The 218,741-nt window shown below is 43.2% G+C and overlaps 3 protein-coding genes, 1 long non-coding RNA gene, 2 other non-coding genes and 1 pseudogene across 9 annotated transcripts; 2 read left to right on the forward strand and 5 right to left on the reverse strand.

Moving 5' to 3' along the window:
• Positions 1-18,675: 18,675 nt before the first annotated feature.
• AGBL2 (AGBL carboxypeptidase 2) lies at positions 18,676-48,472 on the reverse strand. 3 transcript variants are annotated; one of them, XM_024975916.2, is made up of 18 exons: positions 47,972-48,472; positions 47,711-47,840; positions 47,373-47,436; positions 46,167-46,301; positions 42,863-42,916; positions 41,405-41,590; positions 39,965-40,072; positions 35,879-36,032; positions 32,987-33,769; positions 31,179-31,335; positions 28,929-29,055; positions 28,055-28,155; positions 26,877-27,007; positions 25,117-25,183; positions 23,954-24,076; positions 22,956-23,063; positions 21,623-21,712; positions 18,676-19,431 (listed from the first exon to the last, which is right to left on the reverse strand). In XM_024975916.2, the coding sequence occupies exons 2-18, from the start codon at positions 47,744-47,746 to the stop codon at positions 19,258-19,260; spliced, it is 2,598 nt and encodes an 865-aa protein (XP_024831684.1). In that variant the 5' UTR covers positions 47,747-47,840; positions 47,972-48,472; the 3' UTR covers positions 18,676-19,257. The 3 variants fall into 3 exon arrangements, with proteins under 3 accessions (XP_024831684.1, XP_024831685.1, XP_010811174.2); XM_024975917.2 differs by lacking the exon at positions 42,863-42,916; XM_010812872.4 differs by lacking the exon at positions 21,623-21,712.
• A 1,294-nt stretch (positions 48,473-49,766) lies between these two features.
• On the reverse strand, positions 49,767-80,348 carry FNBP4 (formin binding protein 4). 2 transcript variants are annotated; one of them, XM_024975915.2, is made up of 17 exons: positions 80,087-80,348; positions 78,996-79,091; positions 75,988-76,124; positions 75,485-75,668; positions 74,762-74,909; positions 74,536-74,656; positions 73,259-73,594; positions 72,467-72,677; positions 69,050-69,174; positions 67,953-68,057; positions 66,616-66,749; positions 65,443-65,630; positions 60,495-60,808; positions 60,227-60,371; positions 59,488-59,813; positions 54,587-54,744; positions 49,767-50,827 (listed from the first exon to the last, which is right to left on the reverse strand). In XM_024975915.2, exons 1-17 carry the CDS (start codon positions 80,313-80,315, stop codon positions 50,737-50,739), a joined length of 3,048 nt encoding a protein of 1,015 aa, XP_024831683.1. In that variant the 5' UTR covers positions 80,316-80,348; the 3' UTR covers positions 49,767-50,736. The 2 variants fall into 2 exon arrangements, with proteins under 2 accessions (XP_024831683.1, XP_059731154.1); XM_059875171.1 differs by lacking the exons at positions 49,767-50,827; positions 54,587-54,744 and having other exon boundaries at positions 59,482-59,813; positions 60,214-60,371.
• Positions 68,615-68,675, reverse strand: MIR2285BP (microRNA mir-2285bp). The gene has a single exon (NR_162302.1). It is a non-coding gene; the product is annotated as a microRNA mir-2285bp (primary transcript).
• Positions 80,349-93,818: 13,470 nt separating the features above from the next.
• On the reverse strand, positions 93,819-137,396 carry NUP160 (nucleoporin 160). The gene is given in 36 exon segments (NM_001105630.1): positions 93,819-94,790; positions 95,475-95,579; positions 97,134-97,259; positions 98,365-98,506; positions 99,139-99,240; positions 99,925-100,048; positions 100,222-100,332; positions 101,167-101,227; positions 102,425-102,585; positions 105,404-105,509; positions 105,603-105,699; positions 105,797-105,891; positions 105,988-106,083; positions 106,559-106,678; positions 107,408-107,506; positions 108,094-108,163; positions 108,778-108,937; positions 109,824-109,894; positions 110,763-110,896; positions 112,406-112,566; positions 112,659-112,786; positions 113,451-113,616; positions 113,886-113,985; positions 114,915-115,085; positions 115,388-115,471; positions 117,085-117,153; positions 118,652-118,736; positions 121,131-121,228; positions 121,504-121,581; positions 128,493-128,651; positions 129,331-129,445; positions 129,770-129,848; positions 131,941-132,163; positions 132,698-132,908; positions 136,907-137,018; positions 137,288-137,396. Coding segments are annotated over 36 exon segments (4,209 nt in total). The 5' UTR covers positions 137,388-137,396; the 3' UTR covers positions 93,819-94,700.
• Positions 113,029-113,101, forward strand: TRNAC-ACA (transfer RNA cysteine (anticodon ACA)). Its single transcript has one exon. It is a non-coding gene; the product is annotated as a tRNA-Cys (tRNA).
• Positions 137,397-147,573: 10,177 nt separating the features above from the next.
• On the forward strand, positions 147,574-154,602 carry LOC100848627 (protein enabled homolog; annotated as a pseudogene).
• A 29,836-nt stretch (positions 154,603-184,438) lies between these two features.
• On the reverse strand, positions 184,439-191,035 carry LOC132342370 (uncharacterized). Its single transcript, XR_009490725.1, has 2 exons — positions 188,042-191,035; positions 184,439-187,253 (listed from the first exon to the last, which is right to left on the reverse strand). It is a non-coding gene; the product is annotated as an uncharacterized lncRNA (long non-coding RNA).
• Positions 191,036-218,741: the final 27,706 nt, after the last annotated feature.

Below are 218,741 nucleotides of genomic sequence, written 5' to 3' on the forward strand. Positions count from 1 at the left end.
CTGCCGTATATAGCTCCCCAAGCTGTGCACTGCGCAACTCCAAAGAGTGCTATTCTCAAGGACTAGGATTTAAACGAGTGGTGTTGGACTCACCCAGGGGTTCAGTGGTTAAGACCCCACACTTCCAAAGCAAGGGGTGCAAGGTTCAATCCCTGGCCGGGGAACCAAGATCCCATATGCCGGAGGGTGCAGCCAAAAAGTAAGACAAATAAATAAATAAAATAAGTAAATAAATGGTGTTCCCAATACAGTTCAATATGGTGACCATTTTTGGTGACCTGTATTCAGGTGGTGAAAGGAAAAAGTGAAAAGAGGGAGAGATAACTGGAAAGGAACAGAGCTAGAACAGAAAAGAGTCACTGAAGTCAAAGGTTTGGAAGAGAAAGGAAGTGAGTAATCTCAAAAGCTGCTGAAAGATCTGTAGTAATAATGAAACCCAGAGAAAGATTTGGGGATTTGCCGGATAAAAGACTCCTGGGGTGGAAGGCAGTTTGAGAGAGATCAGAACTCCTGTACATTTTTCCCATTTTCCAAATCTGATTCTTCCACTTAGCTAGTTGACAATCTTGGGTGAGTCATTTAAACACTTTGTGCTGAAGTTGGGGTGAATAAACCCTCCTTCACTGGCTCACTGGGATAAATTTCAAAAGCTACCTGGCACTTCCCTATTCCCTCTCTCTTCTTTATTTTTCTCTCTAGCCTTTATCACCTTCTAAAGAATTATATAATTAATTTTAAAGCTTGTCCCTTCCCACAAAAGACTAAAATATGAGCTATTCTAGGAGGGCAGGGATTTTGTCTTTTTTGCTCACTGCCCCATTCTCAGTGCCAGGCAAACAGGTACTCAGGAAGTATTCGTTGGAATAGTCCAGTGGAAACCTCTGGAACTTACTAGACAGTGAGTGTGTCAGTTTCCTTCCCACCGGATCACCAGGGAATTCTCTCTGCTGGCTTTTCAATGGGGAACAGATAGTAAATGGGAAGCCCACTTGGCTAGGAGTCAGAAACCCAGAAGTGCTGAACTTACTAATAACATTTGCTTTATGACCTTGGGTTCACGCCCCTCCCCAAGCTTGAGTTCCCCCATCTGACAGAATCAGGAGGCTGAGGAGTTCCAGTATTCTGCGCTGGTGAAGATCTCTGAGTCTGTAGGACTTTGGCAGAAGACGAGTCCTGGGCTTATGAGAGGGGTGGACGGGACAGCAGAGATGCCATCCTGCTTCTTTCCCAAGACCACCCTCACCTGCAGGCTGGCTTTCCAGCCCTGCTCGTCCCCCTTCAAAGAGGAACCATCCTCTCCCTAAGCTGGTCTTGCTCTCTCTCCAGCACTAACATAGTCAGAGAAAGACAAGGTTGGGGGGGGCGGGTCTTTTTCTATGCCTCTCTTTTTGGAGAAAGCAAACTTTTCCAGATTCTTCCCCTGGTAGACTGCTCATAAATCACTGGGCAGAAGTGGGTCACCTGCCACCTGCTGACCCAGTGGTTGGCGGGGACCAGTGATTCTCAACAAGGAGTGATTTTGTCCCCTGGGGGATATTTGGCAATATCTGGACACAGCAACAGTGCAGCTGTTGAGAAATCCTGGCCTAGTCTAAGGTGTGTTATTCTTTTAAATTCTCTTAGATTCAATTTGATAATATTTTATTTGGGATTTTAGAATTTGATGCAATTGATACAAGTGTGGTTGGTCTGTAATTTTCTTTGTGTGTGCTGGTATTGTCATTTGGCAACAATGTTATACAATATAGTTTTGTGTTTTTTTTTAAAAGAAGGTGTTCTTTTTTAGGGCTTCCCTTGTGGCTCAGTCAGTAAAGAATCTGCCTGCAGTTCAGGCAGACCTGGATTCGATCCCTGGGTTGGGATGATCCCCTGGGGGAGGGCATGGCAACCCACTCCGGTATTCTTGCCTGGAGAATCCCCACAGAGAGAAGAGCCTGATGGGCTACAGTCCATGGGGTCAAAAAAGAGTTGAACACAACTGAACGACTAAGCACACACAGCACACATTCTTCTTTAATCCTCTACAACATTTAAAATAACTATTCTCAAAGTTTTGGTAGAGTTACCCTATGAAACTATCTGGACTTGGTGCTCTTTTTTTTCAGGGGGGGTGCTTTCTGACAACATTCCTTATGTCTTTTAAAGTACTTTGTTCTAATTTTCCATCTCTTTTGATAATTTGTATTGTCTAGAAAATTATTTCATCCATGTTTTCAAATTCAATCACATAGAGCTAAGCAAAGTAGCCTTTTATGATTCTTTTTTCAGTTCCTATACCTTCTTTTTCATATTCTTTTCCATTATGGTTTATTATAGGATATTGAATAAAGTTCCCCGTGCTATACACTAGGATCTTGCTTATCCAGCCGAAATGTCATGTTTTGCATCTGTTGTTCCCTAAGTCCCAGTCCAACCCTTCCTTACTCTCCCTCACCCCCCAGCAACCACAAGTCTCTTCTCTATGTCAGAGAGTCTGTTTCATTTCACACATAAGTCCATTTGTGTATGATTTCTTCCTCAGTTCAGTTCAGTCGCTCAGTCGTGTCCGACTCTTTGCCACCCCATGAACTGCAGCACACCAGGCCTCCCTGTCCATCACCAATTCCCAGAGTCCACCCAAACCCATGTCCGTCGAGTCAGTGATTTCTTCTTAGTATATGGTGAGTCTGTGGTTATTTCCCATTGGAATCATTGTTTCTTTGGTGCCTTTATGTGCACTCTCTTTTTTTTTTTTTTCCTGATTAGGTTTTCCAACATTTTAACTCTTTCATTGCCCTTTTTTTCTTCCAAATGATCAGTATACTCTTGGAAAATCTCAGTGAGGGCAAATGAAAGCTCTTGAGACTGGCAGATAAGTTAAAAAAATATTTTTTTTTTAATGTTTGTTTATTTGGCTGCTCCAGGTCTCAGCTGTGGCATATGGGACCTAGTTCCTCGACTAGGGATTGAAGCTGGGCCCCCTGCATTGGGAGTGTGACTCTCAGCCACTGGATCACCAGGGAAGTCCAAAAACAAAAGTTTTAATACAGGAGACAGAAAAGCTAGAGAGAAGAGAGTTAAATCGACTTGCTAGAATCAGAGCCCATACTCACAGCTCAGAAAGACAGAAGACCATATAGCAGAGTGAGTGGCGCTTAAATTCTTCTTACGGCAAAGAGAGAAAAAATATTTCTGCAGCCTACCTACTAGTTGGGCTTACTTTAGCGATTACCAATATGGCTATTTTTAGAGCTAAGCTTGCCTGTTTTATAAAGGCTTTTCTGGTTTAAGAATACGCATTTTGTCCTTTACTGTTTTGCCTGTCCGTGGCCACTGGTGCAGTAAAGGCTCATGAAACTGAGGAAACACATTGAACTCCCTGCCAGGTTATGAGGGTTCGTTACAGTTCAACCAGCTCTCAGACATATGGACTGCTTTCTGTTGGTCTCCCAATCAATTATGTCTATTACTAACTGCAGTAATTCCTTCCATCTGCCTTCTTTGACTTCAGTTCAGTTCAGCTCAGTTCAGTCGCTCAGTCGTGTCCGACTCTTTGTGACCCCATGAATCGCAGCATGCCAGGCCTCCCTGTCCATCACCAACTCTCGGAGTTCACTCAAACTCACGTCCATCGAGTCGGTGATGCCATCCAGCCATCTCATCCTCTATTGTCCCCTTTTCCTCCTGCCCCCAATCCCTCCCAGCATCAGAGTCTTTTCCAATGAGTCAACTGTTTACATGAGGTGGCCAAAGTACTGGAGTTTCAGCTTTAGCATCATTCTTTCCAAAGAAATCCCAGGGCTGATCTCCTTCAGAATGGACTGGTTGGATCTCCTTGCAGTCCAAGGGACTCGAAAGAGTCTTCTCCAACACCACAGTTCAAAAGCATCAATTCTTTGGCGCTCAGCTTTCTTCACAGTCCAACTCTCACATCCATACATGACCACTGGAAAAACCATAGCCTTGACTAGACGGACCTTTGTTGGCAAAGTAATGTGTCTGCTTTTCAATATGCTGTCTAGGTTGGTCATAACTTTTCTTCCAAGGAGTAAGCGTCTTTTAATTTCATGGCTGAACTCACCATCTGCAGTGATTTTGGAGCCTAAAAAATAAAGTCTGACACTGTTTCCCCTGTTTCCCATCTATTTCCCATGAAGTGATGGGACCAGATGCCATGATCTTCGTTTTCTGAATGTTGAGCTTTAAGCCAGTTTTTTCACTCTCCTCTTTCACTCTCATCAAGAGGCTCTTTAGTTCCTCTTCACTTTCTGCCATAAGGGTGGTGGTATCTGCATATCTGAGGTTATTGATATTTCTCCCGGCAATCTTGATTCCGGCTTGTGCTTCATCCAGCCCAGCGTTTCTCATGATGTACTCTGCATAGAAGTTAAATAAGCAGGGTGACAATATACAGCCTTGATGTACTCCTTTTCCTATTTGGAATCAGTCTGTTGTTCCATGTCCAGTTCTAACTGTTGCTGCCTGACCTGCATATAGGTTTCTCAAGAGGCAGGTCAGGTGGTCTGGTATTCCCATCTCTTGAAGAATTCTCCACAGTTTATTGTGATCCACACAGTCAAGGGCTTTGGCATAGTCAATCAAGCAGAAATAGATGTTTTTCTGGAACCCTCTTGCTTTTTCGATGATCCAGTGGATGTTGGCAATTTGATCTCTGGTTCCTCTGCCTTTTCTAAATCCGGCTTGAACATCTGGAAGTTCACGGTTCACATATTGCTGAAGCCTGGCTTGGAGAATTTTGAGCATTACTTTACTAGCATGTGAGATGAGTGCAATTGTGTGGTAGTTTGAGCATTCTTTGGCATTGCCTTTCTTTGGGATTGGAATGGAAACTGACCTTTTCCAGTCCTGTGGCCACTGCTGAGTTTTCCAAATTTGCTGGCATATTGAGTGCATCATCTTTCAGGATTTGAAATAGCTCAACTGGAATTCCATCACCTCCACTAGCTTCGTTCATAGTGATGCTTTCTAAGGCCCACTTGACTTCACATTCCAGGATGTCTGGCTCTAGATGAGTGATCACACCATCGTGATTATCTGGGTCGTGAAAATCTTTTTTGTACAGTTCTTCTGTGTATTCTTGCCATCTCTTCTTCATATCTTCTGCTTCTGTTAGGTCCATACCATTTCTGTCCTTTATCGAGCCCATCTTTGCATGAAATGTTCCCTTGATGTCTCTAATTTTCTTGAAGAGATCTCTAGTCTTCCCCATTCTGTTGTTTTCCTCTATTTCTTTGCATTGATCACTGAGGAAGGCTTTCTTATCTCTCCTTGCTATTCTTTGGAACTCTGCATTCAGATGCTGATATCTTTCCTTTTCTCCTTTGCTTTTCGCTTCTCTGCTTTTCACAGCTATTTGTAAGGCCTCCTCAGACAGCCAATTGCTTTTTTGCATTTCTTTTCCATGGGGATGGTCTTGATCCCTGTCTCCTGTACAATGTCACGAACCTCTGTCCATAGTTCATCAGGCACTCTATCTATCAGATCTAGCCCCTTATATCTATTTATCACTTCCACTGTATAATCATAAGGGATTTGATTTAGGTCATACCTGAATGGTCTAGTGGTTTTCCCTACTTTCTTCCATTTAAGTATGAATTTGGCAATAAGGAGTTCATGATCTGAGCCACAGTCAGCTCCTGGTCTTGTTTTTGCTGACTGTATAGAGCTTCTTCATCTATGGCTGCAAAGAATATAATCAATCTGATTTCGGTGTTGACCATCTGGTGACGTTCATGTGTAGAGTCTTGTGTTATTGGAAGAGGGTGTTTGCTATGACCAGTGCATTCTCTCGGCAAAACTCTATTAGCCTTTGCCCTGCTTCATTCCGTATTCAGTGTCCTATCATTTTGCCTTTTCATACTGTTCATGGGGTTCTCAAGGCAAGAATACTGAAGTGGTTTGCCATTCCCTTCTCCAGTGGACCACATTCTGTCAGACCTCTCCACCATGACCTGTCCATCTTGGGTGGCCCCACAGGGCATGGCTTAGTTTCGTTGAGTTAGACAAAGCTGTGGCCCATGTGATCAGATTGACTAGTTTTCTGTGATTATGGTTTCAGTGTGTCTGCCCTCTGATGCCCTCTTGCAACACCTACAGTCTTACTTGGGTTTCTCTTACCTTGGACGTGGGGTATTTCTTCACAGCTGCTCCAGCAAAGCGCAGCCGCTGCTCCCTACCTTGGATGAGGGGTATCTCCTCACTGCCGCCCCTCTGACTTTGAACGTGGAGTAGCTCCTCTAGGCCCTTCTGTGCCCGCACAGCCACCTACTCCTTGGACGTGGGGTTGCTCCTCCCGGCCGCAGCCCCTGACCTCGGATGTGGGGAAGCTCCTCTTGGCTGCTCCTGCGCTGTTGCAGCCTGGCACTCTCGGCCACCGCCCCTGACCTCGGATCCGGGGTAGCTCCTCTTGGCCGCCGCCCCTCAGGCATGGGGTCCTCCTGGCTTCTGCTCCTGATCTTGGACGTGGGATAGCTGACTGAATTAAGTTGTTCTAATTCCTTCAGTTAGATGCTGTATTCATTATCTATTGCTACCATAACGAACTGCCACAGATTTGGTGGCTTAAAACAACAACAGCTTACTATCTGGCAGTTCTGCAGCTTAGAAGTCCAGTAGGAGTGGCGGATATCAGCTCCGGGTCCCACAGGTTGAAATCAAGTCATTGACCCACCGGGTCCTTATCTAGAAGCTCTCGGGGAGAAGTTACTTCCAGGCTCATTCAGGTTGTTGGCAGAATTCAAATTCAGTTCCACATGGTCATAGGACTGAGGTTCACATTTCCTTGTTCGCTGTTGGCCAAGGGTTTGTCTCAGCTTCTGGAGACTGCTAACATTCCCTGACTTCATCTTCATAAACTGGCAATGATGGATCCAATCTTTCTCATCCTTCAGAAATCTCTGGTCTCCTGTCTACTAGGGCTTCCCTCGTGGGTCAGATGGTAAAGAATTTGCCTGCAGTGCAGGAGACTTGGGTTCCATCCCTGAGTCTGGACAATTCCCTGGAGAAGGGAATGGCAACCCACTCCAGTATTCTTACCTGGAGAATTCCAAGGACAGAGGAGCCTGTGGGGCTGCAGTTGATGGGGTTGCAAAGAGTCAGAAACCTGAGTGACTAACACTTCTACTTTCTGTCTACTAATCTCTTCTGCCTCTTATTCTACCCTACCTCTCTGATGAAGTCTTCTGTTTTCCTCTTCTAATTTAAGATTTCATGTGACTATACTTGACCTACCTGGATAATCCAGAATAATCTCCCTATTTTAATGTCAGCTGATTAATAACCTTAATTCCATCTGCAAAACCCTTTTATAGCAGTACCTAGATTTGTGTTTGATTAAATAAGCAAAAGATGGGGACCTTGGGGGAGACTTTTACTTTGGGCCACATGGCATGTGGGACCTTGGTTCCTTCTACCAGGGATCAAACCTGTGCTGCCTGGAATGGAAGCACAGAGTCTTAACAACTGAACTGCCAGGGAAGCATCATGGCGACCTTTAGAATTCTGCCTACTATTCTTCATTACCCTTACTTCATTCACTGTTGCCCTTTAGTGTTCATTACCGTAAGAATATAAGTGTGAATTTCCTTTCAAACACTGCTTTAGCTCACATATTCTAATATGTCCTTCAGTAGTTAGAAATTTTGGTTTTGACTCTTTGTTGACAAAAGATTTGCTTGAGAGAACTTTTTGATAGCTGAATGGCAGATCAAATTCACGGATTGAAATTTTCTTTTAATAGACAAATTAAGTCAATTTACATTTCTTGATATGACAAATACTTTTGGTCATGGTTATATTATTGTTTTATAATTTTTTTCAATATTAAAAAAGTGTTTACAACTTTAAAAATAGATTTTTGTGGATAGCTTCAAAATAAACTTTTACTATATGAACTATTTCTTTTTGAGTGTGCATAGGTATATTTGACAGAGAAGGCAATGGCACACCACTCCAGTACTCTTGCCTGGAAAATCCCATGGACAGAGAAGCCTGGTAGGCTGCAGTCCATGGGGTCGCTAAGAGTTGGACATGACTGAGCGACTTCACTTTCACTTTTCACTTTCATGCATTGGAGAAGGAAATGGCAACCCACTCCAGTGTTCTTGCCTGGAGAATCCCAGGGATGGGGGAGCCTGGTGGGCTGCCGTCTATGGGGTCTCACAGAGTCAGACACGACTGAAGCGACTTAGCAGCAGCAGCAGGTATATTTGAAAGGTTCTGTTGTATGCATATGAAATAAATTTATATTCATTGTTTTCCCTTCCCCATCTTCATCATCTTCCTTACTTCCAGGTCCCACACAACTGTATTCTTGTATTTCACAGTTTTCACACAAAGTACCAATAGAGTTCATATTTATATCTTTAAATATACTTACCACTTGATTTATCAACTTTACGTTTCTTCTTATGAAATCAGCATCATCACAATACTTTTCACCTTTACTCCTCCTTCTCTCTCAACTACTGTTATAAATATATTTACATAGTGCTAGGTTTGGGAATTCCCTGACGGTCCAGTAGTTAGCAATCTAACTCCTGGGGGCACAGGTTCAGTCCTTGGTCGGGGGACTAAGATTCTACAAGCTGTTTGGCCAAAAACATATTGCTAGGTTTATAATATTTTCGTTCCATTTTATAATAAAAGGCATTCACATTTTTTAAAGTCCCAAGACTGGAATAAAATAAAATGGTTTTTATATTCTCTATGAGTTCTTTTGGTGAAGTTGTCTCTATACATCTCTTGGTTGACTCAAGTTACTTCATACAATCAGTCTAGATGTCAGGCAGCTCCAGGAGTGCTTAATTTATTTAGCAGCTCACTGGCACCATCAAAGATCCAGGCCTTACCGTCTTCCAACCGTCACCTTTGATGCCAACTTTGTTCTCAAGTTAACTCTGCCCTATAGTTGTATGACTATAGCAAATCCAGGCAAACCACCAGATCCAAAAACACCCAGTGAAAGAACCTCTGTCCCTGGATGTCTTTCTTTTTCTTAAAAAAATTTTTTTATTTACCTATTTATTTTTGGCTGCGTTAGCTGACCAACAAATAATTGATGCTTTTGAACTGTGGTGCTGGAGAAGACTCTTGAGAGTCCCTTGGACAACAAGGCGATCCAAACCAGTCCATCCTAAAGGAAATCAGTCCTGAATATTCATTGGAAGGTGGGAGGAAAAGGGGACAACAGAGGACGAGATGCTTGAAATTTGTTTTTCCCCTGTGGGCTGTGGTTGAAATCACTGTAGTTGGGAAAGGCAGCTGAGTAAACAAATTGGTACAGTGAAGTATTTCAAGTGCAGAGGTCAGAGTCTCCAGGAGGTGAAGAAGGACTGTCAAGTTCTGCCTGCAAACAGCATCAAAACAGCTTCTCAGGCTAAGTTACTACTTGACGTGGTCTTGAAAGGTGACAGGTGTTTGCTAAGTAATGAGGTGACGGGGTGGTATGCAGGGATCTGGGAGGGGTGGTTAATGTTCCTAGAGACTCACAGGGAGGTTGAGGGGGCAGAAGGGCCACGTCAGAGATGGGCCCCTGCGAGGGGATCAACATGATCAGACAGCCTTGTAATGTGCTCATCTTGGCTGCTCTGCCAAAGTTTGGATGGGAGACCAGATTTAACAGTGGAGACACTTTGAACCCATGCATGTATCCTGCTCCTCATGTTTCCTTCTAAATTTAGCCTCCATTGATGATTCTTGCCTGATCCATTTTACTATTCTGGTTGTGAAATGTTGGTCCCATCTCCAGCACTCCATCTGCCCTCACTGGTTGACTCTCAGCATTCATTCTGTTGGGTTGGTCAAAAAGGTCGTTCAGGTTTTCCCGTAAGATATGGAAAAACTTGAATAAACTTTTTGGCAACCCAATACTTTCTTTCTCTTCTCTCTCTCTCTCTCCCTTTTTCATTAATATGAAGTAAATGATTCCTGATTTTTCTAATGGGTTTATTATTTATAAATGTCCTTAATCATTTTGGTACCTAATATCCCATACAACAAAATGTGGAAAATTCTTAAAGAGATGGGAATACCAGACCACCCTACCTGCCTCCTGAGAAACCTGAATGCAGGTCAAGAAGCAAGTTAGAACCTTTGGACTGGTTCAAAATTTCAAAAGGAGTATGCCAAGGTAGTACATTGTCACCCTATTTATTTAACTTATATGCAGAGCACATCAAGTGAAATGCCAGGCTGGGTGAATCTTAAGCTAGAATCAAGATTGCTGGGAGAAATATTAACAACCTCAGATATGCAGATGACACCACTCTAATGGAAGAAAGTGAAGAGGAACTAAAGATCCTCTTGATGAGGGTGAAAGAGGAGAGTGGAAAAGCTGGCTTAAAACTCAACATTCAAAAAACCTAAGATCATGGCATCTGGTCCCATTACTTCATGGCAAATAGATGGGGAAAAAAGTGGAAACAGTGACAGAGTTTCTTTTCTTGGGCTCCAAAATCACTGCAGACAGTGAATGCAGCCATTAAATTAAGACTCTTGTTCCTTGGAAGAAAAGCTATGACAAACCTAGACAGCATATTAAAAAACAAAGATATCATTTTGCCAACAAAGGTCCTTATAGTCAAAGCTATGTATGGAGAGTTGGACCATAAAGAAGTTTAAGTGCCAAAGAATTGATGTTTTCAAATTGTGGGGCTGGAGAAGACTCTTGAGAGTCCCTTGGACTGCAAGGAGATCCAGCTAGTCAATCCTAAAGGAAATCAGTCTTGAATATTCACTGGAAGGACTGATGCTGAAGTTGAAGCTCCAATACTTTAGACTCATTGGAAAAAAACGTGATGTTGGGAAAGATTGGGGGCAAAAGGAGAAGAGGGCAGCAGAGGATGAGATGGTTAGATAGCATCACTGATTCAATGACCATGAATCTGAGCAAACTCTGGGAGATAGTGAAGGACAGGGAAACCTGGCAAGCTGCAGTCCATGGGATTGCAGAGTTGGACACGACTGAGCGACTGAACACCACTACCACCATTTAATATCCCAGATTTGGCTGGTGGCAGCCTCTTCAAGCTGCCTCCTTTCTCTTGTGAAATGCTTCCTAATATTACTAATTTTTTAAGTGCTTTCTTACGTTTTGGCATAACAAAATGTTCCAGGCTGCTCATCTCGTATTTGTGATGTACTAGCCCCTGGAATCAGCCATTTCTCTAATGATCCCTGATTCCTTTAAGTGCGAAATGGCATGGAAGAACAAATCTCAGTGCAAAATATGCTTATTGCTAATGAGGTGTGTTTGGTTTTAGACCCTCCTTCCTAGCAGACACAGCTGAATATATATACATATGAATATACATACCCATACGTATTTTAGAAATCATGAATGCACACTGATATCTCCAATTCCAATCCATTTCCACAAGTTTTTTTTTTTTTTTTAATCTGTTTCCTTCCATTAACAATTTGTATGTTTCTTCTTCCAGAGTAAACACTCTGGCTCTTAAAGCATCAACACATTTATTAATTTGCCCAATAACATATCAAAAATAGTTTCAGAACCATTTTGCAAATACAAGTACACAGACAAATCTGCGAAAAGCATTCACAATTCCTTTGCAGTTTTCTCCCTACCCCCAGGCCACCAGCACTCAGCTTCTTAACCACTTCTTTCTAACAAGACTGTTTGCCATGGGGCTTCCCTGGTGGCTAAGCGGTAAGGACTCTGCCTGCCAATGCAGGAGAAAAGAGTTGGATCCCTGATCTGGGAAGTTCCCGCAGGCTGCAATGGCATCCCATTCCAGTACTCTTGCCTGGAAAATTTCATGGATGGAGGAGCCTGGTAGGCTGCAGTCCATGGGGTCACTAAGAGTTGGACACGACTGAGCGACTTCACTTTCACTTTTCATTTTCATGCATTGGAGAAAGAAATGGCAACCCACTCCAGTGTCCTTGCCTGGAGAATACCAGGGACAGTGGAGCCTGGTGGGCTGTCGTCTCTGGGGTCGCACAGAGTCGGACACGACTGAGTGACTTAGCAGCAGCAGCAGCATCGGAGCAACTAAGCCCGGGAGCCACAACTACCGAAGCCTGAGCACCCTAGAGCCTGGGCTCCACAAGTGAAACCACTACCATGAGAAGACCACGCGCTGCAACCAGAGAGCAGGCCCCGCTCTCTGCAGCTGCAGAAAAGCCTGCGGAGCTGTGAAGACCCAGCACAGTCAAGCAAATAAAAAAAAATTTTTTTAATAAAATTTTTAAAAATTACTTAAAAAAAAAAAAGGATTGTTTGCTGGAAGAGGGCAGGGCACTTGAGGAAAGGGAGGAGGTGTGAAATAGCCATGGAGGAGGAAGGGAAAGAGCTCTTCAGTTTCAGGAGCAGAGGATACATTTCCGAGGCTGGAGGAGACACATGAGCAGGGGCCCTGGTGCACTTGACGCCGGTTTTCCTGCAGCCATTTTGGCAGCCCGGGTGGAGGAGTAGAGAAGACAGATGGTCGGTGGGGGCGGGGGTGCTGGAAGGATCCGAAGCTGGGGGACTACCAGGTGGATGTGCAGAAGGAAGGAGGGTGAGGAGTCTGGCGCGCTGGCAAGAGAGTGGTTGACTGCAATGCACCCTGTGTCTGGGCTGCATGGGGGAGGAAGAGAAGCAGAGAGAAAGAGAGAGAGACAGGAAGGGGAGTGGCTGGAGTCTGAGCTCAGCGGAGCCTGGTGGGCTGCTGTCTATGGGGTCGCACAGAGTCGGACACGACTGAAGTAACTTAGCAGCAGCAGCAGCAGAGGTGTTTACTGACTTCTGGTCACCGAATCTGATGGCTCAGGGGAGTTGTGGGAGAGATGGCTTGTGCCAGACTTGGTGGGGACAGGATGGGAGGGGATCTACTTAGAGCAACCGAAGTGTCTTTGTTTCCCCAAGGACGAGAGGCCGTGAGAGAGGGTCTAGCTGGCCCAGGCCAAAGAAGAATGTTGTTTCAGGCACCTTATTGCAATCCCTGATCAACAGCTGGGAGAAGTATTCAAACCATCATGATTTTGTGAAAAATGAAGGGACCTTAGGGATCATTTCACTTGGACCGTCACTTTACTTTTCAGGTCAGAGAATGAAGGTCCAGAGCTGTTGTTAAGCAACTGCACTCCCTCAGCCCCGAGCCTGGGTGGCACTCCAACCTAGGTATCTGACATTTCAGTTAGTGGCTCTCTCTAACCCATGACAATGTTCTCCAGCTACAGCAGAATGTCTTACTGGCGGGCTTGTTTGGGTTCACTGGTCTGTTCCCACCTGGGCTTGGAGCACAGGAATGGAGTCTGACACATCTCTGCCCTCTCTGTGGTTCCTTAGTCACTGCTCACTGCATTCTTTTTGATCAAAGAGTCTGGGGGAAGAGACTATGTCATAGGGTAGGAGTGCCAACAGGAAGCTGGAATTTTCATGGAGCATTATTTCTTTCTATATTCTGAAGGGTCTTCCTTTCTTTTGACCCTTCCTAAGCAAGAATTACTCTAGACATGTGGTGCACACTTTGTCAGTAGGGCTTTGTCTATAAACATGCTAATTAAATACTGCCTTTCTGAATCTAATTTCACAAGAAAGTTTGTTTCTCAGAGACCACATGACTCAGCTGCACAGAGTCAAGGTGAAACACACTTAAAGGGGAAAATAAATTCCAAGCTTCTTTTTAGCCGATCAGGTGGCATCAAGGCGAGGAAAAGGGGTAAAGCTGTCAGACCTCGGGAGGCATTCAGAGATGAGCTCAGCTTCCCCAGGAAGATTCCGCTAGGAATGGACAGAGGTGTCACTGGTGGGATGTAGTTCAACTAAGCCGAGCCAGGCCACACAGATTTATCTTTGTTGTTTACAAAGGACAGAGTAGGCTTTGCAGCTTCAAAGGCATCCTGTGCAGAAGGGCCAAGTCTCTGTGTCCTGGGAACATTGCTGCTACTCTAGGTAATCAAGACAGAGCTAGTCTGAGAGCAGCCTGGAAAACCAGAAGGTAGTAGTTCTATTTCCGCAAAGCAGAGCCTTTTGTGTGACATTTTTGTCAACAGCTGGGATTCAATCTGGTGACATTAGGGACTTCCCTGGTGCTCCAGGGGTTAAGGCTCTGTGTTTCCACTGCAGGGGGCATGGGTTCAATCCCTGGTTGGGGAACTAAGATTCAGCACGCTGCACAGCTAAAAAATAAAACACTTGGTGACAACATCGTTAAACTGGTGAGCAAGGGTTGTTTCAGAGTGGCTGGGTGCCAGATTTCTCAAATTCTTGCACTTTATTTGGGCCACACCACACGGCTTGCAGGATCACAGTTCCCCCGTGAGGGATCGCACTTGGACCCCAGCAGTGAAAACTCTGAGTCCTAACCACTGAGCCACTAGGGAATCCCCAAATCCTTGTACTTTAAAAATGACAAATGGAAAAAACACCTAGAATTCTTGCTTTCAATGAAACTCTTATGTCTATACAGAGTTGCACTGTTTAATGGTCCATCAGGAAACTTCTAAAGAGTAGAGTAATGGTTACCGTGATCACCTTACCTCATGAGACTTCTACCAACGTTGTCATGTCTCAAAACAGAAAAGGGGTATGCTGCCATCAGATGGTAACAGGAGCTCAGTTGTGACCACATGGTCCAAAAAGTGACGCTTCTAAAAAAAACCTGTTCACCTGAAATCCATTTTAAATCTTAAAAAAACTACTTGTTACTGACTATGCATTCAGTTTATAAAGAAAAAGCACACTCAAAAAGCATGACATAACTAAACAGAAAACCAAGTATAAAGCATATTATTATTCCCCCATATCCTTCATTTTGTGTACAACTGTCCAGTGTAGGTTTTTTTTTTCCTTTTTTTAAATTGGAAGATCACTCCTTTATGTTCAGTAAAGTTGATCTTGTTCTTTGACCCAACTAAATCACTATGTTTCGACTTTTCTCTCATTTCATTCTCAAGGTTCACTCTTAGAGGTCAAGATGCTTTGTGCTGTTTCTCCTGCACCCTCAGACTTTCCATATCCACACAGAATTAATGACCTGTTTCTCATTTCACAGCTTCTTCCCAGGGTCCTCTCTCCCAGTTTCCCATCAAAAGCAGAAGGAGAAATGACAGGCACGGTGGCTCAGCTGCTGAGCGTGTACCTTCCCTGTGGGGCACTTTTTCTTAATGGAAGCAGGAAGATTTGCCCCTCTTTTCTAAAGAAAACAAGTAGCTACTCTTTTCCGGAGCTGGTGTGGGCTGGGCGGGGCCCAGCACTGAACTGCCTCGGCCTTTTGACAATTATTGGATGTGGAGGCTGTGCCTGGATGACATGGGATTCTCTCTTTTTTGCTCCTTTGGTATCTTAGCAGCCAAACCACAGCTCTCAGGAAGCTTTCACTCTCAAAAAGCACTTCTAAAAATCTGATCATGTATTCTGATTTTTATTCCAAAAATATCATACTTTTTAAAAATTCAGTCAGTTCAGTTCAGTCGCTCAGTCGTGTCCGACTCTTTGTGACTCCATGGACTGCAGCACGCCAGCACGCCCCACAGGAGATGTATATGCTGCAGATAGATAGGCTTCCCTGTCCATCACCAACTCCCAGAGCTTGCCCAAACTCATGTCCATCGAGTCGGTGATGCCATCCAACCATCTCATCCTCTGTCATCCCCTTCTCCTCCTCCTGCCTTCAATCTTTCCTAGCATCAGGGTCTTTTCCAATAAGTCACTTCTGCGCATCAGGTGGCCAAAGTATTGGAGCTTCAGCTTCAGCGTCAGTCCTTCCAATGAATATTTAGGACTGATTTCGTTTAGGATTGACTGGTTTGATCTTGCAGTCCAAGGGATTCTCAGGCATCTTCTCCAACACCACAATTCAAAAGCATAAATTCTTCAGTGCTCAACTTTCTGTATAGCCCAACTCTCACATCCATATACGACTAATGAAAAAACCATAGCCTTGACTAGACAGACATTGTTATCAAAGTAGTCTCTCTGCTTTTTAATATGCTATCTAGGTTGGGGTATAGCTTTTCTTCCAAGGAGCAACCGTCTTTTAATTTCATGGCTGCAATCACCATCTGCAGTGATTTTGGAGCCCCCCGCAAAATAAAGTCTCTCACTGTTTCCATTGTTTCCCCATCTATTTGCCATGAAGTGATGGGACCAGATGCCATGATCTTAGTTTTCTGAATGTTTATTTTTAAGCCAACTTTTTCACTCTCCTCTTTCACTTTCATCAAGAGGCTCTTTAGTTCTTCACTTTCTGCCATAAGGATGGTGTCATTTGAGTATCTGAGGTTATTGATATTTCTCCTGGTAATCTGATTCCAGCTTGTGCTTCATACAGCCTGGCATTTCTCATGATGTATACTCTGCATAGAAGTTAAATAAGCAAGGTGTCAATATACAGCCTTGACATATTTCTTCCCCAATTTGGAACCAGCCTGTTCCATGTCCGATTCTAACTGTTTCTTATTGACTTGCATACAGATTTCTTAGGAGGCAGGTAAGGTGGTCTGGTATTCCCATCTCTTGAAGAATTTTCCACAGTTTGTTGTGATCCACACAGTCAAAGGCTTTGGTGTAGTCAATAAATCAGAAGTAGATGTTTTTCTGGAACTCTCTTTTTTGATGATCCAACAGATGTTGATAAATTTGATCTCTGGTTCCTCTGCCTTTTCTAAATCCAGCTTGAACATCTGGAAGTTCATGGTTCATGTACTGTTGAAGCCTGGCTTGGAGAAGTTTGAGCATTACTTTGCTAGCGTGTGAGATGAGTGCAATTGTGCGGTAGTTTGAACATTCTTTGGTGTTGCCTTTATGATTGGAATGAAAACTGACCTTTTCCAGTCCTGTGGCCACTGCTGAGTTTTCCAAATTTGCTGGCATATTGAGTGCAGTGCTTTCACAGCATTATCTTTTAGGAACTGAAATAGGTCAGCTGTAATTCCATCACCTCCACTAGCTTTGTTTGTAGTGATGCTTCCTAAGTCCCTCTTGACTTTGCATTCCAGGATGTCTGGCTGTAGGTGAGTGATCACACCATCCTGGTTATCTGGGTCATGAAGATCTTTTTGTATAGTTCTTCTGTGTATTCTTGCCACCTCTTCTTAATATCTTCTGCTTCTGTTAGGTCCATACCATTTGTGCCCTTTATTGAGCCCATTTTTGCATGAAATGTTTCCTTGGTATCTCTAATTTTCTTGAAGAGATTTCTAGTCTTTCCCATTCTCTTGTTTTCCTCTATTTCTTTGCATTGATCACTGAGGAAGGCTTTCTCTCTCCTTGCTATTCTTTGGAACTCTGCATTCAAATGGGTATATCTTCCCTTTTCTCCTTTGCCTTTTGCTTCTCTTCTTTTCTCAGCTATTTGTAAGGCTTCCTCAGACAACCATTTTGCCTTTTTTCATTTCTTTTTCTTGGGGATGGTCTTGATCCCTGTCTCCTGTACAATGTCATGAGCCTCTGTCCATAGTTCTTCAGGCACTCTATCAGACCTAATTCCTTGAATTTGTCACTTCCACAGTATAATTGTAAGAGATTTGACTTAGGTCATACTTGGAATGGTCTAGTGGTTTCCCTACTTTCTTCAATTTAAGTCTGAATTTGGCAATAAGGAGTTCATGATCTGAGCCACAGTCAGCTCCTGGTCTTGTTTTTACTGACTGTATAGAGATTCTCTATCTTTGGCTGCAAAGAATATAATCAATCTGATTTTTGCATTGACCATCTGGTGATGTCCACGTGTAGAGTTGTCTAGAAAGTAATTTTTAAAGTTAGTTTTCTCCAAAATTATTTGGAACAAAAAAAAGTATTTCTGAACAACTTTCAAACAAGGTTTGCCCTGAGCAGTTTGTTTTGGGACTTGTCCTTTAACGATATCCTTTTAGTAACAAAAAGTGGGGTTTTTGCTGGGATGATTTCTAGATAGAACGTTGACTAGATGACTAAAGTTTCAGGGTGTAAGGTGTGGACTAGAAGAAGGCCACTTGCAGGCTCCTATGTAAAAAGCAAGGGCAGATACTCCCCCCTAAAAACACACACACAGTGTGTGTGAGGGGTTTCGGGGAGGTGGGCAGTATATAGGAACTCTCTGTACTAAAAAATTTCAATTTCTCTGTAAACCTAGAATGGTTCTCAAAATAAAGTTGCCTGGCCTTCCCTGGTGATCCAGTGGTTAAGAATCCACCCGCCAATGCAGGGGACGTGGGCTCGATCCCTGGTCCAGGAAGTCTCCACACGCCTCAGGACAACTACGCCCAAGTGTCACAACTACCGAGCCCGCGCACCCCAGAGCCCACGCTGGCCAGAAGCCCGTGTGCCCCCACGGGAGAGCAGTCCCGGCTCTCTGCAACTGGGGACAGCCACGCGGCAACAGAGGCCCGGTGCCGCTAACAGTACACAAACAGATACACAAGCCAAGAGTCGGCTGATTAAAGAGAGAGAGATACTGACGCTCGGATTCTAACAGAATATGTTGCCTGTGGTTCTAATCTCTAGTCATCCAGGTAGTGGTGGTGGCTGAAAGGGTTTCAAAGTCGTAACACAAAACATACTGGGAAACTTTCAACCCAACATAAAAGGAAACAGGTCAAAGCAGGAAGCCTGGCATGAACTGGAGTGACCCCAGCATGTTGACAGGACAGGCCGTAGTTGGCAGATGGTGCCTGGGGCCTGCCAAGGACAGAAAATCTAAAGTAGCTATTCACACGAGATTACGCAGTTAACCAATCAAAGGGAATAACTTGTGGGAGCGAAAGAATTTTAATCAATGGGTTAAAAAACTTACATAACCATGCTGAGCATAATATATGCAACACTGACTTCCAGGTAATAGCATGAGTTTTTTCCTCTATGTGGGAACACTTCACTCTGAACAAACCTGATATACCGCAGCCTGACTGATCATTCGTCGCTAGGAAGCTCTGGCACAAGACTCTTTATTTAATATAGCAAACTCCCAGAGTACGTTTAAAATAGTCTGCTCTTTTAAAGCTTCTTTGCACATAATTTTAAAGAGAATATATAAACTGAGGTATATCTGTGTTGTAGTTTCATGAGCACACACTTCAATCTCTGATAAGGGAAGCTTTTGGATACATCACAATAAAATTTCATTTCATGAAAAAATAATTTAAGTCGTGAGGTATGTGTCCTGAGATCCTACATGCACTGTAAGCTCCTGGGGTGAGGGTGGTGCATGATGAACACACAGCACAGAATGCAACGTGTGGATGGAGCTCCCGAGCACACAAGTCCCCTCGTTACAAAACGTGCCGAGCCCAGAACACAGCAAGGAAGTCCCGGTGTGGTGTGGCCCAGGCACTCTACGGGTAGGTGTATACGTGCAAGGATGGGTATGCCACGGCGGTCCTGTGGCTTCCCCTTGTGCCAGGATGTCTGTTCCTGGACCAGCTTGGCTTCACGGATGGAGCTGGCTCTTGGCTGGGGTTGGTGCTTCTCTTTGGATCGCAAGACACTGTAAATCCTGGCTTCTCTTTCTGTGCAAACAAGATAGAAGAGTTGAATCACTTTGTGCTGCAATTCCTAAAGCTAAAGTTAGGACTGGGGCTGCTGTTACAAGGAGTTAGAGACAGGGAGTCGCATTTCTCCTCAAATACCAAAGTAGCCGACATTGTTACAGGGCAGGGGTGAATCAAGCATTCGCCCTAGTCCCTGAGATGGCCAAAGAAAAGTCCACGGGTGATGGCTTAATTGCTCTGAGAAGCTCAGGGATTGCATTTTATAAGCTGTTTAGGAACATTACACAAAGAAAGAGAACTTGATTTACAAGGTTGGAGACTGCCCAGAGTTTTTAAACTCTTCTCTGACATACCATGGAAGTCAAACACCTACATCTCTGTTACAGAAACATTAAACTAGAAATTTAAAGAAAAATGGAGTAGAAGTAAAGGCTCGGATGGCATTCAGCTACTCTGCTGGGTTTAAATGAACCCCAATTTACATGTTAAGCCTCCCCAGCATGTTTCAGTGGGGGGATTCGGCTTTAGCCACCTACAGACATCTTGCAGTGGACGCCGTATGAGGAAAGGGGACAGTCATCACTTATCAGCGTGTCAGCACAGAATCCTCTTGGACTTGACTTGATCTCCACCTCTCTTTTCACTGTTCTGTTTCTGTGATATCATGGTGGTTGGACTATTTACCTTGTTACTCCTCCTAGAGGATCATGGCCTTAAGGGAGGGCTCATGTTATACAGCCCTCAGAGGGCCCCACATGGTCGGATCTTCATAAGATACTGATGGGTAAATAAGAGCATCATTCTCAGAATCCCCAAGCAGCAGACTTGAGAAGATGGCAGGGATCTGATCTTGAGGAAACCATCCAATCTCTACCTAGTGTGCGTGTGCATACTAAATTCCTTCAGTTGTGTCTGACTCTTTGTGACTCTATGGACTTTATCTAGCCCGCCAGGCTCCTCTGTCCATGGGATTCTCCAGGCGAGAATACTGGAGTGGGTTGCCATGGCCTCCTCCAGGGGATCTTCCTGACCCAGGGATCGAACTCTCATCTCTTATGTCTCTTGCGTTGGCAGACAGATTCTTTACCACCAGCGCCATCTAACCACAGTAATACAGTGGTCCTCAATTTTTGCTCCACCTGGACACATGTGAGCAGCACTTTCCCAGAGACATAGCCAGGGTTATTTGAGAACATGTGTTTTCCTGGTTCCTCTGCCTTTTCTAAATCCAACTTGAACATCTGGAAGTTCATGGTTCATGTACTATTGAAGCCTGGTTTGGAGAATTTTGAGCATTACTTTGCTAGTGTGTGAGATGAGTGCAATTGTGCAGTAGTTTGAACATTCTTTGGCATTGCCAGCTGGTTCACCAGCTCTGTTTTTTTCTCCTCCTTCTAAGGAAGAATGGGGCTTCCCTGATGGTTCAGTGGTAAAGAACCCACCTGGCAATATAGGAGACACAGGTTCGATCCCTGGGTCAGGAAGATTCCCTGGAGAAGGAAATAGCAACCCACTCCAGTATTCTTGCCTGGGACATCCCATGTTCCCACTGTAACCCTGGAGAAGCCTCAAGGGTTACAGTGTATGGGGTCACAAAAGAGTTGGGTACAACTTAGCAACTAAACAAGTAAAGAATGCGCAGGTACAAATGAGCAAGAGAGATGTTATTATAGGGACAAATATGAATTCATTCAAACTTATTCTTCTAAAAAAGCGGGTCATTCACAAACCTCTGTACTGAACGGTCACTGTAACTGGATGTGAGACACCCCTCACACCTGATGGTGGCACCCCAATTTGTTGTTAACATCTCCTGGGTTGAGAATCGCTGCATTCACTACCACTTTTTACCTGAAGTGTTGCTGTGGAGTTACAAAACAGTTAGTTGCCTAACAAGTGTTCACTGAAACAAAATAAAATTCGCCATGCAAAGTGTTCAGCCCTGGGTGAGCTTCCCCAGTCCTGAGGTGCCTTGTGGGCTGTGCTCTTGGCTGGTCAGGTGTGTGCAGCCTGAGGAGGCAAACCACCTGAGATGTTCGCCTCAACAGAACAAATCCACGGAGACAACACTGTGTGGACTGTGGATCACCACCCCTCCAATCATATAATACATTTGAAAAACAAAATCAATGTGGGCGCATATATATATATACACACACACATACACACACATATATATACACACATATGCATATATTAGGTGAAATACCTGTATTCTGTCTATATTCTTAGTCAAAATCAAGGTGGTCATATCTGTTGGGTCCAGGGAGGTGCTTTTACCTCTTCCGTTTAACTGGGACTAAAATAAAGGAACATATTCTCACTAAATTTTCCACTTGGACAAGTGTGTGATTGTATAAAACACACAGAGGACTTTTTATTCATGCATGTTGATTCATTATGGTTCTCTCACTTTGAAAAGAGAGGCAGAATGCAAGTACAGTAATTCAAAGAAAAGAAGGAAACTACTACTTACTGAATGCCTACTATGTGCTGGGCACTTCACACACGGTTTCACGTAGAATATTCTCAACAACCCCATGGTGTAGACACTACAACCCCAGCATTTTTGATGCAGGAACGGAGCCCCGGGGGTTAAGGAACTCACAGAGGATGACACAGTGGGGCTGGGGTCTGAGCTGGAGGCAGCCCCCACAGCGCGTGCTCCTGCCGCTATGGCACCGGACGCGAGTGGCCCTCGATACTGAACGAAGACGGCTGCGCTCTGCTCGGGCTCCGCGCTGTAACGCCGAGGGGCCTCGTTCTATCCTCCTCGCCCACGGCGCAGCGCTCCGCACAAGGAAGGCCTCATGCACGCTGCTTGGCTGCTACTGTACCCAAACCTACTTTATACATAGAAGAATCGTGGATTTTATAGCCACGCTCCAAAGCGCTAAATAGTCGGTTGGATCTGTCCCTTCTGTTTCCTATCGCATCCTACTCTGGACGGTAACTTCCTGCTTACTTGTTAAAACCCCCAGCAGATGCCAGGGTCCCTGAGGCAGGATGGTGTTTGGTTCGATGCGTTCAGTAGGTGGCCTGCACGAAGTGTACAGTATAGTTTGTTGAATGGATGGACGGAGCGTCCAGCAGCCTGCTCTTATGATTTGCGTATAAAAATCACAATTCACCAATGCGTGATATCAGACTTCAATGGTGTCCAATCCAAAGCAGTGTCAGTGTCCCACCAATGCTAATGTCCCCCTGCTCCCAGCTGCACTGTCAGGGTGACAAGGGGCGATGGCATTCTTCGCCCTGAGGGGGAGATGCACTAATTGGAAAAATCAGAGCAACTGCGTGACAAAGACTAAAAACGGAACAGAATAGACAGCCCCAAACTTAAGAGCTTTCAGGAAAAAAAGTAAATATTGGAGGTGATGGATGTGTTAATGAACTAAATGCTGACAATCCTTTCTCAATGTATATATGTGTGTGTGTGCGTGTGTGTATAAAATCACATTGTACACTTTAAATATATTTCCAAAAAAAATTTTAATAACTTTTCTATGCGTGAGTTTAAAAAAAAAAGGCAAAAATAATACCTTATTCAATCTTGATTTTTCATATTTCATCATTGAAGAACTGGCATTCTCTGAAGTTCTGAAAAAGGCAGGAGGCTTTTGCAGAGTAGAAGGAAATCCTGCCCTTTCCTAGAAGGATTGCAAAGAGAACAGTTTTCAGTTGCTCTGTTATAATTAATCTACTCACAACAGACCCAATTCACCCAAGAGCGAATCTCCCGCCTCTGAAGGCCTTTTCATCTTTGGAGAGCAGGGGGTGTGGCGTGGGTGTGGCCGTGAGGAAGGAGGTGCCCGCGTGACCTTGGCGGGCACCAGGCCTGATCTCTCGCCACCCAGCCACTCTGGACTGGCTCTTGCCACCACTTTTCCACCACTACCTCCTTCCTCTGCAAATCCAGACTTGTGGACTCCTGGACTTGCTGTGCTAGAGTCTAGTGTAAGGGCCAAGCTGAAGTACGCTCAGGGATGTCCAGAGGACACGCGTCAGTTGTGTTCAACTCTCTGCGACCCCATGGACTGCAGCATGCCAGGCCTCCCTGTCCATCCCCAACTCCTCAGAGTTTACTCAAACTCATGTCCATTGAGTTGGTGATGCTATCCAACCATCTCATCCTCTGTCATCCCCTTCTCCTCCCACCCTCAATCTTTCCCAGCATCAGGGTCTTTTTCAATGAGTCAGTTCTTTGCATCAGGTGGCCAAAGTTTTGGGGTTTCAGCTTCAGCATCAGTCTTTCCAATGAATATTCAGGACTGATTTCCTTTAGGATGGACTGGTTGGATCTCCTTGCAGTCCAAGGGACTCTCAAGAGTCTTCTCCAACACCACAGTTCAAAAGCTTTTGCTTTTGAGGACCCGGGTAAGAGCTCTGAAATCCACATAGAAAACGCCCCACCCCAACCCCGCCGCCCCCACCACCCCGTCCCATTTCCCATTCCCTTTCTGGTTTAGAGTAAACCTCAGCTCTTTCTTGCACCCACTGTGGAACACTCTAACCAGACAGCAGCCGTAGGCGTTCTTACTGGGGCATCTTCAGTCAACTTTGACTCCGGCATCAAAGTATGTCTCTGATACTGTTTGTTTCGCTGTTTTCTCGACTTAAGTGCCTTTTTTTTCTTCTTATACATCGTCTTCTTCTGATTCAACTATTTCAGAAAGTACAGAGAAATTAGCCATTGAGGGTTCCAGATAGACACCCACCCATAGGGAGCACTCTTTTCACACAATGCCTAAGACAACATTGCTAACCCAGTATGCGGGCCCTCACAGTGTGTTGAGTTGTTGTTGGTTTGGAGAACCAAAAAACAGTTCAGTTACCTCATTACTAGAGACCCCTCCCCACTTAACACGCCAAATCCCCCTATTAAAGATACACTGCCAAAGAGGCACCTTTACCAATAAACAAATATCTGTGATATAAAATGAGAAAGCACATTACTTAAGGCAATATTGGCAAGTACAGAAGATACTGATTACTAGCTGTGTGATCAACTGATACAGTTTGTTACCACAAGGTAGCTTTAATAGTTAAGCAAATGAAGCTTGGTACTAATTTTCCAGTTACCCATGGTGTGGTGAAGCTTATTCTGATGGTGCTGTTAAATCTAGCTGAAGAAATTGTAGGGTCTAGTCTGATATGGCTGGCTCATCTGACACAGCCTTACATTCACCCTAGGATGAAGATATTTCTTAATGTAACTAGGAAATCAAGTGCATAGTGAGCCACAACAAATATTTTGCTGTCTCTAAAGCTCTTATAATATGTATGTAAAAAAAAAGTCTGTGAATAGACAGGGCAAAAATATCACTTAATATACAGAAATATAGAAAACTACCTAAGACCATGTAAACAAAAACACTTTCCAACACTTTTTAAAATGTGTGGGTCACTTTTAACAACCTCTACCTCTTAACATGGTTTTCACTTTAAGTTAAACATTTCCCCCTCACTTTTTGTTAATTTTGGAATACATGTGGAGTCATCACATTTTTCCTCCCTAGGTTTTAAAGAAGAAAGTTGCAAAGGACAAAAAGGAGGACTCCAAGGCAGGGTAACCAGTTAGGATGCTATTACGATATTTTCTGCAGATCTTAGGACAGTTGAAAATTCCTCCAAACTATTCAGTAGTGTCAGGCTTTTTCTTAGGCTGCTACTTCCTGGGTGTCAGAGTCTCTATAATCTCACCTCATCTGCTATGTTCAGTAGGTGAACAGGGAGGCCATCTGAGAGGGAGCTGTCAGAACCGCTGGTGCTGTTTCCAGAAGGAAAGGAAAAGGGAAAGACCTGTCATTAATTTCCAGGATGTGTATCACTGACCAGAATAGTGGCATGGGGTGAGGACACCTGGTCTGCTATTTGCCCGCAATGTGTATTTCAATTACTAAGAAATCAAGACAAGCACATCCATTCATTCACTGCGAACACCTCGGCATGCCAGGCAGTGCACCAGGCACAGGAAACAGAGATGACCGGTGTGGCAAAATAAATACTGGCCAGATGGACAAAGCTGCCCTTGGCAGTGATTGTGAGAGGCTGTGGGATTCTTAAGGAATCCCACAGAGAACAGCCCGAGAGAACAGCAGGGGGCTGTGGTTTGTCTGAAAGCAAGGGCTCTTTCCAGTGTGCAATGCCTGTCTAGTCAGTACCAGCTCAGAGAGCAAGGATGTGACCAGTTACTCTTTAAGAATGCGTTGAAAATACAAAGAGATACTGTAATAACAAAAGATCTGTAGGTCACAGATTAGGAGCATTACTTTTAACACCCCAAATCCCCCTTGGAAAGCTTCAGATGAACGTCTAGGCTGATCTGAAGTCCCCCCGCAAACCGTCGTCTCCCCCTTTCTTCACAGGCTGGGATGAATAAGGACTCAGAGAATGCATCCTCTTCATCATGTCCTCAGTTTCTGAGCCGTGTTCTATTTTCTCCTCTCCTGGGGTGTGGTTGGCGAGAACTGAAAGCTGTGCCCTGTGACACGTCCTCCGTATATGAAAAGCGTCTTAGGCACAAAACCCAGATCTCTTGGGAAAGGACAGCATCTCCAGCCGCTCTTTTGCTCAGCCCTTTCATGCTGTTCGTGCTCCTCTCCCTCCCATCAGTGCACAATGAGGAGCCCTGCAGCAAAGCAGCGGGAAGGAAGCTCTCGCTTCTCATAATTTCCAGCTCCCTGTTCTCATAGGCTTTTCCAGTCTGAGCAGCAGCCTTTGAGGCCGCCAGATAATAGCCTCTAAAGTCCCTTTTGGAAATAACACAAAACATTAACAAAGGGAATAGAAGCGTGAGATGCGGTACGCCCCAGAAGATGTCTAAAACCATGTGTGTGCACACTGAGACGCAGCCACACTGGACCTGCACACGCAGCCTGCTGTTCTGTGTGATGCCGTGAACGGACCGAGCCCCATGGAGGCTGGTGCTGGGGCTGACAGACTGGAGTCAATAATTCTTCACTAAATCCATCAGGGTATCCCTGCTGAGCACGTCAGGATGCAGTCAGGATGCTTGTGAGTCAGTCCCCACTGGGCCCAATGTGCAGGAGTTGATATGCAGGGAGCGTTTTGTTTTTGAGACTGCAAGTGAAGAGGCAGGTCCTTGTGAGTCAGGCAGAGGCTTCAGAGTGCAAGAGGCGACATGGTGAGTGCGACGCCCTCCCTGGCCTGATGGTCTGGTTGTTAAGGTTCCTAAAGAGACTGTTGGGAGACTGAGTCAGCAGAACTACTCTGGGGCCACAAATCAGGGCTCTCTAACCCTTTCCAGAGCCGAGAGGAGAGGCTAACAAGGACCAGGCACTTAATACTTAGTTGTTGAAAGAACAACGTGTATCTAAGTCTGCCATGATTTTATTCAATACTTTGCATCCGAGGTTCAAAACCAACACAACAGAGCAAGCAAGACAATAATTTAAAAAAATAGAACCTCTCTGGTTTTACTTTGAAATGAAGTTTGATACCTGGATTCAACGTCAGACAAAGAGATGTCACTCCAGCTTCTTTCTAAATCCATATCTTGTCCAAGTTCCTTGAATTTCTTATGGATTTCCTGTTGTAAGAGCTCTTTAAGCTCTGCCAGACACTGCATGAACTATGGAATTGAAAAAAAAAGCTATTCTTGATTATTCATTTATTTATTCATATACTAAATATGCTGAAAGGCACTTTGTTTATTGCTGGGAACCTAGGGATGAGTAAACCATAACCTCTGCTACTACAGGCATGTGAACAATAAGTTACATGAGCTGTGGGAACAGGCAAAAGCGTTTTTAGGGAAGAATGTCAATGAATACTGCTTTAGCCATTCCCTTGGTTGTAGTTAATAAACTTCTTGAACAATGCAAAGGTGGGATTTGCTTCATATTTTTGAGTAGCAAAGAAGGAAAAGTTAGAATGGGGTGGTTCAGACTTCAGCCTCTGGCAAATCTGATTTAATAGGCCCTATGCTGAGGCCAAATTCTCCTTTAAGTATTTTTTATGGTACAGTGCATCCAGAGTGGTGCATGTCACGTGTTCCCAGGGTGCACATCCCAGAGAGGGCATGAGAGATGAGTTAGGGACCGTGAGTTCAGGCTCCCTTTTAAAAAGGTGAACAATAAAGGGAAATAGAAATAAGCTCCCAGAAAAACAAGGCCAAAGGAAGCCTCTGCTTGTGATTTAGGATGGGGGCAACTTGAGAACATCTGCAGTTAAGAGGAAGAAGAAAAAGAAAAAAAAAACAGAAACAGGCCCAGAAAAGAGAAGAGGCGATTGATACGGCAAGACCTCAGGGAGACCACGGGGGAGGCTGGCAGGTGCACCGAGGGCAGAGACGGTTCTGGAGGAGAGAAAGGACGCCTGGTTTTCTGAGACGGGAGGGAGGGGTGCGAGTGCCGGTGCGGCCACAGGGAGGCCCAGGAGCAAGGGAGAGGCAGCTGCAGGGAGGGGCGCTGCGGCCCCCACTCCCAGGGAAGGACGCGGGCTTACCGTCGGCCGGGAGTGTGCAGACTGAGGTTTCCTCACTGTCTTTGATTATAAAAACTTCAGAAAAATAGGAGGAGGAAAATAAAGATCACCTGTCACCCCACTGGGCTGACTTTGGACCCAAGTGACAATGATCCCAGTGACATCACCACCTGTCTTGAGAGCCCATTTTTACCTTGGTTCGGTCAGGATCACAGAAATCGAGAAGGGTGTCACAGACGTGATAACCCAGGGACTTCAGATCCTCAGTGGTAAAATGAGTGTCTCTTTTATTGCCTGGGGACAAAAAAAATCCATAGGACTTCTTACTAAGTCTTCATGAGCAAATGCAAATCTAATTTATGAATAATATCTCATTAAAAACACCACCTCTGATTCTAGAATATTATGCTTCTGGTCAGGGTCTCTCTCTTAGTCCATTTCAGGAGAATCTTTGACAATGATCAAGTTTTACAATCATGATGCCTAAATTACTGAGGTTTTACTTTGCGATAAACACTAGGCCAAATGCTTTATGTACACTATCTCATTAGGTAGTACCTGTAATACAAGTACTAATATTATTGCCAAGTAAAGGAAATTCAAAGGGCTTCCCATGTGGCTCAGTGGTAAAGAACCTGCCTGCCAATGCAGAGCCACAGGAGATGTGGCCTTGATCCCTGCGTCGGGGAGATCCCCTGGCGGAGGAAATGGCAACCCCCTCTAGTATTCTTGTCTGGAGAATCCCATGGACAAGGGAGCCTGGCGGGCTACAGACCATGCAATCGCAGAGAGTCAGGCACAGCTTGGGTGACTGAGCATGCACGCAAAGGAAGCCCAAACTCAGACCTGCTGTACTTCCAGGCCCTGAGCAACCCCTGTGCTGTACTGCCCCATCAGTATGATATTTCACACTCATATTTTGGGTTCTCGAATTCAGCATTAAAGCACAGACAAGAAAATCTTCTAGGTCAATTATCTCCCCAACATTCAAAGGGATTTCACCTTGCCAGTGCTTGGCTTGTCTTCCTCTTGCCATAATGGCCCGTCATCTACGAAAGACAGCTTACCCAGGGTGGACCCGCCAAACGTAGACTCCATGGTATAGCTGTTGAGGATGCCCATCCGCCACATCACCACGCGTCCTGTTCCTTCTTTGCACTTTTGGACTTTAAAGTTACAACTGTGGAAAGAGAACTAAAGAGAAATCCAAACCCTCTGTTAATCATAAACTGGCAAATGTAAGATGTCTGAAATTCACTAATATGGTTAAAAAAAATGGAAGTATCTATTAGTTTCTAACATATGCTCCATAAAATACCAAGGGGTTGTCATACATATTACAGAGGAAAAAATGAGTTCTGCAGTCTTGTTGGTCAGGGAGATGAAGATGAATCCGATTAAACAGGCCTTCTCTACAGGACCTTTCATTTAATGTGTTATTGTGGACTGTGACTCTCACTAGGGGAGAGAGTAGATTCTGATTTTCATTGCCTGTGGACTCTTCCTTTCCTTTCCCACCTTCCCCAGGGACATTCTGTAGGACTAGGGTTCCTTCAACACCTGTTTGGGATTGCTGGCTTACTTTCGTATTCAAGGCACCAGCCAGCCTGAGATTTATTTCCTACCCCTCCCCACCTTGAACCCTCGGATCTGGAACCCTTATCCTCCATCTGTGATTTGTGTATCCCTCAGCCCTATAACCTCTGCCCAGACTCTCCCACCTCCTAACACTAATGTGGTCCTGGCTTGGAGTTCAACAGCCTCCATCGTATTTCATGATCACCCCCAACTCTTTCCTCATTTTGAATTTGTAAACATATATTGGGTTGGCCAAAGAGTTTGTTCAAGTTTTAGATACTGGGTTCTGGATGTGATTTCATTTGAAGAAAGAAAGAGATTCCTGGAGAAAATAGGAAGATTAAAAAAAGAAAAGAAAGAAAAGAGGCAGGGAGGGAAACAGGGCAGAAGGAAGAAAAGCTTCCTTTTCCTTTTTTAACAAATAAGTTGCAGATATGAAATATTTGTCCTATTTATATTTTTTCCAGCCACACTGCACAGCTTGTGGGGTCTTAGTTCCCTGACCAGGGATTGAACCCAGGCTACAGCAGAGAAAGAGCCAAGTCCTACACACTGGACCCCCAGGGGATTCCTTTGTCCTACACTTTTGTTTGATTTTTTTCAGGCCTAATTATTTTCAAAGGGCCATTTTTATTCCTATTCTCTTTATTTTGGCTGGACCAGGAAGCATGCAGGATCCTAGTTCCTTGATCAGGGATCAAATCCTCACCCCTGCAGTAGAAGTGTGGACTTTCAACCACAGGATCACCAGGGAAGTCCCTGTCTTATATCTTTATGTGAGAAAAATCTGTGCTATCATTTAAATACTTTTCTAAACCCAATCTAACTTCTTTCCAATGCCAGTTACACTTTGTGACTCTATTTATGGTGTTGAAAACCAACTTTTAAATCAGTGCAGATACAACTGTCACAGAGCTATTACTCAACCAACCACTAAAGACTCTCAAGCTGTTTTTATGAGTCCTCTACTGTCCTACAGTCATTTGTGATTTTGTATTACACACATGTTTCTGTAGAGGCTCATATAACATGAGCGTTTGGTCTTTCAATTCCTTCTTCCATTGCCAGCCACAGGATGGAAGATGGTAGCGAATTCTACCTACTAAGAGTTTGAACTTATACCCAGGGCAAAGCAGCCAACAGCAATTTAAAAAAAAATCATCTTTATGGAGATATTATTCACATACCGTACAATTCACACATTTGAAGTACATGATTCAGTGGCTTAAATATCTTCACAGATTTGTGTAACCATTACCACAACCTAAGTTTAGAATATTTTCTTACCCCAAAAAGAAACCCAGGACGCATCATTAGCTGTCACGCACCATGCCACCCTCGGCAATCACTCAACTACCTTCTGTCTCTACAGCTTTGCCTTTTCTGAATGTTTCCTAGGACAGAATCATATAACATGTGGCCTTTTGTGTCTGGCTTCTTCACTTAGCATAATGTGTTCAAGGTTCATCTGAGTCCGGGTGTATCGCAGTTCAGTTCTTTTTACTGCCAATAACATTCCATTGTGTGGACATACTACAGTTTTATTTATCTTTTCATTGGTTGATGAACACAATGTTATTCTCAAAGCCACACTTTTCTAAAGTCTTGAAGTCCAGCATCCTGGGATTTACCCAAGATAATGAAGAGCAACAAAGCGGCAAATCAGACACTGCATACAGGAATGGGTGAGTTATCCTCCTCCCTCAGTCAGTGGACAGGAAATCACCTTTCGTGCTTACCTTATCTGGTGCGTTTTTGCTTAACATTAAAGGAAAGACCCGCTCATGAAGCCAGAACTCGCGATTGGTGTTATTGCAACCATACAGGAAGATGTTATTCTTCCGGCTGTGGCCATGGAAATCACAATACAAGAGAACCTCCCTTTCTTCAAGAAGTCTATGGGGGGTGCAAACACAGGACTTAGTGGGTATACTAAGGCATGAGAATAGTCAAGATCCCTCGGAGTCTCTTCCTTAAGCATGTCTGCTGATACTTTCCCTCCCAAGAAAATTTCAGCCCTTAATGACCTTCAAAGGACCCCCAACCTCATCCCTGATGGAAACATGTCTCCAGCACTCCTTGCCCTGCCAGTCACGGAAAGCAGAGATGGGCAGGCCTTGTGGAAGGAGAGGAGAAAATCCACTGAAAGAAAGCCCACCCTGGTGCCGACCTGTGGAAAGAGGGAGACAGGCAGAGAGGGGAAAGAACCAAAGGCAGCCTTGGTTTCTGACATTCCAGGGTTAGTTCCTCTAAGACTCAGCTCTCGTCTCTGGATGACCAGGACACCCATTCAATCTTCTAAACAGAGTTACCTTCTCTGTGATGATGGTAAAAATGCCACACCTTTACAACATGCAGGGGACTGTGCTAAGTAGATAACATGGATTATCTCAGTTAAGCCCCACAGTAACCACCCAAGGCAGGTATTATTATCCCCACTCTACAGATAAGAAAACTGAGGCTTCCGTGGTCACAGAAGCAGTCAGTAGTAAAACCAGGTCTCAGACCCAGGCCTGCCCAACTCCAATATACACTCTGAGCCATTCTGCCTATCAACCCAAAGCTGCTCTCAGCCATTCACACAGATAACGGTGAGAAGGTACGTGAGTCCACATGTTTTTATGTGCTGCAATTTCAGGACCAGTGAAATGGAAGCTCCTTAAAGGTGGGTGCTGTTATATCATTAGTCTTCAACTACTTTTACATTGGCTTAAAAATGCAAATTGATTTATTATTCTTTCTTTATAAGAGGATAACAAGGAATTCTGGAGAAGGCAAATGGCACCCCATTCCAGTACTCTTGCCTGGAAAATCCCATGGACGGAGGAGCCTGGTAGGCTGCAGTCCATGGGGTTGCTAAGAGTCAGACACGACTGAGCGACTTCACTTTCACTTTTCACTTTCATGCATTGGAGAAGGAAATGGCAACCCACTCCAGTGTTCTTGCCTGGAGAATCCCAGGGACGGTGGAGCCTGGTGGGCTGCCGTCTATGGGGTCACACAGAGTCGGACACGACTGAAGTGACTTAGCAGCAGCAGCAGCAACAAGGAATTCAGACTCTGCAACCAGAGAACTAGCTGTACGACCTTGGGCAAGTCTCTTAACTTCTCTGGGCCTTAATTTCCTCATCCTATGTAAAATGGGGACATCGACTGTGCCTATCTCACAGGGCGAATGTGAGACTCAATGGGGCATGTGGGAAGCACTGAGAATACTGCCTGTTGTACATAAGAACTGACGAATGGTTAGGTACTATTATTATTATTACACAAGTCTCATCACAAAGACCTATGAGCTCCCTGACTTTTGATCTTTTACATTCAATCATTTCACTTGTAAGTAAAACACTCTAGTGAAATACTCCATGTTTAGTTTCAACCCAGAGATAAGACATGATTTAAAAATGTGAAAACTAACAAACCCACATGGCTGCAAAGAGAACATTACAGACTGTCCCCAAAACCATTCCTGACTCCTATGCTGTTGGGAAAGAGCTCACACATTAGACAGAGCTGACAGTGTAAGACCAACGGACAGAAGCCTCACCTCTTGATCATATTCCTGGTGTGCCAGATGCAGGGGAAAGACTCCTTCAGAATGGTTTTATAATGCCGGTTCAAATCCCTTCCAGCCAGCGAACACCGATAATTCCCCACGATCACTCCGTCTGGATTTAGCATGGGGACCACTTTGAAGATAAAGATATCTCTGAGGAGCTGAGCATCTGGGGAGTTGCTTAGGATGAAGTCCAAAAAGCCTTTCATAATCCAGGAGCCATTACTTTCTCCGGGGTGCACGCGGGCAGTCAAGACCACAGCTTTCTTCGCAGCTGCCTCTTGAGGGGTCCGGGCTGGGTTGGTGATGGTGAGCAGGTAGACGGTGTTTCCTGCTAGGCTCCTACACAAAGTCCGGAGCTTGCAGAACTGAGATTTGACGGGGCTGTTTGCCACCGACAGGAGGAAGCGCTGCAAGTCAGTGTAGGTGTATGGGTAGAAGTGTGCGAAGAAGCAAGTGTCCCGGTCATGCGGGAACCGAGCGGTCCACGTGAGACAGTACAAGGGCTGCTGTCCGTCCTCCGCGGTGTTCCTGTAGTACTTGATTTCATTTCCTTCTCTCCTCCAGCCAATGCTGTGGGTGCTGGCATCCAACTGGGAGTACATGAGCGGCTTCATCCCTACAGTATAGAGGCTCTTGGGTTTTAGCAAGTTGACGATGGTGAAGCGATAGGTGACATCTTTTCTGGTGTTCTGAACTCGAAAATAAAACCACTGAGTGTGCTTATTTGTGTAGAGGTCAGTTCGCAAGGTGAGTTCATACTCAAAGGTGTTCCTGTAATACAGAACACAGAAGCATATCTCTGTAACTCCACTTGCCCCTCAAAAAACAAATACTGTTTTCTCCTGATAAAAACAGACCTTACAACAACAGAAAAGCCTGCTATATCAAACACTTATTTTCTATTTTCCCTAGTTTTCCAGTTCATGTATCAGGCCAGCAGGAACTTGGGAAAAGAAAACTTCTTCGGAGTGGGACAGGAAGGACCTCTAACCCGACACTGCCACGCGGCGTGGGGGGCGCGCCGTGAGCGCCTGGGTATCTTTCAGGAGTGTCCGACAGCAGTTTCTAACTACTTTAGCACCTCTCTCTGAAATGCACTGAACAGTAGTGAAGCCAGAGCCATTGCTGGATGTGAGCTACATTCTGGATATCATCTCTGTAGAAGAGACCTGTAAGCCCTCTGTGCTGTCTTTATATTTGATCCTCACTTATTTGAAGATGAGGGGACATTTCTGGAAAGCGTTCACCTTGTTGAACTTGCAGAAGACAGAATACAAATGCCAGAGATCATGGAAAGATGCTCATCCACAAGCAAAACTCATGAAGCGTGGACTAAAATAGGATGTCCCTTCTGCCTCCATCTCACTGGCATTCTAGAGCTGGGAAACAGGCACTCTCACACACTGCTGATGGGGACTGAAATCATGTTGGGAGGACAACTGGACAACAACTAGTATTACTGAAGTGATCAAACCCTGACCAACAATTTTATGTCTAGGATTTGTCTCATAACAACACCAATACTCAAAACTACCAAGGCATAAGGGTATTCATTCATTAAGCCAGATGTTGTGAACATCTTCATTTCCCATCAGTTGGGGAAAAAGGTGAATAAGATATAGAGTATCCATATGATAGGACAACATGAGCTATTAAAAACAAGGAGATGCATCTGTGGTACGGCCATAAGAAAACATCTAAAACTTATTAAGTGGAAAAAAGCAACATGCAAAACAGTATGTATTTAAAAAAACAAACAGTATGCATACTGTTTTTTAAAAACATGTAATCTGTATATATTACATCTATCCAGAGAGAAAAAAGTTAACACATATACACAAAAAGTAATACATATAAACAGTTTCTGCATCTGGGAGCTATGATTATAGGACTTCAGCTTTTTATGTTAGGTATTTATTAAGGAGCTTCCTTGGTGGTTCAGTGGTAAAGAATCCACCTGCTAACATGAGAGATGTGGGTTTGATCCCTGGGTTGGGAAGATACCTGAAGGAAATGGCAACCCACTTCAGTCTTCTTGACTGGAAAATCCCATGGACAGAGGAGCCTGGCGGGCTAGTAACTAAACAACGACAACAACATTTTTATTAAGATTGTAAAAAGTTAATGAACAGAAAGTGAAGTCGCTCAGTCGTGTCTGACTCTTTGCGACCCCATGGATTGTAGCCCACCAGGCTCCTCCCTTCGTGGGATTCTCCAGGCAAGAGTACTGGAGTGGGTTGCCATTTTCCTTCTCCAGGGGATATTCCCGACCCAGGGATCGAACCGGGGTCTCCCACATTCCAGTCCCTCTGAGCCGCCAGGGACTAATGAACAGAAACCCTAATTAAATAGAATTGGGAGACCCGAAGGTGGAGCTCTCAAGCCCTACAACGGTAGTGGAGCCCAGCAGGAAGAACTCCTTCCTTCCTGGTAAGGATGCAGCCAATGAAAAGCTACGAACCTTTTGTTTACTAAAGCCTCCCAACTTCCTTTTCCCCTCAGTTACGTGCTCTCCCTCCCTTGCATTACAGGACTTTCATGGCTCCCTGTGGCTGCAGACCCCGAACTGCAATTCTCTGTCGATCTTGAATAAGGGCATGTTAGCTGGAGAAATATCTAACAGTCTATTTCAGGTCCATAAAGCAAATTTCAAATGTGCACTAATTTCTTTTAGAAGTAGAAAAAACAGTTTGGATAATTTTTTTTTCTAGAGGAAAAGATGAGTCACAATTATTTCATTCTTTTCAATTGTCCTCACAATCATCTCTCATCACTTTTCTCTTTCACAAAAACACTCCTGACTCCTTAACATGATTCCTGAAGACACTTCTCAGTCATTTCAGTCATCATCCCTTTGGGAAATTCCTCTCTGTTACTCACACTCTGACAGCTTTCTGCAGGTTCCCACTCTCAAACCTTGATTCAAACAGCAGAGTATTATCTTCTGGTCCTTGTAAGGAGACAGAAAGTTCCTTGATAATTCCCCGTTTGCCTCCCACTCTGGAACTGGTAAAATAGCAATCTTCAGTGGGCACTGTGGATGAGATAGATATATTTAGTCCAAGTTCCAGTCAGAATCCATTTATCCAGTACATGTTTATTAAGCCCCTCTGTGTTAAGCACTATTCTAGTTTAACAACAAGGAGTATTTAAATAAGAAATATCTATATTCTTAGTAGTCAATGGCTTTGCAAGTGAAGTAAGTAGTATTTAATATTCATCGACTTCATACAATCTTGCATCACTTATATGGATAATTTCACTTTGCAATGATTTTTTACTATACTTGCGTTATGTTGTCAGACGTTAGCAATATCTGCCAATCAACAGATGATTGACATCAACAAAGATCTTGACCACGGGGTAGGATGGATACATGCATTAAACAAATAGAAACATGTACAGGGCCTGCTTTTATAAGTAGATAATCTTTCATTAGTAGATAGATTCACATTATGACTTTTGCTTCTATATGCAATCTTGTCACAGTGGAGATTTAGAGAGGAAGTAATTTGGATAATAAAGGAAAGCAAAAGAGAAAGTGAGTATAAAATGGGAGTAAAAGCACAGAGGAGGTAAAAGCAGAGAAAGCAGCAGAGTACGCATGATCCATTTAAGAGCTGGAGTCCCATGTTGTTCAATCCTTTCAAGGAACCATAATCAATGTACAGACCAGCAACCAGATGTCGTTAATAAAGGAATTTCAACATTTTCTTGAGTCTCTTAGGTAACATTAAAAATGATCCAATTCATAGCCCACAGTAACATATCTCAAAAACAAAACCTCTTTCTTATTTAACCCACAACATTCTTAGAGCACGTGGTTGCTCCAGGACTCCTAACTTGACAAACTCCCAGATTCTGCCTGGAGCCCCATCTTCTCAGTTTTCGTTTTCTTCATTCCTCCAGGAGGGTGGGCTTAACTCCACTTGATGAATCCAAAGGCAAGATCAAGACAGCTGCTACAAATGTGTATCAACAGGACAAGTCACAAAAGCTGCCGTATCGGGAGAATGAGCTCTCAGCCCCAGTGTTTCTCCCTCTGTAGAAATATGTCTGGATAGAACCGACGAGGCAGTGGGGATCCGTGGTCATCTGGTTTACTGGAAATGACTACAAGGTCACCGACAGGTAAAACAGGCTTATGATACCAAGAATTTCTTGAGGTCCTAGGAGCGATACATCCCCTAATATCACTCAAGTCAACTGACTTAACAATCTCAGATTTTATTAAAAAAATTTTTTTTTACGTGGACCGTTTTTAAAGTCCTTATTGAATTTGTTACAATATTTTTTTCTGTTTTCTGTTTTGGTGTTTTGGCTGTGAAACATGTGAGAGCTTAGCTCCCCAACCACAGATTGAAACTGCACATCCTACGTTGGAAGGAAAGTCTCAACCCTGGACTGCCTGGGAAGTCCCCTGATCTTAGACTTTCAAGTCTCCCAGACTCCTCCTCAGACGTTCCATAAGGTGGAGCTAGGTAGTTGCTTCATCTTTTCTACCTCACTGAACATGGTAAGTTTTGCCAAAACAGTGAGATCAGAGTCCAAAACCAAGGGACCTGGGAGTAGAGCGGTCATAACCACGTCTCAGATGGACCCTCTCTGCTCAAACCTGCTCATTTTATTTTTCCCATGGTAGGAATGTAAACCCATTGCAGCTTCCTCTTTCCTATCTCTTGCTGTTTCTTAACCTTCCCCCCGCGATTTTATTAACTTACATCCCATTTATACTAATTACACTTGGTATGTACTCCTCCTCTAATAAAATTGACTTCTCTTCTGACCATTTCTATCTATTGATTCACAGCTCTTTAACATGACATCTCCTTTCTGCCTTCAAGGTTACTATTACCATCTACTTCACATCCTCCCCGGCACTTGTTACTGTCCCTACTGTTGTTATGGCTGTTTTAGTGAGTTTGAAGTTGATTCTTCCTTTCCATAAATATCCTTTTATCGATAAATATCCAGTATCAATAAAGGATATTGAACAGAGGAAATTCTCGGTTTCCAGTTTTCAGAATGCTATCATGAAAGGCTGGATTTTGTCAAATGCTTCTGCTGCACTGACTGAGATGACTGTGTAGTTTTTTTCCTCTTTGTTCTATTAATGTGGTTTGTCACATCAGTTTTCTTATGTTGAACCACCCTTGGCTTCCTGTAACAAGTCTCCCCTGGTCACGGTGTACAATCCTTTCAATATGCTGCTGAATTTGGTTTGCTGGTATTTGGTTGAGGATTTTTGCGTTTATATTCATGAGGAATACTAATCTATAGTTTTCTTGTGATGCCTTTGTCTGGCTTTGAATACTGGCTTCAAAGGAAGAGGTAGGAAGTGTTTCCTCTTCTTCTGTATTCAGAGTTTTTGAAGAATTAGGGCTATTTCATCCTTAGATGTTTGGTACAATTCAAATAAATCCTGGTAAGCCATCTGCGCCAGGGATTTCTTCCCAGGAAGATTTTGAATTACTACTTCAATTTCTTTGTTATAATCTATTCAGACTTTTTATTTCTTCCTGAGTCAGTTTTGATAATACATGTTTTTTCCAGCAACTTTTCCTGTTCGTCTGTGTTGCTTAATTTGCTAGCATAAAGCTGTTATTAGCATTGCCCTGTAATTGCTTTGATTTCTGTAGAGTTGATGGCTGTGTCCCCTTTCACTCCTAATTCTGGTCATTTGTGTTCTCGCTCCTTTTTCCTTGGTTGGTTTGGCTACAGTTTTGTCAGTTTTGTTGATGTTTCCAAAGAACCAACCCTGGTTTGGTTTCCTACATTACTTTTCTATCTCATTGACTTCCATTTTTCTCTCCACTATTTCCTTCCTTTTGCCCACTTTAAAAAATCATTTATCTACTTCGGGCTGTGCGGGACCTTTGTTGCTACGCACGGCTCTCTCCAGTTGCGGTCACAGGGGCTGCTCTCCACTGCGGCGCGTGCGTCTCACTGCGTGGCTGCTCTCGTTGCGGTGCCTGGGCTCTAGACCACAGGCTCAGCAGTTGCGGCTCACAGGCGTAGTTATTCTGTGGCATGTGGGATCTTCCCGGACCGTCAAACCCACGTCCCCTGCGTTGGTAGGCAGACTCTTAACCACTGGATCACCAGGGAGTCCCCTTTTGCTCACTTTGGACGTAGTTTGCTCTTATTTTTCTAATTTATTACGGTGGAGGCTTAGGTAACTGATTTCAATCTTTCTTCCTTTTAAATAAAGGCATTTAAAGTCATAAACTGACCTTGCAGTGCTTTAGCTACATCTCATAAATTCTGATATGTGGTTTTGTTTTCAATCAGTTCAAAATAGTTTTGAACACTTATGTTTTCTTTAGCCTGTGGGTCACTTAAGAGAAATGTGCTATTCAATTTGCAAATATTCGTATATTTCCCAGATTTCATTTTGCTGTTGATTTCTAATTTAATTTTGCTGTGGTCAGAGAATGTATTTTGTATGACTTCAATCCTTTTCAGCATATTAAGACTTGCTTTATAACCTTATACATGGTATATCCTGGGGAATTTACCATGTGCCCTTGAAAAGAATATGTATTTTGTTCTTGGGCACAGTGTCCAGCACATTTTTATAAAATACATGAATTACACCAGCAGGATGCCTGCAAATCAATGCAGGAAACTACAGCATAAACGCCAGTCACACACACAGACTACAAAGCCCTCACTGTGGCAAAGCAGGTGGAAAAGACGAGCGATTCCCCAAAGAGCCAACGTCTGACTTTCAGGAAGAACAACAGGGAAGAAGAGATGAAAGGGACTCAGAACGATTAAGAAAAGGTTCTATATCATTTTTTAAAAAGTGAGGAAATATTTAAAACTGATCAGTTATGAATTTCAGGGCTACCACTCAGTTTACCACTAAACAATGGATTTTTGAAAATTATTTTTATTACAGAAAATCTGTTTACTGTACTTTGGTCATGACTGATGACTCACTGTTTGGTGTGATAACAGTACCTGAATCTAACTGATAGACAATTGTGCCTTTTTCTTCTCCTACAATTTCTGGTATCTTCTCATTTCCTGTAGGTTGATAGAAATATTCTGGTTGAGGTGGAACCCACTCTGAAAGAAGACATTGAAAAAGCACAAAATAAGAAATAATATAAAAGGCATTTTATTAGAACTGATATAAAATAATAATAATGATTATTCAAATGGCTAGTCTGATTGAATCAAATCAAATTCCAATCCTAAGTTTCCAGTGTGTTTGTAAATTAATTATACCTTGCTTCTTTCTATAAAGACTATGGAGAAATTTTTAACAAAAAGCATATACAACAGAAGTATAACACTTAAAAATAAGCCAGAAAGTTGGTGCAACAACTCTACAAAATGTGTCCCTGAGCTTCCAAGTCAGGACAATACGATCAGCTACATTTTTCTTATTACTATAAAGGAACAAGTATACCAATTTCGTCAGAGGAAACAAGGTTTTTTCATTAATACTAAGTTCTGAAAGATTTCTCATATGGGACTTGGGCAGCTTCCTACCATTTTAAGTACAGGAGCCACTGATGAAAGCCAAGGGCATAGAAAGACACAACTTAAATTCAACAATACATAAAAGAATCATACACCATGATTAAGTGGGATTTATTCCAGTGTTGCAAGGATGGTTCAACATTCACAAACCAGCCAACGTGATACATGACAGTAACAAAATGAAGGATAAAAATCATATGATTATTTCAACACACGAAGAAAAAGCATCTGAACAAAATCCAACATCCTTTACGACACAAATTTTCAGCAAAGGGGGTATGGATGGACCACCTGAAAATAATAAAAGCCGTGAACTGACAAGCCCACAGCTAACATCATACTCAACAGTGAAAAGCTGAAAGCTTCTCCTTTAAGATCAGGAGCACTACAAGTATGCCTACTCTGATCACTTTATTCAACATAGCACTGGAAATCCTAGCCAGAGCAATCATGCAAGAAAAAGAAATAAAAGCTCTTTAAACTGCAAAGGAAGAAGTACAACTACCACTGACATATATTATATATAGAAAACCCTAAAGACTCTATCAGAAAACTGTTAGAACCAATAACAAATTCAGAAAACTTGTTAGAACTAATAACAAATTTTGTATTTTTCAAAGTACAAAATCAATACACAAAATTCTGTTGCATTTCTATACACGAATAATGAAAGAAAAGACAACATTCTCATTTACAACTGCATCAAAAAGAGTAAAATACCTATGAATAAATTTAAACATTAGTGTGACTTTTGACTTTGGGGAGTGTGTATCAGTTTCTCAGAGCTTAAGCATTTTCGAGTGAGCTAACAGATAGTGAATCTATCCTGCCTTGTACTTTACTATGCACAGAACTTACAACTGTCATACAGACTATCAGAAGAGCGAGGCCATGACACATAAGTCACATTACCAATATGATGAATGCGCTCCTTGATGACCTCACATTCTACTGGCCATCTTGGAGCCTGTAGCAGCGCGCTGCCAGAGAAAAGAGCAAAGAGGTCTCGGGGTTCTCTGAGATGCGGGTTTACTTTGCCAATGTCATCATAAAGAAGCTGTCTGCTCTTAACAAACGGTGAACTCAGCATAAGAGAATCTGCCAAAGGGAAAGGTAAGGAGTGAGCAGTTTCCTTTTCCTTTGAAGCAACAACTTTACTGCTCAACTGTAACAATTAAGGAATTTTAAGCATTGTATTAAAATAGTATCACAGATATGCAATCCTATGACATCTTTCTCCTTCAAAGAGATTTAGTTTCAGGCTGACAATATCGAAATTATAAAACGTTAAGCTAAAATTCCCTTGTAGCTCAGTCGGTAAAGAATCTGCCTGCAGTGCAGGAGACCCGGGTTTGATCCCTGGGTTGGGAAGATCCCCTGGAGGAGGAAATGGCAACCCACTCCAGTATCTTTGCCTGGAAAATCTCATGGACAGAGGAGCCTGGTGAGCTGCAGTCCATGGGGTCCCAAAGAGTGGGGCAGGACTGAGCAACTAACACTTAAGCTAAAATTCTGCTCTAATCTATAAAGTACTTACATGTAAAGGTTTAGAGTAAGTCAGAAGAAACTGTTTTGTTTTTTAAATCAAAGTTAATGAGTTGAAGATATTTCAACAGTGGGTTGGAAATAAAAGTTACTTAATGTATGCTATTTTTGTCTGCTGCTAAGTCACTTCAGTTGTGTCCGACTCTGTGCGACCCCAGAGACGGCAGCCCGCCAGGCTCCGCTGTCCCTGGGATTCTCCAGGCAAGAACACCAGAGTGGGTTGCCATTTCCTTCTCCAATGCATGAAAGTGACAAGTGAAAGTGAAGTCGCTCAGTCGTGTCCAACCCTCAGCAACCCCATGGACTGCAACCTACCAAGGCTCCTCCATCCATGGGATTTTCCAGGCAAGAGTACTGGAGTGGGGTGCCATTGCCTTCTCTGATTTTTTTTTTTTCTAGAGAGAGGCAAAAAAAACCCCAAAACCACAACAACTTTCAATTTGACCACCAGCATTTTAGAAAAGGACATAAAACTTTATTAACCACAATGTAACAATCTACAAACTAAATTTCAAGTTCTTGCTATAACCATTCAAAGGACAGAGAGAGACTTACAAAACAGAGAGGATGGAGAGAGTAGAGGCAGAGGTGTGAGAAGGGGCAGGAGAGAGAGAAGAGCTCTTAGGAAATAAAGAAAAGGGAAAAGGGAGGAAAAGAAAGGTTTCAAGGAGAAAGGGCAGAGGAAGGAAATGGGAGGAAGAATGAAGAGAAAGGGCAGGGGAAGGAAAGGCTCCAGGGTGGCGCCTCCCAGCGCTGGTGGGCAGCAGGGAGAAGACATGTTCCCACAGGGGAGTGCCTTTTCTGGCCTGGAAGGACACGCAGTACCTCTGCTCATAGCTCCTGTCTGTCTGCGCACAGTGGAAGGTAGACAGCTAGGCCCTAGAAAGAGGAAGGAAGAGGCCTGGTTTGTCCTCCGGATCTTTCTTTCCTCTGTCCTTTTCCCCCTATCCCTTCCATCCCCCCACCTTGGGTCCCTGCACTTCTATGTCTAAACCTTTCCCGCACTGTTTAATGGAGGCAGTGGGGGAGGCAACAAACATTTGAAAAGATGGTAAACCTCTCAATCTCACTCAAAGAAATGTAAATCAGAATGACACGAAGATATCAGTCTTTTAGCTACTTAAGAGAGGAAAAACATTTACCTGTTTTACACTCACCCTGACAAGGGTGTAAGTAAACAACTACCCTCAGAACCTCAGGACAAAAAGGCAAATTTGGTGCAATCTTTCTGGAAAGCAAATTTGGCAGTGTCCAGTAAGACTTAAAACACGCTAACCCTTGATTCAGCAATCCCACTGCTAGGAATTATCTTATAGGTTTTCTTACAAAAGCTCGTCAGCATACATATGTGGAGAGGTTCCCTGCAGTAATGCTCCAATAGTAAAAACGTGCAAAGCACCAAAGCATCCATCAAAAGGGAAGTTAAAATAACTGTGACATATTAATGAGATGGAAAACTCATTAATAGGCATTAATAGGTAGGTGCTCTTAAAGAATGAGGTAGATATTTTTTTGTGCTCACAGGGAAAGCGTCTATTAAACAAAAAAAGCCAAAGTAAAGCTTGTGTAGAGGATCCTCTATGAGCAATCAGAAAGAAAAAATATATAGATACTTGAGGGTATAATTTTTTTACTGGAAAAAAAAAATGATTACAGTAGTGGCTATATTAAGGGTGGGGCTGGGAGAGCTCTTAATTTCCTTTTGTGTTTTTTCTACCATTTGGATTTTCTAACCTTATATGTATATTTTCTTTCTTTCTCTCTTCTCCACACCCCCTTCTCTTTCCTTTCTTCCCTTCTTTTTCCCTTTTTGAAACAAGTATATTGTAACTCATTCCTTTTCTACTTTTTTGTACTTTTCTGGTTTAAAAAACAACACAATAAATGGTTTGCTACAAACATGAAGAAAAATATCTTCCTCACTCCAATGATCAAAATGGGGGTGGGGGTTGGAAGGTGTCAGGTTACCAATTATACTCTAAAATTCCTTTGCATTGTTGTGTTACTTCTGTAGCTGACTTTGTATTTTATGGCTTTTTTTTTTACTATATGAAGACAGGCAACTGTTTCTTATTAATGTTATTTCAAGTATCAGAAACTGGGACAGGAGGGGACTGAAGGTGGGGGGTCAGCTGGCCCCTGCGCCACCCCACCCTGACAGTCTTCTTTGCTCAAGCTTGGCCCTTCCACTCCCAGCCAGGAGCTCCGGGACGCAGAATGGAAGAGCCTTCCGAGCACGGGGATGAGCAAAAGTGTAAGACACATATTTGAACATGAAAACGGAACTGCTACATCGAAGGTTAAGTACCGTTATATTTCCCTCCTATTGCCAAACTGCCGTCCTAAAATAGTCCGTCTAGGGGCTTCTCTGGTGGCTCAGTGGTAAAGGATCTGCCTGGCAATGCAGGAGACACAGATTCCGTCCCTGATCTGGGAAGACCCCACATGCTGCAGAACAAGCAAGCCTGTGTGCCGCAACTATTGAGCCAGGGCTCTAGAGCCCGTGAACCACAACGACGTAAGCCCTCGCGCCCTAGAGCCCACACTCCGAAACAAGAGAAACCCCCACAATGAGAAGCCCATGCACCGCAACTAGAGAGCAGCCCCTGCTTGCCGCAACTAGAGAAAAGCCCGTGCAGCAGTGAAGATGCAGCACAGTCCAAAAATTAATAATAATAAATAAAAAAATTTAAGTCTATCTATTCACATTCCTAACAGCAGTGTGGGAGGGTGTTCTACCATCTCCTGACGGCTACTAGGTATAATCATAAAAATATTTTTGCCCAAGTCTCATAATTTACAAAATGGTACTTTGACATACTGAACTGTATCTTTAGTTAGGGGTGAAATTGAGCATCTTTTCAAAAAACCTCCTGACTGTGTTTGCTTTTCTATGAACTCCTTGCTCATGTCCTTTGTCCATCTTTTCTATTTGGTCATCGTTTACATATTGATTTGTAAGAGTTATTTTGTTAAGAAAGTTAATCCCTGGACATGCCTGTGTGCTCAGTCATGTCCAACTCTGCAACCCTAGGGCTGTAGCCCACCAGACTCCTGTGTCCCCGGGATTTCCCAGGCAAGAATACTGCAGTGGGTTGCCATTTCCTCCTCTAGGGGATCTGATCCAGGGGTCGAGCCCGCACCCCCTGAGTCTCCTGCACTACAGGTGGATTCTTCACCACTGAGCCGCCAGGGGAGCTCATGCTGCATGTTGCATTGGCTGTGTTTGCTTTTCTACGAACTCCTTGCTCATGCTCTTTGTCCATTTTTCTATTTGGTCATCTTTTGCTTATTGATTTGTAAGTTATTTTGTTACGGAAATTAATCCTTTGACAATATTTCTCACGAAAATTTTTTTCAGTTATTTTTCTTTACTAATGCAACTTTTTCCTAAAGTTTTGCTGTAAAAATTATCAGTGTTATATTTTATAGCTTTTGGGTCTTGTATCATTCAAAGATTTTTAACCAGAAAAGGGATACAATCAGATTTGCACATAAAAAGAAAAAAAAAAAAAAAAAAACACTGCTATGTGGAAGTGGATTGGAAGGGGGCATCATGGAACCAGAAACCAATGATGAGGCTGTTTCAATAGTGAGATGATGGCTGCAGTTGTGCAGTAAAAGGAAGTGAATTGATGTTTGCTTGGATATGTATTGAGGGAGAAATTTAACTGCATTCCTACCCTCGAATTCTAGAAAAAACTTGTGGAATCCCTGTAAAAAATTGTTTTTGCTTAAGTTAGCTTGGATTGGTTTCCACCACTCCTATGCAAAGAGCCTTAATAAATATATCCATAAAAACTGCATGAAAAAAATCAACATGTTACTCTTGACAGAAGAGTTTTAACAAATTTTCCAACAATTTGGAGGAAGACCATGCAGAATACATGGTATTTTAAACCTACAATCCAAAGCAGATCTACAGAATATTTTTTTGTTTTGTTATTTTTCTTTTCATTTAAAATTTTTCTTTTTTTTTTAAGATAAACATTTCTGAGTGATGTCAGAAACAGTGTCCAAAGGTGCTCCCCTGGCTTCTCCCACGTTAGGCCATGTTCTCCTCAACCTCAAGAGCAGTTGCTCAAGGGACTAAGCATTCTAGGGACATATGACACCGATTACTACTCACATAGATGCTTCTCCTTTTGCAAGCGGTCCGGTATCAAATCCTCTCTTTTTCCAAAAGAGCCATTCAACAGGTATCGAGGATTATTCTTCCAAATGTGCTGGTGCGTAGCAGAGTTTGGTAAAGTGCCTCTCTGAGCTAAGAACAGGCGGTTTAGTGAAAGATGTTGAAGGCTAGTTCGTCACATCCAATATTGAGGTCAACACTCAAACAATTACTACTAGCAAACTGCCTTCCAGTCACCACCTGCCATACCACAGGCCTTTACAACCAATATAACCCATTTTCCAAAGAGCTTTCACGTTCCAATTTCTCTGAGTTAAACATAATTTTCTCCATTTCACGTTGAGGAGAAGACTTGAGAGGCATATGGTAAAGTAGAAAGGAAGGGCTGGGGAGGCAGGAAAAACCCAGCAGTTGTATGACCAAGTCAGGGTAAGTGCTCAGAGTGGAAGTGGAGCACTCAGGATGAGAGGTGCCTCGTCCCGAGGGCTCTGCTGAATCTGGCAAACTGGGAATTCCGTTTTCAACGAGTGAGTGAGTGATCACTTACAAAATGAAACAGTTAATAAGAAAGTTTAACAAGACAGAAATGAAATCAATACGAAAACTTAAATTTTATTTCTAAATACCAAGAACAAAGTTAGAACATCAAAATTTTAAGATACCACTTATAAAAGCATACAGATAAGCAGTTCCATGAAAACAATTTATAAATCTCATTGGAAGACATTAAGGAGGACCGAAGCAAATTAGAGAATTAGAAAATACTATGAATAGATTGGAGAATGTGGTATTGGAAAATTCTCATTTCTTGTCAAGTTTGATCTGTAGATTAAATGAAATCCCATTTTTTTTTAAAGTATCACATGCCAGTTCTAAGATTATATAAAAAGATAAGTTTAGCCAAGACACTTCTGAAAATGACAATATGGGAGGACACTTCTTTCCAACTATCAAGACTATTTTCATACCATGTCATGTCATTAAGAAAGGGTGGTAGTGGTTCAAGGACAGACAGACAGACCTCTGTATAAACTGACACTCAACAGAAGTGACAGAGCATATCAGTGGGGAAAGGAAGTACTTCCCACTAACGCTGCTCAAAAAATTCGTCATTAGTTTATCCAAGCACAACTCTCTCAGTTGATCCAACAATGTACTTCAATGACCCAGGAAAGGTGGTGCTGGATCAGAACGAGATACTACCTTTATAGTAGCCATAGTACTGGAGGTGATGGTACATAAAGTCTTCATAGGGATCAGGAAGAGTCTGTGAAAGGACAAACCATCTCAATCAGGAACATGTTTTCATAACAATCATTATTATAACAGCCTGTTAAAAGAGTGATACTGACTCTTAACAAAGGTACACAAGTATGGTCGCATAGGACGCCACACCTGAGAACTTCTAAAAACAAACCATGTGAAAGACATTTGTGCAAATGATTCTACCTTTGGGATCAAGATCTCTAGCCAGAAAAAGGTGCCATCAGAATATACCTTCTGAGCTAGTACTGGGTTTCTGGAGAGGAGTGGGTACCGACCTCCTGCTTCAGCTCTGGTTCCAATGCTGGGAACATGTTACTTCTGCATGGTATGCTGAAGACCAGTCAGTGACACCCAGCAACAGCCCCTGCCCAATTTCCAAAAGGGCAGTTGATTACATACGAGGAGCTAAAATAAACCAGAGCAGGACAACTGAAGTCACCTGTCGACATCCACTCCCGTCCCCTCCCTCCGCTCCGCAGCTCCCACGCGGCACCCTCCCTCTAAACCAGGGCCCGCCATGAGTTCCGGGTGGGCACCTGAGGAATCTGGGAGGGTGGCTAGTCTTCCGACCTCCTCCTCCCGAGGCGCCAGGACCCCTGCCGGCTCCATGCTTCCTTTTCCGGGTTGAAGGGGATGCCCACCACCAAGACGCCGCTGGACAGTGAAAGAAAAGGGGAGGGGAGTCCGGAGGGGTCGTCTCGGGGAGGGTGGGAAAAGAAAGGTCAGGGGCTCCGAAAACGGAATTCAGGGGTCCGGGGTTTCCTGGTCAGGGAGAAGGTGGCGGACGGCAGTTTCCCGGAGAGTCGAGGGATGGGGCGTAGAGATTTCCTGGGAGGCCACAGGGAGAGTGCTACCGCCTCGGCGCCCCGGACTGTTCGGGGCAGCAGGGGTTGGGCGCGGTGCCGGCGGCGACAGAAGAGCGTGAGTGAGGCGGGGAGTCACCACCCGCAGGCAGAGGCCCCGCCGCGCACCCGGCCGAGGACGCCCTCGCGGAGCTCTCGCCAAGCCACAGCTTTCGGCTGGGGCGCCGGTAGCCTAGCAACCGCGAGCCGGAAGCAGGAAGGCGGGGCGGCTTGGCGCTTCCGGGAGCGAGGCCCTGCCTCCGAAGGGGGTGTGGGGAACCAGGGGAAAGTGGACGACTGCAGTGCCAAGGCTTTGTTGTTACTCTTCACTACAGTATTGCAGCCCGGATTGTTACTGTTACTCTTTTCATTACAGTATTGCAGCCCGGACTCTGGGGATTAGAACTTGCATTGGTGGGGGCTTCCTTGGCGGTCCTGGGAAGGAAATGGCAACCCATTCCAGCATTCTTGCCTATCGAATTCCACGGACAGAGGAGCCTGGCATGCTGCAGTCCACGGGGTCTCAAGAGTAAGACACGACTGAGCGACTAACGCTTCCACTGTCCCTTTCCTTGGCGGTCCAGTGATTAAGAAGAGACCGCGCTTACATTGCAGGGCACCGGTGGGATCCCTGGTGGGTAGCTAAGGCATGCTCCATGGGGCAGCCAAAAAAAAAAGTTTCTCAGCTTTAAGGAAACTGTTGGGTATTACTCAAAGGGAGCTGCTTCTCCTCTTTCACCTATTCCTCCATCCCAGAGCCAGAATTGAAAAATTACCTTATCGGTTGAAAAATACAAGAAACAAAGTAAAACCCACACTTTGACTATCAAATTGTCGGATTCAAAAAACTGCTTCTGGTCTGGCAGGATAGGGACAAAGGCACTTAGTTCCTGTCAACAATTCCTAGAAATCTGGTTAACTGTTAGGCAGTTAAAAGCAAAAGCTTTAATGACTAGTCAATAGCCTTTTTCCAGAAATGTGCTCTATGCAAATGACAAGAAAAACAATGTATATACAAAATGGTCACCCCGATTTTTGTGTAAATAAAAACCAACACACAAGTATATATGACACTGATTAGTTAGCTGCATATAAATATACTGGAATAAAATTTTTACTACTGTTGTCTTTGGTTAACTTTACATGACTATATGTAACTCTTGTAACTAGTGAGAGTATAAAGCACCTTTTTTTTCACATTAACCACATTTTGTCATTTCCAGGATTTAAGTAGGCTAAATACAAGCTAATAATAGACCACAAGCTCCAAAACTTAAGTCACATCATATTTTCTGAGACTCGAGTCCTGTTTTCTAACCCCATCCGCCCACCCTGCAACGGGCTCCAGATCCTGACACTCGTCTTTCTCCTGAGAGCTTCTCAATGTTTCCCTTATGCCTACTTGATTAGAAAAAACGACTGACTCAAAGTAAGTCTTGGTGACATCTTCATGGAGTAACAGGCAAAACAGGAGCAAAAGGATAACCAATCAGAAGTATAAAAAAGGCTTTATTAGTGCATATATACAAATTTACAAGGTCAGAAACTGGAGAAATACAAACAGCTTTAAAACACAATTTGCTTTTTCTTCAGTTTAAAGTGACTTTTACCTGATTGTGATACAATATAAAGTACAGAACAGTAAACTGCTTTTTTAAATACTGGAATTTTATGGAGAATACATTCACATATAAATGGGAGGTGAACTCTGGACCAAGGTACGACAATGGAGACACAGCAATACATACAGTGGCTCGTTACACTTACTCCCACGTGTGAGGGGGAAGTCTCAAAGGCATGAACACTTGCTGCTGCTGCCCTATACTGGATTTATATATGTCACCTAGTATGTGCAATGACTGAGCTACCTTTATCAGTTCTAGAATCTGTGAGAAACACTCTATAAATTTATAGAGTGTGGCCGTCTGTTAGCACAACATGGATGAGTTTGTATACCTCAGCACTTTGGGGGTGGCAGACTAAGAGAAGAGGTCAGAAGGAAATTCCTATAATCCCAGTTAAGCAAGGTAGAGTATAGAGCTGCCTTCTTAATTGCACTTGTTCTGAAGAAGTTAACGAGAGACAGTGTGCCACACTAGAAACTACAAGAGCCTCTATTAGGCAGGAAAATCCTTCCCTTTTCGTCAATGAGTCCTCTACAGAAGTGTCATGAGCCACACGTCCAGACTGATGATGTACCTAACATGCTGAGTTTGCCAGTGTGAGAATAAAGGCAGCCAGGTCAAATGGCTCAGCCACCTCACCTTTTGGCAAAACAGAAAAAACTACATTTCACAAATGGGGGAATTTTGTATGCTCTTGCCCAGCAAATTCATATGCTCTCCCTCATAACATTTATAGTTTATTGGCAACAGTAAAACTGGTTAAGACTCTGAACTGAACATTAAAAAAAAAAAAAAAAAAAAAAAAACAGCACACAGTAACAAAAAAGTAAAAAACTATGTGTTTGGAGCCATTTTTCGTCTCTTCAGTCTTGCTCGCCAATCTTCAGGAAGGGCTTCAAAATTAGCATTTCTCTCTGCCATGCCACTGTGAAAACAGACAGATTACTTCACTGAAAAAAAAAATGGAGCTGTTCATTTCCTAGCAAATAAAAACTGACTAAAGCTGAAAATTGGATCTATCACATCTATCTTCATGACAAAGTTTCAAATTTCTCAGCTAAGTAACCAAAATAGTTTTCATCAAATTTCTTAATTGATAGGTCAACCAAACACATACAAACACTCTGCTCTACAGCTGTATTTATATTTAAGTGCATATTGATTTTTATGTCTCCCTAGTAACCATTAAAGCTACACTGAAGGAAAATAACACATGCTTGTAGAAGTATTTCTTGGCTCCAAGGAGTTAGGAGTCTTTATCCTAGATTTATTTACTTAACCTCTAAGAAGATATATTTAACCCTCAACATACCACCAGGGATGGGTAGACCTGATGTTTCTGAGATTCTCTTTCATTAGTTCTAATTAGCATTGATCTCCCACGGCTTATTCAAATTCAATTATTTAAAAAACTGGTTAAAACTCAAGATTCACTAGGCGGGCTACAGTCTATGGGGTAGTGAAAGAGTCAGACACGATTTAGGGATTAAGCAACAACAATATGCTATCTGTTCACAGGTAAACCATATAGTATGCTATGATTTAAAACAACAACAACAACAAACAACAAACTCAAGATTCTTGGGAATTTCCTGGCTGTACAGTAGTCAGGACTCTCTGTGCTCTCACTGTGGAGGGCCCGGTCAGGGAACCAAGAGCCCACCAGCTGTGCAGCACAGCAAAGACAGAACAAAAACTCAGATTCTATCTTGCAATAACCAAAATGAGTGCATGAGACCCTTTTATAAATCTAAAATAAGATAAATTACAAGACCTTTGTGATTTCCCATCATCTTGAAATAGTTTACTATTTCATCACTGTAGGAATTAATGATTAATCAATTCCCAGCAACACTAAAAAGGACTAAATAGTAAGAAAACTCAAGAATAATGGAGTCATCTACAAGGATGATACACAAGTAAAACTAAATTATCATTAATACCATCCTGCAGTTTTCTTCCTGTGTTGCCCCAAATCCCGTGCATCACCTTTCAAGGAAGTAAAGTCTGGGGACAACATCTTCATAGTCTCCTCCGAGACAGCCCCCAATATTACATAATTCAGATGGATACAAAGAGATAGGGGCACTGTACATTCAAATTGTGATGGTAAAACTGGATAAGTAAAATCTCAGGCTACGAGTGTTAAGATCATAATCCAGATGAATTTTCTTAAATTCAAGATCAATGAGTGAATATATGGGTCAAAAAGGAAATACAGTATTTGCATAAGTTTTCACGTTTTATGCTGCTATATGCTAAAATGTACTTGATCAAGTTTGTAAGTGGGACAAATGCTAAAAACAGGTGTGCAGTGGCTAGAGAGAAACGTATTTTAGGAACAAAGACTTCACTGGAATGACTATTCCAATTGGTGTTTATGGATCTAAAAACGAAAATGTTTTGAATTATGAAACAAAGATGGCTATCCTTTCTCAATTTTTCTTTTTCACCACACCATGGGAGATCTTTCCATGTGCAGGGACTGAACTTGGGCCCTCAGCAGTGAAAGTGAAAAATCCTGACCACTGGACTGCCAGGAAATTCCTTCAAACATTTCCATAAGTACTGCATTTATGGATGCTGTAAGTGCCAGAAGCAGCAGTAATGATATGCTAGAACCTATCGGAGATGAACCTAAAATCTGGCATCACTATCAGTATGCTCCAGGTAATGCACCACAACTGAGCAACTGGTTACACTAAAGGACTGTTGGTCATTTCAGTATGTGTACCTTCAAAAATCATGAAAATAAAGAACAAAAACTTAGCTTAGCTATATTTAAATCTTGTTAAATTAAAAATTGGTCTCTTGGAGCTACATGGTAAATGGGGATGACTATTTTCCCCTGTATGCTCAGGGTTAAGACAGTTCTTTGCCTAAGATGAACAATTAGTGGGAAGTAAGGCTCAAAATTCTCCAAGCCAGGCTTCAGCAATATGTGAACTGTGAACTTCCAAATGTTCAAGCTGGTTTTAGAAAAGGCAGAGGAACCAGAGATCAAATCGCCAACATCCGCTGGATCATGGAAAAAGGAAGAGAGTTCCAGAAAAACATCTATTTGTGCTTTATTGACTATGCCAAAGCCTTTGACTGTGTGGATCACAATAAACTGTGGAAAATTCTGAAAGAGATGGGAATACCAGACCACCTGACCTGCCTCTTGAGAAATCTTGTATGCAGGTCAGGAAGCAACAGTTAGAACTGGACACAGAACGACAGACTGGTTCCAAATAGGAAAAGGAGTATGTCAAGGCTGCAAATTGTCACCCTGCTTATTTAACTTCTATGCAGAGTACATCATAAGAAACACTGGGCTGGAAGAAGCACAAGCTGGAATCAAGATTGCTGGGAGAAATATCAATAACCTCAGATATGCAGATGACACCACCCTTATGGCACAAAGTGAAGAGGAACTCAAAAGCCTCTTGATGAAAGTTAAAGAGGAGAGTGAAAAAGTTGGCTTAAAGCTCAACATTCAGAAAACGAAGATCATGGCATCTGGTCCCAGCACTTCATGGGAAATAGATGGGGAAACAGTGGAAACAGTGTCAGACTTTATTTTTGGGGGGCTCCAAAATCACTGCAGATGGTAACTGCAGCCATGAAATTAAAAGATGCTTACTCCTTGGAAGGAAAGTTATGACCAACCTAGATAGCATATTGAAAAGCAGAGACATTACTTTGCCAACAAAGGTCTGTCTAGTCAAGGCTATGGTTTTTCCAGTGGTCATGTATGGATGTGAGAGTTAGACTGTGAAGAAAGCTGAGTGCCAAAAAATTGATGCTTTTGAACTGTGGTGTTGGAGAAGACTCTTTCGAGTCCCTTGGAGTGCAAGGAGATGCAACCAGTCCATTCTAAAGGAGATCGGTCCTGGGTGTTCTTTGGAAGGAATGATGCTAAAGCTGAAACTCCAATACTTTGGCCACCTCATGTGAAGAGTTGACTCATTGGAAAAGACTCTGAAGCTGGGAGGGACTGGGGGCAGGAGAAGGAGACGACAGAGGATGAGATGGTTGGATGGCATCACTGACTCGATGGACATGAGTGTGAGTGAACTCCAGGAGTTGGTGATGGACAGGGAGGCCTGGAGTGCTGCAATTCATGGGGTCGCAAAGAGTCAGACACGACTGAGTGACTGAACTGAACTGATTACAACTCTGATGTCTTTGAAAAAAGCTAGACTGTAATTTTTATAGGAAAAAAACATTTCTATGAATTTAAAACTGCTTGGGGTAAGTTTGTAGAGAAATCAGGGCTATGACTTTAAGAACATGGGGGCTTCCGTGATTGCTCAGTGATAAAGAATTCGCCTGCCAATGTAGATGATATGCGTTCAAAACCCTGATCTGGGAAGATCCCACATGCTGCAGAGCAACTAGGTCTGTGCACCACAACTACTGAGCTGTGCTCTAGAACCCGGGAGCTGCAGCTCCTGAGACCCATGTGCCCTGGAGCCCATGCTCTGCAACGAGAGAAGCCACTGCGAGGAGCTGCCTGTACACTGCAACCAGAGGGCAGCCCCTGCACTCTGCAACTAGAGAAAAGCTCACGCAGCAGTGAGACCCAGCACAGCCGTAAAGAAACAAAATAAAATAAAAACAAACACTTGAAGAATACAACAGTTGTACAAGCACAGCTGCAAGCGGCGCAGCCTGCCCGTCTGAGAGCCCTCCTCTTTACCTGACCAGCTGCTGCTGCTTCCACTCTTCAATGCGCTTCTGTGCGGTCGACTCTCGGTCCTCTTCGCTGGAACTAGAGTTTTCCTCTTCATCTAACTCACGCTGGATACTCTGCCACTTCTTTACCAGAGATGGCATTTTGGTTTTACTTTTCTTTGCCTGTAACAAAGGTTAAAGGTCAGAAAGAATATAATACATAAAACAAGAGAACGAGTTCTTCACATGAGATCAAGATCTCTTCCTTAGTTTTAAGGAGTAAGTGAACTTCAAAATCAACCAAACACAAGTACCATTCTAAATTTTTGCCAAAAACTTCTACCACGCTTGGTTAAAAACCTAAAAACTGTAAATGGGATATTTTTTCTTTTAAAAAAGAAGAAGAAAAAAAAACTATTTTAGTTGGAGGCTAATTACAACATTCTAAAGGAGATCAGTCCTGGGTGTTGTTTGGAAGGAATGATGCTAAAGCTGAAACTCCAGTACTTTGGCCACCTCATGTGAAGAGTTGACTCATTGGAAAAGACTCTGATGCTGGGAGGGATTGGGGGCAGGAGAAGGGGACGACAGAGGATGAGATGGCTGGATGGCATCACTGACTCGATGGACATGAGTTTGGGTGAACTCTGGGAGCTCGTGATGGACAGTGAGGCCTGGCGTGCTGTGACTCATGGGGTGGCAAAGAGTCGGACACGACTGAGCGACTGAATTGAACTGAACTGAACATTGTGATGGTTTTTGCCATATGACAACATGAATCGGCCATAGGCATACATGTGTCCCCTCTGTCTGTAAATGGGGTATTTTACGAAATCAGGTCAGAAAAATTTCCTTTAGCCTTATTCTATGGAAATCAAAACTCTTGCCCTTATCTTCTCAGAATTACAATGTACCCTTTTATGAGTTTAAATGGATGTAGTGTTCGTATCAATTGAAACACAGTGCTGAGAAACAAATGATAACTTTTCTAGAAAGAGCCAACAGAGTCAAACACATCTACTAAATATGAAAAAAAACAGAGGAATATTAAAACATTAATTACAAGATCAGTTCGAAGAGAAGATACTACTTACAATTCAATTTTCTCCTATTAGCTTACCTTCAGTTTCTAAATTGCCTATATTAAACACAGAATCTCACAGTTAAGGGAAAAAACCTTGTGATATTTGCTATATATACAATATGGCTTGCTCTATCACTACCTTCAGAGTTCTGATCAATGGCGCTCTAGCAAAGATGCCTTCTCTGACCACACTATATGAAACAGTACCGCCTCCCAAAGCCCACTCACTTTCAGTCCTCTGACACTTTTTTCTTCATTGCATTTTTAAACGTTAAACATATATTTGCTTATCTGTTTCTGCAACCCAGTTGCCTCCTACCCTCTCCAAGCCCACCAGAAAAGCTCTACAAAAGCAGAGATTTTGTTAGTTACTGAATATGAAGTTCTTAGAATGCTTGACAGATACTATGTATTCAAAATAAACCTTCTAGAGTTTGTCGGGCGTTTGGTGGGAGCAATTGTTAGTGGGTGTCGCTGTCATGTCTGGTCGTGGCAAGCAAGGCGGCAAGGCCCGCGCCAAGGCCAAGTCGCGCTCGTCATTAAAAAAAATAAAAAATAAAAAATAAACCTTCTAATATTTGTGATTAGTTCATTGAATTTAGAGAAATATTATATTAGACACTGATAAAAACTAATTTTCACCCCTGTGTTTTTGCAGACTTGGCCCCCAGGGAAGATCCTGGCCAAGTGGCACTCTAAATACAAGCAGGCCCTCGAGTGGCAGGTATGGAGGAGTGCCGTGCTCTCAGGAGGTCTACGTATAGTGGCCCAAACTGTGTTCCAAGCCTACAGTCAAACACATGCGTGATTAACCACCCAAAAGAGTTGAGAAAACAAGCTTATCTTTTCAGTCTTTTAAAAGACTTGCCTCCCTGGCTCAGTACCCTATTCTGACTATCAATAACAGGTTTTTAACATTCGGGGAAATGCCCATGGTAAATGCTTAAGCCCTCTGCTCCACACACCTTCCCACATTCCATGCTGTTATTTCACCTGTGGTCCAATCTGACCCACTGCACACACACCCTTCCAGTAAGCTCCAAACACAACCTATTCTGGGTCAGAATGCAATCAACCGAGTAAAAAGTAATAAGAGTTATTGTCGTAACGGTCACTATGAATAGAGGGCTCACTGCAGTACAACCTCACCACATTTCTGCAAATATGATTAGAAACAACATAGATCTAGGTAGAGTCATGGCGGTTTCATTTTGACTTCCATACGATTTTGTAAATTCAAAGTGTATTTGATTCCTATCTGTCATGGGAAAGTAAGTTATGCTTTAGAAGTTAGGCATTGTTTGTCACATTCAAAACCATGGATCCAGAGTTGCACTGGCTGTTTGAACACATTTTAAATAGGGGAACCTTGCAGTCAGAGGAAAAGATTAAATGGCAAGAATTCTTTTCTAGTAAACTGCATACAAAACCTGAGCAAAGAGACTGAAAAAATATATAGGTCTCAGATATTCTTGGAATCAGGTATTTCAAATAAGCACATATCGTACATTTTAAAAAATGGCCTGTAACACCAAAGAGATGAAACATTGCTTTCAAATAAGTCCATAAAAACGACATGTTAATGTAGAATACTAGACTTTCGAAACCATTATTTAGGGACTTCCCTGATGGCCTAGTGGCTGGGAATCCGCTGTGCAACGCAGGGGATGCAGGTTTAATCCCACGTACTGTGGAGCAACCGGGCCCGCGTGCCCCAACTACTGATCTCACACGCCACAGTGCAGATCTCATGTGCCACAACTGAGACCCAGCGCAGCCAAAAAACAAGTAAATGTATTTTTTAAAAAACTATTATTTATATGACCGTAGTAAGAGTATGATTGTCTAAAAAATTACTTGAACGAATGGAGGTGGAGATGATTCTCTCTCGGAAGACTGAAGGAAGAGCGGCAAGGAAGGCTTCATAAGAGAAATGATTCCTGAGCCCTGAACACTCTAACCTTGATTCCGTAAAAATGAACAGTAGGGGGACCGGTAAACACAGACAAGGCATGTAGGTGGTCGACAGTACGCTGGCTCAGGAGAGGTGCATGGGGCACAGTGAGCTGGACAGCAATCCATTCAAGACGCTATCCTGGCACTGTTGAGTTTTCAGAACACTTCATTTCCAGATAATTTCTGGAACCGTGGTACCAGCTTGGACAAGTGGGTCAATCCAGAAATACTCTATTTTGTGTGTAACTCAAACTTCTTCAAGAAGGTCCCTTGAACCATGTAAAGCAAAGAATTTGCCCCACTGACCCCTGGAGCAAAAGACGACAGCTGAGACAATGGAGCAGCAGCACTGGGAAGGGAAAAGCTGATGAGAAAGTTTCTTTAGGTGATTTAGGGAATTCAAAGAGTCCGTGAGGGTGATGTCAGAAAGCTGGCAGACTATGAAGCTCCAAGCTCTTGCTGATCCCATGGAAATATTATATAAACAAACAAGAAACGGACTAAGATGGTTTTGTGGGAACTCTAGAAACCAGTCAAAGCTCTGCAGCAACTAAGAGAACAGCCAATCGAGAAAAAACCTGCACCAAGAGCAGCAGGAGATTCTGGGGCAGGTTTGCGTGCCCTCGTTTCACACTCTCCCCAGCGTGGCTGGAACGAAAATGGCCCAAGGCTCAGTTCCCCCACTCCAGATGGAAGGAAATGAGTGGGGTGTCTGAAATGTTCCAGACTGTGGTTGCCTTCGGGACTGGTTCAGTGTTGTCTGACTTCAACGTCAGCTAGGAATGGTGGTATATGCTGGATCTCGGGTTAGAAGCCATGCAAGGTAGCGGCAGTTGCGGCCTGTGAAAACCACAGCGGGACAGATGTCATCTGGACAGTTGGGGGCAAATGCTTCTGTGAACAGGAATACAACAGAACATAAAAAGCTCATAGAATAAGTGTGAAATCCTTAGGGAAATTAAAAGTAAATATACAAGAGGAAAGGAGGGGAAAAAAAAAACCGACCACATACGAGTCCACGTCCAGGGAACATACATGCCTAGAAAAGGCCTGAAAAAATCTTGTACCTTCACGGTGGGCGCATTGATGAAGGATGCAAATGAAAGATGCTGAACATACTCACTCACTTACTAGAGAAACAGAAATCAAAACCACAATGAGATACCACTCATACCTGCCACGACTGGTATGGTAACCTTCAGAAAATGGCAAGTAACTAGTGTTGGTGAGCCCTTGGAGATATTAGTGCCCCTCAACACTGCTGGTGGTAATGGAAAATGGCTCATTCACTGCAGGAAAATGGTTCCTCCAACAGTTATCAGAACTACCATATGCTCCCGCAATTTCACTTCTAAATACACCCCCCCCCAAAAGAAACGGGAACAAGTACTCAACATGTATGTACTCATATACATATTTATAGATACTGCTCAAAATAGCAGAGAGAAAAAAAAACAGCAGAGAGGTATGAAACAATCCAAATGTCCATCAATGGATGGATGGAGAAGCAAACTGTGGTACATACACACAACAGAAGGTTATTCAGCCATAAAAAGAACGAAGTATTGATGAAGCTACAACATGGATGAACCCGGAAAACATTGTGCTAAGTGAAGGAAGCCTGACATGCACCACTGCAGCGTGGGTAACCTGGTGGAGATGGAAAGCTGACTGGTAGGCCCGAGGCCAGGGAAGGGGTACTGAGGTGTGGCTGCGTAATGGGCGCAGGTGCTCTCCTCTGGAGTAATGAAAATGTTACATAACCAGCGAGGCGGGGTGGTTGCACCACAGTGTGAATATACTAAATGCTACTGAATGTAACCTTTAAATATCACCTCAATAGAACAAAATTTTTAAATACAAATTTAAAGAGCTATGTACTCTACCTTATCTTTCTTTCCTTTTTTCGTCTTCTCGGGTGGTGGCATTTTGGGAGCTGGTGGTGGTGGTGGTGGAGGAGGAGGAGGAGGAGGAGGAGGAGGAGGTTCAATAATGGCAGTGGTGGGCACAGCAGCTCGGGCCTGGACCGGCTGCAGCGTGGGCGCGGTCACTGCCATGGGCACAGAACATTCAGCATAGCCCATAAGTGCAGGAGCCGACGCCAGGCCGAGGTAATTCGACTGCAGGTTCATTCCTCTGGCCTGATGGCCCATTCCTGTTGCCGGATGGCTAACTGCTATTGCTTGGTGTCCAACCCCTGCCGCTTGTTGACCTAACACAGAAAATATAAAATGAAACAACTATAAGAAGGACATTGTGACAAAGCCAAAAACAAGAAAAGAAGGAAAAGGAAAGTGGGAGTTAGATTATCTACAAAGCGATTCTAATGTACCTTCCCCCTTTAGAAAAACCAAGCCTAAAAAAAAAACAGTCACATTTTCTGGTGGCAAAATATGAATTTCTGAATGTTTCAGCACTAAGGGACTTAACACCGAAATCACTGTTACGTAAATGCACAGAGAAGAATCCGGAAGGACGCATGTAGACTGTTAATAGTGGTCTTCAGTAACTGAAAGAAACGGCATATGAACAGTCTTTGCAAAGAGAAGTCTTTAATTTATGACATCTAGTTCAGGAAACAAAGAAAATACACTGATGAAAACACACTTTACCCACAGTGCTGACCTGTAGCTACAGCTGACTGGCTGTAGAGGACTGGAGAACTGCCAATGGTGGCTGATCGCTGGACTACTGCACTGCTCATCTCTGTAGCTTTTCTCTTTATCGCTTTAGTGGAAGGAGAACTAGAGATGGTAGAATCGGCTGAACTCTGAAATGAAGAGATTCTAGTCAGTGGCTGAAGGCCCTGGTTAAGTATCCTCTTCTAAAAGAAACCTTACCAATCACACCCCAGTGCCCCACACTCTTCCGAGTGCCAAGCGGCGGTTCTCACCTGGCTAGTGACAACTGTGGTTTGTGCCGCGGGCTTCAGTGGAGTGTCCTCCTCCGTTCCTGGAGCAGGCGGCTCCTCACTCCCCTCGTCTTCCATCTCCACCTCCTGGATCTCACCATCTTCCACGGGCGGAGGAGGGGGCGGAGGGGGTGGAGGAGGGGACTCGGGGGGTGGAGGTGGAGGGGGCGGCACCTCCAGAGGTAGCGGAGGCTGCAGCACAGGCACATCTGACTGAAGGACAGTCCAGAACGGAGTGAGTGGCATGAGTGATGAAGAAGATACTTGGCCGGAAAAGGACTCTTTACAAAGAGAACCTATGAAAACAAACAGGAATCAGGGAAACAGCAGACTAAAACTCCCATGAACTGACTGCTGACACATGTCCCCAAGACATCTATTCTATACTGATGTCACTGATATATTAAACTCACTTCAAAAATGACTTCCAAGGAAAGATAAATTAATAGATTTACAGTTAGCACTTGCCCCAGCTGTGTTACACTAGTCTTGTTTTCTGTTTCCAGATTTATGGCTGAGTAAATGAAGCACATCACATTAACTCAAGGAGAAACTCAAATCATCTGAACTAGAAGTTTTTTTTATTTCAAAGATACACAACTAGAGAAGGCAATATTCTGGGGTCTTCTTTAAGTGAAAAAGTGAGTGAATGATGTGCATTTGCAATATTAATTCCACATATTTTATTTTTTAGTGAGCTAGGTAAGTGATTAGGATTACCTAGAGAAGCACCCATTCAAAACACTCACACAAATTCTACCCATTTCAATTAATCTGGGTTACTAAATTCAGAAAAATCCACTGGCAAGGTGATACTGTCAACCCTATCAATCCTTCACATCTTTGTGTGAACTACTCATTTGCTAAATCACAGCAACAAACCCGGGAGGGTAATGTTTTATTTCAGTGATGATAAAGGGGAAATTAGAATGAATCTTCAAGGTAAATGATGATTAATAATAAATATAACCCAGAAAAGAGCTGTCTGAAGATACAGAGAATTTGAAATTGCTGCTGAAGAAATTAGAGTTGAGGAACTGCAAGGTTTGCTTTCCTCAAAAGCTGCAGAAGTCAGTTAATTACTGTCCCTTCTCTGCCGGGAAAAGCTTTAAAGATTAGAGAAAATAGGAAGATATACTTACTTGTAGCCTTCCCCATCCCTCTTTATCGTCAATAGGGAAGTTTCACATTATTTGGGACTATTAGATATATATCCCAGGAATGCTGAAGGGGATTTTCTCCCTAAAAATCATAGAATTTAGGAGTAGAAGAAACATGAGAAATCATCTAGTTTAACCCTCTCCTTTTAAAGGTAATGAAACCCAGGAGGGAAATGACTTGCCCAAGAACCCATCTCTCTGTGGCCGGGTCTGCCCCCTCGTCTAGTGTTACTTTTTTTGCTAACACTGTATGGCTTACACGCGGGATCTCAGTTTCTCCACCAGAACTGAACCCAGGCCACAGCCGTTAAGAGCCCAGTACCCTAAACACTGGGCCACCAGGGAACTCCCCTACTGCTCTCGTGGAGCAGAGGTCCAGAAGCCGTCACCTGTCAGATGTCATGGGCAAAGCAGTCGATTAAGTAAGAACTCTATCATAAAAGGCTCGAGAACAAAGATAAGGCCTTTTACCTTACTTTGCACAAAATACACCACACTGGCACTCAACAATGCAAAACTAGAGCAAGTGTGAACCACTAGGCTTCTAGAACAGCTTCAGTTTCTATGGAAGATACACTATGTAAAAGACTTGAAGGTGACCCACATGACTTCTCTAATCATTGAGAAGCTGCTACTACCAAGGAAAAGGGGACTGAAAAAATTCACCAGAAAACAAGACTGCGGTTTTCTAGCTAAAAGACTTCAAATGTCTCATTAACCTTTTCATTGTGCCGTATCTAACACAAATTTTTACACGAAGTTTAGACAGTCTGAGTATGGGCAAGCAGTCTACTACATTAGAGTACATCAAGATTACATCAGAACTAAGGTAATAAGCACTGGGGATTATAGCTTATTAAACGTCCTTTTACTAAACCAACCACAATATGCGGCAGGTAAATAAATGGGTCAGATTTATGCACTGGCAGGTGTCTCATCTAGAAGCATACTGCAGCACCGATGCTTGTATGATGGTGGAAGTGCTATGCAGAGAAATCAAGGAGACACAGTACGTTTAACAATGCGGTTTACAACCTTCAACAAAGTGTTAATCAGCAGTAACTGAACTCTGCGTAAATATGAAACAAACTAGACTCGATAAATTTAGATCACACAAGTAGCTCTTTCACAGTTAATGTCTGAATCCTAAGTTTACTCAAAACATAAAAACTGTGTCTTAACATTGATAATTATCTCCTTCAGCTTAAATATAGAAACTTCCAAGAAATGCTAATCTGAATACCCATGGATGCCGTATTACATGATGCTTCTCTTCATTCCTACATTTAACCCAGTTGGTGTACTTCGCCATTTACGAGAACATGAAGTCTGAAGTCCGAGAGATTCATATGGTATATACATGGTTTTTAGGCTTCCCTGATGGCTCAGATGGTAAAGAATCCGCCTGCAATGCAGGAGACCCAGGTCCGATCACTGGGTCAGGAAGTACCCTGGAGAAGGGAATGGCAACCCACTCCAGTATTCTTGCCTGGAGAAGTCCATGGACAGAGAAGCCTGGCGGGATACAATCCATGGGATCGCAAAGATTTGGACAAGACCGAGCAACTAACACTTCACTTCACTAAACTTTTAAAGTATTAAGCTAAAAGACAGAATCCTGTGGGGATACAAATTTTTAATTCCCCAAGAACATATGTTTTTCTATGCATCTCCACTTCTATATAAATAGAAAGACAAGCTTTCTTTCTTATACAGGCAGGCTTCCGTTATTGTTTTCCTATATTCCCCTCAAAAGTATTACTACTTAGTATTTTGAAGCAGGAGGGCAGTTTATCAGTTTAAATCAAGAAGCTATTATACAAATAATAGGTCCATGGAGACTTTTTGGTTAAGCAGCAGAAACCTGCTTTAACCTGACAAAAGCCCAACACTCAAATATGTTGGATACCCTGAAATTGGCTAATCTTAGAGATATAATGTCAAATTGAAACATGGAACAATGAACAAGGATTAAAAATGAGCAGAACTGTGAAACTTCCTTACTCCTCAGTGGAGTTTTCCTACTTTAAAAGATGATTTTAACCATTGTTGGGTTGACAGAAAGCATATATTATAAACTTTATTGGCTAAAATAGTGATTGTCGTTGCTCTCCAATTCCAAAGACCTCAGTACAAGACTTGGATTTGATTTATATCATGTTTTTTGTATGGTTTTAGTAGTTCCTTATCAAGAGACTGAGAATATATTCAACAGAATAATATCAGCTGTTTACCAATGGCATCTTCCTTGACCAGACAGTAGCCAGCTGTGTGTGTCACCAACAAAGGGAGAAACAGGTATCTAATGCTAAGGTATGCACACAACGCTTGGCACTGGCAATTCCAGAATATTCAGCTTTGGAATAGATACAAAGGGACATTAAACAGTGGTCAGGAAAAGAATCACCAAACCAGAAACACCACCCAATGTCTTCAGTTCACTGACTACTAAAGAGTAAAAAAAGCAGCGTATCTATCATTGCTGCCCAAAGAATGACGGATCTAAAGGAAATCTCTTCATGAAACAGCACACCTTTTAACAGGGTATTCTTTCCCCTGAAATATGAAGTAGAATACCGCCTTTTTTTTTCTATGTTCTAAAATTATCACTGCTGTCATACATGTCTTTTTACTTTGAGTGACTAGGGATTCTTGGGATTCTTAGGTTATTTAAGAAGTTAACAAAACCACTGGTACATGCCCAGTTTCATCTGGCATATAATCAGAACTTTTCTACTGGGACTGGGGAGCCAGTAGACTATAAAAACATCATTTTTGATAGGCAGAGGACATGAGAACACAGCTCTTTACGCCCCACCTTACAAAAAATTTCTTTTTATCCTCAAGGTTTAAGACTTATTCAGTTTTATACATGTTTTTAATATTCTTTTCCATCATAGATTATTACAAAATATCAAATATAGTTCCCGAAAGTTTATGACTTTAGAAACCATTCCATACACTCTTACCTTAATATAGCATTTAAACAAATATGTAAGTTTTTCAGATCAAAAGGTTGTTTGTTCACCACAGTCTTGACTATGTATGCCTCACTTCCTACTTATTTTTGTCATTCCACAAAAGATGGAGTTAGAGAAAAAAAAAAGTATCTTCTCTCATAATGTATAAATCAAGTGATGGCTCCTTAGATTTTCAAAGTAACCGAGAAACTATGAAAGTCTTTCTTTTTAAAATCTGTATAACCAAATTGAAGTTCTTTAAGAGTACTTTAACTGGACTGAGCCATCTCGATTATTTTATACTAGAACAGATGATTTGCAATCATCGATTATTGTGCTTCTCTGAAACAAGCATGGTCCTAGTTTCACAGTGCTTATTCACATTATTTTGGTTTGTAACAAACATGCTTCCTAGGAGACTAGTGGAGTAGAAACATGAAGTTGCAAAATCAACAGACTAAATATTTTATAAAAAGGCAGAACATATTTCTTATTACTCCACATAAACACTGACAACTTAACTATCCAATTCCTTACCATTAATTAGAATTTCTGTTATTGGAAATTCACAGCTGTCTGTGGCATGACAGAATAGTTATGCAAGTCACAATACACTGGCTCATAATTTTATTTTTTAGCAGATAACATGGTTATTTCTGACTAACACTAACTTTAGTTTCTCTCAGTATAAATCCTGAAATTTTTTAGTTAGAAATTCATGACTATATTTTCTTTTATATGTTAATACAAGTCTCCATCCCCCCACCCCAAATCATCTCTCTCCAATTAATACCAGGTAAATTGTCCCACCTGTGGAATTCTCAGAAGATTCTGTAGAATTTGAATCAGTGCCAGTTTTGTCTTTCAAGCTCTGCTTAGGAAGAGTCTCGTCTCTACTTTCTTGGGCTTGGCTTTCTTCCTCTTCCTCCTCACCATCTGGGAACTCCCACTGAGACTCGCCCGACTGTTCGTTTACATAGAAATATCGTCTATGATCCCTAAATTACAAGAAAGAAAACACATGTTTTAAGACCCATTTTCCTACAAAGACACTTCCATTTGGTCCTGTCCCAGGACAGCAGTCTGCTCTCACAGGGACGAACCGCTTCTTAATGGACTGCTATTCACAAAGGCAACAAAGAGCTTTGACAACTGAGGATGGAGAACCAAGGATAATTCAAAGCTATTTGCACTGCCAGCAGCTCTGTGAATACAGCCCTGAACCCTCTTACTCCAACAGATGACTTAGAAAAACACCTCTCATGTTTTTTTTTTTTTGCCAATGCTTAACAGGGTTTTCAAGTTTCATTAGTGAAGGGACTCAATCTCCTAGAACACTAAGTTCCCTTCCACAGAAGAGAACAACGAAGTTTGCGAAAGGTGACTCTTCCCCTCTTGAACCGTGGCATTCACATTTCATACTCTTGATATCAAACACAGTGAAAGCTAAAGAGAGGGAGAGGATCTGGGAGCTGAAAAATAAAAGAGCAAAGATTTCAAATAACGAAAAAAAAAAATCAAGAAAAGCCAAATATAAAAAGAAATGTTTTCATCTGACCTGCTGGCAGAAGATAGTAATCTTGTTCTTCATTCACATCTTCAGCCACGAAGCTTTCCTTAACTTCACCGAGGTTAATCAGGAGTAGTTGCTTCCAGAGGTCCTGTAAAGCGCACAGAGCTCTCGCATGCGCTTAACCCCCAAGCCCGCCCTACTCCGTGCAACAACGCTCTGGAGTAAAAACCAGCTTGGTCCAATCTTGGGAAAAAATCCGTTACATGGAACACTTTAAACACTGCTTCTGGTTCCTCCGCCGTGTGGCTGGCCCAAACTCTGTGAGTGCTCGCGGTGCTCTGCCCGCCCGGCACCGCTCAGGCCGCTGCCCTCAGTCTCCAGACAGGCTGTTAGGTCGTCAGGTGGTGGCGATCACAAATCAAGTCTGAGATGTCAAAGGTGAAAGGTGAAAAGGGGAGAAGAGTGCGTACCTGTCCCAGTGGCAGGACCAGCCTTTAGGAGTGGCGTTTATTTCATATTGTTTTAGCTGTTCTGCGGCATCCTGAAGTTTTCGTTTAAGGTAGTTTCCATTGAGAGCCCCTTCCCGCCAGTCCGCAATCCGAGTCTAAAATCAAAGAGCAGCTTACGTTAGAGACTTGTTCTTATGTCAACAGGAAGAGGAAAAGGGACTTAAGTCTTCTGGTCCATGACTATATACTCTGGCAGAACAGACCAAAGAGGAAGAGAAATCCCATCCTAAATTTCCTAAGAAGTCTTGTTTGCTCTGTAGAGTTCTGAAAAATGAGACTGGAACCCAATACTGCCAAAGCTCCAACATCTGTGAAAGTGAGTAGCAGTATAGTTTTGTTTTTCCCTGTGAACTATATTAAGATGGTTCCCCAGTAACTTTACATTTTTGGTAGATACTTGATTCAATTAAGTCATGTAATCAATAAAAAGTAAATTGGGCTTCCCCGGTGGTGTTGGTGGTTTAAAAAAAAAAAAAAAGTTTTGCAGGGGAACGCAGGAGATTTAAAAAACCCAGGTTTCATCCCTGGGTTGGAAAGATCCCCTGGAGAGGGAACTGGCAGCCCACTGCAGTGTTCTTGTCTGGAGAATCCCATGGACAGAGAAGACTTGTGGCAGGCTACAGCCCGTTGGGGTCACAGAGTCAAACACAAATGAGCACGCACGTACGATTAATCAAGATTAAAGGTTTACTTCTTAGGGAAATCGGTCAACTTCCTACAGGAATTCCTTACCTAATCCTACCCTGCTACTACTGTAAAGTACACAGGTTACTCATAGGACTCAGAACTCCTCTTTTTCAATAAGTCTCTGGGAATTCCCTGACAATTCAGCAGTATGACCCCTCCTTTACACTGCCGAGGGCCTGGGTTTGACCCCTAGACGGGGAACCAAGATCCCACAGGCCTGAGGGAGAGGCCAAATAAAAAAAGGTCTATAATGCTAGAATACTTTAAAAGTACATTCAATATTATGGGGGAGGGGGGGTCTCATCACTATGAATAGAATTTTAGTTTCTTACAAAAAAAATATTAAAATATACGCCTATTGAAAGGAGTCAAGTATCATCCTTACACACAAACTCTCAGTTATTTATTTCCATGATTATGTTTTGCTTTGGCCACGACACAGTTTTGTTTCCTGTGTTGGTTGTTCAAATATATATCAAGATTAGTAATTTAAATTTAGGGTTGAAACATAAATAAGACAGATTTCTCAAACAAAAAGCATTTCGTTCAAACACTGACTGTTTATATTAAGAATGGCTTAAAAAAAAAAAAAAAAAGAATGGCTTAATTACCTCAGTTTGTAAAAGCAGCACATGAAAGTTGGAGATGGACAGTCTATTAATGCCTAAAAACTCAAATTTACTTGTCAGGGTATTTGCCAGTTCTCCAATCTGAAACTGCAATGCAGGAAAGAAAAAAAGGAAAAATTAAGAGTCAGAATATTTTAAGTAAAGTCTTTCATTTTTCATTACAGATACTAGAAAAATGGATCTGCCTATAAGGCCTTTCTCATATACTGCAACTAGTTATGTAGAAGATAAAATCCTAACTTATAGTAAAATAATTCACATTAAAAATTATGTGAAGAAAGAATGAATAATGATGCAAGGTCTAGAGAAACTGTATCCAATATCTACTCTAAAATAATATGGAATTTGAAAAGAGATCCTAAATGACATGACTCCTCAATATTGTCCAAACCATCACTCGTCCATCACTAACTGCTTATACCAGCCATACACTAAACAAAACGAATTCTCCCAATTCCACCTGCACAGTTGTACTAGCTGCTGACTGGATAGACTTTTTAAAGTTGAAATAGGCAAAGTGGTTTTTCCAAAAGCACACTTAAAGAGCCACACACTTACTTGGTCCAAGTCTTCTCATGACATTAGGAACAGAAATGAAAATGGAACCAAGCATGCCTTTTGTGTAAGGCCAAGTATTGCGTTGGACACAAAGTTCGTTCTGGTTTTTCCGTAAGCTGTTTTAGAAAAATCTGAATGAACTTTTTGGCCAACCCAACAGTTCATGCAGGTTAAATCTGTTATTTAAATTTGTGACTTTAGTTTCTTTTAATGCTTCCAAACTAGAGAGGCCTATATTTGATAAGCTACTGCTTTCCAATGGAGACTTACTTATAAATAGTTGAGCATTTAGAATTTATTTTTAGATTTCCTTACATCAAGTCAGTCTCCTTATTTCAGCCTTAAATATAACTTTTTCACTCAACCAAATGATTTATACTTAAAGATAGCAAAGATTACTTTTTTACTATTATCCAGAAGAAAAAGTTTAACTACTTTCTAGAAAAAAAAGTAGTCGGCCTATTTAAGATGGTTGGCCAATTAAAAAATATTTGTCAAGCTGCATTAAGTAATATACATACTTTCAAGTCCTGTTCTTCTTCTACTTTAGGTACTGTCTGTACTTTTAATTTTTCTGGAGATTCTTCTGCTTCCATCTCTTTGTCTGAGTTTTCATCCATTTTTTCTGAATTTTCAGCACCAACTGCTGCAAAAGAAAATATGTGAAATTAAATCAAAAGGACCATAAAAAGGTCTTACTATACAGTGCAGGGAATTATACTCCATATCCCATAATAAACCATAACGTAAAATATTAAGAAAAAAAAAAAAGAATGTCTCTATGTATATAACTGAGTCACTTTCCTGGATAGGAGAGGTTGACACAAAACCGTAAATCAACTATATTTCAAAAAAATATTAAAAAAAAAAAAAAAAACAGACCAGTACTAATAGAGCCCCAAATATACTTTCTTATCCCTAGAGCAGAGGTATCTGAAGGTTATTAGTGCTCTACTTTGCCTATGTGTTCCTTACATGTTAAGGAAGCTCTAATGACTTACCAACCTACTATCTTTATAAAGCCAAAAAAAAAATTATTCCTTTATAACAGGGGTCCCCTATCTTTGAGGGTCTAATGCCTGATGATGAGGTGGAGCTGATGTTAACAGTATTAGAAATAAAGTACACAATAAATATAACTTGTTTGAATCATCCCGAAACCATCCCTTGCCCTCCCCACCCCCAACTGGGTCCAAGGGAAAATTGTCTTCCACAAAATGGTCCCTGGTGTCAAGAGCTGGAGACCACTACTTTACAATCACATTTCTTAAAATGTATCTACATATAGGATTTACTTGTTTTATCACATTACCCAAAAGTTTCTGTTTTTCCTTTCTCCATCTATTAATCTTTTCTTTTATTTTTTTGGTCACATCTAGTGGCTTGTGGGATGTTAGTTTCCTGAACAAGGATCAAACCTGTGGTCCCCTGCAGCAGAAGTGCAGAGTCCTAACCACTGGACCACCAGGGAAGCTCCTTTTCTGATCTCTTCCAAAAACTCATGGCTTCAACTACTTATGAAAGCTAGATATCAAACCTGGAATTTGTGAGGATTCTTTATCAAGAGGGTTTTGATAAAAAGGCTTTCATAATCAGAGCAGCATATTAAACTACCAAATAACTCCCTTCCTGGTTAACACCTGTAGACAACCTTTACTGGACCTACTTATTCCTCTGGTTAGTGCTATCTGTTGGTAGTGGGAATCTCCATAAGAGAACAGGTTTACCACATAATTAAATGGACTAAAAGTTCATAAAAGATACGAACTCTTTGTTATATTTGATTAACACCTGCTTATCAAACTAACCCATATATCCAGTATAAATCACTCTCATGAGGATCATAGATAAAAAGAAAAAGAACAAATTTGAGTACTCTTTCTTAACTTCGGTTCATCTTTGATCTAAAGAAGAAATGTGACTTTAACACCACTCTCAACAGCTTTCATAAAAAGTTTGAAATTTAGTATTAAGTACTAAACCTTATCATACAATGGCCTTTTTCTTTTTATTTGTTCATTAACATCGCTTCTGCATTTTCAAATTGTCTAAATCTTTCTACTCTCCCATTGACTAGTTTCTAGTTTATTTATATATCAGACATCTTACATTTAATGACAGGTTTAAGAATTTAACAATTTCAAAGAACTGCTAGAGCTGTAAGATATGATTATTTTGGAGGGCAATTAGGCAGGATTTATCAAATTAAAATGCACATACCCCTTAACCTAGCAATATACCACTAGCAGTCTATTCTATGATACTAAAACCTGCCTAAAGACAGATGTCCCAAGATGTTTGCTAAGCTTGATTTTAATTGTGAAGTATCATAAGTAACGAGTATTATGTATAAAGAACATGAGCACTCCAGTAACTACAACCCAGCTTAACAGAAGACCATCAGTAACACCTTGAAGCTCCCTGTGCCCCTCTCCCATCATGCTCACACCAGACACACCCTGGTCATGTTAATAAGCGCCTGTACTTTCATCATGGCTAAATCCTGAAACACAGTAGTTTTGCTTATTTTCCAATTTACATACATGGAATTCTAACATATGCATTCTCCTGTGGCTTTTAAAATTCAACCTTATTGTTTCTGGTGATAATTCATGTTGATGCATGTAACAAAGGACCATTCACTGTTCACTGCTATTCTGTATTCAATTTCAAAAATACATCACAATTTATCCACTATTCTTTAGATGGATATTTGAATGGCTAATATTTTGGGATAATATGAATGCAGTATTAGTTTTAACCGTGGAACAAGGATACAGATGACGATCAGTGAGGGAAGAGTTAAATGAAGACGTCTGTAACACGCAGTAGTGAAAAACAACTTTATCTATACAGTTAATGTCTATGTTAAAATTCACATATGCCCACTTCACAAACGCACATAAAAAACAAAACAAAGTCTAGAACATATGTAGACAAAAAATACAGAAAATGGACCTCAGAGTAGGGAATGAGAATAGTGAAATGACAAAGGAGGGAGAGGGGCCCTTAGAATTCTACTTTATATTCTTCTGTATTGTTCATTAGAAAGAAAAATTCAAACAAGGATGTTTGCATTCATTACCTGTGTTTTTGTTTACTTATAATTAAAAAATCATAACCTATAAGGTACCTTCTGCTTGGTACACTCAACTCAGATTTTGGTGATTAAAACTAGTCCGTTCTGGTAACAGATTGGAAGAATGCAGCAGGTTCTCTCCTATATCACCCTGAAGATAACTGGGATCCTCGTGGTAGTACCAAACTATCTACACACCCAACCAGAGACTGGCCAACTTGGGGACATCCCAGTGGTCCAGTGGTTGAGAATCTGCCTTGCAATGTTGGGGGGTGCAGGTTCGATCCCTGGTCGGGCAACTGGGATCTCACATGCCCCAGAGCGACCAAGCCCTCAGGCTGCAACTAGACAGCCCGCACGCCACAATGAAAGATCCCTCATGACACAACAAAAACCTGAAGCAGTCAAAAAATAAAATAATAAAAAAAAAAAGACCGAGCGACTTGTACAGAGAGAAGATGAGGCTGGGATTCCTAGAGGTGGTCCCTGCCTACTTTGCTTACCAGCTGGAAAGAGAGAGATAAGGAGAACCCATGGTCTTCATGCAGATTACAAGATAACTGTAGCAAGTGATTAAAACAAAAGGGAAGGAGAAACCCAATCTTATTTTTTTTGTTTTTGAGGGAGAAGTTATTTCCAATCAGCAGTGACTGCACAACCCACTGGATTCCAGCCTCTCGAATTCCTACTGCTCCATTAGAGGTGGAGCAGGAAAGGGTAGAAGCTTCCTTCCCCATATTTCCCTAAAAGGGTAGAAGCGCAATATCGGTCTATTTGCCCCAGAGGGAACAAAAAAGGGGTAAGAAGGATTGCTCCTCTAAATCTCTCAACTCTCAAGTTTAATTAAAGCACCAATTACCAGTTTCTCCATTTTCTGGAGTCTCTCGTCCAGTTTTGCTAGAACTCCGGCTGGTAGACTCTGGACTGGTTGCGCGAACAAACATCTTCCATTTTCCTCTTTTAGACATAAGTCTACGCATTCCATCCTGAGATGCTGGCTGGCTGATATCAGAACATGGACTAGACCCTGACACACTACCATCTCCTTCCTCCAAGGCTCGCAATTCTGCCTACAATGAACATGAAAACAGAGTGTCATTAACTGTTTACCAACACTTATTTGTGAGTAGCAAGAATGACAGCCATGTGTTTTTGGAATTTAAGTACTTTGAGAACAAGAAGTATTTCTTAATACATCTCTCCATCAGGACTGAGCATTAAACTCCACATTCTTTTCCTCCTCTGTCCATGGCATTTTCCAGGCAAGAATACTGGAGTGGGTTGCCACGTCCTACTTCAGGCGATCCTCCCAACCCAGGGATCAAACCTGAGTCTCCTGAACTGACAGGCAGATTCTTTACCACTGGGCTACCTAGGAAGCCCAGCTGCTCTCCAAAGCTTCAAATTTTTCAAAAGGGGGAAGCTTCGAAGTTGTATTACTGTTACAACACCTATTGAGACTCTGCTTCACACTCAGGGCTTCAGTAGATCAACTCCAGAGTTCAGGTTTTTATTACATAGGCTTAAACATCTATCTATATGAAAGGATAAGAAGAACAGACCCCCTGCCCCGCCAATGGCGTAAATGAAGCACAATGATCCCAGAGTATGACAGTCCTGAAGGAAGAAAACATATTTAACAAAAACTTACTTTTTTCCTTTCCAAAACCAGCTCCAGCTCAAGGGTATCTTGCTCTTCTTCCTCTTCACTTTCTCCCGACTGAACAACACTGCAGAGATCCTCCTGAGTCGGGTCTTCCACACTGTCCAACAGAACTTCCTGTGGCTTTACTGCTGCTGCTTCTTCTGTTATACTTGTTTCTTTCTCTTCTGAAACTGGCTCTGCTTCTTTACAAATTACTTTTCTTCTCCATCTCTCTTCTTCCTCTTTTATTCCCTCAGGCAGTAGAGGAGCAAGCAGTGACGCTGCCACCCCTTTCTTCTCCTCCTCATTGTTTGAGAGAGCCTGAATTCCTTCATTTACTTCCTATAAAGAATTAAATAATCTTGCTTAACTTTCAAAGAAATTTCACCTGAATAAAAACCACTGATCCCCATCAGATTAGTACATGTTTGCACCATTTTTCTTACATGTGTGTAATGCAAATAATGTTACTTTAGAAAGGCAGTATTATTGTTCTGGGTGGAACGCAAACATATCTTTTCTCCTCTGTATGTCAAAGGACTAGTAAAAAACAGAAGCAGATTAAAATAAAATCCTAATTTTGTCAGTTCAACACATAAGTGGATGAACCTTCACCTTCCTCTTCTGTATGATGAGATAACTTCATAAATATGCTGTGAAGGTGACTGAGAGGTAAGTGAAATATTTCGAAAATGAAATGTGTGATTATATTTCAAGTGTCTACTTCCTCCACTGGGATATTTACTCTACCTCCCTCTTAGAGTTGTACAGATTATTTTATAAAAGCATTTTTTTGATATACCTCCCACCATTTAAAAATTCAAGAGAAATTAAAATTCACCCCCAAACACTCTCTCAGTTGAGTACAACTTACTTACTTTTCTTATTGATGAGGCTAAAAAAATGCTTGTTTCACTATCAGTAATTTTTAAGGTAGCTCATCTTTGTATTGAAGTAAAAAAAAACAAAAAAAAAAAACTGAAGTGGAATCACCAAATCCCTAAAGCCGTCCCTGCTTGCTTAGCTGCTCCCATTTCCTTCACAATGACCCAAGGGACCTTTACGGCACCCTAAAGCTCCAGAAGAACCACTGAACTGGGGAACTGCTATAAATGCCACACAATAAACAGAAACAGATTAAGTAAAATTTCAAGAAACAAAATGTATCCTGTTTTACACCTATGTTGCAAAATATTAACAGACGGGTAATACACCTGTGACAAAGTTGCATTCAAGCTCTTTAGATCTGAAAATAAGCAGAAGAGGTAAGTTGTAACACTGACCTTTTTAACTTCTCGCTTGGCTATGACTGGTCCACTTTTACTACTAGAAACAGAAGTATTTTTCTCCTTAGCATACATGTCGGTATTTACCACAAAACTAGCTTCAGCACCTGTTACACAACTAAAAAAAACATATACTTAGCAAAAGCAACAGAAGGTGAGTATGAGCAAAAGATAAGACTCTGATTTCCTTCTAGGTTAACTTCTTTTTCAGGTCTGTTCTTACCTAGGCTGGTAATGTTGTAATCCTTGTACCTGAGTGGCAAGATACTGGGGTAATTCCCACGTCACTTCATTTGTTTGTGTGTTCCAATAATAATAGCATCCTGTGTTCTCATCCCAGACCTCCTGCCAATCTCCCATCTCAATTCCAACTAGAAGAAAATGAAACAAATTTCAAGCAGCACATATTTCTGCACAACTCTGACCTTGTATCTCAAGTCATAACCATCTAACCCAGGGTTTTTCAACCTTAGCTGTCACTGGGCAGGACAGTCCTGAGCAGTATTCAGCAGCATCCTGGCCCCTACCCACTGGATGCAGCAACGCTCCCCCGCCCCCACCCTCTGCTGTGACCATCAAACCCTCTCCAGACACTGTTCAACGTCCCCTGGGGGGGCAACTCCTCCCTCCTGAGCTGTCTTTGCAAACATGGTTTAAAAAAGCAGTTTGATGGTTGAAAGATATATTGCAAACCCCAAAAGACTTTTAAAAATAATGGCTTTTATTATTTACTGAGTATAATCTGCCACTGGTTAAAAGGCAAACAATCATCTGATAAAAATATAACCGAGCAGTTAGTTATTTTCCAAGTACTGTATTTAAAAAGCCAGAATTCTAAAGTCTGGGGCTAAGGTATATAGGCTTTCACCTTTGGGAACCTCAGTGCCTAGAACAACTTTAAGAACCACACTTTAGGTTTATTTAAAACTCAAAGACTCAAGCTTACCTCCTGCCAGTGAACACTGAGTATCATATTGCCACCCTGCGGTCTGGGTTGAGTCCGTCCCATTAGGAGTAGTGGAAGAAAGGGCAGGCGCCGATTCCTTTGGCTCTGGCCGGGGTGGAGTCGGGGGTGGAGCAGAAGCTGCTCCAGGAGCCGCAGGCTGAGGAGCTGTTATTGCATCAATTTCCTGCAGGGTGAAAACAACAAGCATAACTGAGGTGAAACCCAAAAAACAGCAATAATGAAAATAAACAAACCAACCAACCCTCCACTGTACAGGGTTTTGACTTAAGAAGCTTGAGTCTCTGCTTCTCAAGTTAAAACTCTCCTCTTCTCCATTTCTGTCCTTACAACTAGCACAAAAGGAGAAGTTGAGAGTAATGGGGAGGGACTAAGGAAGAAAAGTGGAGCGGGAGATACAGACTGACAAGTAGGCTAACCACTTGAAATGCAAATCCCAAAGTGGCTTCAATAACTAAAAACCCAAATACAAAAGCACTTCTAACCGCTAGGAAGTTGGCCAATGTACTATCAATATCGGTTGACTGGTTTCCATTTGCTTCCTTAGACTGTGCTGGTTTTTCTGAAATATCATTCTCTTCATCATCACTGTCAGCATATGCACCAAGCAAGCACAGACCTCCTGGGAACAAAAAGGTAAAACAACATTTCTAACAATGCCAAAGTCCTAGGAAGTATCCAACAGAAAATATGATTTTTTAGCCATTTAGTTTACTTACAGAACCTCAAGAAATCTGCAGCTAACCAAGAGAGGTACAAAATAATTATGCACTTAGAACTAATAAAATCAACCTGCATTGCAATTTGACATCCTTTTCAAAATATGTGCTCAATTATTCAACTACTACTCCCTCTGTCAAAATAACACATAATATATATCCTCATTTTAGAATCTGTTGATTTAGGTCTCTATCTCAAACAGGTAAACCGATTAGTTTAGTAAATGAAACAAGGAGATTTTTCAAAGTGGGAAACAAAGCTCTCTTTAATAATTTTTCCCCCTCAAACATGTGATGAATTAAAACAGAACATAAGATGCTACGACCAAAACAAAGAAAACAAAAATCACAGCTAAAACTGAAAATATTAAGCATGGCCTCTGTAATGCTGCAATGCAATTCCCTTAAAAAAAAAAAAAAAAAACAAACCTGAAACTGTTTATTAGTTGACCGATGTTTATTACTCTAATGTTACAATTAAGTCAGCATATATACTCTCTTTATATATTTTATCACAATAGGCACATGAACTATCTAAGTCTAACTTGACTTTTCATTTAATAACAGGACTAAATTTTCCAGTGTTGTGGAAACTGAAAAGATTTATCAGGAGGTAAAATCTAGTTTTCTTTGTTATAATTCCATAAACAAATTCATAGATTCACCTAGGTGTGAACATAAATTGCTTCATTTATATGCAAAAGTTCACATTCATTACTTTAGTCACATAAATCATGCCTTCATTTTTTTTTAGTATATAGCTAAGTTGTTACACTACCAATTCCCAAAATATTATTTTAAACTGATTAGGAATATATTTTAAAGTGGATTAGACAGTATTTCCCCCTTCCAGTTTCTAAATATATCTCATTTGGTGGTTGGGGAAGGGGTGGCATAGATACCAGTCAATTTTCCACACTTCCTGAACAACAGGTAAGGGCAAGAACTACCTAAGACATTTCTGTACAGAAAAAATCTGCACCTTAGAATTCAGCACTGATGGGTTTCTGGGGGAAAGCGGAGTATAGGAAATTTATATTTTCACAAAGAAACCCTTTCTAGTTTAGAGACAATAATAAACACTGGCTTTAGTTCTATATACTTTGGTAAAAGGTTCCAGCCAGGTGAGCTGTGGGGAATTTGGATTACAAAATTCCTCGGCAGGGTTAATTACCCAGGCTCAGAGCGGATCTTATAGGCAATAGGTTTATTCAAGGCTCTATGTAGTCTTTTTCTCTTCAATTCAGAGTTTTTCATACTAAATACATAAAACCTCTTCCAACTCTTGAACACATAGTGCTACTTCCTAGTTCTGAAATTTCTTTCACGTGTTTTACTTTCCCATGTGTGTGTTAGTCACTCAGTCGTGTCAGACTCTTTGTGACCCAATGGACCGCGGCCATCAGGCTCCTCAATCCACACGATTCTCCAGGCAAGAATACTGGAGTGGGTTGCCATTCCCTTCTCCAGTTTACCGTTTCTAATTCAGTTTTAAGTGGTAAATGGGGTATGGGGAGGAGCAAGCATCTGTTACTTCAGGTACATAGTTCAAAAAGTCCCTCAAATTCAGAAGATCAAAGTTATTACAATTATAGAATATTTAATATGAAAACACACTTTAATCTCTCAAGATATATACAGTAGAGAAAACAAACATTTTCAGCACTTGTGGTTTAGAAATTTGTATGTTATTCAATGTAATTATCAAAACAACTTAGGGCTGAAAGATCTGTTTTACAGATGAATGATGTCGTGAGGTCTTAGTATATGAATGCTAGAGTGGTGATTTGAACCACAGTGGTCTGTCTACAAAACCACTGTTGCAAATATTCTTTCATGCTTAAAAAATATTCAGTAAGAGCAATTTTCAGCTATGCAAACATTTGCTAGGTACCAATCAGAGCAGTTTCTTAAAGAAAAAGACAAAAAGACATCATCAGCATTCCCTAAAGAATGCCAAGATACTGGGGAAGCCAGAAAACAAGTTACCAAATAGCATTAGTAGGATAAAGAAGCTGTGGTATATATACACAATGGAATGTTACTCAGCCATAAGAAGAAATGCGTTTGAGTGGGTTCTAATGAGGTGGATGAATCTAGAGCCTATTATACAGAGTGAAATGAGTCAGAAAGAGAAAGATAAACACAGTATTCTAAGACATATATACGGAATCTAGAAAAATGGTACTGAAGAATTTATTTACAGGGCAACAATGGAGAAAAAGACATACAGAATAGACTTATGGACATGGTGGGGGAGAGAGGGTGAGATGTATGGCAAGAGTAACATGGAAACTTACATTACCATATGTACAATAGACAGCCAATGGGAATTTGCTGTGTGGCTCAGGAAACTCAAACAGGGGCTCTGTATCAACCTAGAGGATTAGGATGGGGAGGCGGGTGGGAGGGAGGTTCAAAAGGGACGGGATATATGTATACCTAATGGCTGATTCATGTTGAGGTTTGACAGAAAACAGCAAAATTCTGTAAAGCAATTATCCTTCAATATAAAATAAATTTTAAAAATAGCATTAGTAGAAAAAGTAGTAGAAATTAATATGGGTACAGAGAGACAAAAATAGCAAATTTTACACTGGTTAAAGTGTATACACACAACTACAAGCCCTCACAAAGATGTTAAATTTCCATCTAACGGGAGTATAAATTTGCTGAAACATTCATCAAAACACCATATACAAACACAATTTGATCCTAAAGAAAGATACTGTAGACAATGAATTAAGAAAAACCAAAAAAAACCACAACTATACCTGTTGCTTTAACAGCAGTGGGCCTGGTGGTCATGACTGGTTTGGGAGGATTCTGAACTCTGGGAACCTCCACCACCACCTCCTGTTCATCTGGATCTAAAACAGCGAAAAGCAAACAGCCAGATGACCGAACAGAGAAAAAAAACCACACAGGTGACAAAACAATCTCTGACTTGACCTCTCAAGTCTAGATTTCATCAATTTCAAAACAAAGTGGCTATAACCCATCACTGACCCAAATAACTGAGAGGCGAGAAACAAACACAGCCAGAATCTTCACTCTGCCTCGTGGCGTTAACATTGTGAACACCATACGTAAAAATTATCTGAAATAATCCAAAGTTAAAACACATTCACGCACACGTTAAATTCTCTCCAGGTTAACCATACGGCTTTTACTATAAGCATAACTAGAGCATTTTTTCCCCCAAAGTGATCTTTATTATTATTTTTTTTTTTTTTAGCACCTGAAAAGGTCGGGGCTTTTCCGGCATATGGCTCCTAAAGTAATTCTGTCTGGTTCATCTTAATCCAAGTACCATTCTGGGGATAAACACAAGAGATTGGGAAGCCACGAGCTCCACCTCTCCAGGAATGTTGCGGAAACCTGCCAACTAGGAGGAACTTACACTTGAGCTGGCGTAACAGAAGTATGGTTACTTCTAAAGCGTCTCTCTCAATTTCAACAAAAACGAAAGGAAAAGCACATGACGTGTAGGAAACGGCAGGTTCCACGGTCACTGAGGCTAGGACAAGGAAACGCACCGTCTCCATTTATCCCGTGAAGTTATTCAAAACCGAGAGCAGACGATGAGGAAGGAGACTCGGCGGCCCGGGCCAAGCCCTGCACCCGAGATGGCGCCTCTGAGTCGGCTCCGGCCGAGCGCACACGGCTCCGCGGCCCCTTCCGCCCCTCCGGGCCCACAGCCGTCCGGCCCGCAGGCCCCGCGCAGCAGGCCTCGGAGGCGGACGCCGCCCGCTCGGGCTTCTCGTTCCTCGCAGGCCCAGTCTGACAGACCTAGGCCGCAGCCCCCGAGCTCGAGTTTCGGACTGGCCCCACCTCGGCGCCAGGGCCCTCGCGCACGCTTTACCTTCTGAGGGCGAATCCTCCGAGGCCGCCGCGGCGGCAGTCACCGCGGTTGTCGTCGTCGACACCGCTGCCGGGGCCGGCTGGCTGGGCGCCGCCGCCGCCGCCGTCGAGTCCGGTTCGGCGTCGGGTTCCGGCTCCGGGTCCCTGCTCGGCGTGCTGCTCCGGGGACCTGGCGGAGAGAGCTGCAGGATGGGCCTTCGGCCGGGTACCGCCCGGGACTTCTTCCCCATCGCGAGCCCGAGCGCGAGCCGCGAGCGTCGGACAGCCGAGAGGGGCGGGCGCTTGGCGCGGCGATGCGTAATCAATATTCATACGCTGCGACGCCGCCTCCTGCAGGGATCCGCTTTTAACCGGCGGAGAGCGCGCTAGCGCAAGCGCACTGGGCCTGGTGTGCTCTTCTGGCCCCGCCCCCAGGAAGGGAGGGCGGACTTTACCCATGGGGTTAGGCGATTGGTTATTTTGACACATTGACGGAGCCGGGAGCCAATGGAAAACGAAAAAGGTTAGCGTTAAGCCAATAGTACCGAAGAGTGTGAGTTTAGACTACCTTCCAAATTACGTCACGCTCCACCCCTGCGTTTTTTGCGGAGTCTTTTTTCTGCCGCCCTGTCCTCCATTTTGAGCCCGCTCTTGGCTATGTTTCCTACCGTTTGTCATCTGGGATGCTATGCTGCTTTCCTGGTCTTTCCCCTAGTTTCGCCTTGTTTATTGGGGTTTAATTTGGGTCTAGCATTGAACACTAAATAGAATAGGGGGTCTCTTACGGTTTTGTAAATTTTTTCTTGGAGCACAAAGATGCCTCATATTGTTGCTTATCAGCTGAAAAAAAAATCACTTGTACTGCATAGGAGGAAAGAGCCTAAATTTTTGCGATGGGGTCCAGGAACCTTCCCAATCTAGTCGCTTTATTAGGTTTAATCTTTCTTTAGCACTCTCTTCTCCCCTCCCCTGTTTCAGAGGCAGCCACACAGAGCATTTCTCTCACCTTTATTCTTTCAGACTAGCTGGAATAACTACTGCATCACGTGGCCAAATTGTTTTCCTTCCTCAAGACCCATTGCAGGGGTTACATCTCTGAATCTTATTTCATTGCTGAGTTCCTCACCAGCACTTAACCTACCACTGAGTTTAAGAAATCCAGGGTTCATGTATAAAAGAGTAATATGATCTATAAACTAGAAATAATGGTATAGATATCTATCCTATAAGGTTGTGAAAATCGAATGCAGTTCTACATATGAACTGCTTATATCCTACCTCACACATAATAAATGCTCAGTGTTACAAATTAGAGAAGACTCTTGAGAGCTCTTTTGACAGCAAGGAGATCAAAGGAGACTCTTGAGAGTCCCTTGGACAGCAAGGAGATCAAACCAGTCAATCCTAAAGGAAATCAATACTGAATAGTCATTGGAAGGGCTGATGCTGAAGCTGAAGCTGGAATACTTTGGTCACTTGATGTGGAGAACTGACTCATTGGAAAAGCTCCTGATGCTGGGCAAGATTGAAGGCAGGAGGAGAAGGGGATGACAGAGGATGAGATGGTTGGATGGCATCACAGACTTGGTAGACATGAGTTTGAGCAAGCTCTGGGAATTGGTCATGGAAGCCTGGTGTGCTGCAGTCTGTGGGGTCACAAAGAGGCCAACACGACGGAAGAATTCCAATGGTATATGTTTTTGTGTCCCTAAGGCCCACTCAATTCTTGTTTGAGCATACACTAATAATTTGTAATGTTGAACAGTTAACTATGTGTGACATACCATTTAAGCAGTTTATGTGTAGAATTACGTTTGATTTTCACAATAACTGTATAAGATAGATATCTATATGGTTATTTCTAATTTTTAGATAATATTCCTCATTTATAGATGAACCCTTGGATTGGTTGTTGAGTACAAAAGCCGTGAAAGCAGTGACTTGTCTGTTTTGTTCCCTGGGTTGAAATGTACTTTCTGGAACATAAGCACTTAGAGTTTTTGAATGAATATAGCACATGAATATATGCAAACAACATAAGTAGCAATGTTTGTTTGTTTGTTTTTCCTTTGCCTATGGGAGGAATAACTGGATTAGAGTGTCTTGAGGTTAGACTTCCAAAATTTCTGAAAAATTAACAACTAGAAGCAAGTGTATATGCTGTTTTGAAGCTGTCATCAAAGTTTATTATTATTTTGGCTGCACTGGATGTTCGTTGCGCCTGAAAGGCTCTTCATTGTGAAGTGAGGGCTTAGTTGTGGTATGTGAAATTTTAGTTCCCTGACCAGGGGTTGAACCTGTGTCCCCTGAATTGGGAGTATGGAACTTTACCTGCTGGACTGCAGGGGAAGTCCCTGTCACCAATTTTCTGATTTGTTTCTTTTTTTCTCATTTATTTCTTAAGAAAAACATTGAAATATGGTAGTTGTACATAAGGAGTTTTGAAGTCAAACATTTGGATATAGTACCTTCCAGATATAATTGCTAGACTTTTTTTTAGAACTAACACCCAAAAAAGATGTCCTTTTCATTATAGAGAACTGGAATGCAAAAGCAGGAAGTCAAGAAACAACTGGAGTAACAGGCAAATCTGGCCTTGGAATACAGAATGAAGCAGGGCAAAGACTAATAGAATTTTGCCAAGAAAATGCACTGGTCATAACAAACACCCTCTTCCAACAACACAAGAGAAGACTCTATACATGGACATCACCAGATGGTCAACACCAAAATCAGATTGATTATATTCTTTGCAGCCAAAGATGAAGAAGCTCTATACAGTCAGCAAAAACAAGACCAGGAGCTGACTGTGGCTCAGATCATGAACTCCTTATTGCCAAATTCAGACTTAAATTGAAGAAAGTAGGGAAAACCACTAGACCATTCAGGTATGACCTAAATCAAATCCCTTATGATTATACAGTGGAAGTGAGAAATAGATTTAAGGGCTTAGATCTGATAGATAGAGTGCCTGATGAACTATGGATGGAGGTTCGTGACATTGTACAGGAGACAGGAATCAAGACCATCCCCATGGAAAAGAAATGCAAAAAAGCAAAATGGCTGTTTGGGGAGGCCTTACAAATAGCTGTGAAAAGAAGAAGCAAAAAGCAAAGGAGAAAAGGAAAGATATAAGCATCTGAATGCAGAGTTCCAAAGAATAGCAAGAAGAGATAAGAAAGCCTTCCTCAGCGATCAATGCAAGAAAATAGAGGAAAACAACAGAATGGGAAAGACTAGAGATCTCTTCAAGAAAATTAGAGATACCAAAGGAATATTTCATTCAAAGATGGGCTCCATAAAGGACAGAAATGGTATGGACCTAACAGAAGCAGAAGATATTAAGAAGAGATGGCAAGAATACACAGAAGAACTGTACAAAAAAGATCTTCACGACCCAGATAATCACGATGATGTGATCACTCATCTAGAGCCAGACATCCTGGAATGTGAAGTCAAGTGGCCTTAGAAAACATCACTACGAACAAAGCTAATGGAGGTGATGGAATTCCAGTTGAGCTATTTCAAATCCTGAAAGATGATGCACTCAATATGCCAGCACATTTGGAAAACTCAGCAGTGGCCACAGGACTGGAAAAGGTCAGTTTTCATTCCAATCCCAAAGAAAGGCAATGCCAAAGAATGCTCAAACTACCGCACAATTGTACTCATCTCACACACTAGTAAAGTAATGCTCAAAACTCTCCAAGCCAGGCTTCAGCAATATGTGAACCATGAACTTCCTGATGTTCAAGCTAGTTTTAGAAAAGGCAGAGGAACCAGAGATCAAATTGCCAACATCTGCTGGATCATGGAAAAAGCCAGAGAGTTCCAGAAAAACATCTATTTCTGCTTGATTGACTATGCCAAAGCCTTTGACTGTGTGGATCACAATAAACTGTGGAAAATTCTTCAAGAGATGGGAATACCAGACCACCTGATCTGCCTCTTGAGAAAATTGTATGCAGGTCAGGAAGCAACAGTTAGAACTGGACATGGAACAACAGACTGGTTCCAAATAGGAAAAGGAGTACATCAAGGCTGTATATTGTCACCCTGCTTATTTAACTTATATGCAGAGTACATCATGAGAAACGCTTGACTGGAAGAAACACAAGCTGGAATCAAGATTGCTGGGAGAAATATCAATAACCTCAGATATGCAGATGACACCACCCTTATGGCAGAAAGTGAAGAGGAACTAAAAAGCCTCTTGATGAAAGTGAAAGCGGAGAGTGAAAAAGTTGGCTTAAAGCTCAACATTCAGAAAACGAAGATCATGGCATCTGGTCCCATCACTTCATGGGAAATAGATGGGGAAACAGTGGAAACAGTGTCAGACTTTATTTTTTGGGCTCCAAAATCACTGCAGATGGTGACTGCAGCCATGAAATTAAAAGACGCTTACTCCTTGGAAGGAAAGTTATGACCAACCTAGATAGCCTATTCAAAAGCAGAGACATTACTTTGCCAACAAATGTTCGTCCAGTCAAGGCTGTGGCTTTTCCTGTGGTCATGTATAGATGTGAGAGTTGGACTGTGAAGAAAGCTGAGCGCCAAAGAATTGATGCTTTTGAACTGTGGTGTTGGAGAAGACTCTTTCGAGTCCCTTGGACTGCAAGGAGATCCAACCAGTCCATTCTGAAGGAGATCAGCCCTGGGATTTCTTTGGAAGGACTGATGCTAAAGCTGAAACTCCAATACTTTGGCCACCTCATGTGGAGTTGACTCATTGGAAAAGACTCTGATGCTGGGAGGGATTGGGGGGCAGGAGGAGAAGGGTAATACAGGGGATGAGATGGCTGGATGGCATCACTGACTCGATGGATGTGAGTCTGAGTGAACTCTGGGAGTTGGTGATGGACAGGGAGGCCTGGCATGCTCCGATTCATGGGGTTGCAGAGTCGGACATGACTGAGTGACTGAACTGAACTGAACTGAAACTTGTTTTTGCAACTGTTACAGTGTGTTAGTAACAGTACCCATAGGGTTGTTAATCATAATTTTAAGCTCTTTGCATTGGGCCAGGAACAAAATAAGCAATTATCATATAGTAGCTATTATTATTAATATTATTAGTTAATTATTTTGGCTGCCCTGGGTCTTCCGTGCTGCATGCGGGCTTTCTTTACTTGTGACGAGTTGGGGGTTACTCTCTGGTTGCAGTGCACAGGCTTTCTCATCACAATGACTTCTTGTGGAGAACGGGCTCTAGGGCATGTGAGCTTCAGCAGTTGTGGACAGGCAGGCCCAGTTGCCCCTTGGCACGTGGGATCCTCCCACACAAAGGACTGAATCCTTGTCCCCTGTGTTGGCAGGCAAACTCCCCACCACTGGACCAACAGGGAGGCCCTCTGGTAGCTATTGCTACCGTTAATGAGCATTTTGTTTATACAAAAGTCCGGACCCTATTACAAAACTAGCTAGAACGAAGATGAGGTTATGAACTAAACCACAATGTGTAGAAATGTGAAAGGCTGTTTTCCTTGGGGGAAATTCCCAATTCTGGAGGTGGCTGTTACTGTTTGTAGCTAGGGTTCTCAATCCTGTCTGTCCATAGAACCATCTGGAACAGCAGCAATTTTTTCAAGGAAGAGGGTGATGGGGATGGTTTAGGATGATTCAAATGCAGTATGTTTTGCATACTGAATCTGAATGCTGCCACTGATCTGACAGGAAGCAGAGCTCAGGTGGTAATAACCATAGGAAGCCGTGGCTGAAAATACAGATGAAGTTTCTTTAACTCACTGGCCACTCACCTCTGGCTGTATGGCCTGGTTCCTCACAGTCCACAGACCCAGACAGGTCTGTGACCTGGAGGTTGGGGATCCCTGATCCAGAGAACATTAAAGCAACATAAGAATCTGAATCAGTGCTGGAAATGCAAGGCTCATATCAGTTTTCTTTTTAAAAGCTCTTTAGATAATTTTAATGCTTAGCCAGGGTTGAGAACCACTGATTTTAGAGACATATTTTGTTGTTTTGGGCCTCAGAGGAGGTATTCGGAAGGGGGGAGGCGGTTTCCCTGGTGGCATAAAAACCCACCTGCCAATGAGAGATTTGGATTCAAGGCTTTGGTCCGGAAGAAGACAACCCGCTCCAGTATTCTTGCCTGGAGAATCCCATGGACAGAGGAGCCTGGCGGGCTAGAGCCGATAGGGTTGCAAGGAGTGGGACGCGACTGAAGCGACTTAGTACGCAGGCACTCGTGAAGGTATCAGGATCTGAACTAGGGATGGGCAAACCATGGTTAAATCAGGTTTACTTTTCAAAGGGTTAAACAAACAAGACTATGTAAAAAGAGACCTGTGTAGACAACAAATCCTAAACTACTTATTATCTGGCTTTTTACGGGAAGGTTTGACTATGTCTCCACACAGAGTGAATAAACATAGAGTTACTCCTTTTAAAGAAAAATCGGGCCTGATCTCCAAGGGCCTAACCACCTCAGGAATTACTGAGGATGTTTTGGTTGTGGTGATGATATTATTTCAGTAAAATCAAATTATGAGGAATTATATTTGTCAAGTAAAATACCCATTTAAAAATATATTTAGTTATAATCACAATTGGTGGGCGACGCCTTACTCTGTATCTGATGTTATTTCTTTTTTATTAATAATTTTAAACAATTTGGTCTGCACTGGGTCTTCCCTGCTGCATGTGGGCTCTCTCTTGTTGCTGTGAGCAGGGGCTACTCTTGACCGTGGAGTTTTCGTTACAGTGGCTTCTCTTGCTGCAGAGCATGGGCTCTCGGGCATACAGGCTTCAGTAGCTGTGGCTCGATAGTTGTGGTGCACACACTTAACTGCTCCGTGGCCCGTGGGATCTTCCTGGAACAGGGATCAAACCCATGGCCCCTGCATTGGTAGATTCTTTCCTCTCTGCCACCAGGGAACCCCCTGATTTAATTTCAAAAGCTGACCTTCCCAATCCATATTAAAACTCTAGCTTTTGGAACTTCAACAGGAGGTATGCTGCAGAGAGGGACTGTCCATACAAGTCCCAGCTTCATTTCATTTCAATTCAGTTCAGTCGCTCAGTCGTGTCTGACTCTTTGCGACCCCATGGCCTGTAGCACACCAGGCTTCCCTGTTCATCACCAGCTCCCGGAGCTTACTCAAACTCATGTCCATTGAATTGGTGATGCCATTCAACCATCTCATCCTCTGTCGTCCCCTTCTCCTCCCACCTTCAATCTTTCCCAGCATCAGGGTCTTTTCCAATGAGTCAGCTCTTCGCATCAGGTGGCCAAAGTATTGGAGTTTCAGCTTCAATATCAGTCCTTCCACTGAACACCCAGGACTGATTTCCTTTAGGATGGACTAGTTGGATCTCCCTGCAGTCCAAAGGACTCTCAAGAGTCTTCTCCAACACCACAGTTCAAAAACATCAATACTTTGCCGCTCAGCTTTCTTGTTAGTCCAACTCTCACATCCATACATGACTACTGGAAAAACCATAGCTTTGACTAGATGGATCTTTGTTGGCAAAATAATGTTTCTGCTTTTTAATATGCTGTCTAGGTTAGTCATAGCTTTTCTTCTAAGGAGCAAGCGTCTTTTAATTTGATGGCTGCAGTCACCATCTGCAGTGATTTTGGATCCCCCCAAAATAAAGTCTGTCACTGTTTCCATTGTTTCCCCATCTATTTTCCATGAAGTGATGGGACCAGATGCCATGATCTTCGTTTTCTGAGTGTTGAGTTTTAAGCCAACTGTTTTACTCTCATCTTTCACTTTCATCAAGAGGCTCTTTAGTTCTTCACTTTCTGCCATAAGTGTGGTGTCATCTGCATATCTGAGGTTATTGATATTTCTCCCAGCAATCTTGAATCCAGCTTGTGCTTCAGCCAGCCCAGTTTCAGAAGCATAAAATAGTTTAGGGTTGTGTGTGTTTATTCATCTAAGTTTTTTATATAAAAAATTTTATAAATAGAAATATCAATTAAATAGAGACCAGGACAGGAATCTTTCACACCCTGTGATGATATCCCAATAGGAAGAAGATTCCTCTTCTTTCCTGGTAAGGGCTCAGCCAATGAAAAGCCCTGTGCTCTTTATTTACTATAGTTCTTCCAACTTCTTTAGAAAAGCAGCTACGGAGTCTTCCTGGTGGTCCAGTGGTTAAGACTCTGCTCTCCCAATGTAGTGGGCATGGGTTCCATCCCTCGTCAGGGAACTAGATCCTACGTGGCACAACTTAAGATCCCCTGTGTTGCAACTAAGACCCAGCACAGCCCCACCCCCCAAAAAAAGCAGCAACTTCCCTTGCCCTGAGGGAACTTGCACATGGCTTGCCAAAGTTGCAAGATCCTGAATTGCCAATTCTCTGATGCTTCAGAATAAACTCATCTTTGCTGGAGAAATAACGGGGCAGAATATTTGTTTTGGGTCAATAATCAATTCCAACTGGGCATGTCTTGAGCATTCAGTTCTGAGGATTACCCCTAGGAGCTGCAATCAGACACCACAGGCTTAAGGGCTCAGTCTCCCAGAAAACAATGTCAGTCACTCAGTCGTGTCCAACTGTTTGCAACCCCATGGACTGTAGCCCGCCAGGTTCCTCTGTCCATGGGATTCTCCAGGCAAGAATACTGGAGTGGGTTGCCCTGCCCTCTTCTAGAGATCTTCCCGACCCAGGGATCAAATCCCGGTCTCTTGCATCACAGGCCGATTCTTTACCGTCTGAGCCACCAGGGAAGCCTTGGTGTCCCCAGAGCTGCCTTTACATTAGAGGTCAGCTTCAAGGGAGACCCCCATGCCACCCACACTTCTGGTTGGCTACATAATGAGGTTTCCACAACCCTCTCAAATTTTATAATTCTCCAGAAACATTCATGGAACTCAGAAAAGCACTCTACTTATGATTTGAGTTTTACTACAAAGGATGCAAGGTGAGGTCTGGGAGGGAGCACAGAGTTCCCACACTGCCGTTCTGTGAGGTCAGCACGTCTCCCTCCGAGCTCATCGTCTTCTCAGTCCAGGACGTCCTATTCAGTCTTGCTGTCTGGTTTTCACTTGGCGTGGTTGATCGGCTTACTGGCCACTGTGGCTCAACTTAATCTCCAGCCCCCTGGTCCAGTCTTCCCAGGAGGTTTGAAAGTGAACGTCACTCAGTTGTGTCCAACTCTTTGTGACCCCATGGACTACAGTCCATGGAATTCTCCAAGCCAGAATTGGAGTGGGTAGCTGTTCCCTTCTTTAGGGGATCTTACCAACCCAGGTAACCTACACTGGAGGCAGATTCTTTACCAGCTGAGCCACCAGGGAAGCCCTCATTTTACTTACAAGTGAGCAGTTAAGTGAAGAACTAAAGAGCCTCTTGATGAAGGTGAAAGAGGAGAGTGAAACAGTTGGCTTAAAACTCAACATTCAGAAAACTAAGATCATGGCATCTGGTCCCATCACTTCATGGCAAATAGATGCGGAAACAATGGAAACAGTGAGAGACTTAATTTTTGGGCTCCAAAATCACTGCAGATGGTGAGTTCAGCCATGAAATTAGAAGATGCTTGCTCCTTACAAGAAAACCTATGACCAACCTAGACAGTATATTAAAAGGCAGGGACAGTACTTTGCCAACAAAGGTCTGTCTAGTCAAAGCTATGACTACTATTTCCAGTGGTCATGTATGGATGTGAGAGTTGGACTATAAAGAAAGCTGAGCGCCACAGAATTGATGCTTTTGAACTGTGGTGTTGGAGAAGACTCTTGAGCGTTCCTTGGACTGCAAGGAGATACAACCAGTCCATTCTAAAGGAGATCAGTTCTGAATATACATTGGAAGGACTGATGCAGAAGCTGAAACTCCAGTACTTTGGCCACCTAATGCAAAGAGCTGACTCATTGGAAAAGACCCTGATGCTGGGAAAGATTGAAGGTTGGGGGAGAAGGGGATGACAGAGGATGAGATGGCTGGATGGCATCACCGACTCAATGGACATGAGTTTGAGTAAGCTCTGGGGATTTGATGATGGACCAGGGAGGCCTGGCGTGCTACAGTCCATGGAGTTGCAAAGAGTTGGACAGGACTGATCGACTGAACTGAACTGAACTGAGCAGTTACGGATGATCAAGGGCTGACTCTCCTCTAGCAGCTTCCTTTGCTTAAGCAAAAGGGAAAAAAGGAACACTCTCATACTGAAGTGGATGTCACCAGAGTGAACCCCACCATTCTGGATGAGGCCGCTTGGAAATAGTAGCAAGCCTGAGAGGCTGAGAGACCTGCGTTGTTTGGGACAGGACGCAGGTAGTCAAACATCCAGGAGCAGAGTCAGGAAACCTGCATTCAAGTCCTATCTACACTGTGCATTTCAAGTCCTATCTACACTGGGCATTGGCAGCAGAAGCCAGGGCAAGATGCTTTACTCTGCTGACCCTCACTGTTTACAAACATGGGATCGTGCCTATCTCAAAGGATGCTGGCAAGATTAAACGAGATGTTTGCAAATGTCCTAAAACTGGACACACACGGCACTCAGCAGGCCTTCAATGAATGGTACCTATTATATGCTTGCTTTAGAGTATATGAAAGACAGAAGTCTTTTCAAGTTCTAAATAAGCAGGAAGCTAGTGGGGATAAGAGAAAGCAAAATGAATGCAGAGCTGGCTAGAATCAGAGAAGGAGGGGCTATGTAGGAAGTTTAGAAACCACCCAAGCTACTCTTTGTGCCTAGCTTTGATGGAACCTCGTGTGTGGCAGTAGAAACAAAACTAGAGAGATCCGTTTAATTTTATCTTGGTCAAAACATTTTCAAGAAAATTTTATTTTTTGTGCAAAATCATTGAAGGAAAAACTAGACTTTGTTGAAGGAAACGAGAAACAGTTTTTAGGCTACTCAGTTCAGTTCAGTCGCTCAGTTGTGTCCGACTCTTTGCGACCCCATGAATCGCAGCACGCCAGGCCTCCCTGTCCATCACCAACTCCCGGAGTTCACTCAAACTCACGTCCATCGAGTCGGTGATGCCATCCAGCCATCTCATCCTCTGTCATGCCCTTCTCCTCCTGCCCCCAATCCCTCCCAGCATCAGAGTCTTTTCCAATGAGTCAACTCTTCGCATGAGGTGGCCAAAGTACTGGAGTTTCAGCTTTAGCATCATTCCTTCCAAAGAAATCCCAGGGCTGATCTCCTTCAGAATGGACTGGTTGGATCTCCTTTAGGCTACTGAACGTCATTAAACAAACATCATCTTTCAAAAGCCCATGAAAAGTGTTTGGCTTTCATCTCTATTGCAGGGCAACCTCAGAAATAGAGCACACTATTGAGATGAACTGAGCATCTCTGACGCTGGCTTTAAATGTCTATTTTGCTGGAAGGGAGAAGGGAGGGAAGGATGAAGGAGCAGGGGTCACCTGGGCCATTTCCCATACCTCTTCCCCAAACTCCAAAGCCTGTGATTACACTGGAGCATCTGCTAAACATCAAAAGTGAGGAAGAGTTTTAAATATTTTTCTGCTTCCAAAAAATACACTTTCCTCTCCTGAATGATCCCTATAATAACCTTAACTTTCTACTTTTCCTACTTTATGGAAATTGTCTCCATGGCAAAACTAAATTGTGCAATTCAACTCATATATATAAGACTTGTTTTTCTCTCTGCCTGGTTCCCCTGGAAACCTGAGTTGTATCTGCATGTCTGATTTTCACTGAACCCCCATCAACTGGCATTCAAACATGATTCCTCTCGAAAGTCACTAGCATGCGCTGATATTTCACATATCTGAACTGGGCATTTTAACTGCATACACCTTCTAGTAAATAATCTTACTTTCACTTGGATTCAGAGGATGAGGAGCAAACTGGTCTGTGTTTCCACTAAGGTAGCCAAAGAACATTCACATGAAGAGACAAAGCGAGGGGGACTGGCCAGAGTTGGGGCAGTGGGGGGAGAAGATGCGAGGCTACCTTACAGAATCCATGGGTCAGTAAATGACTGGAGATTCACTGTGACAGCTTCAGAAAATAATGTGCTCCATCACCACAGATGCTGAAATGCTGGTTGTTGGGCTGAAAGGCGGGAGGTTGGGCTGGCCCAAAGTTTTAACCCTATATTCACCTTCACAGGATGGATCTCCTCAGGGACTATCCCCATCTTGAAGCTATGTAAGGGCCCCCCATTCACAGTCACCTTATTAGCATAACAAAGATTTCTTTCACTCAGGGTTCCACAAGGATTTATAAGCTATTTGCCAGGAATGGGGACAAACAAGAAATATATTTTTTGTTATATCACATTATTAGACCTTATGTGTTCCATGGAAGTTCATTTAAATCACAAAGCCTCATTTACTGGAAGAAATACCTTTTAGTCTATAAAAACTGGCATAGGTCATGTGAGCAATAAACTGATCTTTTGCTGATGGCGTTCTAAGCAGATACAGGTATATTCTTGTGGCTTAGGGTTAATGATGAGCTACTGATTATATTAAAAGTAATACAAGACTATCTTTGTTTTCAGGTACAAAGAGCTCTAAAAAGTAAAAGAAACTTTAGAACTTTCTATAATATATACTGTGTTCTGGCAGAAAAAAAGAAGTATTAATCAGGTTGAAGTAAATTAGGTTAATTGTTACCTAGAATGTGTTCACTGATGGACAGCTTTGTAGAACAAATGAGCTTTGTTAGATCACAAAAAGAATGGTTGGTATGAAACTGTGTGCTATATATATATATATATTATTAATAGAAATGATGCTTGCTTTTATCATCACAGGCTGGAAAAGTGTAACCTTGTTTGTCACATTTTTTTTTTTTTAAGAACTATGAAGTTTTCCGTCAAGAGTCACATGTTTAATGGTGCATGCTATGCTAAGTGGCTTCAGCCATGTCTGACTCTTTGCGACCCTATGGACTATAGCCCACCAGGCTCCTCTGTCCATGGGATTCTCCAGGCAAGAATACTGGAGAGGGTTGCCATTCCCTTCTCCAGGGGCTCTTCCTGACTGAGGCATTGAACCCATGTCTCTTATGTCTCCTGCATTGAAAGGTGGGCTCTTTACCCCTGGTATTTAATGGTAGTTAAGTACTAAAAGAGAAGGGAGTCCTTTTAAAAGCAATTTATAATCAGAAAATTGTCAGAGTTGGAAGAAACAAGGAAAGATAATGCTATTAATACATCACATGGTCCAGAAAACAAAACTGCAGACTCAAAGCGAGGTGAAAAGTGAAGTGAAAGAATGTGCGCACCTTCTCTCTGCTCCGGTTGGAAATCAAAGTGAGGAAGGTGGAAGAAAACGGACAGAAGAGCTGGTCAGTGTCTTATGAACTGCTACCATGGAAACCACTGCTTTGCTCTTCTATGCAAATGAGGAGCTTTCTGGAACAGGGCCAGTCTTGAGCTACTTCTCCTCCAGAAATGGCTACAACAGGGTTTGATAGTTTTCAGACTGCAGGTTATCATCCATTAGTCACTCATGAAAATGTAAGTGAGAAAGCTTTCTCTTGGTTATATATGTATATACAGGTCAAAATATATTCTGTGCTACAACTGGAAGTCACATGTTTATGGAGTTGGGAGGGCAAGGCCGCGTGCTGCCTGTAACTGCATCAAACACTTCACATTAATCATGGTAGAGATGAAGTGAAAAAAGAACCATATACCGCAATATCTACAATAACAGTACCACCGGGAAACTCACATTGTTATTTAAAATATATAATGTAAATAGGATTTTGACAGTATAAAAATTAAATGCTTATGAAAAACTCAAGGAAGGTCAAAGGGCATACAAGCCAAGTACTATACAGATAGTTTCCTTAAAAGATAAATTTTAATATACAGAATAAAATTCAAGAGTTTATTTTTTCATGTTTCCCCAAATTTGTGGCCATGAATGCCTCTAAATCTGACCAGGAGAGTTTATATTTTGGTCCAATACATTATTAGACTACTTGTATGATCAAGTCCGGCTTGATTATCATAAATCATAGCAGTTAATGGAATTTACCCGGAAAATATTATTTTTATAGATGATAAATTTTCTATTTTTTCTTAGCTAAGAGTTTATTCCACTTTAGCCTCAGAATCAGATTCAAGATATCTTCCTTAACAGCTGGTCATCATGTTAGGGTTAATCTAGGAAAATTATTTACTACTTTATTGAAGATCATAAAAAAAAAAATTCCACAATAAATAATGAAAAAAGTACGCAAAATCATTAGCCTCTGTCTGCAATACAGAAAATACATGTCAATTCTGGACCAAAATAATTCCATTGAAATACAAAAAGCGATAGGGAAGAATGCAAGGATTTGCACTGACTGCTTTTGGTGGTCAGCTACAACAAACCAACAACCCTCAGCTATTTTGCAAAGTGAAGGTGGGGTTTAATTTGCAGATAAAGAATGTCTTCGGTAGTTTAAAAAAATATAAACTCTAAAAAAGCTTGTGAATCATATAAAAAAGCAGCTGTCTGAGACCAAGGTTGAAACCCAGAAATCTGTGTGTTAGCACCACCAGCAAGCACAGGTCCTGTGACTCATCCACCCTTCTCTCTCGTGCAGAATGCAGACCGGACGCTGTACACGTCATTTATAGGTGTAAAGGCCGGCCCGGAGTCCAGGTTTCCTGTAGGGTAAAGTCTCAAGCCCGAAGAGGCACCAAGCGGTCACAAAGCCTGGGCAACCGTCCAGGTCACAAGTTCCGACGATACAACAAATCCCGTGTTGCCTTATCAACTTTTTGCTGGTAGTCCTCCAATTTGTCAAGTATTTTCTGGGACAGCTGTAGGAGAAACGAAGGGAATTGTTAGAGATAGGTCAAGGACTGAAAAAGACTAAAGTTATCACTTTGATGTCACCAACCAGATGTCCCCTGATGAAGCTGTTAGCCACTGTGCTTCATTTAATCACCGTTCAGTATAGGAGTCTGCTCTGTGGCTCCACTGCTAAAACTGGACTTTTCTATTATATACAATACTCCAAACTTGTTTTATTAATGAATTTCTAAATATGCAAATCATACCAGTATTTTTAATAAAAGCTTCATTAGCTCTTGTCCCAGGACCAGAAAGCTTATATGTGATTTAACTAATCATTTCGTAAAGGGGTAGAATTCCCTGGTGGCTCAGATGGTGGAGAGTCTGCCTGCAATTTGGGAGACCCAGGTTCAATCCCTGGGTTGGGAAGATCCCCTGGAGAAGGAAATGGCAACCCACTCCAGTATTCTTGCCTGGAAAATCCCATGGATGGAGGAGCCTGGAAGGCTACAGCCCATGGGGTCGCAAAGAGTCAGACATGACTGAGCGACTTCCCTTTCAGTTTTTCACAGAGGGAATGGGCAACACGTGAAGGGCAATGCATGGCTTCGGCCCCTCTCTTAATCCCTGAGAACCAAAAGAGCAGGCTTTGCAACTGCTAGTGCAAGGACTTATGGAATCTAAGGTGCCTCAGGAGAGGGTTTACTCACTGCGATGTTGTGACTGTTGGCAGTGTTCTCTCCCAGAGCCTGGAGAAGCTGATCAATGGAGGAGTATGGGAGCCACACCATTGGAGCCGTGGCGGACAGTGGGAACTGAAAGGAAAAATATGGATCGTTTGAAGAAAATCTGAAAAGTGGACCCTTTCTTCTGGGCAGTTACTTCCATAGGATTCAATAACATGAAACACTTTTTCTTTTCACAGCAAGAGATTGTGTGTGTATGCATGCAAGTGCATCCATACACACACACACGTGTGCACATAGGCACATGACTGGACCCCTCCTCCCCCAACTCTTTTCAACTGGGGAACTAGTGCTTTTCTTAGTTAAATCAAATGCGTATTTTTAAATTCATGTCATCTTTTATCTTAAAGCAGGCCTAAGGCCAATTATCTATTTCTGCTTTATTGACTATGCCAAAGCCTTTGACTGTGTGGATCACAATAAACTGTGGAAAATTCTGAAAGAGATGGGAATACCAGACCACCTGATCTGCCTCTTGAGAGACCTATATGCTGGTCAGGAAGCAACAGTTAGAACTGGACATGGAACAAGAGACTGGTTCCAAATAGGAAAAGGAGTACGTCAAGGCTGTATATTGTCACCCTGCTTATTTAACTTATATGCAGAGTAAATCATGAGAAACGCTGGGCTGGAAGAAGCACAAGCTGGAATCAAGACTGCCGGGAGAAATATCAATAACCTCAGATATGCAGATGACACCACCCTTATGGCACAAAGTGAAGAGGAACTCAAAAGCCTCTTGATGAAAGTGAAAGTGGAGAGTGAAAAAGTTGGCTTATAGCTCAACATTCAGAAGACTAAGATCACGGCATCTGGTCCCATCACTTCATGGGAAATAGATGGGGAAACAGTGGAAACAGTGTCAGACTTTATTTTTTGGGCTCCAAAATCATTGCAGATGGTGACTGCAGCCATGAAATTAAAAGATGCTTACTCCTTGGAAGAAAAGTTATGACCAACCTAGATAGCATATTCAAAAGCAGAGACATTACTCTGCCAACAAAGTTCCGTCTAGTCAAGGCTATGGTTTTTCCAGTGGTCATGTATGGATGTGAGAGTTGGACTGTGAAGAAAGCTGAGCGCCGAAGAATTGATGCTTTTGAACTGTGGTGTTGGAGAAGACTCTTTCGAGTCCCTTGGACTGCAAGGAGATCCAACCAGTCCATTCTGAAGGAGATTAGCCCTGAGATTTCTTTGGAAGGACTGATGCTAAAGCTGAAATTCCAGTACTCTGGCCACCTCATGCGAAGAGTTGACTCACTGGAAAAGACTCTGATGCTGGGAAGGATTGGGGGCAAGAGGATGACAAAGGATGAGATGGCTGGATGGCATCACTGACTCGATGGACGTGAGTCTGAGTGAACTCTGGGAGTTGGTGATGGACAGGGAGGCCTGGCGTGCTGCGATTTATGGAGTTGCAAAGAGTCGGACACGACTGAGCGATTGAACTGAACTGAACTGAAGGACAATTAAGGATAAACACACTCAACAAAACTTTTCTCTAAATTGTTAATAAATGATACTGTTTCCAGTCTGAAATTTTAATTCAAGTTATCTGGAAAAACCTTTGGAAAAAGCAAGTGTGATAACACAGAATTAAAGGAAATGTGGAGACAAGCCTACCTCAATTCCAAAGTACTGATGTCCTTTTCCCAGTACAGCGTCCACATATTCTGAAACCAACTCCACAGCTTCTTCTAAAAGGTCATAGTTTAAGTACAGACGGAGCAACTCAGCTGCATCAACTTTCTGTAAAACGTCAGTGGTCAAAAACATTTACCTGTTTCCATCTAATCCAGGCACTATCCAAAGACTGTTGAGTGTCCGATTCCCTGGCATTGATACTTTTCTTTATAAATAGACCAACATCATGGTTTGCTTATCTTGGGATGAGGGTTGGATTTTCAAGAGCCTAGTTGCCTCCGGGCACCTTGCGAGGCCCTTTCTATTAAGTGGCCTTCCTCACCTGTTTTTTGACCTAAGACACATTTTCATTCTTTCCTACTTTGTTTTGACAGCAGTTAAAAGTCAACAAAACTTCCCAGAAATGCTGAGTACCAGAGACAATATAGTCACATTAATTCTAAGAAATACACGAAGAATCACCAACTTTCAATGCTTGAATTATATTTGTGTTGAACTCAGGGTGAAAGAGAAATGAATACAGCTTCAGTTAGGAAGGTTCTCCTAATTACCCCAACTATGCTTTCTATATTCTGATTTGATCACAATCTTAACCGTTACCAACTTAGCTGCCTTCTCTACTTTCTAACTTAAGAAAACAGACTAACTTTCTTGATTTTAAGCTTTGTATTCTTTTTTCCTATTCTTCCCAATGTATTTCAGAAACAGTAGTCCTCAACTTTAGGCAAACATCAAATCAAATTAGGACCTTGTTAAAAATGCGTATCCTGGATCTTAACTCCAGGCAATTTGATTCTGGAAGTCTTGGATGGAACCCAAGAATCAGATATTTCAAAGAAGCCCACCACCCAAATAATTTAATGCAGGTGGCCCAAGAACCCAATTTTGACAAAACCTGAAAGAAACACTGTTGCAGTATTTGAAAACTATTCCAGCCACTCCTGTGATTTCTTGAGTAATGAATAGTAAATGCAATGTCCCACATAAACTCTTTGTTCTAAAATACTCATTGTTCATTGGGCACACCAGCACATATTAACTTAGTCACCAACCGAGTGAACTTTAAATCTCACACCCAGTACTTCATAGGGACGGAAGAAACTGTTTTTATATTTCCATAAATTATCTTTTTCTTTTTAATCATCTCATAAAGTTATTCAGGATGATAAAGACCAGGTTCCTACTCTCTACAAGCTAAGGTGCCACTTACCTTGTAACTGTTTATTAGCCAGTTAGGCAGAGGAACTCCATGAGATAAGAGCTTGTTGATTACACAGTGGTGATATAAGTTATTCTGGACTTTGTACCTTTCCAGGTAAGCTGATAGTAGCCGCCACGCTTCATCTGTAGCACTTGATGAAAAAAGAGGACTTATGAGTTCCAGATTCTTAATAGATAATTACAGTACCATTCAAAACATGTATTTACAAGGAAAACAATCTTTAGACATAACTAATCGACAATACAGCTAAATGATAACTGACGCTATTAGGGCCAAGGTGACTTAGAGGCGGCACTAGAATTTCCCAACAACCGCATATGAACTCAACAATTTAGTTTACTTATGTGTTCCAGATTTCTAAAATAATGAAATTGGCTCAGACTCCTGTTTCCAAACCTGACCAAGCATTAGAATCATGTAGAAGTTCTGATTTAGAAGATTAGAGTGATGTTTTGTAATCTGTATCTTGATAGTAATTCTGGTGTGAATTTAGGGGCTGAAAAATAATGTCAAAGGACTTCATCACTGTAAAATGCTATAATTCTAAAAAAGGACTTCATCACTGTAAAATGCTATAATTCTAAAGTGCTAAGCTGCATAATACAAATTATAAATGCAACTCAGGGAAGGGAAGTGTACTGAGGGTTGTTAGAGAAGGATCTGAAGACAATGGAATACATTCAGGTAGCCACTTATTGGGTGCACTGGGGTCAGATGTGGAGGGTACGCCCTTGCAGGGCTGGCTGGAGTCTGGGGCGGTACCTAGACTCCTTAGTGGTGATGACTGACGAAAGCTGGTTGGCTGCTAGCCAGGCCCAGGCTTCTGCTTGAACTGCTTCTCCTCCAAACTGCAATTTGATGCATCTGAAAGGAGAATGGTTCCACACACAGTAAGTCAATTTGCTGAAATGCACATTATGTTGCTACTAAACCTGAAGATAAGATGACAACTTTAGCTCCAATCTATTACTGAATTCCCTGCTGGGATATTGGCTTTCCCTCTCCTCACATTCAAGTAACTGGATGACCCATAAGGCCATTAAGAAGTGTTAAGAGATCATTTACTTACAAGAGAAAACTGATGAATAATTCTGAAAGTTTATTTCTAACCCACAAACAACTTGACCAATATTTAGGTGTGACGTAACATCAGTAAGAAGCGCTTTTAAACAGTGTGTGGGCCAAGAGATGCCCTAAAGGACTGAAGAGAACACACGTCTTGTCTAAATGGGCACACAGGTTACCTACTGTCATGCGGGCATGCGGGCTTGGCAATGCCAGATCTGATTTCTCAAAAGACGCTATAAACCAAGATTAATTCCCCGCCCCCACACAAAAACCTCACAGTCAACTACCAAAAAAAAAAAAATTCAGACTACATAAAAACTTATTTAAAGTTGGCTTGTAAGATACTGGCTTGTGTGATAACTGCTTCATACTAAGCAACAGTGAAGTAAATAGAAAATTAAGAATATTTTAGAAATTTAAGACTAGAAGATAAGACTATGTTAGAAAATTAAGACTACAGAAAAGCAATTTTATACATACTTGAAAGCAAGTCCTTCAAAGACTGGCGTTAAGGGAAGCTTGAAAGTCTGACACAGTGATATGGCAGTGTCAAAAAGGCCAGCCTGAACCAAGAGAGTGACCATCTCCTCTGCGGATGAACTTCCTGCAGAAGTGGAGAAGAGCTATTTAGTGCAACCACTGGGACATGCCAATGAACTGACCCAAAGACCACGTCCTTGGTGAATGCCCAGAATAACAACGACACGCTCCACACCCACGTGGCACGCTACGTCTGCTGCCCGGTCCTAAAATGTGCTGTTGGTGCTGAATGCCCACCTGCGACGGCAGCTGCCGAGGGGTCATGCTGAGCCAGGGTGAGGCGAATGCGGGCCAAGGAGCACTCCTTCTCCAGATCTTCCAGTTCCAGGATTTCAATCTGTCTATTCGCTATAAGCCAAAGGAAAACACTGTCAATTCCCGGAGCACAAAGGAAGTGCCTGTCAGACAAACGCAAGCCGTCAGTTTCCACTAAACACTAAGTCACTGTCAGTTGAATGTTAAGAAGATGGGGTGAAAACAAAGGGCTCAATAAAACAAACGACCCTGCTTCACTCTAGAGCCGAGTCAAGTGAAAGTACTTTAATAACAGCTTCAAGGAGGCGCTTGCAAGGAATTAACTCTTACAACTGTGAAATACTGTCATCTTTATCGGTAAGGAACATTGCCCAAAGTGAGAGGCAGAATTAAAACCATGTGTGTCCAACTCTAGAGCCCAGGCTCTTTAAGGAAGGAAATCATGGTCCAAGACTCTGCGCTCCCACTGCAGGGGCTGGGGGTTCAACCCCTGGTCGGAAAACTCAGAGACTACTTGCCTCGAGGCGAAAAAAAGGAAAAAAAGAGAAGGGAAATCATGCTTCTATAGAGACACTAAAGGAACCCAATTTAAAAAAGTATGCAGCTCGTGTCCCGGTGGAGTTGCCAAAAATAAAATAAAATAAAAAAAAGTATGCAGCTTAAGCTGACTCGAACACAACAAGCAGCAAACATACACACACCCTTTTTTAAGGATTTTCAGGCACACAAAGTTTTCAAAGGGCAACCAGACAGAATACTGATAAGAAACTTTACTATATTTTAACAAAGCAACTACCATACATATACAATGTAATACAATATGAGTGTTTATACTATAATAAGCACTATAAAAAAACACGTAAATATAAACACAACTAGTGTAACACGTGGCAGTCAGCGCAAGTCGGCCTGAGCTCCCCAACTCACTGGGGGCAGCTGTGCACTCTCCATCATGATTCCTCTTAGGGGATGCTCCAGGGCGATCATACTGAAAAGACAAGAGATTTAACTATGAAAAATCAGTATTTTATTTTAATATCATTAACTATGATCCAGGGCTTTCATGCTTAAATTCTCTCAGCGTAAATTACATCTATTTCAACTAGCACAGCTCTTCTCACAAAGTTACTGTGACTACTAGACAAAGAAACTCGGCTCACTTAGCTGAAATTTTACTGAGTCCAAAGACACTGATTTGATGTCCATATAAACCACCTGACTTCCCTTGGTTTACAAAATTACATTCTCCATTCATAACCCTGGAAAATAGAACAGTATATGCAGGAACTATAGAAGTAACTGGAGTACCCCATCAGCATGATAAGAAAAACTCAAGGTTCACCTCCTTTAAAACAGTAGCAATACATTAAATTAACAAAAATGAATGAGATAAAAACAGCTAGCACTTACTGAGCACTTTCTGCAGGCCAGGCACTGTCACTATTCTATGCAATCTTAGATGGGTTATCTCATTTAATACCCACATAATCCTAGAAGGTAGATATTATTATCATCATCATTCCTATTTTATGCAAGAGGCTAACTGGACAATAAAAGATACAGTAATTTGCCTGAAGTTAGGCTGTCTAATTCCAAAACCACTCTGTAATACTTATTCAGAGAACTGATGATTTTGAACTGTGGTGCTGGAGAAGACTCTCGAGGGTCCCTTGGACTGCAAGGAGATCAGACCAGTCGATCCTAAAGGAAATCAACCCTGAATATTCATTGGAAGGACTGATGCTGAAGTTGAAGCTCCAATACTTTGGCCACCTGATATAAAGAGCTGACTCACTGATGCTGGGAAAGATTGAAGGTGGGAGGAGAAGGGGATGACAGAGGATGAGATGATTGGATGACATCACTGATGCGATGGACATGAGTTTGAGCAAGCTCTGGGAGATAGTAAAGGACAGGGAAGCCTGGCATTCCGCAGTCCACGGGATCACAAAGAGTCCGACATGACTTAGCAACTAAACAACAATACTTATTCCTACAGTAATTCTGAACTTGGAAACCAAAGAGGGTAGTAACATAAAACAAATGAATCACTGCAAAAACAGATTAATTTTACAAATATCCCAGTGGAAGTTTTAAATGAAATGAAGCAAAATGAGGTATTTTTAAAGGACCAAACAAAATAAGTTAAATAATCCCCAAATTCCAGGATACAAAGTTTTCATACCACTGCACCAGATGCTGGCTGAACAATCCACGCGTATTCTGGGCGAATAAGTCGTAAGCAATTAATAGCAGCCAGATAACAGTTGCCTTGCTTCTCAAGTCCCCGGATGGTTCGAACCTCTCTGCCAAGACGCATTCCATATTCAAACATCACTGTGCCAGCTATAAGGCAATAACAGATATAAGGATTTCAAAAATGTGACTCTTTAGAGACACAGAGAAAATCTGTCACACTTACCAAATGTTAAAAATTAAAAAAAAAAAATCAAGTTTAACTTAAAACAACAAAAAATCACATGTTGCTAAGAATGTGGAAAAACTGGAACCCTTGTGTCGTGCTGGAGGGAATATAAATTGGTATAGCCACGAAGGAAAACAGTTCTTCAAAAAATCAGAATTACTTTATAATTCACCAATTCTACTTTTGGGTGTATAAACCACTCCCTCCCCCCAAAAAAACCAACTGAAAGCAGTCTTAAAGAATTATTTGTACATCCTTGTTCACTGCGGTGTTATTCATAACAAACAAAAGATGGAAACATCCAAGGTTCCATCAAAGTTGTTATCAATACGTCCATAGAGTTTCGTAAACTCTGATGGATGCTACAACATGGATGAACCTTGAAGACATTATGCTAAGTTAAACACGCCAGTCATGAAAAGTCAAATGCTAGAGGATTCTGGTAGCCAAATTTGTTGACAGAGAGTGGAATGGTGGTTGCCAGGAGATGGGGAGGAGGGAATGAGAAGTTGGTGTTTAAGGAGTATAGTTTCCGTTTGGCAAGGTGAAAAGAATTCTGGAGACTGGCTACAGTCACGTGAAGGTGCTTAGCACTACTAAACATGTAAAACGGTTAAGACAGTAGTTTATGTTACATGTACTTTACAATCCCGAAGAAAGGCAGAAAAAAAAAAAATTCTGCAAACATCTAAAATGTTACTTTTGAAGTTTAGATACTACATACCCATGTAGCACAGAACACTAGCTGGAGAACTAGTTTCAATTCTGTGGTCACCTATCACCACCCAGGATCTGAGTGTCTGTTCAAGGTCATAAACTCTTTTTTCTTTTTTCTGGCTGAGTTGCATGGCATGTCGGATCTTTGCTCTCCAACCAGGGATTGAACGTGTGTCCCCGTGTTGGAAGCTCAGAGTCTTAACCACTGGATTGCCACGGAAGACCCCCCAAGATCATACTCTCATCATTGTTCTAAGACAGCATGGGACTCCAGAAACTAAACAGATTTAAAAATTCTCTTTCAGTTTTCAAACTAAATCAAACTCTTTTTCATCCCAACAAAAACTTTTGAGTGCCTGGAATATGTAAGACGTTTTTGTCAGAAAAACAGCCTTGCTCCAGAAAGATCTGAACATTAATCCAGCTAAACTGGTCTTAATCGGGTGGACGTAATGGATGCTGTCATTGTGAAAGCAGTGAGAGATGTTGAATCGTCTACACTGCCTTTCTTATATTTGTCAAAGAACACACAACACCCTTTACCATTAGGAATATGAAGAATAGGCCTATGGACTATTTCCATCTATTCTTTCCAATGAAAATCAATAAGAAATCTAAAAAAAAATTCCTGAGTGAAAATAGTATAAAAATGTTAGTGGTTCCAAAGGGTAACCACAATGATTATCTTGTAAAATATGATCTTAAAACAGCCATGTAATCCCTTAATTTTAGCTGACCTGATAAAGATCACATTGTCATCAAATAAATCCAAATTCAGAAACATTCTACAAAAATGATTGGCCCGTCCTCTTCAAACATATCAGTGTCATCAAAGGCAAAGTAGGGCTGATAGAATGTTCCGGATTAAAGGAGACTAAACCAACAGGCCAATTAAGCCCAAGACGTGATCCCAGATCAGGGGGTGAGGACAGTATGGGAGAAATGTACTAGCCGTGTTTGGCAATATTTAAACATGAATAAGAGCACGTTGGATAAGAGCACTACATCTACATTTAGTTCACAAAATTAGTTATTTTCTCAATTTGCAGTTATATAAGAAAATGTCCTTGAAATGCATCTGAAGTGTTTATGCATTGAGTCATGATGTCCACAACTTACTCTCTAAAGGATCAGCACAAGTAAGAGAAAAGAAAGGCCAAAGGCTTCCCTGGTGGCTCATTGCTAGAGAATCTGCCTGCCAATGAAGGAGACACAGGTTTGATCCCTGGTCTGGGAAGATCCCACAAGCCATGGAGCAATGTGAAGCCCGTGTGCCACAGCTACTGAGCCTGTGCTCTAGAGCCGGGAGCCACAACTGCTGAAGCCCGCGTGCCCAGGAGCCCGTGCTCCACAGCAAGAGAAGCCCCAACACTGCAGTCAGAGAGTGTCCGCTGCTCACCGAAACTAGAAAATCGAAGGCTTGGCACAGCCAAAGATAAGTAAATAAATTAGTAAATCAACAACAACAACAAAGAGCAGAAAGAAAGGCCAAAGGCAAAATTGTACAGGAACTTAAAAACCAGCCACAAACAAAACAAAACAAACAAAAAAAAAACAGCCACAAAAATTCAAGGTGCCTTTAGTGAAATAAAGTTGCTTTTAAAATTAGATGAAAGATACACATAGAACGCCATCTCAATGGAAATGCTTCAGGAATGTTCTAAAATGGGAGAAATATCTATCTTTTTTGGCTGCACCGACCAGCTTATGGGGATCTTAGTTCCCTGACCAGGGATTGAACCCAGGCCCTTTGCAGTAAAAGCATGGAGTCCTAATAACCACTGGACTGCCAGGGAATTCTGGCAGAGAAGTGTCTATCTTTAAGATTAATAGGTAATCTACAAAGAGGTGAAGCAAATCTTGAACTTAAATATAAATTCCCCAAATGCTTGTAGAGAACACTTGTCCAGTGGTAAAAATAAGGTAAAAATTACATAAGTCAAACAGATAATATTTTTTTGTAATGCATGAAACCACTGATGAGGCTGCCTCCCACAGAGACGACACGCTTCAAGTGCTCACCCTTCCGGTAATTGTGACGATAGATGTGAAAGGCATACAGAAGCTCATAGTAATTGTGAGTCATAAGGTCCACAGCTCTTGCGCGTGATTCAATTATTCCCACCACCTAAATGAGGGGAAGCAGTCAGATATCAACGTTAGCAGCCATCACGACAACCACCAGAACTGCGTCCAGCCATCAGTGGATAAATAAGATGACCTCATTATGCAGATTCACATAGGGAAACTCCACAAGATCCTGAAGTTGGGAACGTTCACAAAGAACTACGACCAGCTGCCGCAGACAATCCAACTGCCTAGAAGGAAAGAAAGGGATACAAGTGTCCATTTTCCTTGCGGATTACACAGGGCTGGTAAAATGCCTCCTCTAACTAAGACTGTGGGTTTGATTACCTGCTGGAATCAGGAATTTGGGTTAAGGCTTCATAGGCTTGGCTATTGTGACCTAAATCCAAATGATGCTTGAAAATGCATGTCCTTAAAGTGGCCTAAGTATCAAATACAGGGGAAAAAAGAACAGAAATTAAAACACCGTACCCATGATAAAGCTCCAGGGTAATAAGCAGAATACAGTTAGTCCTCACCTGACTTTTCCAGTCATCACCTGCTTCAGTTATTGCTGATGTGGCCAACTGAATAACTAGTTCAGGCAAACCTACGACATCCAGCAGACGCAAAACCTAGGGAGAAATATTAGAGCACTTCAAATTGAAATACAATTTACTTTATTTCATGTTTTGGCTTCCCTGGGGATCCAGTGCTTAAGAGTCCACCTGCCAATGCAGAAGACAGATTCGATCCCTGGCCCAGGAAGATCCCACATACAACTAAGCTCATGAGACACAACCATTGAGCCTGCGCCCCTACGGCCTGTGCTCTGCAAGAGAAGCCACTGCAGTGAGAAGTCCGAGCACCACAAGTAGAGGAGCCACCGCTCAATGCAGCTGGAGAAAGCCTATGAGCAGCTACAAAGACCCAGTGGAGTCAAAACTGAAAGACATTGAGTATAGTTCCTCGTGCTATATAGTAGGTCCTTGTCTACCTATTTCATATATAAAGTGTATATGTTAACCCCAAACTCTCATTTATCTGCCTCCCTGCCCCTATTACATTTTTAACCAGTGTGGTATAAGAAGGACCAAACCATGCCAGAACCTTATCATAATACTGCAGCCGGGGGGTGGACACAATCTCTCCATCCTCGGAACGGATCAAGCGATCTAAGAATTCCTCTTTGCCCACTTCGGATGCTGCCTGGCAGAAACATTCCAGAGCCTGGAGGAATAGAAGGATATAAAATGACTTATAATAGATTGTTCCACTTCCAGATACTATGAGCCAAGAGTTCTTGTACCAAGAAAAGCCAAAAAAAAGAATGAAAATTATTTAAGTAAGTAATTATTAAGTAAGTAAATGACTGCATTTATTGTTTGTTGTATCTAAATTCTCTCTGATGCATTATTTAATATTTTAACTTATCTAACTTTTTAACTTAAATGTTGCTAATTACAAGGTAAACTTTAAGAAGACATTTGATGGATACCTGTGATACAGCAACTATAGCATCATGCTAATTTTTGTAGAATCTGAGTGGGGGGTTTAGTATGAAAGTCTTTGGACTTTTATGTCTGCAAGTTTACATAACAGGATGTCAGGGAAAAAATCAGAAATGGAAACTACCATAATGGGAAAAAAAACAGCATAAAAAAACATGCTATAAAAACAATGTATCTGACAAATATTTTAGTCACAAAAATGTATCCCTAAAAGCAGTGCACAGGGGCAGGAGGGTTTTAAAGTGTTCTTCATATTTTCTTGTGTCCTAAATAATCTGTAAAGTACATGAAGCTAAACGGTCCCCACGGGTAGATCATGCCCCTTGCTGGCGCTGCTAGTCTTCTTTAACCTTATCTGGGGGATTCTATGCCTCCAATTCCCTCCCTGAGATGGAAACTGAGTGTCCTCCTTGCTCTAAAGTCTGCTCATCTTTCAGATGCAGTTTACCTTCTGTCCCTCTCCCGTAACCAGGTAACACCGTCCCAGCATAAATCTGCAGGAACCAACATTGACTTGACACCAGGGATGCAGCAACTGAATATAATCCTTAAAGGCAAAAAAGATGGTTTCTGATTAGAGGGTAAATATCCCTTAAGGAGATATTCATTTCCATGTTCTTCAGAGGGAGAGAAGATAGTGGTCATTCAACACAAAAGCTGTATTTTCAGAAAGCATCTGGAGGTTAAAACCAAATCCTGTTAATTCATTCTTAAACTATTAATAAGTTATTAGACACTCTAAGAAAGCAAACGGGACTCTAATAACACTATCTCATGAAAACAAACACACACTTTCCGTCTTGGCAATCTTCCAACTTTTGGTATTTACTGGCTCAACTGACTAGATTCCAGTGAAGGATTTATATGAAGACAATGATACGTTTTCTTTCTATAAAGAGAACCCAACAGAGAGAATTAACAAAAAAGTACTTTATAAAACACTGTGTTAGGAATGACACTGCCAAGAATGAAGTATAGAAAATCTCTCTGGTGTATGTTTCTGTGTAATCCAGTGTAAATTACTGTGGGTCTTATCAGCCCAATTAAAATGCAGGAAACATTTACAAAGAAAAAAATTCTAGAAATCTCCTTCTTTACAAGAATAACTGTCCTGAAATGTTCAACGGTACTCACCTGCAATTGTACATACTGACAATTTCCCATCAAACATTCTAGGAAGAGACAACCAGGATTGCTAGGCCACCTAGTCATTGGTTAAGGAGAGTATTTACTGTTTTGGTAAAGCTTAAATATACACACTGGGCACCCAAACTCCACGAAATGGCTTAGTTTTTAAAAAGAAGGTAAAGAAAAGGTGGTACAACACATGTTCTTCCCACGTAACTATATAACTTTAATATTAAACACAGTGGAAAGGTTATAGACTAGGAGCCTAGTCACCTGCATTAGAATGCAACCAACAAAGAACTAGAGCAGGTATCTCACCTCTTGGTGCTCACTTCTAATTTTAGCTAGTATATTGCCCAAGCCTACTATGCCAATGGATACTCAGTACCTAACACAGGGCTTGGAATACAAAACCATTCAATAAATATTTGATAAATGTGTGTTTTAAAAGCAATCTAGGTATTAACTGTGTGTGCACCAATAAAATCTGGCTCAACCCCTGAGCAAAAAGACAAATTAAAAAAAAAAGGGGGGGGATACCTGAAAATAACTATCATTTCTTATTGGGATGGGGGAGGTAAACATCCAACCTCATTAAAATTTTTCATTATACAGGCAGAATATTCCTGAATCTTAGACTATTTGGATAGAAAAAAAAAACCTTCAATTAGCTTTTAAATGAAAGGATACAAGAGCTGCAATAAATAATTGGTAACTGCAGTGATCATCTCTGGCCAGTTCAATCCAGTTTGGCTTAGAGGTGCCTTTGGTTGAGAGAACAGATGAGATATAATGTGTTTTCTTGCAACTTCTTGGAAGAATAATTCCACAATTGTCTGAGGGCTAGATACTTAAAAATAAAAAGTTTTAACAGTCACCAACTTGTGACAGTAGTATCAATTTTCAATTAAGACAGCCTCCCAATTCATTTCACACCTGTCACAGAGAACATTTATTATTTAAAAACATAAAATGCATCACTGGTATAATCAATGGCAATATAAATAAAAGCAATCTGTAAACTATGAAGCACTACATAAATGCAATAAAAAAGCCACTAAATAAACATGACAGTCATGCCATTCCTCTTGAAGTATTTCCAATAAACATAGTCTTAAGAGTCTAAATTTTATACCAAAACACAAATAAATTCTCCAGAATGGTTCTCAAGCATGAGAGGACTCCTTTTGAATATTTGTTGATGAAGACAAGATTATAAAAGCTATATGAACTTAGTAAATTAAAAAAGTGATTAATCACTGGAGTATCAGTATACAACGGAAAAGCAGTTGTACACATGTGTATGCGGGTGTGTGTGTACATACACATATACATGGCTTCCCAGGTGGCTCAGTGGTAGAGAATCTGCCTGCCCATACCAGAGAGATGGATTCAGTCCCTGGGTTGGGAAGATCCCCCGGAGAAGCGAATGACAACCTACTCTAATATTCTTGCTTGGGAAATCCCATGGACAGAGGAGCCTGGGGGTCACAGAGAGTCGGACACGACTGAGAACACACACGTGCGCATATATACAGGCAACACCCTTCATTTAAGTCTGATCTGATACTACTTGTCACAACCAGAGAGGTCTCAGGACAAGCTTGCTCACACCCTCTCTAACCAAAAGCACAGCCGAGGCACCTTTTCTAAAGCAAAGGTGGCAAAAGACCACCTTAATGAACACGAATAAATGCCAAACTTAAAATCAAATGCATACACAGTCCAGTCCTTACCAAACTTATTTGCCGTTAAAGCACCAGAGTCAGTCAGTTCCAGTACTGACAAATGTTGAAGATTAGACTCCCTGTGAGGAAGGGAGAAAAAAACAAAAAAGCTCAATAAATTTTCCTATGACAACATTACTTCAACAAGTTAGCCGATTAAAACACTGTCAATTTCACTAATAAATTACACATGAAAGCTCCACTGAAAGCACAAAAATATCTGGAAAATGACCCATGGTTTAGACTGTTTCCATCATATCACCCAGTGATCCTTCAAGGAAAAGCCAGAGCAGAAATTTCTTAGGCCTCCATGCCCTGAAAAGCCTTCCCTTGCCAGAAAACAAAGTGGCTTATCTAACTGAAACGTCAGTCTTTTAGGTACACATTAAATTTTCTTTCTTACTTTGGTTATAAAGAATCTCAGTCTTCTCTTGATAATTAGCATATTTTCGTGTGTGGCCTAACTTTCTCTGTGACCTCAACTTAAAAAAAAATTTATTTATTTTTAACTGAAGGATAATTGCTTTCCAATATTGTGCTGGTTTCTGCCACACGTCAACGTGAATCAGCCACAGGTATACAGATGTCCCCTCCCTCCCGCGTCTACTCCATCCGCCCACCCAGGCCATCACAGAGTGCCGGGCGGAGCTCCCCGAGTCATACAGCACGCTGACCTCATCTTCTCTCGCTTTCCACAGGGTTTGTCTTTCCATTATTCATACACACATACAATAACACATACTTATTGCTTTCACTCTTTTTTTTATATTATTTTCATTCTTATAACTTGCCTTTAACCTTTAGAAAATGGGAGTTATCTGAAAGCTCTGAATTTTAAAGGCATATCATGCTACAGCATAATATTTAATTTGCTTTTCTATCAGACAATGGAAAAGAATCATTAAGCTCACAATTTATTTTTAAAATAAGCAGAACACTGAAACTCACAATGTATCAACTGGAACATCAGTTGCCAAGCATTGACTTCCCCACTTAATGAGGTAATAAGATAAGAGAAGGGGAGCTGTTCGATGCAGTAGGTCTTGCTGGGCTTGAAAGAGCTGGCCAGCTCCCAAGATTACCTATATGTCATGGGTGGGTGGGTGAGACAGGAAATAGCATTTAGTAACGATAACCCTTAGGTTCAGGTGGCGGTAAAATAACAAACACAGTTACACAGGGCATACATAAAAGCAACACACCCATTACATTTTTGGGTAGCAGGCAGCAAAAGGATCTACCCACTTAACAGTACAATATAATAAAAAACAGCTCACCAGGTCACAGGAGCTGATGGCCAAAAAGAAAACAGTAACAGACTGCTTAACTTGCACCAAATTTGTAGGTTCAGGACTCAAGAAGAGGAACAGGGAAATCTAAGACATTTCTTAATCTTCTGGTTTTGGGTAAAAATAAATACGAGCATTGGAGGAAAGCTCGACAAGAACATCAGTAGCCTTAAAAACGTGTGTCGCTTTGGGACTCTCTGTTGGCCTGGTGGTTAAGACTCCACGCTTCTACTTTAGGGGCATGGGTTCAATCCCTGGTCAGGGAACAGACCCCACAGGTACCTGCTATGACTGGATGCAGCCAGATAAATAAATATTAAAATACAACACAGACTCAAAAAACAAAACCACAAAGAGAACTCCATGGTGGTCCAGTGGCTGGGACTTGGGCTTTCACTGCCAAAGCCTGGGTTCAGTCCCTGGTCAAGTAACTAAGATCCCATGAGCTGTGAGGCAGACAGACAGACAACTTTCAGGAAAGGGTCCTGCTTCTCCTTGGTGGTCCTAAACCAATCATCTTCCAGAATGTTTTCTCCTTATCTTTTACCTGAAATTCTGCCATTAGCCATGTACTTGAGTTAATGAATTCTGATTTAAGTATAAACACCCCCAGGAGCTTCAAAGGGCTTTGTTTATTTATATATTAATATGAATTAGTTTAATCAGATTACTTCCTTATCAGGCTCAGATGAGTGACATAAATGGGCCTTCTGACGGTGGGCAGAAAAGTTAACTTTGGAATGTGAAACGTTCAAGGTGGGGAGGAGGGGGAGAGACAAGGACAGCAGTCTGGCAACACAAGTCTGGTGGCTAAAAGGCGAGGATGGGAAGGGAGGTACAGAATGGAGCTGGGAGGACCCCAAAACCAACTCTGCAATTTCAAAACAGCTTAGGGAAAATCCTGCACGGGAGAAATAGAGAAGTTCTTTTTCTCTTTCTTCCTCTCTCCTCCATCCTAAATGGTACTCTGTGATCACATCCAGAGCTGTACTAATACTACATTTTGGGAGAGCGTCCTAGAATATTATCCCACCATCATATACACAAAGGTTAAGAGTAAAACAACCTGCTTCATATACAATCTTTTTCTTCCCCCCATATACATTCTTAATCTGCAATTTAGGCTCACTCATTCTTAAATCAGCGTGCATTCACAGAGCACCCCCGAAGGGCCAAGCACGTGGGACAGAGCAGTAAACAAAGACACATGTCTCTGTGCTCTTGGAGCTGATGCTCTGCCGCGTGCCTGCAGGTCAAGACCAGGTTTCAGATTTGACAAGCTTTCCCTCAAGTAGTACTTACGGCATCTCCTAGCCTCATTAGTAGCTGCTGTAAGATCAAAAGGTCTCGGCAGATGAGGAAGCGTGTGCTGGCAATTTTACACACACTTCTGCACACAATATGCCCTGACGTGCTACTACCATACAGCTGAGAAAGATTCATTCGAACATTCAAAGGCTGAGCTGTAAATTAAAAAATAATAATAATTAAAAAAATTTAACTGCATTACTGTTTTCTCTAAATCAAAAGGTATATGTGTTACTTTGTCATTTACCTGGACTGAATCCCTTTTCCATTTCTACTTCTGTTTCATAATCCATTTCCCGTATTAGAAGTCCGATGGCATGGATTGGGTTCCTAATCTCCTGCAGTTTACTACAAATATCCTCCATCACATTGTCTCTGTAAGGAAGTTAGAAAACCATTACTTCTGAGAATGTACATGATAAACTCTTTACGCCCCTGTAAGGTAAATGCTCTATGAAACAGGAAAACCAGCCATGTAATATAGGAGTGAAGTAATCACTCTGGTATATAAGATACTTTCATGCCATGTAGCAAATTTTCCTTCATTTTTTCCCAGAAATGACAGACAAAATGTATTAGAGGAAAATATGTTTACATTTTAGAATTTACAGCTCAGTTCCCTGGTGGCTCAGATGGTAAAAGCATCTGCCTACAATGCGGGAGACCCAGGTTCGATCCCTGGGTTGGGAAGATCCCCTGGAGAAGGAAATGGCAACCCACTCCAGTTTTCTTGCCTGGAAAATCCCATGGACAGAGGAGCCTGGCAGGCTACAGTCCATGGGGTCGCAAAGAGTCAGACACGACTGAGCGACTTCACTTCATAGTTAACAGCTAGACTATAATTCATGAGTCTTGTTTCCAGACTTGAATTCATGTGTTAGATTTTCTGTTTAAAAGCTGAAACCAGCTACTTAGAATCATGACAACTCACTTTAAGCCACTACTTTGTACATATCTGAATTACATTCAAACCTGATATTGACACTAAGAATTGCTAAATTTCCATTAGGAAATGGACTTTACCCTAAATTCTCCTTACACATCAATAGTGATCAAATCTTCCAGAATCTGTTCTGCAGCCTTTTCTGGAGACTGTAGGTTGTAACAGCTCATTTCCATCATTACTGACATATCCATAGTTACTGACTCTCCAATCAGCCGGAGGCATTTTATAAGACACATGACATCCCGAGCAACATCCACGTCTGTAAGAGGAAGGTGACATTCACGTCTCAGGTCAATGAAGAGCTGCTAGTTAATATTATACTAAAAGATATTAAGAATACATGACAGGTAGCTATCTAAAGTCTTGGAGATGCTTAGGCCTCTTCAGTTTTTTTTTTTAAAATGTACAATGAGGTACACTGACCAGGAAAGGTCACAGTGGCCGTCGATGTTTTTTGTATCTGTTTGAATGAAAGCATAGGGCTTAAGGAGAAAGAAGCCTGGATGTGGACATAATAATCACTCTTACCATCAGATATGGTTGTCTCATCCTCTGTCAGAAGATTCTCATCAGGGAGGAGATACAAATGATCCACTAAGGAGGAAGGCACAAGGAAAGACAGGTACCCCTGAAAATATAAAAAATATATTATTTTTTTCAGTGTTTAAAGGTATAGAATAGTTGAGACCTGAATCTTATCATGAGGAGACCCCAGACAAATCCAAACTGAAGGACACTCTACCAAATAACAGGTGTAACCTTCAAAGAGGATCAACGTCAGGACTTCCTTAAGAATCTGCCTTGCAATGCAGGGCACAAGGGCTTGATTCCTGGCCGGGGAACTAAGTCCCACATGGCCCGGAGCAACTAAGCCTTCTCACCACAACTAGGGAGTACGCATGCGGCAACGGAGACCCCACAGGACGCACCTAAGACCAGATGCAGCCAAATAAATAAGTAGTTTAAAAAGTTAGTGTCATGAAAGACAGAGAAAGGCTGACAACAGTTGGAGATTAAGTAAAGAAACATGACAACTCAATATATGCAAGACCTTGAATTGGATCCTAGATCAAGGAAGAAAAATTCTAGGCACAACTAGTAAAATCTGAATATAAACCAATATCAAACTGCCTGATCTTTAAATTGTGCTGCAGTTATGAAAGAATGCTGCTGTGCTTAGGTACACGCTAAAATGTGTCAGGACCAAGGGGCATGATATTTACAACTAACTCTCAAGTGGCTCAAGAGGAAAAGCAAATGAAAGTTAATAAATGGTGAATCTGGGTGAAGGGGATTTAGAAGTGCTTTGTGCTATTCTCATAAGTTTCAAATTAGGAATCACTTCAATGTAACAGGTGAACAAGATGCAGAAAAGTGTAAATAGTGCAGAAGACTATTTAAACACAAATTAACCATAATTCTGAGGTTGCCCTCCCCCCCTCAAGAGAAAACCCACCAAAGTCCTAAAAGCTAACTCCAGTATACAACAGACACTGCACTCTGAAAGACCCACTGAACAGCCCACAGGGGTTCTTCCGTGTGTTTCTGCTCTCTTACTTTCTTCAACAGGCACACCATGCTTGTGTGTGGATTCAAATGCAGGGCAAGAGGATGGGAAAGGGCTTCCTGATACTGAAGACAGCAGGCATAGAACTTGCACCAGAATTCCTGCTGTAAACTTCGGAACTCCTCCTGGGAGAATTCATACTCGGTTACACTTCCTTGGAGCTGGCAAAGACAAAAAAAAGAAAAAAGAAACTCTTGATACCATTTGGGATATTTTCTTCCACCAAACATAAATGTTTAATATCATTTTATTAAACTATAGGGAAGTGAATATTCCTTAAACTATAGGAAAGTATATATGCCATAGCCTCTGTAAATATGTATCTAATTCTTTAATTAAAAGGTCTAGAATTTTATATTTCTTAGCAACAAGGTCCAATGAACAATTTGAACAATTTCTTGGTACCAATCTGCCCCACAGTGAGATGAAAGAAATTGTCTTTCTTTCTTTAATCAAACCTCACCTCACTTTCAACAGCTAAAGTAACTTCTTTCTTTAGTTCCATCCAGGAAAGATCTAAATTCCTCTCAGTTCCTCGACAGAAAATCTGAAAAGAGACACAAAGAGACACTTTAGAGTGCCACATAATACTAAAAACTAAATGAAAAATACTCCAGAAGACGCTGAGGCAATATATAACAATACAATAGACGCTGGACATGCCTGAAATAACACATTTACTCTTAACATTGTGCAAATAATTTCTAATTGTGAGATCACAGCAAGTTGAAATAGTTTATATAGTCCAGGATAAACTATAAAAACTCATGAGCCTGCAAGAATTATAATAGGGTACATTTGGGTCATTACAAAAAACAAAAGGAAACATAACATCTACTGTTGAGCTGGAAGGAAGATGATGCCAAATATATACACCCTGACAGGCGCAAAGGTGAGCGAGAGTAGTGCTGGAGGTAGGTCACTCTACTGGGAAAGACTCTCCTAAAGTAAAGCTTGTGATCGGTGCCTTACTAACTATTCAGGATCTCAGTCTGCAAGAGACACCATGAGAAATCGTACATTGATTACTGTTAACAGGAAGTGCTGATGAGATGAAAGAAATAATGCCTTAGAAGTAAGTGATTGTGTCATCCTGGAGTTTTATTAGAAAAAAGAAAACACAGAACAGCCAGATATTCAAGAATGTACCCAGAAGAAAAGTCAAGGATCTGGAAACCACATCACCTGGGAGCAAGTTAAGGGACTGGGTGTACTGAGCCTGGAGAAAGATAACACGGAAAACGCTGAAAATACTTGACGAGCTGCTTTATAGAAAAGAGCCATGTTCTGTGAAGTTCACAAAGAAAGATGCCACCTAAATGATGCAGGATTAAATCTGATCTAATACCAGGATGGACTTTTCTTTGGCTGTACCACGTGGCTTGTGGGATTTTAGTTCCCCAAACAGGGACTGAACCTGGGCCCCCAGAGTGAAGGTGTCGAGTCCTAACCACAGGACTGCCAGGGAATACCCTGGGATAAACTTTCAGATGGCACAGTTCTGAATGATAAGTCACACAGGAGGAGCTGAGATACTTGTCACTGGAGGCAGAGACAATTAGAAGCTGACTAGCTATCTGTCAGAGAAGCCTCAGAAGGTATTTCTGCTTTGTGTGGGAGGTCAAATCAGGAGATTCTAAGGGATTTTTTAATTCTATGAGTGATTATTTCAAATTCATGAAGCTAAGTGGCAATTTAATGAAGTCTAAGTGACTTGCATCTCTTATACCCTATAACTTTGAAGCTTAGATTTTTTTTTTAAAGAGTTTTCTTAAACCCGAACCAAGTCAGACCTTTGCTGTACTAACAAAAGGGTAAAAAACTGTACCAGCAAACCTATCCAAGAAAACATTTAAAATTTCTTTCTAGTATAGAGAGTATATACAGTGTAGTAGGTATGTTTTTACAACGGTACAAGTTTCTTCTTTACTATCAGTGGGAAAGTGCCCTCAATCCTCTCTCCACACTGGGACTCTTGGTATTCTTACGGAAAGAACAGTAAAAAAAATTACAACAGTATTTATAAACGCCTGTATGTACGATCGCAAAACTATGTTGGGGTTAGTACGTGCAAAACAACAAAAATTAACAGTAATCATTAACTACATAATGATCGCAATAGGAGAGTCTTAGATCAACACGAAATATTTTTTCACTGACCTGTAAAGCTTTACATAAAGCTGCATTAATGAATCGCCCTGGTGTAAAAAGACTCTGCAAATACATCTCCTGTTAGAACATGGAAGCAAGAATTAGCATCATTCTAAAAAAGATAAAATTTGGAAAAATTTGAATGAGGAATCCAACACATTAAAACCAAAGTCTGCATTTCTACTATGTGAATGTAGAAATTCTGCCCTCTGCACAGAGCAGAGGGGCGGAGCAGTCATATATTTTCACACTGAGCGAAGCCTCTAGCATTCTGAACCAACTGGATGTACTACACTGAGAATGCTGTGTTCCTTCGGAGCACTTCAGTGGGTCAGCTTGTCAAACGCCAATCTTAAAAGGGAAGAGTTCTTATCTAGGTTATTAGTCATAAACACCAGTAAGAGAACAATTAAACTAAGCTGGTTTCTACACCATCCACAAAAGGCCTCATTTATGGTTCACATATAAAAAGGAAAGGAACCAATAAGAACAGGCATTATATACATAAAAAACAAACAAGCGAAACTGCAATAAGCTCTAACAAGTGGGGACATGAAGTAGGGAGAACAAAATGGAAAGTCTCATATTGTCTAATTATTTTGATCAAATTTTATAAACCAGATTTGCCAATAAGCAGCAAATTTGGTTGACCTTCATTCAAATTTCCTTCCTTCCACTGAGGTTCTGAGGGACATTTATAAAATGACCAAAATGGAGAAAAACAAGAACTTTTAAAAATCAGCATGTGATTTTGACTTCTAGATCAAAGTTAAATGCCAATAAACTCTTTGGATTAAAAATAGAGCAATATTCAATTTCAGATACTCAAAATGGGTTTCCCAATCTTACAAAGAGTTAATGTCTCAGACCCAGAGCCCATAATCTTTAAGTTCATTTTAACAGTAAAGAATCAAGTTTTTTCGTTTACCTTGAGGATGTCCCTGAAAAACAGGGAGCCTGGCCTGTTTTGTTCTCTACTGCATTGCCTTTTAAAGTTGTGTTCTTCATAGCATATACCTCTATCAGAATTTATTTTGTTTCTAGTTTTTATGCATCTATTCACACAGTTAGTATAGTGGACACCCATGGTCTGTGCCTGCCCAGAATCCATTTCCCTTTCTTTTACTAACAAACCCCTTATCTTTCTCTGAAGAATCACTCCTCCTACATCCACACCCAACTGAACTTCACCCTCCACAATAAGAAGGTCCAGGCTGGACATGTTTCTCATGCCAAGCCAGAATATTCTATTCCTTCTGATCAGAATGACCATGCCAGGCCAGGGTCAACTCCATGACCTAGAACAGAAGCGCTCTGCCCAACAATAAACCCAAAAAGGAGGGAAGCAGAATAGAGACAAAGGAGAGATGAAGCCCTAAAGGCATTATTCCAGCCATGGCTGAAACCAGGTAACTCTGAACTTCTCAGCAGCACAAGCCAATATGTTCAGCTTAAGGCAGTTTGAGGTGGGTTTCTTTCATCTGCAGCTTAAAGAGTTCTGCTAATACAACTGGTTCTTCTCAAACTGATGATCAGGGTAAATCATCTCCTTATATAAAACTTCAGTGTTGCTTACTCTGGGGTCTTGATCATCTCTGATGACGATTTCTTCCTCTGGCAGAGGCTGCATAAAAACTGGACTCCACTGACCTGCAACATTACTAGAGAGAGAAAAAAGTCCATCAGTCTACGTAAAGATGATGAATAAAAATGAAGCTTACGCGGTTAGCAGTATGTGGGCAGGAAGGGTCCCGCTGCTGAGCTCTGCAACTACTGCTTGATCAATTCTGTTTTTTTCTGGCTGCAGCAGGCAACATGTGGAATTTCCCTGACCAGGGATGAACCCATGCACCCTGCAATGACAGCATGAAATCTTAACCACTGGACCACCAGGAAGTCCTAGATCAATTCTATTTAAAATAGTTTCCAAAAAGAGAAACATATTCATAGCAGAGTCTGGATTATAGAGGTGTTCTTACTTCTCTTAATAGGCATCTTCCTGAATTAAAACTCTAAACACAAATCTACAAATAATAGCTAACTTTCATTCTACACTTACCATATGCTACACCTTCTGCAGGGGTAATTCTGGATATACCTCATGTATGTGCTTAGTTGCTCAGTCGTGTCCAACTCTTTGTGACCCCATGAACTGTAGCCTGCCAGGCTCCTCTGTCCATGGGGATTCTTCAGGCCAGGATACTGGAGAGGGTAGCCTTTCCCTTCTCCAGGGGATCTTCCCAACCCAGGGATTGAACCCAGGTCTCCGGCATTGCAGGTGGATTCTTTACCATCTGAGCCACCAGGGATGTCCAAGAATACTGGAGTGGGTAGCCTATCCCTTCCCCAGGGGACGTTCCCAACTCAGGTCAAACTGGGGTCTCCTGCATTGAAGGCGAATTCTTTATCAGCTGAGCTACCAGGGAATCCCACACTTCATTTATACCTTATGATAATTCTTGGAAGGATACACTGCCCTCATTTTAAGATGTCGAAAGTGAGGTTTAGGGTATCTCACAGCTAGTAAGTTGGAGAACCAGATTTCAAACTCACCCGACACTGGATTCTTTGCTTTTTTAACCCACTCTGCCTGAATGCCATCTATGAGGAGTACGCTCTATTTTCTGAGGTGTGGTTCAGGGTCAACCTGGGGGCAACCACTCCTAGAATCCTTATCTAGAATATGGGTTTCATGAGGGACCCCTCGGGTACAATTACTTTATAGTTGACTCTTGAACAACATGGGGGATTTACAGGTGCTGACCCCCAAAAACCCAGGTATAGCTTATTCAAGCAACTGTAGATCCAACAGTAAGTACTATGAAAAAAATCGATGTATTGAGTGGACCCCACAGTCCAAAATCCATGCTGTTCAAGGGTCAACTGTAGTTCCAGGAGCATCAAAATAGGATCCAGGGAATCCTTCAGATGCTTCAGGAATTACACAAGTGTCTGACTCAAAACTGGTTCTTAAATGTGTTTTGTAACTGTTAAAAATCTTAAAATGAATATCATGTAAATAAAAATAACAGATATACCAAACATATCTAATATTAGAGATTATCAACATGTTAAATTGTGTTATAATTTTATATTCATAAAATACTGGTTTTGTTATATATACTGGAGTTCATTATCTTCGGAGGGGGAAAAAAAAGGGTTTCCTGTTTAAAAAACAAAGTTTGAGAAGCACTGTTGTAGAATCTACTTTTTATCTTAGGGTGAGGACACTGAGACTTCAAAGGCGCTGCAGTGACTCTTGGAAGTTGTAGGTATCAGAAACGGCCTTTGCTTAAAAACAAAGGAAACGTGCAGATTACAAGTATTGGGGACCTTTCTCGCTCCCCAGCCTTCCTGGAGGCTGCCCTTGGCTGGGGGCATCCTGCATGTAAGGCAGGAAGACCACGAACATGAAAAAGTCGCTGGAGTTGCTCAACTCTAGGCTCCAACCCGTCATGAAAAGTGGAAAGTAGGTGCTGGGGTACGAGCAAACGCTGAAAACGATCAGACAAGGCAAAGCGAAACTGGCCATCCTTGCCAAGCACCCAGCCTCGGGGAAATGTGAAGTACAGTATTAGGCCACATTAGCTCGAACAGGCCTCCGTCGCTATAGGAGTATTAACACAGAACTGGCAGAGCACGTGGAAAATACGAGAACTTGTACACTGGCTGTCACAGGTGCAGGGGAATGGGTCGTGCCAGAACAGGCTGGTAAAAAGTCAATCATGTACAACTTTTAATAAAACCACCCAGAGCTTGTTTGAAAAACAAACAAAAAAAGAAGTATTTTGGATATGTGCTGTCTCTCCCAATAAATATGGTATATATGCATATTTTTTTGTGTCATTCCAACTCTAAGAATCCTTTTTTTGTCCTAAAACCGTTAAGGTAAGAATGCAAAATGAAACAGAAGGTATGTCAGAAAACAGGCAAACCCAGGGTTGAATCCTTTAAATGCACACATTTGACTTTTGTCCTACACAAGGAGCTCCCTTCTTTTCTGAGTGTGACTCTGCCTGGGGCAAGGCAGGAGGACAGAGGAGAGGGACCCCTACTGTTCAAAGTTGATGTATTTCACAGCTGTCTGGTTCTCAGCGTCGTGCCACAGGGCCCAGATATCCGTGGAGGTTAAGGCAAAGTCAATCAGTGTCTCCTGGAAAGAAATGTAGGGAGGAAACAAACAAAAAGAGGTTAAAATAAGACCGAAAAGGTACTACTTTATGGTGAGTTACACTTATAAGCAGGAGACGTAAAAACATGAAAACTGAAGATGGTGCCGTGTGAACCGGGTGAAACCCAAATCAAATTTCGTTTGGACGAAGTTTCATTAAATATTCCACTTTAAGATTATAATCCCATCACAACAGGTAAGTTAGCCAGTACTTCTTTCCTGTACTTGTGTGATATGCAAAGCATGATTCAACCTACCTGAGAAGTGAACAGTGAGGAGATGTGATCTAGGCTATAGCGGTTATTCTCGGCGCTCACCAACTGGAAAACGCAGAACTGATAAAAAACAAGTTGCTAAGTTAATACTTGAAATAACCAAGATGCCATTTTTCTAAGCAAGCAAGACTTATTAGCATTCAAAAACTTATTTTTAAAAAATATGTGTGATAAAATATAAGTAGCACTTCTTAACTATTTTTAACTGTGCAGCTTAGTAGTATTAAGTACATTTATACTTGTGCAACCAATCTCCAAAACTTTTTTTTGTTTTTCAAAACAGAAACCCTGTATTTGTTAAATCCCCGATTCCCCCCCACCCCTCCCACTGCCCAGCTCTGGGCAACCAGCATCCTATCTATCTCTAGGATCTTGACTCCTCGACATAATGGTACCTGTCTTTTAGGGTCTGTGTTTTCACTTAGGACAATATCCTCAAGGTTTACCCACGCTGCAGCATGTGTCAATTTCTTTCCTCTTAAAGTTGAATCATATTCCGTTTTATGTAAACACCACATCTTGTTCATCCACTCAGTCATCGATGGAGACTTAGGTTGCTTCCATTTTATGGCTATTGGGAATATTGTTGCTAATAATGTGGGTGTACAAATATCAAGACCCTACTTTGAATTCTTTTGGGTATATATCCAGAAGAGGAATTGCTTGATCATACGGAAATTGAAGAGTTGCCAAGCTGTACCCCATAGTGGCTGTAGCATTTTACATCCCCACCGGTAATGCAAAAGGGTTCCAATGTCTCCACATCCTCCTAACACTTGATATTTACTATTTCCCCCTGCCATGGTAGCTATCCTTGGGTATGAAGTGGAATCTACGGTCAGAAACCTATTTTTAATGCTTTTACCAAAAATAATTTAAAACATACACATGATAAAAATCAACTCAAGTCAATCCTCACTACAAACAAAAACCTACAAAATAATTCATGTTTCATATTTAACTCTACTGCCAAAACAAAAAAGATGTCAAACTCAAAAATAATATTTAATGAACATTATTTTAAATAATTTTTTTACAAAGAAAATATACGATAAACTAATAAGAGCCATGAAGATTCTATCCTGGTAACATAAGCAACTGTTCACAAGAAGCTTTAAAAAAAATACAGTGATTCCCTTTGAGAGAAAAATAGACTGGTACGAAGCATGAGAAAAATATGTAGTGGTCACATTCATTCCCGCCTCCAGCTACATTTCACAAGCTACATATCCCAAAGCACTACTGAGACATGAATCAACTTAGTAGGTCTCATCCAGCATTTAAGAGAAAAAAAAAGATTAAGAGTTTATCGGCTGATCACCCATGGTGAACACTTTCATGAAAACCGTTTTCTGTTACATGTCTATTGCCACATAAGGGTGTCCAGATGGCAACGTAAACTATTTGTTGTATCTTCCAGCCAAAAAGTTGGAAGAATGCTGGTCTAGTGCAGCGCTTCTCAAACCACCTGTGGTAAAGGAACGCTTTTTTTTTTTTTCTTTCATTTTTTAACCTGCTCCAGACTAATATTCTTTTTTTGGGGGGGGGGGTGCTCCACTGGGTGGCATGTGGGAATCCTAATCCCCCGAGCGGGGACTGAACCTGCACGCTCTGCAGGGGAACCGTGGGGTCTTAAATCGCTGGGCCGCTAGAGAGTCCCTCAGAAAGACACTTTCATGACATACAGAAACCATGAATGTCTGTGGCAACGTCAAATCACTTATGCTTCTGTTCTCTCAGTTTCTATATTTATTTTACTGCAAACTAGTAACAGTTTGTGGCCCAGGACCATTCCACAGACCACATCACAGGTCTAAGGCACTTCTGTTTGAGATTTTCATTAGTGTCCTAGATGGAAACTATTATTGTTATTATGTAGTGGCTAAGTCCTGTCTGACTCTTTTTCGACCCCATGGACTATAATCCACCAGGCTCCTCTGTCCATGGCATTTCCCAGGCAAGAATACTGGAGTGGGTTGCCATTTTTTCCTCCAGGGGATCTTCCAAACCCAAGGATCAAACCCATGTCTCCTACATTGCAGGTGGATTCTTAACCATTGAGCCCAAGGAAGCCCAGATGGAAATACATATGGCATAATATAACACGGAGGACATGATGCTGAGAATGATTAAATTAATGCACTTAACAGAATTAGTGTCCAAAGAACCAAAAGAAAACCAAAAAGAAACAAATGAAACTACCAGGAATGGATGTAAACTACTACAGAGATTAAAAAGACCAAACAGGGCTTCCTTGGTGGTCCAGTGGTTAAGAATCTGCTTTGCAATGCAAGGGACACCGGTTCGATCCCTGGTCCAGGAAGATCCTAGAGGCCTCCGATCAACGGCGACTGTGCTCCACGACAAGAGACGCCATCGCCACAAGAAGCCCACACATCCGAACCAAGAACGGCCCCAACTCACCCCAGCTAAAAGAAAGCTGTTGTGCAGCAACAAAGACCCACCGCAACCAACAAATAAGTCTGTAAAAAACACCACCAAACTTCAAATGTGCAGGTTAGGGAGAAAAAAACATTCTGAAGAGCAGTTTTTGTTTAGAAAAAGAAAAAAAAAAAAGACCTCAACTTCATTATACTCTGAACAGGCACACCAGCATTACATGGCTGCTAAAAATGAAGTGTATCTGATTTTAGGCTTCATTAATAGAACCTTAATGCTTAAACCAAAGGAGGTAGTAGCTCTGCTCACTTTGACCCTAATCCTAGAATAACACATCCAATCTCAGTGTAATCTTTAGAGCAGAGAGTCTCAAAATGTGGTCCACAGACACCTGGAGTCCCCGAGACTAATCTCAGGGGGTCAGTGAGGTCAAAACTCTTCACAGTAATTCTACATCATTTGCCCTTTTCATCGTGTTAATATTTGCACTGATTATGCAAAAAAGCAAGAGTGGGTGACATTACTGATCTCCCAATGTCACAGTGGCACCAACCTGAATACTCTTTCATGATAAAAATTCAACAAGCTAGGAATAGACAGGAACTTCCTCAACACAAAAAATACACAGCTAACATCATACTCAGTGGTGAAACACCCGAAGCTTTCTCTCTTAAACTGGGAATAAGACAAGGGTGTCAACTCTTGTCACTTCTATCCAACATTATACTGGAGGATCTGTTCAAGGAAATTAAGACAAAAAAAGAAAAGGCACATAAATTGGAAAGGAAGTAATAAAACTATCTTTATTTGCAGATGTTGCCGTCCTATAAATAGGAAGTCCCAAGGATTCCACTATAACACTACTAGAACTAAAAAGAGTTCAGTATATATAAAATCAATATAAAAAAGTGAATTATATTTCTATAAACCTGCAATGAGGAACCTGAAATGAAATTAAGATAACTTCACTTACAATAGTATCAAAAGGAATAAAATACATAGGAATAAGTTGACTAAAAACTACTAAAAAGCAAAATCACTGTTTAAATAAAATTAAGCCATAAAGTTGGAAACTTATTTCATTATTTCAATGAATGTTATGTATATACATATATGTATGTATATATTTAAGAATAACAAGTGTTGCTTTCCTATGTATCCAATATCCCAACTATGTATCCTATGTATCCAATATTAATTGTCCAGCAATTTATAAAATCAAAAAATTAAAAATCTTATGTTAAAATGCAAAAAAAAAAAAAAAAAACCCTACAAAACCTGTATCATGAAAACTATAAAACATTAAATGGAAAAGCATCCCATGTTGATGAAGCAGAAACCTTAATACTGCTAAGATGGCGATGCTTTTTAGTATGATCTAGAGTTAACAAATCGCTATCAGAGTCTGCAAAGTAGCAATGAACATACATGTCGGTCTCTGGCTCCTGACACGGAGCTCCTAAAACACCTGCAATCTTCTGAGTGGTGACAGAGGTGCTAGGAGCATCTTTTGTTATAGTAGCTGGTCTTTGACCCTGGTTCCTGGCACAGACTCCTAAATCCCTGTGCATTTCCTGAGTGACAGGAACACCTTTTGCTCCAAGAGCTGACTCCTGGATAGCTTCAGGATGGCAACTGGTCACCAGAAAGAGGAAGCCTGAATAGAATCTTGCAACTTTCAGCCCAGACCCCTATTTTCTAGAAAGGGAAGAAAGGCCACTGGCTTAATAATCCATCATGCCTATGTGATGAAGCCTCCTTAAAAACCCCTATCCCTATGGGATGTGGGGAGCGCCCAGGCTGGGGAACACATCCATGTGCCGGGACGGTGGTGCGCCTCAATGCCTCGAGACCCTTCTGGACCTTGCCCTACCTACGTCTTCAGCATTTATTGTACAATAAACCAGTAACTGCGAGTGTTTCCCTGAGTTCTGTGGGCCATTCTAACAAATTTCTGAGCCCAGGGAGAGGGTGGCATGAATCAAGAACCCAAGGACTAATGACTTCTCTTGCAGTCCAGTGGTTGAGACTCTGAGCTTCCAATGCAGGAGGCATGGGTTTGATCCCTGGTCAAGGAACTAAGACTCTGCTCGCGAGGCAGCTTGGCCAAAAAGGTAAAAAATGAAACAAAAAAAGAACCCAAGGGGCTAAGAAGAGTCTCCGTATCAGGCAGCAGCCTGGCTTCGGGCAATGAGCATGAGCAGGGAGAGGGGGCGTCCACCTATGTGGAAGGCCTGGGGCAGGGTGGAAACTTACGCAGGGCGAGGAGGGTTCACACAGAGAGACAGCCCACGCTGGAGACTAGAGCCCAAGGAGGCGAGGAGGGCGTCCACTGCACGGGGGTGGACCAGCGCAGTGTCAGTGCCGAGGGGGTGCGGAGGGCATCCACATGAAAGGGCACCCTGGAGAGGGATCGCTCTTGTTTAGTCGCTCAGTCGTGCCTGACTCATGGACTGCAGCACACTGGGCTTCTCTGTCCTTCACTGTCTCCTGGAGTTTGCTGATGGTCTGGGACCCCAGAGCCCAACGGGAGTGAGGAGGGGACCCAGACAGATCAGCACCCAGCATGGGGAATCAGAGCTCCAGTGGAGGGAGGACGACAAACCCGACCTCGCTGGGATGCCACTAGGATTAAATGGATGGTATGTGTGGTGTGTGAGTCCAGAGGAAGCACACAGTCCAAGCATTTGCTGTTAATGTACATAAAGGGCCCGGCACTGTGCCAAACACAATATCCAACAATCTATTTATTTGGCTGTGCCATAGGGCTTAGTTCTTATTGCTCTCTGCCATAAGGGTGGTGTCATCTGCACATCTGAGGTTACTGATATTTCTCCCAGCAATCCTGATTCCAGCTTGGGCTTCATCCAGCCCAGTGTTTCTCATGATGTACTCTGCATATAAGTTAAATAAGCAGGGTGACAATATACAGCCTTGACATACTCCTTTCCCGATTTGGTTCATTTGGACCAGTTTCCAAATGAAACTGTTGTTCCATGTCCAGTTCTAACTGTTGTTTCTTGACCTGCATACAGATCTCTTAGGAGGCAGGTAAGGTAGTCTGGTATTCCCATCTTTTAAAGAATTTTCCACAGTCTGTTGTGATCCACACAGTCAAAGTCTTCAGTATAGTCAATAAAGCAGAAGTAGACGTTTTTTTTGGAACTCTCTTGCTTTTTCTATGAACCAATGGATGCTGGCAATTTGATCTCTGGTTCCTCTGCCTTTTTTAAAACCAGCCTGAACATCTGGAATTTCATGGTTCATGTACTGCTGAAGCCTGGCTTGGAGAATTTTCAGCATTACTTTACTAGCGTGTGAGATGAATGCAATTGTGTGGTAGTTTGAGCATTCTTTGGCATTGCCTTTCTTAGGGATTGGAACCAAAACCGACTTTTTCCAGTCCTATGGCCACTGCTGAGTTTTCCAAATTTGCTGGCATATTGAGTGCAGCACTTTCACATCGTCATCTTTCAGGATTTGAAATAGCTCAGCTATTTCAACACCTCCACTAGCTTTGTTTATAGTGATGCTTCCTAAGGCCCATTTGACTTTGCCTTCCAGGATGTCTGGCTCTAGGGAGTGATCACACCCTTGTGATTATCTGGGTCATGAAGATCTTTTTTGTACAATTCTTCTGTGTATTCTTGCCAGCTTTTCTTAATATCTTCTGCTTCTGTTAGGTCCATACAGTTTCCTGTCCATTATTGTGCCCACGTTTGCATGAAATGCTCCCTTGGTATGTCTAATCTTCTTGAAGAGATCTCTCATCTTCCCTATTCTATCGTTTTCCTCTATTTCTTTGCATTGATCACTGAAGAAAGCTTTCTTATATCTCTCCTTGCTATTCTTTGGAACTCTGCATTCAAATGGTTATATCTTTCCTTTTCTCCTTTGCCTTTAGCTTCTCTTCTTTTCTCAGCTATTTGTAAGGCCTTCTCAGATGACCATTATACCACTGTATTGTATCCTGAATACCTTATCGGCATGTAACAGTTAATGTTTGAATAATGAGCAAAATTATTTCGCAAAATTAACTTCTACTGCACTACTTAACAACACCTACATCCCGTTCACAACTCCATTTTCTTCACTCAGACTTTCAAACTAGCTCTTTCTTGTTTGGTTTTGGTTAACCTTTGCTTCCATGGACTTCCCTTGTGGCTCAGCTGGTAGAGAATCCGCCTGCCATGTGGGAGACCTGAGTTAGTTCCCTGTGTTGGGAAGATCCCTGGAGAAGGGAAAGGCTATCCACTCTAGTATTCTGGCCTAGAGAATTCCATGGACTGTACAGTCCACGGGGTTGCAAAGAGTCAGACACGACTGAGCGCCTTTCACTTCACTTTCCTTCCACGTTCCTCTAAACTCTCTACTTCCTTTCATCCTGAATTTTCCTTTAAGATCTTTCAATTCACATAGTAGCACAAAAAGTGGCAACATTTTTTTGTGTGGAAACAATGCAAGATACATCTAGAGGCTGATGTGAAGAGCTGAAGAGACTCGAGTCTGCAGCTACTGCTCCACGCCAGTACACGTAGAATAACTCGATACGTGTCTTATCTGTCTCATACCTGTCCTCGCTTTGGTGCATGCAGGTATACCCCCAGGTAGAGTCCCATGGAAGGGGAATAAGCAAGTCGCAATTTATGTCCAGTCCCAGCAGTGAGCCGGAGATCTTTATTTACGGGGACAAACTCCAGCATGTCAGCCACCATCAGGCACATTTGGTCCTGTCAAGAAAAGATTGAGTAAGTGGTATTAAAGAACATTCAAGATAGAAAAAAAACTCCTTCCCTTTTTAAAGAATGCATATCCATCATATCTAGCAATGTATGTAATTTATCTGCTGAAGGGCCCTACAGGTTTTTTTTTTTTTTTTTAAAGGGTTGAGATGAAAACATTTCTTTGGTCTGATAGATAAAATCAGTAGCTGTTTCATATTCAAAGGTTGAACACTATTTTACCAACTTGCATTTTATTTTTTAAAGTTTTTATCTTAAAAAAAGGTTTTGGCCACACTGTGTGGCATGTGGGACCCTAGTTCCCCAACCCCTGCACTGGGATCAAACACGCACCCCTGCACTGGGAGCACAGAATCTTAAACACTGGACCACCGGCAGAAGCCTCTCAACTTGCATTTCAAAACCACATTTGTCCTGAACTGAAGAGTATACTTGGTATCACTTCAACGTTTCTGTAGGACTTAATTTTCCAAAATAAAAATACAAAAATTTAGGGGAGAAGTGTATGGAAAATAAAATTAAATGAAACTGTCTGAATCTGGAAATGGCCCATCATTTCCAAAGTAAGAGATCTGATCATCTTTACGAGAGGAAACAAGACTTATTTCAATTTCTCTACAATTCGCAATCCTATTTTAACTTACAGTACTATCAATGTAGCATTTACCTTGTAAGACCACATTCGTAGTTTATGATCTTGACAGAGAGCAAAGATGAAGGCATTGTGCTCGACACAATGCACAGCAAGGCTCAGGGGACGATCTGAAGGCCCCTGGTCACCTCTGAAAACGGAAGGCTGAGCATTAGCGTTTTACTGGTGCCAATTACCCGATCCTTAGAGTTTGCAATTTAAGAGACTAAATAAAATTTTAAATGTACAATCTTAACGGAAGGAGCAAAAGTTTCCAGGCTGGGCTGTGGCAGCACACTTTCTATTTGGCTTATGTCCGGTTACTATAGACAGAATGCAGTGTTGTGTAGACCCTTCTTCTTTCCAGCATAACGTTTATTTGTCTTGGAGTCAGACTGGAAGCATTAATTGCCGCTGACCAGGGCAAAAGCTCACACTCTTGGGCCCTCTGATTCACCGGCTAGAGACCACTCACCTGATAGCTGTGGGCATCCAGCCTATGAGCAGGCGCTGCATCACTGAGCTTTGTTTCAGCTCCACGACTGACACCACCCCTGCAAGATGGAAAACAGGCCAGTGATACCAAGGCACCCCGTGACCATACCTGGCGAAACCCAAAGACAAGAGCATGCAACCGTGAACAAGGAATTTATAATGGGTGAGCTTTCTATACCAAGGAAGTCTTAGGCTGTACCTTTTCCATAGAGCTCTCCTAACTAAAATATTCTGAATCATTACTGGATCAATAGCAACAGCAGTTTTATATTCCAAGGGGAAATTTTTGCCATTCATAAATGGGAACCCATGTTGCTGCTCAGAAGCAGCACTGCATTCTTTCCAAAAGCAACAATCGGTAACTTTCCTGCGCTATGCACAATTCTAAATGCGAGAGATACAGCAGAAAATACAAGTGAAAACAGTCTTGTCCTCCTGGAACTTAACATTCCATTGAGAGGAAGGGAGAAGCAGACAGTTAACAAAGTAAACAGAACGCCATAAGCGGAGAAAAAGAAAACACAGAAAGGGTACAGTGAATGGGGGGAGGGGGTGGTGTGCGTTACGATTTTAAAAAGTGGTCAGATCACCCACTGAGAAAGGACCTAAAGGAGTTGAGAGAATGAGCCACAATGGTAGCTGGGGACAGACTATTCCTACCAAAGCCTTGGAATCAAGATTGCCGGGAGAAATATCAGCAACGTCAGATATGCAGATGACACCACCCTTATGGCAGAAAGTGAAGAAGAGCCTCTTGATAAAGGTGAAAGAAGATAGTGAAAAAGCTGGCTTAAAATTCAACATTCAAAATACTAAGATCATGGCATCTGGTCCCACCACTTCATGGCAAACAGATGGGGAAACAATGGAAACAGCGACAGACTTTATTTTCTTGGGCTCCACAATCACTGAGGTCAGTGACTAAAGCCATGAAGTTAAAAGACGTTTACTCCTTGGAAGAAAAGCTATGATCAACCTAGACAGCGTATTAAAAAGCAGAGACATTACTGTGCTGACAAAGATCTGTATAGTCAGAGCTATAGTTCTTCCAGTAGTCATGCATGGATTTGCGAATGGAACATAAAGAAGGCAGAGCACTGAGGAATTTATGCTTTTTAACTGTGTTGGAGAAGACTCTTGAGAGCCCCTTGGATGATCAAAGGAGATCAAACCAGTCAATCCTAAAGGAAATCAATCCTGAATATTCATCAGAAGGACTGATGCTGAAACTGAAGCTCCAATCCTTTGGCCACCAGATGTGAAGAGCCGACTCACTGGAAAACCACCACCCTGATGCTGGGAAAGATTGAAGGCAGAAGGGGACAACAGAGGACGAGATGGTTGGACGGCATCACTGACTCAACGGAAATGAGTGTGAGCAAGCACTGGAAGATGGTGAAGGACTGGGAAGCCTGGTGCGATGCAGTCCATTGGGTCGCAGAGTCAGACACAACTGAGCGACTGACCACCACCAAAGCCCTTAGGCAGATGCACCTGGTATGTTCAAGGAACTGCCAGAAGACATGTGGCTGGTTTGGAGAAGGAGGGGAGAAAGAATGAGAAGATGCAGTTAGAGAGGCAGTTGGCGTTGCCATAGGACGCTGGGTTTATTGGAGTGAGATGAAGAACAGCCCTGACCCGAGGGCTTCGAGCAGTGGAATGGCATGACTCAACGTAGGTTTTAAATGTCTTGGTCTGCCTGAGAAGTTTCTGCAGAGGGCTAAGGACAGATCTGGGAAGATAATTAGGAAGCAAATGCAATAGTTCAGGTAAGAGAAGGTGGTAACCTGGAGCATGGTAGCAGCACTGAGCTTCCTTGTTTCAGGTAAACTTATTTTAGTTACAGCACCTCAAACTGAAAATAGACATCAGTCAACTCATCCCTACTAAAGGCCTTAGAATAGGCCACCTTACAGCCACCTGTTTTCCTACATTCCAGTAAGCTGCAGTTTCTCATTCACTGTATAAAATCCCACCCTCTTGGGAAAAACTGTAAAGTGCTAGGGACTCATTAGGCAAGCAATAATGAAGAACCATTTTAGGGTGGTTTGGAAGCAGTTCCTGCACTGGATAACAGCCTTGGACTTCTAACGTCCATCTTAATGCCAGTATTTGTTTAAAATTAAATCCATGCTGCATTCCCATTCTTACCAGGTATGTCATAAGGAGGTAGTTTAAGAACAAAGATTCCCCCAGAGGCAGATGGCAGAGCAAACAGAGCCTCCCCATCGTTGCTCAGCCAGGCTGCTGAGGTGGCAGAACCAGGGGAGAGGCCAGGCACTGATGGGATCGGCTGATAGTTGCAAGGATCCCTAAAATCAACTTTTCCAATGTCAGTGAATATTGACTGCATCTGACTTTCAATTGCCAACTCCTGTGGAGAAATGAAAAAGAAAAATCTGTTAAAATCAAAATAAACGAATTTTGCTCAGTTCCTCCCAATTGCTATCAATGTTTTTAAAGTAAAAAAATTGTTGAGTTGAAAAAGGAAGCTGTTCTTTTTAATGAAACTATTTTTGCAACTTAAAATGTATTTGATCATTTAAAATAGTAACTAGGAAAGTATGAGGCTTCCCCAGTGGCTCCTCAGTTAAGAATCTGCCTGCAGTGCAGGAGATGTGGGGTCGATCCCTGGGTGGAGAAGATCCCCTGGAGGTGGAAATGGCAACCCACTCCAGTATTCCTGCCTGGGCAACTCCATGGACAGAGGAGCCTGGCGGGCTATACTCCATAGGGTCGCAAAAGAGCCGATCATGACTTAGGGATAAACAATAACAGCATGAACGTGTGCTTGGTTAGGGCTGGCAAGGAATCTACCCTTCCTTCAATTCCAAAGGACACTGCTCTAATACTAAATTTGTGACTGAGTAACTTGAGAAATAAAGGACATTATACTTAACCAACTCACACTCCTATACATCCGGGAAGGGTGTGGTAAAAGCAACCTATGCACTGTCTGATTGGTTAATATCAAGATTATCACGTGATTCTGAGTCTCAGAGACATGAACTCCTCCGGGTAGAAGGACGCCGTTTTGGAATTTGAGGCGAACGGCATTATTCAGCAGGTTTATGTCCAATGACTCTTCCACCAGCTCCAATGTGTCTCCAGAGGCTTTCCTGTGAAAAAGAGGCATTTGTAAAAACCACAAAAAAAGAGTTTACGCTTTTCTTTCTGATTGTTGCATGGAAATGTATGACAATAGTTTTCAGGTGAACTCTCCTAATTCAAAAATTTTGGATAAGCAAACTCAAATCAATTCTGCCATTCCAAACCACATTGTATAGTCTACAAAACACAGTATTATATACAATTCAACTATTATTATATGACTCTCTGTTAAATGGACACATTTCCAAACTTGATAGTATGTTTAGAACAAAGTGTTAAGTTGCTTCAGTTAGTTCAGACTCTTTGCAACCCTATGGACTGCAGCCCTCCAGGCTCCACTGTTCCCGGGATTCTCCAGGCAAGAATACTGGAGTGGGTTGCCATGCCCTCCTCCAGCGGGGATCTTCCTGACCCAGGGATTGAACCCAGGTCTATTTTGTCTCCCCCATTGGCAGACACGTTCTTTACCACTAGCGCCACCTGGGAAACCTTTAGAACAATAGTCAATTCAATTAAACTCCACTAGGATGCAACCCACTCCAGTACTCTTGCCTGGAAAATCCCATGGATGGAGAGCCTAGTAGGCTACAGTCCATGGGGTCGCAGAGTCGGACACAACTGACATGACTTAGCAGCAACTTAGCAGCAGGATTAAAATCCACAGCACACACTCACACCTTATAGTGTAATGTGGCCTCTACATATAATTACTATAGCATCAAACTACAGTGATCTTATACATGTGGGTGTTTCCCTTCTAAAGCTTCCTCCTGCTAGGAAGCAGGGTAGACTCATCCTCACGTACAACTCTGCTATGTGGTAGCTTCGGAACCACAGACAGCACCATGCTGGGAGTGTCCTAACCAGCACCATCTCATCTACCGCACCACCTGAATCTCCTCTCTGTGTCAGCGGGCTTCCGCCTCCGGGATCTAACGCCTCATGATCTGAGGTGGAGCTGATGTCACAGTAACCAAGGGCACAGCCGATGTAACGTGCCGGAATCGTTCTGAAACCGGTCCCCCACCCCAGGTCTGTGGGAAAACGGTCTCCACGCAACTGGCCCTTGGCGCCACGAAGCCTGCGGACCGCGGCTACAGGCGATCCCCTTTGGTTTACCAGCTCTGACTGGCAACAATTTCTAAATCTGTATCTTATTCAGCCCACACTCTCCACTCACCTGACTACTGCCTCAAACGTGCACTCGTGTATCAGGGATCTCAAACTACACCTGTCCGAAACAGAATTCCTGGACCCGGCAAACCAGAAAAAACATCTGCTTCACCTGCACTTTTTTCCAACTCATGGATGGCGTCTCTATAACTTCCAGTTGCTCAAGCCAAAAAATATGGGGCTCACCCTTGAATTTTTTCTTTCAATATACCCTACATCTGATCCGATACTAAATTCTAACAAAATCACCTGTAAAACATATCCACTATTAGAACATTTCTCACAGCCTCTAACAATACCAAACTCATTTTAAGCCATTGTCTTTTGTGTGGATTGTGGCACCAACCTCTAATTGGTCTCTCTGCTCCCACCCCTTCCTACTACACTCTGTTCTCAACACAGCAGACAAGCAATCTTTTAAAAACACTGTTATTCATAATACTTCTTCATTTAAAACCCTCCTCTCACTCAAAGTAAAAGTCACAGCCTTGAAATAACTGACAAAGCCCCAATCTGCCCCTTGGTTACCTTATTCCTCTATCCTTCATTCTCCCAAGAGGCAGACTTCTGGCCCTTTGCCATTCTTTGAAAACAACACAGAAGCTCCTGTCTCAGCATTTTTGCCCTTTTTCTTCGAAGGCTCTACCTGAAATCTCATCCCTTGGGTACCCTTATTTCCTCTGCTCAAATGTTAACTTATCACTGAGTCTTGCCCAACTACCCTATGTGAAATATTAAACGTAATAATTCCCCTTCTCCCTTCCCTGTTCTCCATCCCACGTATTACCTGATGAACTACTGTTTTTTGGGTTTACTGTTGTTGATCAGCTCCCTCTGAGAGCAAGGACTGTCTGCTCTGTTCCCTGCTGTGTTCCCAGTCCCTAAACGTCCACTGGAACACATTGTGTGTGTGCAAAGTCACTTCAGTCTGACTCTTTGCAACCCAAAGCCCTACATAGCTTGCCAGGATCCTCTGTCCATGGGATTCTCCACGCAAGAATATTGCAGTGGGTTGCCATGCCCTCCTCTAGGGGATTTTCCTGACCTAGGGATGGAACTTACATCTCTTGTGTCCCCTGTACTGGCAGGTGGATTCTTTAGCTCTAGCGTCGGAACATATTAGGCACTCAAAAATATTTCTGAAATCAATGAGATTTGCACCTCTAACATAGGTCTTTCTTCTGAGCCTATAAAGTTCAATGCCTACTTGACACTGTCAAAGAGCAACTACACAGACACTTTAATAGCACATCTAAAAGAATGACTTAACATCTGTCCAAAACCCACCTTCTATATCTCAGAAGATGGCAATCCTTCTGCAGGATATCTGGTCAGTCACACCAAAAGACAGGAACTTGTCCTTGCTCCCTCCTTTTCCCTACCATCCTTTATCCAGTAGTCAGTCTATCACCTGGTCCTAATGAAGCTACCCTCTAAGTGTATCTCGAATCCATCTATTTCTGTTTTTCTAGCCACTCCCACAGCTGAGTCACCAACATGTCTTACTTTGTCCATCATAAAAGCAAACCGTTCTTTTGTATTTTACCCATCCATCCCAAATCTACTTTACACAAAGCAGACTGATTATTTTAAAATGTGATTTTGATCATGTTGCCAAGTCACTTCAGTCGTGTCCAACTCTGCGACCCCATAGATGGCAGCCCACCAGGCTCCCCTGTCCCTGGGATTCTCCAAGCAAGAACACTGGAGTGGGTTGCCATTTCCTTCTCCATTTGATCATGTTAGTAATCCTTTACAGACTTTCAGTGACTGCTCAACATACTCAGGATAAAATTCACATATCTTGGGGCTTCCCTGGTAGTCTAGTGGTTAAGAATCTGCTTGCCAACTCTTGGGACACCAGTTCGATCCCTGGCCTAGGAAGATTCCATATGCTATGCAGTGCCTAGGCCCATGCTCTAGAGCCTGCGCTCTGCAACAAGAGAAGCCGCCGTAAGGAGAAGCCGGTGCACCAGAACAAAGACCAAGCACAGCCTGAGGTCCTTCATGAGTCCGGCCTAGCTACCTAGTCTCAGCATCTCTCATGTCCTTATCCATTTTGCCCATTTGCAGTTAAGCCGCATAGATCTTTAGTCAGTTCCTCAAACCTATCAAATTCTTTTCACCTCATGGATTTTGGAGATAGTGATCCCACTTGCTCAAATGCCCTCTCCCGCAACACCTTGCCTGGCTAACCTTTCCCCCTTCCAATCTCAGGTGAAATGTGACTTACTTTAGGCCTTTCCAGCCCCACCAATAACACTTGGTCTTCCCATTAGCCTCTCAAAGCCCTATTCTTCTCCTCTGAGGCAAGAATGAAAAATCTGTATTGATATACCTATGTATGAACATTAGTTTAATGCCTTTTTCCTTCTCAAAACTGCCCCATGAAAGGTAGGTCCACTTCTCTTACACTGCCACACCCTGCATGATGAAAACGGTGATTGTTTTTGTTAGTCATTTTGTCCCCAGGACACCTACCAGTGCCTGACAAGTAAAGGCTCAAACATTCATAGAATGAAGGAAGCTTCATTCATAGAATGAATGTAAAGCACTACAAACACATAATGGGCTCATGTTTTAAAACTGGTCTTTGGGGCTTTAGCCTCTATGCTACATTTCTTCTGCTTTTAGTGTTGCCTGGTAGGGTACCTCTTCCAGAACTCTGGGTCTCCTTAATTATCCACTGATTAAGACATAAACAGAAAGCAGGCTTTTTTTCTTTTCCTGTCTACAACCACTCGGAAAATGAATGACACCTTAGGGTCAGACACGCAAATTCAGCCGCCGAACGACCCGACCTTCCAGAGGGTTTGCCAAACACAGCACTCACCAATGAATGAATCTGTTCCTGGTGACGGAGAACAACTTGCCACTTTCCACATAGTAGAAGCCTCCCGCGCTCTCACCATATTTCACGGCTCCGGCCGCTGCATTTGCAGTTCCTGCAAAAGGTCAGTGGTCAGCCTGCACACGTGGTTCTCTGGGGATGACACGGACTGAGGTCGCTGAGAAAGCAGAGGAGGACGGACTGAGAGTCCATACAGAATGAAAGGGGAGGAAAGAGGAGGCAGCAGGACACTAAGGTAGCTCTGATTCCTGTGCTAATAGGCATGTGGGCTCAGAAGGGTAACGGGGGGGTTAGGGATTGAGGAATCCACAGGAGAGGCCCGAGGGGAAGGTTCGGTCGCGCTCTGCTGGGATGCTGCCGTACCAATGCCGCAAACAGTGAACTCCCGAAAGTGCCTCGGCCTTTCGCGCTCAGCGCCGACGACCTCCACGAAGCTCCGTTCCACGGCTCCCGCCGCCGCCATCTTCCCGCGCCGCCGCGAGGCCCGACGGGACACCAGCAGGGCCGGGCGGGTGTCGTCACTTCCGGGGGAGGAGCAGGCGGGCAGGTGGAGAAGCCCGGAGAGGTCGAGGGCCGCCGGATCCTGCGTTGTGAGGCGTCCACCGAGTTAGCTGGAGACCAGGTGCGCAGGGAGGGAGCCGAGGGAGAAGGGGCTAGGGGAAGCCTGCGGACTCCACCTGAGGAAACCTTTGCGTGGCCGACTAGGACGCCCCAAGGGGCGGCGCCATTTTCCCGGCGGCCTCGGGGCAGGGGGCGTGGCCGGGTTTGTTTCCATTTTAAAAACGCCGGCGCGGGCCTAGGGTCTCATCCTGCCGCGAGGGGCGAGGTCCAGGGAGGCCCGGCAGACGGGCGCCCTCTGCTGGGTTTCGAGCTTGCGGTCACCTCTCCCTGCGTCGTAGTGTCTGTCAGTGCATCTCCGCTCTGTCTCCTTTTATTCACCCTTAAGCGAGCCTTGGGATGGGATGGTGGGTGATGGGGGCGGGGGCAGTGAAGGGCAGAGTGTTCTTTTGTGTTGGAATTTTTCTGAGAGACTGTATACGAGTATTTTTGTATAATGAACCGTAATGTATTCTGGTATTCACCCATCTGGAATGGGTGAATTTAACTCAGATGACCATTATATCTACTACTGTGGGCAAGAATCCCTTAGAAGAAATGGAGTAGCCATCATGGTCAACAAGAGTCCGAAATGCAGTACTTGGATGCAATCTCAAAAACGACAGAATGATCTCTGTTCGTTTCCAAGGCAAACCATTCAATATCACAGTAATCCAAGCCTGTGCCCCAACCAGTAATGCTGAAGAAGCTGAAGTTGAATGGTTCTATGAAGACCTGCAAGACCTTTTAGAACTAACACCCCAAAAAGATGTTCTTTTCATTATAGGGGACTGGAATGCAAAAGTAGGAAGTCAAGAAACACCTAGAGTAACAGGCAAATTTGGCCTTGGAATACGGAATGAAGCAGGGCAAAGGCTATTAGAGTTTTGCCAAGAGAATGCACTGGTCATAGCAAACACCCTCTTCCAACAACACAAGAGAAGACTCTGTACATGGACATCACCAGATGATCAACACCGACATCAGATTAATTATATTCTTTGCAGCCAAAGATGAAGAAGCTCTATGCAGTCAGCAAAAACAAGACCAGGAGCTGACTGTGGCTCAGATCATGAACTCCTTATTGCCAAATTCAGACTTAAATTGACGAAAGTAGGGAAAATCACTAGACCATTCAGGTATGACCTAAATCAAATCCCTTATGGTTATACAGTGGAAGTGAGAAATAGATTTAAGAGACTAGATCTGATAGAGTGCCTGATGAACTATGGATGGAGGTTCGTGACATTGTACAGGACACAGGGATTAAGACCATCCCCATGGAAAAGAAATGCAAAAAAGCAAAATGGCTGTCTGAGGAGGCCTTACAAATAGCTTTGAAAAGAAGAGAAGTGAAAAGGAAAGATATAAGCATCTGAATGCAGAGTTCCAAAGAATAGCAAGAAGAGATAAGAAAACCTACCTCAGTGATCAGTGCAAAGAAATAGAGGAAAACAACAGAATGGGAAAGACTAGAGATCTCTTCAAGAAAATTAGAGATACCAAGGGAACATTTCATGCAAAGATGGGCTCGATAAAGGACAGAAATGGTATGGACCTAACAGAAGCAGAAGATATTAAGAAGAGGTGGCAAGAATACACAGAAGAACTGTACAAAAAAGATCTTCATGACCCAGATAATCACGATGGTGTGATCACTGACCTAGAGCCAGACATCCTGGAATGTGAAGTCAGGTGGGCCTTAGCATCACTACGAACAAAGCTAGTGGAGGTGATGGAATTCCAGTTGAGCTATTTCAAATCCTGAAAGCTGATGCTATGAAAGTGCTGCACTCAATATGCCAGCAAACTTGGAAAACTCAGCAGTGGCCACAGGACTGGAAAAGGTCAGTTTTCATTCCAGTCCTAAAGAAAGGCAATGCCAAAGAATGCTCAAACTACTGCAATATTGTACTCATCTCACACACTAGTAAAGTAATGCTCAAAATTCTCCAAGCCAGGCTTCAGCAGTACATGAACTGTGAACTTCCAGATGTTCAAGCTGGTTTTAAAAAAGGCAGAGGAACCAGAGATCAAATTGCCAACATCCGCTGGATCATCAAAAAAGCAAGAGAGTTCCAGAAAAACATCTATTTCTGCTTTATTGATTATGCCAAAGCCTTTGACTGTGTGGATCACAATAAACTGTGGAAAATTCTTCAAGAGATGGGAATACCAGACCACCTGACCTGCCTCTTGAGAGACCTATATTCAGGTCAGGAAGCAACCGTTAGAACTGGACATGGAACAACAGACTGGTTCCAAATAGGAAAAGGAGTACGTCAAGGCTGCATATTGTCACCCTGCTTATTGAACTTATATGCAGAGTACATCATGAGAAACGCTGGGCTGGAAGAAGCACAAGCTGGAATCAAGATTGCCGGGAGAAATATCAGTAACCTCAGATATGCAGATGACACCACCCTTATGGCAGAAAGTGAAGAACTAAAAAGCCTCTTGATGAAAGTGAAAGTGGAGAGTGAAAAAGTTGGCTTAAAGCTCAACATTCAGAAAACGAAGATCATGGCATCTGGTCCCATCACTTTATGGGAAATAGATGGGGAAACAGTAGAAACAGTGTCAGACTTTATTTTTTTGGGCTCCAAAATCACTACAGATGGTGATTGCAGCCATGAAATTAAAAGATGCTTACTTCTTGGAAGGAAAGTTCTGATCAACCTAGATAGCATATTGAAAATCAGAGATGTTACTTTGCCAACAAAGGTCCATCTAGTCAAGGCTATGGTTTTTCCAGCGGTCATGTATGGATGTGAGAGTTGGACTGTGAAGAAAGCTGAGTGCTGAAGAATTGATGCTTTTGAACTGTGGTGTTGAAGAAGACTCTTGAGAGTCCCTTGGACTGCAAGGAGATCCAACCAGTCTATCCTAAAGGAGATCAGTCCTGGGTGTTCATTGGGAGGACTGATGCTGAAGCTGAAACTCCAATACTTTGGCCACCTCATGCGAAGAGTTGACTCATTGGAAAAGACCCTGATGCTGGGAGGGATTTGGGGCAGGAGGAGAAGGGGATGACAGAGGATGATATGGCTGGATGGCATCACTGACTCGATGGACATGAGTTTGGGTGAACTCCGGGAGTTGGTGATGGACAGGGAAACCTGGTGTGCTGCGATTCATGGGGTCACAAAGAGTCGGACGTGACTGAGCGACTGAACTGAACTGAACTGAATGTATTCAGGTAAATATTGATGCTGCTCCCTGCTGGAATTACATAAATGCTGCTCACTTGCATAGGTGAAAGGAATTTGCTGTTTCTTCCATTTGTGATTTGGGTGTTTGGAAGATACTCCAGCTTTAGTCATATGTAGCGCAGAGTAGGGGCTTACCCAGTGGCTCAGGGGTGAAGAATCCACCTGCAATGCAAGGAGGTAAGGGTTCCATCCCTGGGTTGGGAAGATCCCCTGGAGGAAGACATGGCAACCCACTCCAGTATTCTTGCCTAGAGAATTCTATGGGCAGAAGATCCTGATTTGCTGCAGTCCATAGGGTCACAATGGGGTAAGGTTGTCCATGGGGTCACAGTGGGATAAGTCCATGGGTTCACAATGGGGTAAGGTTGTCCATGGGATCACAATGGGCTAAGTCCATGGGGTAAGGTCCACCTTACCTGTCTCCTGAAAAATCTGTATGCAGGTCAAGAAGCAGCAGTTAGAACCGGACATGGAACAAACAACTGGTTCAAAATTGGGAAAGGAATAGGTCAGGGCTTTGTTTTGTCATCTGGCTTATTTAACTTACATGCAGAGTACATCATGCGAAATGCTGGGCTGGATGAAGCACAAGCTAGAATCAAGATTTCTAGGAGAAATATAAATAACCTCAGATATGCAGATGACACCACCCTTATGGCAGAAAGCAAAGAAAAACTAAAGAGCCTCTTGATGAAAGTGAAAGAGGAGAGTGAAAAAGTTGGCTTAAAACTCAACATTCAAAAAATGAAGCTCATGGCATCCGGTCCCATCCCTTCATGGCAAATAGATGGGGAAACAATAGAAACAGTGACAGACTTTATTTTGGGGAGCTCCAGAATCACTGCAGATGGTGACTGCAGCCATGAAATTAAAAGGCGCTTGCTCCTTGGAAGAAAAGCTATGACCAACCTAGACAGCATATTAAAAAGCAGAGATATTTTGCCAACAAAGGTCCGTATAGTCAAGGCTATGGTTTTTCCAGTAGTCATGTGTGGATGTGCGAGTTGGACTGTGAAGAAAGCTGAGCGCTGAAGAATTGATGCTTTTGAACTGTGGTGTTGGAGAAGACTCTTGAGAGTCCCTTGGACTGCAAGGAGATCCAACCAGTCCATCCTAAAGGAGATCAGTCCTGGGTGTTCATTGGAAGGACTGATGCTGAAGCTGCAGCTCCAGTAGTTTGGCCACCTGATGGGAAGAGCTGACTCTGGATAAGACCCTGATGCTGGGAAAGATTGAAGGAAGGAGGAAAAGGGGATGACAGAGGATAAGATGGTTGGATGGCATGATTGATTCAATGGACATGGGTTTGAGTAAGCTCTGGGAGTTGGTGATGGTCAGGGAAGCCTGGTGTGCTGCAGTCCATGGGGTCGCAAAGAGTTAGACATGACAACTGAGCTGAACTGATGGAGTCACAAGAGTGAGACAGCTGAACACAGCACAGGGCAGAGTAGATGTTCTGTGGAGGGAATTGGGATCTATTGGGGGGGGGGGAATAGTCCTTTGCAGGGGGAAAAGGTATTTTTGTCCCCTGCTAGTTAACATTTGTTAAGCACTTCTGTTGTTTCTTGTTAACAGTGGCCGCAACCCTTCACTGGCATTCCCTGTTTCATTCCTTTGTTCTAACTGCTCTCCACTGTTTTTCCAGCTCACTCCTGCTAGTGAGATGGAGCAGGACCCTATGTTCCTTACCATAGCCTGCCTCCCCCCCAACTATGTCCTGTGCCAGCCTTTTGACTGTGAAAAACTTTTGTCAAAAAATAAGTTTAATCAGAGAAGTGAGAAATGCAGAAACAAAGGAAAACAGTTAAAGGAGACTAAATAACAATGTAGTTGTTAAGCATAGTCAAGGACCTTTAGTTCTTTCTCAAGGGCTAACTATTCTGAGCCATATCCTGTGAGCTGTCTTACAGATACTAAAACACCAGGTGGAGAAGTTAACGACACAATGACCAGACCGTACCCAGGACATGAGTTGCCACAATTCCAAGAATTGGCCACAAAGAAATGAAAACAAAGGGACCCTGGACCTGAAGATTAATGGTACTGAAAACAATCAAGATGATGCTGGTCAGACCACTGATGACCAATCTGAAGATGACTGTTAGAGATGACTGTGCTGTTTCTGCATATAGCCACCGCCCCCCTTTGTCTATAAAAGCTCTCACCCCATTCTCGTGGAGGGGGTCGGGGGAGTTGGCCTTTGGACAGATGTCTGCTACCCTCCCCCAACAGTTGCCAGAATCTGAAATAAAGCAAACTTTCCTTTCCACCATCCTGGCCTATTTGTTTTCTTTTGAGCGGCAAGCAGCCGGGGCCTGCAAACTCCTTTCAGTAACACCAGAACACCCACTCTAGCAGTGCAGCCCCTCCATCCCACCTGGAGTCCACTGTTCCAGTCACCTTTTCACTGCCTTTCACTTCTTGTTCTTCAAACCTGTTTGCCAGGGGACTGAAAAGAGTCTTGGGAAACAAACTTGCTTTGGGAGAGAAGGAACCTGTTACTGCCTAATGCCATAGGACCTAACTGTAGTGGCGAGGGGAGCATTCTGGGTGTGGTGTGATTTATCTCCCTCCCCACTCCCACTGGACTTAACTCTGAGGCCTGTGGAGGCAGCATGGGGGACTAGAATGAGAAAGAGACCAAGTTTGTTACCAATTCTATGAACCATTGAGGGTTCACAGATGCTGCACTGAGACTGCTCTCACGGAGAGAGCCAGCATTCCCTCCCCCACAAAATGAATGACCCCAGAGCAGTTTTGCCCATTTAAAGGCTTTCCAGAAATCTGGTGATCAAAGGGGTGGAATGAGTCCCTGGCAAGAGCTGGGGTCTAGTGTAGCAGGGGCGGTCCCCAAAGGAGACTGGAGCCTATCCAGTACAGCATCTCTTTTATGGGGGGAGTATTTTAATCCCTTTTTAAAAAAAATTATTAAAGTATAGTTGATTTATAATGTGCTAATTTCTGATATACAGCAAAGTGATTCACTTATACATATGAAAAAAGTTTTAGTTGCTCAGTCATGCCTTGACTCTTTGCGACCCCGTGGACTGTAACCCACCAGGCTCTTCTGTCCATGGCATTCTCCAGACAGGAATACTGGAGTGGGTAGCTATTCCTTTCTCCAGAGGATCTTCCTGACCCAGGAATGGAACCTAGGTCTCTGGCATTGCAGGCGCATCCCTTACTGTCTGAACCACCAGGGAAGCTCATTTATTATAAGCTCATTCTTATTCTTTTCTGTTATGGTTCATCATAGGATATTGAATATAGTTCCCCATGCTATACAGTAAGACATTGCTGTTTATTAGCAGTTTTAAACAGTTGATAGAGTACTTGTACTGTTTAGAAATGGATTATTTCAGAAGCAGATTATTTCATGAATATAGAGATCCCCTGAGGACCCTCAGAAGTTTGAGGGACTCTTCAGCAGGGACTGGGTAGGTGGGGGCAGAAGTCAGTAGAATTTGTTCTTTTTTAATAAAACTGTGCTTTTTTTACCCATGGGATGGGGAAACTTGAGTTTTGTGCTGTTTGGTAAGAATTTTCTATTGCTGATTAACAAATTACCGCAGATTGAGTGGTAATTTAGTGGCTTAAACAATACTCTGATCTCACAGTTCTATAGAAGTCCAACCAGGGTCTCATGGGCCTAATATCATGATGTCTGTAGGGCTATATTCTTTCTGGAGACAAAAAAGAGAATCTCTTTCCTTGTCTTTTCCAGCTTCTAGAGGTCAGCATGTTCTTTGGCTGTTGACACCCTTCTTTCATCTTGAAAGCCAGCAATGTCATCTCTGTCTCTGATCTCCAAGAAGGGTTCTCTGCATCTAAGGACTCATGTGGTTAGGTTGAGCTCACCCAGATAATCCAAATTAATCTCTGCATCTCTAAATGCATAAACTGAATCGTGTCTGCAAGGTTCCTTTTGCCACGTCAGGTAGCATAACCACAGGTTCCAGGGGTTAGGGTGTGGACATCTTTCTTGGGAGGAGACATTATTTATGATTTTACTAATTATATCATGTTCTAATTTCATTTTCATCACGTCCCTTGTGAAGTAGTATTATCCCTGTAAGGCAGATGACTTTTCTGAAGTGCTTGTTAAAAATATAGTTTCCGTCCATTGGCATCACCTTAACCCAGAATTCAGTCTTAGTGTTGCTCACTAATAAGGACAACCAGATGTAAAGTGCCTGCTTCTGAGATGACCTTTTGTTTATGTCAATGACCTCTTTCTAGATCCAGAGATTCAAAGCCTCTTATCTTACACTATGGCCATTGGGCACTTCCAACAAGAAATATGCTTGGAGGGTGTCAACCAGGACCCAGAAGGACTCTGAGGGACTGCCACTATAAGCCCCAGGGATTCAAGTACTAACTAGGGTTTGGAAAGGTGGGTCCCTAAAGGCTCAACTCCAGCCCACATGGACGACCCCTACCCTGTAATACTTTCTACGCCTTAAGAAGTTGTCCTACCCATCCCTCTTGGCTTCCCCCTTTTTATCCCTCCTGTCTCCTCCTCTTGGTTGTGTCCTGTGCAAAACAGGGCTTGTACCCACCACCAGTCAAGAAAGGAAATGGGCATATGCTCAAGGCCAGTTGACAGTTACAAGTTATATAACTATAGACTCTGTTGTGCATATCTTCCCATAATTCAGTCTATTATAATCAGATGTAGTGAACCCTTAGTGGGCTCCTAGCTGCCTAAGTTTACTTGAGGAAGCCCCTGTGGTTAGTTTGTATCCACTGTGTGCCCAGGGTGCATATGCAGGAGTTGGAAAAGTCTCTGTGGTTATTTGTAACATATCCGTGAACTCTCCTGGGTGTGTCTGGAATGGGGTTTAGAGATCAGCTTGCATCCTGTTGGCCAGGCTAGGCTACCCCTGTTGCTCATGCCTAAATGTCTTGATATAAAATGAAAGACACATTACTTCTAAGGCATCTTTTGTTCTTTTGGCTGCACTTCCAGGCTTGCAGGATCTTAGTCCCCCAACCAGGAATTGAACCTGGGCCCTTGGCAGTGAAAGCATGGAGTCCTAACCACTGGACCATCAGGGAATCCCCTGTAAGGCAGTTTTAAACAACTTTTTAAAATAATTTTTTTTATTTATTTTTTGGCTGTGCTGAATCTTTGTTCCTGTGTGGGCTTTCTCTGGTTGTGATGCTCGGGCTTCTCATTGCAGTGGCTTCTCTTGTTTCAGAGCACGGGCTCCAGGGCACACCGGCTTCGGTAGTTGTGGTTCTCGGCTGTAGGCTATAGGGCTCCAGGGCATGCCGGCTTCAGTAGCTGTGGTTCTCGGTTGTAGAGTGAAGGCTGAGTAGTTGTGGCACATGGGCTTAGTTGTTCTGAGGCACGTGGGATCTTCCCAGACTGGGATCAAATCTGTGTCCCCTGCCCTGCAAGGCAGACTCTTAACCTCTGGACTACCACGGAAGCCCCACAACTTTCTTAAGATAGTCTTCACATACTGTAAAATCCCCGCCTCTAAATTGTGCCATTCAATGACTTTGGTATATTCATATAGTTGTGTAACAGTCACCACAATCTCATTTGGGAACATTTTTATCACCCCTAAAAGTCATTGACCATTTCCACCCCCTCAGCCCTTGGAACTGGTAATCTACGTAGGTTTCTATAAATTTAGCTATACTACATTTATATATTTCTCCAGGCAGTCTTGATTCCAGCTTGTAACTCATCCAGCCCGGCATTTCACATGATGTGCTCTGCATGTAAGTTAAATAAACAGGATGACGATAAACAGTCTTGTCATACTCCTTTCTCAATCCTGAATCAGTCAGTTGTTCCATACAAGGTTCTAACTATTGTTTCTAAAGAACCTCTTGGTAAGGGTGAGGAATGAGAGTGAAAAAGCTGGCTTAAAACTCAGTATTTAAAAAACGAAGATCATGGCATTGGGTCGCATCACTTCATGACAGATAGAAGGGAGAAGGTAGAAGCAGTGACAGAGTCCTTCTTCTTGGGCTCTAAAAATCACTGTGGGTGGTGACTGCAGCCCTGAATTAGAAGACAGTTGCTTCTTGGCAGGAAAGCTATGACAAACCTAGACAATGTATTGAAAAGCAAAGACAGCACTTTGCCAACCGAGGTCCGTGTAGTTGAAAGGTTGTTGCTAAACCACAAAAGACGCCGGGATTCTTGGCCTCTGGAGGAGAAGAATTCAATCTGGGGCCAGAGACGAGGCTTCATCTCTCAGAGCTTTGGTGTAATAAAGTTTTATTAAAGTATAAAAGAGATAGAGAAAGCTTCTGACATAGAGTTCAGAAGGGGGCAGAAAGAGTGCCCCCCCGCTAGTCTTTAGCTGGATGTTACATAGCTACTAGCAGTCTGCTAATTAAAGAAAGGAAATGTCTCAAAACTCAGAGAATGGCACCAGCCCCCTCACCCACAAGATGCATTTTGAAATAACCTTGGCACCAGGTGAGTCATCCTGGGCCATAAAACGATTGACATGAATCTTGAAGAAAGGTAGATTTCCATACAAATACATAGTTTCATTAACATGGATTAGGAGAACAATGCATGAGTATCACATACTGGTTTGTCAAGTCAGTTCTGAGCCTTTAGGCAGAACCGGAACCAACTTGAAGACAGAGTCTGGGGTAAATACACAGCACATTAACAGAGCTTAAGACAAACATCTCCATAAGAAAAATGCATTGGTTAGCTCAAGGTTTGAGAAAAATTAAGCTCAGGTAGAACCAGGTGTCATTATGGCAACACAAATTTTAAGAGAAACCTTTTTTTAAATTTGTATAGAGAAGGGGAAAAAATGTAACACTAGTTTGTTTCCTCCTGCTGCTTAAGAGAGAGATAAGAAATGTCTGACATTTGCAGCCTATTTCCCCCATTTGGAAACCCCTGGCCTTCCTGCCTGTTACCGTCTGATAGTCAAGGCTATGGTGTTTCCAGTAGTCATGTACAGACGTGAGAACTGGACTGTAAAGAAGGCTGAGCACCGAAGAATTGATGCTTTTGAACTGAGGTGTTGGAGAAGACTCTTGAGTCCCCTGGACAGGAAGGAGATCAAACCAGTCAATCTTAAAGGAAATCAACCCTGAATACTCCTTGGAAGGACTGATACTGAAGCTGAAGCTCCAATCCTTTTGTCACCTGATGTGAAGGGCCGACTCATTGGAAAAGATCCTAAAGGTGGGAAGGATTGAAAGCTGAGAAGAGGGCGACAGAGGCTGAAATGATTGGATGGCATCACTGATTCAATGGGCAAGAACTTGGGCAAACTCCAGGAGATGGTAAGGGACAGGGAGGCCTGGTGTGCTGCACTCCATGGGGTCTTGAAAAGTCGGACTTGGCAGCTGAACAACATTATATATACACACATACATACACAGATATCAGTTGCTGGACATTTGGGTTATATTCACTTTTTGGCTACTATGAATAATGCTGCTATGAACATATGAAGTATTCTTATAAATATATTTAATTCATATTGTGGCAGGCAGAACAATGCCCCCCGCCCCATATGTCTACTTCCTTATCCCTGGAACCTGTGACCTTACATGGCAGGACTTTGTACTACGTATGAGTACAGTAAGGATCTAGAGATGGAAAGGCGAGCCTGGATCATGCAGGTGGGCCCTGTCTAATCACATAGTCCTTAAAAAGAGAGAACACGTCCCTGCTGAGGTTGGAAAGATGAGAGGACCAAAGAAAGGTCAGAGTTACATGAAATGACTGGCATGTAAAGGGGGCCATGGGCAATGAGTGTGGTCAGTCTCCGGAGGCTGCAAAAAGCAGACACAGATTCTCACCTCGAGTCTCCAAAAACGAATGAAACCCTGCACACCCTGATGTTAGCTCACTGAGTTTTGCTCTCAGCTAAAGGGAGCTGCCTGGCCTATGGTTATGCCCCCTGCATCCAATGAGTGGTCAGTGTGGGGAGTGTGAAGGTCTCACCCCCTGGGTTGGATCTGGAATGACCCTGAAGGACCATCTGCACTTCAGGGCAGTGACTGGAAATATCTGAGGCTTCAGCTTCTCTTTCTGCCTGTCCTGCCCCTCTCTGTCCCTTCAAGGTGCTCGTTCTGGGAGCACTCTCCAGCAAACGTCCTGCATGCAGATCTCTGCCTCTGAGTATCTCCTCGTGGAATCCTATGGGAGACATTCACTCACACATCAGCTCTTGGCTGATGGATCATCTGAGGATGAGCAGCCAGCTGGGAACCAGCCGGGAAAATGTAGTTGCAAAGGGAGGATCTTTTCTAAATTCCAAAATTGATGATACAGTACTGGAAAGAACCTCAGCTGGACGGTAAAAGACCGGGGTTCAAGGTCTAGCTCTGTCCCAGCTCACCTCTTGTCACTTGGGAAGTCCCCTCAAGTCACTTGAGTCCCCGAAGATCTCTGTCTCGGTTACTTAGGAGAGGGTGTTGCACTCATTGACCTTCAAGTTCTTTCCTGGCACTAAAGCTCTGGTGTCTGTGGTCTGAAAGTCAGAGAGAGGCTGGATCTTCAGCTTCATCTCTCCTTAATTTCAAAGCTCAGAACTGAGCCCACCCCAGGTGCTCCCAGGGTCTGAGGACTGACGTGTCCTCCCTGAGTCAAAATTGACTTCAGAGTCACACAACCTGTGACCCACCCATCAGCAGGCATCAGCTCTTTCCACTAGGAAGCCTACATAAGCTTCTAGACCAGCCTGTCACCCACCAGGGAGCAGAAACTAGAAGGAAGAAAGCTACAATCCAGCAGCCTGTAGTCTGCAAATGCAGGCTAGACACTGCCCTGGGACCGCTGGCCCCTGGCCCTTGGGTGATGAGAGAGGAGGGCACTTCTGGGACCCATAGGACCTCTCCTACTGAAGGCTGCTTCTCCAGAGTTGAGAAACACAATTAACCCAAAATGAGGTGGCAGGGGAATCTGTTTCAGATGAAGAATCAAGATAAAACTCCAGAAAATCCAAGTGATGTGGAGATAGGCAGTCTACCGGAGAAAGAGTTCAGACTAACAATGGTAATGAGTTACATGAGTTAGTCACTCAGTCGTGCCTGACTCTTTGCGACCCCATGGACTGCAGCCCACCAAACGCCCCCATGGACTGCAGCCCACCAAGCTCCTCTGTCCAGGAGATTTTCCAGGCAAGAGTACTGGAGTGGGTTGCCATTTCCTTCTCCAGAGGATCTTCCCAACCCAGGGATTGAACCCCGGTCTCCCTGCACTGCAGGCAGATTCTTTACCGAGTGAGCTACAAGGGAAGGCCCTTGTAAACAGTGATAAAGTAACAGTGGTAAAGGTGATCCAAGAACTAGGGAGAAAAATGGATGCACAGATCCATAAGTTAGAAGGATTTTTTAAACAAAGGGGAAGTATAAAGGACAACCAAAACAATTGAACAATGCAATAACTGGAATGAAAAACACACTGGAAGGGACCAATAGTAAAGTAAATGAAGCAGAGCAGACTAGTGAGCTGGAAGGCTGAGTAGGGGAAATCACTATGGTGGAGCAGAGGAAAGAAAGAAAAGAGGACAGTTTAAGAAACCTCTGGACCAACAGTTAGCACCCTAAGATTCACATTATCAGGGTCTCAGAAGGAGAAGAGAGAGAGAGGGCCTGAGAAAATGTTTGAAGAGAGAATAGCTGAAAACTTCCCTAACCTGGGAAAGGAAACAGTTACCCACAGGAAACAGAGAGCATTCCAAACAGGTAAACCCACAGAAGAACACACCACGACACACTGTAATCAAAATGACAACAATTAAAAGTAGAAGATATTAAAAGCAACGGGAAAAGCAACTGATAACATACAAGGGAACTCCCATAAGGTTATCAGCTGGTTTTTCAGCAAAAACTGCAGAGGAGAAGGGAGTGACATGATATGTTTAAAATAAAAACTAAACAGAATATCCGTCAGGCAAGAGCTGCTGTAAGGGTTTAAGATGATGCCGGTAAAAACTGGTGCCAGCTGGCAGTTCTGCTGGGTTCAGCAGAGTTATATCATCATACAGGTAGCAGGAAGTGGTGGGCAGGAAGATTCAGGACCATCATCAGATCATGATAAATTGTATTGTTCCTAAAGGGTTGAAGTACAATCAAGCTACTCAGACCCTCCACCCAGGGCAGGACACTAGACAGGTGAAGGGTCTCAACTTTGGCAGCAAAGAAGATGCCAGTGTCCACAAGTGCCCTGATGCATGCCTTAGAAGTGTTGAATTCATAGGAAACAGGGACAAAATTCCCGACTACCTGCCCAAGTTCACAATGGCCCATCACAATTTGGAAATTCAAAGAAGGCAGCTACAAGCTCAGCAACCATAAAAGCAGCTGGCATGGGAAAGGCTGGAGAGAGAAAGAAGGGAAAGGGTGAGATTGGAGAGGGAGAGGGTAGAAAGGGAGAGGCGGGCGAGGGAGCGACTGGAACAGGAGCAGTTGGAGAGAGAGAAGAGGGAACGTCAGGATCACTGGAGCAGGAGAGAAGTGGGAGAGGCTTCAGAGACTGGACCTGGTGAGGGGACGGTAACAGCACAGGAGCAGCTAGAGAGGGCTCGAGAGCAGAGAATATTAAATGCCCCCACCTCTGCCTCTGTGGAGAGTCCTCTGAACTCCGTGCCAGGGGCCTCCTCAGCTTCGGAGCCAGGCTTGCAGGCAGCTGCTCAGGGCATTGTCATGGGAACCACCTGCACCCCAGCCACCCTTCCACTCCCCGCCCAGGTCCTGCCCAGGCATCAGCTGCACCCCCTCCTCCCCCAGGGTCCCCTCCACCCACTCCACTTCCATCCTCAGGGCCTCCACCTCCTCCACCACCTCTTCCTAGTCAAGTACCCCCCTCCTCCTCCACCCCCTCTTCCTGCTCCTCACCTCCCTGCATCTAGATTTCACCCCCCGCCCCCAGCCACGGGATTCACGTCTGAAGACAATCGCCCTTTAACTGGACTTGCAGCTGCAGTTGCTGACCCAAAACTTAGCAAAGTGTCACGGATGGAGGATGCCTCTTTCCAAGCGGAGGAAGTTTGATTGGTGTGAATTCGGCCTCATCTAAAAGAGATACGGTCATGGAAATGGACCCCTTCCTCTAGAGGGTACTGATTTAGTGGAAGAAATGAGTGCCCTGCTGGCCAGGAGGAAAAGAATTGCTGAAAAGGGATCAACAATAGAACAAAAAGAGGGCAAAAACGAAGATTCAGAGTCTGTAACTTCTAAGGCCTCTTCAACCAGTACGCCTGAACCGACAGGAGAACCTTGGGAAAAAACAAATACAAGGAATGGCAGCAAGTCACCTGTCGTTTCCAGATGTGATTCTCCGAAGAAAAACCAGATCTTTTTGACCACAGGCCCTATGACTCATTACACAGACCAAACTCTGCACCCTGGTCACAGGGCAGTGCTGGCAGAGTCCAGACGGGGGGCCTGGACTAGGACAGATTGAAGCAGGACATTTTAGATGAAACGAGAAAAGAATTAGCCAAAAGAAAAGCTCCCTGATGCAATCAAGCTGGAAGTGAGCAAGTCAAATGCTACCTAGAGAAACAAACTAAGGAGAGATAGGACTTAAATCTGGAGAGAGAGAAAAAAAAAAAAAAAACCAACCCCTGCAAAGAACACTAACAATGAAACCTTTACATTTTGTGAGCTTTAAGATGATGGAGACAAACAGTTGGAAAGGAGGGAAAAAACCAACATGCTTTGAAAGCCTTCAGATGATACTACTCTGGCTGTTTCTCTCCCAGTTTGCTGCTTTTTCCCCCCTGACCTTTATAGCAAGATGGAAGACAATCGTATAGGAATTCCTGTATCAGTTACATAGAAAATACGAAACCCATCAGGTAAGAACACTGTGCTGTGAAATATTTTCATGTCAAGACAAAATCGCACATTTTCCATAATCCATTGCTAAAATAAAGAAGAGAGGGCTTCCCTGCCTGCTCAGTGGTTAAGAATCTGCCTGCCAATGCAGGAGATATGGGTTCGATCCCTGATCTGGGAAGATCCCACCTGCTGTGGAGCAACTAAGCCCGTGTGCCACAACTATTGAAGCCCGAGTGCCCTACAGCCCTTGCTCTGCAACAAGAGAAACCCCCGCTGTGGGAAGCCCCAGCACTGCAACTAGAGTTAAACCCTGCTCGCTGCAGCTAGAGAAAAGCTTGAGCACAGCTCAAAGATAATAAGAGACCCAGCACAGCCAAAGATAATAAAGTTATTTTTAAAAAAGGAGAGAAAGACTTGAGAAGTTTTTTTCAGAGAACGTTGGTGAAGAATTTGGCAAGTTGCAAATGCAACGAAGAGTAGCCCCCAGTCGCTGCAACTGGAAAAAGCCCACACATGGCAGCGAATACCCAGCACAGCCAGAAATAAACAACTAAATAAATAAAAAAGGATTTGGCAAGTTATACTGTTGTGTTTCAGGTTTGTCTCCCTGTCATATTTGATGTTGCGATAATAATTGAGATCAGCCCCGTAGGTTAAGATCATAAAATACAGAATAAGTGGAACTGTATATGCTTTCAGAGGGTGATATTTACAAGAAAGTGTCCTAAAAATTATTTGTCCAGAGTGAGGAATTTTAGAATGATAGGAAGTCTCTCAAGTTTAGTCCTCATGCAATGTCATAGATTCAAGCATAAAGTTCATCCAGAATTAAAAGATGTAGATGCCTTCCTAAATTATTACAATGCTTTACCAAATTATGACTCCTACAAATACGAACCAGTGGTCAAATGTAAAACAATATATTGTAGATTTGGGACGTCCCTGCTGGTCCAGTGGTTAATAATCACCTTGCGATGCAGGGGACTAGGGTTCAATCCCTGGTCTGGGAGCTAAGATTCCACCTAAGCCTGTGAGTCGCAACTATCGAACCCGAGCACCTCAACTAGGAAGCCTACCACTGCAATGAAAGATCCTGCGTGATGCAGTGGAGACCTGATGCAGCAAAATACATTCATAAAAATAAAGTGTTTAAAAAGTATGTTGTAGATTCATTGTAGGTTTTCAACCTTTTTTACATTTATGCATGTGGACATGTTTATAATATAATTACAAGCACCACAAAACTAGCTTTTTAAATTGCACACCTTAGTGCATGTCATACTGATATGTAGTGACCTTTTCAAGGCCTTGTCATTGTTTAGTTGCTAAGTCACGTCTGACTCTTTGCGACCCCATGGACTGCAGCACGCCAGGCTCTTCTGTCCTCCACTACCTCCCGGAGTTTGCCCAAATTCATGTCCATTGAGTCGGTGATGCTATCTAAGTATCTCATCCTCTGCTACCCCTTTCTCCTTTCTCCTTTTCCCTTCAGTTTTTTCCCAGGATCAGAGTCTTTTCCAATGAGTCAGCTCTTCTGATTTTAGACTATAGAGTGGTTGCAAAATAGTGTTATACAAAGGGTTTCCGTACTCTATTAATCCCTGCTGCTGCTGCTGCTGCTGCTAAGTCACTTCAGTCGTGTCCAACTCTGTGCGACCCCATAGACGGCAGCCCAGCAGGCTCCCCCGTCCCTGAGATTCTCCAGGCAAGAACACAGGAATGGCTTGCCATTTCCTTCTCCGATGCATGAAAGTGAAAAGTGAAAGTGAAGTCGCTCAGTCGTGTCCAACCCTCAGCGACCCCATGGTTTGCAGCCTACCAGGCTCCTCCATCCATGGGATTTTCCAGGCAGGAGTACTGGAGTGGGGTGCCATTGCCTTCTCTGCTATTAATCCCTAATGTTAACATTTAACATAACCATAGTACAGTTACCAAAAATAGGGTTAAAAATGGTACAAGACTATAAACCAGGTGTTGGCAAGGTTTTACTGTAAAAGGCAAGTAGTAACTATTTTAGATATTTGTCACTACTTTGTAACCACCGTTATAGCACAAAAATAGCCATAGACAATTTGTAGCAAATGAGAGTATATCCAATCAAACTTTATTTTAAGAGCAGGTGGCAGACCAGATGAGATCCATGGGCTGTGTAGTGGGCTAACACCTGCAGAGGCTGCTTTTAAATTTTAAGTTGCAAAACTAGTAAAGTAGCAGTGATGACAGCAATCACGGTGACAGAAATTAGACAAAGGGGGAAGAGTGAGGGGCTGTGCATACTTTTCTTTCAAGAAATAAAATGAGACTTCGGTGGTAGGGAGAAGGAGCTAGATGCTCTACTCATTACCCTGTGTGTGACTGTGTGTGTGCATGGGTGACTGTGTGGGCACTCAGGTGTGTGCATATAGTCCACTCCCCTTTCTTTGAAGCTTCTGAGATTAAAACGGGAGAAAGCCTGTATGCTGCAATGATAGAGTGTTTTTGAAAATGTAGGAAGTCAGAAATTTTCCAGGTTCTTCATTTTGATTTATGCTTGAGTTATTTTGTGCCTTATTTGCAGGCAGCAAGTATCAATCAAAACTGAAGATTGAACACGAATGTTGAGTTCTTATGCTTCGGGTGTACTTCCTTTTCAGAGTTTTTGGTTCTCTGCTATTTTTATCATACTGTGTCATTTAAATTTCCTACATGCTACCTTCATTTGTGCAGTTGACGTAAAATTTCAATAAAAAATATGGTTTTTAAATTGATGGGACATCCTCATTTCCCAGGAATCCAGGGATTATTGGGTTTTTCCCCATTTTTATCCATATTTTATTTTCCCCTGTTGCCATCACATCTGTAGTTACCAAAACCAGTCAACTGTGTAAGATCAATTTAGTAGGAAACAAACTCTCATTTATGAAAGAATGTTCTGAGTCTTAGAAGAAAACATTGCTCTTGGATATCAATCTGGAATTCACAAATGCTAGTAAGTCAGTTTTTAAATGTTTTAAAGTTTAACCCACATTGACATCATAGGAAATCCACTGAGAAATGCTTTTCTAGGCTGAACGCTTGTTTCCCCTTAGCCTCCCCCAACAGAGCATGTGCGTGTTATGACCATGCGCGTTCAGTCGCATCCAACTCTGTGGCGCCCTGGACTGTAGCCCACGGGGCTGCTCTGGCCACATGGGATTCTCCAGGCAAGAATACTGGAGCAGGTTGCCATTTCCTTCTCCAGGGGTTCTTCCTGACCTAGGGATTGAACCCAAGTCTCTTGCATCTCCTGCACTGGCAGGTGGGTTCTTTACCACTGAGCCATCTGGGAATCCCAGTGTACATGTTAATTATCTTCATATTACAATCACTGCTCTCCCACCACTATACCAAGATCACCTAAACTGTGTGTGTTGCATTCTGAATGTTCTTAGTTATGTATTAACTGCAAAAGATTTTCTGCATTAACCTGTCACTTGAATTCTTTGGCTACTATTGGAGATGAAGTCCAAAGAACTCTTTTTTGCCCCCCCAAAGAACTCTTAAATGACACTCCTCTGGAGGCGGTTATTTTTATAGAAATTAGCAACCAGTACCTGTATCTGTGCTGATCCCACCTGGGAGACAGCTTGTAAGACTAAAGAATCATTTGATGCAACAGCCAACTCAGTGACTCAAAACCAAAGGTTAAGTTTAAAGAAAATCGAGGATAAGAGGCAATCCTGGGGGAACTCATTCTAGGCAATCAATCATTGTGCCTCTATGTGTGCGTCTGTGCGTGTGGAAGGCATTAGGAGATTGATTCAGGGCAGGCTGGCAGGGTCCCAGACGGCTCTCTTTTTTGGGTGGCAGTGATCTGAGGGAGCAGAATCTGGCAAGCAGCAAGTAAAGAGCAGCAGTAAAGAGCTGGGGGCATTTATATTCAACCCCCTCTGCAGTCAAGGCTTCCCTGGTGGCTCAGCAATAAGGAATCCACCTGCAATGCAGGAACTGCAGGTGACCTGAGTTTGATCCCTGGGTCGGGAAGACCCCCTGGAGGAGGGCATGGCAACCGACTCCAGTATTCTTGCCTGGAGAATCCAGTGGGCAGAGGAGCCTGCGGGGCTACAGTCCATAGGGTCGCAAAGTGTCGGACACGGCTGAAGCGACTTAGCACACACAGTGGAGTCAAGCCTACCACTTGGGGAATTCCCTGGCGGTCTAGTGGTAAGGACTCACCTCTCACTGCCAAGGGCTGGGGTTCATGCACCAGCATCATAGGCTTGTGGGACTTCTTTGGGACACGTAAGATGGAAATGGCTCACACACAACAGGACAGGAATCGTTTCAGTTGATTCAGGTGTAGCAGTTCAGCTGTCCCTCACTGCAGGCACACAAGAGAAATTCCTCCTTGGGTCCAGGGCAGTGACCAGGCACCGCTGCTAGTGTCTCCTGGAGTGTCCTTTCTGGCTTCAAACTGAGGCCGAGACTGTACGGGTCATGTAAATTTCATCACGCAGATTCTTACATCTTTGGATGATGGTTTTCATGTAACTTTTCAAAGTCCGCAGCTAACATCTTTAACCCATTTCCAAGCTCCATTTGTTCCTTTTAAACTTCAACCTCCAGCTCTCTTCTCCCATCTCCGTAGATGCCGAAGAAAGACCCCGTATCCCAGCGAGCCTCTGAATTACAGTGAGCTGTCTCATTTTTCCTCTTATTTTCAACATTCATCAGAGCTTAAAAGTTCCTAATAAGTGTTTGGAAGAATGACTAAAAGTGAATAAATGCACATGTACATTCTTAGAAAACTTAAATATTCTTTTTGGTGTGGTTGTAACATAAATGGGGCTTCCCTGGTGGCTCAGCTGGTAAAGAATTCGCCTGCCAATGCAGGAAACGTGAGACATGGATTCGATCCCTGGGTCAGGAAGATCCCCCAGAGAAGGAAATGGCAACCCACTCCAGTGTTCTTGTCTGGAAAATTCTATGGACAAGGGTGCCTGGCAGGCTACAGTCCCTGGGGTTGCAAAGAGTGAGACACTAAGGAAAACACACACACACACCACACACACACACACACACACACACACACGGGGTTGCAAGGTGAGACACACACACACACACACACACACACACACACACACACACACACACACACGGGGTTGCAAAGAGTGAGACACTAAGGAAAACACACACACACACACACACACACACCCCATTCCCCACCCCCCGCCACACACAGTAACTTAAATGGAATTATGTTGCCATCTAGTGGTGAGGTGATGACTTCATTTAGAAATAAAATGCAGAATGTTACTAAGGTTGTTGTTTGTGCAGCATGTTTTATTTACAAATACTTTCATAGGAAAAATAGTTTTATTGCTTGACACTATTATCTTGCTTTACCTCGAGAATGTCTTGATTTGCCAGATCACCACTAAGTAGAAGAGTATTATAAATTGAACTTCAAAGCAGATTTTCCTACACTAACTGAATAGCTATTCCTTCAAAGAAGAATTCAGTGGTTGAAATAAGTATGGGAGATGATGACAAAGTTCAACACGTTTCTTTCCTGCAGAACTTTTCAGAGACATTAATGTGATAGTGTGCTTTGTGAAACTCCAAGAGGGCCTTACGAGCAATGTGTTTCCCAGACTCTATGTTCTTTTCATTGGAAGGACTGATGCTGAAGCTGAAGCTCCAATCCTTTCACCACCTGATTCAAAGAGCCGACTCATTGGAAAAGACGCTGAACCTGGGAAAGATTGAGGGCAGGGGGAGAAGGGGGCGAGAGTGAACGAGATGGTTGGATGGGATCATTGACTCAATGGACATGAATTTGAGCAAACTCCGGGAGATAGTGAAGGCCAGGGAAGCCTGGCGTGCTGCAGCCCATGGGGTCGCAAAGAGTCAGACATGACTTAGTGACTGAACAAGAATGAATACTCTTTACAAGGAACAACTCATTGGACCATTGTTCTATGGGGAAAAAATTGGGGGAAACACTGCTGTGTTTTAATTTTCCTCATATATTAAAATATTCAGACTTTTCATTTTGTTGTAGTGGGTATGGGGACTTCTTGTTTGTATGGAAGCATGTTTAGGCTTACTAAGATATGGGAAAATTCACTAAGATTAATTTACTACATTTTATCAATAAAAGAAAGATTCTTAAAAAAAAAAAAAACCTATTACTGCATATTGTCTTCCTGACTACAAAGCCTTTTTTGGCTTTCGTGTCCATGTTTTAGACACAGTGAATTCAAGGTACATTGTAAGAAGTCAGTAGCCATGACTTACAATTATAAGGCTCTTAGTTAATTTTTCGGTAATAAATTCTTAAAAAATTTTTTTTAATATAACTTTATTTATTTTAATTGGAGGCTATTTACTTTCCAATATTGTATTGGTTTTTCCATGAATCCTCCATGGGTGTACATGTGTTCCCCATCCTGAACCCCTCTCCCACCTCCCTCCCCAGCCCATTCCTCTGGGTCATCCCAGTGCACCAGCCTGGAGCACCCTGTATCATGCATTGAACCTGGACTGGCGATTTGTTTCACATATGATATTATACATGTTTCAGTGCCAGTCTCCCAAATCATCCCTCCCTCTCTCCCACAGAGTCCAAAAGACTGTTCTATACATCTGTGTCTCTTTTGCTGTCTCACATATAGGGTTATCGTTACCATCTTTCTAAATTCCATATATATGTGTTAGTATACTGTATTGGTGTTTTTCTTTCTGGCTTATTTCACTCTGTATAATAGGCTCAAGTTTCATCCACCTCATTAGAACTGATTCAAATGTATTCTTTTTAATGGCTGAGTAATACTCCATTGTGTATATGTACCACAGCTCTCTTATCCATTCATCTGCTGATGGACATCTAGGTTGCTTCCGTGTCCTGGCTGTTATAAACAGTGCTGCGATGAACATTGGGGTACACATGTCTCTTTCAATTCTGTTTTCCTCTTTTTTTTTTTTAATTAACTTTGTTCATTTTTGGCTGTGTTGGGTGTTTGTTGCTGGCATTTCTCTGGCTGTGGTGAGTGGTCTTGATGGGGTCTTCTCTTGTGGAGCTTGGGCTCTGGGGCTCGTGGGCTCAGAAGTTGTGGCTTCCAGGTTCTAGAGCGCAAGCTCAATAGTTGTGGCCCACGGGCTTAGTTGCTCCATGGCCCGTGGGCTCTTCCCAGATAACAGATGGAACCTGTGTTTCCTGGATTGATAGGCAGATTCTTTACCATTGAACCACCAGGGAAGCCTGGTAATCATTTCTTTAATTGAAATTAGCATCATTTCACATTGACTACTTTTTACAAAATCTACCTGGGTTCTAGGAATGTGGTTTCCTGCCATGCGGACAGTCACTTTCAATAATAGCTGTTAGTGATAGCAGAATGACTTGGGATATAACCACAATGCAAATGACTTGAAATTTTCTATTTCTGGTCTTTTTTTTAAAATTACCTTTCACATATGTGTTGCCGAATTAATCATAGCAACTCAATTTCAAATTCCTGGCAATAGCTTCATTTCCCCTTCGTTTATTTAGACTTGCAGTCTTGATTGCACTAGACATGTGCTAGTCACTGGGCTTAGACAGATCCCTTAGGATACAGGTTCTGTGCGGTCAGGGGTCTTGTCTCCCTCATTTTCTGTTGTATCACTGGTGCCTGGCATGGTGACCAGCACTTCGTCAGTGTTCATGAAGTATTTGTGGACAGAATAAAACTTTCACACACTCTGCTTTTGAGAGTCTCCCGACCGCAGCCACGAAATTAAAAGACGCTTACTCCTTGGAAGAAAAGCTATGACAAACCTAGACATCGTATTAACTAGACAGGGTATTAAAAAGCAGAGACATCACTTTGCTGACAACGGTCTGTATAGTCAAAGCTATGGCTTTTCCAGTAGTCATGTATGAATGTGAGAGTTGAACCATAGAGAAGGCTGAGCGCCAAAGAATTGATTCTTTCAATTTGTGTTGCTGGACAAGACTCTTGAGAGTCCCTTGGATTGCAAGGAGATCCAACCAGTCCACCCTAAAAGGAAATAAATCCTGAATATTCATTGGAAGGACTGATGCTGAAGCTCCAATCCTTTGGCCACCTGATAACAAAGAGCCAATTCATTGGAAAAGGCCCTGATGCTGTGAAAGATCAAATGCAAAAGGAGAAGAAAGTGGCAGACGATGAGATGGTTCGATAGCATCAGTGACTCAATGGACATGAGTTTGAGCACACTCCAGGAAACAGTGAGGGACAGGGAAGTCTGGCAGGCTGCAGTCCATGGGTCACAAGAATCTGGACATGACTTAGAACATGTCTTAGAACAACAACAGTGGTTTAATAGACAAAGGAGAAAGGACAGTAAAATACGCTAATTGATATAAGAGAGATAGGTACCAAAAGGAGAAAGTGCATTCCAGGCAAAAAGTCTTAAAAAGCATGGAGAGAACTGGAGTAAGAAGGCTGGGGACCTTTTTCGAGAGCTTTTCCTTTCTTACTGAGGAGTTTACATTATCATTATACATTATATAAGATAATTATACATTATCATTGTAGATTTGGTGTACTAATTTTATTGGATCTCAAACAAAAACTTTGTAAATAGTTAAAAGAAAGTTTTTTTGAAAGGTTGATCTGATCCCAGTGTAGAGAAACTTAATATGCGTGGGCCTTGTTGAAACACAGCAGACATCTCTGTATGCTTGGTAGCTCATGGGGAAGCCAGGCTGACATTGTAAGTTCTTAATAATTGCCCCAACATGCTGTCTAGAATTTTGAAATTCTCCCCAGGAAACCCCCAGAGCAGAGCCCTGCAGGAGAAGTTTCTTTTAAAAGCAAAATTGTGGAATAAGCGAAGTGTGTCGGTGACATCTCACTTCCCTTTTCATGATTTCTTTCTACCCAGTTAGGAAACCACCCTGATTCAGACGGCAGGGCCTTCTGCTGGCCTGTGAAAGCCTAGAGTTCCCACCCAGACCTAATCTTCCTGGGCTTTGGATTTATCCTTGGGGACTGTATGCCTTGGATTTTTTTTCACCTTTCCTATAATGTTTCCCATAAATTTCAATATGTTGTGATTCATTACATGCTTACTTAAATGTTAGTTTTATATCTTTGTAAGAGCTTGCATGTATTATTTAATTCACAAAAATCAGAAAAAAAAAATCTTTGCTTGAATCATCTATCCTGACTTTTGCTTCTATGAAGTGTGCTGTGCCTATTGAAACCAGCACTGGAAATGATCTGATATGAATTCGCCTGAGACGCTGATGATATAAAAGCTTAATGAATTGCCCTTCCCAGAGGTATGGGTCCTGCAACGCACATTGCCCTAACCCACAGAGCCTTGTCACTCTTCTCTCTTGCTCATCTTGCTGATCAGTTGGGGGAGTCCTTTCCTACCTCATTGTTGTTTTGACATAGTCATTCAGACAGCTGCTACCAGTTGACGGGGATTGACATGTGATACATAATCAATTCACCATCTAATTCAAAGGGACGGTGAAATTGGAGGCATCAATAAGGAACCAGATGTTTTGGCAGGCTCAACAGGGACACTTAAGTCATCTCGGGAAAATATGTTTAATATTGAACTTCAAGACCAGGATCAAAGCTGATTCAGTAAATGGGACTTTCCTGGTGGTCAAGGGGTTATGGACCCGCCTTGCAATGCAAGGTTCGATCCCTGACCCGGGAACCAAGCTCTCACATGCCGTGGAGCCGCCAAGCCTGCAGGCCATAACCACTGGAACCTGTTCACTCTGGACCCAAGTGCTCCAACGAGGAAGTCCACGGGCCACACAGATTCCTCCACACGGTGCAACGGAAATCACACGGGCCACACAGATTCCTCCACACGGTGCAACGAAAGTCACAGGGGCTGCAACCAAGACCCAACAGAGCCAAATAAATAAATTCTTGTTTTAAAAAAGCTGATCCAGTAAAGAGTGTTAGTTGCATGTACATGAAGCCCAGAGCTGCTTTTTCCTGTAAAAGCACACAATTAGAATCTAGAGATTCAGATTGCTAAGTATAGATTCTTATTTGAATCTAGATTCTTGTGAAGTTGCACCCACTTCAGATGCTCCATTCTCATTCTGTCCTTCCCTAAAACCTCAGGGCTGTCACTTCTTCCGTTGCTCTGAGATCATAGGCAGTGCCAACCAACCTACCCGTGTCTTTGCCTCTTCCACCACAAAATGCTGATGGCAGTTAATAACCATCAGAAGACATTGCCATCCATTTAATTTTTTCTTCTTCCGTCTCCTCCTGTGAGCTCTCTAACTCGATCTCCTGTTCTATTCCTTCAAAGAGTAAAAAGGTTCAAACCATAAAAATAGAGTTTTAAGAAGTATGACCCCTTCCTCATTTTGCCTGCCAAGTTTCAATCTGGTGCAGGTGCTCACAGACGCTTATAGGCAAATAAAATAAGTTATTTCCATATCGCTAAGGAAGGACGCTCACTGACTTGAGTCAGGGTCAGGACTTTGATTAGAGGCCCTGGTTTGAGGTCAGAGGCCAGTGCTTTTCTAAATCCCAGACTTGAGTATTGTTTTAACTAGCTTTTGTCATCACCCAAATCCTGCAAGAATGTCTGGAAATTAAATAAGTCAGAAATGGATGGCTGTAATCTTGGGCCTGGCAGGGCTTCTACAGGCAGCCACACCGCACCCAGTGCCTGTTTATCCTTCTCCTGCGTCCTCCAGAATCCTGCTTACGCATCAGTTTCTATTGAGCAACGGTGTGTGGAGCCAAGTCAGGAACGGTCAAGTTCCTTGTCTGCCTTCTTGGTCTGGTCCTGACACCGGCCCCCAACAATGCCAGGCTCGGGAACTATTTGTTTCTGAACTCCAGCCAAGAAGTCTAACAATTCTCTCCCTTCCTCTCCATCGCCCTCTTCATCCTTACCCATGCCAAGTCTGGGATTTTTCCCTTGTCTAGAGACTATGTAGGCAAGGAAATGAACTTTCTTGGGATATGACAGGCCACTTAGCAGAGAATGTGCCCTTTGTTCTCATTTAAATGCCTTTTCCTTAAATGACGTTTCTTTGGCTTCTGCAGATATATCCGCACTTAGCTGCTTAATTTCTACAAGGTACCTGTCAGACGCTAAGAAGTAGGTGCTGGAATTCCATTTTTTTTTTTTTTTCCTGATCAGGAAGCAGTGGCTCAGAAAGGAAAACTGATATGCCCAAGGACTTAGTCAAGCACTTCTGTTAGTTGCGTCTGAGTCTGTTCTTTAATTTTATTTAAAAATCCTTTCAGCTTCCAGCAACCACATCCAAGACAAAGGAAGCAAACACTTACTTACAGAAAAAGACACAGGTCTGAGTGTTGACTCCAATTCCACCATGAGTCAGAAAATTTAATTTCATTTGGACACACCCAAGGACAGCCCAGCACAGATAAGAGTCAACAGGGAAATGGGTTCTACTTCCCACTGTTCACTTGCCACTTGACCTTGGGCAAGTCACTTCAGGCCTCTGGACCCCAGTTTCCTCATCAGTAAAGCAGGGCAGCTGAGTTTCATGATCCCTTTGGTTTCATTTCAGCTTCAAGAAGTCTTGTTGTTCAGTCGCTCAGTCATGTACAACTCTTTGCAACCCCATGGACTGCAGCATGCCAGGCTTCCCTGTCTGTCACTATCTCCTGGAGTTTGCTCAAACTCATGTACATTGTCAGTGATGCCATCCAGCAATCTCATCCTCTGTCGCCCCCTTCTCCTCCTACCCTCAGTCTTTTCCTATCAGTCACATAGGAAAAAGCTGAAATGAAGACATAAGGCTAAGACATCTCTAAGAAGTCGGCAAGGCATCTTCATATAAAAAGCACTTTAAAAGAATAATCTCTGGGGAAAAAAAAAGAATAATCTCTGGTAAGTAAAAATATGTGTTCATTTTGACTCAGCAATTTCACTTTGGGGGCTTTATCCTAAGGGAAGAATCAGAGGTGTGCTTCAAGATACAAGAATGATTATCACAGTGTGTGTTTGTTTGTTTAATAAACTTTTAATTTTAGGATAGTTTTAGATTTAACAGAGAAGTTGCACAGATAGTGCAGCTGTTGTTTTAGTCACTAAGTCATGTTCTGACCCCTTGCAACCCCATGGACTGTAGCCCGCCAGGCTCCTCTGTCCATGGGATTCTCCAGACAAGAATACTGGAGTGGGGTGCTATTTCCTTCTCCAAGGTAGTGCAGAGAGTTCGCATATACTCCTCCTCCCCACTTCCTTTCCTATTAACAACTTACGTCAGTATACTAGGATACATTTATCACAACTAATGAACTAATATTGATGCATTAGTAACGAAAATCCATCCTTTAACCATATTTCCCAACTTTTACCTTATTTCTTTTTCCTGTTCCAGGATTCTGTCCAGAACACCACATAACATTTTGTTGTCACACCTCCCTAGTTCCCTAAGAGGGTGGGAGATGCTCCGATTTTTCCTGACTTTTGATGACCTTGTTAGTTTTGCGGAGCACCGGTCAGGTGTTTTGCAGAATGTCTTGATTTGGGTTGGTTTGATTTTATTAAAAAAGGAAAAGTCCTGGGAGAAAGATCACAGATGTGATTAAAAAAAGAAAAGTCCTGGGAGAAAGATCACAGATGTGAGCTGCCTTTCTTGTTACATCATATCAGGGGTATCAGCCGTCTACCTAATGTTTACCGATGATGTTAATCAGATAGCAGGTGGTATTTGCCAGGTTTCACCGTGCTATTTTGCTTTGGCTGTGCCGCATGGCTTGTGGGATCTTAGTTCCCTGAGCAGGGATTGAACCCAGCCAGCCCCTCTGCAGTGAAAGTACGGAGTCTAACCGCTGGATCACCAAGGAATTCCCTCGCCGTGGTATTTTTTAATAATAAAACTTTTCAATAATAGGACTGTAGCCTTCTTGAGGGCAGGGACTCTGCCTGTTTCACTCATCACAATGCACCCAGTGCCAAGAATAGTTCTGATATGTAGAACATATAGTTCAATAGGTAGAATTGGTTGAATGAGAAGAGATCTATTTAAATAAATTAATTTATGCAATAAGACAGAATACTAGCAGTCATCATCAATGTTTGGTGATATGGATAAATGCTAGTGATAAATTCAGTGAAGAAACAGGTTAAAAGCAGTCACTATACATTGTATTTTTATAAAGTGTGCACACCCCTGTATGGGTAGAGGATTAGACTACTATTGTCAAAATGTTAACAGGGGTCATTAGTTACTGCTGGGTGGAAGGATTAGGGGGATTTAAATTTTCAGCCTTGTTCGATATTTTCCAAAATTTAAATGATAAAAATGAAGTTTTTCTGGAAATCAGAAAGAAACATACCACAAAAATGGAAAGAAGTTTAAAGCTTCAGAAAGATCCTGGAGCAAGAAAAACAGATGTTCCAATACAGTGCCCAGCAACCACATTATTTAGTCATGTATTAGTATCTGTGAAGGAACTGAAATTAGTGGTGCAGTGCGTAGAGGGTGTTGTCCTCAAAATTCTGCAGTTTCTAGGAAACTAGGCACCATCTGTTTCTGATTTAGGGCATTAGAGTTGCAAGATCATGGGCTGTATCTTCGTTACTCTTATAACAAATTGTTTAAAGTTAAAAAAAAAAAAAAAGAAAAGGAGTAAAGAGCACAGAATACCAGAGTGAATGGCATTCTTGTCTGGTTTGCTTTCTCCTCCCTGGGGCTTTGCATTTTAAAAACGCATGTTGTGGTTTTTCTATGATCATCTTCCCACTTCCTGTGCTGTATCTCCCTTACTGTAAATATCCTTTGGTAGAGTCATGCTTTTCTTGTCTCTCCCCTGCATTCTGTCTTTCTTCATATTCACTAAACTTTCTCCAAGCTTCCACTGTGTATTTTTTTTCTAATTTGTATGAGTCCGATGGTATTTATTTTATTCTCCACCAAGATTTTTAGAACCCTGGTTTCAAATCCTAGTTCCATCTTTTATTAGCTGTGTAATTTGGAGAAAGTCGTTTAACCTCCCTGAGTCTCCCCCTTGGAAACTGGGGGACGATATTTTGTACGCACTGGGTGTGTTGCAAGGATTGAATGAGATTTAATGTAACTATGTGGAGGATCTATCCTAGTGCTGGTCCTAAGCAGGGCCTGTAACCGTTGGTATCTGTTACTTCCTTTCCCCCTTCTGTGCAGGCTCTGTCTGGTGTCTCTCACTATCTTTCTAAAACACATACTAAAGGATCAAGTCCAAACTTAGGCTTTCAGGGTCCTTTTCAAATGAGACCTAATCCATCTCATGGGCCTCACTATCTTCCAGGAATGTTCTGTATCCCCGTGTATCCCCATGTTCTGTAACTCCAGGCACATTGGCTGTTCCCTGAATACATGGCACTCTTTCTTCTCTGCTGGCCTTTACACATGCTGTTTTCTGGGTCTGGAAGTTTTTTGTGCTCCTACTTAAGAAATGGTCTTTGTGTAGCCTCTGACAGCTTGAGGCCCCTACGCTCCCCTCCAACCACAGTCATTTGTTCAGAACTTTATTACTGCAACTCCTTATTCAAGTGTCTCTATCCGTCACTCACTCATGCAACGAAGAGTCATCCAGCCCCTACGATGTGCCAGGCACCGAGAGTGCAACCTCTGTTAACAGTTGAATTATAGGTTCCATAAGTACAGGGGTCTTGTCTGACTTCTCCTTCCCCAGGGCTTAGCACCAGAGAAAAGCAAACACTCAGTGTTTGTTTGTTCAATATCGAATAAAATTAGAGCATTTCCTTTTCAGTCATCAAATCGAAAACCATAATGCTGCCAAGTACTTCCTGGTTTGCCTTTTAAAGGCAAAGATAAAAGACACATATTTTCTTTTACATGTAACATATTGTTATGCTTTTTTTTTTTTTAAACAATTCCAGGGGGCTCAGAACTATTCCCTTGCTTTGCATGCTTTCCATCTGGAAAAGTTTAGCTAATTAAACCAAAGACTGCAGATGAGTTGGCCCCATTTATCTCCAAGGGATGAAATCTTTTTCTCTCCAGAGATTCTTCCTCAGACAAATACCAAGGGTCAGTGTTATTTTTAGTAACATATAGTTTTGAAAGTCTTAAAAAATTTTTTTTTCAATTTCTAAGTTTGGTAACACATACTTTAAAAAATCTTTTCATAAAAAAATATTAAATGTACTAATAAACCCTAGCCTGTACAGAAGCATTTCTATCAACTCTAGATTATGTTGAATTACTATAGTGGAGGTTAAGTTAGCCATTAATCTACTAACAAGAAGTTAGAAAAAAATCCTTGCTCTTTCCTTTTTTTGGTAAATGCAGGATGCCTGCTGGTGATGATAATCTGTGCAGACTGAGTGGTTGTTCAGAGAAAGCTATTCTCATCCTTCATTTTGAGGGATTTTCAATTTTTGATGATGATTTGTCACTATTTCTGTGTTTTCATTCTTGTCCCTACCCTGTCCCCTTCTCCATCTTCTCCTAATCTACAGACACATACGAGCCATGCTTTCTTGAATGAATTTGGGTTCTCGTACACCCCACAGGACAATTATGAAAATCATGTGCCAATTACATGCTGATTTCTTTGAGGTTCAAAGTGAAAACGCTATAACTTCACACTAACAATAATTAAGAAATGGCCACAAAAGCTGAATTTTATTGATATAAATTAAAAAAAATTTTTTTTTCCAACTGAAAATAATTTGTCCATCTCCTGGGTTATGTCATGAGATTTAAACCAATGGGCCTGATAGGAAAGAGCTACATCAGGTTTTAGGGGAAAGATACTGTGCAAACTTTGATAGTGAATAAACCAAATTTCAGGGCTAATACTGCCATCTTTGCCAGGCAATGTGGCATGCACAGTGGATTCAACTGAATTTCATAAAAACTAAAAACCAGTAAAGAAAGTCAGTGTGGGCCCAAGAACCTGCGGATGTTCATCTGGCCCCGTGTGAGTGAGGCCCTCTCTCACACCCCTGCCTGGGGCTGCCCCCCAGCCTTTCTCAAGGCTGACCACCTCCTTTCCCATTCTTCTTCTGTGGGAACAAAAGGGCCCCCCAAAAGCCACGCGTGGGTGATGGCTATTGAATTTCGTTTCCTTTTAAATTTACCTGCTTATTTTTCTGACTGTGCTGGGTCTCTCCCCACAGGCTTTCTCTAGTTGCAGCGCTCAGGCTTCTCACTGCAGTGGCCGCTCATTGCAGAGCCTGGCTCTAGGGTTCAATAGTTGTGGCGCGCAGACCTAGTTGTCCCTTGGTGTCTGCAGTCTTCCCAGGCCAGGGATTGAACCTGTGCCTCCTGCATTGGAAGGTGGATTCTTAACTTTTGGATCACCTGGAAAGTCCTGGCTATGGAATTCAGATGACTGAGTTTAATGAAACAGAAGGTTCTGTGGTCATCACAGCCCCAATAATAGGTTGGATCTGAGCCTTAGCTCCTGAGTAGGCTTTGACACTTTTGTTGTTCTTCAGTCACTAAGTCGTGTCCAGCTCTTTGCAACCCCATGGACGGCAGCACACCAGGCTCCTCTGTCCTCCACTATCTCCCCAAGTTTGCTCAAATTCATGTACATTGAGTCAACCGTGCTGCCTAACCATCTCATCCTCTTTGGCATTTTACAGTGTCCCAAAAGCCTGAGGGCCAGCACCAGGTATTCATTTCTCTTCTCTCAGGCCCTCCTGGAGGTCATTGCATCCATCCTTCACTCCTGGGTGGTGTCAGAGGAGGTTACTCCAGTTTTGTAGACTTGGGTAGAAATATCGGTGCTTCTATCTTGGGCTTTGGTGTTGTAAGGAGGATCCAGGCCATCCTTCACTATGCTTTGAGAAAGATGTTATTAGGATACTCTCCACTAAATGCCTTTGGAATGATCCATGGGATACTCTGTAGTTTTAGAACAGTTATGCTGTGCCTATGCAGTTGGTGTGTTTATCCTTCTGGGACCCTGTGTATTTTGTAATTCATCATTTTTCTCTCTTGTGTTGAATACCAGGAGGCTCTGAGCCAACTTTTGTATCGTTGATAGCAAAGACTCCATGTCTTGCATCTTAATTATACCTTTGCTTTCCCTCATGTTTCTTATTTCAAATTTATTTGATACTCCTATAAGTGTTTGCTTTCTTGGTGGCTCAGATAGTAAAGAATTTGCCTGCAACGCAGGAGACCCAGGTTCGATCCCTGGGTCAGGAAGATCCCCTGCAGAAGGGAATGGTCACCCACTCCAGTATTCTTGCCTGGAGAATTCTATGGACAGAGGAACCTGGTGGGCTACAGTCCATAGCGTCTCAAAGAGTTGAACACGAGTGGGTGACTTAACACTTACATAGTGTTTGCATTTTTATAAGCTGCCTTAAAGTCTTCTTGAAAGAAAATAGGTTGCAGATTAATAAGAAAATAAACATTTGTGGGTAGGAAAATTCAGAGACAATGAGTTTTCAGGCAACAAACCTTGATAGGATTTAGGACTGCCACTGTTTGGTATGGATTATGTTAAAAAAGTCAACACCCCTTTCAGCATCATGGCATTGCCTATAGTATGGATAAATATGACCATCGATATATGAATTACAGCCTTGGGTCAGTGAATGAATGGAAAAGCAGGGATATAGGAAGAAAATGTCTTTTTTAAGTTGGTTGTTGAAAAAGATGAGATTCTCTTGCAGGAGGAAAAACTCAAGTGACCCAAAGGAAGTGATTCACAGGGGATGAAAACAGAGAGTGGTGACAGAAGGCTAAGGATGGCAACCCAGAGGGAAGCGGGAAGTGCCAGGCAGAAACTAGAAAAAAATAAAAATAAATAAATCCACATTTGTCGAAAGGCGAGTACAGAAGCCATCCAAACCAGGGTCACAAGCTCCCAGCAAAGTAGCTAGACTTTCTGCTGATGAATTGAAGGAAATTTGCAATAAGGAAAAATACACCCATCTGAAAAGAAATCCAGTTCATAAGGTCAGCCCAACCCAAAACAACATCAGTGAACAGGAATTTCATTCTCTGAACAATACCAATCTTAGCGCTACTGTGGCCAACTCATTCCTTTCTAAAGGGTGCACAGTTCACACCTATTTTTGTCCTGAAAATTCTACAGAGAACTTTTGGAAAGAGGCCTGCACAGTTAGAAATCCTCAAATAAAAACTGTGATCGTGCTTCCTTGTTCAGCTGCAGGGTGGCACATGTCCCCTTTAACATGCTGACAATTCCCAGCTTCACTAAAACTGCGCAGATGGGCGCGGTGAAACTGCCAGTTACCTTGTACACAGGAAGTCTCTCAGGGAAGGGAGACAGAGTCACATGGTAATGTTTTACATGGAACTGCTCATAGCCTCTGTGTTAGTGGCTCAGTCGTGTCTGACTCTCTCCGACCAGGTGGCCTACTCACTGAGTCCCTCCTCTGTGCCTGTGCTGTGCTAAGCATATGTCGCTTTGTGCTAAGTTTCTTCAGTCGTGTGCAACTCTGCGACCCCATGGGCTGTAGCCCGTCTCTGTCCATGGGATGCTCCAGGCAAGAATACTGGAGTGGGTTGCCACACCCTCCTCCAGGGGGTCTTCCCCACCCAGGGATCAAACCAGTGTCTCTGACGTCTCCTGCATTGGCAGGCGGGTTCTTAACCACGAACACAACCTGGGAGCCCGCACATTACATCACTGAATCCTTAAGACAAGCGTTTGAGGTGGTTTCTGTTATTAACCCCATTTTACATTCGCAGGAACTAAGTCAGAAAGATAAAGTACACCCAGTGCCTACGTTAGATCTAGTAAGTCAAGACTGAGCGTGTCAACTGGATTTGGCCATGTGGAAGCTGCAGAATGATGCGGGGTCCCCTGCAGGTGGAAGAGTGAAAGGGTGGTGAAGGAGGAAGGTGACTTGAGAAGCTTGGCTGTGCTCAAGAGGGGAGAAGTGTTATTTATTGAATGTTCACTGTGCTCTGACATCAGGAGATGCCAGGGTGAAGCAGAAGAGCCAACAGATATGGGCTTCTATCCTCAGGTGACTGACAGTCCAGCAAAGAGAGACGGTCCACAGGTTTATTCAACTTCAATTTGGTGAGCGCTGAAAACACGAGAGGAGGGTGGTGTGTGTCTATTACAGCAAGATGGCACCTGAGGACGGGGAGGAAGGAGGCGTCTCTGAGGAAGTGATGCTCGAGTGGATGACGATTTCATATCCCCAGTGGGTCCACCTTCAGGAAGCAAGCACCCTGGCCCTGCTGACATGGGCATTTGGGTCCCCGTGGAAATTTCTTATTGTTGTGTGTCAGCCCCGTCACCTGGCTTCTAGAATGGGCATATGCAAATGGAGTCATTTATGTGTGCTCAAAGTATACTGGCTACACCCTAAAGTAGGAACTGAGCCTCCCCCACTAAAGTAGTCCCAAACAGCCCCAGAGAAGGACTTCACTCACACTCTCAAACCAGCCTGCCTCTGCCGTCTGCCTCTCCTTCCTCTTTGACCCTGGCTTCCATTTGTCTGAATCCGCCGCTGGTGAGGCTAGTTGATGGCCAAGGTTAGAGGGTCTGAATGTGAGAATACCCACGTGTGTGCCGGGGCCTTCTCCCCAGGCTTCTATCACCGCCGGTCATCGGGGTGGGGAGCAGGGCTGGGTCTGGGTGGAGATACTCAGGCGCAGAGTGTGCCGGCCACGCCCCAGAGCAGTGATGCTTGAGCTCATAGAGTCTTCCATTCAAGTTTTCTGTCTCCTTTCTGTCCTGTTCAATTCCAGTTCAAGGGCCAGATGGGAGGTCGACATATGACCTTGGGCATGTTACTTAACCTCCTTGTGCCTCAATTTCCTCTGAAATATGGAGATAATGAAAGTACCTATTTCAGGGAATTCCCTGGTGGCCCAGGGGCTAGGACTTGGCGCTTTCCTTGCCCTGGTTGAAGAACTAAGATCCCACAACCTGCGTGGTGTGGTCAAACAAACAGTACCTGTGTCAGACGAAGTGAGAAAATTCACATAAAGCAGCTTGCCTAGTGGCTAGCACATAGTAGGTATTGGATAACTGTTAGCTTTGATTATTACTATTGTGATTATGTTTTGGAGAGTTCTGTTATACTGTGTTTGAGTCTTAGCTCAGCTAGCCAGAGCCTACTATTTAGTCTACTTATGGGCATCCCTGGTGCTCTAGTGGTTAAGAATCTGCCTGCCAATGCAGGGAACATGGGTTCGACCCCAGGTCTGGGAAGACCCCGCATGCTGCAGAGCAACTTATCAACTACTGAAGCTCAGACGCCTTCAGCCCATGAGCCCTAACTACTGAGCCCACACGCCTAGAGCCTGCGCTCTGCAACAAGAGAAGTCCCTGTTATTTGCAACTAGAGAAAGCCCGTGTGCAGCAACGAAGACCCTGCACAACCAAAAACAAAAGTAAATAAATAAATATTGAAAAAAAAACATAGTGTACTGTTGAATAAATTGGTGTTTTACTTTTATCCATCAGTCTTACAAACTTAGCTAAAGTACGTCTGACCCTAAGGGCTGAAGCGAAAGCTGACAAGCTCTGGATTCAGAACGACAAGGCGGAGGACAGCCTTGGCTTTCGACCCACGCGCCAGAGGCATGAGGCTTCTTGGAAGTCAGCTTGCTGCCCTCCCTGGATACGCCCAACCTCTCCATTGTTTTTCCATTTGAATCTCCGGCATTCTAAGGCCACCGTTGCTTTTTATATTCCAACCAGAAAAGAATGTGTTTTTAAATACAGTAGTACCTACATGCCGAAGATTTCTAACTGTCTCAAAAGTTTTGGGAGATCTTTTTCTTTTGTTATTTTTGAAGAAAAATTCACAACTTAGGCTGCTGATCAGCCCAACTGCAAGTATTACTTCTATTTTCTATTGGAGTATAATTGCTTTGCAATGCTGTGTTAGCTTCTGCTGTGCAACAAAGTGAATCAGCTATTTGTATACATAAATCTCTTCCCTTTTGGACCTCCTCCCACCCCCCACCCCACCCCTCTAGGTCATCACAGGGCATATGTGGAGTCTAGAAAAATGGTTCAGATGAACCTGCTTGCAGGGCAGGGTAGAGACCCAGACATGGAGAACAGACACGCGGAGCGGTCGGGGTAGGGGAGGGTGGGACGAACTGGGAGAGTAGCTTTGACACGCATACACTACCACGCATAGAGCAGCGAGCTAGTGGGGAGCCGCTGTGCAGCACAGGGAACTCCGTTCAGTGCTCTGGGGGATCTTTGTTTCCCCCACCACTCTCTTGCTTGACTTGGTGGGCCTCCTATTGTCTTCCTTAGCGAGGCAGCGCAGTGCTGAGCGCCAGAAAAGGCCCAGGGAAAACCCTCTGCCAACATGCAAAACCAGAGGTAAAATAAAAAGCAATGATTTTGGAGCAGACTGGCATCAACTGTGAGCCCAGTCTGCCATATTTACTTTTTCTTAATCTAAAATAACAGAGATAACGTACACAATAGACTTTCTAACTTGCCACTTTTCCCTTATCTTTTTTCCCTTTGTGAACCTAAGACATCATGTTCTTTCATACAATCCCTCAAAAAAAAAAAAAGAGAAGAAAAAAGCCTTTGGCCATTCCATTCCCTGCTGCCCATGGAGAAGGACAGACTCTATCTGATATTTCAGCTGGAAGGCAGGGTGGCAGATTCTTTCCAATGGGGTGGCGACTTCCTCCCTACTTTCAGAACACACCCCTTCCCAAAAATACGCCCTCCGGGGCAAGCAGCACAAAGGGAGCTCTCGGCGTCAGCAAATGCCCACATCGCTTCCTTTTCCTTTTACACCCAGTGGCCTGAGAATGGCACAGAGTTTGGGGAATCCGCACCACAAAGTTGTGTGTAGCCCCTCTGGGCCTGGAAGTGGCCCCTCTCTCCTCTCTTACCTTCCTGGTCCGTCTTCCAAACCATCGTAGGTGGTTTGGTTGCTAAGTCGTGTCTGACTCCTGGCAACCCTATGGACTGCAGCCCTCCAGGATTCTCCATCCATGGGATTTCCCAGGCAAGAATACTGGAGTGGGTTGACATCTTCTCCAGGGGATCTTCCCGACTCAAGGATTGAACCTGCATTTTCTGCATTGCAGGCAGATTCTTCACCGACTGAGCTACCAAGGAAGCCCGTCATAGTGATTGTCCTAAAACCCAAATCTGATCATTCCATCTACTTAAGAACTTGCTATGGCCTTTTGGCCCAAAGCAAGCATTCTCAAGCTCCAGTCGATGCATGGGCCTGTCCGTAGTTGACTATGAAAGAACAGTCTTTAAAATTTTTTTTTTTTTACTTTTTGGTGGTGCCATGCAGCATGTGGATCCTAGTTCCCCGATCAGAGATAGAACCCATGCCCCTTGCATTAAGAGCATGCATAGTCTTAACCACCGGACCATCAGGGGAGTCACAGAATGATCATATTTAAGATATAGTTTCTGAAGTTTGGGATAAGGCCTGGGAATTTGTAGATGTTAGTTTGAATTCTTTAGATTTGTAAGTGACAAAAAGTCATCTCAAACTAGTTTAGGTCAAAAAAGGAACCCGTTATTTCCTAGGACGTTCAGGGGATAAAACTATCTCCGTTATATCTGGGGGGTTTTAATCTATTGGCATGACTGAGTGACGACATGGAGAGGTCAGTGTCTTTGAGAGAGTTTATTACTTACACTTCCTGAGAGCAAAGGCTCTTGCCATGCAGGGCACCTAAGGAAGCACGAGCTTTGCCAGGAGGCAGGAAGAGGTGAACCACAGCCCTGATTGGGGCTTTTGCAGAAAAGGTAAGGAGGGGTAGAGTAAACAGCTTAGGACTGGCTAGTTTGAATGATTCTTCTGGGCTTTGGGGCATAGCAGCTGTTCCTAGATGTCTGATTTCTGGCCCTGTGTTGATCTGGGTTGGGGAAACAATGGCTTGGTGTGTATGAGTTAGTTAAAGGAGGTGATTTCAGAGTATGAGCTCTGGATCTCAGAGGAGATATAAACAACTTAAGCTGTCTAATTGATGCCAAATAGACAAATATAGAATCTAAAAAAACAGGAAAACAACAGAATGGGAAAGACTAGAGATCTCTTCAAGAAAATTAGAGATACCAAGGGAACATTTCATGCAAAGATGGGCTCGATAAAGGACAGAAATGGTATAGACCTAACTGAAGCAGAAGATATTAAGAAGAGGTGGCAAAAATACACAGAAGAACTGTACAAAAAAGATCTTCACGACCCAGATAATCACGATGGTGTGATCACTCACCTAGATCCAGACATCCTGGAATGTGAAGTCAAGTGGGCCTTAGAATGCATCACTACGAACAAAGCTAGTGGAGGTGATGGAATTCCAGTTGAGCTCTTTCAAATCCTGAAAGATGATGCTCTGAAAGGGCTGCACTCAATATGCCAGCAAATTTGGAAAGCAGCAGTGGCCACAGGACTGGAAAAAGTCAGTTTTCATTCCAATCCCAAAGAAAGGCAATGCCAAAGAATGCTCAAACTACCGCACAATTGCACTCATCCCACACGCTAGTAAAGTAATGCTCAAAATTCTCCAAGCCAGGCTTCAGCAATACATGAACCATGAACTTCCAGATGTTCAAGCTGGTTTTAGAAAAGGCAGAGGAACCAGAGATCAAATTGCCAACATCTGCTGGATCATGGAAAAAGCAAGAGAGTTCCAGAAAAACATCTATTTGTGCTTTATTGACTATGCCAAAGCCTTTGACTGTGTGAATCACAATAAACTGTGGAAAATTCTTCAAGAGATGGGAATACCAGACCACCTGACCTGCCTCTTGAGAAACCTTTGTGCAGGTCAGGAAGCAACAGTTAGAACTGGACATGGAATAATAGACTGGTTCCAAATAGGAAAAGGAGTACATCAAGGCTGCATGTTATCACCCTGCTTATTGAACTTATATGCAGAATACATCATGAGAAACGCTGGGCTGGAAGAAGCACAAGCTGGAATCAAGATTGCTGGGAGAAATATCAATAACCTCAGATATGCAGATGACACCACTTATGGCAGAAAGTGAAGAGGAACTAAAAAGCCTCTTGTTGAAAGTGAAAGAGGAGAGTGAAAAAGTTGGCTTAAAGCTCAACAGTCAGAAAACAAAGATCATGGCATCTGGTCCCATCACTTCATGGGAAATAGATGAGGAAACAGTGGAAATAGTGTCAGACTTTATTTTGGGGGGCTCCAAAATCACTGCAGATGGTGACTGCAGCCATGAAATTAAAAGATACTTACTCCTTGGAAGGAAAGTTATGACCAACCTAGATAGCATATTAAAAAGCAGAGATATTACTTTGCCAACAGAGGTCTGTTTAGTCAAGGCTATGGTTTTTCCAGTGGTCATGTATGGATGTGAGAGTTGGACTGTGAAGAAAGCTGAGAGCTGAAGAATTGATGCTTTTGAACTGTGGTGTTGGAGAAGACTCTTGAGAGTCCCTTGGACTGCAAGGAGATCCAACCAGTCCATCCTAAAGGAGATCAGCCCTGGGTGTTCATTGGAAGGACTGATGCTGAAGCTGAAACTCCAATACTTTGGCCACCTCATGCGAAGAGTTTACTCATTGGAAAGGACCCTGATGCTGGGAGGGATTTGGGGCAGGAGGAGAATGGGATGACAGAGAATGAGATGGCTGGATGGCATCACTGACTCAATGCACATGAGTTTGGGTGAACTCTGGGAGTTGGTGATGGACAGGGAGGCCTGGTGTGCTGCAATTCATGACTGAGTGACTGAACTGAACGTAACTGAAGAAAACACAGGACAAGAGCTGGCTTCAGTAGGAATGGATCTAGAATGGTGTGGTCTACAAAGCTGCCACTAGCCACATGTGACTGGCAAACACTTCAAAATATGGTTATCCGAATTGAAATGGGATATGAAGTACAAGCTGGCTTTCAAAGAGCATAAAAAAAACACCCATCTCATTAATGATCTTATATATTGATGACACATTGAAGTAAAATTTTGGAAATATTGAATTAAATATAACATAGCATGGAAATTCATTTCCTTTGCTTCCTTTTACTTTTCCTAACATGGATGCTAGGAACTGAAGATTGCGTATGGCAGCTTGTATTTTGGAGTAGCAAATGGCTACCCACTCCAGTATTCTTGTCTGGAAAATTCCATGGACAGAGGAGTCTGGCATGCTGCAGTCCATGGGGTCACAAAGAGTCCGACACGACTAAGCACAGCACAGCTTGTATTTATGGCTTACATTGTATTTCTATTGAACAGCATTGATCAAGACCAAATGATGTCCTCTCTGTCTCCTTCTCTCTTTCCGTAATTCGACTCTGCTGCCTTCCGATATATTTGGAGTTCATTCTCTCCAACTATCAACTATCTTTCCCTGTGTGTCCATGGGAAAGTGACTGATGGAAGCTCCCAGCTTATAGAATTCCAGCTTCCTAATGCCGTCGAGAGAAGGCAATGGCAACCCGCTCCAGTATTCTTGCCTGGCAAATCCCATGGACAGAGGAGCCTGGTAGGCTGCAGTCTGTGGGGTCGCTAGGAGTTGGACACAAATGAGCGACTTCACTTTCATGCATTGGAGAAGGAAATGGCAACCCACTCCAGTGTTCTTGCCTGGAGAATCCCAGGAACGGCGGAGCCTGGTGGGCTGCTGTCTCTGGGGTCCCACAGTCGGACATGACTGAAGCGACTTAGCAGCAGCAGCAGCAGAATGCCTTCGAAGACAGGCTTTCTTCCACTGTTCATATATTAGTCTCTGAGAGAAAGACTCACTGGCTTGCTGATGTCATATTCTAATTCCCCTAGAATGCTTATGTCCAGGGAAAATTTCCTGTATCAACCACTTAGTTTTCGTGAGATGAAGTTTGTATCCCCTCATTCCTGTGCTTTTACATGTGCCAGTCCATCAGCCTGAAATACCTTTCCTTCTCTCCTGCCTGGCTAATTTCTAATTCAGCCAGATTCTTCATGATCTAGCTGAAATGTGAAGCTCTGCTATCTCAATCATAACACTCATTTCTTGTTTTTTCTTTTTTTAATTCTTTTGATGTGGGCCATTTTTGAAATCTTTGTTGAATTTGTTAAAATATCACTTCAGTTTTATGTTTGTTTTTTTTTTTTTTTTCGGTGGTTAGGCAAGTGGTATCCTAGCTCCCTGATCAGAGATTGAACCCCCACCCCCTGTATTGGAAGGCAAAGTCTTCACCACTTACTGCTTTTAATTTTTTGCTTTCCTGTCTCCTCCACTGACCTTTAGCCCCTCAAAGGCGGGCTCTGTCTTCTGTTCTTTCATTTGGCCCCAACAGAATAGTGGGCACTCTATAAACATTGGTGAAATGAAGGTGAGCTTGCTCATTCCAAGCAGCAGGCAAAAGACAAGGGTTAGTTACCTACTTTATATGCTGTGTTGGCTTTGTATTGCTGTGTATCGAACTACCACAACTCTAGAGGTTTAAAACAATACATTTATTGTCTCTTAGTCCTGTGTTCCAGGAATCTGGCGTGGTTTATCTGGGTCATTTGTTCAGGATCTCATCGATCAGTAATCAACATGGTCGTTGATCTGCATAGTCTCATCTGCAGACTCCATTAGGAAAGAATTAATTTCCAAGAATTAATTAATTTCCAAGAATTAATTAATTAATTAATTAATTCCAAGAATTAATTCAGGTGGTTGGTAAAATTCATTTCCTTTTGACTGCATGATTCAGGTTTCTGTTTTCTTGTTGGCTGTAAACTGGGGCTACTCTTTCTCTTTCTATCAAAATTAATTTTTATTTTTAGTTGGAGGATAATCGCTTTACAGTATTATGTTGGTTTCTGCCATACATCAACACGAATCAGCCATAGGCATATTTATGTCCCTCCCTCTTGAACGTCCCTCCATGGAGCTGCTCTTCACTAGAGGTGGCCCACAAGTCCTCAGTGTGTGACTTTCCCCATAAGCTCTCTCAGAGGGAATTCCCTGGGGGGCCAGTGGTTAGCACTTGGTACTTTCACTGCCGGGACCTAGGTTCAGCCCCTGGTTGGGGGAACTACGTCCTGCAAGTTGCCTTCTCACAATACGGCAGCTTATTTTTTCCAAGCCAGTAACAGAGAGTGAATCTCTCTAGCATGTGCTTTCGGAGTGGAAACATGTACACAATTGTAACTCTAATCACATTTTTAGCTCTACTGGTTACAAGCACATCACAGGTCCTATCCACACCCAGGGCATGTCCTCCACAATTAGCAATGTGACTAATGAGAGTCTGCTGTGTACCAGAAACTCTACCAGGCACTTTTCATTCATTATATCATTTAATCCTCCGATCACCTTAGGAGATGAATACTATGAAAGTAATTTTCAAATACTTGGAAATTGAAGCTAAAAGGAATTGGTTTTGACTTGTTCAAGGTCCTCTCCCGCACTCCCCCCACCAATACATGGCAAAGCTGGGATTCAAACTCAGATTTGATCTTAAAAGAACCTTCTGCCCTTTACACCTCAACTTTTAAGTAGTTTGCCCCAGAAACGTTTAAAAAAATCATCCTCTTCTTCCTCTTTCTCAAGGGTCACAGCAGAAATAGGAAATGCATATTCTTTGCTTCTTGGGTTCATATTTTTAATCAGAGTCAGAATGAAGTCTTCCTACTAAGAGAGACTGTTCAGATAGAAGCTGGCCATTCTAGGAAACATTATGTTGCAGAATTAGGGCAGGCTGCCAAAGCAGTGAATGAGACCTGACCTGGATTTTCTCAATGCTATTTGACAATAATTATATAATAATACCTCATAGTTATATACTGCATTATCAATTGTTGTCTCATTTGATTCTCAGTGTCCCTGTGGGTCAACCAGGGCAGAGATTTTGTGTAATGTGTGTGTGTATATATATATATATATTTTTTTTTTTTTTCATTTACCTATTTTAATTTTTGGCTGCGTTGGGTCTCAGTTGTAGCATGTGGGTTTTATCTAGCTGTGGCAGGTGGGCTCCGGAGCACTTGGGCTCTGTATGTGGTTGTGATGAGCTGGCCTAGGAGTATGATCTGAGTTCCCAGACCAGGGATTGAATCTTTGTCCCCTGCCTTGAAAGGTGGGATCTTAACCACTGGACCACTAGGGAAGTCCCCCTCCATATTCATTAAAAAAAGATACATGTATTTACTCACTTTTATTTTTGACTGTGCTGGGTCTTCATTGCTGTGCAGGCTTCCTCTAGCTGCAGTGCTCAGGCTTCCCACTGCAGTGGCTTCTCTTGATGCAGAGCACAGTCGCTAGTCCCGTGGCTTGTGGGACTGGATGTGGGATTGAACCCATGTCTTCTGCATTGGTAAGTGAGTATTTTTTTTACCACTGAGCCACCAGGGAAGCCCCAACTCCATATTCTTAAATCTTCTCCTTAAACAGGATTTTAGATGGCTGCTTAATATTTAATGCAGTGGACCTATTCTTCCTTACTCTAAAATGTTTCCTTAATTTTAGTTATTTAGGTTTCTCCTTGTTTTTCACTATTGTAGAAAATATTGTGAGAAACATCTCTGATGGCCAAAAATGTCCTCTCATCAGGACAGAGTCCCGGAAAAGGGATGGCAGATGACAGCCTTAAGGGTCTCGGTGTATATAGAGGTATGATTATAACCCCCAGCTTTTAGACCCAGAAACAGTCTTAGAGTGTGACTTGCCCAGATTCACATGGCTCATAAATGTGTAGTGGAGACTTGGATCCAAGTGCTCTGCTTCCAAGATGAAGCTCTTCCTTACACCCAGCTGCTCGCTGTGTGCTCCGCGGAGCAGCGGCTTTGGCAGACTCAGGGAGAATGCTGTGCTGTCGTTCAGTCCCTCAGCGGTGTCTGCCTCTGCGACCCCAGGGACTGCAGCCCGCCAGGCTTCCCTTATCCTTCACTGCTTCCCGGAATTTTCTCAAACCTAGGTTCATGGAGTCAGTGACCGCATCCTCTGGCACCCTCTTCTCCTTTTGCCTTCAATCTTTCCCAGCATCAGGGTCTTTTCCAGTGAGTCAGCTCTTCCCATCAGTTGGCCAAAGTATTGGAGCTTCAGCTCCTTCCAATGAATATTCAAGACTGATTTCCTTTAGGATGGACTGGTTGGATCTCTTTGCAGTCCAAGGGACTCTCACGAGTCTTCTCCAGTGCCACAGTTCAAAAGCATCAATTCTTCGGTGCTCAGCCTTCTTTATGGTCCAGCTCTCATGCTGGTACCTGACTACTGGAAAAACCATCACTTTGACCACATAAACCCTTGTCAGCAAAGTGATGTTTCTGCTTTTTAATATGCTGTCTAGGTTTGTCACAGCTTTTCTTCCAAGGACCCAGCGTCTTTTAATTTTATGGCTGCAATCACTGTCCTCAGTGATTTTGGAGCCCAGGAAAATAAAGTCTGTCACTGTTTCCGTTGTTTCCCCATCTGTTTGCCATGAAGTGATGGGACCAGATGCCATGATCTTAGATTTTTGAATGTTAAGTTTTAAGCCAGCTTTTTCACTCTGCTCTTTCACCCTCATCAAGAGGCTATTTACTTCCTCTTTACTTTCTGCCATTAGAGTGGTATCATCTGCATATCTGGGGTTGTTATTTCTCCCAGCAATCTTGATTCCAGCTTGTGATTCATCCAGCTCAGCATTTTGCATGATGTACTCTGCATGTAAGTTAAATAAGCAGGGTGACAATATGCAGCCTTGATGTACTCCTTTCCCAATTTTGAACCAGTCTGTTGTTCCATGTCCAGTTCTGTTGCTTCTTGACCTGCATACAGGTAAGGTAATCTGGTATTCCCATCTCTTTAAGAATTTTCCACAGTTTGTTGTGATCCAGTCAAAGGCTTTAGCGTAGTCAAGGAAGCAGAAGATGTGTTTTTGAAATCCCTTGCTTTCTTTATGATCCAACAGATGTTTGCAATTTAATCTCTGGTTCTTTGGCCTTTTCTAGATCCAGCTTGTACATCTGGAAGTTCTTGGTTCATGTACTGTTGAAGCCTAGCTCGAAGGATTTTGAGCATTACTTTGCTAGCATGTGAAATGAATGTAATTGTGCGGTAGTTTGAACACTACCATTGCCCTTATTTGGGACTGGAATGAAAACTGACCTTTTCCAGTCCTGTGGCCATTGCTGAGTTTTCCAAATTTGCTGACATACTGAGTGCAGCACTTCAACAGCATTACCTTTTAGAATTTGAAAGAGCTCAGCTGGAGTTCTATTACGTCTACTAGCTTTGTTCATGGTAATGCTTCCTAAGGCCCATTTGACTTCACACTCCAGAACGTCTAGCTCTAGGTGAGTGACCACACCATGGTGGTTTTCTGGGTCATTAAGATCTTTTTTGTACAGTTCTTCTGTGTATTCTTATATACTTAATTTCCTCTTCTTCTGTTAGGTCCTTGCTGTTTCTGTCTTTTATGGTGCCCATCCTTGCATGAAATGTTCCCTTGGTGTCTGCAATTTTCTTGAAGAGATCTCTAGTCTTTCCCATTCTATTGCTTTCCTCTATGTCTTTGCATTGTTCACTGAAGAAGCCTTTCTTATCTCTCCTTGCTATTCTTTGGAACTCTGCATTCAGATGGGTATATCTTTCCTTTCCTCCCTGTCTTTTGCTTCTCTTCTTCTCTTAGCTATTTGTAAGGCCTCCATAGACAACCACTTTGCCTCCTTGCATTTCTTTTTCTTTGGGATGGTTTTGGTCACTGCCTCCTGTATCGTGTTATGAACCTCAGTCCATAGTTTTTCTGTCAGGCACTCAGTCTGCCAGACCTAATCTCTTGAATCTATTCATCACTTCCACTGTATAATCATAAGGGATTTGATTTAGGTCACACCTGAATGGCCTAGTGGTTTTCCCTACTTTCTTCTATTTAAGTCTGAATTTTGCAATAAGGAGTTCATGATCTGAGCCACAGTCAACTCCCGGTCTTGTTTTTGCTGACTGTATAAAGCTTCTCCATCTATGACTGCAAAGAATATAATCAGTCTGATTCGGTGTTGACCATCTGGTGATGTCCATGTGTAGAGTCTTCTCTTGTGTTGTTAGAAGAGGGTGCTTGCTATTATCAGCGCGTTCTCTTGGCAAAACTCTATTAGCCTTTGCCCTGCTTCATTTTGTACCCCAAGGCCAAATTTGCCTACTATTCTAGGTCTCTCTTGACTTCCTACTTTTGCATTCCAGTCTCCTGTGATGTAAAGGACACTTTTTTTTGGTGTTAGTTCTAGAAGGTCTTATACATCTTCATAGAACTGTTCAACTTCAGCTTCTTCAGCATTAGTGGTTGGGGCATATACTTGGATTATCGTGATGTTGAATAGTTTGCCTTGGAAATGAATTGAGATCATTCTGTCATTTTTGAGATTGCACTCAAGTACAGCATTTCAGACTCTTGTTGACTATCAGGGCTACTCTATATATACTCCAAGGGATTCTTGCCCACAGTAGTAGATAAAATGGTATCTGAATTAAATTCACATATTCCCATGTATTTTAGTTCATTGATTCCTAAAATGTCAACATTCGCTCTTTCCATCTCCTGCTTGACCACTTCTAATTTACCTTGATTCATGGACCTGACATTCCAGGTTCCTGTGTAATATTGTTCTTTACAGCATTGGACTTTACTTTTACCACCAGACACGTCCACAGCTGAGTGTCATTTCCACTTTGGCCCAGCTGCCTCATTCTTTCTGCAGCTATTAGTAATTGCCCTCTACTCTTACCCAGTAGCATACTGGACACCTTCTGACCTGGAAGGCTCATCTTCTGGAGCTATATCTTTTTGCCTTTTCATACTGTTCATGGGATTCTCTTGGCAAGGATACTGGAGTATCCTCCAGTGGACAGTCTTTTGTCAGGCCCTACCCAAGGTTTTGTGAATCAGAACCTGCATTTGCACCATCCTGAGATGCCTATACGTACATTAAATTTGAAAGTGATGCTTACAACACACCCTCTCCTATAATCTTGTAAAGAGCTTTAAAATGAAGCATAACACCAGATTCTCCTCAGCTTTGAGATGTCTCACGTTTCCACAAGGGCTGTTTGCAATGTGTCCTCCTCATGAAGGGACTTGTTCATTTCCTTGTAAACCATCAGATTCTTTTTAAAAAATATTTATTTATTTGGCTGTATTGGGTCTTAGTTGTGGCACTTGGAATCTCTGTTGTAGCACGCAGGATCTTTTTAGTTGTATTGTGTGGGATATAGTTCCCTGACCAGGTATCATACCTGAGCCCCCTGCATTGGGATTGCGGAGTATTAGCCACTGGATCACCAGGGAAGTCCCAAAACATCAGAAATCTTTAACTCCATTTTATCCCTGGATATGGCCAAACTCCCTGCTCAGAACCATACAAACAGCACTTTGGATACTTTTCAGGAAGTACCATGGTGAAGGAGAAAGGATACAACACCAGGAGTCCTGGTCCAGATTCCATAATTAACAAGTTGGGTGACTCTGGAGAGCCTCTGAACCTTTCTTTATTGAATTAGATACAATGATGGGAACATGCTTTGTATATCATAAAGCCTTGGGTCCTTCTGGTTGGGAGCCTATATTTAGACGTCATCTTCCTTGTGAGGGAAATGATGGTGTTTAGACTAGATGATCCTTGGGGCAAATATTCAGAGGGCCAAATCCTTCCGAGAAAGTCTATTTTAGGTAGGATTCCACCTGTGCTCCCCAGGAATATAATGACAGGGGGATTATATAATGAGTCAAATCAGAATGGGTGAGAGTGAGAGCTTGGAGTAACTGATCTTCAAAGTCCCTTTAAAATCTAAAAACATACGCTTTTCTCCCATTTCAATACAAAAAAAAGAATGAGAATTCTAGCATCAGCTGGTTATTTTATGCAACTACCTGCTTTCAGGAAAGAGAGAAACTATTGTATTCTTTAAAAATTTGGATTTACTTCAATCTCATTCCTGAGATTTAAATATGTCTTCTTGTATGTGGTTCAATTAATTTCACTTGCCTTAAGCACACTGAGAAGAGAGCAGGCTCAGGTCTTCCCAATCAGATGTAATTACTGAAGTCACTGATCTCTGGTCTGTTTTCCTTTTTCCTCTCCACTTATTACCTTTCTTGGAGGAAGGAAGTTAAAAGCTTTACATAGTCTCTCTGTTTTGTAACCACATTTCTCAAACTTAAGAGTTGAGCATCGTGATGACTAAATAAGAGGTCTGATTCAGCTTCTTGGAAAAACACATAGTTAAAGGAATTTATGTGTCACACGCAGCAGATTTCAAAAAAAAAAAATGGTCAATGATTGCCATTAACCCTGAACATCACAGTCATATCCACAGAAAAAGGAACCATATTTTTGAGACTAAAATCTAAAACTTCCCTTTTGTTTTAATGTATTATATAATCTGTTTTCTTATGATAATTCAGATTATATTCTTTTCTTAGAGCTCCGTGGATATGGGGGGGTGTTAAATTGAGCTTTTTGATATTGGGAGGTCAGTATTTCTAAAATCTCCAGTTCTGAGAGGGGGAAGCAAGGGGAACAGAGAATATTTCGATTACTTTCAACAGCAGGATCGGAGAAGGCAATGGCACCCCACTCCAGTACTCTTGCCTGGAAAATCCCACGGATGGAGGAGCCTGGTAGGCTGCAGTCCATGGGGTCGCTGAGGTTCGGACACAACTGAGCGACTTCCCTTTCACTTTTCACTTTCATGCATTGGAGAAGGAAATGGCAACCCACTCCAGTGTTCTTGCCTGGAGAATCCCAGGGACGGGGGAGCCTGGTGGGCTGCCGTCTCTAGGGTCGCACAGAGTCGGACACCACTGAAGTGACTTAGCAGTAGCAACAGCAGGATATTTGCACAAGCATCTATTACTTAATATCCCTTATTAGGTACGGATGGGAAACTAACTACTCATTCATTTTACATGTATTTGGTAAAAGCTTATGTGTCAGACACACCTAGAGATCCCAGGTGAAAGACACAGCTCCTGCCCTCAAGGGGCTTCGAGTGCAGTGGTACGCTGGGTATTGGCATAAGGGTGCCCACAGGGCACTACAGAGACGTCAAGGACAGAAAATTCCTCCGAAGGGGATGGGAAAAAACTCCCTGGAAGAGGAGTCCCTTGGGCTGAGGAGGAGATAGTGAGGGGGACGAGGGAGGGAAGGGTGTTCCATTCAGAGGGAACAGCAGAGGCAGAGGGAAAAAAAGCAAAGCGCAGAGCCAGCCGAAAGCACACCAACGGATGAGGCATGACTCGATGGTGGCAGATACGTAGACGACGGAGAAAGATGCAGGCGACACCGCAGGACCCGATGTAGCACCTGCTGAAATAAACCCAGGCAGACCGAGCCAAAGTCTTCACTGTATGACGTCAGAGACTGGAGCTGCTTTACACGCACTTTAGAAATAATACCTGTTAGGAGGGAACTTTAGCTTGGAGAAGGCACTGTGTCAAAAAATCCTTTGGTTGGAACTCCCCTGGCCGTCCAGGGGTTAAGACCATGCTTCCAATGCAAGGGGCGCAGGTTTTATCCCTGGTGGGCTTACTGAGATTCCATATGCTGTGCAGCACAGACAAGAAAGTATATTTAAAAAAAATAAAAGAAGGGGGAAAAAGAAAGAAAGAAAGAAAGAAATTCATTGGCATTACTCCAGAAGTAGAGATTATCATTCTTATTTTGCCTAGACTTACTTTTTATTTCTCTGTGTTTTTCTTTTTCTTTACCCCTTTGAGAGCAACTGCTTCATCTCTCTTTGGAAGAAAATAGAGCCTCAGCACAGGCAATGTTTGATTCAGGGCTCATTTGATCTGGTTGATTCAGGAAACAGATGCATCCTCTTGGTCTCCGTACAAATTGTTGGGGTTTCTTTTTTTCTTGGTTTCACCAAAGCCAGATCTATGTCTCGATCAGCACAGAGGAAAAAAGTAATTACTGAAGTATTAGTGTGATTATTATTTCCTGATATGAACTGCTGCATTCTTTACTAGTATCTGGTTCTCTCCCTAGGCTGGAGTCAGAACATTTAAAAACAAACTCTTCTTGGGCAAAGCCTGTACTAATTATTTTTTAACCTCGTTTGCATTAGAGAACTCTTTGAACATTTAATGAAAGAGATAAACCTTCTTCTCACTTTCTCACACCTATGCAGCGCAACAACAGTTTCAAGAAGTTCACAAACTTCCTGATGCCCCTGGGATCCTTGAGGAGGCTTAGACCCTGGCTATAAACCTATGGTCTGTACAGTCAAGAATAAAATGGAAGAACCACTTTTTAAAATTGGACTGTGACTGTTGTCTGTTAATTCTGGCAGGACGTTCCCCAGTTTATTCTGGGAAGTCAGAATAAACCTAAATGGCATTGGCCATAGCTGCTCAAGCCTCTGCCACAGCCTTGATTCAGTGGGTGGAACTCAGCTTCCTCAATGTCCCCGCCTCCATGCCAACCCAAACACAAGCGGAGGTCCCAGAGGAGCAGGGGGAGCCGGAAATCACTTGAGACTTCTGATTTTCTAAAATTATCACTCCAGACTTTTCGTGTCCTAAAGTCGTCTCCCCGGCCTTGGAGTTGAAAGAAGACCTGGTTTTAATCTCAGTGCTGTTACTTTCTATGTACGTAGTCTTGCCAAGTCATCTACATGTTTCGAGTATCAGCTTCCTCATCTGTAAAATGGGGACAATTTTAATACCTACCTGTCACGGCTGTTCTGCGGGCTGAGACAGATAACAAGTGTGAACGAATCTACCAGACATTTGTTTCGTAGATGGTGCTTGACAAGTGTTAACTGAAATTCAATTCTTCTAGGGCAGAGTAAGACCTTTTAGAGACTCCTCGGTACTGAAAAAATTCTGGTGGAGGACTTCTAGTTTCCCGTCTGGCATGTAAGGAGCTTAGAAGTTGCTGCTCTGTCATAACAGCAAGTAAAAAGCTGAACAAACTGAAAAAGAAAAACAAACAAACTTGTCTTAGATCTGTCAAAGAAATGAGGTCACAGAGCAAATCACCAGATGAGTGGACACAGAGAATCACAACTTCCGGGAGCAGAAGCCACCCTGCTGTGTGGGCGCGCAGCCGTGCCCGACTCTCTGCGACCCCATGGACTGTAGCCCGCCAGGCTCCTCTGTTCATGCGATTCTCCAGGCAAGAATACTGGGGTGGGTTGCCAGTTCCTCCTCTCGGGGATCTTCCCAACCCGGGAATAGAAACTGCATCTCTTGCGTCTTCTCCTTTGGCAGGGGCATTCTTTACCACTGAGCGACCTGGGAAGCCCAATAATGGAAAAACCTGAACTGTAACTGAAAAATTGCTGGAAGGTCAGTGTGGACAAGTCTGAGAGTTAAGGGCTCCAGGGGGGCCCAGTGATAAGGGGGCCTCCGCACTTTTGTACCAGTGTTCCTCCCAGTGAATATTGGAGAAAAGTACTCGGAAGTCCAGCAGGTGGAGGGGGAAAAGGAACCACTTGGAAATATGCTAGAGCATTCTGTTCTTAGCAAAACCTGCTCTCAGGAGAAATTATTTCATCAGAGCTTAACCTACTGGGGTTTTACCAGAACCTAACCCACTCCAGTGTTCTTGCCTGGAGAATCCCAGGGACAGGGGAGCTTGGTGGGCTGCCATCTATGGGGTCGCACAGAGTTGGACACAACTGAAGTTATTTAGCAGCAGCAGCAGCAGCAACTTACCTTGGGGAAAGGAAATACCTAACTCTAGCCTCCTGTAGCCTCCCATGTGGGAAAAGGGAAATACATAACTCCAGTCCCTCCAACCATCCTGGCCCAACTAAGGTAGGGGAGAGGGGTGGGTGTTTAAAGTATTGGTGAAGTTATCAGTCCATGGCCAAGTGGGGTTTATACCAGGTGGGATCCGGTCCCATCACTTCATGGCAAATGGATGGGGAAACAGTGGAAACAGTGGCTGACTTTATTTTTCTGGGCTCCAAAATCACTGCAGATGGTGATTGCAGCCATGAAATTAAAAGATGCTTACTCCTTGGAAGGAAAGTTATGACCAATTTAGACAGCATATTAAAAAGCAGGGACATTACTTTGTCAGCAAAGGTCCGTCTAGTCAAGGTTATGGTTTTTCCAGTGGTCATGTATGGATGTGAGAGTTGGACTGTGAAGAAAGTTGAGAGCTGAAGAATTGATGCTTTTGAACTGTGATGTTGGAGAAGACTCTTGAGAATCCCTTGGACGGCAAGGAGATCCAACCAGTCCATCCTAAAGGAGATCAGTCCTGGGTGTTCATTGGAAGGACTGATGTTGAAGCTGAAACTCCAATACTTTGGCCACCTGATGTGAAGAGCTGACTCATTGGAAAAGACCCTGATGTTGGGAAAGATTGAGGGCAGGAGGAGAAGGGGATGACAGAGGATGAGATGGTTGGATGGCATCACCGACTCGATGGACTTGGGTTTGGGTAAACTCCAGGAGTTGGTGATGGACAGGGAGGCCTGGTGTGCTGCGGTTCATGGGGTGGCAAAGAGTCGGACACAACTGAGCGACTGAACAAACTGAACTGACATAATTGTCTATGTAGAAAATCTGAAAGATTTGAGCAAAAAACTCATCAAACTAGTAAATGATTATAGCAAGATCACAGAAAGACATGGAGGAAACACATGCATGGTACTAAGTAAAAGAAGCCAGTCTAAAAAGGCTACATAGTTTGGTTCCAATTATATGACATTCAGGAAAAGGCACGACTATGGAGACAGTAAAAGGATTACCAGGGGTTGCAGTCAGCAAGAGGGAGGAATAGGCAGAAGGCAGAGAATTTTCTAAGATAGTGAAACTATTCTGTGCTATACTGCCGTGGTGGATACATGCCATTATGTGTGTGTCCAAACCCACAGATTGTAAAAGCTCCAGTGAGTGAAAGTCACTCAGTCATGTCCGTCCAACTCTTTGCAACCCCATACAACACCGAGAGTGAACCCTAATGTAAACTGTGGACTTTAAGTGCTGTGATGGGTCAGTCCAGGCTGGTTGTAACAAACGTGCCCCTCTGGTGTGGGGGTGTCGACAGTGGGCAAGTTGTGCTTGTGTGAGGACAGGGGGGCATACGGGAACTCTGCGCTTTCCCCTCGACTGTGAACCTAAAACTGCTCTAAAAAGTAAAGCGTATTCATTTTTAGAAAAGCAAAAAAAAAAAAAAAAAAAATCGTGGTATACCTCCATTCCTACAAGTAATTTGAACTAAGAACAATATATGATAAACCTCGGGGAAATATTATTTTTTTCTTATGATGGTATCAGAGCTTTTTGTTATTTATTTATTTTTTTTATTAAACATTACTTTTTTTGGCTGAATCCATGCAACTTGTGGGATCTCAGTTCCCTGTCCAGGGGCTGAACCTGGGCATGGCAGTGAGAGTCTGGAATCCTGACTACTAGGCCGCTAGGGAGCTCTCCAGAGCGTTTTTTGTTTTTTGTTTTTTTTTTTGAAATCAGGCATTTATAAACAGGAAAGCATACATTAATTACATAAAAATAGTTTTCAAATAGTAGAGTGAGTCTCCGTGTTGTCCTTAGCAGGGACAGTTGGAGAGGAGACGGCAGTGTGGACGCTCCTCCTAGTGGGTACGAAGGTGGAACTGTGGTTCCCCAGAATTTTTTTATTTATTTTAAAATTTTATTTGCTTGTTTGTGACCGTGCTGGATTTTCGCTGCTGTGCATGGTCTTTCTCTAGTTACAGTGAGCCTGGGCTACTCTTGTAGCAGTGCGTGGGCTTATTGCAGTGGCTTCTCTTGTTGGGGAGCACAGGGTCTCTAGGTGCCTGGGCGTCAGCAGTTGTGGTTCCTGGGCTTCAGGAAGCATAGGCTCAGTAGCTGTGGCACAGGGGTTTCATTGCCCTGAGGCATGTAGGATCGAACCCTGGCCAGGGATTGATTTTTAAAAAAACCATCAATTCTTGTGTGTGTGTGTGTGTGTGTGTGTGTGTGTGTGTGTGTGTGTGCGCGTGCACGTGCACCTGCCTTGCTGGTATCCTAGGAGCATGCTTCGTCTTCCAGCTGGGTAACCCAAGCACTGAATTCCCCAAGTATCCAGCTCAAGGTCATAATCTAGGAGAGCAGGAAGGAAGAATCTTTCAAGGGTGTGGGCATCGTTGTCAGGGTCAGAGACACCAGAGCAGTTTCCTCCGAGGGTTCATGAGTAGGACTCCCGCCCATGGGTCATTCTCCCGGTCAGGCCGCCTCTTTCCTTTTCAGCCACACAGGTGGATCAAAAGTGCTCAGACAACCCTGTGTGTGGCCCACCCCCCAGGTGCGTCGGTCACCTTCTCAGATGGTCTTTCTGTTTCTAAAGCAGAACCGAAATTTCACCTGGGCAGTCAGCTTGAGCAACCACAGAACTTTCATTTCCTTGTTACCGTAGGGAGAAAGTTCTGAACATTATTATTTCACCAAGAGAAACTGAGTCCTGGGGGGGAGAGTCTGAGTGGATGTTCACACCTGTGGTCCCTAACCCAGCAAATGACTGGATTCGCCTGGGGGAACTTGTGATGATGAAGTTCCTGGCTTCACCTGAGAGCTGCTCTGGGCACGTAATTTCTTACATGCTCAAGTGTTCCTGGTGATCTTCCAGGCTTGGGATCCACTGGGGTAGAGAAACAAAGCTCCCTGTCTTTTCTTGCCCAAGAGTATTCAGTCTTCCCTAAGCTGGTCACACGTTTCATGCTTTATCATCTTTAATCACATCTCACTCTTACTGCTCCTTCCCATAATATGTGCACATTCCTTTATAATGTCACTTATATGATATCTCACGTGATTTTTCCCCTTGACCAGATGAGCTCCTTATGGCAGAGATCAGGCCTTATTCATCTTTGTGTTTCCTGTACCCAAGGTTGCCACGTACAGTTGAGCCGGTCGTTCACCGTGCAGAGGAGCTTAGTGTGAGGGTAAGTGGGGTTGAAAGTGGTTCTGAAATCTAGCCAGACCCACCAGGTCAGGAGCCCTGATTTTGACCTCTGACTGTCTAGAGGACAGATGCTTTTTCTCATAAAAACTAAGTTGCTCTGTGGGCAATTGCTGGCCCTGTCTGCCCCGATTAATAGCATCACAGTAGTATTGCAAAACTTAGTATATGCTGGGCACCTATTCCAAGAAAGGCACGGAATTTAGTGTTTTTGGTAAAGAGTAGGTGATTAAATGGTGTTTGTTAAATTGAATTAAAAGCCTTCTTGGGGTTTCCCTGGTTTAGTGATAAAGAATCGGCCTGCCAATGCAGGAGACACAGGTTCGATCCCTGGTCTGGGAAGATCCCATGTGTCTCAGAGCAACTAAGCCTGTGCACCATAACTACTGAGCCTGTGCTCTAAAGCCCAGGAGCTGCCACTACTGAAGCCCGTGTGCCTGGAGCCTGCGGTCTGCAACGACAGAAGCCACCGCAATGAGGAGCCTGTGCATCGCGATGAAGAGGAGCCCCTGCTCGCTGCAACTAGAGAAAAAGCCCTTGCGGCAATGAAGATGCAGCATAACCTAAAAGAAAATATATAAAATACTTTTTTTAAAAAGCCTTTTTGCTCATCTCTATCTCTTGTAATCATCTCATTCTTTCAGGCCCTGCCAAATATTACTTCTAGGTGAGGTCTTCCTCCAGCCTCAGTTCATCGCTCCAGTGCATTCCTCCTTGGAGACTCGACAGCACCTGGTTTATATCGAGAATGGCACTTCCTGTGGTCTTACATCAGAGTGGGTGTCTCCCACTACCCAGTGAGCCCCTCATAGGCAAGGGCTACCTTATTCAGCTCCTAGATCCTAGACATCATAATGAGGATTTATTAAGTGAAGGAACACCCCACCCCCAAAGTGGCCCTTTAGACTTGGGGTTTCATTGGATCATGTAAAGATGCAGAGGTTTTCGACTGCCCTGGTGGTCCAGTGGTTAAGATTCTGTGTTTCTCCCCAGAAGGGTGTGGGTTGAATCCCTGGTCTGGGAACTAAGATCCCACATGCCATGCAGCACGGCCAAAAAATTAAAAAATACGGGAGCTTTCATCCCTATCACCTAAAACTGGAAGCAAAATTTCAGAAATTAGTGTTAATTCAACTGATTATATACATGTGTGAATATGTATATATTACCTATAAGTATTTATGAGCTTCCCTGATAGTTCAGTTGGTAAAGAATCCACCTCCAATGCAGGAGATCCCAGTTTGATTCCTGGGTCGGGAAGATCTGCTGAAGAAGGGATAGGCTACCCACTCCAGTATTCTTGGGCTTCCCTTGTGGCTCAGCTGGTAAAGAATCAGCCTGCAATGCTGGAGACCTGGGTTCAATCCCTGGGTTGGGAAGATGCTCTGGAGAAGGGAAAGTTACCCACTCCAGTATTCTGGCCTGGAGAATTCCATGGACTGTATAGTCCATGGGGTTGCAAAGAGTTGGACACGACTGAGCGACTTTCACTTCACTTCACTTCATATGCATGTATATGTGTGTACACACACGTGTATATTAACATCAGCTTTGTGGGCAGCACTGGGCCAAGTTAAATAGTTGATTGGTAGACAGTTCAACTGGTTGCTCACTGCTCACGCTCTAATGGTATTTGAGTATATATATATATGTTAGGTTACATCTGTGTGTCAGAAGTCTGCATTTTGGTTTCATTGATACAGTGGACAGTCCTGGAGTTGCCCCCTGTCTGAGATTTAAAAATGAGCCCTGACCTAAGCTGATCTTTCTCTGGTTTTCCAGGAGAGAGATGCTGAAGAGGGGGGTCATTTCTATAATTGCATGAGTTCCTCCTCATTGATCTACACGGATCCTGAGATGTACAAATAATGTGGAACATGAGAGTAGGAAATGAAATGTACCCAATTCTGGTCAAACTCGGGGACACTCTTAGGAAAGCTCAGTGTCCACTTTTGGCTCATCTTTATTGATGAGATCAATTTGACTGAGGCATACAGGGCTCTGAAAGTAAAAAAAAAGCTCAGGATTCTTCTGTTTTTTGTAGCTCCTGATAAATGAAAATATGAAGACAGTATAAAGCAGTGTAATACACACTGTGGTACATTTAATATATAAAATATTTACATTTAAAAAATTAAAAAAAATTTAATATTTTACCCCCTATCCCTGGACTGCAAGGAGATTAAACCCATCAATCCTAAAGGAAATCAGTCCTGACTATTCACTGGAAGAACTGATGCTGAAGCTCAGACTCCAGTACTTTGGCCACCTAATGCAAAGAGCTGACTCACTGGAAAAGTCCCTGATGCTGGGAAAGATTGAAGGCAGGAGAAGGGGATGACAGAGGATGAGATGGTTCAATGGACATGAGTTTGAGCAAGCTCTGGGAGTTGGTAATGGACAGGGAAGCCTGGTGTGCTGCAGTCCATGGGATCCCAAAGAGTTGGAGATGACCAAGCGACTGGACTGAACTGAACCCCCAAAAATGTAATTTTGTAATGTTATTCACAAGTTATGGCAGACATTCTAAAGCAATATTAATTCAAAGTAGACTCTAAATGCCACAGCCCAAGATCGAGTGTAATTCTACCGATGTAGCACAATGGTTCTAAATGTAAGTTGTTTCGTGTGTGCTTGAGAGCTAAGTTGCCTCAGTCATGTCCAACTCTGTGTGTCCCTGTGAACATCCCCCCGCCAGGCTCCTCTGTCCATGGGATTCTCCAGGCAAGAATACTGGAGCGGGTTGCCATGCCCTCTGCCAGTGGATCTTCCCAACCCAGGGATCAAACCTGCGTCTCTTGTATCTCCTGCGTTGGTGGGTGGGTTCTTTGCCACTAACGTCACGAGGGAAGCCTGTAAGTTCTTTTGTAGATAATGCCAAGAGTGAATCGAGGTCTTTGTCAGTGTAGGGATTTGAATTAGATGGCGCTCATCTGTTCCCCCAACTTGCCTAGCATCAAAGGGAGAACTTAAGGCCTACTCTAGGGCCTGTTTACTGAACTGATGCATGCTGAAAGTGCCAGGCATAGGGACTCACACTGATGGATTCAAATCGCTATGAGGACATCAAAAAGGGCGCATTGGGTGGAGAAGAAAGGGCTGGGTGAATGGAAACCCTGACCATTCAATATGTACATTTTCTTGGTCTTCCGCTAGAGCTGAAAAGTAAGGAGGACTCACTTCAAATTCAGGCACAGTTGGGAAAGCACAGCGCTGGTCTTACAGAGTCATTGTGACTTTGGGGCCAGGTCCAGTGCACCTGACTGCATTCTTGGACAGCCTCCTCTCAAGTCAGATGTCACATACGGAGAATGGAATGGGCCATGGCTATCGGCTGGAGTTAATAAGGGCAGTTTTCCAGCAAATCAAGTCCTTGTTTATGCACAACATTTCCTCCTTTGTATATGAAGTCATATGCTTTTCTGGGGCCCTAAGTCTACCAGAAGAGGAAGGGACACACAGCAAATTTTGAGGTCAAGTAGATGAAGAAAGGGCTTCCCTGGTGGCTCAGCGGTAAAGAATCTGCCTGCCAAGCAGGAGACATGGGTTTGATCCCTGGGTCAGGAGGATCCCCTGGAGAAGGAAATGTAACCCACTCCAGTATTCTTGCCGGGAGAATCCCACAGAGGAGCCTAGTGGGCTGCAGTTTACGGGGTAACAAGAGTCGGACATGACCTGGTGATTAAACAGCAACAAGATGGAGAAAACCCCCATCAGTGGGAGAATTTGCGGGACTGGCATCTTGGCTATGGAGAAGGCGATGGCACCCTACTCCAGAACTCTTGCCTGGAAAATCCATGAACGGAGGAGCCTGGTGGGCTGACATCCATGGGGTCACTAAGAGTCGGACACGACTGAAGCGACTCAGCAGCAGCAGCAGCATCTTGGGTAGCCCTAGGCTGAATCCAGATCCTGGTATCAGACTGACCCATGACCCTGGCCAAAGATAAAAATCAAGGGGAAGACAAGTTAAATTTATATTGTGGACAGGGGTCAGCAAGCTTCTTCTATAAAAGGCCAGAAATATTATGTTAGGCTTTGTGTGCTATACAGTCTCTGTTACAATTATTCAGCTCTGCCATTGGAGCATGAAATCAAGTGAATGCGTGTAGCCATGCTCCAATGGAACTGTCTTTCCTAAAACAGGCGGCAGCAGGCTTGGCTCACGGACCATAGCTTGCTAACTCTTACTCCAAACTATCACAGACAAAAAACTGCACCATCAAGAATTTTGTTGTTATCGTTTAGTCACTAAGTCACGTCCTACTCTTCTGCAACCCGATGGACTATAACCCGCCAGGCTCCTCTGTCCATGGGATTTCCCAGGCAAGAATACTGGAGTGGGCTGCCATTTCCTTCTCCAGGGGATCTTCCCGAACCAGGTGTCTCCTGAATTGCAGGTGGAGTCTTTACCACTGACCCACCGAGGAAGCCCTACAAGAAATATCAAGTCTAAAATATGATCAAAAAGCAAAATATCAAAGAGCAACGTTGACTCCATAAAAGGGACCCCTAGATTAAGTGATCTTAAGTCTCAGATCTATTATTTACAAGCTATGTTACTTTGGGAAAAACACATAACTTCTCTCATCTTCAAGCTTCTTATTTGTAATATGGAGATTGTAAAACCAGCTCTGCCTACCCTAGGAATATTGTGATGCTCAAATGAACTCTAATGCATCAGCAGAAAGAAACTTTAATTTGTACTAGTATAGAATTGCAGAAACACCCCATTCAGTCTTTAGTACCTGCCCCATATTGGCACTCAGAATTAATTTATGAACTTTATAAATGAAACAGATAAAATATTTCCTTCTTTCAAATCAGTGTGATAGTATTTGAATAGACTGGACAAGTAGAAGCCTGAAGTGAAATGATTGGAAACTAGGTCAGGAAGCATTTAAATTTTGGAGTTTAGCTGCATTTGGAGAGCGTTTCTGGACCCACTTGCCTAAATGACTTTGGACACGTAGAGAAGAGCTCCCACCAGAATATTAGACACACATTTCCAACTGCACTGAGATATATTGGAAGTGTTCCATAATCGAGGGAGGGTTTTCCCTCAGGCCTTTAAACATTCCTCATCAGTCATATCCTCATCACAAGAGAATCCTGTCCGAGTACCCCAGAGACAGCCACTAGTTTCCACAGTGTATTCCGTGGTGGGACATGACCGCTGCACAAACTTCTCAGACTCATGATGCCAGCTCGTTAAGCAAGACAGGGGTCCGTTCAGTGTATTACAGACATGTCATTGCCAAAATAAAGGCTCTAGATAACAATCTGTCATGAATACTACTGATGCCAATAAAAAGAAAATGAAGCAAAGACCTTAATGCTTGTATATTATGGTTGTATCCTAGTCCTGTTTGTCTTTCCATTTTGGAGGCAGCAGTGAATGGTGGAAAGAGTGTGAGCTTTGGAGTTAGCCAGGCTTGTGTTAAGATCACAGTGGCAGCATGTTAGTTTTGTGGTCTTGCACGGTTTACTTAATCTCAGTTGTTTTTTTTTTTTTTTTTAAAGAATTCACGCATTTATTTTTGGCTGCGCTGGGTCTTTCTTGCTGTGCATGGGCTCCTGTCTAGTTGCTTTTCATCGCGGCGGCGTCTCTTGTTGCAGAGCACAGACGATAGGGCACTCGGGCTTCGGTAGTTGCAGTACGCCAGCTCAGTCGTTGTGACGCTTGGGCTTAGGTGCCCCTCGGCACGTGGAATCTTCCCAGGCCAGGGAGTGAACCTGTTTCCCCTGCATTGGAAGGCGGAATCTTATCCATTGTACCACCAGGGAACATCTGTGTACTTTCAGTTTTACATCTCAAGGCTATTGTGAGAATAAGACAAATCAATGTAAATAAAAGTACCCAGCAAGTGCTGCTGGGGTCCCTTCTCCAGGGGGAGTGGAGAAACATTCTGAGATGTGGGGGCTGTTGTGGGCTGGGCTCCCTCCTCCAGAGGGGCCTGTGACCATGGGCTTCTTCCAGCGTTTTGCCTTTTGCTCATCATATGCAGGATCAGTGAAGATGAAAACCATTCCTGAGAGTGGATGAAAAGCATTCAGGGTATGATGTGGGGGAAAGTTTCTGGACAGTCTTAAAAGAAATGAGTGAAAGACTAATGGGCAAAAAGAGAGGCCCTGGGTGACCATCCCAGGGAAAGAAGCTACCACTAATGACCCTATTGTTTCCTTTCAGCATTTCCCTCTTTAGCTTCTATAATAAGGGTTTTTCTGCAGCGAATGCAATGCAGTTGCTTTGGGTGGTGATTTGAGAGCGTGGTTTACCAGCTGGGAGAATAGGCTTGAGAATTAGACTACCTGCTGGGCAGGTTAGTTGGCTTCTCTGAGGCTCCACTTCCTTATTCCTGAGGATGACTGTCTTCATTCTCTACTCAGTAGCTTTTTCTTGCCTTCTGGCTTCTGCTTACACAGAGCTGCTTTCTGCTTATCACTGTAGTTCACTCAGGGCTGTAAGGCTAATTAGTGGGCTCTCTAGGAAGAACCTTTCACTTTGGAAGCTGCCAGACAGCCTGTGGTTGCCTGCCTATTAGTCAGTTGTCCACCCCAGGACCAGTCAGCATGGCCAGCAGGGAGACAGGGTAGACATGGTCACAGAAAGTAACTCAGGGTTGGCTGCTTAGCCAGGGATGTAGACATGGCCATTCTCACCAAGGATTGTGGGTATGATGTAACCATGACTGATGCCCCGGACACAGAGGTGAGACAGAGAGTTTAACGCAAGGTAGACAGTACTAGGGCTTCCCAGGTGACTCAGTGGAGAAGAATCCACCTGCCAAGGCAAGAGATGCAGGAGACTTGGGTTTGATCCCTGGGTTGGGAAGATCCCCTGGAGAAGGAAATGGCAACCCACTCCAGTATTCTTGCCTGGGAAAGCCCATGGACAGAGGAGCCTGGTGGACTACAGTCCATGGGGTTGCAAAGAGTAGGACATGACTGAGCACACACACATGCACACACGCACAGACAGTGGTATAATCGCAACATTAATAAAAGAAATGCTGAAAAAGAGCTTTACAAGTTCAGAGGGGAAGGAGCCTACTTTCTAGTTAGGAGAGTCAGGGAAAGGCTCCATGGGAAAAAGGGGCTCCAGAGCATCTATTACCCTAAGGCAGTCAGGGGTCATCCCTGGACTTGAAGGCAGGGGTCAGTCGTACCCAAAACGTCATGACTGGAACTTCAGGGACTTCTTACAATGAATGCGCCCCAACCCTGGCCACAAGCATTGATTAAAGGATTGGAGGTATGAAGAAAGTCAGGCCTGTCACGGACAATGAAATCTACCAGGAAACAGATGTTCGTCTTCTCCGCCAAATGTGATGTGGAGGCATGTGGTCTTAGAAGACCCTGGCGGCTATCTCATGGGCACGAGGGGAGAGACTTCTGAGAACAGAACCCTCCCTGGGGAAGTAGAGCTTGGAGATAGAGACAGATAAATAGAGACAGAGAGAAAGGGGGACAGAGGGAGAGAGGAACTGGGTCTTGGACACATCCTTTGGGGACCATCTGGGGAGCGGGGGGCAATAATGAACAATACAATTCACTGAGAGCCCTGGGAGCCCTGGTGCAGGGTGTCAGCACTGGAAAGGCAGAGTGGAAAGAGAGCATCCATGTCTTGAAGGGGGGATAAGAGGTGTTTTTTTTTTTTTTTTTCTTCTATAGGCAATAGGAAGATACTATGATATGAGCAGGGTTGTGGATAGATCAGTCAGCAATGTGAGTGAAATAGATTGAAATAGTGTGAGGCTGCAAGTGGAAGAGCCATTGAGAGTTTATTGTAACAAGTTACCCCAGGCAGCAGTGGTAAAGAACCTGCCTACCCCAGGAGATGCAAGAGACACAGGTTCGATTCCTGGATTGGGGAGATCCCCTGGAGTAGGAAATGGCAACCCACTCCAGTGTTCTTGCACACTGGATAATCCCATGGACAGAGGAACCTGGCGGGCAACAGTCCATGGGGTCGCAAAGAGTCAGACACAACTGAGCACGCACACGCACACACACACACACAGCAAGCGCAGTGTGGCTAGAAAGAGGAGGAAAGTGTGCAAAAAGATTCAGGTGTTCAGAGTGAGATTCTGCCACTTTCTAAAGGCTGCCTGAGCGGAGGAGGGCTCCACACACAATGTTGGAGGCACACCTTACCTCAGCTCCTGGAAGGGCCCCTCCAGGCCAGCAGGTTATCACCACAAAAGATGGATGGGAGCGATTAGGCAACCGATTAGATGACAGATCTTCTTAGGTCAGATTTTTGTCACAATGCAAATGGATCGTGACACAACTTTCCAATCTTGAGAAATAGCCTGCGGTGTTGACTCATCTGCATACTTTAGGAGCTATTTATAGAGGGAGTGAGCAAAATATTTGTGAAGGGGGTGGCACAACACACACACACCAGTTTGTTGAGATTAGAACTTTTTTTTCTAGCTGCGTGACTCTGGTAAATCACCCTCTCTGAGCTACAGTTTACTTAACTTTAAAAAAAAAAGAAGAAGGATAAAGTTTCTTCCTGGGATGGGAATCCTCACCTCATGATCTCACGGGAAAACTATTTGCCAGTTCCTAATGAATAAAATGGAGAAGGCAATGGCACCCCATTCCAGTACTCTTCCCTGGAGAATCCCATGGACAGAGGAGCCTGGCAGGCTGCAGTCCATGGGGTCACTAAGAGTCGGACACAACTGAGCGACTTCACTTTCACTTTTCACTTTCATGCATTGGAGAAGGAAATGGCAACCCACTCCAGTGTCCTTGCCTGGAGAATCCCAGGGACGGGGGAGCCTGGTGGGCTGCCGTCTATGGGGTCGCACAGAGTCGGACACAACTGAAGTGACTTAGCAGTAGCAGCAGCAACGAATAAAAGGTAAAATAAATAAAAATATGAAAAATAACCTGTTAAAGGTAAGTTTGTTTCAATCCTCCCTTCCTTTTTCTCTCCTGTCTTTTCCAGGTACGCCTTGCGTTGACAGGCTGCCCATCCACATGTACCATCTGTGTCGTCACAGCTTGTTTGATAGGTTTCCTATGGCTTTTATGATTAAATCCGTAGATTCTGGTACCATCTCCATTACAGAATTGGGATGGCCTTTCTTTGCCCTGTGTTCTGTAACCGTGGACTAACTAAAACGCAGTATTTTATGATGATGATTTGCTTGAGAAGCTAAAAAAGTATCCTTGATTTGTATTAGTGGGGGGAGGAGGGCGGTGCTCCATAGCAAGGGGCTGTGCTTGTGGCAAGCACTGTGATTGACATCTCCAGAGCAGGGGCCACTTCATGGACCACAGCCCTGACATGGCCAGGGGGCTTGCATAACTCAGTGAAGCCATGAGCCGTGCTGGGCAGCGCCACCCAAGACCGATGGGTCAGAGTGAAGAGTTCTGACAAAACGTGGCCCACAGGAGGAAGGAATGGCAAACTGCTCCAGTATTCTTGCCAGGAGAACCCCGTGAACGGTGTGAAGAGGTACAAAGATGCGACACTGGAGGATGAGCCCCCCGGAAGGTCGGAAGGTGTCGTTTGCTACTGGGGAAGAGCCAAAGTGGGAACAACGCTCAGCTGTGGAAGTTAGATAGCATCACCTACCTGGTGGTCAGAAATCTGAGCAAACTCAGGGAGATAATAATGAAGGACAGGGGGGCCTTGGTGTGCTGCAGTCCATGGGGTCGCAAAGGAACGACTGAGCAACTGAACAACAGCCAAGAGCAGGGGGTAACATGGATGGCTAAAATGCAAGGGAAAGTGAGGGGGGCCCTAGAAGAAGCATAGATGAAGCTCTGTGGCCAGAGAAAAGCCATGATTAGGGATCTGGGGTCACAGATCTGTCAGCAGTTCCTCCACTACTTCTTGCTGAATGCTCACATGTGCTAAGTGTTTGTACTACTTTGTTCAATTCTCAAAATAACCCTCGTAAAGCATTATTATTGTCCTAAGTAAGCATAATCTGTCAAATGGACTGATGAGGAGACTGAAGCTTAGGTCACTTGTCCAAGGTCAAAGACAACGAGTGAGTGACGTAGCAAGGACTTGAATCTGTACTTTAAAAATTCTAGAGCCCACGGGTTTAACTCTTGCTCCAGATTACTCATGTTGAGATTTCCTGGGAAGAGCTCTCTTATCTTTTATAGGCACATGATTTATATCACCCATCTGGAATGGGATGGAGTGAAAAGAGGGATTCGGGAACTATTGTCTCTTCAAGATTACTCAGCTCTTTGATTTCTCCCCTGGGAGCCACGCTGACTGTCAGCTAGAAGGTGCTGGAAAACATTAGATTGCTCCAGTGTGTTCACGTGTATGCAATTTATCATTTCTAAAGATAAGGCCTAAAGAGACCTCACTGCGTTACATTTCCTCCAATAAATGGAAGCAGAAGGGCATCTGTTTAGTATTTGAGACACGCACCTGGCTCACTTTGGTTAAAAGAGGAAACTAAGCATTAAAACAGAGTGGTCCAAGGAATGACTCCCTCTGGGCTGGCTTGCTCTCTGCTTTGAGTATGGACCTCAGAGGCGATAATTTAAATTGGGGGCTGCCAGGAAAGCATGCCTTTGCTCTTGATTAATTGGGAAGACTAAAGCTATCCCGAGGAGAGGGCTTGGGTTCCCTTTTAGGGTCTAACCTTTCTAGATCTGGATCTGAAGCTTAGAAAAAGTGCTGAGAATCTATCAGAGGGTGAGACAGAAGGAGAGGCTACCTCCTTCATGCTGTGCTGTGCTTAGTCGCTTAGTCATGTCTGACTCTGTGCGACCCCATGGGCTGTAGCCCGCCAGGCTCCTCTGTCCACGGGGATTCTCCAGGCGAGAATACCGGAGTGGGTTGCCATGCACTCCTCCAGGACATCTTCCTCAACCCAGGGATCGAACCCAGGTCTCCCACATTGCAGGCAGATTCTTTACCAGCTGAGCCACCAGGGAAGCCCAAGAATACTGGAGTGGGAGGCCTATCCTTTCTCCAGGGGAACTTTCTGATCTAGGAATCGAACTGGGGTCTTCTGCATTGCAGGCGGATTCTTTCCCAGCTGAGCTACCTTCATATGTTCCTTTAACTGTGGAGGACACTGATGCCCGCTGTGCTGGATACTGCCGACTGCCCCTCCAGACCCTCTCTTCACCCTTTTCCGCTCTGTGCTGTGTCCTGGGAGGCTGCCCTGGATGTACTGTATGACTGGGTTCCCTTTTTCTCAAGTCTCTGGTTTGATTAGGCCGAAGGAAAGCACCCACAGATCCAAGGGCAGGAGGAAATCAAAGTAAAGGTATTTTAAAAAAACACCTCATATTTATTCATCCGGACCAGGTCTCAGTTGCAGAACGCAGGCTCTTTATTTGCGGCACGTGAACTCTTAGTTGCAGCATGTGGAATCTAGTTCCCTGACCAGGGATCGAACCCGGGCCCCCTCCATTGGGAGTGTGGAGTCTTAGCCACTGGACCACAATGCTAGGGCGCCCTGAATGGGCTGCACCCCTCCTCTGAGGGCCACAGCCTCCCATCTGGTGGCTTCTCAATGCAGCTGCTGCCTCTGATCCTGGTGACTGCTTCTCCTTTTGCTCTTTCATGGCCAAGCGGAAGTGAAGCCTCCTTGGGGCCACTAACCTTGAGATACCCACTATTCATTCATGCACATATCTTTGTAAATAGCCCTGTTATTATACTCTAATCGGATTACCCAGTTTGGATGTGCCATCTGTTGCCTGGTGGCACCCTGACTGATACACCCAGAGAGGTTTAATGACTTGCCCGAGGTCTCAGGAGGATTTGATTATATACTGGTATGTGTTAATGAGAAGGCATAACACTGGCCTTTCATATAGTTTATGAAGCAAATTCATAACCATAATCTTGGGTGCAGGAAAGGCATTAAACTTTCCACTTAGAGACTAGGAAATTGAATCTCAGAGAAGAGGAGGGGTTTTCCACAGCTGGTAAACATCAGAGTCATCCTCAAACCCTACGCACGGGCTCTGCTGGTCACATTGTGGCTTGTCCACAGGTCAGGGCTGAACCTCTGATTCTTCACTAGCACAACTCCATAAGGAGCATCAGGGAAACACACAAGGCCAGAGTCCCATTTTCCAGGCCCAGAGCTAATGATATTACATACACAGTCTAACAAGTTGTGGGGTCAGCAGTGAAGTCAGTGAAGTGAAGTTGCTCAGTCATGTCCGACTCTTTGTGACCCCATGGACTGTAGCCCACCAGGCTCCTCTGTCCATGGGATTCTCCAGACAAATACTGGAGTGGGTTGCTGTTTCCTTTTCCAGGGGATCCTCCTGACCCAGGGATTGAACCCAGGTCTCCTGCATTGTAGGCAGACGCTTTACCATCTGAGCCACCAGGGAAGTCAGTGGTATCATCCCTATTTTATAAAATTCATTTTATTTTATTTTTAAAATTTATTTATTCTTTTTGGCTGGGCTGGGTCTTTCTTGCTGCACAGGCTTTTCTCTAGTTGTGGCAAGTGGTGGCTCCTCTCTTGGTGCTGAGCAGGGGCTGTAGGGCATGTGGTGTGTGGGGTCAGGGGTTGCGGTTCCTGGGCTCTAAAGTGAGTTGGGGTGCACGGGCTTAGGTGCTCTGCGGCTTGTGGGATCCTCCTGGACCGCCGATTGAACCCATGTCTCCTGAGCTGGCAGGCGGATTCTTTACCATAGAGCCACCAGGGAAGCCTCACCCTTATTTTATAGATGAGGAAAGTGAGGCTCAGAAAGCTGAATATCTTACTCAAAGTCACGCAGCTGGGAGGTCCCCAGAGTTTGAACCCTGGCCTGTCTGCCTGCTCTTTCCACCACCCATGCCACCTTTTTCTACAGAGATGTGGCTTTCTGAAGGTCGTGCAGCCTGCAAGCCTGGCACACCCGTTGTATTTTCTCTCATCAAACCAGACCCAGCCTGGCCTTCATACTAACCCTGGGACCATAGCCTGGCTTTCCTGTTGGGCAACCAAAGAGGCTTTTGTGGATAAATCATGATAGAAAATGGAGTGGGGCTGATTAACTGCGAGAGATAACGAGGCGAGGCCAGGCCAGCCCTTTGTCTGAGACAGCCTGGGAAAAATGCAGCCAGGGTCTGGACCGCCTCTCCCGTTCCTGCTGAGAGGGTAGGGGTGCCAGAGGCAGTTCTTCAGCTTCGACAAGCAACCCTGCCAGCAGGGCTGAAGGGTCCACCTAGCCTATCAACTTAGTAGCAAAAAAAATTTCCCGGGACCCACTAGCTTCCATGACATAAAAGCAGAGTCAGGCTGGTGTTGGCTGAGCAGTGCCCCGGGGTCACCTACTCTCTGAGTGGCCTTAAAGGCTCACTTCCCTAGGTTGGACCCCAGGGACCTTATCTGAAATCTGGAGGAGATGGGTGAATCCAGTGATCTGCCACTGTCTTCCCAATTTATTCTTTGTGAGTTTGGGAGTCTGGGGGACAATGTGAGCCTTCCGAGACCTCCCCATTCACGCCCCCCTCCCTTGGCAGGAGACCCAGGTAGTACGGTCATGGATTTGCCTCAGTCAATTCACATTTTCCCTACTGACTCACATCCACAAACAGCTGTCCCAAACCCGGCAGTGGCCTGTGGTCGTGGAGGATGCAGGGCCAGACTCAAGACTTTATCTGCACAGCATTTTCACCAACCAGCAAGCCTCGAGGGATGTCGGTTACCATCTTGGAAAGTAGTGTAGCTCAAGAGTCCTGCTCCCCCTACATTTCAACGTTGCAAAGCAGACCCTGGGGTGCTAAATGACTTTCCCAGGACATCCAGTTCCCTGTTGGGGCCTCCCCCATGCACCGTACTGCTATCACCCAGGAAAATCATTCCTGCGCTTGATGAGAGTCTCTGTTTGAAGTTACTGCTTTGAAGTTTAGACAGACATGCTAAACATCCAGTGTATGGGGGAAAACATAGAAAATGTAGATAAGCAAAGGGAAGAAAGTGAAATGGGGTGATCTGATGTCCTGCCGTTTTGGCTTAAGCAGTCCTGGGACTTGTAAGATGAACTGGAGGCTGGCTTAAAACCCAGCAGAGACTGAACTTCTTGTTCTTGTTGGCAGGTTCACGGGCTAGTGGTCACTCTGCTTTCTGTTTTGGGAGGGCCCTTGGCCAGAGTTTTCTGAGTAGTCAACCCAAGCCAGGCAATGAAGCAATCACCAGTAGACAGAGAAAGGGAAAGTGTTTCTCTTGGTTGAGTGAGGAGGTGGCTCCTTGGTGATGCAGCGCAGAGGGTGGGGTGGTCCCCAAGAGACCCCAAGAGTAAATCTATAGAGACATTTGCTCTGTGGGAAGACTTGCTTCCCTCTAACACCCACTTTTAGAGGGTGGCCCTCCTTTCACAGTTCCTAAGAAATAGCTGCTTCCAGATAATTTTGGCTGAAGACTGCGCTTTCTATGAGCAATTAAAAAAAAAAAAAAAACAAAACTCTGTTCAAGGCTTAAGACTTAGAATTTCAGAGTGTCTGAGCCCAGAAGGACCCTGCAGCCTATTTAGTCCCAACCAGCTTATTTAACACATGGGGAAACTGAGGTTTAGAGATAGAAACTGGCTCACCGAATGCCATATGGTAAATTATCGGCAGTGCTAGGCCTAACACGTAGGTCTTCTTGTTTCATTCTTTGTGCCAAACGTTAATTTCAGACACATGGGAAATGTGTTCTCAGCCAGTGTAGGGAGTTAGGGTTTACATGTCAGTAATTAGTAGCCTTAGTTCTATTAAACAATGGTAAGTGTGTGTTAGTTGCTCTGTCATGTCTGACTCTTTGTGACCCTATGGACTGCAGCCCTCCAGGCTCCTCTGACCTTGGGATTCTCCAGGCAAGAATACGGGAGTGGGTAGCCATTTCCTTCTCCAGGCCATCGTTCCAACCCAGGAATTGAAGCCGGGTCTCTTGCATTGCAGGCAGATTCTTTACCATCTGAGCCACCAGGGAAGCCCTATGAATGTGATAATAATGAGTTGAAATTTATCCAGAGCTTGTTATATGCTAGCAATTTTATAGTTAGAGTGAGACATCATCTCACTTCATGTCCACGGTAACCTATAAAGGAGATGTTGTTACTCCAAGTGTTTCACATGAGAAAACAAACTTAACAGGTGACATTACTAGCCCAAATTCCCACAGTGAGCAGATAGCTGAGAGCAGATTAGAACTTAAGTCTGATGTCTCCACCTCCCTACAGTAACATAAAATGATCCTGCAAAGTTTGGTCTGAAATGAGACATGACTTTCAAGCATCATTTTTCTTCATATCTGAATGTTTTAGTAAATCTATATGGGAGTGTGCTCAATGGTTTAAAGAAGTAGTTCTCAAGCTCTACTGGGCATCAGGGGGCTTCCTGGGTGGCACTACTGGTAAAGAACTCGCCTGCCAATGCGGGAGACTTAAAAGAGAGAGTTTGATCCCTGGGTGGGGAAGATCCTCTGGAAGAGGGCATGGCAACCCGTTCTGATATTCTTGCCTGGAGAATCCCATGGACAGAGGAACCTGGTGGGTACTGTCTATAGGGTTTCAAGGAGTCAGACATGACTGAAGCAACTTAGCACACACCCAGTTGGGCATCTTAGGGACCTTCTGAAAACTTGGACTGCTGGCCTGTCCCCCAGAGTTCCTAAACCACTATATGTCTGGGGTGTGGCCAGTAGACAGGGAATTTTAGCAAGTTCCCAGGTGATGCTGATAGTGCTGATCTGGGGACCACATACAGAGAGTCACTGATTTAAAGGAATCATTAAAAGATTCTGTGTCAGCTGCATTTTCTTGCACTAGGTCTCATTTTCCAGATAAATACTCAGGAACAAAGCTACTACATCTCACTGAAAGAGCAATTTGTCAGGAGATACAAGAAATGATATTATTGTTCGATTTCCCAACCACCCCCTCAAAAGAGTTGGTGAGGGGTCTTCAGTTGGGATGAATTGTCAGGAAGGCTAAAGATTTAGGCTAAAAAGCACAGGAAGTAAAGTGTTAGACATTCAGTCATGTCCGACTCTTTGCAGTCCGATGGACTGTAGCCCGCCAGGCTTCTCTGTCCATGGAATTATCCAGCAAGAATCCTGGAGTGGGGTGCCATTTCCTTCTCTGGGGGATTTTCCCCACCCAGGGATCGAACCAAGTCTCCTGTATTGCAGGCGAGTCGTTTATTGTCTGAGCCACCAGGGAAGCCCAAAAGACACAGGCTGCAGCAGCAAAAACAAATTACTTCAGGCATTTCTTCGGTCCATGAGGGAATCATTTTTTTTTTCCTTCAGTTTTTTGGCTGTGCCCGGCAGCAGGTAGGATCTTATTTCCCCAACCAGGTATCACATCAGTACCCGCTGATTTGGAAGCAGGCAGTCTTCACCACCAGACCTAGGAGCCACTGAAGGAGTCTTGGTAAGATTGACAGTCCTGAGGGAGAGATTGTGAGTGGCTGAGCTTAGGTCACATGCCCATTCCTGAGCCAATCACTGTGGCCAGAGAAAGGGGATGCTCTGATTGGCCAGACCTGACTCACAGGCCTGCTCCTAAAGCAGGAAGTAACCTGGACTTCTGGAAATGAATTCTGTCCAGGTGCAGAACCTTGAAGAGGAGTTGGGAGTGGTCCCCCGCCAGAGGAAGCCTGGGGATGAGGACACAAGAAAGAAGGGTAAATGGATGGCAGGTGCCACACCCACCCACCTTTCTAGTTGCCAAGCAACCTTTTACCTACTTTCTTTCCCCCAGAGTTCTCCTAGCACAAGGACTGACTCTTCTGTAGATGGAAGAGGGCCAAACCCAGGAAGCCTTGAGTGAAGTGGAAAGAGATCTAGGCGAGAGATTGGGGTTTTAGTCCTGTTCTGCCACGAACTTCCTTCCCTCTGTGAGTCTGTTTTCCTGTCAGCTGTAAAATGAGGAGATGGATAGGAGCTCTGTGGGCGCTTGCAACTCTAATAGGCTGTGGTTCTGGGTAATGCCTTAGGCAGTGGGGCTCTCCCAGTTGCCTCTCTGTTTCTCAGAAACGAAGGCAGCTTTCCCTGAATGTGATTAGTCCCCACCATGAAATGACACAGCTTTCTAGAAAGAGTTTTGGTTTTGGCATCAGACAGACTGACTCCTCAATTACCTGTGTGACCTAGGAAAATTTGACTAACCTCTCTGAACCTCCTTATATAAAGTAATGTTAATAATAATCGCTGCCTGGTCTCAAATGTTGTCCAGAGAATGAGAAAGTGGATGTGAAAGTGCTCTGTAAGCCCCTGAGTGCCATGCAGATGGAGGATTTACCAACACAGGGCTCTTGCCTCCTAGGCCACTTCTGGGACCCAGCGCTCTGAGAAAAAGTTAGTGCCCACATTCAGTGAGCATGAGCCCGTCTATAGGCACAAGCCTACTCCTTACAGGGCATTTGTCCTTAACCTTGTTATTCTGCCCATGAATACCACATCAGGTCGTAAACTGAGGCAACTGGGAGGCTGGAGTGGGGGTAGACGGAGGAGGCCACTGGTCATTCCAGATTTCGCAGGGAGTCTGTCCTAGAATCTCATCTGGGGCCCAGGACCCAGTGACTCACAGGAAGTAGGAAGCCAGGCCCCACCCTTCTCTTCTGACCGTCCTGTCCCTCTGAGTGGGCTTTTGCACGAAGCCTCCCTCTGACTTGTCTAGTGGGGAGTGCGTTAGCCATCTCTACTCTATGATATCTCACAGTCATCTCAAATGTATGTTCAGAATCAGTTTCTTAATCTCAGTGCCCACCCCCTAAATCTGTTTTCTCCTGATTCTGTAAATGTCATTTGCACCCATTGGGTCTCCCATGTAAGATGCCTATTGGTCGTGACCCTTCACTCCCATCCCCCAAATCCATCATCAAATCCTGTCTAGTCCCCTTTTAAAGTATATTTACTTACACTGCTTTCCACCCTCCCCCTTCTCACCACTAGCACACCTATCTGAGACAGTGTCATCTGTTACCACCAACTTGCCTCCTAACTAGTTTTCTCATGGGGGTCTCCTGCCCCCCCTTCATTCCAGTGAACGGGGACATGTATCAGCTACAGTGAACTCACCAGAATGCGAATCTGATGGTGTTACTATCCCTCTTACTGGCCCTCAAAGACTACCAGGTGCATTTGGAGTGGAAGCCGAGTTCCCCAGTGGGGTCCATCAAGTCCTGCAGGGAGTGGCCCCTGCCCGCTTCTCCAGCCCCATCCTCCACACTGGGAAGGGTCACACTTTCAGAGAGGCCTCCTCTAAGGACTCTGTCCCAGCCCCTTTACCCCTCCTCACTGCCCACCCGCTCTTCTCTCTTAGCGCTGTGCTTCCCCTGTAGCAGTTATTGCAATTCATACCCATGATTGTGCTCATTTAGTTGCTTATTGCCTAGCTCCATACACTGTAAGCTCATGAGTCAGGGCAAGTGCCTTGCTATTGTATGTCTAGCACCTATTTGCTCAATAAATATTTCTGGAATGAAAGGACAAGTGCAAACATTAGAGGTCTTGCCTTTCTGTCTTCTTCAGAAGATTTTCCTCAGAGGTGTTATGGTGTGAACCAGTAATTCTTGGCACCCCCTGGAAGCCAGGAATAGAGAGAAATGCTGGCAATCTCTGGTTGTACCCAAGTTGTTGGAGTGGCCTGTCCCTTGACCTTGACCTTGCCCTTCTCCTCCTGCCTGTCCACTGTTGCAAGTGCCTGGACCCTCAAGCTCTCCTAAAATGGCTTTCAGGAAAGGATCTGATAAACTCAGGTATACTGGTAAACGAGAACATGCTCATAGGAAATCGGACTTCCCAGGTGGCACAGAACCCACCTGCCTGCCAACGCAGGAGACTTGAGAAATGGGAGTTTGATCCCTGGGTCAGAAAGATCCCCTGGAGTAGGAAATGGCAACCCACTCCAATATTGTTGCCTGGGAAATCCCATGGACAGAGGAGTCTGGCAGGCTACAGTCCATGGGGTCGCAAAGAGTCAGACACGACTGAGTGAGCATGCACACACGCAAGAACACACACTATGTATTTTACAACAAACAACAAACTAGAACACCTGAGATGGCAAGGACTTTTCTGACACTTCCTGCAGAACTGATGACATTAATTTGTGGGGTCCAGTACAAAATGAAAACGTGGGCTGCTTGTTAAGCGATTATTAAGAATCCCGAGGGCGGCATCAGAGCACTGAACCAAGCGCAGGTGTCCTACATGTGGGTTGCACACCCACGAAAACGGCTGTGCGTGCTTGCTGCCTCCGGGGCAGCCCAGGAGATCAGTTTGAATTCTCTGAGCTGGCCCTGATTTTCTGGATGCTGTGGCTTCTAAGAGACCCTTTTCCCATCAGCTCCAGAGTGACGCTAACTCCAGACGGCACTCTGCCCCTTCGTCGCCAGGATACACCAGGCCCACAAGAGGCTGCTGCCACCTCTTCACCCCAGATCTCCCCCAGACGCCATGGTTTCAACTAAGCCGGCTGACTGAGAGCAGAGCCAAGTTTATTTCCTCTTATCTGGTAGTTTAAGGAAGCAGGAAGTTCGTTTCTGTCAAACTCCCTGGAAGGTGAACACGATGACGCGCTCTCGTTCTGTGCACAGACTCACTGGCATGCAGGGGGTTCTGTGTCAGCACAGGCCACTGTTTACTTGTCCTTCACGCACCTCCAGTGAGCCGGTGAGACAGCTTCCCCAGGGGTCCAGCCTTCAGGAATTTGGCCTTATTTTAGTGGGAGGGAGAGGTAGAGAGGGCAAGAGTGAGGGCAGGCCCAGGGTTGAGCCTGTGGATGAAAATGGGAGGCACACTGGTTTACCTTTCCTGAAAGCCCCCAAGGGAAACTCTGAACTGCAGTCCTCAATTGATTCAATCTATATTTTAAATAAATACTGTTATCAGTTTGATTGACTTTATTTTTGAATAGGTAATACATTCTTATGGTTCAAAACTCAAAAGTTACAGACAGGTGTATGGGGAAAATTCTTCCCTGTTCCCAAGTAGTCCACCTTGCCTCCCTGTAGGTTGTTGCTATATTAATAGCTAGTTTTTTGGTACCCTGGTAGAAATATTATTTGCATAAAGAAGAAAATACAAATACATGGCCTCTCTCTCTCTTTTTTTCTCCCCACCATTAAATAGTGTATTTTAACACTGGCCTGTACTTTGCTTCTTCCTTAAGATTAGATTCAGGGAAATATGAAAACTCTAACTTAAAAAGACACATGTACCCCAGTGTACCCCAGTGTTCATAGCAGCACTACTTGCAATAGCCAGTATATGGAAGCAACCGAAATGTTCACTGACAGAGGAATGGACAGAGAAGATATGGTGCACATATACAGTGGAGTATTGTTCAGCCATAAAAAGGAACGAAATAATGCCATTTGCAGCACTCTGGGTGGATCTGGAGATTATGATACCAAGTGAAGGAAGTCAGAGAAAGACAAATATCATGATAGCGCTTATACGTGGAATCAAAAAAAATGATGCAAATGAACTTTTTTACAAAACAGAAATAGACTCGTAGATATAGAAAACAAATTTAAGGTTACTAAAGGGGAAGGAGAGGACAGAGATAAGGGGATAGGATGAACAGATACACTGTGTGAAATAGGGTGACAACGAGGACCTACCATACAGCATAGGGAATAACGTTCAATATCCTGTAATAGGGTCCAAAAAGGAGTATATGTGTACATATCTGAGTCAGTTTGCTGTACACCCGGAACTATCAAAACATTGTGAATCAACCATGATAAAAAAAAAACAAAACTAGATTCAGGAAATCCTTCTGTATTAGTTCACAAAGAGCGTCATTGTTCTTTCATAGGTATTTGAGGCATCCTCGTTTACCTAAATGTCTATAACCAAGTAGACATTTAGGTTCTTCCAGTCTTTTGTTATTATAAACCAGGGTGTGATGCATTACTTTGATCACTGAGGTTCAGAGATTCTCTTGGTTCTTTTAAGGAAAAGAAAAAGAAGATTCACCCTCCTGATCTCATTTTCAGTCACTGTGGGTGCCTTTGTAGGCATGTGCCTTTGTAACTTTGTTGGCTACTACTCTTCAGCCCTCTGTGGACTTCCACAAATATTGATTGAGTGCCCACTTCAGCCAATACTGTTGCAAAACCCGGGCAGGGGTTACTGCAGTGCCCTGGCAGATCCTGCTCTTCTGACGATACAGTCTACTTGTGAGCCAGTGATCAACTGGAACTCAGACGAATGAATAAGAGAATTTCAGATAGTGATCAGTGCTGTGGGGAAAAACGTCAGACCCAGGAGGTGTGATGGAGCATGTGCAAAGAAGCACTGAAACGGGGCCCACGCATGACTGCTCTTGGATATCTGAACTGTGCCTGGGGGGACCGTTCCATAAGAGGTAAAAACAAACCCAGCACTGCATCTGTGTCGTACGTGGAGCTCTTTCAGACGTTCCCCATCCACTGGTTCCCTAAATAGCAGGAATACGTTTCTTGGGGTGGAGAGGCTGGAGGCATTCTCTTCTCTCTCTCTTTTTGCAACAGAGAACATAATCTTCAACTGTCCTCTCCGAGGAAGGTTGCCTCTCACAGTGAGGAAGATAGACCGTGCTGGGATAATATCCCTTCCATCCAGGGTTGATGTTTTTTTTATTCTTTATTTATTTTAGGGTGTGCTGGGTCTTTGTTGCTGCGCAGACTTTTCTCCGGTTATGGCGAGCGAGGCTGCTCTCGTGTTGCAGAGCTCAGGCACTTGGGCATGTAGTGCATGGGCTCAGTAGTTGCAATTCCCAGGCTCTATTGCTTGGTCGCTAGTCGTGTCCAACTCTTTGTGACCCCAAGGACTGTAGCCTGCCAGGCACCTCTGTCCACGGGGATTCTCCAAGCAAGAATACTGGAATGGGTTGCCATGCCCTCCTCCAAGGGATCTTCCCAACCCAGAGATCAAACCCAGGTCTCCCGCATTGCGGGTGGATTCTCTACCATCTGAGCCCCCAGGGAAGGCTAAACAGTTGCGGTGCACGCACTTACTTGCTCTGCAGCACGTGGGATCCTCCCAGATCAGGGTTTGAACCTGTGTTTCCTGCATTGGTAGGTGGATTCTTCACCAGTAAGCCACCGGGGAAGCCCCATTTGAGGATAATATTAAAAACCTTTGAACCAACTGTACCAGCATTGACCAATCAGGCAAAAGCTGGTTGCTTTACAAATGGGTATGTCTCTCCCACTCCCGCCTCTCCAGTTCCCTTCCTCCTGTGGCAAAGCAGGCGGTTCCTTATTGTTTCTGCTTTAAGGTCAGGGCGGGCATCTTTGTTCCCTACAAGGCCCTTTAGGGTAGAAGCCTTGACAGCCATACCCGCTTCCATCTCCCCCAGAGCTTTGTCCCCAGTAGAACCCTGACTCACTCACGCTATCCCGGGAGTGAAAGGGCTGCCCCTGGATTGTGAGATGACGTTACGTCCATAAGTGGGGGAGCCGGTGATACTTAGGGGTGGTGATCAGCACGTTGTTACTCGAAGCTGTAAGGAAGCAATTGTTGGACTTGTAGTGGTTCTAGCGGACCTATTTCCCTTCCGTGTCAGCACTCTCTTGTTTTCTATTTTGAGTCCAATTTCACCGGAATGATTAAACAAAGGGGAAGTCATCATCATAAAAAACAAACAAACAAAAACGGTAAGTGCAGAGGCGCAGGTAGAAATGAGCGTGTGGGGTTGAGGGGAAGGTGATAAAATTACAGTCAGCATCCTGGCGATAGGGAAGCCTGGACACGAGCTGAAGCAAGAGCGGATATACAACAGGACCGAGTGGCAGTCTTTGGGGAAGAGCTGTATGAGAAGCGGGGGCTGAAGTCCACTTAATTCCACCCTGGGAACTGGTCGACTGTCCTGACTTGTAAGAGGGAAGCCAAAATTGCTCCAGAGGTTTTTTGTTGTTGTTGTTGCTGTTGTTCCTGGAAAGAGGCGTGAACAGAGATTCCAGCCAAAGGGCCTGTAGCCGCCTCCCCTCCCCCATGCGCTGGGCTGGGCCTGCCGACCCCCTCCCCGAAGAGGAGGAACCCCTGTGTGCATTCCATTCCCAGGGCAGGGGGAGACAGGGTCTGCTGTCCCTCGTTCCTCCCCTCGATGGAGGAGGAGGCTGACCCCGGACACTCCCACTGCAGAGAGTTTGGGTCTCCAGTGGGTCACTGGGTGTTACGGTGGGGGGTGTGGATATCTTCAAGGGGAAGAGGCCTGAAAGGGGCAGGAACGCACAGCACCCAAGGGAGATCTCAGACCCTAAACTGGCCAAGGGCAGGGGCTGAGGGAAGGAGAAAGAGGCTTGGCTGCTTCTGCGTAAGCGAGCCTTTTGGGTCAGTGGCCCAAGTTCTTGCTTTGACACCATGGACGCCCATACTGGGGATAGCCACTTGCCCATGTGATTCTTGAGCGCTTGCAATGTGGCTGGTCCAAGCGGAGATGTGTTGTAGGTGTAAAAACACCCTGAATGTCCAAGTCTTCGTATAGAAAGAGAACTTAAATATCTCATTAATAATTAGTACGTGTTGAGGGACTTCCCTGGTGGTCCAGTGGGTAAGACTCTTCACTCCCAGTGCAGGGTACTTGGGCTCGATCCCTGGTCAGGGAACTAAATCCCACATGCTTCAACCACGTGCCACATCTGAGTCGAAGGGCAGCGAAATAAGTGAATAAATATTAAAAAATAATTATTACATGCTGAAATGACAACATTTGGATAATTGAGTTAAAATACATCATTCAAACTAGTTTCACCTGTTTATTTTTTGCTTCTTTTAAGGAGGCTGCTGGTAAATTTAAAATCACTTATGTGGTTTGCATTCTATTTCTGTTGGCTGTGCCACTCTCGAGAGTGTTTGTGCCTGAAGAGTCTCTTGGCAAGGAGTCTGGTGCTGTTTAAACTGGGTGCGCTCAGTTGCTATGTGAACCTGGGCAATTTAATCTTTTTACGCCTCAGTTTTACCATGTGTAAAATGGGGATAATATGTGTGTTCACCTCATGAGGAAATTTTAAGGACTGACAGAATGCCTACAAATTGCTAAATCCCAGCGTCTGAAACTACTGTAATTATTAACAACTGCCTATTTACATCATTTTCATTTATCCTGTTGTTGAATAGGATGTTCTTCCCTCAAATGTTCTGAACTCCATTCTCCCCTTCTTTTTAAAAATATTTATTTACTTAAATATTTTGGGTCTTAGTTGTGGCATGAGGGATCTAGTTCCCTGACCAGGGATCAAACACAGAAACCCTGAGCTGGGAGTGGCATCTTAGCCACTGGACCGCAAGGGAAGTCCTCTGTTTCCCTTTAATCAAACTCTCAAGCATAGTGGTGGCCAGTAGAACTTTCTTCCGTAATGGAAACGTCCCAAGTTTGCACTGACTAGTACAATAGCTATGAGCCCCCTGTGGCTATTAACACTTGATACGTGGTTAGTACAGTGGCTAAAGAGCTAACTTTTACATTTTATTTCATTTTAATTCATCTAAATTTATGTTTAAATAGCCTTGTGGAGCTAGCAGCTCCCATTTTGGACAGGGCAGCTCTAGAAACTAGAAGTGATGGGAATAAAAAACTTTTAATGAGAATGGGAGAATTTTAAATAAATGAAGTGCTTTCTTTTTTTTGCCTTCTAGCTATTGTTTAAATAAATGCAGTATTTTTAAAGTGTTCTTTACAGATATAAACTTACTATATCTGAATTGGAATACCAGAATATATTATATGAAATTTGATTTGCTTATAAAGTATTGGGATGTTTAAATATATGAAAATCCTTAACAAAAAGGGACATCCTTTCCCTTCACTTTCTTTCTGCTCCTCCACTTTCTCCTTCCTCTAACCTTTCTTAAAATTCAGTTATTCTGCTTCCTTTCCTAGGTTTTTTTTTGCTTTTTTTTTTTTGGCTGCCTGGAGTATTGGATGTGGGATCTTAGTTCCCTGACCAGGGATAGAACCTGTGCCCTCTGCAGTGGACGTGGGGAGTCAGAACCACTGGACTGCCAGGGAAGTCTCATTTCCTGTTTTTCTTTTCTTTCTGGGGCTAGAGCTGAGAGCAGCCTCAGTGGATGGGCGGTTGACAGAAAACCGCCTCGATCCCTTTCTCTTCTGTTGTCTGTCTCGGTGCTAGGAGCGGGCTGCTGCTTTCGCTGCTCATTAGATTCAGGTGACACAGGGCAAGGCAGGACACTCCAATTGTAAAATCATGAGTTTTTGAGCTGGGACGTTCCTTCGAGATTGTCTGGTCCAGTCCCTTCATTTTATAAATAAGGAAATAAAAGCCCAGAGAAGGGAAGTGACGGCCAAAACCCAGGCCTCCTGACCCTCAGCCCTCTGCTTGTTCTGTAACTCACAGTGGACAGCTCACATATTTTTCCAGTTCTTTTTCTTAAAAACAAAAGTAATTAAAACTCAACTACATTAAACCAAACCAGACTTTTAAATTTTGTTTTTCTACTACTAAACCTTTTAGACAGAGCTCAGTAAAAAATTTTTGGTCTTGATACATGGGAAAAGAATTAAAGACATACTTTGTCTTTTGAATGAAGAATGACTCTGTTCTAGTAATGTTTTAAAATGTTGCATCATGTTTAAAATCCTTGTAAACAAAATGACTGAATATTGCCTGGCAATATTGTAATTTATTCAATATTTTATGACTTTGCTTTTTTAGGAAAACAGCCGGTGCCTGCATGTTGGTGGGAAGCTACTAACCAAAGTAATAGCAAGAGTTTTCATCTCATTTTCTAAGCTACTAACCAAAGCATACCAAGGCATTTTTCATATTAAACATTCATCCGATATGGAAAGCAATCTTTAACAAATGACATGCAAAATAACTAAATTTAGTGGAGTTTGCATAAGTGCATGTTTTTCCTAGCAATTAGACAATAGTGTACGCAGTGGTTAGATGCTACAGGTTTAGAGCAAAATCCTTGCTGACACCTAGAAGCTGTTTGAGCCTGGGCAAGTCAACTAACTTTTCTGAGTCTGTTCTTCAGCTTATAAAATGAAGTTCATAACAGTATTGACCTCAAAGAGTAGCTGTTAGGATTTAAAGAGAATGTATGTAAAGCTTATAGTATAGTACTTGACACATAGTAAGCATTCAATAAATCATTATTGTCATTTGCTTATTGCATATTACTATTATGAAATAATGTGAGCTTTGGAAATTAAGTGCTTATGCAAATGAAAATTATTTTAATGATTATATATTGATATTTTGAAAACAAACAATTTAACTACTAAAAGTACCTCAGCTTATTTACAAAATATTGAAAATAAAGAAAAGTGTGGGAAAAATTAAGATCACCCATAACGTCACCATTCAAACACAACCACTGACACATTTTTTTAGTCTATTTCTTCAATTTCTTTTTCTAGACATAAGTGTAGTTTTATCTTGTATATATAATTTTTAAAAAAGATTTTTTAATTAATGTAGTTTTGGCTGTGGTGGGTCTTTGTTGCTGTGCACTTTCTCTAGTGTGGTGAGTGGGGGCCGCTCTTCACTGCGGTGCGTGGGCTTCTCATTGTGGTGGC

This window comes from Bos taurus, chromosome 15 (assembly GCF_002263795.3).
Source record: "Bos taurus isolate L1 Dominette 01449 registration number 42190680 breed Hereford chromosome 15, ARS-UCD2.0, whole genome shotgun sequence".
NCBI lineage: Eukaryota > Metazoa > Chordata > Mammalia > Artiodactyla > Bovidae > Bos > Bos taurus.

Coding starts and splice junctions, on each gene's coding strand:
- AGBL2 (XM_024975916.2), bottom strand. CDS start 47,746: ATGTTCCCAGCATTGGAACCAGAGCTGAAGCAGGAG. Junction 42,917..46,166: donor GCAAAAGGAGAAGCATCTAT/GTGAGTAGTAAT, acceptor TCCTCTTTCTAG/GGCCTAGCTGTCTACCTTCC. Junction 21,713..22,955: donor AAAAATCAAGATTGAATAAG/GTATTATTTTTG, acceptor CCTTTATTTTAG/TCCCAGTTAAACGGAAGAGG.
- FNBP4 (XM_024975915.2), bottom strand. CDS start 80,315: ATGGGGAAGAAGTCCCGGGCGGTACCCGGCCGAAGGCCCATCCTGCAG. Junction 60,372..60,494: donor CCACAGTTGTCACTAGCCAG/GTGAGAACCGCC, acceptor TCTTCATTTCAG/AGTTCAGCCGATTCTACCAT. Junction 50,828..54,586: donor AAGCAGCAGCAGCTGGTCAG/GTAAAGAGGAGG, acceptor CTGTTTTCACAG/TGGCATGGCAGAGAGAAATG.